At 43.3% G+C, this 288,358-nt stretch overlaps 8 protein-coding genes and 1 long non-coding RNA gene across 17 annotated transcripts in view; 6 read left to right on the top strand and 3 right to left on the bottom strand.

Annotated features, from left to right (window-relative positions):
- The window catches only part of ranbp2 (RAN binding protein 2), a 23,839-nt gene extending 20,651 nt beyond the window's left edge, over positions 1-3,188 (top strand). For all 5 annotated transcript variants that reach the window (XM_035394452.1, XM_035394454.1, XM_035394451.1 and 2 more), the window contains 4 exons: positions 356-504; positions 758-1,031; positions 1,343-1,677; positions 2,290-3,188. In XM_035394452.1, coding sequence (XP_035250343.1) covers positions 356-504; positions 758-1,031; positions 1,343-1,677; positions 2,290-2,598 — 1,067 coding nt within the window. In that variant the 3' untranslated portion in view covers positions 2,599-3,188. The remainder of the gene's footprint in view (positions 1-355; positions 505-757; positions 1,032-1,342; positions 1,678-2,289) is intronic.
- A 338-nt stretch (positions 3,189-3,526) lies between these two features.
- Positions 3,527-15,434, top strand: LOC118214475 (coiled-coil domain-containing protein 138-like). 3 transcript variants are annotated; one of them, XM_035394456.1, is made up of 15 exons: positions 3,527-3,758; positions 4,285-4,345; positions 4,690-4,807; positions 5,144-5,262; positions 5,388-5,557; positions 5,935-6,072; positions 6,383-6,502; positions 6,814-6,891; positions 7,198-7,311; positions 7,468-7,623; positions 7,987-8,103; positions 8,544-8,727; positions 10,456-10,632; positions 13,927-14,065; positions 14,662-15,434. In XM_035394456.1, exons 1-15 carry the CDS (start codon positions 3,678-3,680, stop codon positions 14,831-14,833), a joined length of 1,944 nt encoding a protein of 647 aa, XP_035250347.1. In that variant the 5' UTR covers positions 3,527-3,677; the 3' UTR covers positions 14,834-15,434. The 3 variants fall into 3 exon arrangements, with proteins under 3 accessions (XP_035250347.1, XP_035250348.1, XP_035250349.1); XM_035394457.1 differs by having other exon boundaries at positions 3,527-3,847; XM_035394458.1 differs by lacking the exon at positions 3,527-3,758 and adding an exon at positions 3,812-3,843.
- Positions 15,435-21,026: 5,592 nt separating this feature from the next.
- On the bottom strand, positions 21,027-58,828 carry LOC118213756 (tumor necrosis factor receptor superfamily member EDAR-like). Of its 2 annotated transcripts, none has more exons than XM_035392873.1 (12): positions 58,599-58,828; positions 46,244-46,309; positions 43,415-43,537; positions 40,181-40,362; positions 35,733-35,818; positions 30,588-30,671; positions 29,963-30,088; positions 29,647-29,721; positions 26,890-26,962; positions 25,204-25,381; positions 24,750-24,810; positions 21,027-23,131 (listed from the first exon to the last, which is right to left on the bottom strand). In XM_035392873.1, exons 2-12 carry the CDS (start codon positions 46,292-46,294, stop codon positions 22,797-22,799), a joined length of 1,374 nt encoding a protein of 457 aa, XP_035248764.1. In that variant the 5' UTR covers positions 46,295-46,309; positions 58,599-58,828; the 3' UTR covers positions 21,027-22,796. The 2 variants fall into 2 exon arrangements, with proteins under 2 accessions (XP_035248764.1, XP_035248765.1); XM_035392874.1 differs by having other exon boundaries at positions 26,890-26,941.
- An 11,753-nt stretch (positions 58,829-70,581) lies between these two features.
- Positions 70,582-183,737, top strand: LOC118214068 (E3 ubiquitin-protein ligase SH3RF3-like). Its single transcript, XM_035393545.1, has 10 exons — positions 70,582-71,563; positions 145,652-145,927; positions 150,964-151,059; positions 162,096-162,437; positions 163,575-163,687; positions 165,324-165,494; positions 167,363-167,616; positions 170,708-171,039; positions 176,487-176,812; positions 179,296-183,737. Exons 1-10 carry the CDS (start codon positions 71,201-71,203, stop codon positions 179,462-179,464), a joined length of 2,442 nt encoding a protein of 813 aa, XP_035249436.1. The 5' UTR covers positions 70,582-71,200; the 3' UTR covers positions 179,465-183,737.
- Positions 183,738-188,644: 4,907 nt separating this feature from the next.
- sept10 (septin 10) lies at positions 188,645-203,253 on the bottom strand. 2 transcript variants are annotated; one of them, XM_035393547.1, is made up of 10 exons: positions 202,864-203,253; positions 201,900-202,017; positions 201,234-201,429; positions 200,415-200,601; positions 194,796-194,957; positions 194,135-194,231; positions 193,579-193,747; positions 190,625-190,757; positions 190,250-190,434; positions 188,645-189,973 (listed from the first exon to the last, which is right to left on the bottom strand). In XM_035393547.1, the coding sequence occupies exons 1-10, from the start codon at positions 202,891-202,893 to the stop codon at positions 189,958-189,960; spliced, it is 1,293 nt and encodes a 430-aa protein (XP_035249438.1). In that variant the 5' UTR covers positions 202,894-203,253; the 3' UTR covers positions 188,645-189,957. The 2 variants fall into 2 exon arrangements, with proteins under 2 accessions (XP_035249438.1, XP_035249439.1); XM_035393548.1 differs by having other exon boundaries at positions 201,900-202,014.
- Positions 203,254-203,279: 26 nt separating this feature from the next.
- Positions 203,280-209,244, top strand: sowahca (sosondowah ankyrin repeat domain family Ca). The gene has a single exon (XM_035393546.1). It carries the CDS (start codon positions 203,672-203,674, stop codon positions 205,712-205,714), a length of 2,043 nt encoding a protein of 680 aa, XP_035249437.1. The 5' UTR covers positions 203,280-203,671; the 3' UTR covers positions 205,715-209,244.
- A 9,035-nt stretch (positions 209,245-218,279) lies between these two features.
- Positions 218,280-226,646, top strand: akap17a (A kinase (PRKA) anchor protein 17A). Its single transcript, XM_035394693.1, has 5 exons — positions 218,280-218,442; positions 219,437-220,217; positions 222,031-222,179; positions 223,187-223,427; positions 224,567-226,646. Exons 2-5 carry the CDS (start codon positions 219,459-219,461, stop codon positions 225,617-225,619), a joined length of 2,202 nt encoding a protein of 733 aa, XP_035250584.1. The 5' UTR covers positions 218,280-218,442; positions 219,437-219,458; the 3' UTR covers positions 225,620-226,646.
- Positions 226,647-227,958: 1,312 nt separating this feature from the next.
- On the top strand, positions 227,959-240,626 carry asmt (acetylserotonin O-methyltransferase). The gene is made up of 8 exons (XM_035394434.1): positions 227,959-228,089; positions 228,792-228,966; positions 229,640-229,769; positions 231,058-231,126; positions 233,576-233,694; positions 236,650-236,790; positions 238,002-238,124; positions 240,132-240,626. The coding sequence occupies exons 1-8, from the start codon at positions 228,018-228,020 to the stop codon at positions 240,341-240,343; spliced, it is 1,041 nt and encodes a 346-aa protein (XP_035250325.1). The 5' UTR covers positions 227,959-228,017; the 3' UTR covers positions 240,344-240,626.
- Positions 240,627-242,220: 1,594 nt separating this feature from the next.
- Positions 242,221-268,576, bottom strand: LOC118214583. Its single transcript, XR_004762650.1, has 4 exons — positions 268,473-268,576; positions 266,171-266,517; positions 264,173-264,278; positions 242,221-242,413 (listed from the first exon to the last, which is right to left on the bottom strand). It is a non-coding gene; the product is annotated as an uncharacterized LOC118214583 (long non-coding RNA).
- Between the last annotated feature and the right edge of the window lie 19,782 nt (positions 268,577-288,358).

Below are 288,358 nucleotides of genomic sequence, written 5' to 3'. Positions count from 1 at the left end.
TCATTTTTGAAAGGCAAGTGGTATGTAAAAATGATTGTGGCCACAGTTTTAGCTAATTTAACTTGCACATAGATGTTTCTAGTGTTATGTTTATTTAAATTGCATCTTGGGGGTCCTTTGGTGCCTCATTCTGTTAAGGCACTGTTTCAGTGTGTTGATGGGCGCCCTGTTTGGGTATTGAATCCAGACTGTGCTAATACTGAATGCACACCCTGCAGGTGAACACATAATTCTCCACAGCTTTGCCATGCTGATCCAGTCTGCATGCTCAAGCTGCGTATGAAGTGTCTTCCTTATGTCTGTTTAAGCTCAGTTAAATTATTTCTCCTCTCTCGCTTGCCTCTTCCCACTCTAGATGCCAGCTTCTCCTGGGCAAATGCAGGGGCCACGGTGTTTGGTGCTGCTCCGGTGACCCGAAATGAAGGTGATGAAGAGGGCAGCGATGATGAAGAGGCTGTGGGCTGCACTGACATTCACTTTGAGCCTATCGTCTCACTGCCAGAGGTAGAGTCCTGAATATTCAGTGAAGCTCTGATGAAGTGCTTTTCCAAATGCTGTTTTTTGCTTTTGTTTTTATTAGCCGTAGTCGATCAAGGTTGCCATCAGTGAAGGGACATTTTACTATTTTCTCTAAACAATGACGAGCTAATTTGTCCTTGCGATTGCTTCGCTACTCGAGGGAGGGGGTAGGGTTTGGGGTGCCTACAGCCTGTTATGCAGCCACAGACCCTCTGAATAAAGTCCCTGTGATAATCAGGTGGAGACCAAGTCTGGAGAGGAGGATGAGGAGATCCTGTTTAAAGAGCGGACCAGGCTGTACCGGTGGGACCGCACCTTGAACCAATGGAAAGAGCGCGGGGTGGGGGACATCAAGATCCTCTATCACCCCCAAAAGAGGTTCTACCGCGTGCTGATGAGGCGCGACCAGGTGTTCAAGGTCTGTGCCAACCACACCATCACCCAGGGGATGGAGCTCATGCCCATGAACACCTCCAACAATGCTCTGGTGTGGACCGCCACAGACTACGCAGGTACAGAATGCCATGTCCGTTACGTTCAAACACTTAAACCAGATGTGCGTTCAACAAGGAGAACGTGTGGCAAACTGTTCCCTTGTAATAGTCGCCATTAAGCGACTTTAAATGGAAAGTTTCAGTCTGCTCAACCTTCTGCTGATTATCAACTTCAGGATGACTAATTGTACATGGAAAGCATTTCCTGTTTATGAAACTATGCGTCTGCAGATCACACCACTTGAAAATGACCGTAACCAAACTTCTCCCACATGAGAATGGGGTGATAAAATGCAACATTTCATCTTATTTGTTCCCTCCCCCTGCAGAGGGGAGCGCGCAGGTCGAGCAGCTGGCTGCGAAGTTCAAGACGGAGGAACTGGCGGGATGCTTCAGGAGGAAGTTTGAGGAGTGCCTGAGCCGCATGGCCCAGTCTGACTTCAGCCAGCTGTCTCGGGTCCTGGAGCATTCCCGGGAGGGGAACCCCATCGTGTTCTTCTGCGTCGCTGCCGACGGGGAGCCGCTGGGGAAGATCACCATGGAACTCTTCTCCCACATCGTGCCCAAGACTGCCGAGAACTTCCGGTCCCTGTGCACCGGGGAGCGAGGACTCTGCTTCCGCAGCTCCATCTTCCACCGCATCATCCCAGACTTCATGTGTCAGGTGAGCAGCACTATGGATATGGTTTCCTGTGTTCAATGCGCTTCATTTATGTGTATGTTTATATATACAGAAGTACATGCATGCATATACTATCATTGTTTTTTGGGTTGGGGTGCTCCATTAGATCGTCCGCCGACGCTTATCGCTCATTCAGCCAATCCAAAACGGCTAGTAAAATGATGCATGACCAGCTTCTCTGCGTGTGAGATGTAAAGTGTATTGACGTGAGAAGGGGGTGGTGCGCTTTGTAGCCTGCTGTAGGCTAATAAATACCGGTCACTGATTCTAAACATTTTAGACACACTTAAAACGTAGCTAATTAAATTCTGTTTGTGACCCAAACAAGTAGATAGATAGTACACAGTCTTGAAATGACTTTTGATTGTTTGTATGTGTGAACGCCTCCCATTCAAAGAAATAGTTATATTGTATAAAATTCCATTTTGAGCAAACCTCCACTGAGTCTTTTAAATAGGCTCTGCATAAGCTATCTGTATCAGTGCCAAAAAAATCCAAATCGGAGCATGCCTGTTTTCATGCGTGTCTGCGTCTGTCAGAAACGCAGAACATTTAGGGCCTTGATTTATGGTTTTTGTCCTTCCCCACTGCCAGGGTGGAGACATCACCAAGCAGGACGGGACTGGAGGAACGTCCATCTTTGGGGACAAGTTTGAGGATGAGAACTTTGATGTGAAGCACACCGGCCCGGGCTTGCTGTCCATGGCAAACCGCGGCCGCGACACCAACAACTCCCAGTTCTTCATCACCATGAAGAAAGCAGAGCACCTAGATTTCAAGCACGTCGCCTTTGGCTTTGTCAAAGACGGCATGGACGTTGTGAAACTGATGGGAGAGCTTGGCACAAAGAACGGCCAGCCGAGTAAGAAGATAGTCGTTACTGATTGTGGACAGCTGCAGTAGTCTCTTCAAATAAATGTTGCACTTGCTACTTAATTCAAAACCTGTAAATTTCTTAAGATGTATTTGTGTGTAATATGTACATGGTTTACTTTTTTATGTTTTATATGTAGGTTATTTGCATGTGTTGAAATAAAGCTGAAACCAGATACTTTGTAAACTCCCTAACTAGTTTTTTCATGTGCGGGGGAAAAACAAAAGACCAGTTAAGTCATAATATGAGTTTATGAATACATATTCCTGCTTGGATTGTAGTACTGTTGCATACATTGTGGGGTTAGGTGTCATGTTTGTGTTTGGAGATTGAATTTTTTCAGGAATGATGCTTTTTTGTGATAAGAGTGGGGTTTATGGGAAAGCACTCTAAAATGTTCACTTTATACAACTTGATGTTTAAGACCAGCTGGATGGATGCGGTCCTTTTTTTTGAGTTGTAAGAATGTCTGACTATCATGTTTACTACATTTCAGATTGGAATAATTAAATTCTCTCAATTTCCAAGTAATTATATACTTAAGCTCTTAATTTTCTTTAAAGTGTAAAAGAAGTTACAGAAATAACTTTTAGGTGGAAATAAATTATATTTGTACAAATCTCTGCAGTGGATGCTATTGATATGGGCCTCTTTGTAGTGTTTAAACAATACATTAGCAAAATGTAGGTGTAGAGTGCATTTTGTCCTCAGCAAGAGTCCTCTAAAAGAATGAATTAAGTCATCCAAGTGTTTAGCATCCCATAACGGCCATATACTGGGGTTCTCAATCAACGCCTAGTGAGCAAGGGTATCCAAACTCTTTCCAAAGCCTAAATTGGATTTTAGTTCAAATTAAGCCAAAGACACTGAGGCTGTAGTTTTTTTTAAATTTGAGATCCCATTAACACGTTCATTTTGCTGAGGTAGAGCGCGAGTTGTATTTGACATTATTGCCCCTTCTTCGTTGGGTTACGGTAATGCGCGTAGTCGAGTTGGGTAATCTGGTGCGGTATTTCTTCCGGGTAGTGTGAGCTGCACGAAATTTGAAATCGTTCCGAGATGATAAACTGCAGTTTAATTTTGCTAATTTATTGAGTGACATTGCAAGATGAGCAGTGAGTCGTCAGAGACCTGCATTGACTTTACAGTGGAAATGTTAAAGAAGAAATACCTAAACAAGAGAAAACTGGTAAATGGTCGCGCTATGGAAGTTAACACCTAGCTAAAGTTAACCTTTCAAGCAAAAGCTAACAAGAAAACAGTCTCTGGTCAAAGTAGTTTCGTACAGTGGCAGAAACGAAACACTGCCAGCTTGCTATGTTAATAGTAGATAGCAATCAAATGTAGTCCGCTATGATTTATGTAGTAACTTTGCTATCTAGCTGTTTTCATTGTTTGTTGTCCGTTCCAGGCCGTTGAATAGGAGGCTAGCTACCTCGTCGCTTCTCTGGAAACGCCAGTAGCTTGCTAACGTTAGCTTAAAGGGCAACTGTATCGCTGTGGCTATATCGTCCACTTAACTTCGCCACTTATGTTTTGTTAAATTTAAGTCTATCAACCATATTTCTATTAGCAATAGTAGCATTTCTGATCAGTTAATTTACTTTGCAACGAGTGAAAGATACGTGATAAATGATAAGTCCATCAATAGCTAATGATGGCAATTGTTGTTTGCTACTATTAGATAACGTTAAATGACAAGTCAATTTTTGTAGGCGTCCAAAAGGAACGTAAATCGAGGAGAACGTGTTGGGCTTGACAACATGAAATGTAATGGTGAGTAAGTTTAATGATAATTGTGTTTAAGATAGTCAGTATATTGGTTTAATTTTAAATTTAAATATAATTGAATTCGCTGGCTAATTCCGCAACTGCCTAACTACACATTAATTTGGTGGAATGCTGTGCAAAATGCCATTTGCAGCTTTCTGTAGTATTCGTTTGACATAACTTTACTGTCTATAAAGAGAAAGGGAATGCATCAAAATGTCAGATCTATGGAATATATCTAATGTTTAGCAGTACAAATGGATGGATGTTTATTTCTCGTTTCTGAAATGAAATTGGTACTTAAATGTAATTATCCTAAAGCAATTTTATTCTTGTAAACTTTCCTCTAGAGACCAGGATTGCAAGGACAGTAGAGTCTCCACTGTACGGTTCCATAGACCATCACAGGAAACGCTACGACAAAGCCTTGCAGGAGCTGTTTCAAGCAGTCACGAATGTTCCTGAGAGGTAGTTTCCATGATATACACTTATTGGTAGTCATCGAGAAACCCAGAGATCTGTGGCCTTGACTCCAGTTTCTTTCCCTTACTGTTATTGGTAATGAGCCTGTGAAGTGTAGCCAGAACATCTGGATCTCAGTACTACCCGGTTTGAAATGTTTCTCTGGCTTCGCACCTTTGATATTTTTTAAGTGTTTTGCTGCTTGCGGTCATGATAGCATTAAATCGATTAGCTGACTTTGCATCGTTCACATCATTTAAACGTTTAACTGTTTTTTGTGCTCATCGTGGCATTATTAAAACATTTCGCTGCATGTGCATGTGTAACCCGTGCTTTTCCCAGGCTGGACCGCGTTGGCCAATGGGAGCACAGCCAGTCTCTCAGTGAGGATGAGGATGAACACAGCGCAGAGGAAGCTGGCTACACGTCCGACACCCAGAACAACATAAACACAGAGACAGGTCTGGGTGGCGTTTCTGCTGTTGATGCATTCATCAGGAGGAGAGTCAGATGACAGCTTGGTGTTATCGTTGTCATTATGTCACATTTGATATTGTTCGTTCTCCTGATGTTTATGTTATTGCAGATGTGACCCTGCCCTCCTGCCTGGCGAAGGGCTCTGGGTCTGGTGGGACTGGCGGCTCGGCGCCCGCTAACAGGCAGCAGAAGCGGCCCTCCCCGCAGGGCAGCTCGCTGTCCGCTGCTGACATCAGTCAGGTGTACCAGGAGATGGTGCACATCTATGAAAAGCTGCAGGTAGGTGGCACACCGGCACGCAGATTGCTAGTAGCCCCCTTGTGGTCAGACCTGCAGCTGCTTAGTGACACGGGGCATCTGAGATTTATTGACTCGGAGTGCGTTAAATTTTGCTCCCAGGATATTTGATCTCCCCCACCTCTGGGTCCTGTAATTTGGGCCCCGTTGTTGATTATTGCTGCAGCTCTTGTGAGTGACGGGTGGGTTCATTCTGTAGATGGGAGTGGTCCTCTTCTGCTCGGTGGGATCGCCGCAGGGTCTCTGTTCTTGAAGCCCCGTTCACACAGCTGACCCGTGTCACGTGTAGACCTGCGCAGCTCTGTCCTAAGTCTGCGCTGCAGCGCCGTGACCTGCGTGCCCTCTGTGTGCCTGCGCAGACGGAGCGGACGCACCAGCAGCAGTGGGCCACGCAGTTGCAGGAGTGGGAGGAGCGTCTGCGGGAGAGGGAGTCGCGGCTGCTGCGCCCCCGCCAGGAGCAGGAGGAGGCGCATGGCCAGGTGCGAGGGCTGCAGGAGGTGAGAGCTCACTTCGGTGCTACTGTGGAAATCCTCAGGTTTAAAAGAATGCTTATAAGTGGCCTTAACTGACTTCTTTAAATTTGAGCCAATGTGGGAAAAATTGAAATGATTCCCTGACCCCTTAAGGTATGGAAAAATGCTGAAGTACACAGAGCAATAACACGTTGGCACACAGAACACAAACCGATCAGATGATCAGCTCTGTTTATATGATTTACATTGACAATGCTGTCATTGTAACTTATGTAAATGATTTCTCCATATAAAGGTATATGTGTCTGTTTCTGTATTTAATGGTCCTTTGCAGCAGTATCAGCAGGATGTACAGCAGCTCAGTGAAGCTCTCAAAGAGAAGGCCAGAGAAAACCGGAGGATCAAAGCCAGCTTTGACAGCATCAAAGAGTTAAATGACACCATGAGGAATCAGGCAAGTGCTTTATTCTGCAATTTTAATGAAGTAAACTTTTACATATCTAAACATACATTCAAAAGCATATTTGGTTTATGTATCATCCTCATCACTTTTGACAGTTTCTGTCTCTATTTAGTTGTGTGTTAGGATTCAGTGCATGCATTACAAGGCAGTAAATCATCCAGTAAATAAGCAATGATCCAATAAAATAAAATCTCTTATAATGCTCTTCTAATTAGATTTTTCGCCTTGGCCACTAATAAAGTGCCCTCTCACTCTCTGAAGCACAACGTTCACTCAGTCAACTCTGAATCTTCTGTTTGCAGCTGAATGATGTCACTGAACAGAACAAAAAGCTGGAGAGCCAGTCCAAGAAAGTGCAAGCTCGCCTGGAGAACCTACAGGTGAGCAATGCCAGCAGGTCACATGATCTGTGAACATCTCTCACCTACTGTGGGAAAAGCTGCAGCCAACATCTTTCTTTTAAGCCTGAAACAAAGACCTTGATATTACACTAATGCGTCACAACAGAAGAATTTTTTACTGAAAAGTTTTTCTCAAAGAGCTAATGCCAGCTGCTGAAGCAGTTTGATGTTGGCATGCGTGTAAAGGGTAGTTGATGTCTGTATTCGGTGCATGTGTTCATGTAGGTATAACTTTGTCTGGAGTTACTGTGGATTTATGAATGAAACGTGGCGTGTCCCTTCCAGAGAAAGTACGAGTACTCGATGGCGCACAAAGGCCGCGAAAGCGTGCTGTCCAAGACCCAGGAGCCCAAACCCTCCAAACAGGACAAGCCCTCGCTGCCCGCCAAACCCAGCAAGGTACTGCGGCCGCTGGGTTTTACTCAAACGGGGACAGGTTTGGAACAGTAAAAACATGACCCACATTTCACAGGTTTCCGATGTTGGGATAAATTGAAATTCATATTTACGAAAGTATCATTATTGTAATGATGTAATCGCCTGGACCCCCCCCAGGCCTCTACGAGCCCCAGTGGGGTGAAGCTGCTGGTCCTGCTGCTGGATTGGGTCACAGACTGCCACCTGGTCTCGGGACAGGGGGACGGACCGGGCCAGGGCGCCCAGCAGGCTCTCCCCCTGTACACGGGCTCCATACAGGAGAGGTGTTCAAAGGTGCGCTTTCACAGTGCCGCGTGTTAGCCGTAGCCATGTTCACCCCACATTAGACCCTGGGCTTTCCCACCTCATACTCGTGCTAAGCACGCTGGAATTGACCTATGTCATCTGCTAAAATATCATTGGAGGGGGTATTCTTTCATCCCTTTTAAAAATCCAAACGGTTTACTTTAGTGCGTTTTGTCCTAACACATTGCAGTCAGTATTTTTGTCCAAGTAGACAAGTGGTTTTATTGAATTCAGCTATAAATCAAAGCCAATTTTTAAATGCTTTAAAAATGTGTGCATTTATCTCTCCTGTTGTTCTTTCCGTGTTGTTTCCCTGGCGCCCGTGTTGGTGGATGGCGTGTCCCGGTCCAGGTGCTGCCCATGTTGACAGAGCAGCTGCAGCTCGTGCCAGCGGTGGACAAGGGGCTCCTGATACCCCTTCTTAAATTCATCTACCTGTCTCTGAAGCAGCTGGACAACAGCCCCCAGGTGTGTGTGTGTGTGTGTGTGTGTGTGTGTGTTCGTATGTGTGTGTGTGTGTGCATGCGTGTGGGTACGTGCGCTTGTGTGTATGCTACTCAGTGTATCTCTACTCCGAGCGTGTGTGTAGGTGTGTGTGCATGCAGTATGTGTGTACATGTGATTTAGACGCACATATTCCAGGAAACTATGCATTTAGGTTATGCTGTTTTTATGATTTTATGTTTCTCTACTCAGAGCTTGTTGTGCATGTAATTTGTACATATTCAGGATTCATAATTTGGCTCCGGGTTTACTGCTTTAGTGATGTTGCATTTATACCTGCAGGTCTGAGAAAGTTGTTAGCCAGGTCTTGTGCTTATGAATCAGGTAAATGCACTCATGTTCTTCACCCAGCTAATCCGCTTCAGTCCTTTAATGGGCCTGTTGTTTTTTTTTGTATTTTGTAGCAGCTCACCCTCACCTCAACCATGCGCAGGCTCGGGGAGGAGGTGTACCGTGGTTCAGGCCCACAGGGGGGCGCTTTCGATGCCCCTGTCTCCACCAGGACCAAGGCATCGCCGCTCTTCAAAAGCCCCTGTCTCCACACCAGGTTCCTGTCTACACTGATCATCCTCAGCACTATAAGCCAAGGTAAATACACGCTGATCACTGTTAGCCAGGGTTACACCGCAGCCTACACCAAATACTGTACATACGTGCTGATCATTGTTATCGAGGGTACCACTGCGACCTACACCAAATACTGTACATACGCACTGATCACTGTTAGCCAGGGTACCATGGCAGCTTAATAATTTGCAGAAATAATTTCATCATTTTGCCCAAGTCTACAGTAGAGGGCAGTGTTGCAGTTTTTTTAGACAGTGCTAATCTGTCATAGAGTTGGTGCAAAGCACTATTCAATTTTTATTAAATTCAGTTTTATTTGTATAGCACGTTTTCCAAAAAGCACAAAGCAGGTTTAGAGAGATCCAAGCCTGAACCCCTTAGAGCACGCCTAAGGCCACAGTGGCAGGGAAAACCTGCCTGGCTGGTAATGGGAAGAAACTTTAAGCAGAACCTGCGGGCGAGCTCATCTGCCACTGGAATAGGGCTGATTATAAAATACATGTACCATAAACAAGAAAGTGACGCTACAATAACCATGCAACTGAAGCTCTAAAAGATGATCTACTTTAAATGATTCACTGTTTTACTATTATTTGCTTGGTAAATTATTTAGACCATGTCAGCAGTGTGCTTACAGTTTGTCCAGATGTGCATACCTTATACCTCTTACCCTGTAGTTGTACAGTGTTGTTTTTCTGATTGTGGAGATAAAAGCAAACGCAGTCTTCCACCTGGAGTCTGAGCCTGCAGCGCTGATGGATTCTCTAGTGCTGTAAGCACTTTGGCCATGTGATTCCACTTGACTTCTGGCTGATTTATGCCACGCGATTGACAGATTATGAAATTCTGAATAAGGGATGAATGGGGAGGCTGTGCCTTCAAAGTGACATATAATGGCTCCCGTTTAAGCTGGAATTGCTTTATTCTGAAAGGTCTTAAGTGAGCTCACAGAGAGTCACCCCTAATAAAGAATCACTGCCACCGACGCATCAGATCTCTGGGGTTCTGAAACCATTTGGGAGAGTGGGATGTGTTCAGACGGAGGGCAGTGACTTTGCAGGATGGAGTGGTCTGTGAAGACCTCCCCCCCTCCCCCCACGCCACTTCAGCATGTGTGCCCGGGACGCATCGCATCTGGGAACTATCAGATGTGCACGTCCTGTAAACCTGCTCATGTCTGTTCTTTTACTGAACCTGCATTGTCCAAGCACCCAGCTTCATTCCCTGCTTTACTCCCACTGCTTAGTTGTGAGTTGTTTGTATTCACTGCCTTTTACAGCTCTTGTTGTTGGAAAGGTGCACACACATGTAAAATGTACAGAGTGCTGAAGAACAGTAAAGGCAGCTGTGATCAGTCTTCACTTAAAGAAGCTCTTGGCAGGTTCAATATAGCACAATAAGATCATGGGAATTTTATTCTTCGTGGCATGCATAGCTGTTTCTGCCATAATGTGGTTTAAGAGAGTAAATAGTCCCTCTAAAGCATGAAATGCAGCCACTTAAAAAAAAAATTAACAGCTTGTTAAAATACTGGGATTGCAATTGTGATTGGATCGAAAACCAGCGTACACAGGGGCCTCCCGGACCAAGTTTGAGAACCACTTCCTTACAGACATGAATGTGAACTGCCAATGCAGAAATACCGAACCCGAGTGAAAAACCGGAATGGAGCATTAAGCTCTGTAATGCAGACTTCTCGCTGCTTCCTCCTGGTTCAGTGTTTGACTCCGCCCTCCCTCTTTGCTACAGCGGACATCCTGGCGCAGGCGCTGGACAGTCTCCATGACGACCTGCGGAGCGAGGAGGGACGAGAGCTCTTCCTGCAGTACAGAGCGTTACCTGTGGTCCTGGCACACCTGCGCGGGGGGGGCCGGGGCCTGCTGGGGGTCTCCATCGACATCCTGCTGCAGATGGCCGGAGAATCACGTGAGTCCAGATGCGTCGAATGCGTCGAATGCGCAACATGCATATCAGACTGCGAGTCTGCAGTCTTGCACAATAGAGCCATGGGTCCAAATGCAGGAGATTCACAGCCTCATGGCTTTAGCTGTAAGTCCAAACCTATCCGCATCCAATACACATTCTCATGGTATAGATCGCGAGACCAGTCCATAAAATATACACCGTTAGGCTTTATTACTACTCATACAGGATGACTGGAGTGTCCTGTGAGACCAAATGCATCAAGTGGCTATCCTTATGATTAGCACTGCTCATGTGTTGCACAGAATGGGATGGAGTATCCTGCCAGTCAGGGAACCTGCGGCAGAGCAAGCAGAGGAATGCAGGTCCAGCTGCAGCTGAAAGCTGGATGTGTTGTGCTGTCATTATCCCTGCAGATATTTGGCTCTGTTTTATGGAGAATTAGCTACACTGTATTACGGTCCTCCCTCTGTCCAAATGCCTCTTCCTCATCTGCCTAGCACATTGACTGGACAGACCACACACACACACACACACCCGCACACATACACAAGCACACACACACACACAGACACGCATACACACATACATGCACACACAGATGTGTGCAAACAGATGCGCATGACAACAGGCTAAAAATTCATTCAGCACTGATAAATAGGGCTGTCAAATTTAGTATAGATATTCAAATGTATTTCGATTAGGAAAAAATAAACATTTGCATTTTTTAAATTAACATTCGGATATGCAATCACTACTGCACGTTGAAAATCTAACTTGCGCCCCGTTTCAAGTCGTTACCTCACGCACATTTCTGAGTGACCTTGTTTTTTCACTTGTGCTGTCAGTGTTTCCAAGCTCAAATTTGACTTTGTTCAAAAGATTTGTTCCTTTGACTCACTTGTTCATTCGCTCACTACTTTTAAAAAGCCGAAAATGTTCTATTTTATTTTTGTTTGTTCGCTTTGTACTACTACTCTTCTTTTCACACAAGCTCTGAGGACCCCCCTCTTTAATTTTCTGTTACTTTCCCTAGACAATCAAGTGTTAGTCCTAGGGTTCATTATTTCTGTTTTTCATACAGTCTTTTTAAAGAGTGAAACAGACCATTTTTAACGAGAAAAAAAATATGGCAGTACAGTCCTGAAGGTGTGGCACGCAGAGCTTAATTGCGGCCATTTGAAAGGCATTAGGGCGCGCAGGTTTATGGGGAGGCTGTGGACAGCCTGCGCTGAGGCTGTGCAGAGACGCAGGCGCGCGGACGGGGAGCGAGTCAGGCCGCTGGACCCGCTAACGGCGCCGCGGTGATTAACGGCCCGGGCCTGGCAGTTAAACCCCCCGACCGGGGCGTAATGAGGGGGCCTCTGGGGGAGGGGGGGGGGGGGGTCAGTGGGGGTTTCACACCCGAAGGTCCGGCAGCTGCCCTGTTTCCTGTCGCCGTCGCCGGGCTCCCCCGCTGATCCGCCACATGTGTCCGAGGGGTGTGCGGAAAGCGTGAAGCGGCTACCCACCCGCCTAACCTTCCACTCCGGGGCCTTTCTGGTGCTGACGGGCACCATTAGTTTGAGTGAGCGCGTGTTAGTGTGTCTTCTCTCTCTGAATTGCTCTCTCTCTCTGTGTCTCTCCCTCACTCTGTTGTGTGTGTGCTGAACACACGTGCTCAGTAATGAAGTCAGCGCACCGGTTCGGCCGTGCTGTGAATCTGCTGAGCGGGTGTGCAGGGTCGGTGCCGTTCTGTGCCGGCCTTATCGTGCCACTCTGTGCCAGCCTCCCTGCGTGGCGAGGAAGTTAGAGGACTGATCCCCGGGGATTAGGCTCATCAATCCCAGGTTAAATAAAGCGTCGGCGAGGCGCCTTTTGAAGGGCATTAGAGGATGTTTGAATGCGCTGTTTAACTCTGATTGAATCTGCGGGGGAAAGCATGTCGTGGCTATCATCCTGATTACGGCTTCTGGAGGGTAATTAGGCTCATCGAGTGAGTGAGATTTAATGCAGGCAAGGCAGGCCCATTTCCTCAAGCACATTTGTCAGGAGTCTTGCGCGTTCGTTAAAGGGACGGGGGTGTTTGTTGTGAGAATGATGGAGGAATCGCGTTGGTTCCCGGTATCACGTTTAATCGGGCCCTGCCAGCGTTTGACACATGTCCTCAATAAATGTATGCTTGATAAAAGCTCTGCATTAGACCGTGTCCAAACATCGATAGGCATCTTGAGTTATGGAAGCGTGTCCAATTCCACAGGTTGAAAGCTGCAGAGCTGGTAGCGTTTCAGTGCCAGTGCAGTCGAGCCCTGATTGCCTAACTGAATCATCCCTGTTTTATTCTGAATCTCTCATCAGATCTGATCGACATCTGTTTTCTTCTTTCAGTCAACTGCTCAGAAGAGGTTAAAGCCCATCCCAGCCAAATTAGAAACAGGGTTTTGGTATCGCTGCACCGTTTAGGGAATACAGTTTTTTTTTTTTTACTGGACGTATCCTATTCTGAGGTTTATGAACACGTTTGTGTGCTCTAAAAAATATTCTTGGATTTCAAGCAAAGTTGAAAGGAAACTGAGATCTTAAGATGCATTTCGCCCAGTTGGGGATGAGTGTGGATGTTCGAGTGGAGCAGGGGTCTGACATCAAGGCATTCTGTTTTAACCAGGATGGTGTTTCGGTCCTACCCTTAAGCAAAGGCTCTTACCCTTAAGCAAAGACTCTTTAATCTGACTTCTGATTTGGGCTGGGAACAGAACCGCAGAGTGGTTGATTGTAAGAACTTGTTTCTGCCTGGGACTACTGAGTGTGGCCTCTTGAACCCCACAGTTGGTAGATGCCCTGTTAATCAAGTGGTTTGTTTGAACCTGTTGAAAGAAGTTGCACTCAAAATTTCTACGGTCAGTTCAAGCTAGTGCAGAACCACTGTGTTTGATGATGAAAAACTTAAAGGAGTGGTTACTGCTGAGAGAACAAGCTTTTTCAGCATATACACATGTGACAGAAATCGAACTGGTTCTGATAAAATATTCAACACACAATGACTTTTATCCTGTATGCAAGAAGAACTAGATATGAATGTGTTCGTAAAAAAAAGATGGTGGCTTGATGTGAGAAGGCCTTGATGTTTCCTCAACCCCACAGTGGATCCTGACATTCCATGTCAATCAAGTGGCTTGTTTGAAAATATTTATCACTCAAAATCTGTAGTCAGTTAAAACTAGTGAGTTCCTTCTGGAAGTCTCTGGCTCTGCCCATATATGGGCATGTGAAGCCTTAATTCTCCCCGTGGCCATCCTGCATTGTCTCTGCCCTCCGCAGGGCTTTTAAACTCCTTCCTGGAGGCTTGCAGCACGGAGGACTTCTTCCGCTGCATAGCAACGCTTCTGCGGAACCCCCGTCTGGATATCTCATTGGTGGAGAAGGCCAGCATCATTCTGCAGAAGCTCTCCAAAATCAGGTAGGCCAGAGCCAGACTGCCACCACTGCTGGCATCGTGTGAGTCGTCTTCGCTGGTGTTATTGGCTAGATCGCTGCGCCAGGCAACAGTACACAACAAAACAAATCCTCAAATCCAAGTTCACCGCATGGGGAAGACTACAAATCCCTCTTGTTTATTTGTAAAATGAATACCTCAGTGTTATTACCTTTTAAATACCTCACAGAGTCCAATTCCATTTTTGTAAAATTGTAATATTTATTCCTCTCTTGTTTAAATTTTTTTTAAATGACCAAAGCAATGTCTGCCAATTAAGTGTTTCCTCAACGCTGACAGTTTGGCAACAGCAGAAAATAAAAGATCACAGTGGAGTTTGTGGATTAAAAGCGCATGAGTAACATACTTTATTTTCTCTAAATCCTTCTGTTTACGCTGTTTGCAACGGGTGGTCTTCTATTACATTTGTGGGGGGGGGGGGGAGGGTAATTTATGCGCCAACCATAGCGGATTGTGTAACCAGCTCTTGGCAGTGGGACCCGCTGACTTAAGGATCGGTGCAGAGCAATCGGTGTTTTGCGGAAAAGGCCATAAAGCCTTTGCTCTCTGTTCGGCCTCAGGAAGAACAAGAGGCTGTTTGAGCTCTGCTCCATCCACCTGACGGTCCAGGAGATGCACAGGACCGTGGACCCCACCCACGCCTTCCTCGCCATCAACCTCAACTCCGTCCTCTTCAACCTGGGCATGATGAAGAGGACGCCTCTCTGCTCCAGCCCAGCAGACAGCCCCTAGGCTCTGCAGAGGGGCCCTCAGGACTACAGGCATATCGGCTCAAATTATTTTGTGTCTTCATGTGTGTTTATTTATCATAATTTAATATCCTGTCATTTTTGTATAGAATTTAAGCACATTTTTTTATGTTTTATTTTTTAAATAACTACAGTAAAGATTATGCTGTGAGGGTAGGGGAACCAGATTATCATTTTTTATGAGTAACTTGTCAGTGTGTGCAATTTATGGGCACCGTGGTTCAGTGCAGGTGCCCATCAACTGATAGTACAGTAAAAAAAAAAAAAAGGTTTACTTAGTTTGAGTTTTTCATCAAGCTAATTGGCTGATTTTAATCTATGAATGTACAAAAGCTAAACTACATGAAGGCACAAATACCTTGTTTTTCATGGTTAGTGTTCTTTATATTAAAAAGCTGTTTGGGGGTTTTAGCAGTCATCCTTTTTCATGCTTTATGAAAAGTCCTTTTTAGTGCTGTTTTGAGGACCACACCATAACCTAATTCCGGATTCTCTTGTCTGTTTTGTAAGCGTCATATATCCTCCCTGTGTTTATGCATTTTCAAATGTTCTCCAAAAATAAAACTTTGAAGTTTTTAACAGAATATGGCACTGCATCATTTTCTTTCCCAGAATAATGTTCAAAAAATATATGTTGAGGACAGTAATCTAATATTTATGCTAATGAAATTCAAATGAAATTCTAACTCCACATTTCCATGTCACAAACTTTGCAGCAGACAGTAGTATTTAATTTCATCGTAATCTCTTCGAAATGGAAGTGTTCTTGGTCATGCTCCTGTAAACTGCATTCAATTAACCCCATCCACTTACACAGTTACAGCAATACTGTAAAACAATTGTATCTTTAATTTCCGCTGGAAAACAGTCAAGCATATCTGTGCTGTCAGACTTGTGCATAATAGGTGTGTGCATATGGGTATTCAGCCCATAAAATGGCTCATTCCAAAAGTAGTTTCCTTCAACTCGTGAAAAAAGGAACTCAGGAATTATTTCCTTAGGGTCTGCTGTTCATCTGCACCATAGTGTAACTGCTGTAGAATTTGTGCAGCTTTGCAGTTGGGCTTCTGTGAAAGATTACTACAGAACTCAACTGTGTAGCATTATTTTATGTTGGGAAAGTTTTGAGGCACAGATTTTGTGCACTTATTTGCATTTTTCTTTTTTTCAAAGTTTTCAATATGCGTGACTAGAAAAGTAATTCAGAAAGTTCCAGCGTTCCGTAACTGTGCTCTGCCTGCAGGAAGTGATGCAAAATGACTGACAGGAGCCACCCAGGTAAAGCTGGCACAAGATACCGCCATACAGCCAAGTGCTTTCTTTTCTGTGGCTTTGAGCTCTGAGAAATATTCTCTTCCCACTCATTGTTGATGATATTACTTTTAAAGTATTAATTATGATTTAACTGTCAGTTAAATCAGGAGATGAATTCTACAGGATGTATGAGTGTGGTGGTTGCTTGATCGTTTCAAGCGTGAGATCAGAGACTAGTTAATTAAATACTTTCTGTATTTTGTAGAAACAGGTTTTGCAGAAGTTTTTGTTATTATTATTCAGGCCAAATTTTGTTTAATATTTTGAATGGATGTGTAATGTAGGCATGTTTTTAAATATTTTAATATTGTTTTATTTGGTCATTTCAGGGTCATCTGAAGGTAAGGAAAGGCTGCCTTTAGCTGCCATTTAACTCGTTCAACCTGCTCACAGATTTGTATGAAAATCAGATGACTCCAAGTAAGATCAAGAAAGGTTTATATTTACACAGAACTGCAGACCTGTTTGCATGTTTAATTGGCTTGGGAACAGAGACTTGTAGTTCATATTTACCACTGCAATCAAAACAAAAACAGTTTGTCCTCAGTACTGTTTGTTTCAATGTGCAAGCAGGATATTTGGCAGAAATTACTTTAACTGATGATTAATTGGTCTTTAATTGACAATTACTACCACTAATCTTTATCAGAATTGTGTATGGTTGTGTGTTGAGGACATCTTGTTCTTTGTAGAACTTCAGATCGTTTTTACACACACGCACTCAAATGCTTGCTCGCACAGAAGTTTATACTTAAATACTCTTCTCTCCAGCTGTTTACAAATACATGCTGAGGTTTTCAGGGATGATACTTTGTCTTGGACGTGATTGGTGAGAGGCCTTGTCGGAAATGCACTTATTTATTTTTAATACTTTTTCTATTTTGGAGAGTGGTCTACCTTCTCATCCTGTTTTTGGGATAACCGTTTGTTCCATGTTCTCCCAACAATGCTGTCCCACTTTCAGCTGTGCAGAGAGAACTGAAGCTGAAGTGTCTGCCGCTACCTGCTGCAGGCCGCGCGGGTCAGATAGCGCTGAGCCGAAGGGGAGCCATCCCTCCAGTCTCAGTTAGCAAACATGGCGCAATCTCAAACTCGCTATGTCACGACAACAGCCTTCACTCACTAAACCACTCGGGAGCCCACAGATGTCATTTTCTATGAAATACAATGTCACTTATTTGGGCTCTCTTTTGCATGCTTGGTTTATGCTAAAAACGCGATGGCTTGTGGTATCTGCGTGCGCATGTTCATATTGGCTGTCGTGTGACGCTTCAAAGGCCTGCTCTTCAGTGAGATATAATCTGAGCATGGCAGCAGACGTCCTGGCTACAGCGTTCTTCTGCCCCCACTTCCTCCTCCTCCCCTCTCAAGCGCTGAAAACCGGCCCTCTTTCAGAGCGTAACTCATCCAATCACTACCATTTGTTTTAATAAGCCTCTTTACAGCTCTAAAATGCCAATGATTGTTCCAGTGAACTGTCAGTGCTTGATTTATATATTTTCATTACTTTAATTACTCGGCATTTAAAACACATCAGTATGGTTTTCATATGTGCTCCAGTGAACATCGCTAATGAACTTGTGGTCCCACTAATTTATGTTTTGGTACTTCGGTAGACCTAAAATGTCAATGGAAATAATGAGGCCTTCCTACTGTTGCAGTTTTTTGACTAACGACGGTAATTAATGCAGTTTATTATGCAATTGAAAACTTGACAATTAAAAATGGAATTTTGATTTAGGCAGACGTATTTAATCTTACAGACCAAAAAAACATGTTTCTGTCAGACTGACAGACAGCTGATAAAAGTCGCACTCCTGTGATTTATAATATGTTTTATTTTCTGTACGAACCATGATGTTATGTTGAAAGAGGTGGCAGTCTAGTCTGGAAAGTGTTGTCAGCGATGGTTTTTATATCTTTTTTTATATATATTCTTGTTCCGTACATATGGGGTTGTCACTCATACATGTGGAATTTCATAATTTTCAGTTCAGTTGCTATCGCATTACAACTATATGAAGTATTGGAGTACATGAATGAAACCGCTCTAATTCAGCTAAAATGTACTTAATTAGAATTCCATTAAGAGTACCTCAGCTATTTGTAACTGTGCGATAGTCTTTCAGTCCATGTTGTAGCATGTATGTGAGCGTTCAGAGAGCTCATTAATGCACACAGCAGGGCTGCTGAGCATGGAATCGGCTGGTTGCCGCGGTGCAGGCAGGGGCTGCGGGGTGAGGAGCGGTGTAAGGAGGCGGGCGCGGTGAACACAGCGAGCAGAAGTCCCTGCCCGAGGGCGGACGCTTCCCCGCTCTCCCTAACGAGCCCTCCGGCGGCCGTCAGCCCCACCCGTATCCGAGTTAAAGTTCACCTTCTTCTTCCTCCTTTCACCGCCGATCACAGGCAAGGGCAGAGATGCTGCGTTTCTTTTTTCTTTTTTTCTTTTGTTTGTTTTTGATGGGAAATTGAATTGAGAGTGAGGGTACATGAGGTTTGTGCCTCTAGAAGCTCACTCTGTGACACGCTGCTGGGACCCTGACCCCCCTAAATCCACTGCCTCTCTGTCCTTCTTAGTTTGCCATCAAATACTTTTCAAATATTCAAATACTTTTCTAGGCTTTACTGATCTTGTCTGGTGTATTGGAACAAATGAAATACTCTCAAAAAGTGCAAACCCCGCCTTCTGGTCGTATTGGCAGGTTCAATTACACCAGACAAGATCGATAGAGCACAGAAAAGTATTTGAGTCCAAAACAAATACGTATTTGACCCAGGTCTGCCTCTATGCTACACCGTACCCCATCCCACACCCACACCATACTCAACTCCACACTGCTCCCCAGCCCACATCGCAGCCCACCCCCCACCGGCTTCACTGAACCTGCTGTCTTCACACAGCAGACAGTCCCCCTCCAGGCTGGATTTAATTAAGATTTCGACCCACTACCTTTGCAGTAATCACCAACCTGGCACCGTGGCAGTTTTTATTATTATTAATCTGGCTGTTTGCTACCTCAGGTGATTCCCCCCCATCTCCACCGTGAGTGTGATCAATGGATCAGAGTAAAGCGTTTGATGTAATCGCTTCCCTCCGGCTCGCGCTGCACATATTCCCTCTCTCCCTGGGTAATTAGCCCGGCGCTGAGTGAGGCAGCCGCGATGGTGCGCTCAGACTCAGACGCGGATCTGTTCCTCTCCCTGCAGCAGTCTGGCAGGCTGCGTTACCTCAGCGCGGGCACTCGTCTGAACAAACAGGCGCCTGTGCGGAGGCCCGCCCATGCCCCCGCCCCCTCACCCCCCCAGCTGCAGCCGCAGTCACCTGGCTGATTGTAGCCGAGGAGGGAGGGGCGTCGGCCCCCGCTGGAGACGGCTCCGCAGGAAGGATGCAGGCTGTGTGCATCTGGAGGAGGCGCTGGGGGAACGGCTGACTGAGCTTCGTAGTTAACTTTAGTCAAATTCATTTCATAATAAATCGATTCACCTAAATGTAATTTCAGCAGTCAGTACGGCCCACCTTCCTGAAATAACATGGATTGAATAGCTATGATGATACATAATTTACTGAATACAGAACAAATACTGGTACAAATGAATAAAATGATTAACTCATAGCAAATAAAGAAAAGTGCAAGAACTGTTGATTCTATCAGATGGTAATTCAGTGATGGGCTGATAAAGTCTTGTATATATCTACTGTTAACAAACGCCTACGAATTCGCCTAACGGGCTAGACAGCTAGAACTACACTTTGTTAGTGCATTAATGCGATGGCACGTGAAGTCTCTTGAAGCTACTTGTGAAATGCATTTATTTCCTCGATTTCAAATATTAACGGGTTCGAGAAGGCCAGTTCCTCGGTCCACTGAATGAAACAAAAGTAGCTTGTCAACGAATACAATTCCGGTCTCTTAAATATGTAGGCTCCTAATTCTTGTGGTCAAACTGGTCTGCAGATGGCATCGCAGCAATATAAGCTTTGTCAGCCAGTTGAGGTGGATGCGTGCAAATCCTCACTTGGGTCCAGTCCACAAGGGAGACAGGAAAGTGAGTACAATTGTCCCTTTTTCCTACTACAGCTGTATTACTCTTTTGGAACACGCATCCAATTCTTGGGTGGCAGGCCAAAGATTTTGAAGTCTGTCTGTTAAGGTTTGACTGTCATTCCAATCAACGTGAAGTATGAAGGTTTTACAGAGGGTTGTATTTATGACCTGACGGACCCCCTTGTGGGAACGAGAGATTGTGGTTGTTTGGTGAGTCTTAGGGGGCCACACGGGTGTGATTGGTCCGTTGTAGTACAACTGTCAATCAGGTGTGGATGGGCCTCCATTGACACCTTGATATAGACCAATAATCAAAGGATGGCTTCCCCAGGGCCACAAGTGTCTGATAGTGGTGGATCTGGCAGGCCTAGTGTAACTTTGCAGGAGTTACTGTAGGGCTGTGGGACTGTGAGTCTGAGGGTCTTTTTGCAGGTCTACACACAGATTACTTCTCCATGTACTGCACGCTCAGGCAGCTCCAGATTCTCCCAGGGCAGGCGTCCCAAATACTGTTCCTGGACGTCCCTTAAGTCTGCTGGTTAATGTTTTTAATTTTATATTGGCAAGCAAAGTAGGATTAATTAGAATCCAGGTGAGGTGAATTAACTGCATGGTCAACTGCTTTAATTCATCAGTCAAGTGCTGAGCAATAACCAGAACCAGCAGACCGTGTAATTCTCTGGGACCATATATTAAGCAGCCGTCTCTGGTCCTCTCTTTAAATGATGTGAAAGTGAATTTATTGAGTAGAAGAGGGAGGCCAGGCAATAGGGTCCTGCTCATAAAATCACCACAGGGTTCACGCCTTTTTTAATGAAATATTTTTATTGGTATGTATGTACAGCAATAAGTTATATATACACTTACATTTTCCATTGGCATTTTGCTTCTGTCTTTATTTAACACTATTCTATCACACGGTATGAGGATGAGGTAAATGCAGCCATTTTGTACACATGATTTGCACTCCAAAGACTTGATCTTCAGTATTATGTATAAGACAATAATGCAAACTTCTGTTGAAGTTGAGTCCTGTTTGTCCGAGCACAAAGAACTTAAATTTGAGGAATAGATATTCAATGAGACACACAACACATGCAGATTAATTCATTTACACAGCCAGAGTCCTGCTCCTGTTTATAATGTAATCCTGGTGTCTTTGGCCTTGTAGAGAAACTAAAGCTCCTGTCTAAATAAGCTCAAGCTAAAACTTACTGATGCTAAATGCATTTCCACGGCAATGCCCTTGAAATGTTAAACTTATAGACTTCCTCACATTTTCTAGAGCACAAAAATGTGACTGAAGAATTGTAATATATGGTAGAGGATCTCTCAAAAAAGCAAAACATTAACAAAAGATCAAAAACTGGATTGCCTTTGAAAAAAGTTAAAGGTGATAACACTACAAAATCACAGAACAGCTATAGCTAGTAATGGAACAGTACTTCCAGCAAAGAGTATAGTAAGTACTTGTCATGTGAAGTCTACGGTCACATAATCCACAAGTGGCCGCGAAATGCAGACAAAATGAGCGTGTCATTTGGTGACTCGTTTATTTAATAGATGAGGCAGCGATTGTCCCAGTCAAAACAAGTTAGCTTTCTTTAGACATTCAGCTTGCAGTTAAGCAGTCAGCCAGCCACGTGTGTGTTTATATTGGCTATGTTTATGGCTTCTCTATTTTGGCTTTATTGGCTTAATTGTTATTTTCCACCACAACTGTAATCCGCCGCATTTCGGCCAATTAAAACAGGCTGCAACCACAAACTGCAGGGGGTCCAAGCGTTGACTTTATGTTGGGGGGGGGGGGAGGGGGGGAGACTCCATTTGACATATTTGAATCTGTCAGTTTGAAAGCTTAATACCGATGGCCTTACGTAGTCCCGGAAAATGGCTTTAATGACTCCAAAACAAGAGGTTGCCGTGTATGGCGTAGTCCACTGGTTTAATAGCACAAGGTTAGGCTTGCAGGACCTAGCAGTGTCTTTGGACTGACAAGAGGATCTGTTGTGGATCACTGGAATTGCACAAGACTCCGCGTTCTTCAGCCAACAGATGGCTTTCGATTTTTGTAGTCATTTGGGCAGGAATTGGGTTCAGGGTACGACAAGAGGAAGAACAGGGATTATCTCACACTTGTATTAGAACCACGTGTGCTAGTCCTTGCTTGAGTCACTTAATAGTATTGATTTGTAAAATCTGTGCCTGAAGAGCACTTGCTGTGAAAAGTGCAAAGAACAAAAAAAGGGTCAAAGGGGAAAAGGTCTTTCTTGGAGCGTCCAGCGCTTCATTTTTCTGCCACCCTCTTTTCCAAAACCAGACTGAAGGGAAAAAGCCTGGTGTCCATCTGGAAGCCTGGTTCCACCCAGCAGGACAGAAGAATGGCGTGACTGTGTCATAGCAGAGGGGAGAAGAGCAGACAGAGACAGGAAGGACAGGAGGGAGAGAGAAATGGGAGGAGAAAAAGACAGGGCTCTGTGTGCTGCGCTGTCCCTGCTTATCCCAGCGCAACAGCCAGGGGGCGACAGAGCAAATTCTTCATGTGGAACGGAGCGGTGTGGGCGCTTTAGGGGATGGGGGCCGGGCTCATATGCTGGCACAACGAGAGGAGAGGGCGGGGCTGATGGGCGGGGCTCCTTCGGCCCCGCCCAGGATGTCGGCGCACAGCGACTCGACGGCGTCCAGGCGCTCGATCTGCACCAGCTTGGTGAGCAGGTCGGGGATGCTGTAGCCAGCTGTGCTGATGCGGTCGAACAGCTGCATGCCGTCCGTCATGCCGCCGATCTCGTCCCGCTTCAGGCCGAAGCCCTCGGCCAGGTGCCGCCACGTCTTCACCACCGCCTTGTCCGTGCTGTAGGTGGCGCTCAGCATGCGGCTGGTCTTCTCCAGGCAGTCGAAGGGCAGCTCCGTGGGGCTCAGGCCTGGGGGGTCACAGGGCACAGGTGGGTCCCACATGACTGTTTACTTCAGACAAACTGCCACCCAGCTTAATGTTTTACTGCAGTGGTCCTGGAGGGCCCCAGGGTCAGCTGGTTTTTGTTTTCACCTCAAACTTGGTAACCCAAGAAGGACCCAGTTAAGACACAAGAAACCACTTGGGGCAAGTAAACTGTGTAATCAACTGCTTTAATTGATCATTAAAGTGCTCAGTAATAGCGAAAACCAGCAGACCATCTGGCTCTCCAGGACAAGGGTTTAGGACCACTGCGTTACTTACAGGCTACGTCCTGTTGTACTCTGCATCTTCCCACACTAAAATGAAGACGAGTCAATGTGTTGCATGGCTGAGAAAATATGAGTTGGACCGAATGATCAAAGTTAGTGGCCTAACGTGACACAGTTCTGAGGAAAGGGCCAAGTCTGGTCTGGTCTTTATCTCCTCATTGGGTCCAGGCACAGCTGTAGGACAAGCCTGGCCTACTGAGGGCTAAGTGTCATTCTCATAACTGGTGCATATAATTCCACTGGAGTTAAGAGTTAACAGCTGCACGTGAAGTGTGATATCCAATATGCCTCAGAAGGACAAACACAATCGTGACATTTTTGAAAATAAATACATTTTTGCTGGAAATTTTGAGATTTTTCATTTATTTTTAATAAGGTCAGCGCAAATTTTTTAATCGCAGATGGAAAAATCGCTCACTGCAGATGGCTTTAATTTTTCTGCCATAACAAGGAGCGGGAGGCGGCTCACACGGGAAGCACTCTAGCGCTCCTCTGGAGAAGTCCCTCATCCCAACGGCTCGCCTCATTTGTTCAGAGTTAGCGCATTGGGGAGAGATACGTGACATGCGACAGATGTGAACAGATACTTTTATAAAGAGCAGAACCCCTCATTTCCAGGCGTTCTGGAATGAGGTCATCAATTTGCCCGATGAAAGTTACTTCCAAGTTTGTTCGCGTGAGCCCTTTTTCCTCTACGCGCATTTAACTGACTCTACCTCTGCTTAGGCTTTCTCAGATTACTTCACTGACTAACTTCTCCTTAGCCTTTTGGTCAACAGCAACAAGTAAGGCTGGAATCGTCCTGTGTTTGGTGGACTGAGAAGGTGTCCTACAGGAAGAAACCATAATATCTAAAAAGGGGGGGGGGGGGGAGGGGGCAAAAGTGACGGTAGGAACTACACTTCATTGTTTCTCAGATGACCCACTTCTGCCCACCCAGGCTGCACATTCACGCAGCCCAAGGCTCACTGGCAGGGGAGTTTTTGTTCCATGTATAGGTCATGGTGGTTGGTTTGTAATTGAACCTCATTTACTGTATAATTATTATTCTCCATCTCAAGCAGAGATGTTCCAGTATGTATGTCTTGAAGTGTCATTTTCCTTTGAGCTGAGGCCCACTGGACCGCCCTGGTGGTGATGTCGGGGACGCGGCATGCGGAACGGGCTCTTGGTCGGCCGTGTGGAGGGTTTGGGATGAGGCCCATGTTTACAGCATTGCCCATCTGTGTTCCCCTGTCCCAGAGCGACAGCAGTGTGTTTTGTGTGTTTCATTTGGAGAGTCTGTGTGTGGGAGAGACGTTCAACACCACTCACCCTCTGCCACACTGCAGGCTCTTGTGTACAGATCCAAGATCTTTTTCCTTCGACTTTGAATCTGAAATGTCAAGAAGCAGAGGAAATGTCAGCACACAGCAGCATAGCTATCTATTTGCAGTCAATACCAGCCATTAATGAACTATATGTCACCTTTTTCTTTTTACTTTCAAGAGCTCTGAAATAATCTCTTTTTCAGTTAACATTATAAATACTTGCACCCATATAGCAGGGCTATTTTACTGGAAGCGAGTGGCGAGTGGATGTGTGTTAATTAGCAGGTGAGTGGATTTGTGCTAATTAGCAGATGAGTGAATGTTTGCTAATTAGCAGGTAAATGGATGTGTGCTAATTAGCAGGTGAGTGGATGTGTGCTAGTTAGCAGGTGAGTGGATGTGTGCTAGTCAGCAGGTGGTAATGCAGAGGTGAACAGAGGTGTGGATTGTGGGCTCACCACACTGCATTTGCTGCTGTTGTTGTTATTGGTGGAGGAGCAGGTTTTGTCCCTGGTCAGGTGGACCAAAGAGAGCAGGCATAGGTCTGTGGCCCCCTGCTTCTCCAGGGCCGCCTCCTCGTCACTGTCGATGCTGCGGCTCAGTAGCTGCTCGTTCTCCGACGAAGCGTCATTCTCACTGCACACAGAGGGGGCACCGCAGGGTCAGACTTTCACACTCTCTCTCTTGCTCTCGCTCTCTCTCTCTCTCTCTCTTTCGCTCTCTCTCTCTCCCCCATCTTAACCCATATACAAAACCCCTGTGCAGCTGGGGGTTTGATTCTTCACCACAGCACTTTCTATACTGTGACCCCATCTCTATCTGTGATCCTCTCTGCTTTCGCCCTGTCTGAATAACATGAAAAAAATACATAAGGAGGGTGGACTGAACTGGCTTGTGACTCAGGCAGTGGTCTGCATGAAATCACACCGAGGAAGGGTTTGATTGGCTGGTTATTGACGGCACAAAGGATGACTGTGATTGGTTTGTGAGTGCGAATGCACTGAGTATGCCCTCTCCAGAGATTCCCAGCAGAGGTGTCTTGTTGACACAAAAACGCTCACAGAATGTCATTGTTTCATGGTCACCTGATACCTGCAGTGGTTTGGCAGGCAGCTCAATGAATTAGCACATCACCTGGCATGCAGGGCCCTGAGTGTGTTTACTCTTCCTGCTGAGGAAAGGGATTGTTCTTACGGCAGAACTGGCCCACTGTCTTACGCACTGCGCTGCGCAATGCATGGATGTGCGTTGTGCACTCCTGAATGTGCAATTCATACGCGAGAACATATCTGAATGTAAGTGCTTGCAGTTTTCTGTCTTTGTGCAAGCCTGACTTTGTATCTTCCTCTACCTAACGTTATGTGCCTAAACTGTTTTTGAAAGGGTGTACGTTTGTGTTTGAGTGTGGGATAGAGAGAGAAAGAGAGAGAGAGAGAGAGGAACAATAGCCCCTTTTTGTGTGTCTTGGGTCAGGCAGAGGAACTGCCAGAGCCAATGACTTTCCGCAGACGTGAAAAAAGGGTTTAGGGCGAAAAGCTGTCATCCTTCAGAACAGTACTGTTTTCACCTGGCGGTTTGGCTGCGACTGCGTGTAATTATCGCACGCTCCATTGTGTTTGTGTAAATGAACATCTCCTGTGAAACCCAGGCTTCGGGGCACATTTGTGTGCCACTACCTCATCCTTCAGAAGCCACATACTGTTTCCAGTAAAGAAAAAAAAATCCTCGAGTGAACTTGTTTTTTCCGCAGTGCTCCCGTCCGTTAGGGGTGCTAAAAAAAAAGCCCTCTCCAAAACTCCTGGCCTCACCATAGGGGCCAGCAGCTAGAAGATCAACTGCTAGAACTTGTCCTGCGGTGAGACTTAATTACCGGCTGATCCCAAGCAGAAAATCCGATAAAAATCTTCTCTTTGAGGTGCTATGTTTCAAGCTGCAACAAGGTGTTACCTGTTCTGCCCCACTTAACACGTGCATAACCAGTATATCAAATCTAGAGTAACTCTGTTTGAATGATGGACGTCACTCATATCTTTTGGCTAGAATTCTTAATAGTTTAAAGAAGGTTTATTCTTGGTGCATGCATGTCATTTTGATGACAGAACGGCTTTTCTGCCAGCAAGGGCGGTCCTGTTCTGTGGACTTACCTTTTCGCAGCCTTTGGTGGAGGGGGCTTGAGTTTGTCGAATTCATCCTTTTCTGTGAAGATGACCACATGTTCTGTAAAGGTTAAAACGGTTCCAGCACTTTAAAATGTTTAGAATTTTTCTTTTGGGAACTCTAAGCCAAGAGACACAGTTCACGTTCAACGAGAACCTCAAAACTAGTAAAATGTCAACAGCTACTCAAAGTTCAGGAAGTACTCAATTGAGATCAGTTTAACAGAAACAATTCTACTCACATGACTAAAAAAAAGCAGTTGGAAGTTTGCTTCAGTACATTTTGTAAAACAGAGACCAAAATGTGCAGACAGCATGTCATGGCTGTGATCTTTCTAAAAAAGCATGATAGGGAACAAGTACTAAGAAGCTGGAAATGAGTGCACTTCCAACCTGTCTGTCTGAAGCCTGAGCTGGCAATAACTGCTGAAATGAGGAGTTACTGATGAATGTGCTCAGAGCAATACCGGGGCTGTCGATCACTGTTAATCTCAGTCTTGGCTCTGTCTGTCAGACAGACGGGGGGCATTTACATAATGTGCTGATGAGATGGGGCAGGCAGAGGAAATATGCCTGTCTTTCATCTCTCTACGTCTTTAATCTACTTAGCAGTAACTCAGGGCAAAAATACAAACAAACAAAAAGCCCCGCTTTTTTACATTTGATCTGGGATCCTCCTTTTCCTGGGGAGAGCAACGGCACAACAAAATTGTTCTTTGATTTGAAACCACAACAGCACTTTGGTCTTTAGACAAGCCACCCAAAAAACAGAGCACACTACGCAGCTTCCTTCCCCAGTAAAACCTTTGCGAATTAGCAGTAAACCCCATGGGAGAGGTTTACCTTTAGTGTGTGGGTTACCTTTTGGGTTCTGAGGTTTAGCTTTAGTGTGTGGGTTACCTTTTGGGTTCTGAGGTTTACCTTTAGTGTGTGGGTTACCTTTTGGGTTCTGAGGTTTACCTTTAGTGTGTGGGTTACCTTTTGGGTTCTGAGGTTTACCTTTAGTGTGTGGGTTACCTTTTGGGTTCTGAGGTTTACCTTTAGTGTGTGGGTTACCTTTTGGGTTCTGAGGTTTACCTTTAGTGTGTGGGTTACCTTTTGGGTTCTGAGGTTTACCTTTAGTGTGTGGGTTACCTTTTGGGTTCTGAGGTTTACCTTTAGTGTGTGGGTTACCTTTTGGGTTCTGAGGTTTACCTTTAGTGTGTGGGTTACCTTTTGGGTTCTGAGGTTTACCTTTAGTGTGTGGGTTACCTTTTGGGTTCCGAGGTTTAGCTTTAGCGTGTGGGTTACCTTTTGGGTTCCGAGGTTTAGCTTTAGCGTGTGGGTTACCTTTTGGGTTCTGAGGTTTAGCTTTAGCGTGTGGGTTACCTTTTGGGTTCCGAGGTTTAGCTTTAGCGTGTGGGTTACCTTTTGGGTTCCGAGGTTTAGCTTTAGTGTGTGGGTTACCTTTTGGGTTCTGAGGTTTAGCTTTAGTGTGTGGGTTACCTTTTGGGTTCTGAGGTTTACCTTTAGCGTGTGGGTTACCTTTTGGGTTCTGAGGTTTAGCTTTAGCGTGTGGGTTACCTTTTGGGTTCTGACTGGCACTTTATAGAACACAGCTCTATTTTTGAATTTTCTCTTTCTTTTTGGGGGGTTCTTGGTTCTTGCACAGTGACACCATCCCAGTCGCCCCCTCCCATCCCTGGGCAATGCTAAACAATTATCTATTGTTAATTGTCAGCATTGGTACAGTCTTGATTTGTTACCAGGAGTTTTTATGTCTACATTTTTTTAAACCCAGTTTAATTCAGTTCTTACCCAATTTACTTTTCACTTTTTTTGAGTGGCAGGTAACCTAGATAGATAGATAGATTTATAAATAAATTGACTATTTTAAAGGACAGCATTTACTTTTAGCTTCAGAGACATTCATTTACTCTTTTTGATATGGATGGTTTAATTACTTTCTTTAGCATGAATGTCTTCTCGCCTCTGTATCAGGCAAATAAGGTTAAATGTATATTTTCAGTGAGCATTTACAGTACTCTGTTACCCGGTTTATTGTTTCTGAGTGCCTTCAAGCGAAGAATAGTATCAAAAGGTGTTATCTTTCAACTTCTGACCTTTTTTATTTGACTCTGACAGTAACTGAAGCAGTTGAAAGTTATCGGCCCTCTTTTGTCGACATAAAAAGCTTAATTTAAAACTATCCTCCAAGGAGACCACTGCTCGGTAGTTTTAGCCAGCGGCAATCTCCACAGCCTGAGCTAATCACGGGAGTGGTCCTGGCTCACTGCGCCTGGGCTATTCAGACTGCAGTGCGGTTAGAAACACAACAGAACCCAGCTTCAGATGCAGAGGAAAATGGAGGGCCACACTGACACTGGGCTCTGTACTGCTAACCTCACCAGTCATTAGCTCATTGCTGCCCCAGATCTGATTGGTGCCACATGCACCCCCGAGTCTCCCTAAACCCTGACCTGCACTGATTTGGCCCACAACATGCACACGCTTCATCTCTCTCACTGACAGAGGTCAGCTGAGCATGAAAAGTGGGAATCACAGCATGATTCTAGCCTTTTCTTTTCATCTTCATTCCCTTTCACTGCTGAAGGGACGTGTGTGTGTGTCTGCCTGCCTGCCTGTCTGTGTGTATGTTTGTGTTGCATATGTGTGAGTGTGTGTGTGTCTGACTGCCTGTCTGTGTGTATGTTTGTGTGTATATGTGTGACTGTGTTTCTGGGAGAGCGTGTGTGTGTGTCTTACCCTGAACATCTTTCTTGTCCTCCTGCTTGTTAGTCTGTGCTTCCACTGCCTTCACCACCTGGCCAGAGCAGCAGGCTGTTGATACAACAGAAACACCATCAGCCCTGCAGTCCCAACACACTTCAGGATGAATACCAAAATGTGCTAATAGATGGGGAAAAATGTGTGCAAATGCTTTTATTGAGGGTTGTTTTTCAAATGCTCTGAAAGTACCTGGCTGTAGTGTGCTTGATTGTGTTGAAGTATGTGTGCATGCATGCTTAGTGCCAGGCAAGTGTGCATGTGTGCATGCACGTGTTTTTGTGGAGAAACTCACCTTGACCATTTGGCTTAGCTTTTAGAATGTAGAACATGATGATGAGCACTATGGCGATTGACATGATGAAGATGGTTGACATGGCGATGATGAGTGCTGTTGCCAAGTGGCCCTGTCCAGATGGATCTTAGACAGGAGAAAGCACACCGTCACTACAACCTACTGGAACTGAGATCTGTTAATGAGCAACACGCAGGGATTCTGAGTGGCTCAGCCAGTTACAGCAGATGTCACAGGTTTGAATTGTCATAAGCTGAATATGACCTGCAGAGGAAGGATGACACTACCTGATCTCGCCTGCGTAGGGTGGATTTAAGTGTGCCCTCAGATTATTGCGCCCCTAGCTCCCTCCAATGACAAACCTGACATCCACAAGCTAGCAGTGGCCATCTATAACACATGCAGCCTTACTCCAAAATAATACAGAAGTTTGCAACTTGTGGGTCATGTGTGAATGAGAGTCAGAATGGACATTCTGTGGATGAAATCTGTGAATCTGATTACACTTTTCAGCCTGGTCCTGCTGCTAAGGATGCTTAAGAGAGGTTATAGTGAATTCAGTTATGACATGACTTAGAAATGATAAGTGATTTCAGGAGTTGTGTGTCCTGCTGGCTGACCTCACCTTTGTGTGGCTGTGGGAAGATAGTGGTGGTTGTGGAAGAGACACTGGTGACACGTCCTGATGACACAGCTGTAGTGCGCATGCCTGTAACAGACAACACCTGCCGTTACATTCTCACACCGTCTACCAAAACAAGCGTTCTGCAGTCATGTACCAAAACAAGCATTCTGCAGTCATGTACCAAAACAAGCGTTCTGCAGTCATGTACCAAAACAAGCGTTCTGTAGTCATGTACCAAAACAAGAATCCTGCAGTCATGTACCAAAACAAGCGTTCTGCAGTCATGTACCAAAACAAGCATCCTGCAGTCATGTACCAAAACAAGTATTCTGCAGTCATGTACCAAAACAAGCGTTCTGCAGTCATTTACCAAAACAAGAATTTCTGTCATCTACCACATTCAATCATGTTATTATGAACAACAGATGCAGTCTAAAAAATTAACTGGAAAACAACTTCAAACTACAGACAGCAGGCTGAAATATATATGCCAAAATATAGAAATGAACATGAAGGAATATTACTTTTTTCCTTTTGGTTGATGATATCTGAAGCCAGCAATAGAGGATTTTTTTGGCCACTTTTATTAGTGAGCTAATAAACACAGCCATGAAACACATTGAAAGCTTGATTTATTCAGTCAGACATAATCTAATAATTTTGGTACTAGAGATTCTGGACCCAATAATGATATGTTTTTTATTAAGTGACAGTCACAGGGTTTGCATGGGGGTCTCATGCTCCAAATGCAAACTGCAACAAAGTAACTGTGTGGGTCACAACATTAATCAGGTTCAACAGCATTAGAGACTTAAGCAGTTGTCTTATTGCTTTATGTTGGTTTAGATTAAATATATATAATTATAGCTTCAGTATTTTGTTTGATGTGTTCAGGAGTTGCTGCTCAAAAATCAGGGCTGTGTTGTAATCTCAAACGTCTAGTTTCTGTGCCTTCCCGAAGCAGAGAAGACAAATGGGTATTTGCGCAATGATGTTTGTTCTTTGTACAGTGTTAAATTCGAGTTCTGTTCCTCAACAGACAGACTCACATGCTGGCAAAAGCAAGATGAATGAGTTCAACAATCCGATGAGTAATGGCCTGTCCAGACGTGTCCTTTGAAGGAGACTTTTCAGCAGTTTAGTCTTTTTTCATAGTTTAACTTTGCAACCATGTAAAAAAACGCATCTTCAAAACCTCAGCTTTGTCAGCTATCTCAGACATACAGTGCCCACACGGTTACATTTTCCTTCAAGCTCACCTTTGAGCTGACTCTGCAGTGGTCCTACTCTTTTCTCTGCGTCCAGGCTATTAGCCAGGCAATTCAGAATCTATACTTTCACAACCAGACCATGGTCCGTGATGTTAGCCTACCGCTCTGTTGCTCATTTAGCACAGCTGTGAGGCTAAACAAGCGGCCTTAAGCCCTTGTTACTGATTATGGGTTCTGTTCTGGCAACCCCCGCTGCCACAAACCAATTATTAATGGCACCAAGCATTAAAACGCCTTGTGAAATTCCCTTTGGCTGTCAGTCAGACTAACTCAAGCCATGAAAAACTGTACAGCTTGATGGATGGCTTGCGCTCTCATACTAATAAGTAGAAATCAGCCAGTCACTTGCTCCATACTTAAAAGTGCCAGTTAAGTCATTAGTTCTGTGAAAATAACAGACAGACTTGTCTTTCATTAATGAGTTTTATACAGTAACGTCAGCATGTAACGTTACGGAGAAGACACCAAAGGTGGAACTGTAAAAGGGAAAGCATGAAACTCGGGCAAAGCATTAAGGTAGGCGTAGCGACCATTTATTAGAAGGTCGCATATATACAGCAGTTCCCTAAATGTTTGTATGTGCGATACCTGGGTTGATACTGGTTTTCTTAAAGCAGTTCACCAAACACTTGGAGATTCTGCACCTGCTTACCTCAGCTTTGGTCTGTCTGTAGGCTCCAGTGAGCCTTTGCAGTAGTGATGGGATTTACTCCCCTATGAGCCAATACATAGTCTGAGATCCTCAGGTAAGAACCTTCCTGCCCTTCCAAAATTCAGACTCAAGACGAAAGGTGACCTGGCCTGCTCAATTAGGGCCCCTCAACTGTGGAACAACTTGCCTGAGGAGGTCAGGCTAGCTGCAATAACTTCTTAATTATAATAAATCCCTTTAAACACATTTTTAGAAGGACTGTTTATTGATTGTTCTTTTTTAAATGCTTCTATATGCATATCATGTACATTGTATATACTATTGGTTTTTGTTTCTGTGTTTTTAAATTTCTTCTTTTAAGCTACTATTTGTGGCACTTGTAAACTTTGTTTTAGCAAGAGTGCTATATAAATAAAAATTATTGTTATCATGAGTAGCTACAGCAAGCTGTCAGCAATGTACTTGTTTATACCAATTACAAGGATTTGTACTCCATTGAAAAAGCTATTGTTGGTTAAAATCAGTGAGTCACTGAATACATATTATAGCTCCACCCATTTTTGTGTCATGATGATTCATTCTCCCATTGCAACAGCCTGCTGTTTTGTTTGTATAGTTGTTGTTTTAGTGATAGGGGGCCTTGTTATGGTTTAGTGGAGGGGAATTGTTGTATTCCTTTCACCTTGCATGTTACCGTGTCGTGTTACTGAGCGTAACCCCCATAGGTCTCTGCCTCCACTGTATGAAATGTTTAGTATAATGTTGCAGTTATGCTGTGGCACTGATTTATGTGTGGCAGGTACATAAAGTTGGATATTATTTCTACTTCTGATTGAACTTGAAATCACACACACACACACACACAAAAATCAGGGTTTTAAAATGAAAATGACTGGTATGACTTTACGCAGTTATAATAAGATCCTTTGAGTGCTAAGAGAAAGAGCAGTGAAAGATCTACAGTGTATATACAGTACCATTACAGCACAATATATTGGAATCATGTGCCTTGTGGAATTGGTTATATTTAGAGAAAATTATGGAGGGTGGAATATAGTTACTGCTTTTTTCAAAATGATTTCTGGCAATAACCCTCCCCGTTTCTGCCACTATGCTTATAATTATTTGATACAAGATTATGAGCTTGTGCAATTTTGCAAACGGCTCAGCAAGCACTGTCTCGCCTATAGGTGAAACAAGGACTTTCAAGTTTCGCATTTTGTGTTTGATATTTTCAAATGTGCTGGCTAATTAGCGTTTAATTGAAGTCATGCAACTTTGGCTGTTGGGATTTCTTCAGACTTTCATAGAAAACAATTTAATATGCTGGGCATGTATGTACAGGAATATACCCTCTTTCAATAGCTGGTTATTATAATGTTTCTTAAGACACAATTCAGTGCCGGGTGGGATGCATTTAAATTTCTTAGTCTTCAGGGTCGTTCCAATTTTAAGTGATTACATGCGTGCATATGCAGAAACATGTACAGGCATTGCCTATTGATTATTAGGTGTTAGAAATATAATTGTTGCATCACCCACACAAAGCTGCTAAGCTTTATAATATTCACAAACAGCTCACAAATGATCTGCTGGTTGTTTAGTCCATCTGATATCTTTTACACTTCCAGCCCATCCAAAACAGCTGTCTCTGAGACAGCATCCAGAAAGGACTTGGCAATACCGCAGTCCCCCAAATGACCTCCCGCTCCCCCACATTGAGTAGGTACGAGATGGTGGTGCTGGCATAAATCTGAGCCTTTGGATCATTAAGAACCACCCACCCGCCCCCCCCCAACACACACGCACTCACAGCTAAATGTGTAAAATTTGTTAAATGTGTAAATCCATAGCTACAATACAGGGTGGAGAATTTTGCATGGAAGAGACATGTGACTGTCACTGCTCAAAAGATCAGTCTTCAGAAATATTTTTTGCCCCCTAAATGCTTTCTGTTCACTCCAAGTTTAATCACAGTCCTCTGCTAGAAAAATGGAAACCTTGAATAATTAAATTAAACATTATGGGTTTATTGCATCAGACTGTTCCTTCTCACATAATTATTGTTAATCTAATGTTCTCTGAGTAATGGCACCAGTGGGAATTGTGTGATATGAACCAAATAATGCTGAATAAGTGTTTTGATTATGCACAATTATGGCACTGGGGCAAAATCATTCTAGAATTAATAATGGTAATCTGGCTATACAGCATCAGAAATAATTCGATTTTCGTTATCCACTTTTTCTGGTGATATAGTTGTTGTCCTTTTTTACAGACATTGAAGTTAAAATAGTCTTCTGATTGGAAGATATCAACAAATATTAATTCCAAAAATAATTTATTTTAAAATGTTTTTCCCCTGTATATTATTCAAAAGATTTAAATTAACATTTTGGAAGAGCAAACCTAGTTCACCCGTTCCTGATGAGCCCATTGACCTCTGATTGCTGTCGATGTCAGACTGTAGAATAGTGGGATGTGCTTAACAGGCATGCAAGCCATTCTACCCCCGTCAAGGGAATCACTCGGGTGGGCAAAATAGCCACAGGTTACTGACACAGTTTTTTTTTTTTTTTTTTTTTTTCCTGTTTTCATTTTCACTTTTGAAAACCAAACCGAGACTCTGTCACTGCACAGTCACCTGTGGCTATTGCCCACCCAAGCAGTTGTCTCCACAGGCAGAATTTGTCTCGGCAAATTATCTCTTTTTGACTCAGCCTTTCACACCTTGAATAATTTCCATAGTTGTGAGGATTTAAAAAGCGACGGGTGTGTTTGTGTACCCTTAGCCCCCTGGCCCTGGGGGCTGCTGAATGACAGGCCTCGGTTCCATGTCACAGAGAAAGGGCAGCTTGCTCCCCAGGCCTGCGGCCCTAAGCATGTGCAGCCGTGTTACAGACAACCTGCCATGCCATGCTGCAGCCGAAGAGTCTTCTAATACCCACATGATTGGTTCCAGAGGCCTATCTGGTTTTATTGATCAACCACTATTTTTGCATCATTAAGGATTTGTTCCTTCTTCTTCCTATTGACTGGTTTCTGTTGAGGACTTGAGAAGAACGGTTCTGGTTTGATTCTGGTTCCCGCAGAATTGGGAAATATTGGTCCAGACACCGTCCCCCTAAATGCAGCATGCCTGACAGGCAGACATTCTACAGAGTTTATGCTATTTGAAGCAAGGCTGGCATGCAGATGTACTGTAGAATGTGGAGCTCTTACACTCTTTGGTGTTCCTGGGAGCATTCTGGCAGGAGTGACACACCATCCCGTAGATGTTCTGTGGCCGGTTCTCCAGGATGTAGTATCTGCATGGGGAAACACAAGAGCACTGGAGTGAATTTATATACCCTGAGGGGCAGGGCATGCACACATGAGCACACATGTACAAACTCGCACTCAAAATTCAAAAGAGGTTTCTGCTATTTTGAGATAGATGAGCATTTCTGACTGGTGTCAGCAAAGCTCTCTTTGATGTGTTGAGGTGGAGTTTGGAATTATTAAATTTCTCCAGGAGCAGGAGCTGCTATGCATCAGCACATGGCCAAGGCTGAGGGTCAAGCCCCCTGTCGCTCAAACAGGAAACTCTGGATCATACAAAAAAAAAAGCAGTGACTCAAAACAGAGATATTAACAGCCCCCTATTGTTCTAGATTTCATGGTTATTTTTTACTGCTCAGCAGTACTGTCGGTCTGGGAAAAGCAACGATAAGCCTCCTAAAGTGATAATAGTGCAAGAGTGTTTTTTCTGCTGTTTCTGGGGACCTCATAAAACCACAGGTGCAGATTTCAGGGTCCAGATTTATATGGTGACAAACGCCAAACCCACGACTGCAGCCCCGATCCTTTTATGTGCCCGTTTGCTGTTCTGATGGCTTCGACTTAATTAGCCCAATGCAAACCACCTTTTCCACTCCAAACCTCCCACACAACGATGGAAACTCTTACAGAATTGAGAAGCGTGAATAAAAATGTTTATTTATTTTACCTCAGAACGAACTGAACTGTGGCTGAGGGTTCACAGCCTCCAGCCCTGATATGGTGGATGGAAGAAGAAAAAAAATCTTTTTTTTTCTTTTTTGTTTATGCCTTGCAGGCATAGCCCTGAAACTCAGGAAATTAATCATGCACCAGGAACGTGTTCGTTTTCCAAAGAAGTGTGATGCATGGCCTGGTAAAGCTTCCTTTGGCTTCCAGAACTCCTCTTCCTGAGGTACCATAAAGATGGGACTGATTACATGAAACAGGCAGTTGTCTTCATGGCAGACGCCAAGCCTCTGAGATCCACAGCACAGCAGCAGCTAGAGAGTGGAGGGGGGGTTGGGGAGGGTACTGATGTTCTTAAACTGTGATTGGAGGAGCAGTCGAGGAGAGTGTTTCTACACCCTTGGTGCTGAGATTTGGGAGGAGGCTCTGGTTCAAGCACAGCTCTCCCATTGGTCTAAGGAGTATCATGAGGAACAGTGGATTGGGGAGTAGTTGTTGCAACTCCTGAGCAGGGCAGACAGTCTCTCCAGTGTTTTGAAATCCCCCTTTAAGAAGCTAAAACACTGGCCTTTCATGTCTAAATGCTTTAAGTGTGGAGGTGTTGCTTAACTTGAAAGGAGAAGGTAACCTGCAGTTGTGTGTTCTTCAGCAGAGCTAGAGCTTTGCGCAGTACCAGTTCTAGATATGTTAGAGCGTGTCCCCCACAGAGTCATGTCCTTTCCTCAAGTAATATACCTGCTCCCTGCCCCTGAACACTGCAATCAAGGTGGGATTATGTGTGTTGAGGGGAGGGGGGGCAGGAGTTGGGACAGCTTGTGCCAAAACCACAAGTATATACGACAGGCCAGAGGTGCATGCTAAAATGACAGAGCTACTCCCGGTAGACCATGCCCCTGAGAGCCCCCACTCTCTCTGTACGACAGGGCAGGTCTTGGCTGCTTTCTCCTCTTTTCTGTTCTTTTTGTGCAAAGTTGACCTGCAAATATAGTCTTTACAAAAAAGTTAAGAAAGATTGAATTTAAACACTACACTCTGGAATGGGGAGAATTTGCAGAGATAAACATATTACATAATCGACACATGCATATGCATGTACTGTATATTTTTGTAAGAAACTCCTAATGTTTGTCATATTGAATTCAAATAAATATTTTGAAACCAACCTAGGAAAGAAACCAAGAATAATCAACTTTCATTAACCAATTGGTTCCCAGTTATTGCAATATATTTTTGTAGGTATCCATATTGAGCATGAGAAGACTAGATTTTCCCTGATAAATGTGGGGGGGGGATAATTATGGGAGCAGATTCAGCCTAAATTCAGTCCCTTGTACGTGAGTACTTTGGCCTTAAGTTTGCTAAATTAATTTATGAGCAAGTCATTTTGCAAGTGCTGTGTGGTTTGTCCATAACTTCTCTTCTTGAATTTCTATAATTTATTGAATTTAAAGAAAAAAAGTAACTCTGAATGCCTCAGTTGAAGGCCAGAGTACAGTTACTTTAAATTTTGTCTCTTTGTTCCAAATTGTTCTAGAAAAAAAACAAACCTCTTCCCAGAGAATGTACAGCAGAGACAGCTGCAGATATATATCAGTGTAACGGAGCCATTGGATTGTTGAAAGTTTCCTTAATCAACTGATTAGTGTTGTTTTCAGCAAAGGCAACTTTCAGAATGAAGGATGTGTAGAAAGTAGACACTCCATGTGAAATTGGCCCAATAACAGAAAAAAGTGATGATTGAAACTCCTTGCGATCCAGAGTTAAACCATATCCCGTAGTTTTCCCCAAAACATTTCAGAACCATCCTCTCTTCAGAGTGCAGAGACACAGAGCCAAAGAATCATTCTGTCCTCTTCTTCCACCATGAAGTATCAGCTCCAGAAGGAGTCCTTGTGGTATGAGGCTGGCTGTAGATGCTCACGGTTTGATTTAGTCCCTGTCTTCTGCAGTGCCTGAACTGGGGACCCCTGCTGCAAACCCTTAATTCAGGGATTTTCAGCCTTTTCTGGTTCGAGGGCCTCCTCCCCAGTTCAAAGGCATCCAGGGGGACCCTCATCATTAAAAAAGTTTGGTGGGTTCAGATCATGGACTGTGGGAGGATTGGGGTGGAGAATCTATCTGTGCACGTGTCAGCTTACCAGGGACCCCCTACAGTACCTTCAAGTACCCACAGGTCCACAGACCCCTGTTGAAAACCCAGGCCCTAAAATGATCAATGAATTCACGCTGAAGCACTGGCAGTACAGCAGAGATGCGATAACAGGCTTTTGAATGGTTTGTATATTTACAGCTGAGCTGAATTAGCAGGAGGTCCTGCTCTGTGGTTGGCCAAAACACAAAGACTCCTGTACCCCGCTGTCTCTGGAGGCAGAGTCACTAGTCACACCTGCAATGACTTATGTCCGCTATTGTTTCCATGTCCCTCTTTGGAAAGGCGGGGATGTGTAATCTGAGACGGTACCGTGACCGCTTGTGGGCAGGTTTGTGGTTCCGCTGGTGGGGCCCAAGGGTTCATGAGGGGTGGGGGAGGGTTTAGGGAGGTTCTGACGGTGTGGTCGTCAATCAATGCCATGGGGCCATATCCTGCTCCATTCATGATCATGCTCTGCTTTACCACTCTATCAGTCTCTTTCATCAATATTCCTCTTTTCCCTGTATCCCTCCATGTCTCTCTTTTATCAATGTGTCTCTTTTCTCACTTTCCCTTTATCACTCTCCGTCACTCTTATTGCTTTTTTCCCTTTTATTACTCTATCACACTGCCTCCTCTCTTCTCTGTTCACAATATTCTTGCCTTCACACCCAGCTGTTATCCCATAGCATGCTTTATTTGGGTTCTTGTGAAGCATTAGGAGGTTTTTCTCTACTTATCTACCCACCCAGCCATGGTGATTATCTGCTCCTGATTAGTGAGTCTAGAATCCATCAAAATGCTGAGCCAGGGGACTCACCTAAGTGCGATGAATGGGAGTGTAATATGTCCGTGTTCCCTGCCTACAGCCAGTCAGAATAAACATGGTTATACTCATATGCTTACTTGGCCTTTTTCATGTTTGCGATTCAAGGCATATGTGGCCCACTGAAAGCAGTGGCAGTGTCTTATTTAGTGACAGACAGGGAGTCCTGCTCGTTAAGTGAGAGAATGAATGTAAATCCTAGTGCCTTACTTGTGAATGACAGGGTTTGGGTGGATTGAGCGCTGCTGGCTCAGTGTAATTATGGGTGGGGCTTGTGCGGCGTGCTCCACCTCAGTGCGGCTCTGCCTAAAACCTCGCGCCTTACTGTGTTTCTGTACGGCTTTGTGAAGGTGTCATATGAATGCGCTGTGGTGGAAGTGCGGCGCAGTGGTTAGGGAGATAAACTGAGTTAGCGGAGACTCGGTAAGCTGCATAAGTCTGACTAAAGTATGTCACAGTGAGCAAACATATCCTGAAACGCAACAGCCTACATAATGTGGCAAATGTTCTTTTCCTGACTTAGACCATTCCATCTGTCATTAGTACTACATAAAAAGGGTGGGGGTGTGAACATGCTTTCTTACACCGTCATTATTGGGCTATTGAGGGGATTCTCAATAAACCGTAACAGAGTGTTATTGCATAGGTATTACTGGGTATGGAGGAGGAGCTGTATATATATACTTCATTACATAGGTATTTTTTGGCATCAGAGGCCTTGCCTACCCTGGAAGGCAGGGACCACACTCTGCGTCACTCTCCGGCGTCCCTGGTGTCAGCACGGTGGCACGGTACAGGGAGTCACAGTCCTTGTGTCGCCGGCAAATCTCATACTTCCCCTTGGAGAACTTCCCTGCCGGGCATGGCACGCAGTCATAGTCTTCGTCTTTGGTTCCGTAGCCGCAGTTCTGGAATGAGACGGTGAGGTCACAATAGAACTACGACATCATTGTTTGACCCCCTCCCCTACATGAATTACAACGGTATGGACGTAGTACCAATTACAAATAACAAATATGTGTATTGGATTTTCCTGTTATTTAGACTAAGATTCCTGCTAATTCTGTCAACAAACTATGTTCAAATAATAATAATAACAATAACAATAATTAAAAGAGATGCCCAGAATGTTTCCTTTATTGTGGACTGAACCACTGACTCCATTCCAGTATGACAACTCACAGAGTGGCTGCACTGATTGAATCCAGATTCAATCCAGATTTCAGACTCTCATAACTGCCTTAAAAATGTGTCATGTCTTTAATAAATGTGCGGCAGGCAAGCAAGCAAGTGAGCCAAATAAATAAATAAATGAATCATATTCAACATCACTCTATAATTATGGCGATTTTGAAATGCCAGATCCCAATAGGATTTTACCATCTTTGTTTGGTTGTTTAAACTATTGTTCCAACCAGAGTAATAACTGAACTCAAGACAGAAAGGGAAATCATGAGCAGTGTAATTACTCACTAGATTTTGTTTTGATCTGCAGAAAAGTTTTTTTCCCCACAAAATGGTTCTCCTAGTTTTAATTGTGCACTCAACTTAGCGCTAAACTTTTAGTGAGTCCCAGTATAACTTAACTATATACTGTTCCACATATCATGGGTTTGCCCCTGGCAGTAATTAATTTAATGAGTTTCTCAATTACTACTATTTCAATGCTGCAATGTGCCAAAACGCAAGCCTGTGTTCTGTGCCCTGAAGTATCGAACCAGGGCGTAATCAATCTGCTGCACTCCTTTAAATACATAAGATAAAGATGAAACGTGATTGGTTACAGCAGTTGTTTCAAACGTGACTGTTTTCAGTGGGGGTCTATTAATTCCCATATGGCACTGCTTAAAGATAACCTTCTCTTCATTTTGTCTAAAAAGTCTTTCAACTTCAACTCCCAGTATAATTTTACTAAGTCCCTGGGACTCTTAATAACCCCTTCCCCAATCCTCTCTGCCCCCCACAGTGTACACAAGTCATAAAGCTCTTTGAGTGAAGCCAGCAAAACACTTTTATCTGCTTGTATCAGTAAGACACTCTCCGTTCCTCAGTTCATTTAAGCCATCAGATGTCCAACTTTGGACCAAATGAAACAGAGAAAATAATACTCCACAGATTTCATCTGTTTTCTCTTCTGTACTCTCATGCAGAGATTTTATGATAAAAGTTGCATAAATATAATTTCAGTTCACGTCAGAACTCTTTGGGGTCCTTTCTTTTGTTATCGAGATGAAGGCTATGCTCATGTGTATTAAAACAGGAGTCTCAAGCGTGACAGTTGATAGATCTGAAAAAACCACAATCCCAATGAGGACATTCTTGTCTATAGATTATTGTGAACCAGCATGTTTTTTTCTGTATTCTCTAAAAATACTAGCTTATGAAAATTGCGATATGAAACACAGTCACTTTTGGAGAGGCTCCAAGGTTGCTTTTATAATGGTGCTATATTTGCAGGCGGGAGGATACGTATGACCCTTTTAAGCACGCCATTTCACCCATGTAAACGCTTCTGTGTGCATGAAAGGGGAGATGAGACGATAATTAATCACTTACTGCCACTGGCTTCTCTACCTCCCAGCAATACACTGAGATGAAAACCTCTACCTTGCTCTTTCATTTCTGTTGCCTTTCACTGTGACGGAGGCATTTGATCTTCCGGCTGCTTTGATATCAGCTTTAAATGTGTCAAAACTGGGTCCTGTGTTTACAGGGTGGAGACCGAGGCCTGCTCATTTTTAGTCCGGTTTGGCACCTGAGGTTTGTGTAGCACCAGCACAATTTCCATGTAGGTGGCAGCAGTGTCAATGTCAATAAAAAGGATATTCAGGCATTTTTGAGGACACTACAGCTATAAAGCTTCATGTCTGAAATTCCTTCCTTTGAATGAAGTGGTTTAAGCAATTCTATAGTATTGTTGTGCAGTAAGTACAAACCTGAAAAGTTGTCAAATTAAGTTTTATCACTGTATAACTTATAATTCAGTAAATGTTTGTACATTGAGTATTTTTAGCATATAATATCGGGGTAGGAAATGAAATTAGACATGCAATTTGTACATTGGCTAATATGAATACAAGCTGCATAACTCAGAAGCCTCATCTTATTTAGATTTCATTTTAACTGAGTTTTTGTAAACCAAGGGTTCTCTAGAACACAGTTCCACTACCCCCAGCCCTAAACAATAATTTCCAGGTCCCAGTAGCCTAAGCAAATTCAAATCCACTATCCAGACAAACAAAACCACTAACAAACAAACAAAAAGTCAGTAAAAAGACAGGCTCACAGGGGCCATAGCCTAGCTTGCTCCCCCTAGTGGTTGCAGAGGTAAGATGCAGGACAATTGATCACTGTAAGTCTCTTGGAGCAGTCCAGGGGGGAAATGTGTGGCTGGCCTTTGGGGGTAGAGAGAAGATGAGGAACTGAATGAGGGAGATAGGAGCTTGATGAGGTGCACACTGGGACTGTTTTGATTGACCACAGTGCAGGCAGTGCAGGGGGCGAAGCTGTCTGGGCCATGGTGAGAAGGCTTATGAGCAAAAACTCCTGTCAATTTTTTTTCAGGACTGTGTGTAATTAGTCCTTAAATTTTTTTGCCAATACAGAATAATAAATTGTGCTTCTTGAGGAACCTATGTGCCTTCTACAGCTGAAGCCAGTGTGTACTCTTCAAAATGTGAGGGGGGCACTTTTACATGAATGTGTGTGTGGTATGTGTATTAGCCTTGTAGAGGATGGCACATGTATGTGAATGTATGTGTGTTAGCCTTGTAGAGGATGGCACATGTATGTGAATGTATGTATGTTAGCCCTGTAGAGGATGGCACATGTACCGTATGTGAATGTCCGTGTGTTAGCCTTGTAGAGGATGGCAGATGTATGTGAATGTATTTGTGGTAGTCGTGTAGAGGATGGCACATGTGTGAACGTATGTGTGGCAGGCGTATAGAAGGTAGGCACCATGTAGGGCTCCTGGCCTGGTTGGCACGGTGGGCACGCCTGGCAGCTCCCGCTGGTCTGGTTATAAAACTCATTCTCCCCACAGCTGGAATACTCAGCCCCCAACAATGGCAGACCAGCCATCTGGAAGAGTAGAGAGGGAGAGAAGGGGGGGTGGAGAGAGCAAAGGAGAGAGAATAAAGAATGATGAGAAAAGGGAAGATGGATGAGAGAAAGGCAAAATGAAGGGAGGAGCAGGAGAGAGTGTGACAGAGAACGGGAAAGGAAGGAGAGATAATTACAGAGAAGAGGAGAGAGGAATGAAGCAAGGGGGAAAGAGAATGGAGAAAGGTAATACACAGCATAAATCATCTTTAATTGCTCAACATGTAATGTTAGGTCAGGAAAGGAGACATATATTAACTCTGAATTAACTTACTTACATTTTTATTGGCTACAATTAAGTATAAATCACAACTAAATAATAGTAGGAATAAAGAAAGCACAGAAACACGCCCACGCACAAACACACACACACACACACACACACACATGCACACACACATGCACACACACACACACAACACACACACACACACATACACACGCACAAACACACACACACACACACACACACACACACAAACACACGCACTGGTCATACTGAGATGGGCTCATGGGAGCGGTAGGTAGTTGGCTGATTTAAAGCTTGTAATTGATTTGCTGAGTGGGTGTTGGTTTTGCGGGGCGTTGCGTCAGCGTGATTCTAACCGGGAACAGCTGGGCACGGTGGATGGCTCTGCTGGGGCATCGCTGATGGTTAGCGGCACGCTCTGCGTGCACAGTCCTCGCCAACACATAAAAAGCCAGCCAGGACTCCACTACAGAACCCGGAACGAAACCCTAACCCACATGATGGGGGCCCCACCCTGCTTACCACAGCCTGGCACTATGGCCCAAGCCACAAAGCCATAGGGCTTCACCTTAACTACAGGCACACACGTACAGCTCTATAGACTGTGTCTCCACATGAGTACAGCACTGTAGGATCTTTCTGTTTCATTCCAGATCTGGTGCCTCTGTCATCTCAAATCTATTGTTGTTTATCAGGGTGCCGGTTATCAGTTATGTGTCTGGCCTTAACGTTAAACAAAAAATTCCCAAAACTCTTTTAGTCCACAATCCAAATAAACTGATATGTTTGTGTTTGTGGGGAACTGAACTGATATGGGTGTGTTTGTGGGGAACTGAACTGATATGTGTGTGTTTGTGGGGAACTGAACTGATATGTGTGTTTGTGGAGAAGAACACTGGTGTATGTGTTTGTGGGGAACTAAACTCATATACAGTATGTGTGTTTAAGGGGAACCAAACTGGTGCAAGTGTGTTTCAGTGGAACTAAACTGGTATGCGTGTTTCAGTGGAACTAAACTGGTATGTGTGTTTGATGTGAACTATACTGGTGTGCGTGTGTGTGTTTCTGTGGAACTAAAATGGTATGTGTGTTTGTGGAGAGTGGGTGAGAAGGCCAAAGCCACAATTGAACAGGCTTAGATCCCTTCAGCTGTCAGGCGGGTATGTCCTTCTATAAACACAATAATGCATGTGCTGAAAGATAAAATACACAAATGCTGGATGAACAAACTGAAATAAATTAAAGTCAATTTAAAAGAAGCAAAATAGCAACTAACAATAAATCAACTGGGCAAAAATGCCGAAAACTTGAAAGTGCATTACAGCATGTGTATGGCCAGATTTTTAGCAATGAGTTCTGCTCCATTATTTATGTGTTCCATTTTGATTCTTTTTTCATTTCCTGTTGGTCAATTGCAGGGAAAGACAAGCTTGTAACAACTTGCATCCTTACCAACAGAGGTCACAGCACATTGCAGTTTGCTAGATTGAATCTGAGACTTGTTCACCCAACAGTAAAACTATCCAAACCTCACTCAGGCACCCGAAGGGGGTACCTGTAATGAGTGATTGTGCAGTGTCACATTCCTGTCAGGCTGTGACACTGTTCACAGCCAGCCAAACAACAGCTATGTCCCCTGTACATTTTTAAGTGGAATAAGGCCATCGGATTGGGCTGCACTTGTGAATAGCTGCATGTGTCCTCTGGATGATGTGCACCTAACTATCTATTCCAAGGCTTGTGGGAGGAGACGCTGAAAGGGTATAATTAACTAACAGAGCGTTAAAGTGAATCGAGAGCCATGCCAGAACATTTTTCAAGTGAATATCTAAAAGGGAAAGGAGCAGGTAGAGACTAAAGTTTAAAAATTTAAGGCTTACTGCATCAGTCTCCCTTCTTTTAAGTGCAAAGGCTTACCTCCATCCTTTCCAGTGTACAGCTGGGTGCCATGTTGGGTCCTGTGGATAACCCTAGCTCCCCAGTGGTGGAACGAACATCCTGTCCCTCTTCGAACCTCTCCCTCACTACCCATCTTCTGCCGTGGTCTGAAGATGCATCTCTTCAGACTATACCTGGACTAACTGCCACCACTCTGAATCATTTCACTTTAAATCCCCCTTTTCATGGCACTTATGTTACATGTACCCCCATTCCAGCACTTTTTGTAATTTGTACTTGTCCTAATATTGTAGCTTGTTCTTCTCCCTACTTTTGCTTGGCATAAGTTAGGTCAGAATAATGTTCACTGTGTGAACTGAACTGTGTTCTTGGCTATAAATAGCTGTACAAAATGAGTATTGTACCTTATCGAACCTGTGTTTTGTAGTTGTCCATTGACCATGATATGCACTTTTGTACGTCGCTTTGGATAAAGGCATCTGCTAAATAAATGTAATGTAGTGTAACAGGAGGGGAGGTATTGGTGTGAAACTCACCAGCAGGAAGGAGAGGAGGCAGGAGTATCCGTGTTGCTCTCTCTGGATCATGGCTCTTTCCTCACCCTGGGAGGGAAAAGTGAGCGTGTGAATTAGAGATGATTGCTGGGGTGCAGTGTAGCCCAGGGCGGCGTGTAGGGGCAACCCCCCCCCCCCTTGCAGATCAGTGTTGGGGGGGCATATCCTGACCATCAGCCAGGACTGTTACACATCGCATATTTACATTTACTGTCACACTCTCTGCGCTTGGGGAATCCAAACATCCAGTTTGTGTCTTCACTTCATTCGGCTGCACTGACCCCTCCTAAACTGTGTGTGTGTGTGTGTGTGTGTGTCTAAACAAGGGCCTCCCCATTGAGTAGCCTTCTCAGTGTAAACTGGCTTGGAAATCCATAAACTATTAGAGAGGCGGGCACCTCACTTTAAACTCAACACCCTAGCAGTTATGATGCCAACATATAATTCATGTGCATAATTATGCACATGAAGTGGTAGTTTACAGGGCAATATGAAGTTTGCTTTATATTTATGCAATTTGCCCATGCAGCCCAGTAGAGTACTTTTATAATGGGCTTCCACAGCCGTAATTCACTTGGAACTGAATGAAGACATGAAAGGGTTTCCATCCATCCACCGCACTTCTTTAGAGATGTCAGGAAAGTGTTTGCTCTTCCACACTCATGTTACATGTGCTTACAGACACCAGTCACATTCCTATCAATTACGCTCATTTAGGAATGTGAGCCAAGCACATCTTTATGCAACAGACAGATGAAAGAAGGAATGGCAAAGGACGCATAGTGGATGAGGAAAAATATTTTACAAAGGGTGGGATTTAATCAGACCAATCATTTGCATGGGCCATTTCCTTCCTCATTGTCACAGGAGTATTTATGACAACTACATTTCCCAAAAGCCCATGGGTATTATCAATATACAATTTCTTCCCTGGACATTTCAGTTTGTGATCACAAGCAACAGAATAATACCCTTTTCATGAAACCTCATTTTAATATACCCAATAGAAATGCATTTATTCACCATAAGTCTGAAAAGCTGTATTGCTTTATGTTTGTCTTAGCAACAGCTGTCATATTATTGGATCATTTTTCATTTCCCTTGGCAGGAACATTTAGGACTGTAACAAACAATTAAAAGTACATGTGAAAAAATGGCATATCTTCCTTCCTCTTTCCTAGATCTGACATAATAATAGGAAAGATCAGATGATAGCAAATTGCGCATTTTTTTCTAGAGAAGAAATGTGTATAGTTCGTAGCATTAAGCCAGACTTAATTATGTTTATAGCAACACACCTAAGCTATGTCAGGAGGATCTACCCCCTTCCCCCAGTTCCTTTCCTCCTACCTGTAGGAGACTAGCTATTATTGGATGAACCCCATGAATATAATGACAGTGTAAAACATTTTGTGTGAGGGTAAATAATGTTTGCTTGCATGTCAGGTGATTGTGCGTGCGCATGCGCTCTGGTCCATATGTACTGTGGAACTGCAGCTGGCTCTGAGTGGTGGGTAGCAGGCAGTAAACATGGCTGTAGATATCTCCTGCTGGATGCATCCTGCTCTCCCTGCAGCCATGACTGCAGGCTGCCTCTGTACCTCTCTCTCTGCTTCTCTCTCTCCCTCTCTCCCTTACTGCTTTTTACTCTCCCAATCTATACCCCCTTCCTCTGTCCCTCCCTATTTCTGTCTTTCCCTGTCTCCCTCTGTCCCTCCCTCTCTCCATCACTCCCTCTTTCCCTGTCTCCCTCTGTTCTTCCCTCTCTCCCTGTCACTGCCTCTTTTCTTTCTCTCTTTTTTCTGTCTTTTTTCCCCCAGTGTCTACATGGCACAGCCCTGGTGGGATTACCCAGCACCCTGTCAGACCTGCCATTCTCCTCAGATGGCATGGCCTGCTGCTACTGCAGCTAGCTGCAAAGACAAATACTATATGTAAGTGTATAAACATACAGGGAGAACAGTAATGATGAAGTGTTCAGAATGAGGATTTGGCAGACCAAGGCAGACTTAGATAATTTGGAAAGAATATCACTTAACACTTTCACCTTTGGGTGAAATTTAATCTGTGAAAGTAAATGACTGACGTCATTGTGGCAGTTAAGTAACGGAGACAAGTGAGAGGCTGAAAGGGAGGAGGCTCTGGCTTAAACACTTACCGAACAAACCAGTCATCATCCGTCAATCATAGAGTCAGGCAGGGGAGGAGCCAGTAAGCCTAACAGCTGTGGCATGTTCCTTCTGCACATGATTAGCTCTGCTTATGAATGTGATTATAATGTGAATAATAATAATAATCATCATGATATGTATATATTTATTTATATACATATACATATATAATTCAGTACTGAAATTGAGCCATTTTGTTCCGGTGAGAAGAGGAATCGGAATTGAGGACAATGCCGCTTTGATTGTGGCTTGCTGTGCCAGGAGGCATTGTAGGGGTATAAGTGCTGTTGATGGAGCTGCAGTAGTCCCTCACCTGCTTGCACTCGGCTTGGATTACAGCAGTCCCCTAGAGGGCTCAGTAAAAACATCTTCATTTTTTCCACACCTTTCAAAATCCTCTAATGAGCCGACGCACTCTAAAGGACATAGCTGTACCTGCATCTTTATGAGAGGGGCGGTTCCTCAGCATTAATGCACACCTTACACTCTGAGTGAAAGCCCATGAGCAGCTGCTGAATGCATGGCTGAATCGCACGTACGCACACACACACACACACACACACACACACACTCACACACACGCACACACACACTGGGCTTTTTTGTCAACCAGGTTTTATCTAGCATCTTCTTCAATTACTTGTCAGCTAAGATCCCCGAGTACTTTGGTGGAAAACTCATTAGATGATGTGCTTTCCACAGGCAATATTTAACAGCAAGTACCAGTATACCAGTAAACGTCCTCCAGTGTAGAACTTGGTGTGTCTAAGCTAAACATATATATTTATGTTTATGTAAATGCATGTTACAGAGCTACATTTATGTTTTTCTGAACTGTGCATAATTTATGTTTGTGAGCATCTGTCTTTCAGTACTGTGTGTATCTGTGCATGTATGTGTGTGTGTGTGTGAGAGAGAGAGAGAGAAAGTGAACTGCAATGTATAACATCAAATAAGTCGAGCAGGAACTTTGATCAAGATGATCAACATATTGCTGTGATTCAAAACAGGCTGACTAGCATATGAAGGCATTACCCACTAGCTCTCTGGGTAATATGCATTTACTGGAGTGGCCACACATCACGAGCCCTGTAGAAAACCACTAGGCCTCCTTAGCAGCCATATAAAAACTGTTATAGCTTGGTTAAAAAAGTGAATGTAACACCAGTTTTTACCATCTTTTTAAAGCAAGTCTTCCCAGCCCTCTTCAAAGTCAGCTGCTTTCAAGAGCCCTCTGTGATCCGAGTCCTCTTGAAGTCATTTCCCCCCGAACGGCAGTCATAGAATGCATTTATCTTTTTCTCAGATATCTGGATAAAGAGGCCTACCTTGCACTTAGACTGTCAGAGCAGGATGAGTTATGGCAGTCGGTCTTTGTGTTGTGTAGTTATTGTTAATGCCAGGTAGGAGAGCGTTTTTACCACCCGATCATTAGGAATCATTTGTGCCTCTCTCCTTTTCGGTGAGTGCCAGATGAAGCCCTCACTTTCTCATTTAAGGCAGCGGAAGGACTATAGAGAACAGAGGAGTGGAGGTTATTAAAAAACTTTGCTAATCTGGCTGTTATTAGTTTTGGAATAGCCAATATTTGGAATTGACTGTAAAGTTCAGAAGGGGATTCAAACACAGAGAAGGTGGAGTGGGTATAGAGTTGTAATGTCTAAAACCCTTTCTGCCACTTGAACCTAAATTGATTCTGCACGGCTTGCATGCCATTGCGGTGAATGACAGTTTTTGGTGCCCATTATAGATTTTTGACAGAACTTTAGGACTATGCCAAACTGGTCAAAACCTAACCACAGCCACATGACTTCAAGACAAGCCCTATGTGGTCAAACCCTAACCACAGCCAGATCTGCTCTGTTCACTTACTGTATGTTCTATGAAGCACTTTGTGATGCATCCTATGTAGAAAACTTACAGGTATACTAAAGCTATACAAATGAAGTTGTTAGTATTATTATTATTATTGTTATTATTATTGTTATTAGTTTATTGAAACCTAATAACATCAGTTGTAGTATCATTTTATATCACAACATCCACCTTACCACTACTCTGTTATAAAATACAGGAGAAAACCTTGTAATTTAAGTAGGTAATAATTGCACAATACTGTTGGTCTGTGTAAAAGAAACATTTTCAAAATGGTCGATTTGAAGGGGCTGGACTTGGAACACTGTGTGCTGTACACACACACACACACACATACACACAGCCTGGTTCAATAGGAAAATTAGCTGATATAAACACACAGAGAAGGAGGAAAATAAGGCTCCTGGATGCAAATACCATGTCTCCCTCGTTTTAAAATCTCGTTCATTACAAAGAAGCCTGGCTTCTCCATCTAAGAAAGCTTAATGGCACAAATTCTTGTGGAAAGGAACCACAACCAACAGAAAACTCCCATCTACTGGACTCCCCTTGACGCTGAGTTTCATACTTTATTTTACTGAAATTTAGTTTAATATTTTACAGGAAATGGAGAGGTTGCATAATGAGTGTGCCTCTGAACCTCTCTCTCTCTCTCTCTCTTTCTTTCTTTATCAGACTAAAGGAACACACACCCAAACACTTTCATCAGATTCCAACCCCCCCCCCCCACCACCACCACTTTACTCTGCAGACCTAGCGCGCTGGAGCTGGAATGCACCATGGTCCGTTTGAAGAGCAGATTTATTTCTGACACCTCCGCCCGAGCGGCCGCTGTCCAGGCTTGCCTCCATTCAAAGGCGACCGCGCATTCATCTCCCTCGGGTATTAATCTTGTAGCGACTGCATAATCCAAGATAAATACACAGAGTATCGTTACCCTTATCATTAACAAGCCGGGAATATCTGCTCCCTGAGGAAGGATTAAGGAGGAGATATTAGTACTTTCTGGTCTAATCAGGGGCTCCCCGCTCGGTTCCGCAACAGATCCTGGTCTGTGAGGAAATGCACGGCTTTGTTTTCGTTTCTTCTTCTTTCCTTTTGAAAACTGTCCTTTGATTGTAAGAAAAATCAGTGTTTTCTTCAGTTGGAGTGAGCTCCAGAGCTCAAGGATATCAGGTTATGCTGAGGAGGTCCAGCAGCCGCAATGTGGCTAATGTTTATATTCATGGTTATTCAGCTCTGAGCAGGAAAGAGAGAAGACACCCTTTAAGTGTGTGATTAACAAACTGGGCTGTGGTCATTGTGTTAGGCTGTGGTCATTACGCTAGGCTAAGCATATCCTTAAGTGCCAGGATGCCACAGAGCAAACAGGAAGTTAAAAAACAGACATGGCTGGCACCAAGCACTCAACCAGATGCCTCAGATAGGACAGGTACTGAATTACAAAGTAAAGCCCAATGGGAAGGTTTTTGGAAAGTCCCTCAGAAGGGGTCCACTGAGGGTGTTCATTCACTTGCTCAGGTAATTTATGATAAAAATGAAATGAAAAGAGGGAGGAAAACAACCCTCTTGATTTCAAGGAGCGAGCGAGACGGCGGTCACCTCCTCGCCGTCTGTAGAGCCAAACGAGAATAAACCTTTCCTCTGTTTTCCTCCGGGCGCCAGTGTTCACACACTTCCCCGTCACGTCCCCAGTCTGTTCTGGCCCCCCAATGGTGAAGTTAGCTGCCCTCACCATTCGGGACTGCAGAGACCCTACCCATCTTTTGACAGAGTCTGAAGACCAATCTCTTCAGACTGTGGCTCCCCTGACCCTCTTTAACTATGTTTTTTTTTTCTTTTTGAATTTCATTCTCGGATAATGATGTTATAGCTATAGCTGTGTAAAGATAGTTTAGCTGTGTAGTGGTATTTATTTTTGCTTTTTGTTTTTTCTTAATAAATAAATAAATAAATTTGGCACCCAACGCAGGGCTCAACACGTACAATTCCCACCCTAACTTGGAATGTCCAATTATCTGCAAGCGCAGCCACATTCATGTACAAACCCCGCTGCCAATTCGGCGGTTCTCATCAGCAACACGTGTTGCCAGTCTGGTTCTTTTCACACCTCAGACTACAGCTAATCTCACAGAGTGCAGTCAGAGGAAGACCTTTAAAATGTGTCCATGGGCACCAGATCGACCAGGGGGGGTTGCTAGAGAATGATGAAAGACTGACCCCTAACTGACTGAACCCTCCTACCCTGGGCAACACAATTGGCAACTGCACGCTGTCCTATGGAGCACAGTTGGCACTGGCACAGTCTGGATCTGATCTGATTGTGGGCCTCATCCTTGCACCACAGCATGTTGCCTTACCCAAATGAGCCACCCAGCAGCCCCGTATTTATTTTGTTTACCATTTGTTGCTTTGTTGAGCTAAATTCACTCTCACAGGTTATATATGAGCCTTCTTGGTGATATTGCACTTTCATATTGCTGAGAGTAACAGTGGTGTTCTCTACTTTCGTAAGTAGCAACAGATAACAACCTTGGTAAGTGATTGCAATGTAATGGAAAGTTTTCCCATTTGGGAGGAGCATAAGCGAGTGAAACAGGCTTCTCCTTGCCTTCGGTGAATATTGCGAGGAGCGACTCCATTTCTTCCTTCGTTTATTTTCTAAGAATCCCAGGCTGTTTCATAGCGTTGTTTTCGGACCTCACTGAAGGCCTAAGTAAATTTTTCCAGTCCGGAGACTCTTCTTATTCAAAACAGCTGCGCTATGTCATCTCAAGATTAGAAGGAAAAAAATGTTCAGAATTGATATGTACTGTATTTGTCTTTAATGAGTTCAGTCCGATTCAATAATTGATGTTCAAAACCAACTAATCGGCATGAAAACCATGACAAGAAAAAAAGATGTTGGCTGGCTTTCCCATATTTCATGTGACAATGACAATTAAACAAACAACATAATTAAATGAGGTTCTTCTGTACTTGGCAGACCATGTTTGCATTTAGCAGTGGGGACTGTTTTCCATTCACTGCACCCCACCCTTCTCCTACCTCGTGTAGGAAGGAGGCAGCTGGGGGATTTTGAGGGCTGTCTGGGTGCAGGTAGGAGGTATTGCTTAAAGACATTATCCTTACCACTACCTTTGTAGATTGGCTATTTTGGGAAAGCTATATTTTGTATTATAGGCTGGCTAGACTGCAGCACTTCAAAATGATATAAATGAATGTTTTATGAGTACAATCTTCAAAGCTGTAAACTAACAAGTCTGCAGGCCAGAGAAGGTTTTTAAAATACATTCAAGCACTGTCTCCTGTTCCTCATACGTCTTGTGTCATCCTGTTCTTAACTTTAGAACTAATTTGTTGTGTGTGAGCATGTGTGTGTTCATGTGAGCGTGCGTCTCTATGAGTGTGTGTGTGAGTGTATGTGTGCATGTGTACGCATGTATGCGGGTGGGTGCATGTGCATAGTTTTTAGTTTAGAAAAGCCAATTATTTTGCCTTCTTTTATATGCAGAGTCAAACCTGCCAATTTCTGTAGAACATTTTATACACATGTTGCCCACAGCTCCTTCTATAAAGAAACTTCAAAAACTGCAACATAAACATATTTATACAAATGAATGAAGTTAGGCAGCAGCAAGTCTCCGTGCTGACTTTAAGCCTCATGCCAGCGCGTGTAAACAGGGTTTCAACAGGAGGAGTTATCTGTAAAATGTGCATTTCACAGTTTCTCTGTTTATGACTTCTTCCCAGCATTTTAATGAGCTTTTCCATGTTGCAGAGATTGTGTGTGGCTGAAATTCACAACTGGATACATGTGAAAAGTCATAGCCAAATAAACACGAATAAAACAATAAACAATTGCTCATTGTATTTTTAGGGATGGGCTGCTCAGTTGTAGTTTTCCTGGAAGTGTGGATTTTCTAATAAAACTACAAATTAAATCACTGTCAAAGGTTTTTATGCTAAGATTGTTTTTCCATTTCATTTTTATAAACACGAGTCCTAAACCCTTAAACCTTAATGGTTAAGGAATATTTTCCCTAATGTCTGAATATTTGAGAGGGAGTGAGTTATTCTCAAAGGAATCTTGCTTGGAGGGCTGTGTCCTGTGCTTCCTTTATAATCTTCCCATTTAGGTGGAAGTCTTAGCTCACCTCAGAGGGTTTCAGGACTAACAGGGGTCCCTCACAATTATCCTGCCACACCCGACCCCTGAAGACTCCACAAAGGGTCTATCTGGGGCCCTGTCACTGGAAGGGAATGATGTGAAATCGAGGCTAGTTTTTGCCCATTGCTCAGACGCCTTCCAGGCTGCAGGGAAGCAGCTGATGTTTCTCTGATGACTCTGACAGGGGTCCTTTCTGCGCCTTCTCCAAAACCAACAAGAGGTCCCATTTGCTCTGGTCTGATTTTTTTGAGATTCTGGTTTTTTGACCACAGAGCACAATCAGGACCACAAAAACTGGCAATCAGTAATGGGCGGAGCCAGGGCACACCAGGATCCAATTAGGAAATCAGGAGCACAGATAGCATCAAGCATGCTTAAAGCCCCTGCTCCCTCTGCTTGCGAGTCATCCTGATTTCATCCTTCAAAAAAGACCAAAGTATAGCCCCATCTGTGGGGGGTTGGGGGGGGAAAGGAGGCCATGTATCCTTTACAGAAATACACAGAGAAGGGCTCTCTGAAATGTGACCGCGCACAGAATGTGACAGCTGTATCAAAACTGAAAACAGAAGCTGAAAGCATTTTTAATTTCCTGAAGTTTCTGTCAGAAACATAAACTTTTGCCTCTTAGACCCAACATCTTTAGCCTACTGCGAGACAGTAGTGACTTAAAGCACTGTAAGCAAACACAAACAGGGTCATGTGATATGTGCACAAATATAGACATACAATGTCAGTCACATTTGATCGTTAAACACAGCAGTCTGAAACTAAATTTTCAAAAATCATGTGACACACTTACATATAGCCTACCTTACATTTCAGTCCTATTGTGATAAATAGTGTTTAGCACCCCTGTTTCTCTCCTCTCTTTGACTCTCCTTCTCTCTCTCTGATTTGTGTTTTTTTAAGTCTGGCATTGAGTGTGGTAAAAGCTCTCATTCGTAACTAAGCCATCCATCATGTGTACCAAAGGTTTTACAGTACATTTCAGTTCAGTAAACAGAAGGCTGCCGTGATCTGTCTCTGCTGGTGTTAAGTCTGCCTGTGTCCCCTGGCCCACTCCCTCCTCAGCTTTCTGCTCACATTAAATACAGCGTCTCCATGCGCTTTCTTCTCAAAGGGAAGGCGGAAAGCGAACGCAGAGGCGCATAGGAAATGGGGACGCGGAGTCTCTCCCACCTTCGGCTGCAGCCAGAGTCCGCGAGTCCTCGGGCGCGAGCTCGTCTTTCGTTAGCGGCTCGCACTGATCCCTCTCTGTGACCGCGGTTTCCCTCACTCACCACAACACAGCAGGCCAGTTCACTCTGTTTTTCTTAGTGCTCAAAGCAGATGAAAGCATGACAGGTTCTAATTAGAGAACTCTGAATACTGTAAGAATATTCTGTATCGTTACTCTACAGTCAGAGTATTGTGTCCCCACTTTGATTGCTATTACTACAATAAGAGTACTCTGTCCCAACTGTAAGAGCACTGTTATACTACAGTAGGAGTACTCTGACAGGACATTAAGAGTATTCAGTATGATGCTATAGTATGAGTACTATCACTACAATAAGAGTATTTTTCCTCATGCTAAGAGTATTATCAGTAGTATCTTGCATGGTCAATATAAAAAAAAAATGGTTGAAAAACGCATACAAGGCTGCCAAGAATGTGTGTGTATACATACGCATACAAAATCGATGCACAGACCTCCACACATTGATTCGCACACATGCAGGCACCAGAGCTTTGGTCAATTTTAATTTCAATTGTAATTCAAGGAACTATTCCAACATTCCAGTTCAAAACCCATAAAGTGCGGATGATAATAAAAAGTTAATTACATAATATTTAAGCAGTGTAATTATAACTGAATAGGAATTGCAGAGATTTCAATCTCTGGGACTGGAATTGAATGGGAATTGTAAAATTTTCAGTGTTTGGTTTTGGAAAGGAACTGGAATTTTGACATTTTTAATCTGAAGTGAAATAATGAAATTGAGCCCAACCCTGTTTATCAGGTGTAGTGACCTGAAAAGTAACATTGTCTATTGGATACTGTAAAAGAGGCAATAAAATAAATAAGGAAAAACTTTTCATTTTTTGTACCATGATAGTAAAATATTGATTTAAAAAATCCAATATTTTATTGATAAAAGATGTTAAACATGTATTTGTGATTTTACAAAACATTACATTTTTGAATGATTCCAAAAACAAGTTTTTTCCCCCGCCATTAAAATATTTGCATGGATATACAAATTCTCAGTCACTGATTAAGATAATAGAAATGCCCTAGAAAAAATACAGAATTAGAATTGTTTTTGCTGAATTTACTCAGAATTGGAACTGACAGGAATTGAAGTTGAATTTAAATAATGAATCTCGAAAAGGAACAAAACTGAGGGAAATTAAAGGGAGGAAGAGTGGAACTTGAGCTGAATTATTGGAAGTGACCATAACCCTTACCCTGGTGTATTTACATGCACGCGCGCACACACACACACACCATATATACTTTGTCATAGCAGAGCATCGGCATGACAGAATTCTCCATCTAAAGGATCAGTCATTCTATTCCATTTTGAAAAGCAGGAGGATTTCGGGGCCTTTCCACCAGGTGTCCTGGGGCCTGATTGGCTAAGCATTCCTGCAGGTCTCAGCTTCCTGAAGTCTAATCCTCTGCAGTTATCGATCATCTCCCAGTCTGACACATTAACCTCCAGCAGGTGAACACAGGGGCCCAACCCCCCCGCCTTCCATACCCCCAGCCAGCTCTGAGTGTGGCGATGGATTTTTCACTTCCCTGAGAGACAGAATAATAGCCACCGTAGGGCTGCTGCAGTGCTTTGAGCTTAATAGTTCAAGGACACATCTGCCACTTGGAAAGAAATCGATCAAGGAAACAACAAAGCCAATGTACTTTGTTATTCCTCTTAAAAAATAAAGCCTATATTGAGTCAACTGGATTAATATGACAACTCTATGTATGTATGTATGCATGCATGTACTGTATGCATGTATGTCTGTATGTGATCTGCATAGCAGCATGACTTTCTCAAATTATCAATTCAAATTATTACTAGTCATTTAATAAATGTAACTACAGCCCCTTTTGCTATATTCTACTCTCATTTTCATTTCAGTTCTGTAGTTATTCATTCACGAATATTCAATCAAGACTCTCTAAATTAATCTCTTAATTACAATTACATGTTAAAAACAAAACATGCCAAACGAAAATGTGTGTGCATATATATAATAAGCATATATATATATATATATATATATATATATATATATATATATATATAGATGTTGCTGACTTTTTTCAACTGTTTGTTATTGTAAAGTCATGACAACATTCAGCAGCTCGCGACTCAGAGGGGTGAAAGCGAGACTGGATTCTACCTTCAGCAGTAGTTCAAAGCCAGAGAAACATCAGAGGCGCTGCAAGAACGTGCATGTTCCGGCTCCACTGTCTCCTAACAGGACTTTCCCCCAAGATTTTGCGCGGTGGGACAGACGTCGCAGTAAAAACAATTATGCGCGCCGGGGTGAAACTATGCAACACAACCGGGCTTTCCCCCCGCTATGATTCCCAATTTATATTTTGAGCCAGACTGTTGGCTATGGAAGCAGGCCCCAAAGTAAAACGGGTGCCTGACGCTTTGGCCAGTATTTGTGTAAGTAGCGGATCTACCGGATCCAACAAATATTTACAGAACAAACTTTGAGCATCACTGTTATAAATTGAAAAAACGGTAATGATTATTGTTAGTCTCCAATTATAGCGCCCTGCAACATTATTTAAAATAAGAACGAAACTCAGAGTATAGCTTACCATGAGTCAACTACTAAAATGACAATTCGACATTCTGCAGAACATAACACTTCAATCTGCTTTACATTTATGTTTAGGCAATTGACATTAACTTTAAATACAAACCTATGCCAACATGTTACGATCGATGAAGTATGACGAAGATTGAAGATTTAATTATGTGATGCACATTCTACTTCAACAGCCTGAGACTACAATGAACGCACTGTGTATTGACAGCTAGCCTTTATGCTGGAATTTCCCCACGCATTGAAACAATCGCAAGATTCCATTTTTAATACAGAAACACCTTACCTGCAACAAGGTAGCTGGATGTGAGTTGACTGTGCACTTCTTAAAATATTGCAGACGGAACCGAGAGCTTCAGCAAAGATGTTCTCCGACTGAAAATGATAGAAATCTCAATTTAAAGTTTGGGAAGTCATATTCAAGCGTCCAAAGACAAATCCACTCGGGGGATCTTAGAAGCCCACAGCGCGGTGTGCATGTTTTCTTGGTGTGTTGTAGCTCCTCCTAAGAGAAAAAAAGAAAAGAAGAAATCCCCTCCGCCCAAAAGTATAAAAATTAACCTGAACCAGGTAGATATATGCGGCGATGCATTGTTACATTTTGACTCGAGTGCGCCATCTTGAGGTGTAGCTATAAACTTCCGCGCCAAAGGCACTGGAATACCGTATAGGAATGTCATGTAATGGAATGACTCAGACATTATGTCTTAGACATATGCAGACATACAGTCATGAGAATAATTGACTTGTTTGGAGAAATAACTTTTACAGTTTGCGTGGAACAAACACCCCCCCCCCCCCCCCCAAGAAAAAAAAACAAAAATAAAACACACGCACAGAAATGAAGCCAGTGATACAAGAGAGACCCCCTGCTCATGGGAACAGTTTGTGGGAACTATCTATCTGACACAAACCATAACACTCAGAATTTTCGGTGTTAGTTAAACCGTCATACATCTTTTTTTGTCTATGCAACAGGTTAAGATTAATTGTTTCTGGTGGAGTGTTTTCTAGTTGGATCACAGGATTTATGTCCTTTTGAAATCCTACTGGTGATAAGCACATTTCCTAACTGGATATTTGCATTTAAGAAACTTGTTTGAGCTCCTCTTCCATCAGAAGGTCCTTTCATCATTTATTTCCACTGTTCTTCCTGTGGATGAAAAAGAGAGAGGAATCAAAGACTATGTGATGTTTGTTTGATGTGATGATTCGTCAAGGCAGCAAGGGTTAAATCTTAAATACACATATCAACATCTTACCTGGCGGTCATCCATTGTGTTGTGTTTATGCTTTTAAATAATAAAAGCATAAACCTAGTATCTGCTTTTAAATCTATTATATGTTGAAGGTACATACAGAGTTAAATGTGAAGTTGCTTTGTCTCTTTGACTGCAGAAAGAGTCCATTACTTCTGCATGATGACTGTGAAGGAGATTATAAGTGCTGTGATCGTGACAGAATAGATTATGTATGTCAGAGAACAAAAAGTACAATTAGCATCCTCGGTGAAACAGTGTGCGGGATAATTATATTGCAATTGGATTTCATGCATTTATTTATTAATTAATTTTTTTTGAAAAATTGATGCTTATAATTGCTGGCTGGATTTTCTGATGTCATTAGCCACACCTAATTTCACAACCTGATTGAGATGAAAAACCTGGAAATTGCATAGCATTGGGGAGTCTCTAAAGTAAGATGGCTGCATCCCAGTGTGCTAGAACAGTCAATTCTTCAGTGGAGATGGATGAGGTCAAATATCCAGTGAGCACAAAAGACCACAGCATATAATGGGCCTGTTTGGCATCCAAGGGAGTAGAATTATTGAGGATTGGCACAAGATTGAGAGGTAGTCTCATTAAAGCTTGTGGCCAATTGGACAGTGGAACCTATTGAATTTCAAGGTTCCCATTATGTCTGGTGTAAAGCGAATACAGCTTTTCAGAGGAAGAACATCATACCAACAGTCAAACGTGGTGGTGGTAGTGTCATGGTGTGGGGATGCTTTGCTGCCTAAGGACCTGGACAACTTGGCATTATTGAAGGAACCATTATTTTTTATATTGTTTTGTTAATACATGTATTGTATTGTGATGTAATTTTGTTGTGGTTTGTTGTGTTGTATTGCAGTGACTGGAAAGCACTTTGGCGCAACTCCTGTTGTTTTTAAATGTGCTATACAAATAAAAGTGACTTGACTTGACTTGACTTGACTTGACTTGACTTGACCATGAATTCAGCTCTGTACCAGAAAATTCTTAAAGAGAATGTCTGGTCAACTGTCTGAGAGCTGAAGTGTAATTGGGTTATACAGCAAGACAATGATAACAAACACAAAAGCCATATCTGAATGGCTGAAAAAACTCAATTAAAGTTTTGGAGTGGCTTAGTCAAAGTCCTGGCTTGAACCCAAGAGAGATGCTGTGGCAGGACCTGAAAGGGGCAGTTCATACTTGAAAATCAATTTGTATGAATTTTTGCAAGGAAAAGTGGGATGAAATTCCTCCACAGCGACATGAAAGACTGATATATATTTCTAGTGTTTGGTTGCAGTTATTGCTGTGAAAGGTGGTGCAATCTGTTATTTACTTTTTCACATGGGTGATATGGGTGATAGGGTGGCACGATGGTGCAGTGGGTAGCACAGTGGGGCGAACAGGCAAGCACTTTTAAAAGGGACAGGGTGATTCAGGTGAGATGTCCTGTTCTAGTAAGAAACAACCTTCAGTTTCGGTAGTCTGGGAATAGGGTGGAACTCATCCCTCACAAACCCATGAAACATATCTGCAGCACATGTGTCCCATGTAGTTTTTAGAAACTTCAGCCACAGATGGCTCTGTTCAGCAGCGATCAGATATGACATCATTATGTCTCTTTTTTTATGCAAATGGGCCTTATGGTTGTGTGTCTTTCACAGACCTTCATCTTAGCACTGTCTACTTGCTCTTTAGATTTTTGACAAAGAGCAATATCAGCAAATTCAAAATGATCAATTTGTAGATTTGACGTAACTGTCATGTAAAAACGCAGCCCTGCGTGTCATTAAATTTAAAATGGTGCCCACTGGCTCAGATGTATATGGTGTGGTGTACAGTTTGTCAGCTCAGAGTGAGGGGACAGGGGAATTTGGGCAGGATGTCAGCTGTTGAAATGTTTTGCCGCTGCTGGGTCTGAAGACAGATGTGTTGCCGAGGTCTGTTATTTGGGTAGGGCAGGACTCCTGGACTTTCCCCAGGGTGGGGGAGTGATCAATACTGACTGACTTCAAATACTCTGGAAACTCTCTTCTCCACTCCTCTTTGCCCAAGCTTGGCCTCATCTCATGGAAAGACCAGACAAAACCAGACATTTTGAATTCACTGGAACCTGCAATTACACTCGCTGGCAGCTGTACAAAACAAGCCTGTGGTCCATTGATCTGAATGTTAGTAGTAAAATGTCTTCCCGTATGTTCTCTGAAAAAACACATTGCTCGTGCCAAGACAACATGGGTATAGTGTATCACTCCTTCTAATTGCTTACTCATAAGGAGGAGGTTTGTAAGAGGTCTTATTGCCTTATAAATGTTTTTTTAAACAACCTTAAACAGTAATACATTGTTAGAGAGTTACGCATACTTATTGTTTTCATCTGCTTCTCTTTAAAAAAGTGAATAAACAAACATTTATATAAAATCATGAAGCACAAACTGGGATTGTCTGCAATTAGATTTTTATCCCTTGGTTGTTATTGAATGGAAAAACTGAGCCACATACTCTGCACTGATCGCACACCTCAGATTCCTTCTTCCTCATTGTTGACTATTGCTTGGCATGCTGCACTAAGTATTGCAGTGGTGTGTGGGGTTTCAACTGTGTTTTCTGTGAACCATCAAAGGATCGGAGAGATCACAATTAAAATTGTTGCCATCAGTAGTAATTAATCCCCTTTAACCTCTCTAAATATAATTGTCTCATAAAACAGTTGTGTTGTGCGTGATAGCTGTGATATTTACTTTTCTGTTGACAGAATGACAGAATGTGTAAGGCATGTTTTTCTGGATTGAAAGTGTTCCTCGTGCAAAAATGGTATTTGTCCAACAGAGGGACATCACTGGCCAGAGACCTGAGAGATGAGCAGTCTTGCTGCACAGCAGGCTGTTGTACTCAAGGTGGGATCATTCTGTCCTATACTTCAGATTTCTCCTCAACAAAAAAGGGACGGGGAAGCGGTTGTCATGGAAACTGCAGTGTCAGCTAACCTACTTCGATGGAATAAAGGACACTAGATGATGCAGGACCCTTCTTGCCTTTTTAGAGTACTTTTCAGAAAAAAATTAATAATATATATGTATATATATAATTTTTTTTTATCCAGGAAAAGGAATAAGCTCCTTTAAGTAATTGTCTGCTGTCCTTACTTCAGACTTCACAGACTGTTCAGTTGTGTCAGGTGACTGACAGATAGTAACAAGCCAATCAGTAAAAGCAGATATCTAGCATTCCTTGATCTTTGTACACACTTGCTTTTAGAAAATGTTGAATTTGGGGAGAAATCACCTTTTCATGTTTCATATTCGCAGCTCTGTCCACACTCACTACAACATTTGAGAAGAGTTAAGTTGCTCCTGCTTCAAACAAGCATCGACCACCACAGGTTAATGCACTACATTACAGTCATTTAGCAGATGCTCTTACTGAGCAACACAATTTGGTACAGAAATGCGATCAGACAGGATGCTGTCACAGGGCTGTTACGCAGCGCAGTTATATCTCTTGTTTTCCGGGTGAGATCTCTGTTGTAATTAGCTGCTGAACAGGTGCAGGCGTGATGACAGTTACATGGTGGGAGACCAAAGGTGACCCCACTCCTCTCCACCTGCTTGCAGGCTCATTGCTGGTGGCAGTTATTCCCTGCTTGTTTCAAAGAGTACTCACCGTGTTGGCTACGCTTGCAGACTGTGCAATGCCATGAAAAAAGTATTTGCCCCCTTCCTGATTTCCTCCATTATTGCATATTTGCAATAATAGAGGATCTTTTCAGATCTTTAGACAAAATGTAATATTAGACGAAGGGAACCTGAGTAAATGCAAATACATTTTTGGAATTATTTCATTTATTTAATGAAAAACGTTATCAAACACCGATATCACACATATTGAAAAGTAACTGCCCCCCTTAAACTTAATAGCTGGTTGCACCACCTTTAGCAGCAATAACTGCAACCAAACACTTCCTATAATTTGATATAAGTCTTTCACTTTGCTGTGGGGGAATTTTAGCCAACTCTTCTTTGCGTTGTCAATATGCCCCTGGAGAACTTTTGGCAGGCCAGCCACTCCTGGGAGATAACGGCCCTACTGTGGTTTGGTGGAGTCCCAGAGGCCTAGAAATGGCTTTGTAACCCTTTTCAAACTGATATATTTCAGCAACTTTTTTAAATCTCTTCTGGAACTACGGTCACTACTTCACCCTGATGGTAAGGATCCATATGAGTGAGGCATAGATTGAACACAGCTGGCTGCAATCAAACCTGGCTGTGTTCAATCAGCTGAATCCTATTATCAATTACAATCAACTGATTAACAAAGCAGGCAATTACTTTTTCACATGGTTGATATGGGTGTTTGATACATTTTTCATTAAATAAATGAAATAATAATTTTTAAATGATTTTACTCTGCCATACTCTACCTACCATTGTCTAATATTACATTTTGTCTAAAGATCTGTAATCCTTCAGTGTGACAAATATGCAATAATAGAGTAAATCAGCAAATACTTTTCACTGCCCTGCATGCTGTATTTGTCAAGTTTTATTTTAGAATTCATTGTAGTTTTGTCATCGGTAGGTGGGGGAGTTCCAGGTCTGCCTTCCCATTGTTGGGAGGACAGGGAATCACCTGTATTTTCACATAAGCTGATAAACTCATTGACTCACTGGCAGCTCACTTAAATGTGTACTGGTTGCATGAATTATACCACTGTAGGTGGTGTTTACACCTGTATATGACACACATTTCCAGATTGGATCCACTTCATGTACTACATTACAGGATTAAAGGATAATATCTTAGTTTGTGCTACATGGAAGGTTTTGGGCTGTAACAGATACAAAGTGCAGGACAGTGCATTTAGGGTCAGTAACCCCATAAAAAGAAGCGCTAGACTCAACTGAGCTTTTAGTGTGTTCAACTAACACAACAGGCTGTTAAAACTGTACAACAAAAATATATTAAAACAGGGTTTTTTTTATTAAGTTAACTTTTAGTATATATAATAAAATATTAGTCTTGTCTACTGTGACATGCAGTCCTTCAGGAGTTTGCATAATTGGCTGTAGTGTAATCTTGGGAAGTAGCCTCTGTTGGTGAATAGGGCATTCATAGTCAGTGTGCACTAGCTGCACATTCAGTATCTCTCCCACTCCATGTATGTGAGGGTTGAACTGCTGAACTGTGGAGCAAAATGAACCAGCAGCACCTGTATTAGAATAGGATGTGTTCATGTCTGCGCTCTCCCAAACTGACAGAAGGTGTTGTTGTAATAGGCTTGGCTTATGAATATAAGTAGGCATCTCAATTTGGGAGAAAATACGGGTACAATAAAAAACACACAATTATGTGTGTAAAAAAATTCAAATGTAGTACCCAGTTCAGATGATGATGCAGTACTTGACCATCTAAGGGCATGGAAGCAAAGAAATAACTTTTATCTTTATCTATCTTTATCTATTTCATTCTTACAGTAAGCATGCAATTTGTGGCTGAGCACTAGTCTGAGCAATGGGGAGAGATTTGACAGACAATTTGACCTTGGCTAACAAAGAGAAAGATTGCTCTTATTAGTGTGTGGATGGAAGGCCAAATTCAGCAGAGGCTCAAGGGGAATCAGGGGAACTAAGCAGTTTTATTCCAGTCATGGTGAGTTTGCCCTGAATCTGGCAACTGTACAATTCCTGTAATCCTCACTTTTTGGAGTGAATATGATATTACTGACGACAGGTGCTATATTTCAGCAATGCAGTTAATTACAATGGTATTCAGCCATAAAGTAGCCTTAAAGGGATAGTTCACTTTCTGGGTTTTGTAATATAATATTTTCAGAGGCTGTACATGTGAACACATTAATATTACAGTATTTATTTCCAATTATAAACATAGATATCAGTTATGCCAGTACTTCTTCCCTTGAGCACAGTGGTCTGGGGATGAATGCAGTATAGGAAATAATTACGGCAATATGATACACAATTTTCTGAGGAATAATAAGAAAACATATCTACGTAAACTTCTTCAGGCGGAAAATCACTGTACAAGCTGCTTTGGAGTTACCTGAAGTGTATTTCCTTGCTTTAGACCACAAACCCCAAAATGCACTTTCCCTAGCATTGTAAAGCCAGCAGGTCATCCAAATTTTCTCAAAATCCCATCTAAGAAAGTCCTTCATCGCACACAGAAACTGTCTGGGCCAATCAGAAACATACAGTAAAACTGAAATAGCCTTTTTTAAAAACCCAGAAACGGAAATATCCCATTAATTACTGTTTATTCATGATCTGACTATAGTAGGACTGAAATCGCAGCAATAGCACAAATGCTTAAATGGTCACATTATTCACAAAATGCTGTGGGATCTTTATGAAGAAATACAGCCATGATATAGCAGCATACAGAAACATCTGAATAAAGAAACTACATGGGATAGATAAAATGAGTTAGTATTACGTCTTGTCCAGTAAGTTCAAAGAGTAACTGCTCACAGTGATGAATAGTGTCCGCTGCCTCACTGTTTGTCTCCATGTGCCATACTGTATATACTGTAAGGAACTAAACACATATTTTAGTTGGGCCTGTCTTTTTCTAGAGAAATATTTATTTGTGTGTGAGCAGTATGAGACAGCCAATGTCTCCCCATTGACTCACAACATTTGATTTATGAAAACTGTGCAGCTCACTGTTGATCACTCCACGCCTTGATCATTGTTAGCAGTGGGGTCTGATTCAATAACTTCACCTTGCTGACAATCAGAACTGTTCTTTTTAGTTTCTGGCAGGGAAAGGCCATACTCAGTGAAGGCTTAAGGGGAGCTAAGCTGTTTTCTTCAGTTTACGGTGAGTTTGTGTAGGCTTGCCTGGAGACTGTACAAATCTTGTGATCACCATATTCTAGAGTGAATATGGTACTACCTAATCCAGATTATCATATTTGATCCCTGATTCATGATCACTACATGCCTTGATCTTTGATCACAATCTTTCTGATGAGGCTATTCTTGTATATCTGCACATGTTAGTATTGGCATATGAACTTGCTTTCGACGGTGATGCAGTGTGAAGTAGACAGACTAACACACCAGGGCCTTGTTTCGTGAAGCAGGATTACTGATTTAGCTGGATAACTGCACTGAGTAAAATGCGGAACCCTCCCTAATCTGGAATATGGACTGAAGTAGAAAGAGCTGTTCCAGGTTTTATTCAGCACAGTTGTCCAGCTAACTCAGTAATTCTGCTTTGTGAAATGCCCACCAGGACTGCAGGAAAATAATTGGCTTTAGGTTTACACTCAATCCAGGAGGGTTAGGGTCTAGCCAGAAACTTGTGGTATGCCCTGGGGTGACAATTTCAAATCTCCAAATATGTACAATTGTGCATGTATATCAGAGACTAAAGGATAATCTAAAGAATATTTAAAAGATATTAATGTTTCTTGATTAGACTTTCTTTTTAAAGAAGCAGAATATACGAGACTATAGTGAATATGTGAACTTTTTGGAAAATTATGAACATTACATTTCAAAGCAGTAATTTACTGCTATATTTTAAAGCAGTATAATTTTTACATTTTCCAGTATAGTATGAAGTATTGCAATATATTGATAATATATTTTAAAATATATCCTATTTCTGTAAGGGTTTACATAACACAAAAGAATATCTATTTTCCAGTATTCCACCAAGTTTAAACTTAGTCAGCATTTATAACTTGTTAAGATTAATGGTTGACTAATCATTGGTTGTGTACCTGGTTCAGGTTGTTTTCTCTTGGAAATCTGTGAAAGGGATTCTATAATTAAAAGCGGATTAGATCAAAGCATCTTTGCCCTTAGGCTCTGCACTGATGGCCTGCTTCAAACATGTGTCTTTAGTCTTAATGTCAGTTATTTCTTTCAGTGCCAATCCCCTCAACAGCACCATAACAAGATTTATCAGAACGTATAATGTATGTTTTCCTACTAGTTTCCTGTAAATTACAATTTGTGTGTCTGCATCTACAGCACAGTGATGCCATGCTAACTGTTTTGGAAAGTTAATGAGAAAATAAATGTTGCAGAACTGTGCTGATCTTGCTCTGACATGAACGAGACACATGGCAAAACCAGTTCAGGTCCTGTTATGACTGTATGCAGCAAGGGTACTGAACCTGAATCAAAACAACAATGGAGTACAATTAACAAGGACATGGCAGCAACATGTGGTCCGTATGCTGCCCCCATCAAACATTGGCGTGAATTACATACGCATCCAGTATGCCATTCATGATCCTTATTTTTCCTGAAAGCAGAATAGACACCATAATTAATGCACTATGATTTACACAACAGCATGGTGCAATAAAATGCACAAGATTGGGAAAGCAATCTGACAAAGGAGGAGAAACACTGAAGAGAACAGATGCAGACATCTGAAACAGTGCTGAGCTAGAAACACTCTTTCAGATCTTAAAAAGTAAGCAATGTAACGAAAGGAAAAAAGATACCGGCTTTTATTTTTAAGCTAAAGTCGTTTCAACCGGCAGATTCCTTGGGCAGCACTTCTAATAAAATAACCCAGTTGTCGTTTGCAAAAAGCATCCCTTCTGCATTTGTACATTGCAGTCAGTCAGTGACTTACAGTAGGTCTGATTTCACAGGGGACAACACTAATGCGTGCTGGTTTTGGAGAGGCTGATATGTGACTGTTTCCTCACTCTAAACATGCAAAACGTGTATGATGTCACTGCAACACGGGGCAGGCACAACAGACGACAAAGAGAAGCAAACAAACAACCAAATATTAAAAACACCACGGCACAAGACACTCATAAAGTGCTTACAAAATCTAGACATTTTCTCATAAACACATCCTTGTACAGTTAAATGTACTGCAATGCACGAAAGCATTCTATTTCTTCAGTATGAAATGTGCCAAACAGAAAAGTCACATTTGCGGTTAGAACACCGGCCTGCAAAGAGCAGTCGCAGGAGCTATTCCACCTGGGTGGCAAACAGCAGATCTGCCAATTTGCCGAGGAAGGAATTCAGATCCCCGTGGTTGAAATGTCTTTGTACAATACCTGCCATAATTAGCAGCTGCGAGCGTGTAGCGGACTGTAATTTCAGAGTTAGTGAAGTTAAATGTAGGAAGCTAGCGAGTTTAAACAGGCTAATATGCGGAAATAAGAGCAGGTGTATCCATAGAACATGCCTGCACCATTAATGTTTTGTGAAATTACACAATTGTGAATTTTTACAAAGGCGAAAGAGACGGGTTCTCTTAATAGCTACCCTTGCCCTTGCTTACCTCTTACCTCTATGGCACAAGCAACTATTTTCTTTGAAATCAAAACCCAGTTCAAATCCTAGCAACAAATACCGACAACCTGTAGGCTACATCACAGCACACACACACACACACACATGCTTATTTGACATAATTAAAATCTAGGGAAGTGTTACATTGTTCTTTTTCTCAAACGTGATTCAGATTTAAGTTTTATGTGTAGTGTAGCTGCCTGTGAGCAGGCAGAGACAGTCTGTAACCTGATTTCATCAATTGTTCTCACGAAATGCTGATCCATACCCGACTTAAATTCAGTTTCATTTTTTCAGGTGGAACACGGTATAAGGTACGCTATATGATATGCATCGTGCAAATTAAAGAAACATCACCACTTACCAAAGACAAATACATTTGTAAATATTTGAAAACAATACGAATATACCCGCCGTCTGATATAAATCATTCAGCATATGAAATCATACGAAAACAATCCAGTCGTCAAATAAATTGACCTATGGATTCCTTTTGGATCAGTGATGCGACAACAGATTTGCCGTGAGATAGCCTACGCTTATTGACTGATCTCTCGTTAAAAGATGAAGTGAATATCCAAAGCATTTGCATAACGTTGTTCCAAGAATATGACGCGAATTAAAGGGACCGGTTCTACGTACTTTGCTGAATTTAATGTAACAGTGGATGACATCGACATAGCCCCGGTTAATCTGGTTGCGAATCCTAATCATATTAGACCAATTTAATCTGTAGGCTACAGGTACAGAGGTAGCCTATCTGAAATGCATTCTTTAACACAATTACTGAACATTTTCAAGATGCACGCAAGGTGGCAGTGTATTACAAAGTAACTCTCCCGCGGATCACTGCCTAACCTCGTGTAATGATGGTAATTGTAGGTGCAGTGTTGCCGTTTTAAAATACGGGCTTAATCTTAGCCAGGTGAATTACAACTCGTGGAAAAATAACATGAAGGTGCGCAATTGCGCATATAGGGCAATTTGATCATTCAAATATAAAAACTTAAGGCTTAACATTTAGACAGTTCTATAAGTCGGCTTCAGTGTCAGCTTCATTTAGCTGAAGTACGATCGTAATAACTTGATCCAGACCTCAAGAAAACGTTGCGCGCTGACCTTTTCTTTCTGTCTGAGTCAAGGCATGCAGCTGCATTTATTACCAAATATATATTAGAGCCTATCGGTTATGACATTTGCTCTTTTGCTAATTATTGCAAAGAAAGGTAACCTTTTGGCCCAGAACTCCTAATTAAATCATAGAACCTGATAGGATATAACAATTGTTCTTTTCTACTACAATGAACCTCCGGTGGTTTAGAATTATCTGCATGAAGGGACAGCATGCACTAACGGACCTAGCTTGCAAACAAACTATAACAGAATGGTTTGGCATTAACCTAGTAGCCTGCTACTGTCCCCTTATAAATTGCCTTATAAATCGGTTTTATGGGCTATAGTTGCAAGTTTTCAAACTGAAAACGCTTTGTCATTTGGGTTTTTCACTTGCCAGGCAAACAGCAGGCTTCTGTAGGTAATCATTAAGCCTACATTTGAAATATAGCCTACTGTATTTAGAAATTATGTACGGGTGAAACATGGTATCACTGAAAGACTGTAGCCAATAATCACAGGCTTCATTGCATTATCGGCCGAGTGTTACTACGACCAATTTATTTCATCATTAACGTTGGCAAATGTGCAGCCCTATGTCTTTTCCCCAGCTAGTAATAACCTGCTGTTGGATAAGTGCACTTTTTTCTTGCTACCACTCGTGCAAACGCATAAGCAGAGGCAGCAGAAGCACATTTAATTCACATGGTGGGGACTTAAGACCAGAGAAAGACATCTGGAAGCTGGTTACCCCGAAATATTTAATCTACTATCGCTGAAATCAGTCGTAGAGGGCCCAATAAAAGAACACACGCCGTTCTGTAACATTTTATTATCGTCACTGTTAACGAACGAGCCAACATTGCTGGACAAAATAAGGTGCCCGAAATAGGATTCGGTTTGTTTACCGCTTTCCAGGCAAGCTTTGGTAGTAACACAGAAAAGTATTTCTGTCAGCATGCATGCAGCTATTTTGCGATTCCAGGGCTGCTAGCTTGTTAGCCAGCTAGCTGCACCGTGCGTGCGAGTCGTGTTCGCTGATGTTGAATTGTCTGACCTCACTTTTTCTTTTACACAGCTGTGTGTGAAGGAGATCGCGCCCGTGCTCTAGTGCCGGAGAGTTCTCTCACTGTTAAGTGTCGCCAGTATGCATTGCACTGCCCGTGTTACATCGTACGCGGACAAAGCAAACCAGTTTATGGTTTATTTTGCTGACTAAAATGGACGAGTCGTCGCTGTTGGATTTGCTCGAATGCTCGGTATGTTTGGAACGGCTGGACACGACCGCCAAAGTATTGCCGTGCCAGCACACTTTCTGCCGCCGCTGCCTGGAGAACATTGTTTGCTCCCGCAATGAGTTGCGCTGCCCGGAGTGTCGGATACTGGTAGACTGCGGCGTAGACGATTTACCAGCAAACATCCTCTTGGTACGGTTGCTGGATGGGATTAAACAGCGACCGAGAAACGGAGGAAGACCGTCGCTGACCGGGGTATCCCTCGGATGTGCTGCTGGAGTTTCGGCTTCTCCTCCAGGGACTGCTATCCGAGACTTGCCCGTTGCTACACGGAGCTCTCCAGTCAAGGTTTGTTACCAGCTGCCGCTGCTGTACTGCGCATTGCATTGACACTGATTGCTAGCTAGCTTGTGGCTTGTTGGTTTTATTTTCTTTTATTTTATTTTTAATTTACTTTGTTGACGACCGTTTATGTTTCACTAGCGCTAATATTGAAGATTGCATGAAACAAGTTTCAAAACTGGTGCCAGAATCATTTAACGATGTTATTTATATACCTACGTTTGTTTGAAACGAACGAAAGGAAATGTTTGCGTTTCGGAAAGCTGTTTACTACATTGTAATGGTAACGTCAATGTGTGACCAGGGTAATCATCGATCGCGTATTGTTATGATAAGCGATTCCACAATTTAAATAGAGTTCCCTAGCCTGTCAAATCACTGACACAAAATCTGCGAGACGACGCCACAATGTATAGCCTTTCGAACATATTCGGATAACGGTATAGCCACATTGCTACAGTTCGCTAGTAGCGTGATCTTAAAGGCGTCTTATGATTTAAAAATAGTTAAAATTTAGGTGGACTGGGGCGCAGTTAGTTTTCAGTGTGTGTAGACTACTATCACTGTGAGTAGCGCACCCCACGTCATGTCATTCAAGTATGATAAATTACTACTGCTGTGGTGTACGCAGAGTTTTCCTGAATGTTTTTACTGCATTAGTCATTGTTAAGGCGCTCCAAGGGAAACGCTTGTCCGGACCCCAATGACCAAAGAAAGATAGAAAATAGAAAAATAGTGAAAAAAGACCGTTGAATGCTGCCTAGAGCTGGATGCTATTTTTCTTATTCTCTCAAATAGGTAGGCAGGGCCATGCAGATGAACACAACCAATAACGTTTATGACACGTGTTTCGTACTATTACTAGTGATTACATTTCTTTCAGTGTTACTTGGATTGTGTAAATAGGAAAAATAGTAGGCATGCTCTTGAAAATGACAGTGTGCAACAGTATTTTCTTTCCCTCGCATTATGTTGACGTTGTGCTGGTGGGATAGCCACTGGCCAGATCTTTTTCATTTTAAGCTGCTAAACTGTCAAAAACATTTAATCAGAACAAAAAATGAAAAGAGTCTATTGAACTGACACAGCAGCTGGTTTTTGTGCACCTGTGGAACAGAAGGAAAAAGTAATCTTAAATTAATCTTTAAAAAGTGTCAGGAAATTATCCGGAGATACCCTCTCGACTAACCTAACTTCAGTCGTGTTTATCAATGTTGTAATTATTATTAGGGTATTTGTTATTTGCAGACACGCTTCTCCCAAATGCCTTGAAAAGTAATAATGTCAGATTAGATGGCCTACATGACGAGTAAGCTCATTTTTTAATTGTAGACTGATTGTAGAGCTTATGAGTGCTATAAAAGCAACATTAATTAAGTGTTTGCATTGTGCCAGATGATTATTTTGGCTACACAAGCAACATTAGCTTTTATCTTACTGCCTTACGACGGTGAACTAAAGTCAAGAACCAGAGCTGCACTAAAGTATAGACCCATTTAGATGAGGGATTGAGTATGTAAATGTGGTTTTATGTGCAATGTGAAGGACAGGTCCAAATTTAGTGGCTGAAAGTCAGATGGGTGTGCTCTTAGTGGCTGTTGCATGTTTGAGAGCCATTCTACAGTTCTGCCTCCCGTAAACTTTGTCAGTTTTCTGAAGGAGTGAGTGTTAGTTTGTAATGATGTCCTAGTTTCCTCAGACTGAGACAGCCCTTTGTCGCACTGTCCAGAAAAGTCACCCCCTCCTTTTCTGTTCAATTTGAAGCAGGCAATTGTCACCACTGTCTCACCCCCAACTGTGCTAGGAGCTCCACAGCCAGCCAGACAGTGGCCATTTTCCACACACAGTAGAACAAGAGAGAGGTTATCCAGTGGGCACTTGGTTCATTGTTCGGAGCAGCTAATGCAGTGGTAACCACAGGAACCCTGTCTGGCCTAAGCCTACCCTCTGTCCCTGGTGGGACAAGGCAAACGGTGTTCCACTACTGTACATCCCATACATGATGGGAAGCTGATTATTCAGCCCAGGCTGAAACCTGGGATATCTGACTGTAGGGCCCAGTCTGTATTCATGGGGGATGCTTTTATCGACTGATTCATTTGACAGCCCTTGAAAAAAAAAATTTTTTGGCCAAAAGCCATTGAGCTGATGGCACAGAGATGTGGAAATAAACTGGGTCATGAAGCCTCAATCAATTGCGTGGCCTTCCTTCCTGGTTTTAATGACCTGTTTGTCCTGCCTTAGTCTCACCAACTTTGAAGAATGACTGTCTCACTGGAGATGCCTTGCTCTCTGGGCTCTTTGTAGCAGCGGTCCATGGGTGCCGGCTACAGGCGAGTGTTAGTCTTGGCCAAGTCACTGTTTGTTTAGCCTTTTGTGGGCTTTGCCTTCTCTGAACTCTGACAGCATTGAAGCCCACTACCCCCCCTATACACAGACTTGGTGATGACAGTGTAAACTAATCTTCTCACTACAGCAAGGGCTGGGGGTGGAGGGGGGTGGGGGGTGGGGGGGTAGGGTTAGCGGTGGTATCGTGCTGACACAGCTGAAATTATCGCTCCTATATATTGCCCCGTGGCTCTATGGTAGTCATGCTGGCCCATGGGAATGAGAGGGTACCATTTGGAACAAGGACATGCCCGGTCAGCGTTGGGTTAGGTTTAAATAGGAGACGTCCGGGTTTTCGGCCCGACCTATCTCATTTATCGCTGGAGGGGGGCTGAGTAAATCCAAAGTATTAAATAAGAAGATTAAGCTAAATGATACACAACCTCTTTGTATCGGTGTAAAATAATGACCAGGCTAGGTGCAGCACAGATTGACTGTGTGATACAGTAAATGTATTGATGCCATGGTGTAGGCTAGAGCAGTTGTGGTAATTTACTGCTTAAATCTGAGGCAGCTTATAAGAGTTTTGGCTGATTTGGTACTTTCCTTTTGCAGAAACACTTGGCTCTCTTGAATTTGAATGTAGTTACAAGTCAGATATTGATTGAACTCTATTGTTCCTCATTCCTCACCTCCAAACAAATTGCTACTAACAAGAGACAAGCGAGAAAATCTTTACATATTGAAGTTCTTTTAGTAACCAGTTTTATTGTGTTGAGTTGTGGCTTTCTTGCTACACCAACACTTTTATTGCTTGGTTGTAGATGGTTGACTGTTGGGTTATGGTAAGTCTAGCAAATTCTGATAGTCGTTTGCTTGTGTGATGGTATTGCCATGTTCTATGGTGCATTTATATGTACTCAAACCCCACCTTGTCAACACAGCTGTTTGAAATATCATTTCCAGGTGAATTTCAGCAGGTACCATATAATGGATCCCAGGTCCATTCCCACCCAGAATTTCCCTGACCCTGCACCTGGTGCAGCCTATTTTAGTGACTGTGGGTTATTTACAGTGTGGAAGCTCGCTCAAAACTAATTTAACACAAACACACGAAGACAGACACAAAACCGTTACTTTGTTCCTTGTTCAATAGGCTGCTGCTGCCATACTAAAATTCACTGAAGGTTTTGATGGTCTTTTGACTGTCATACACCTGTCACGTACATTTAGGCTATGTGCCCATATAGCCTACTACTCCTTCTCAGTATTCAAACAAAGCACACGGTGTCCCAAATGTGTCAGTATCTTTTAGACAAATAAACATATTTGAATCATGTTGTGTGGGGTCATATGCAAAAATTGTTACATTTTTCTGGTAGCCCTGAAATTTTCACCATTGTCTCATCGTAACTGCTACAGAGTACAGCTAGGCATTAGGCCTAAGTTAATTTGAAAGAGGTTTAACCTAAATGTGCTTTGCCTGAAGAAATCAAGGGTTTAAGTTACTGTGAATTCATTAATTGGTTACATCAATATTTTAATGAGTATCCTTCCTAAGTTACATGCAGATGAGATCTAATTTTGGAAGGCAATACCGTAGCAATGTCAATGTGTAGCTAATGCCAGGCTTATGTGAATACACCCTAATTGGGTTCTTTCTACTTGCAATATCATTTGAAGAGCTGGCTATGGACGCAATTGCTAGGCGGAACTTCACACCCCATCCTTACCATAAGCATTAAGGAGCAGACTCAGCCTGGCTCTTTGGTGTGACTTGCTGCTTTATTGACATGCACAGCAACACACCCAACACACAGGGCAATGCAGCGTGACCCATTCACGCCCCTGCTTTTCACACTCAAACTCAGTAGGCTGTCTTGTTGCCGTGGCTGCAGGACCTTTCATAAATTCCGTACCTTCAGAAGCTATGAGGAGCTTTGCTGGCAGTGGTGAGGTGAAATCCGCTCAGGAGTGCTGTGCTAATTCCAAACATGCAGACAGCTGCTACTGACACAACAAACCTGTGTTTCTTTTTCTGGCGTAAGTGCTGGTCCATAAAGAAAGCTTAACTGCTGGCATGCATGTCATTTTTTTTTATAGTTGCGGATTGGGCCCAAACCGGGCCTGTTGTAGTCCTTCAGAGGTGGTTTTTGGTCCTTTTTCTGGCAATAAAATGGCAGCACGTGTAAAGAAGTCCCAGTATGTCCATTTAACAAATCTTGGGAGAGAGGTCTTTTCATGTTATGATTAGGCCTAATTGCAACAAAAAATAATAAAATAATAATGTAACCATTGAGTCAATTAAGAAAATCGCAAAGACCCTGCAAAGTTTTTAATCTGCCGATTTACATGTGATTTATATTGGGATTAGTTTGGGCTTTGGATATTCTTTTCCTTCAAAGAGGTCGCATTCACCAGATGAGCAGAGGCAGACAGAAACCAGTATAAAAAGTGACTCAAGAAGCAGCAGCTCTTTAACATCCCTGACTGTTAAAAAGGGCGATGCGATCGGCAGGTCAGGTTTATTTACAGGCAACTTGTGATGCTGCACGAAAGTGATTAATTCCAAGCTCTGGGGTCTGCTTGGCGGAAGCTATTGGGTTACAGCCTCGACTTGTCTGGCTTCATTTGCTCTGATTGGTAGGGAAGGGTGGGGAAGGAGCTGAGCTGTAACCTGTGGGTAGCCCCCCTATCTGCCTGTGATTAACGACTGAAGGAATTACTTCCACATGGCCCCTCCCCCCACTGCCCGCCCCACACAGCTGAATGTGGTTGAGAGAATTCCCTGCATGTGAGGTCGGGAGCAGGTAGCGTCCCCGGTGGAGAGGTGACATAACGCTTCTCTGCTTCCTCCAGTGCTCTGTGCAGTTCTCCATACGTGCCCACAAAATATGCATCATGCTTTCAAAGTGAGCCGGCCATGGGCTTGGTAAAACGGCGCTAAATATATTTACCGCCACCAGTGTTCAGTCAGCCGAGCACAAAACTGCCCATCTTCTGACATCATTATTTACTGGATTGAACTGTGTGCTGCAGTATTGTTTCCTGCCATGTGTTTGGCAAAAAAGAATACACATTCTGATCTGTGGGATATGGAATGTGTCCGCAAAAGGTTTCGTTTTATTTTTCATTCTGCTGTGAGGCAAAGTTTCACTAGTGGTAGATATGCAGCATACATGAAAACGCCACACACACACACACACACACACACACAGTCTTGGTTCTGCTTGTCATAGGGATAGAAACATGAATGCAGTCGGAGGATGATTTGGACTGACTCCAGGTGGGAGCAGAGCTTTGATATGCCCCAGTTTTTACCCTCTCTGCCTCAGGAGAGTTGGGGGTTTTTGATGCTTCTGCGAGACGGCCATTAAATGAAAGCTGTCTGTCTGTTGCCAAAGTGCAGGGATACGCCGGAGCAGTAACCGCGCTACAGGGAGTAGGGCGTAAAACATTAAAAAATGACGGCAGTCAGCAGAGAGCCTTTAGACGTGTAGTAAAAGGAATGTCCCCCACTCCTCCGTCATGTTCCTGGAGGGATGATCCTGTTGTGTTTGTGAGATTGAGCCTTTGAGAGCTCCCCCCATCTTTTTCTCTAAATTTATAATTGGCACATCGAGCCGCTGCTGTGCCACCCGCGCCCCGTGCTGTGGAGTGGAATGGAACTAATGCAGCGCTGCCCAAAGAAGCTTGATGGACTTATACTCATCCTTACTCCTGGCGGGACAAAGGAAACTGCAAGCTAGCACTTCCTGTATCCTAGCGTATTACCTGGGGGTTGCCATTTGCTGTAATTCCTCCTTCAAAGATGCACAACTGTGGTGGCGTGTAATACGGATTCTGAGCAGACAAGGCAGACTGGCAGGATGTGCCAGTGGTCTTGTACATCAGTTCTCGGCCTTCATTTGAAGGCCTGTGTGGAGGACGTTGATTAAACTTTCATAAAGGCTTTTGTTCCTGAAAGGCAGTGAGAAAAAGAAAGCAAGGGAGATCACAGCGGAACACACTGATGACTGAGGATGTCACAGACACCGACACTGTTCTGCCAGGAACCATGCTTCTGGTCACCCTGTTCTGCATGTCATTTCTGAAGGTAGAGGGGTAGATTTGGACATTCTATCTGTCCTTTATGAAGGTAGAGGAATAAATGTGGACATTGTGCCTGTCCTTTATGAAGGTAGAGGGATAGATGTGCTCATTCTGCCTGTCCTTTATGAAGGTAGAGGGATACATGTGGGCAATGTGCCTGTCCTTTATGTAGGTAGAGGGATAGATGTGCACATTCTGCCTGTTCTTTATGAAGGTAGAGGGATAGATGTCGACAGAATGAATTTATTCTCTTCATTAAAGCTCTGGTCTGAAAAGGACATGCACATGTAAGACCCAAAGAACATGGAAAGTGAGAGAATGCATTCCTTGTATTGCCTAGGAAACAGCAGCAGCGGTTCTTTTTCACTTATGAAAATCACCATGAGAATGACAATGAATGAAATGGACTGCACAGGAAAGCGTTTGGAGATTAAATGACAGGGCAAAGGGGGGATAATATAGAAATCTATTTGCCTTCAGTGGATGGTTGCACTCTTTCATGTTGTAGGCAAGTGGTTTGGAGCTGTCCGAAGCAGTGTTGCTCGATTGGCTCATGAGGTCAATGGAAATCTTTCCTTATTTGTCATCCACAAGTAAACGATGAAATCGACTGGCTGAAATGGGATGAGAGGAATCCTTGGTGGCCGCTGGAAAATGTTCATGAGGGCCTCTGAACTAAATTGTAGCTTGCTCCTTGGTTTGAGAAAAGAATAACTGCACTGGTGCATTGCAGCATGAACTGAGTTAATGTGGAAGGTCAGACACATTGTTTCAGTAATTACAGGCCAAGGTAATTCAATGAAAAGTGATTAGTGAAGATAGTGTTAATCTACTTCCTCTGTGTTGGGTGAAGGTTGTATTTCTTGAGTGAAGATAGAGATTGTGAAGCAGTAATTAATACTCTGGTGCAGATGATCTGAGAGGCGAATCCGCGACTCGGAGCTGGAGAGGGTGCATTGTTAGGTGTAATTGGAAAGGATTGGAGTTTTATTAGTTATTAAGCACTGCCGTGGCTTTCGCATTGAACCTAGCGGAGATTATGTGGGAATTTCTTTGTGTGTAATTTAATCGGGCGTATCGCAGGCTAACTGAGCCACTGTGCTCGGACACGGGAGCTCCACGCTCACCGCCCTCTACGATCGCGCCAGACACGATCAATTTACTAATCTTGGCGTGGTGGAGCTTGCGTTCTCTACCCCGTGAGTAAGATCCTTTCATACATATTTTGCTTTCTGAATTTTTTCCCGAAGGCAGTTTTGGTCATTAGTGAGGCTTTGAATCGAAACTGTTTCCATAAAAGAACCCATGTTATTGTCTCATTACTGTGCAGATGAATTGGAAATGTACACGTTTTGATAAAAAACGATTAGTTTGAATTTATTGAATGAATTTATTGTTTGTTTTTATTTCTGATGTGAAGCGTATTGGGATGTTACATTAGTTTTTTTCTTTTTGACTGTGTGGGGGAAAAAAGGTAACCAATAGTCTTCCCCTTCCCTTCCCTGGTCTTACCTTTCTGTAGATTGATATTGGTCTATTTCCAGTACCACTACCTAGTAGTTTCAGCCAGCTTCTTGTGTCAAGAGTAAGGTTAGCTGAGTATGTGAGATGGTACATGAGGTGAAAGATAAAAGATCTCTTTTGTGTACATGTGCATCAACTGACTGCACATATCAGCAATCCGAGGAGCTTTGGTACCTTCAGCACAGGGTAGCGCAATATTTGATTGCTGTATTCATTTAAATACAGCTTAATTTCAGCTCCGATTGCATTGTTGGTCCGGGCGCTTCCACTCGCGGAACGTCAGAGCGCTGTATTACTCAGATTCACAACATTTGGCAAGCCAACCTCATGATTTATTAAGAGTGGAGGAGCCTCATTTAATTCTGTTTACCCTGTTACTTGCCCTAATTTGAGGCAGTATATGAAGGGCAAATCCGGTTCAAAGACGACCCTTTGTCTCCTGTGACAAGAAGCCCGTTTCAGGCAACCATAAAGAGGGCTTTTGATATTGAGCTCTTGGGCGAGGGTTATGCAGTATTCATAAACGGAATATGTAATCTCTCTCTAATGAATCCGCAGGTTGTTTACACAGGGTGATGAATAATCAACCACTCTAATGAAACCGCTCTCGAGTGCCAGCCCCATCACACAGCGATGATGTGAACACATCTCACCGGGCTAATCTATATTCATGGTGGCGATGCGACAGACAGGAGTTTCGAGTGACGTCTGACCCAGGTTTTGGGGTCCTTTCTCCACAGACTGAAGGCTTCTCTCTTTTTAAAAACGGGGACAGCATTTTAATTAATGCCACAAAGAGCCAGGCTTGTTTGTCTCCCGAAACATGGAAATGAAGTTCAAGCCACCTGCCATGTATAGTTTGGACAACCGCAACTTTTGTTTAATGTTTGTACTTTGCTATGCTATTTTTTAAGTTTTAGTCTTCACTGATACATGTTGGTGACAAATAACATGACTTTTTAAAATGTATTTATATCCTAATGTGTCCCTCTGTTTTTCTTATTTATATTCATATGATCTAAGACTGCTTTCCATTTACACTTTGATGTCTGTTTCAGTATCTTGAATTTATTTTATATTTTATATTTTATGATGCATACATCGTTTTGAAAATTTAAATGAAACTTAAAACCACTGAATGTGTTGCTGTCTGATGTAATTGTCCAGTAGAAGCAGGGCAGGCATTACTATGGTTTTCCTTTGGATTAGTGAAGGTGTTCTTAGTGTGGTTCTCAGAGGTGGTGTCTTTACATGACAACCTCCCCCTCATGTTATTGAGAAATGCTCAGTTTTAGCATCATTTCCTTCCCTTGTGAGATGTGATGCATTGATTGCATTGATTGTACTAAACCTGTCATTTTGACTTAGCCTTTACAAAAGCCTTTTGTCTGATGTTGCATATTCTGAAAAGACGCAGTGTCAGAAGTAACAGACTCCAAAAATAGCACTGATCAAGACCAACGTCTTCAACAGTCAGTGCTTTCAGTTTAAATATAGGCTATATTCTTTGAGAACAGTGGAACTGTGGAACAGTTATTATTGTGTAAACCTGTGATCGTATATGACCATATACAATCAAATGGTTTTGCTTCATTTGTAAATAAAATTTAGAGCACAATTGAAAACATAAATCAAGCAAATAGCCTATTAAGTTTGTTCACAATAACAAAATGTTCAGAATATGTCCTTTTTACATCGCATATTTAATTATAAATGTTGGACATATATTTTGTAGGGTATGTACAGTTCATGGTCTTTGTACAGACAACAGAACTCATTTGTTACCATGGAGTGTGTTCCAACAGCTGAAATAGTGACTGGATGAAATGATTAGATACTGTGCTGAAGAAAGAAAGTTGCTACCTACTGTGTGGGACACTACTTTGCATACCATTTTCAGCAGACAACAGTAGACTTCTGCATGTTCCATTAGCATATAGGCTATGCTTGCTGACAAGTGCAGTTTCATTATCCTCATTAAGTTACACTCTAGATGGACTATATTTATTTTTTAAATCACCTAATTCAGTTAGTGACTAGATATTCCTGGAATTTGGCGTTTTGGGCCATTTTGAAGTGAGACGTCATGCATGGCGGTAGGCCGGGGAAGCCTAGTGTCCCTTGAATCTGTGCGTGCCCTCACCTCACCTTACCATTGGACACAGACAGGAAGTGGAGGCCTCATTATTTCCTCTGCTAAGCTTCCTCTTCCACAATCTCTGCTGCTCGTGTCGTCTTCAGTAGAGTAAATAATGTCAGAAAGCCACATACTTCAGCACAGGTTCCGCTTGCAGATCCGGTATTTATCTGAAGAAATGAAATAGATGGTTTTTTAATGTTATTTTAAAAATCTGTTTAAAGAAATCTAGCCCTAAGTACCATGAAACAGGCTGAAGAGAAAAAAAACTACTCTCTTTAAGAAAAAAAATAAAGAACCCATGGGAAAATGAAAAGCAAATAAGACCGCACACCCATTTAAAAAGGAACGTGCCGTTCTTCTGCAGGGGTTACAGCCTCTGTCCATGGCTTGTGTTTTTAGGGAGATTGGAGGGGGGGTTGTGGCAGTATGGGACTCTGGTGTGATCAGGCACACAGAGGGTCACATCTGAGCTTGGCTTTTATTCCCAGGGGGTGAGGGGTCAGGGGTCACCCACCTCCCCCAACACCATTGTTGGCTTTTAAATGAGGGGGTGAGAAGTCACTTAATGGGCCACTGCCAAAAACGAGCTAGTGAGAGACTCTGATTTACGTTTATCACGCTTGAAAAGGACAGCCAAATCACAGGCACTATAACTATCCAATTTTAGTAAGAATCTAAATTATCGAAGCTTGCATTCAGCAGATTAAGGAAGCACACATTAGCTTGTTCAACACACATTACACAAATTTGAAAGCATTTTACTGTTACTTGTTTAAATTTAAATAAAAGTGACCTAAATAAAGTGAAAATGTAAAATGTGACATTGTTTGACTACTGGTTGGCTAATGTTTGTAGATGTACTGTGTACTTGAGTACCTGAACAGTCTTGTACAATTTGGTCCGGTATACAACATTTTGGTCGATAAAATGTAGCCTAACTTCCAAGGTAGAGTTTGTATAACCCAGTGTATTTTGGCCTTGAGTAATTAAGTTTAATTAGGCTACACTTTTAAAAACTGTACTATTAATGTGATCACTGATAATGAGATAAAAAGTAAATTTTTAAAGTACATTTAATTTCATAAAAAGTACATTTCATTGGATTCATTGCATAGGGTGAAACCCAAAGTTAGATTGTTCCTCATTTGGAGTGCTGGTACAAAAGCCACTTTTAAAGCTTCTGTCTCTGACTGAAGAACTAGTATGACCATAACAAGGCCATTCCAGTGTCCTCTCCCCTGTTCTACCTGTGTCAGAGCAGATCTCACTTTATTCAGACTTATTTCAGTCTTACCAGCTTGCCTTGCATTTCCTGGCAAACAAAGTCGAGATGGAGAGATCTGCAGCTGCCCACCTACTTGGAATTGGGGTTCGCTTATTAATACTGTTTCAAAGCTGAACTATTCACCCTTCATTCTTCGTTCTTTTTTTTTTGAAGATTGAACCTTTTTAAAATTCTCCAGTTGCTTAGTCAAGGTCAGAATTTATAAATCGACACTGCGCGTCTTGCTCTTTAATGTCAATCAGTTATTTTTAATCAACGCTCCTTAAATTCCTGCATAATCCTCGGGGCTGTGGGGGGGAGTCTTCCCTCTAGATCCATGTCCAGTGCATCAGAGACAGTGGGCTACTGGGTGTTTGCTCTAAGTCTGGAGTCAGCCGGTGAGCTGTGGAAAAGCTGGGTCAGATGCACGGTTGTCAGAAGACCAGTGGGGGAAGACCATTCTCTAGGGAATTTCTCCGGTACAAACGGCCAACTGTAGCACCAGCTCAAAGCAGCTGGCAAACCCAGCCACACTCGCATTAACCTGGGATAGTTTAGTGCCTGGAGGCTGAAGTGGATCTTTCTGGTTTTTCCACATTTTTACTGGTGTACCAGTAAAATGGGATGGGAGTGTAAAGATTTGGGGTAGTCAGACCTGAACACCCTCCCTACTTTGATTTGTGCCATTGGATCATTAATGGCCATGTTATTCATGAGCCCAGATGAACTCTGTCGTATCTGTCAGAAGCAAACTCCTTCCACACAGTGTGCCCGCACCTCAGCACTGTTGCTTTGGGTTTTGGCTTCGTCTCGATAGACTGTCCCTTTCCTGCCTGCCAACACGGCATGGAAACAGCCGAAATGACATCAAATTGACGCCAAAACTGTTAAAATGGAACCAACCGCAATCGTAACAGTTGTCCTTTATAGCAATTACCATGTCAATAACTGCACTTAGCCGTCCATTTTCAGAGCACTGCGTGATAATTTTCTCCATGAGACATTGAACATTTTATTCAGCTGCTGAGATGTAACCTATTTTCAATTGCTCCGTTTTCCATGCTGTGATGTCTAATGTCTCCTTAGGAAAGATAAGGAAATGGTGAACACAATAAATGCAGTGCTTCAGCGCTGCCTCAGTGCAGTATTGATTCTTGCCCCCTGTGTCTGTTCTGCTGTGGATTGTACCATTACATTGCCATTATAATTGTCATCTTCAGACACCACTATGAGTCTTAATAAGCAGCATTGATTGTGCGTTGGCTATATGTAGATAAATGTTTTTTGAGGCCTTCGGGGGCTGTGTAAATACACTTTGCATTGTCTCAAGCTTGCTTGTTGGTGCTCATATTGGTTGTGTTTTAGCGGCTTTGTAAAACATCTTTAAATCACTAATTTGTGTAGGGTTCTTCACCCCGTGGATTCTGGAGAACAAGGATAGGAAAGTATTTAATCACCAAATAAACTCCACGATTCATTTGTATTTAGTTTGAGTCCAGACTGCATTCGGTTTGGAGAACAGAAAACTCTGCCTGCGAGTAGAGATGTGTGTTAGACAATAATATTTCTTTAAGAAGCCATAAACAAACAAAATGGATAGGTCTAGACAAACCCGCATGTGACCGGTTTGAATTTCACGTTCTATTCAGATGGAAAAGGAAGTGAAACCCCATGAAAGCAATTATGATTGTGAGGAAAACATCTCAGCCACAGTTAGTCACGTGCAGTGCTCTGCTGGCCCCGGCCTTTCTGTGAAACCGAGTGAAATATTTGGGGATAGCCTTCCTCCTGTTGGCAATTATCTGTGCGGAAAGCCACTGTGAATCATTTCCTTGGGAGGAATGGTGTCCATTCTTCTTGGGCCTGTTTAGTCTACTGAACCGAGAGATACAGAGAGAGGAGAGGAGAGCAGAGTTTGATCCAGGAGATCAGCTGAGGTGAGAGTACCAGCCGGAGAGTATTCCCACCAAGAGGAGCCTTTGTCATTATCACCTGATACAGGTGCTGCTGGGTAGCCCATGCTGTTAAGATGCATTTCCATCGTGTGGCTGGGCCCTGTGGTAATTTGGCCGTAGTGCTGCCTGGGGAGGGGGGGATTCTGTTAGTAGGGATCTCCGTGTTTCATCGGGCACCACAGAACCCCCCTCCAGTTGACCGGGCTCCTATGCTGTAGCCTATATAGCCCTACTCTCCAATGCAGCGCCTTTCCGGTTCCACTGGCGGATGCGGCGCATTTCTGAGGTCATTTCTGTATTGACAAGAGGAGTTTGCTGCGTTGGCATCCTGCCTGCGTCTGGAGTGCAATTTGGTCATTCAAAATTAACAGATAAAAGTGGTTCCCAAAACGAACAGACATTTAGGCCTAGCTGTTATGACTGTCGCAAATTTCTGTGGTTGTAAACCATGGCGGAATGTTTCACTATTAATTTGAACATGTGGTTGCCATTATCGTTTATGATGATACTGATGATACTGCCTTGTTTCCGGTGGGTTTCTATGAGGGCTGTGCCTCAGATAGCCATGGGGGAAACGCTACCGTGGATCTACGTAGTTCACTTCTGAAAGTTCTTTCAGTTTATTTTCATCAGCTGCAAATTGAGATGTTAAGCCTGCCGTTGGTTTGGGAGACTGTGCTGGTGTCTCTGAAAGTTGTTTCCGGAGGAGTTTTCGACCTTGGCAGCATCCCTAGGCTCTTTCACTCCTCCTTCTGTCTTTCTTGGCCCCTGTAGTCTGCGGCTCATCTGCCTCTCTTCCTGTTTCTCACTCAGTTCCGCCGCGTCCTCCTCCGACTGTTACAGTCGCAGATTAGAAGTGTCACAGGTTCCTGCGCTCGGTCTGGTCTCGGTTAATGAGTCATTCATGCATTGCATTTTGAACCATCTTTACTGCTCTGCAGGTGCAGTGGTGCCGGTTTAAACATTTGTTTAATATTCATAAAATTCTTGGGCTTTTATGAAGCTTCCTCATGCCAACGCTCACCTGTACCTAATGTTGGTGTGGGTCTGAGGAATCCTGGGGAACGTATTGAACACCAGAATGTCAGTTTCTAAAGCGAATGCAGAGGTGTTTTCTGAACTGTGAATTATTTGTCTTTTTCCGAAGCATTTTGAGCCACCAAACATAGGTAGAGAAAATAGACAATTGTATATTTTTATGTAAATTACATTATTGGCTGCCAGAGTTTACTCTTCCATTAAATATAATTTGACTAGGTGAAGCAAGATGTGGAAACAATATGGAAACTGATCCTAATGATTCCCAATATGGCAAATGATCTTGATCTTTAATCCTAATGCCTGGGCCTAATGTGTGCCTTGTATTCACCCAACACGAGGTCACCTGACTGCAGAAGCTTACTCTCATAAAGCAGTGGTATCTCCGAAGCCCTTCCTCAGTTCAGGGCTATAGTAAGGGATAATCTAACCCTGCCCCTCCTCAAAGCCTATATTTGACTGTAAACCAAAGCGGTTTGTCTGGCAAGATTACTTAATTCATGAACTACCCTTGAGTTCATTCCTGGCCTTAGTTACTATGCCTTGAAGTATACTATAGGGGGTTGATTCTGTGCAAGAACAGTCATTTTCAGCAGCTAGACTCCTGCTTTTTATTTATTAAAGAAGATAAAATTAATAGTTGTTTGTAAACTTTGGTGTAAAGTTGTTAATGCCATGATTTTCACCACCACTGATCATCATAAACAACACAAACATAAATGCCAGATTCCATTGAGAGATAACCTGTGTGTTAAGAGATGACAGCACAACATTGATCACTTTGGGGGACAGTTCCAGGAGTCCTTGAAGTTTCCCAGCGATAGTATATTGTCTGGCGTTTATGAGGAACAATGGAAATCTTTTCTGATTTGATTGAAGTGTTGTTCATTCAAGGCAGCACACTTTCCTGTAGCTACAGAATAATCCCATTGAGGCTGATTGTTACGAAGCAGGTTGTGTTCCTAAATGAACATGGGCATGAGAACAGCGCAGTTACAGCTGCAGACTGACTGGACCCTTCCACCTGGCCTTTCCTCTCCCTCTGCGTGATGCTGGGAGTGATAGCGCACTGTGATAAAGTGCTGTCGCCCGTTCTACGGTTGCTTTTCTAACCGCACACTCGCTGACGAAATTAACCACGTCATGACATAAAATTCTGTTTTTAAAACTGCCCATTAGAATTTAGAGTGGACCGTATTCCACGCTGTTGTAGTTTCATAAAAGCCCACTCCAGCATCCAGCTAGCCCATTAAAGCCGATAGCCTGTTGAACGTTTCCCCAAAGGAAATAAGTGGGTTTTTATAGAACAATCTGAAAAAGTGTCGGGGAAGAAAGTGTAGCTCGGTGTTGCCGCTGTCAGTTTTGCTGCAGTCTGTGAAGGTGATTTTTAAGGCAGGTTTTGAATATTACATTTAACCATCCGAATCAGGGAGAGGATTGGCTTGCGGTGTAGTTTCAGTATCGCAGCCTTGATATTGAGTCTGTAGTGTTCATTCCATAGATTCTGCTGTTCTGAGCAGCTGAGCCCTTTTCTCATGTTTACAGGAAGGGGGAGGGAGGGGTAACGCAATAAGCTTTCATCGATGCTCTGCTATGACAGTAGAGCACACCAGTGGGATGTGTTTGTGTGCACTTTTGCCACTGGTTGCGATTGACAGTGTTTTCATCATAAGGCACGTTCTTGCCGAGATGAAGCCGAATGAATAATCACAGCCTCTGTGCCCACAGGAAGTCTGTCGTTCCCCTCGCAGAATCTGGGCTGAATCACAGTGTGTGTGTTTTTATCTCTTCTGAGGTACAGCGTGCAGTCACACACAGCTTTTCTGCCTTCCCCTCGGGCACCACACTTCCCAGTCATTTGCATGCAGTGCGTTTTCGCTCGGAAGCGAAAACCGAGCTTCTGTCACAGATTATGCGGTCGCACGAAACCGAGGAAGACTCTGGCGATTTGCAGACTTTGTCGTGATAGCGGCCAGTTCTCGTGATGTTTCCGCCGTGTTGTTCTGCTCATGATCAAACGGGTGACGGTGTCATTTGGACCCTCCTAACCCTGGTGAGAGAGCACTGAAAATTGAGGTCTTTGCCACAGTCTTTAAATGTTCAGCACATTGCCTATCACTGCCAGTCCAAATTGGCCGTTATACATAGAGAAACATTATCCATTGTTATGGATATATGATATATAGGTGTCTAATGTAACCTGTCTAATGCAAAGCTTTCAGTTACAAAGACCTAAATAACGGATAACTATGCTGTCTACACAGTTTTTGTGTTTTGTGTTATTTTGTTGCCAAATGCAAGTCTGTATTTATTTAATCATTTTTTGCACTTGTTGTTATTCAGCCATCTGGCTTGGCTTTGAAGGCTTCTGATTTGTCCAAAGCATTAATGTTTGTTTCTATGCTTTCTTCCTTATATAGCCTATTTTTTAAAGTAGAGGCCTGTGTTTTCACTTCTTGCACCATGATGAGAGTAATATATTTTTCTGATATTCTCTGCATTGCTAATATTGACCTGACTTTTAGTGAGCCAGTAAAGGAATCGTATGTCCTGAACCCTGACCCCCCCACCCCCCAACAAAAAAAAGTTGAAACACTGAACTGTCAGAGGTGCAGTAGTAACTAGTGATACTCTTTACCCCAGTACTCACTCACTTAATAGTTTAGAAAAAAATGTCATCATAATTTTTAAATTAAAAACTGTTTTTTTGCATCTTTCAAATCACATAGGCTACATGCCATAGTAATGGGCCAAAGTGATCCTTGAATTCTTTCTCATGCACATGACAAAGTGAACAGTCCATATTGCACTTACGACGTGGAATTTAAATGTTGCCAGCGTTTGTTTTTTGACACCACTTCTGCTGTTCAAGTGCATCAGCAGATATGCTGTCTATACAAAAATACTGAAAATGGCACCTTTCATTGCAGGTATATTTATATTACTGCCCACTATAGCTGCACTGCTGTGGGATACTTCACATTTTTAGAAATTCGGCTAGCTTCATAAAAGTGACACGGGCAGTGATGCTTGGGTGCGTTTGGCTTTGATTGCATGTTCCCCCTCTGCCTGTGCTTATTGGGGCAGCGTTCCTGTGACTGAGATGAGTGTGTGAGGAGCTGAAGCTGAGGCCTTTGGTCTGGTTCCTTGGTTTGGTTTGGTTTGGTTTGGTTCCTCCGGCTCTGTCGGCACACTCATCCCACCGCAGCGCTCATGGTGCGAGCCGTATTCCCTCCTTATCTGTCACCACTGCAGGACACTAAAACGGCACACATTACGCTTTCTGGAATGCCTTTTTATGAGAATGGATAATTTTTATGCGAACAGCGGGTGTTTTATGGAAATGGCTCTATATTCAGCGTGGACGATTTAATCCCTCACATTGCATGTGTTGTTTTCTTCATGTGTTTTGTTGGTAGGCTATTCTTTTTTATTTAGCATTTTTGATTGAAAGGGGAAGCCGCCCACATTCTCTGTGCCTACATCCACTGGAATGGAAATGTACAAGCTACCTTCCAAAGCAAAAGAGGCAGATCTCTATTGAAGCACCAGTCATGTGACATCCTTTCACTGCTACTGAGAACGAGCCTCTTGTTCTGTGGATTACACATCAAAAAAAAACATAAATGTAACGAAATGTAGAAGAAATTTTCTTCTGTTAATGTCACCTTCTGTTAATGTCGGTCAGGTGACGAAGGTCAGGTATATATGTCAAGCAATTCTGTTAAAACAACATTTTTGCCACCGGGCTAACATGCTTTTTTGTGACTGGACACTGAACATGAGCTGTTTGGCTGGTATCTCATTCTGTCCTCTGATTGGACAACTGTCAGTGACCATAATTGCACAATGACCATCTATCATTGGTCTCACACTAACTACAAGTGTTATTTTCCACGGGGTGACAGTGATATCTGTCTCCCTGTGGAAAAAGTAATTTTAAGTATCTAGCTTCGCATGCAGCTGTGCCGTCTAGACATTAACATTTTTTTGAAATAGCTGTCGGTCAGTGTGTAGTTTGTGGGTTGGTGTAGTCCAGGAGACGAGCTGTAGTTCGTGAAGATGGGCGGGCTGATTGTGGCCTGCTCTCACAATGCAGTTCTGTGTCCTACCCGACTCCCCCAGACAGGACAGGGCACTGACCCGTCTCGCTGCCCCTGCCCCCGGCGTCACGGCCGCAGCCTATAGCGCGCCCCTGGGGTGGCACGGAGCTCGCCAGCTGCCCCGCACGGGTCCGTGGACAGGTGGGCCAGCCTGGACGCCTCGACTCTTTCATTCAGAGCGGCTCGGCTGTTTGTACTACTGCCATTTACCCCCGTCACCCGCGCTAGCTGCATGATACTGCTCTGCTCACCCTTATCTGCTGCTTTGTCCAATATAATGCTTGTATTAGATCTATGTATTAGAGGTGTAATAGTCCTCCAGTAATTTCATGTTTATAAAGCTGAAGCATAGTGATAGAGGATTTATTTAGCAGAGTAGGCTTTGTTGAGTGTGCGCGAGCGTCACACTAACTGTATAGCTGGGATTGCTGTTATTGACCGTACATGCTTCCGTCTGGGCTGCTTGTCCAGACTGGCTTTGCACAATAATTTGAGGAAAGATCAAAGCCTCTTCCTGCACGCGTGATCGCATGAGCATCCTGCGTTGTTGCACCATGAAGGGCATTATCGTTTGTGTTATTTGCAGCTCTTCTTTGCAAGTTTACATTTTTTACATTTTTTTATACATCCTGCATTATTTTTGGTTTTCTCTTGGTGGCTTTGTAATTATTGTATTTTTTTTTCCTACCACACTCCATGCTGTGCGATTTATACCGAACAATCAGTAAGGAATTTCATAATTTATTTATCGTTTGCCTTGTTCTTAGATTTTTGTGTTGAGAACAGAGAGTGCCTAAATTGCTGTTAGTTTAGATCTGGCTCTGAGTGTGAAAGCGACATGTTGCGTGCGCTTCCCCACATTCGGATGCATTTGCATCCTTTTGCTAAAAATAGGTGTTTAGTCTGAGCGGTTTGTTTGGAGGACAGAGTCAGCTGCCACTTGTGGAAGATTACAGACATGTGTTCGGATGAAAGGCTCCCGCTCGTGCATTCCTTCCACTGGTAATTCACAAAAAGGCGCTCTCTGGCTGACCTTGCCAAACACGCTGCAGTGGCGGCTTTCCTGCTCCCCCCGCAAGGCACTGCTGGCAATAACAGCGCGCGTTCCTGTCACGGGATCCGAAACCCGACCCTCGGACCTGGCGTCCTGCGTGCGGACGCGCCCGCGGTTCAGCCCCCGGAGGTGCCAGCCCAGCCCCCGGAGGAGCCAGCCCAGCCCCCGGAGGAGCCAGCCCAGTCCCCGGAGGAGCCAGCCCAGCCCAGCCCGGCTCTCTCCCAGGACAGCTGCTGGCCGGTGGGCCTCGGCGGCGGCCTCCCCTGACGCCCTGGGGGTAGAGGCCGTGGAGGCGGGAAGAGGAAGAGCTTTACATTAATCAGCATCCAGAGACGTCCGGCCCGAGCTTCTCAAGCCGCGTCTAGCCTGGGAAATGAGCGCGGTCACCGTGTGAGCCAGCGTGACGAATGCAGATGCCATTTCCTCTCAGGAACCAGGAGGCTTTAACGCGTGGGCCACGACCAACCCTGAAACCTAACTCTGCTTTTTCTTTTGGGATTTTTTATATGTGCGTGGAATGTTTCTTTTGGGCTAAGCCCACACGAACTGAAAGAAAACTCCTGCCTCCTCCACACACGTTTTTTAAATTCGGAAATGAGAAGTGTATGAAGGCTGTTTTCCGCTCCGTGGAGGCTGGGGTTGGAGTTTGGGGAGGTGGGCTTGCTTTGTGGGGAGTGGACCGTGCCGGCCGGGTGTCCTCAGTGGAGTGCCCTGCGGGTTTTCGGGGGACGGTGGGGGCTCGGTGCTCGGGATGTGGCGGAGACTTTGTGGGCTGACTGAGATGAGTTGACCGTTTAAAGCCGCGCCACACGCTGATGTCACAGGGCAGGTGGAGTACTCTCGCCAGAAGAGCCGTGTGACATCATTTCCTGTGGTCCCTGGTGCATAGCTGTTGACGTGCTTGGCTGTGCTGTCTCCATGGCAGCGCTGGAAAGGGGGAAGGAGGCCCCGGGACAGGACCCTCTTGGCGGGCCTGGTTTTGTAACGCGGCGGCGAACACCCAAAAAAAAAAAAAACAATACGTGCTTCCCTCCCTTGGTATGACATCACGTGTTTCTCGTCCAACGGCCTCAGACCGGGAGCCAGCAAGCTTCTGCTCTCCCAAACGTGGGCGGACATTCCCACACAAAGGAAAAGGCTGCTCATGGAAACCGCAGTGCTGAGGCTTGCAGCAGCGCGGAGACTGTTATTTCTGTGCACTTAAGGGCTCCACACACTGTGACACCTCCCATGGTGTCAGCTGGTGCCTGGAGGCTTTTAAGCACCAATTAAAAGCCTTTTAGAGGCTTGCCTACGAACCAATGATTGAGATGGCCATCCTACCTCGGTACTGTATGGCTGCTGGCGCTACAGGTCCCAGGTGTGCATCTGAAGTGGGACGGAGTCTCTACTGGAGGAACTGCAGGGGCTGTTCTCAGGGCTCCTTAGGCCTTCTGAACTGGTATTATTTTCACATTGGTCAGCGATGGCTTCATTTACTGCTAGCAGTACCCATGGCCATCTTGAGGAATTTAATTTCGAGTGGCTTAAGGTCTGAGCCCCGACCAAAGCCTTTCACTTTGACGCTCGCTGTCCCTGCGGCCAACTTTATTGAAGTGAGGCGACAGGGTGAGGGATGTGGAAAGGTGGATTGTTTAGCTGCTGAAGAGGGTCCTCTCACAAATGGATAGGAGGAGCTCTTAGCACTGCGCAGCTCAACGATGGAAAAATCAATGTGTGTCTCAGTGGAAACTGGTACTAGAGCGACATGAAAAATATGTGACATATGAACTTCAGCTGATTCCATTAACCTGATTCATGGATGTTTTGTAGCTGATTTTATGGGTTTCGATGTATGCCGAAATCGCTAAGACGGAATCGCTTTTTCAGGCTGGTCTGGAATGTTTTCTTTACCTGAAAAGCTCCATCATCATAGCTCTCTTCAGTTACTGTATTTGTTAGCTGCGACTGCAGCTCTATAGCTGTCCCACCCTGCTGCGGCCACAGTTTTCGCCCCAGGAGGCTGAAATTTGGCATGGACGTTGGTCATGACCGAAGGTAGAGCCGAGTAACTTTCAGGCCGATTGACCAAGAGGGGGCGTGGCGATGGGTGTGACCTATCACAAAAAGGCGCATAACTCCCAAATGGATTAACACATTTGCACAAGATTTTGTGGAAAGGTTGGTCATGAGCCAAAGAAGAGGTCATGTGTTTCTGTGAGGGTGTGCGCGTGGATGCATGCACACATGGATGCATGCGCGTGTGCGGTCGCAGCTATTGTGGATTCGCGCTTGCTTACTTGGTTAATTCTTGTTTATTTAAGTGAATTATGCAAAACAGGAGTTATGGCAAAGCTGTTCCCGTTCTTCATAATGTTGTTCTCTCTGAAGTCATTGAAATTCCTTTTTGTTAGTTCTTTTTGAAATTGCTTCTTCATGTCATGCCCCATGTACTATTGTTCCTCATAAATATGTCCCCTTTCGCCTTTTGTGGTCCTTGGATTTCCATACCTGTGTACAGATAGAAAACAGCAGGCCCATCTAACTGGTGCAAGAACTCTGAGTAGAATTGTTGAGAATACCATGAAAAATTATGAAAATCTGACTTGCCATTATGGCTTTCCAAGATCACTGAACAGCTTGCTATTTTTGCTATTCAATGCTGGGTAACATTTTTCACCCAAAGATTGAGTAAGGATGGCAGAACCTTTAGTAGGGCCTACAGCATGTTAGGTGAATGTCTGCAATATAAGAAGTGAGTTTGTTCCCTTTCAGACCCACACAGGATTTAATGCATACTACAATAAACTATGTTTTAGTAGTACAGGCCAAACCACCGCAAGCAGAAAAATCTGAACAATTTAAATAACCAGGCAGTGAACCCTCTGGATTGCATTTACGGACGTTCAGAAACAGTCCTGGAAGGAACTGTGAGGACAGCGGAAATAAACGATAACTGGAAAATCAGAATGGGAGCAGCGTTCCCTGGAATTGCCAACATCGGGACGTCCAAGAACTAACCAGCTTCATTTGCTGTCCATCATCCAGTAAATGTGTGGTTTGAGATTTCTGTTCGGTGAAGAGTCCTGGCTGGGAAACCCATGATTGTGGTTTCTCCTGGCTTCAGAGAAATGCTCTGACACCCCTAATTGCTACCCTAATGACCCTGACCATTAGCAGCGCAAAGTTTAAAAACTCAGGTCTGCTCTGCGCTTCCTCATGATGTTTGTCATGTGTTGTGTGTAATGTGTTGTGTGTAAACTGCACCCTGACCACCTCTTGATCATCCTGGACTACAACTGCATACTGATGGGAATAGAAGGAATTATCCAGTAAGCTTCCTATAAATTCATAAAAATGAGATATGCAGATGTGTTCTGAACCTTTTTTTTTTTTTTTGCTTTACTGAGAACCTGTGTGCGTGCGTGTGAATGTGTGTGTGTCTGTCTGTGTGTGTGTGTGTGTGTGTCTGTGTGCGTATGTGTGTGTTTGTGTAAGTGATTAATAATTTGGTCATTGGATACTTTGTCAACACAAATTGTTTTATGATATATGGCTTGTTCACCAAGAAGAAATGACAGTACGCTTAATTTCCGATCTGTGTTAATTAAATATTTAATAAATTTGGACCGTTATGATGTGAAGCTGTTATTTTTCGGCAGTTCTATTGCAGACTCTCTCTGTGTTTACCTCAGAACACTAGGGATCACTTCTCCCCTGAACAAACAGGCTCTGAATGGACTGCTGAGATGACAGTTGCTCCGCGTCTGAGCTGGCGACACGATGCTTTGCTTTCATATGATTAGCCTGCATCCCAACAGGTGAATATCCAAACATTTGGATACTCGTTTGAGCTCTAAAAGTCGAATAATGCAAGCCAATAATGGTTGTTTAATTCACTTCCTCAACAATTCTTATTTTATTTTATGGAAAATCATGATGTTCCAATTTGTAAACTCCAGTCACAGCTGTTAGCCTGTCCCAACGCTGCAGTGTCCTCCTTGTACACCGATGTGCCTCCGGTCAGTGCTTTAACGGGACATGCCACTTGGGAGCTCCCCTTATTATTTCCAGTGAGATTTATTTCAGTTTCTTTTTTTGCAGTACATCGGCCATGTGGTGTGACAGTTGCCGGAGGGATTTTTTAAATCATTCTGTGCACGTACAGGAAGTAAACGCTAAAGTTTCGACCCCAGAAAAAAATCTCGGTTCTGACACGCTGAGAGCAGTGTGTGGGAGATGGAAAAGCGGCCCACGCTGGAAGCCTGGGAAGGATCGCGTGTTTTAACGGATGCTCTCTGACGCCGGGGGAAGGCAGCGGCTCACCTCCTTTCACACGATGCCTTCGGGCAGAAGCGCTGCGCTCCATCGGAAAGGCATTACTCCGGAAAATTTAGATTAATGCCGTGCTTAAGACGCGCTAAAATACATAATGGTTTAAATTGCAGGGCTTTGAATTGGCCTGGACGCGGCTCGAGTCCGGTGTCCGCGCTTCTGCGTCTGCCCGATTGATCTCAGATGAAAGTAATTAGATAGATGATCAGAGTTATTATGTAGACAGCAAGCGGGGGCCATTAAGGAGCGGGCTTGCATCAGTAAAGCTCACCGACTCCCTTCTCCAAGCTCAGGAGGGATTATTCCATGGACTGTTTTCTGAAATGGTAGTCATTATAATGATGATTTATTTATATAGTGCCTTTAACAATCCCACCAGTTGTTATATTTTGATGTCGTAAGGTGATCCAGCTAGCATGTGCGCATGCAAAGAGACTGACCGGAGTATTAGATCATCCTTATTTCCCTTCTTACATCTTGAATTACTTTTGGAATTTGATATTTTCATCACCTCAGCATTTTTAAAGGCATACTATGCAGGATTTTTTGCCTTGCTGTGGTCTTGTGTTTACAATCAAAGAAAGTCTCCTCCTCTGTCCTCAACCTCTCCCACTCACCTTCATTTAAATATTTTTTATCTGTTTTTATTTTTATATCTGTCGCTGTTGAGGAAAAGTTTTTTTTGAATGACCACTGAATGGCTTGTCGTTTCACTTCGATGTTCTTCTTCATCTCCGCCATAGCAGTAGCTAGCTAGCTACAAACACTCCACTGAAACTTGATCCCACCCCACAGGCCACTCCCACCCCTTCCTACACAGAATAGACCGTCACACTCAGAAATGTCCCAAACACAGCTTTGATGAAGAAATCCAGGCAGAGGAGCATGGGTTTTTGACAAATGTGTGCAGAGGCAGAGATTGCCAGTGCATCGTAGATAACCGAGCATGGTTATTTTGTAATATTTCCATGGTAAGAATCCTGCATAGTATGCCTTTAAGCTCTATGAGGGTAAACTGTGCTTTGTCTATGAGGAGACCTGGATGTGCACTGAATTCCCAAGCAAACCGCACCGTAGCACAGCATGAGCTTCATGTCGATTTAGCGGAATATGAATACTGTCCTGTGTCTGAAAGCCGGGGTGATCCTGGGTGTTCTCAACGCCTCAGCTTGAGCCTGATGTGTTTCGGGCTCTCTGGCCCACATGTGCCTCTGTGTCTTAGTACCAGGAAGTAATAGAGTATTTTTATTATTCAGTAGCCAGTGTTCCTCGGGGGGCTGGCTTCTAGAGCCAGTAAAACAAAGTGACATTCATGTGTAGCATTTGCACTGTTACACCATGCAGTTCCCTCAGGGTTGTGTCCATTATCTCAGTTACAGAGTGAGCGCAATGTGCTTATTCGGGGATACGCACACACACAACGCGCGCGCACCAGGGATGGTGGAACAGTGAGCATGCCAACTGTAGCAAAGCAAAACATAAAAGAAGTAGGCCTGCACTCTGAAGTGACAAAAATATTTCTGAAGGGCCGATGTGTGTGTTTTCTTCATCTCCAGCAATAAGTAACTTTCCAGAGAAATGGTAGAACACAAGCACTCTGAAAACACTGAAGCGATCGTAAGGGCTCTGGTTGTTTGGAGGAATTGCTGTTTTTTCTGTGCGTTCAGAGAACCAAAGGTATGATTGTTTTGGTTTTTAGGATGATGTTTGGCTGTCATCTTTGCCCCATTGAATTTTGTGATGTGGATGTTTGATCGCTTATGTTTTTGAAACTTCAGAAGCAGCTTATATAATGCAGTTAGTTCCTCACTTACTTACCTGGCCTAGCCACACACTCGTATCCAACATACTTATCATACAGACCTTGCTGCCCTACATGTGCTGATCTATTTCAGTATCGCTCCTGGTGGGGCACATGGTGGAGCTGCATCAGTTTGGCTGTGTTTATGGTAAATATGGAAGCAATAAGCCTTCCTGGCAGCAGGAGTACAGTGGAAACTAGAGCTGTGATCAGCTGTAATGGCATTCCTCTCTCTCTCTCCGTCTCTGCCAGCGTGTCGTCTCTCTGTTTTCCTAAATCTGGCCACAGCCAGTGTTTTATCCTGTCATGCGCAATGCATTTCAGGGACTGTGTGCATGTTGTGTTTGCGTGTTTCTGCATGTGAAGCTGCTCTCAAACCCAAACTAACTGAAAGAAAGAAGAAAAAATAAAAGGAAATTAAAGATACACACGAATAAGGACAAATTAGATTTGCATACTACATATACAAAAAGTTTGTTAGGCCAACATTACACTTATTCATTATGGGAATATTATGGGCTTCTTGATGATGTGTTACACTTTTGTATTGCGATGTTACATTGATGTTCTCCACTTCTGCTGGTTGCTCTGGATAGGACATTCAGAGCAACCAGAAGAAGAATGATTGTAATGTAACGTCATGTAATTTAATGTAATGTGATGTATATGAAAACATGGACAGACAGATAGACAAACTTGTATCACATGCATTCAAATTGAACTAACCTACAGGCTATGAATGAAATCAGGCAGGGTAGAGGGGAGGAAGAGGAGACTTTTGCTATCATGCCTGCCACTGGAGTTTAGCCACAATGTCCCACCTTAATTTAGTTAGACTTTTAATGCTTTTTGGACCTGGACTGCTGGCCCCAGGGTATTTGAAAAGACGCACATCGGTTGTGTGCTGTGGGGTGGAAGGAGACTTGCTGATTGCGGGGTCTGTGGTAATTCTGTGGCCCCCTGGTGAAACGCTGTCTGGCTTCAGCACACAAGGCCTTCTGGCAGGAGCCAGTGTGCGTCTAATACGCCTGTGATTGGGTTAGCGCATTAGCACTGCACAGAACGCTCCCGTGCCCGCCAAAAGCAAATAACCGCCCGTTTGCTGGGAATTTGTGGAATGCGAAAACTAGGCAGAGGTTTTTTTTAAAGCGTCTCCACGGAGACTGCATTGTGTGGAGAGTGGATTCAGCTCTTGAGCAGCGTTATTTTGGCCCCTGGATTCTCATGGTATGCTAAAGTGAGCTTTACCTGCCTGGATACTTAGGGTCAGAGTGCCGTGTGAGGTTCCTGCCTTTACCCTGTTGGTGGGGGGGGGGGGGGGGGAGGCGGGTGCAGTAGGTGCCTCCATGTGCCACAGATACTCTGCGTTCACCGTTAATGATCTTTGATAGTCAGGCTCAGACTCCTAGTTATCAAACTATACAAATGACCAGAGTTGTCTAACTCTGTCCTCGATGGCCCTGAGAACAACTAGCCTAGATGGGCTGAAAGGCCTGTTCTCCTCACCAAATGTTCTAATATTCATACAACGGGACATGCATGCAGACGTACACCCGAAAGCACAAATGCCAGGTAGGTCGACGAGTTTGTTGCGTTCGCATCAGTTGGACAGATAACCACAGCTAGAAGCAGTGTTTTCCACACCTGAACACAACCTTCTCTGTAGGCCCTGGGACACGAACAGTAGGGGTCTGTTTTAAAACCGTTTAATAACATACTTTATTTAGTAATCTTTTGTGTGCTCTTTTGTGTTTGTGTGAGTAATCCCAAACTCACCATGCTGCAAGGTTTATCTCCAAATTCTCCAATGCTTACAGAACCTTACTGTGCAGATATATAAAAGGGAGAGCTTTGTATCAGTCATTTAAGCAGGATGTTTGCACGCTGCTGTAGAGAAGAGAGGCCTGACAGACACAAAGACAGGATGATATTTTCCTCGGGATGCTGGACAGAAAAGTCCTTAATCCCCTTAACCGGAATTATTCTCCTCACAGGGAGAGAATCGGCAGTTCTGCAGATCTCCACTCTCACAGACGGGGAACTTCCTGGCCATTACGCACGCTAAACCATCTTCTAACCCGCAGTCGCCAACTTCCACATTTTTTACATTTCGTTTTGTTTTTGGGAAACCAAATCAATTGTTTTGTGAAAAACATATTAACATGGAGATATGTGTGCGCGTGTGTGTGTGCGTGCATAAGAAAATGGGATCAGTGCTATGCGGTTGATGCCAAACAGACGAAAGTCATCCCTTGTGACCCACATCTGTGGGCTGGCTCCTCCTAGCTTGTCTGAACAGACGGGACATGCTACAAAACAAGTTCTGATATTGTTTTACGAAGGTGTCCTTCCCCCCCTCTTTCCTAATGCGCTGCTTAATGCGTACGGCTTTGAAGTTGGCCCGTTCTCTCATTTGTGGTGTTTTTTCAGAAGTTGGCTGCAGTCAACAGACAGGCTCCTGCAAGCCAAGACTGACATCTGATCCCTTTGCCTCCTTGGCACAGATGAGCTGCCCGTCGCTGCAGAAACCGTTGCCTGGATGCGATAGGCTGAGAGTTCAGAGCAGCTGTAGCTACTGTATGCGCCTCCGGCAGCATTGGCTCCGCCCCCCCCCCAGCATGATACCACAGGAGGTCAAGAGGACAGTTCTGATGAGAAGCCAAAAAATGACCAAAGAAAAATGACTCTTTTCATAGGTGATTTCACAGCAGGAAAACCGCGGCCACTGCTGCACGCACAGCCGAGAGTATGGAACATTTCTGTGAGGCGGGGGAGGGGCACACCAGCTGGCTGCTGTGAAGGAAACGTGAGAGGGAGAAGGATAGGGAGGGAGAGAGAGGGTCAGAGCCTGGTCAGTCTGGGTCCTTGTCCAAGATAAGCGCTTGCTGTACGGTCAGCACGGTTGTGTCGGACAGGTGGCCTCTGTGCAGTCAGCGCGGTTGCGCTGGACAGGTGGTCAGTGTGCGGTCAGCTGAGCACTGGCCAGGTGGGTCGGCCAAACCTCCCAACCCTGGTTCAGACAGGTGCAGGACATGCTGAGTCAAAGCCCCCCAATGTGAGCCAACATGACTGAGGTCAGAGCTATGGTAGAGCGCCCCCTGCTGCCTGCTCTCCAGTGTACCCTCTGAGTGGATGAGGGACTGGTCCATCTCGTGCGGTGACCATTTGCTGTTTCGCTGTCTGGGTTGTCGCTGAGTACAACACACACGGCCCGAGTAGATTAAACCGCACGAGCGGCCGCTCCCACAGCTTTTCCCTGGTGAAATGTGCTGAACAGATTAGCAGATGGTTTTGTTTAAGCCAGCGACTGGCACGTAAGTGTGGGGTACTCGTGTGGAGGTGGAAACAGGCATCAGGCCTGTTCTGCCAAGGGGCTGTGTGATAACAGCACAGATACCGCTTTTGAGTGACCTCTTCCGTACCAACACACTATTCACATTTTATACTGAAATGCAGCGACAGTCACTGTGACAAGTGGTTATTTATAGTCACTATGTAGAGTGTGCTCTTGCTGTGTAGAGCAGAAGACCAGGATTTTCCCAGACTATGTAGAGTGCTGGGGCAGTGTTTGTCATGGCCGGGTACGGTGTCTGGTGGAAGCCTAATAGCTGGTTTCATCCCCATATCTCAGCCATGCGTCTCTGTCTCAGTCCCCAGATCATGTGACTGCCGGCTGTCAGTCATCTCTCGGCACAGCCCATTCCTCCCTTGGCTGGACGAGATGGCCGCTGACCCGCAGAGCCACGTAACTCTGAGCGGTGGAAATTGGGTTCGCGTCTCTCCTGTGACCTCGGTTTTCACTCGGGGATAGAGGTAGGCGGCTGATGGCGGGAAGGAGGCGTGATTGGGCCGATGCACCCCCTCTGAATGACACCCTCCCCGTGTTTTTGAAATCACCTGTCACAGTTCAAGGCGACGCGTGAAGCTGCCCTTCACCGGGGGGCGGGAGCCGCAGGAGGCTAATTAGCTCTGCGCGGGTAACCCTGTGTGTGTCCATGACGCCCTCTACGCTAAAGAGCAGGCTTGCTGAAAGTTTTAATTTATTTATTTGACCTTTATTTAACCGGGTAAGCTAATGAGAGCACCCTTGTTTGCCATAGAATTGGCATAGCTTGTGTGAGTGTGAGCACCCAAAACAAGTGCCATCGACAAAGAGGATCCACCTTGAGTCTACATCAATTCCCCTCTTTTCCCTGGCCCATTGTCCAGGAACAGAGGGACCTGCTCCCCTCAGATCCCCCTCTGTGTCCCAGCGTTACCCCAGAGCTATTCCAGCCTTCCAGCCTGTACCCCAAAGTTCCCCTTGTCTTTTATCCTGTAATGTTACCCCACAGTTCCCCATCTCTTCCACCCTGTCCCCGGTGGTTACTGAGCTCTGCAGCTTGTTGGTGGGGAGGCTGAGGGGTTTGCCAGGGGAGGGATGAGACCTCTGAGCTCACACTGCAGTGTGCTGCCTGCCTGTGGAGAGAGCCCTCTACCAGATAACTCAGCAAGCCTAACGTCCCGTGGGCTATTTGATTTCTCACTGAAAGAGAACCTCACTATTGATCTTGATCGACCAGACATTATGAGGCACTCTCTTTTTCTCCTTTCTCTCTGTCTCTCTGTTGTGTGTTCATTGCTCTTTGGATATATCTTTCTCTGTGCTTCATCAGCAGGCTGTGTGTAGTCCTGTAGCCTCTCAGGAGTCTCTCCATGACAGCCTGCTTTAAATTCCTGCAGGGCAGGTTCACCCCGGGTGGCCTGCTGGCCTTTTCACAGGGGGGTGGAGAGAGAGCAGCAGCGGCCAGAGGCCACCGCAGAGTCCCAGGAGGACAGGAGGGCGGGCAGGGTGCCGCACGGGGCTATTTTTGCAAGGCCTTCTGGGTCTGAGAATGATGTGCCGTTCTGGAGGGCTGGTTTCTGCCCAGGTCAGCGATAGAGCTGCTCACTGCTCTGATGGAGGCACAGCTGCTGCACTCAGCCTGCTGCTCCACGCCTCTCCCTCTCTCCACTGATGGGACTGCCAGCTTTCTCATCTCTGCTGGAGTCCCCATGGTCGCGTGTGTGTGTGTGCGTGCGTGCGTGTGTGTGTGTGTGAATACTGTATATGCATGAGTGTCTTCGTGGGTGTGTGTATATGTGAGTGTCTGTTTCTAAATGCGTATGTGTGTCTATGAGAGACTGTTTGGGTATATTATGTATATATTATGAGTATCTGTGTGTGTGTGGGGGGGAGGGAGGGTGTGTAGGCGTGGGTGTGTGTGTAGGTATGTGTGTATGAGATTCAATTCAAAGAGACTTGCAGCTCAGGTCCAAAAGCCTTTGTTGAAAAGGCGTTTGTGGGGGGAGGAGATTAAAAAAACATTTGCAGAAAATGTATGCATTTCAAAGGGATGGCTTTGGGTTTCAGCTGCTGAGCTTTACACAATGGATGAGGGGGTGCTGTGGGGCAGGGAGGGGGGCAGGCTTAGACGTTTCAGTAAATTTATAAGAGTAAAGCGGGCCGAGGTCTGTGTGCTGGTCCCTGCTGGAGCCATTACTCCCTGCATGTGCACGCAGAGCACTTGCTTATCAGCCATTAAGTACCAGAACAACCCGGAAAACAGACTCCGTCCGGAGGGGTGTAAATTAAGCCCCGCATCGTGTTCCCCCACAGCGCAGCTCCAGACGCGGCTAGCTTGTCCCCGTTTCTCGTTCCGACGTGTTCTCGCCAAGCCCGGCAGCGGAGAACAGGGGCGGGACAGGGGGAGTTCGGAGTGATGGGAACAGTTTCGGCCTTCTGTGTAACTGCAGGGCCTGAGCTGTGTGCGTGAGAGTTATTCACCCTCCCTGAGACACTGGCATGGAGGTACAGCTGCACTTACCAGGCAAGTTAGTGTAGCGTAATGTAGCACAGACAGTACAGTGTGTAAGGAGCCAGCCTGGTTCCTGCTTGACAGTGGAAAAAAGGTTATAATGAGCCAGCCTGTTTCCAAGCCTACTGTGGGAAAGGTCTAGGCCTCAGTCATTCTTGATTCTTCTGATTCCTTATTTAATTCAAACACAATTTTTTTTTTTTTAAAGATGCGTAATTGTCCATTGAGTGGACATGTTTATGAATACAGCCAAATTTCTTCAGGAAATGGTGTATGTGTCCCTGCTGACAGATTGGTAGATTGCAGGGGAATGTTTATGGTCCTCCTTCTGCAACGGTTTCTTCTCGCTCGTATACTGAAGAGGTTTCTTTAAGGAGAAATCTGAGACAGATTGTAAAATCATGCAGAGACCATTTTAAAGGGGAGGGGAGGATGCCGCTGTGCTGATAATGAGACTGCGCTCGCAATAAATATTGCAGGAGATAAATCCAAAATCCCCCTCCCTGTGCTTCTCTGCTCTGGGGTTAATTGAATGGGGTTGTGTTGCATTCTGCAAGGAACGTGGCTTCACTGTGAAAGACTTCCTTTTGCTCCTTCCCTCTCTCTCTCTCTCTCTGTTTCTTTCTCTTTCTTTTCCTCTTTCTGTGTTTCTCACGCATGTGCGCACACACACACACGCACACACGCAAACACACGCACACACCCCCACAGACACACACACAGACACAGACGCGCACACACACACACACACAAACACACACACACGCACACACACACGCAGCCGTTTCAGCACTGCGGTATCCGGGGGACAGTTAGACCTCTGTCCTCCGGCTCTGCAGTCACACTTGGCTGGCCCTCTTCATGTGACCTTCCCAGAAACACTGAGCCCATGGTTTTCCTGGAAGTGTTCCGGAACGCGTTTTCTGACAACATTTCAGAAGGGAAGAAAGCCCCCTTTAAGCACACCGCAGGCGTGTTTAAAAGGAGTGTAGTGGGGCGTGTCATAGCCTCCTGCACTGCCCCCAGCTCACGGGACCCCCGTCCCCCTGCCCCTCCTCGCCACGTCCACCATTATCGTCCACCATTCCTCCTTCACCTGCTATGGTTGAGGAGACGGGGGCCGGGACTGGCAGCGAAACACAATCATGCGTGTAATAACGCAATTACAAAGGAAAATAATGGTTTTCTGTGAAGGCTATCGAGTGGCATACGCAGAGACGACTGCAAGGGAGTCAGGCTAAAGTCACTCTGCTGCAAGCCCAAAAAATGTTCTGTACGCAGCCGGTCCCTTCCAGATAGCCTAATAATCCTCTTTAGCATGTACCGAATGCTAGCTAGCTAGCTATGCCAGGCTGTTTGTTGTGCCCACTCACTATGCGCCACTACGCCCACTAACCAGCTTTGAAGGACGCATGGAGATTTTGCTGTATCCAATTTTCTTTGTGTGTGTAGGCGCCCTTAGTCCCATCTTTCACTGAGAGCACCAGCTTCTATGTCATCACCCCGCTGAGACTGGAGGTTGAAGTGCAGCAGGGAGAGGTCCTCTGATTTTGGCCCCAAGCAAACGCTCTGTCCCAGTGTTTCTCCGCGGGCATAGGTTACCCTTCCACGTGTGTGATTTAGATCCTTAGACCAGGCGCGATCGGGACTGCCACGTTATCCTAGAAGGTGATTTTGGTGAAATATCGTTCTGAAGCATAAGCTCCTGGCCCAACTCTCCACGGAAGGATGAGCCATACTGAGCTTCATTTTAATTGCCTAATTGTCAGAGGCTTGTGATCCCGGGATAAAATATGATAAAATGGGATAAAATGTTTGCCTATTCTAGGACAGCATATGCAGACCGAAAGCCAGCCTGGAGAACCTTATTGGAATGGCGTGGGGGGTTTGGGGTGTCTAACTTAACAGATCAGGATTCAGGATATTGCTGCGGGACTTCCCAAACCATCGCTGTAATGAGATGTAAATGGAGATAGGGTCGGTTGCTTAGCAATCCAGCCAGTGTGCTCCTCATGCTGTTCGGTGGGGTTCGGCTGTATGATTGACAGGTCGCTGGGGTGATTTTGTTATAAGACGGATGGGATCACTGCCAGTGCTATTGACTGAACAAATACTCTTTTCTCCATCATTAAACAACATCTGCTGGTCCTCCCATCTGTTCGCCTGTTCACTCCTCTGCCAGCCAATCAATTGATCGCTGATAGAAACAGGGATGCTGTGTCTGTGTAATCCAATATCGTGAGCTGTAGACCCATCAAGATGATTGTTTTGCATATAAATCTGACACTGAAACTGTAATTAAACAAGTGGTGTGACTATAAATATGTTTATGGGAATTGTGGAAAACCCCAAAGAATGTAAAACATGGACCGTTTCACGTTTCCACATGCAAGCTCCTCCTCATTAATGGTTTTAGGTGCATCGAGGTGGTGCAGCGTTTGTTTTTGTGTGACTGAACGCCATTAGAGAATCCCTCTGAGTATTGTGCTGTTTTCATGAAAACATACAAAATGATTTTCTTTCACTAATCCCATTTAGAGTGCAGCTATCTTGCAGGTACCACTGTCCCACGCTGTTGATTTCGGTCTCCAGGATACAGGGGGGCAGAGTAACTGTCTGATAGAAGTGTATCGGCACAAATTAAAAATGACAGCGCCACTCCTCGACCCAGGCTCAGCCTATTGACAAGCTGGTGCATAGGAACAGCACACAAGACAGCATGAGAAAGAGGAAATGTAAAATGTTGATGATGATGATGATGATGATGATGATGATGATGGGGGGGTGTGTGTGCGCGTACAGTGTGTTCCTCTGGTAGCACACTCAAACGCCACAGTGATTTCACCAGTTTTAGAATTCAGCCTTTTCTTCCCTGGCCTCCAGTTCTGAGAACTGCGAAAAAGAAAAGAAAGAAACCCACGAGGGTAGCAGTCACAGAGAGAATCACTGGAAGATGTCTGACAGGGGAAAGTAAAGAGTGTGGCTCCCTGTGTGTATCCCCCCCCCCCCGCCCCCTCGATGCCCAAGGTTCCGTGCTGTAGCCCCCCGTCCCCGTCCCCAGTCGTGTCGGTGTGTGTGATTCTGGGGCTGAAAATGTTTCGGTGAACGATGAGGGCTTGTTTTAGCCGCGGCGTGCCGGCGCGCTCTGTTCTGCTTCTTCTCTGCACGCTGCTGCTGCAGGCCTGCCAGCTTGTGCTACAGCGGCTCTCAGAGCTGCCAGCCTATAAACATGGGTCTCTGCGCTCTGTTCATAACTTTGAGTTACGCATTCAGTCCATACGCTGATGTGTTCCGCTGCATAATGAGCTTGGAGGGCTGCAGAATCAATGAATACATATTTTCTAATAGTGTGAAGACAAAGGTCATTGTGGTTTGAGTAAGGGTTTGTTTAAACATGTACTGTAAGCTATATGCACTGTATGTAATTGTGTGTATATTTTTGTGGTCTTAAATCAGACAACTATAGCCTGGTGCGATTGATGCGAGACATTGTTGGGAATAGTGCCAAAATATCAGGCAGCCAATCAGGCCGGGCTTCCTTTCACATGAGAGTATATTCAGCCAATCTGGCTGGCAGACCTTCACGTCATTTTGCTGTATCATCAGCCAATCAGACGGGGCTTCCTGTCACATTACTGTAGGCCTATCTCTGATGACATGCACCAATTAGCTTGTAGATGGAATTACTGACAAGTGCCTGGCTTGAAACTGCCAAACTCCAAAACTCCATTTGTGGCTTTCTTTTCATTTTAACAGAACTGTTTCCATGAATCAATGCTGCGGGAGTTACTGCCACACTTTTATTGATAATTAAGATAAAATGAGGTGAACCCACAGAGAAACGTTATTAAACTGCCTTGCTTGTGGGGTTATTGATAACTCACATGATTAATTTACTCCTATTTAGATTGTTAGTGTACAAGATTTCTGGGCTCTTAGTCTTTTGCTGTCCCTAGTTGATGGTGAATAAGGGTTTTATTTTGAACTTGATGGAGAATTCTGACCGGTACATTTCTATTAATCCGCCGTTTGGGAATCACCGTAGTCACTGCCGTCTGCACTTCAAAACCGCATGTGAGGCATAATCTCATAAAAGCGGTTAGCTTTTACTGGGGATTACATTTCATTAGGGCATACAGAGCAGCAGTCAGAGACTGTGACTCAGAAATGTCAACTTTAATGGAATTAAATAGTCACTAATGTTTACAATCATAAATCGGATTTTCGGGATCCAGGAAGTCGGAATGAGAAATTACCATTGGCTATTACTAATTAGGCTACTATTTCTTTGGTCTTCTGTTAGCCAGTAGCCCAGTTTTTAATAGTTAAAAAATGTAAACACCATGTGTTCAATCTGTATGGCAAATGTAAAAAATAAAATAAAATAACCTGATCCACAAAGTAGCAGATGATAGTGTTAATTTGGTTTCTCATGACCTCAACCTGTACCAGGTTCTCGTCTAAAGTTACTGGCGAGAGCCATGTTTATACTCATTTAAATGGGCAGTGTTCACCTGAATACAGACCTGGGCTGAGTAAGACACTGTATGTTTGGGGTATATGACATACAAGTTTAATTTTGTATGATATGGCTTTAAGTATATTGTGCATGTCGTGATAGGTTGAGGAATGCGTCTGCAACGTTCTTAGGCATGTGTGAGAATCACGTTTCTCACATGGTCTAAGCTGATCTGCTGTTGACCTGTTTATTTTGAATCATTTTCATATTTTTGATAGTGGTGCTATTTTTGCACTGTTGGTGTGAAGCATCATGTTTGATTTCTGAATCATACTGTCTGGCACGTAACCACAGTGTAAAGAAACGAAACAAAATGCACGGTAATATCGGCACCTTGTCATCGGCACCTTAAGGATATTTTCCATAAATGTACTGATATGATTCATTTAGAGTCCATATCATCCACCCCTCACACAGACTATAGGCCTGGATCCTAAAATGTCAGTGGGTGTATACAGCATTAAGGCTAACTCTGATCTGTCAGGTGTCTCCACAAACTCAACTGGTTTTCACCTTCGAATCACTGATTAATTTAGACTCAGGGAACCAGATGAAGTCAGTTACAGTTAACTGTTTAATCAGTTGCTTTAAGGAATCAATTAAGTAACTAAGAAAACCAGCTGATTCCGTGCTTCTCCAAGACCAGGGTTGGGGCCCAGTGGTTTGGAGGAAGACTAGTGGGGCCGGACCTTAAAGCCTTAAAGACTTCGTTCATTGGCCCTTTTTGAGTTGTGAAAATGGCCCTCTCACTCTGGAGGAAAGGGCTTCCGCCCCGACGGGACTCCGGGACGAGCACTGATGGGAGAGGAGCCAGACAGAGCTCACTTGATGAAGATCGCATTAGCTCATCACAGCTGGAAGAGCACGCCTGGCCCCCGCTCCCCACCCCGCCTTCCCCGGCTTAACGGCCGATCGGTGATTAAGCATAAGTAGACTGTGATGGGGTGACTCCACTTAAGACCCGCGCGTTAATAGCTTTTCAATTGCGACGGGGAAATGAATCCGTCCAGAAAGCTGGCGGCCGGTGTTGGCGGGTTGAGACCGGCGCGCCTCGCTCCCAGACGCCGCGCCGCGCCACGCCGTGCCGGTGGACAGGCCTCCTCTCGTGAGGTGCCGTGCACCAGCTCACCAGCATGCGAGGCCTTAACGTGAGCACCTGAGTCAAATAACAAGTCTCTGTCGTCATCTCGCCGCCATTTTCACTGCAGAAAACAAACGTGTAGGCAGCTGAATGGAGCCACATCCTCCTTGTGTTTTTACTTTTTCAGAATGGTGAATGGTTTCTTTTAATAGCCTATAAGGAGTTGATGCTGTCCATTACTGTTTGGCTCCTGTTTATACTTGCAATCAGGTGGTATTGCGCTTGAAAAATCACATGGTTGAAACATGAATTAAAAAAAAAAAGAAAACATGAAAAAGTCTGGTCTTCAAAGTTTTATGTTTTATGTCTGCAGGTTTTATGTTTGGGAACCTGTCCCTCTGAATTATCTTTCCCTTTTATGCTGGAAGAGGTGCAGACGGTGAAGACAAACTTACCTCTGCCGTGCTCATGGAACATTTGTAACCTGAAGGGGTTGTGTTGAAAAGAACAGCTGTTTGGAGTTTATGTCAGCTTATAAAGTGATGCTGAAAAACAAGAAAAACATTCACAGCTGGCAATGCTTTGCTTTTAATGGAGTACTTGGAAAAACATTTTCCTTCCTGCATTAGAACATCAGCATGAATGGGGCCTACAAAGTAATCCTTAAGCTATTTGGAAGTAATAGCACGATTGATGCATTTAGTTAAGTTCAGCTTGTGGACACTTTTCACTGCGTACCTGATGTACAGGCTTCAGGCCGACTCCCACTGGTGTTCCTTTTTGTGCCAGATCTTCTGCTTGATACAGTGGCACTTTTCATAATGTGGGTGTTCTGTCATGCAACGCATGGGCAGAGCAAATAATTAATAGCTATATTGTGTCACGTTAATGAAAAGAAAACAAAACTGATAGTGGAACGTTTGCAGAGCAGGTGTAATTCTCAGTGGATAGTGTGTATGTTACCCTTTTAACGTTGTGAATTTGCAACCTACAGACTGTTTTCACTGAGGTGAAAATGGTGGCATGCGACGGATTGGCGACCTGTCCAGGGTGTATTCCTGCCTCTCGTCCAGTGTATGCTGGGATAGGCACCTGCACCCCTGCAACCCTGCCCCGGAATAAGCAGGTATAGAAAAATGGATGGATGGATGGATGGCTGAAAATGGTGGCCACATTTTTGTCTCATGGAAAGTGCTTATCTGAGGGGGATAAGGCGCATGCAGTCACAGGCCACGCCTTTGACCGCGGCCAAAGTAAAGGGTTTAGCAGATGTCTCCACTTTGATTTTCACTGTGGGGTTAAGACCTGGCTTACTTATCAGTGGCCAAATGTCATTGAATGGTCGATTGAGTTTTCCCATGTAGCCACAGTTTGCTGCCTGAGACGCCAGTCTTGCTGGGAACAGGCCGTACACCCTCTCTGACTCAGTGTTCATAAAGCAGCTTTCTAATGGGCTCCTCTCTGTGGGCTGCACTTTACTTGGGTTCAGAGATGCACGCTCTTTCTTCTTGATCGGAGTCCAGGAACGAATAGAAACCAGACTGAATGAGGCAAGGGCCGTCCTGCCAGTGGGAGAAAGGCTTGGGTTTACTGAACGGGTCGTCTATCCCAGCATGCATCTGGAAACACACTTCCTATCCCCAAAAATCTCCCTTTCTTCTTCTCGCGTGTGTTCTCTATGAAAATCCGGCTATCCGCCAGACCGATCGTGTAATGTTTCAGCCACAGATTTAGCAGATGTTTGGAGACCAAACATTATTTTTTTCTCCCGTTTCTGTTCAGTGCAGTTGCTTTGAAAATCAAAACCAAATAGTTTGCTCATAAAACACTATGATTTCAATCAGCTGAAACTGGGAAAACAGCATTTGAACTAGCAGGAGTGAGTGTTTGACCTCTTAACCAGTTTATGTCAAACGACTGCGGTTCTTGCTTTCACAATGCAGAATAACCATGAAACAGATTTTTTAAAGAAATGAATGTTTATGCTCTGAAATGTGTGATTGTTCACATTAATAAAAAGCAGAAAGGCTGTTGTGTCTGGTGTAGTCATTACAATGCGAGCTTTTATTGTGGGCAGAATGTCTCCCTGCCAGAGACGGCGGCCAAACTGTCGCCATTATTTCTCTGTTCTCGCTGGAAGGCGTGAGCTTGTGGGTGCACAGGAGGATTGATCTGGGGCGCGCGTGCCAAGCTCATTAAAGGCCCGAGCTTTGGAATGGCATTTAAGCAGAGCTGTTCGGGGGCTGTGTGCTGTGGGGGAGACGGTGTGCCGGAGGCCTGGGGGGAAATAACGCCGCTCTTTTTTCCCCGAACGCCGGTGTTTGTGCAGGTGCCGGAGGTTTTATGTGCGAGGCCGACGCCCGGAATGAGGTCCGCTTTCCGAAAGGGTGCACGGAGAGCCGCGTGTGTGCGTGCGTGGGCGCGAGTGTGCGTGTGCTTGTGCGCTTGCCAGGATGTGTTAGTGGGTTGCTACGTGTTTGTGTGCATGTGTGTTTGTGTGCGTGTGTGTGTATGCATGTGTGTGTGTATTACTGGATTGCCCGTAAGCATTGGCCCCAGGGTAGAATGTGTCCTGTTGTCTGTTTCTCTCTGATCTTTGTCCATTCCCGGCTCTGCCAGGATCTTGGAGCAGATGTGCAGGGTGACTCATGGTGCAACAAACAATGCATCTCCCATGCATTGCTCTAATCAAACTGGATTTTGCTCTAAGCAAACTGGAACCAACATTGACTGAGTCCGAGCATAAATTTGGACCGACTGAGCACAAACTGGGACCAACATTGACTGAGACCTATCATTAACTGTGACTAACTGAGGCTGAGCACAAACTGGGACCAACATGGACTTAGACCTATAAAATAAAATGGGTCCGACTGAGACTGAGCACAAACTGGAACTGGCATAGCCCAAGACTGGAGGCTAACTGGGACCAACATAGACGATATGGCAGCCGAACACGGACGGGGACCTGGCCTGGCACTAATAATGAAATGTAGACATCTGAGGCGCGTGATTAGAACATGAAGGGCCTTTAATTACCCTTAGCGTGTGACATACGAGCGGCTGATTTGGATAGCGGGGAGAATGATCCTCTCCAGATGCACGCTGTGGCAGCGCGCGATCAGGGCGCTTCTTCACGCTGATTAATCCCGCCAAGTCCGCTCACGCTAATGAAGTGTGCAGGAGCATGTGTCTGCAGCGCGCATCGCGACCGTGCTCCGATTGCCTTCCATATTTCACCTCTTTCTGAGAACTTGACAGGCCGTTAATAAAAAAAATCCTTGTTTAAAGCCAAGTTTTTTTTTTTTTTTTAATTGATGGAATTAATTCTAATCAGGCTTAATTCTCTTAGCCTTCTGCTGTTTACTGATGCTCTTTCCTTGGTACGGGCTGACCCGTGTGCGTGTACACAGGACTCACCCCTCACTCTTATGGGAATCACTGCGGCTCTCTTATTTTTAAAGATAGCATCCTACCCTTTTCCTAACCAATGAGTTTGTCTGAGTGTTCCACACATCTTGCATGAAATCACACCCGTTGGTAAATCACACCATTGTCTCACTCTCAGAAAATCACGCCTGTATCACACTGTCTGTAAATCACACCTGTCTCACTGTCAGAAAATCACTTTTGTCTCTCGCTGTTAATAAATCAAATGTTTGCATCACACTGTCAGTAAATCACACCTGTATCACTGTCAGTAAATCACACCTTTGACTCACACCTGTCCCGAAATTTCATTCTCCTTGCTGCTCGGAGGGTGCAAGAATTCCACTGCCGTGCGTATGGAGAACGTTGACACCAGTAACACAGGGCTGAGGAACATCCTGTTCTTCCTTTAAGACTTCATTTTCTTCCAGTTTCAGCCTGCTGTGTTCTGCATTGATGTTTTGAGGAAAGACTGGCTGTGTTTTGCATGCTCGCAGGCTATGCCTTTTTACTTACAATTATGTATATATCATTGGTGAAGGTTAAAATTCCATCGCTGCACAGCCAGCAGTTGGTACAGTCAGTTAATCTTGAATTAGCGATGTTCATTTTGATTCATTTGAATATGGGTGTTCCGTTGCTCCGATGATCAAATATTAGAGCGATCAAACCGCACTTCCTCACCCAGCCCCGGGCCCCAGCACTCTGTGAAATCCTCGCTGTGTGTAAATAATTACCCACTGGAGGGATACGCATTCTCTGTCTCTCTGGCAGGAATATTAATAATATTAATGAAGAGCCTACTATATGCAGAGTTGCTAGGCTGCGCTTCATAGGTGTTTATGAGAAAGGGATACAACTGGGTGTTTCTGGAATTTTATTTTTGGAGAAATACTGAGCATTTCGAATGCTCATCAGACTAATCAATTATCTTAATGACTGAAAGGCCATAAGAAAATATTTGTTGATTTGTCCTATTATAAATAGTTAATCATTACTTCCATTTGGCAGTTTGTGTGTGTGTATGTGCGCGTGTGCCTGTGTGTGTATGTACTGCAGTCCATTGTAACAGAGCTGTATCTGTGGATCACGTGTGCCGTGTGAAAAGGTTATACAGAAGTACACAGTGATTAGGCCTGAGAGGACGATGAGATAATCTGCAGTAATGAGCAGCCGACTGTAAGCGAGGTCTGGGGGGGAACAGGCAGGCATGGCTCTGTGACTGGCAACAGACGCATACACAGTGACATGCCCTGTATGTGTACACACGTGCACAAATGAGAAAAACACATTTTCTGATAGGCATAAACTCAGACATGAGCGCACACATGCACACACACGCACACACGCTCACACACACACACGCACGCACACAGAACACAAAAATCCACATGCTCACGGGGATGGGCTGGCCCATTTCCTTTCTTTTCAGCTTCTGTTTCACTCTCACCTTACATATCGAGGCCCAGTAGCCTGACTGTGCTCACACTGTCTCTAAAAGGTCATGAAGAATTTTATTACGCTGATAATGTCTACTCAGCACTCGCAGAATGTGACTTGGCTTCATTGACATCTGAGAAAGTTTTCCCTAAAACAGCATTCCCCCTGGCACCAATCCAGGACAGCGAGTGCTCAAACACTCCCCACAGGGAGTCAGTCCGGCTGTAGGAGACGGGTGTCGTTAAAAATGGGTCTGTTTAAACAAAGTCCTGTCACGATCGTCTGAGCCGGTGGGGTTTGTGCTTTTTAGCTGCCCTGCATGTTTCAGACGGTCCCTGCATATTTCAGACGGTCCCTGCATATTTCAGACGGTCCCTGCATGTTTCAGACGGTCCCTGCCTTATGGAGACGCTGGAGTCTCGCACCGCTAGCCCTCGCTCGCTACAGCCGGGTCACAGGACCTGACCCTGGTGCTGGCAGGAAGAACGGCGTGAGGACCAGGATCACTGGGGCTCTGTTATTGTAACAGATAACAACCAGCGCCCTTCCCAAACTGCTGACCCTTAGGGCAGAGGGCGACTGCCTCTGAGGAGGGTGTAGAGTTTCACACGTCTGACACCTGTCCGTAAATCACAGCTCTGCGTCACCCGCTCTGCTGCGATTTGGGACGCCGGCCTCTGCCATCCGAATTACAGGGCCCATGCAGGCGTGCAGGAAATGCGATAGCTCCCGCTGCATGAGGCTGCAGAACGGGAGGAGCAGCAGAGGTGCTGCCCTGGAGATGCAGCCATGCTGCCGCAGAGCGTCAGTTAAAGCGTAGTAGAAATGAAGTGGAAGTGGAGCTTCAGTTAAGAAATGTTATGGAAGTTCATTTATAGTGTAGTAGAAATGCAGTGGAAGTTCAGTAGAAGTGCAGAAGGGCAGTACAGTAGAGATTAACACTGATTTCACTGTTGATGATGTCACTGTTAATGGCTCTCTGATTGGCTGTAGGTTTCCTTTTGGTCTGTGTAGGCTGTAGGGTGAGAGAACTGGCCAGTACCGTGCATAAGCTGCGGCTGCTGTTCGGCATGCGTGGGTGTGGGTGCCACAGAGATGCATCAATATGCACAATTTGTGATTGAAAAATGGGGGCAAATAATTGTTAAAAACTAAACAAGAGGGCGTGCTTTGGGCTGTAAAATTTGTAGGCTTTCCCTGGGCTGGTTTCAGCAGAATGGGGACAGGGTTGCGCTTGCTGTTTGGTCGGAGATAAGCATTCTAGCAAGTCATAATGAAGTGTTTAATTAATGCAGCTCCCGGCTAAATATAGCTGCTGTCTTTTGATTGAACTCGAGGCCTGCACGGGGGTGTACCACAATTACACGTATATGAGGTGCGATAATTAGCAGGTGATTTTTGAAAGCATGTGCTGATAATTGTTTTAATTAACAACTCTACGCATTGTGGAATGTTTGTGGATTTGCAGTACATATAGGCCTCCTAGGTGAATTTACAAGTGAATATTTAGCTGCTGTGCCCCACCAAACCAGTGTTACAAATGGAGTGCTTCTCCATCTGTTGTTATTTTCTGGGTTTTAACAGGCAGTGCTCTTGTTTCAAACTGTTTTGCCCTACTTGGGAGAGGAAGGCTCCATTAAAACAGGTTTGAACCCAGTGCCATCAGCATTATGATTATAGATTATGCAATTAAAAGCCTGTATGTTGTCCCCTTGGAGCAGAGGTGAAACCGGCCGTATGAGAGCTGTGGGGTATCAAATGTGGATTAATGATCCTGCGGGTCGGAATCGTTACCGGTCACCAGGAGAGGGCCGGGGAGAGAGAGAGAGGAGCGCAGCGAAGGGCCGTGTGAAACCGCGCATCGAAATGACTGTGTCCCTGATTAGATAAACCGCGCTGCCGCGGCTCGGAGTGAGCGCTGGAGGGAAGTGGGGCGTCTGCGCTCATCCGCGGAGATAAGCCCAACAGCCGCTCGCACCACCGCCAGCGCCTTCGCAGCGCCGCGCGAAATCGGGGCGCTCGTGTGCGTGAAATAACGCGATCAGGCTTCCAGGGTGGCTCGGGCAATAAAAGCGCTCATGGCGGCCGCGGGTTTGAATCCGAACCGTGGTATTGGCTCGCTGTGGCCGGGAGACTGCAGAGGCGGGTCGTGATTGGTGCAGAGGCCGGACGTGATTGGCTGTGTCCTGCCGCGAGCGGATTTGAGTCGGCGTTGGATCCTCGGGTTACTCCAGGGGCTCGTGTTCGGGCGGGTGCACCCCTCCCTGGGAGGCTGTCAGTACAGGGGCGGGACCGGCGCCTATGGAAACGGTTCAGCGTTTAACAGCTTAATTTGAGCCATACCCCCTCTTACGAAGCGCCGGCCTGTGAATCAGATCACCCGATCACTGTTATTGCAGCTGGCCATCGTCTGACAGGAATAAACATCTGTCCGAGTCTACAGGAAGGCGCGGGAGGCGGAGTTATTATCTGCGCTCCCGTATCTGCTGTGCACTGCCGTGACCGAGCAGAGGAACCTCGCCGTTAAGCGTGTTTGCATAACGCTCTCGCCTCTCGATGTTTTCCTGCGGGCACGCCCCCTCCCTCGGTGGTGTCCGCACCCTCATGAATAAACGATGAAGTTTTTCTGTCGTCTGCGGCGATGTTGACAGTCACGTCCCAAGCGGCGGAATTAAGAGCCACACGACTGGACCCCTGGGGGGGGGGGGGGGGGGTCTGGTGGGGGTGCGGGGTGGTGTGTTTATGGACTGGGTGTGGGAACGGGGGGGGGGGGGGGGGATACCACTACATCACCAGGTTCAGGGCAGTTTAACTCTCATTTAAAACCCATGCGCCAACTGCACAAACCCCCAGCAGGCTTTTTAAATGAAATCCAGGTTTTTAAAAGTCATTTCCAGTACATATAAATGCACATGGAGGATTGTATTCAAAGATGTTTTTCTCTCTTTTTTATTTTTCTGCAGACACATTTTCAGCTTTACAAACTAGTCTCCTGAAATGTCTGATTAAATTTTTATTTATATCATTTATGATTTTTGTATTTTCACTGTTTGTTTTACATTACTTAAGTATTATGGACACTGCCCTATCATTTTTTTTCTCATTGGTTGGCTAACAATGTTGTGCTACCCAAACATAACAGTGTGGGCTGTGACTTTAGCATGTTCCATCGGATCAGTGTAAGTGTTTTTAGGATGTCCTTGCAGTCAGTAATCATGGTGGTGTGTGCTGCTGGTCTCCGGTGGTTCTCATGGTCATATTCTCTTGGCATTGCCAGACGGTTGAATCAAAGCTCAGCAAACAAGCTACGAGTTCCCAATGAGAAGCCTGAAGCTATTAGAGCGAGAAAATTTAGAAAACCGCAACTGCGTGACCGTGTCCACATTCTGCCACTGTTTTGTCCTTGAGATTGGTGGAGTTGGTGGAGTTGGGGGGGGGGGGGGGGGGGTCACAATTTCTGTCTGGGATAGATACAACGGTTATCTTGAACAAACATTATGCCTGTTAGCCAAACCACTACGATTTCTTAATTTATCCATGATTTAAGCTCCTTAGTACTGACTGAAAAGTAGCCTACATCCTTTGTGTTGTGTTCATTGGTGCTATAAGTAGCCTACCTGGTGCTTGTCCACTTAATGTTTAATTTAGCTTAATTGTAGAGTGACTGAGTCTGATCAGTAAATAAATACAGTTTCTGTCTACTCTGGTGTCAGGTGTCAGAAACTTTTTTACAAAAGTGTGCCAAATAAATAAATGTAAAATAGTCAAAGACAAACCAAAAAAAGCCTGTTTCATCATTGTGGTAACTGATCTCTCCAGCTCAAGGACCAAATGCAGAGAAAGTTAAAAAGCCAAACTGGGACTAATTGGAACAGAAAGACCATCGCTGTACAGGGAAGCACAGGGAAGTTCTCCGGTTAATTTTCGGAAAGGCCTCAATGCCCTGGAGATTAAGCTCAGAGGAATTCTCTGTTCCGTGGCTTGTGGAAGGGTCGGCTGAATCATTGCCCGGCCTGGTCCGTCTGGGACTCCGGTGGAAGCGATCTGTCCGCTGGACTGTAATTCCAGTCACCGGAGGAGAGCTGGGGGTCCCACCGGCAAACAGCGAGCAGGAGGCCTCAGAGAGCGCGTAGAGAACCTGAGAGGGTCTCTCTCTCTCCTCCAGCAGAGACACCGCCCAGCTGCGTGCCTCCGACCTACAGAAGCCACGGCGGGTCCTGCTCATGGCCCTGCTGTGCTGCGTGAGAGCTGCTCCCCTGTCACCATGAATTTCACCCATTTTGTTGGTGTCCCTGCTTTTCCAAGCTCAAACAGCCAATGATGTTTTTCAAAGTCGCAGCTGCTGCAGCCAATGAAAGTTGCTGCTGCATGAGAGCGGTTGTCATGGGTTCCCGGAAGCAGAGGCAGGGCTGTCATCACTTTTTCCTTTTCTCTTCACATGGAGGAATTTTCTTGCAGTTAACAGTGTCCACACAGGCAAATATTGTGAAACCACACAGAATTTGGTGCCTCTCTCTAGACCTTTTCCGCAGTAGCTTAGCAGGTCAGACAACGCCATTAGTCTCTTGCAAAACAGATAATGAGAACCCAAAATGCCCTAAATAAATGTAGTAAGTTGATGTTTTTTGCACTGTGTGTAGTCGGTGGGTGTATGGCCTTACTGTTTAAGGCCACACTCATTGCGTTGTTGGATGGCATGGGCTTCTGTGACAAGCTCAGCACCCTGCACAGGCATGGGGAGCAGAGCTAGACCCCTGGATCGCTGCTTTCATCTGAACCCGTATCCATGCCCTGCGCCTCTCTGGCCCCCTCTGCTCCCATCCCTCCTCACGCAAGGCGCTGAATGAGAGCTTTTGGGGAGGGGGGCCAAGGGTTCCCACAGCGCCGGACGCACGTGTCAGATAGATGGGGCCGTTGCTCCTGCAGCTCTCTCTCTGCTCCGTGATCTAGTACTCCCCTCTCTGCCGTTAAACGCCAGTAGACGTGGAATTCCCTGCCGCTTCCCCAAAATTTAACATTCCCTCTCTGGTCATTTTTTTCCGTGGTGCTCCGTTCGTGCTGTAAAACACTGACGGGTCATGTACCCCCGTGGGACGGCCTGCAGATGTGCGGTGGCTTTCCCCTGCCCCGCTCTCATAGTCACCGTCTCTGTGGAGCATCTCATCTACCGGCTACTGCGGCTCCCGCCATTATGTACGTTAGTTGCTTTGTGCCTTTCTCTCTCCAGATCGCGGTAAATCTAGAAAGCGTTTACAGAGCAGAGCGTGGCGTGGTAGGAGCAGCACGCAGCGGATTGGCTGTGGCACGCAGTACATGGCTGTGCTTTGAGAGCCGTGTGCAGCCCGGGGCCCCGGGCCCCGTAAACCTGCCGTACTGACATGCGGCCCTGGAACAGGCTGAAGCGGCTGACTCTGAGGCCTGAGTTCCCCCTCACAGCGCATTTTGATAACGGCCAGTTGGGTCACAGTGATCCTGTTTGCGTCGGCAAAGATCTGCGGCTGCAGAACTTCGGCGATGTGATATCTACGCTTTGTTAAATATATTTGAGGAAAACAGAAAAAAGTAAGCACTGTGTAGATGGTGGTTTTAAAGGAACGAGATGGGAAGGATCAAGACAATCGAGAGCAGCTGTGAGCAGCAGTCATTGTCTGTGAGCAGCAGTCATTTAGCCCTAGAAGGTACTAGAATGTGCGGTGCGTCCTTCTGCTGATGCCGTGGTGCACGCAGGTAGCCGTGTCGCGGCACTGTGAGGGCTGGGTTGATCAGGCTGAAGATGGATGAGCGCTTCTTGTTTCCAGCCATAGCATTTCTACTGCACAGGCTCATCACTGAGGCTTCCAGCATTTTTTTTTGCGCCTCGGTTGTCCTAAGTAGACGATTGATTCCCACTGAAGGTACAGTTTAAGACAACCGTAAAAAGGCAGTAGAGAACGCCAGCAAGCCAGGTGGCTGGAGATCTTGTTAATAGCGGCATTAGAAGTGCTGATTTAATGAGGGAAATGTTAGCGCTCTGGTATCAGTCTGAGTACAGAGCTGAAGCTTCCGCTCCGGCGAGCCGCTAACACGCTCCGAGGAGGAAGGGGAGAGGCGCTCAGGGAGAGGACGCGCCACCTACGGTGCCGATTCCCAAAGTGGCGCAGCCGCAACAGCAGCGTGGCCTCCTGGGATAGCAGCCGTGCCTAAGAGCAAGGCCCCCTGGGCAATGGGCTGAGCTGGCGTTCTTCGGAGAGCGCTCCCGGTGTGAGCCCAGCTGGCTGTCTTTCTTGTGTGGGCACAGTGATGCAGATGTTTGTACATCTTTTAGAGAGACGGATAAAAAAACAAGCCTCACGATTGCTCATTCCTTAGGATCGAATGCTTTCATGACATCAGTTATTACTGCACGTCTTTTCTCCCTGGTTGTCGACTTTTCAGAACACAGGCGGCACACCGTACCAATTTTATCAATTATATGAGCAATAAATCCAGTTTACAAACAAAAATAGCAGTTTCTCTGCTCCCGTCTTAAATGCCCACGCTGTGCTCTCAAACACCTAGAGGGCTATGCGCCTTTGAGGATTACCCAATATGTATGCTGCATGTTGTTTTTTGCATGATTACTTTCCATGTAAGTTTCTAAAGACCATGTGTGGTCATGATAAGCATCATGTGTGAGAGCCTCAGGGTCTTAGCTCTGGATTAGTTGGTGTTTTTGTTAGGTGCAACAGAGAGAAGCACGGCACAATACATTAAACACCTTCTGCCAAAAAAGGAGCTTTAAGGTATCTAAGCATAAAACGCTGGGATTTGAAGGCAGGAATGTGGCGCCTGAAGGCTTTGGCAGGTCTTCAGCAGCCCCGCGCTTCTGCTAATCTTCCTCATCTGGCGCCCTCTCCTTCCCGCTTCCCTCTCGCGCGCTGCTCCGCGCGCGGGCGTCCTTTCACAGCACCGAGCGGTTCGAGCGCCCCGGATCGCCCGGAGCGCTGACAGACTTTAATTAGCCGTTTGGAGGGAGCGTGTAATCGCCTGCTCCCAGAGCCAGCCAGCAGCGCTGCCGCCGCTGCAGTGGGAGGGCGCTCTTCTGCGGTACAAGCTGTACCTGCCGGACTGGGCTTGGCAGAGCCGAGGCTGCAGCTCGCACACAGAAAGCGGAGGTTTGAGAATGTAATTCTTTTCACTCAGGAGTCCGCTATAATCTACGTGACCAATCGATGTACAGAACCGCACGCCTATTCAACACTCAGCGCCAAACCACATGACCAATCAATGCCTTTATTTACAACCATTAAATTTATGGAGCAAACAAGCCAAACAAGAAGGGACAGTTTCTGTGGGAGCGTGAGATTGATATGAGATTTTTAGCAACCTTTTACCGGAACAAAAAAAAAAACCGTCATCAACCGTGAAAGGTTAAAATATGATAATGGGAAGAGAACGGTGTCTTGCATTGGCGAGATGTCATTCTTTTGTGCCTGAAAGGGTGTTTTCAGGTGTGACGAGGAACGTCACTGTCAGAAACATAATGGCTCCTGACACCGGCCTTTTCAACTCCCATAAATCAGTCGGGGCTATCACGGAGAGACCGCTAACCGAGGGCGGAGAGGACGGGCGATTGGATGGCAGGGCTCACGCACGCTTCCCCCGGGGTCACGTCTCTCAGCGTCCGAGTCTGGAGTATTCATTAAAACCAGCAGACCCCTCTCCTTGCTGAAGGCTGACCTTCAGCTTTGGTAGACCGCAGTAAAGGTTAAGAGCGGCCTGTTTGGTGTGGAGAGCATCGCTTCGCTACCCAGTATTTGCTGCGAGATTGATTTATTTGAATGGGGGTCAAGCTGTCTTCCTGTCAGTAACGGTACGGGTCTCTTTAAAGCACGGAGGCGAGCCGAGCCGAGCCGTTTGCTCCAGGCATCCACTCGCGCAGCGGTGGTTTAGCTGTCCTCCTAGGACGCGCTGTGCTTTGTCTCTGATTGTTCACCCATTTCAGTTTCTTCCCCTGAGCTCAAGGAAATAACAGCCTTTCTCTCCCGACATCCTGCTTTTCGGAGAGCCTGTATTAATTATCTTTGTCTCTCCTCTCTCTCTCTCTCTCTCCCTGCGCTGCCTGCTGCTGCCGTCGCCGTGGTTCCGCTGCCTTTGATCCTGCTTTCAGGTAAGAAAACTGCATTCAGTTTCAAATGAGACTTAATTTTTTTCCCATAAGGCCACTCTCGCCAATGCTTGCCTGCCGCCTTGTGATGAGCCATCAACTCAACGCAACTTGAGTAAATTGAGATGTAAATTAAACTTAATGAATATGTATATTCTCACAGTGCGTTCTTTGTTTTTATGTAGTGCACAGTAACTAACAAGACCTCATTATATTTATATTTAGACTGCGCAAGGAGAAAGTGGAGCTGAATATTAAAAGCTTCAGCTGGCTTGAGTTGTGGGCGGCACTGTATTTTTTGAATGGTCGTTGATAAACTGTTTTTTTAAGTAGTTTTGACTGGTTTGACATTGTTTTTGTGCCCGTCAGTTATTGTGATGGCCTTTATCTATATGAAAGACTTTGTTTGGTGGGCAGATCTTTTTGGCTGAGAGAATAGCTTCCCTCTGGGTTAAGGATAGGTCAGTGAGTTAGACTGAAACTGGATGGACTCCCACGCCAGGAACATTGTGTGGTAGCAGACAGCCGGGCTTGACCTTTGGCCTTTGACCTGGGCTTTATACTTTCATTGCTTGGGACATTCCGGGCCTTAAAAAAAGAACATAAGACTGATCTGCCAATAGAATTGGTTCCCATATCACTCTAGCTATGGTACATATCAGGCGAGGGCGGAGCTAGAGAGTTCAACCGGGCTTCACAGTGAGTTCAGGCTTGATTGACGCAACAACCAATCAATCGTGTCAACCGCATATATTTCTCTGTGATATAATAACGACATCGTGGCATCACAACGGGTCTCAGTGCTGCTGCATCCTGGGACAAACGCATTACTCATCATTTTAATATCCGCCCTGGCGGCGTCTCCTGCGTCGCGGCAGCGGAATGCTGTGATGAGAAAACGCAAATAAAATGCCATCAGTGCTAGAACGGCCAAATGAAAAAGCAGAGATGCATTTAAAGCCGCATTAATTCCGCCCCCATTGCCTCCAAAATGAGAAGTGTGACAGCGCCCTCACGCTTATTTACTCCCAAGGTTGCAGCAATCAGCCTTTTGTAATGGTTGTCTGAGCTGTGAAGCACTCCAACGCCCTTAACAAAACACCCTGGGTTGTTGCCGTAAATCAGCGAAATGGATATCCTCCGTGAGCTGATGTTTCTCAGTGCCTGGGCGAGGGAGAGTCGGGAGAATGGAAGTGAATATTCTGATGGATCATTTTCCCGCGGATGAACCGGGCGGCACGCCGCGGCCGGCTCGCGCCCGAGCCCCGTCCTCCGCAGCTCGGCCGTCTGAGCGCGGCGTGGCGCGGCCGCTAATTAGCGCCCTGCGGATTTGTCCCGAGCGCACCCTTTGATCAGGAGTGGGCAGTCGTCAGAGGCCAGCATTTCCATGGCGATGGCGGGGGAGGTGCGCGATGCCCGGAGAGGCGATTGACGTCCCAGAGAAGCACAGCCCCGTAGAGCCGCTGAGATGAGCACGCTGGTGCCTGAGAGAGGCACCAGCGTCTCACACGCCGGGTAGGGCGTGTGGTCAGTGTGCAGGGACAGCAGCGTGCAGCACTGCCCACACATCTGGATATCTGGAGTGACTGGCATCTTCCCACCCAGGGGAAAAGTGTAGCTTTGCACATTTTCTTTTGCACACAGCCGCAAGATCAGGGGTTTGGAGACAAAAGCAGAGCTTCGGTCCCAAGTGACTGTTGTTTTTCCCTTGAACAACAAGTTATTTAACTAAACTTCCTGCAATAACAGCCCATTTAAATCCGCACTGTAAGCTGTATAAATACGTATATAGTTTTACATTTGTAAATTGCCACAGACAGACATATCTGCTACACAAATAATTGGCTGTGATGTATTCGTTATTAATGGAACCAGAGTCATAGACTTTTTCCAACATATAATTCTGTGTCCTGGTGTTTGATACCTTATCAAAAGGTATCACAGACAGAGACATCTCTCTAACCTCTAAATCTCTCTAATTTTTATTACCTGTTGACATGTTGCTGACAAAACCTTTTTTTGTGTTCGGCCAATCTTGTAAGCCCATCTCATCACTGTGTTCCTCTGTCTACCTGGGAAGGCTCAGACTAGCCGGTCAGTCCTCCCAAAATATTTCTTTTCGCTCTGTGGTTCACCAGCTGAGCTGTGGAGTCGATGCCCTGGAGGGCAGCACAACATCCACAGCTGCGGGTCAGCCTATATGCTGCCCTGCTGAACTCCCACAGCCAACGCGTCAGGATTCACTTCCTGCCCTGAGGGTGAAGCAGTGTGCATTTCAACCGTTCATCGACTATACTATCTATGGTTCATCTTTCTTCTATATTGAATCAATTATGCATTATCATGCATCATTTCCTAATTTGTAATGAATAGTTAAAAAGTATGAAGCTCACTTACAAACCTTTGAAAGTAAATTAGAATAAATGATGCTGTTGATCAAACCAAACACAAATTCAATCTGCCTGGAGTTTTACAGTCTCGTGTTTTACTGAAATTTTGGCTGCAGCATTTCATTTGCAGAGATTAGAGTCTTGCTTGTGTACAGTTTGAAATTTCTTTGAAATTCTGTTTTTATTTTTCTAGATAAGGAATAGACATTCCTCTCTTCGTATTCCTGAACAACATTATTATTCAGCATAGAAAATACGGTTTACAACAACGCGGAGACTGTGTATTCTAACATGTGGAATAGCTCGAGCCAGCATCCACAGCTCTGAATCTTGTTAACCATCTAGATTGACATTTGACAGCTGTTTTTATGTGTGGCTACTGACGTGAGATAAACAGACCATAATTCCATGTTTTGGAAGTAGAGAAGCTGAAGCCATAAATTGGGGGGAAAATATATATAAAGCGTGATATAATCTGAGCATTTGGAACCAGTGAAGGATAATTTGAAGTGGTTATTGTGTCAGCCATTTTGAGAATGAGCTCTTTGCAGATGAGTGAGCCATACTTTAGTTGAGAAAGCCTTATTGTAAATGAGTAGACCCTACTGAAGATGAGTAATCGCTGTGGATGAAAGCAAACCTGGCTGTAGTTGAGTGTGAAGTAAACGCTCTGCAAAGCACAGAGGCCTCGCTCTGCATTCATAATGGCTTCTGGCAATTTCCATGCAAACAGCCCAAGGAGGGACTTGCAATAAAAGTTGAATTTTGTTCAGTGACGTGAGACCCATTTATGTGAAAATAAATGAAAACGTTTTATCACCGTGGCCCTGGGCTAACGTGCTAACCACAGCAATAAAGAAAAAAAAAGGTTAGATAAAGGGAAATTTAACCGACCTTCAAGGCACTACTAAAAAAAGAACAACCGTGGACAGCGAGTTCTTGCATGCTAATTTCCAACAACAGTGCATTTGGCTTTTCTGGTGTCACCTCCGCTATTTAGCCCATGATGTCGATCTGCCTGACGGGTCGTTTTGATAGCGCAGTGGTTGAGATTGCTGTGGGAGTTGTATAATGGGAGTTTGTTGGGCGGAATTACTGTGCTGAGAGACCCTGGGCCATGTGAGTTGGTGAGTTAACGTAACCCAACTCTTCCCAGAGGACGCTCTGCTCAGAGGCCCTGAGACGAGCCTCTCCTGGTGCCCATAAGAAGAACGGCACCGTGCCTCTGAACGTCCATCGCCTTGTGCCTCCTCTCCCGTGGAGTTCTGTGCAGAGACTGTGGCCTGCTGAGTTATGTGTGGGTGTAAATGGGAAAGACAGCTCTAGGCTGAGAGAGGAAGAGGGAGAATGAGGCACAGGCAGAGAGAAAGAGTGATGGAGAGAAAGCGATGGAGAGAGGCTGTTTACTGCTTTTGTCTTTTGGGATGCAGTCATTGGGTTTAGGTAGGCTATGTCCTAGTGAATCGACAGTGGACTGAACAGAGGCTTAAAAGGTACCATGGGTAATTATGTGGAAGAATGTTCTTACTAATAAAAAGACTAATTCAGTGTTGGAAGGAGTGTTCCACATAAAATACACACCAACTTGAAATGGCCCTTAAACGGTTGTTTGATTAATGCTTGGCACATCCTACAAACCTGCGTTCATGTTTATCAACAAATAATTCTAGATGCCTTTAATGTGCAGTACACTCTTTTGGACAAATAAAGAGGAAAATTTCACCATGCTTCATCGGCCCAAATAATTTGCCTGTGATCCTAGAAGAAGTGGCACAGCCATAACTTCATAGCCTTTGCTTTGCAATTCCCCTGTGTCACTCTTCTGATTGGCTTTTTTAACGTACTCACTACTCTGTACTCTGTATTCAGGTCCTCGGGTATGGACATTTTGCTGAAATGTAGCGCAGTAAAAGTAAAATAGAAAAAAAAAAACCTTTGAATCCACAGTGCATTAGTCTGTCAGCCGGGTCCAGTTATTAAAAGTATTTTAAGTCATAAATGGCTGTGAATGAAATTGTGGTGGTTTGTGAGGCGTGGCATGCGGCCAGCGCAGTATTACAAAGCAGGCCTCGTAGCGCGCTGAGCAGTGCTAATAACCTAGCGGCCCGGGAGCACTCTGTGGCGTGAGTTAAATTAAGTTTGTGTCAGTGGGGGGGAACAACTAATCTTTTATAACCCGCAGTGGAGAGAGAGAGAGGAATGAACGGAGCATGCTCACTACTTTCCTCACATTTCCTGTCTCTGTCTGTGGGGTGGCTGCACACGGACTGTCCACTGTATTTATGTGAGTAGATTGTGCTGATAAAGGGGGAAATGTATGTTTTATTGGCTGCGTTACCAAGCGCTGTCATGGGAGGAATACACAGAAATCGACAGTCTGTCAACCGCTGATATAATCACAGTCTTACAGCGTTTCTGGACCGTTCGCCGATGATGAGGATTTATGGTGGGCGTTCCCATCGACAGCGGCTCATTTGTGGTGTACGGGCCCCAGTAAGGTCACAGCGGACCTCCGCGTACCAGAGGGGTGACAGTACGCAGAAGAGGGGCGTTAACTTGGTGCAGCAGTGTTGAACTGAATTTAACGGTGTCAAAAGGAGTGGTGATTTGGGGAGTTTTTATTATTTACAGGCTGACCTCTGTTGGCGGGCAGTGGTCCTCTCCCAGCTTGGCCTGGCAGATCAGACCTCTGTAGAGAGTCCAGGCATTGTGTTTAGATTTCAGGTGACTTAGGCTCTATTGTGTGTGATTACAGTCCAGGCCTCTATGGTGTGTGATTAGAGTCCCTTTAGATCTCTACAGTTACTCTATTTATTTACTATCTGAAACAAAAAAAATTGTGCTGTATTTGTAGTAAAACCACCACAGAAAATAGCCTAACTTTGACTACGTGATATCTTTTGCTTGACAGGCTGTTGTGTGAATTGAATGTGCTAGTTGTGCTGTACACCTTTACACAGAAGATTTTCCCTCCCTGTAGAGAGAATTCCTTTTTGTTTACTGGTCGATTTCCACACCATGATGTGTGAATTCTGTACTCTCTTTTGTTGGAGAGTTGTACGCTCTGTTGGGTTACTTTTCGGAGAGCGAAAAGTAAGGCTAAATGTATACACACGTCCCTGTGAACCCGGTCTTAAAGAGAATTTTTCAATTTCTTCATGTTGCATTTGTATTTTTCAGAAAGTGAAACAGAGTCAGTCAGTGACCACACACCTCTCATACATCTGCTGGCAGCCACAGGACTCTGTACAGAATACCTGTACGGAATCAGAAGGCCTATGCAATAGCAAGCACATTTTCAGATTGTCAAATGGGACTGTTCGTGTGCAGTTTAACCTGCATTGTGTTGCAGAATGAAGGAAATTGAATCATTTTTATTTAATAGCTGGGATATGTAGATCCTGTCAGCCCTCTGAGGCATTGTAGCTTTGAAAGAAAAGGAAGTTGAGACAATGGCATTAAGCGCGTTGTCTGAGCCAGTTAATGAAAGGACGAAGTTGAGCAGCTTGTCATATAAATGACTTAAACTCTGGGTAATGACAGGGCTGGCAGGCCCAAGGGCTCGGGGGAAAACTCCTCTTAAGATGTAGAAAAGAAGGAGCACCTGGACGACATGCCCTGTTGTTCTGCTATTAAAGACTGCTTTTAGACATTGTTTGTAATCTGAGGAGCCACAGTGGGCAAAGGTTAACATTGTGGCCTGCTTTGGGGAGTCCATTTTCAGTGTGAAACACAACAGTCAACGCCTTCCTTTCATATTGTACAATTGGCAGTTATAACTGTGCACATTTTTAAAAATATACGCTGGCTTTATACATACTGTAAGCTACAAGTGCTCCAAGTACAGAAACTTAGAACAGCAACCAGACTACAGTTATGCCACCTGTCGTCTCCCTAAAATACTAAGAGCTACAGTTAATGTCACCAATAAGCTAGCGTGAGCGTGTTGCCCTTTTTGAGAGACCTAAAAGCTTTTCTCAAGTTCGGAATGCTTATTTTCGTCAAGGCCTTTCCCCCACCTTTTTGTCTGTTTTTGTTTTTTACACACAAGTTGTAAGTAATCCGAGAATCGTGAATGGCGCCAGATAAAAACACAGGCTGTGTGAGAACCAGGGAAGGAATGCCAGGGAAGGAGAGATAGCATTACACCAACTCTGCCACAATTAGTGCCGTTTCACAGACCCGGTCGTTTGCTCTAAAAACAAACAGAGAGCGGCTGCCTTGGAGGACGGCGTTTCCCTGCTTTGGCTCTGAAAAAGGATTTTGCATCCATACTTCTCAAGGGGGAGTGGGTGAAACAAGTCGGCCTTCTCCATACATATTTAAAAATTTACGGCCACCAGTGCCTACTGTTGAAATGCCCAGTGAGTTCTTATAAGCGGTGATGGAGGATCGTGTCGAATTGCCACGGGCAGTGATGCATATCTCCACAGCGGCATTTGTTTGCGTTACGTCGTTTAAATGAGCTTCGCATCATTCTGGAGGGAGAGATAAGTGGAGAATGAAATGGGAAGAGACAATGTCAAAAGAATGACACGCAGATAGGAGCTGAGAAACGCGCCGCGATCAATTTCCTCTCCCGCGCTCTCGGTGTTAGACGGATTTTGGGGGTGGGGGGGGGGGGGTGAGGGGGGCGAAGGCAGAAGGGAGATGGATGAGGCGGCGGTGTCGGAAGGATTCTGGGGAGCAGAGGAGATGAAGTCGCTAACGGTGTCCTCGCCGGGGGACGGGGGACGGGGGATGGGGGACAGGTGCAGTGCAGCAGGTTTGCCGTTGCTGAAAGCGCGTCTCTCAGTGGAAGCTGGAGCGCGCTGCGTCCGTGACACGGCGCTACGGGCGACGCCGCAGCCTCTAACCGCGGCCGCCGGCCTCCTCCAGCGGCGGTTATTTGAACCCGCCTCCTCTTCCTGCGGGCGCTATCCTGACGGAGGTGCCCTCGATCACGCTGAAGAGACGGCGCACCGGCGCGTTCCTTCCTTCAAGAAAACGACGCCGGTTCCGTGTCCGAGCGATATTTTGATCTTTCAAGCCGGGGAGCCGCGACCCCTTTATCTGCATTTATTTCACTCCTGCAGAATGTGTGGGTCTGCATGAATAATTCATGGGAAGTAGATCAATAAAACGGAGTCGATAAGCAGCCGCTGTGACAGAGAGGAAGCCGCTCGTCCGTCAGCCGCTCCTCCGCGGTTTTATCTGCGACTCGACGAGTGGGGGTTTGATCCAGTAGTCCCGCTTGCTTTGGATTAGATCATCTCCTCTCCTCTCCTCTCCTCTCCTCTCCTCTCCTCTCCTCTCCTCTCCTCTCCTCTCCTCTCCTCTCCTCTCCTCTCCTCTCCTCTCCTCTCCTCTCCTCTCCTCTCCTCTCCTCTCCTCTCCTCTCCTCTCCTCTCCTCTCCTCTCCTCTCCTCTCCTCTCCTCTCCTCTCCTCTCCTCTCCTCTCCTCTCCTCTCCTCTCCTCTCCTCTCCTCTCCTCTCCGACACGTGGTAACGTTTAGGATTGCGTAGCTCTCGCGCGCAGGGCTGAAAATTAGTACAACATGTTCTGTGTCAACAACGGCCCAGGCCGAAGAAGCCCCCGCTTCCACGCCAGCTGTGAGCTGCGTGCCGCCCCCGGAGAATTAGCCCGCTTCCTTAAAAGGCACCGATTGGGCAGTTCCAGGAACTGCCAGGGAAAGCTACGTACGTTTGTAATTAATTAAATTAGTGTTAAGTGCAAGTTGTAAAGTTAATTCACGAACCCCATTGATGAAAGTGATCGCTGTCCTTTAACAGTGGTGGTTTATTATTGGAACCCCATGCCTGGAAAAACAGCATCTGGCCTTCAGTGTAGTGCTGACCTCGGTATGAAGCAGCACAGACTCAGGCCGTAACTCCTCCCCTGTAATAGTAAGCCTGTAGCATCAAACCCTCACCAGCTCCGCTTCACCCAGAGAAACGACTCTCCCAGCATATGAGGAACGTGAGTGTTCTTCCTCATTACAGCTGTCAGCCTTCTTTCAGTGCTATTGCAGGGGCTTTCTGAGTACTAACTGAGTAAAACCATCCCTACGACGCAGATACTGGCCCTCCGCTGTGTCAAGCTGCATACTTAAATCCTTTTTGATTTCACTGACACAACAGAATCACCTTGGCCTACTCTCACACCTACGGGCTCTCACAAGCACTCAGTAGGGCCACATGAGCTTCCATGAGAAAAGTCGTTAAGTGATTTCTTGTATTTTTTCCTTTTTGCTTTGGTTGCTGGGATTTGTTTAGTTTCCTCCCACTCTGGGTGATCTCAGGGGCATTTTGTGTGGAGCTCTGAAGTAGGGATCAGCTCCTCTCTCTCCTGCTCTCTCTCTCTCTTTCTCCCTCCCTCCCTCCCTCCCTTCCCAGCCTGCAGGATGGCGGGGGAATCTCCCGCTCGCCAAACCGTCCCTCTGGGTTTTTGGGCGGATTTAGGCCGCGCCGCCTGGTAGATCTGTAAGCCGCTCACCCCGCTCCTGTCCCGCCTCCGGGGCGAAAGGCGCCAGTCCGCGCCGCTCTCTCCGGAGCGAGATCATTGGCCCGGGGTCTGTGTGAGGGGAACGCCAGTGTGGGTGTGATTATGTCCATCAAAGGCTGTGGCGTAATAGCTATCGCCGCGCTGTTGCCGGCTAAAGGGATTGGAGTGATAATGCAGGGGGGGTATTAGCGGATTGGGGTATGTCTTCCCCCCGGTTGGCAAGGCCTGTTGCCCTTCTGAAAGAAAGCATTTAGAAGAGCTAAGCGTTGTGTTCTGCAAACACACAGAGCGATTCACAGAAAGCCCGTCTCGTGGGCGGGTGCACGGGCGGCGGACTTCTGAGGAAAAGCGGAATTATGTGGCCGTCTTCTCAAAATATGGGACGCAGACAAAGATGTTTGTGTACGCAAGGGGTACAGTCAGATTTGTGCTTTGTCATTCGCAATTTCCTTCTGTCTTTTTTCCTTACGGGAAAGCAGTAATTAAGGTATTTAACTGCAACCGCGTGAGCCAAAACAGAACGGCCGGAGAAGCATGTGGAAGTGGTCTAATTAAAAGCCTTACCAACCATGCTGCCAGTCTTCTCAGCCACAGAATAGCATCAATAATCAGCCTCATGCTCACCTCCCAGTAGTTTTAACTGCATGTATTCAAGAGAAGCTGCAGTATAATATATTATAAATGTATTGTGTCACTATATATTTCCATTTCTTGAGCAATTTCAGAAGCGGTGCCTTCTTAAAAGATGGAATGGAAAGAAGTCATTGACTTTCTTATGCAGTGCTGTTTTTTTTGCACATGATGGTTGATGCGATTATGACGGGTGTATTGTCAATTACTGAATGAACAGACAAATGCCCAACATTACGTCGTTTTTTGTGTAGGTGTTCAGTAGAAACAGGCTTTCACGTAGGCGTTCGGCTGAAGCTCTCATTTTAAGTGTAACGGCCCCGTCTGTGGTGATTTCACCTTAATCAGAGTGAGCTCAGAGCGGAGGTCAGCAGAACGCTGTGGGCTGGGGGTGTAAGAACATCAAGGACCGGCGTAGGAGCGCACACCAAAATTATTAAAGCCTGGCCTAAATGAAAACACCTTTATTATTATTATTATTATTATTATTATTATTATTATTGTTATTATTATTATTATTATTATTATTATTATTATTATTCTGTGCAATGCTCCATGCGTTGTGTGATTAATGTGAAGTGCTCTGTAGCCAGGGCAGCGGTATGTGTGTGGTTCTCTCTCTCTCTGCTGCTCTGATGTAGATGTCTGTGGCAGCAGCCCCATTAATATGAGCGGGTCGTGGCTTTGATGTTGGTTGCGCGGGTATTCCCATCGGCTGTGAATGCCGCGCGTCGGCCCAGCAGATTGAGATGTGAGATTGTGTCAGAGCCGCCGCGCGCTACCTGGAGTTAATTTGTTCACATCCCTTATTCATTCATCCAGGTCTCATTTCTCCACGTTAATGTCTGTGATGTCGCCGCGCTGCCCTTGGCCGGCTCGGCGGCTCGCCTCCTGCCCTGCGGCGTGTGTTCAGGGCCGCTGCGTGAGGGGACTGGCGCTGCCGGCGTGGAGGGAGGGAGGGAGGGAGGGAGGGCAGGTAAAAATGAGTGTAAGTTTTTAGTGGCCTCAGGGAGCTCGGAATCTGTCAGAGGGAGGGGAAATGTTGCGTTGTAAGCTAAGTGCCTGCTCTGTGTAACCAGGGCAGTGCTGTGTGTCTCTGTCTGTGTCTGGGCGTTTGTGTGTGTGTGTGTGTGTGTGTGTGTGTGTGTGCGCGCGTTGGCATGCTGAAGGATGGGCCAGGAGATTGCTTCAGATTAATAGCAGGGTGGTCGGCTGCTGAGAGGAATGTGGTCACTGCTGACATTTCAGCTGCTGGGGCGGGTGGTGAAAGTGGGAGGAGCATAAGGGAGGAGTGGGCGGGAGAAGAGGAGATTGCATCTTCACTTTGTTTAAACTTCTGAGCTGCAGTGAAAGGCGCTGTGGTACAGAACCTTTTGAGTGTGCACAGACATCACTCACAGCAGTAAAACAGTCAACAGTCGAGTCACGGCGAGTAAATCAGGAGGGGGGAGAAGTCGGGTCCTGGGTTCGGGGGGCCCGGTCCTTAGAGCATGGGGGGTGTGGAGCGTTGCAGTCCGGTCTCCCTGCGTTCCGCTTGGCCCCCTCCCAAACATTTAATCATGGCTGCACCGAGCGTCTCTCTCACAGAAACAGCAGTGTTTCAGGGGAGGGGCGGGGAGACGTTGCTCGCCAGCTCTCTCTCCTGCGTTCTTAAGCACCTCCCTGCAGCGCTGTCAGGCCAGGGCCCCCCAGCGGGAAAAAACCCCGGGGAGCAGCGCTCGAGGGGCACCGAGTCAGCAGAGTCAGTGTTGTAAATGAGAATTTGTTCTCAATCACTTTTCCCTGGTTAAATAAAGGTTAAATAAATAAATAAATAAATAAGAGTCTTGTCCAAGAAACACCACACACTAAAAATACACACAAAGAAACACACAAAGCTGTAGGTGTTGGTTATGATGTGATATTTACATTCATGTACTCATTCATGGAAAATGGGAAAAGCTGGGAAGGGAGAGGTGATGGAGAGAGAGAGAGAGAAAGCGAGTGAGAGAGAGAGAGAGAGAGAGAGATCTGTCCTTGGCTCTGTGGTGTGGTGTGTATATTAGAATGGGTCAGTAGGTACTGACAGCGTCCTGAATGCCCCTGACACACAGCAGACACAGGAGCAGCATTTCATTTCACTCTCAGATATTTCACTCTGACGGGGGACGAGCACGCTCGGTATGACCTAAATTAGTTCTGTCATGCCCTTTGTTGTCACCTGCGGTTGAGTTATAAATGATACTTTTCCTGGAATGGAGTGCGTACACACGCGCGTGTGCGTACACACACACACACACACACACACATGAAAAACCACTCCCTCACCTGCATTTACTCTCTGCATTTTTATCTGCCTTGTTCTCTCTCCCTCACCGTCCCTCTTTCTCTCCCTCTCTCCCTCTTTCTCTCTCTCTCTCTCTCTCTCTCTCTCTCTCTCTCTCTCCCCCACTCTCTGTGCCTGTGCCTCTCTCTCTTTCCCCCCTGCTCTCTCCCTTTCCCCTCCCTCTCTGTGACAGAGAAATATGATGTGGAGACTCTAAAGCACAGCAGGTTTTCTCTGCAGTCGCCTTTATTGCAGAACCCTTTTTTCATTCTCTCCCTCCTCCCTCCTCTTTCCTGCCTGCTCTTTTTCTGTGTCTGTGGCAGAGAGATGTGGTGTGACCTAGTGCTGAAAATGAGGCCACCCCCCCCCCCCCTTCAAACCAGCACATTCTCTCCGATTAACACCAAAACCTTCAAAGTCAACTACAGAATTAATTTAGTCAAAATGACATCAAGGTTTGGGCACAGAAAGCCTCCATCAGTGCCTTTTTAGTTATATCTTAGTGATAGATGGGTGGATTCAGCTCAGTATTACATACAGCTTGTAGTACTCGACATAGAGCGCTACATATCGCTTTTAGAATTCCGCATGGAGAACTCCATACTGCTTGTTGTACTAAATACTGTTCATAGTGCTCAGGGTACTGTATACCGCTCGTAGTTCTCAGCTTAGTGTACTGCATACCGGCCATAGTACTTAATTCAGAGTACTCCATACCACCTGTAGTACTGAGCTCAGACCAGAGTACTCCATATGGGTTGTAGTACTCAGGTCAGAGTACTAGCCTACATACTGCTAGTAGTATTCACCTCAGACCGGTGTACTACATACCGCTCATAGTACTCAGCTCAGTGTACTACATACTGCTCACAGTACTCAGCTTAGTGTACTACATAGCACTCATAGTAAAGCTGTAGTTTTATGCCTCTGTAGAATAAGAACACATTTCAGGGCTCAAATGTAAATTCCCCCACTGAAAACCTTTTCAGTTATAGTACAAGCTTAGAAAATATGAGGGCAACAAAGCTGTTTTAGTTTGATGGAAAAGGCTGTGCTGGTTAATTATTCGTTTGGATTAAATATGCTCTTGCTGGAACGGTGCAGACTTTTAATCCTGTTTGGTTGCAGTACTGGGGGATAGAGCGAGAGAGAAAGAGAAACGGGCCTTTGAGAGTTTGAATTAATTACCAGTCTGGTGCTTGTGTCTTCCATGCCTCTGCGCTCTGTTGTTGTCTATATATTTTTATCCTTGTTATTCGGACCCTTAATTTGACTATAATTACCTTTCCTTTATCCACCAGTGGGTCTGACTTTGAATAAACAGGCCTGGCTAAGCTGGTGTCTCAGGAAAATGGTTGTTAAACTCGCAGAATGGGGGAAAATAAAAAAATTTAAAGAGTAAACAACAAAAAAAAAGAAGAATCCTCAAAAAATGCCAATTGAATTTAATATAAAACATTGGAATGGAAGAATATTTTAAAACTAACAAGATGTTTTTTAAGAATATGAAAAGCAAAAAATACCAAAGCAGTAAAATGCTGATTCTAGCAAAAATGCTGAATTTTTGAGGTGAATTCCGAAGCTGGCCTTTGATGTTGGGGTAGGTAGGGCCCACTGCCAGGTCCACACCATTTCACTGCTCAACACCAGCCAACAGAGATGGGCAACATTTTCCAGGTCAAACAACTGGTGCCCCGATTAAAACCTCTTCCCAACTAGTTCACCTATGTTTTTTAATTATGTGCTTCGGAGTTGATCGGGAAATGAGCCCAAAATCTTTATTTTTGTCTCGTAAACAATCGCATCATAACCCTGACAACTTGAGTCTTTCCTGTAAAAGCCAACTCACTTATGAAGCTCACAGTTTCTGCTCTCTCTGTTCACCTCTCAAACTGGTAGACATTACCATGGTGATGCTGGAAATTTCTGCTTTGGACAGGAAGTTAGCAAGGTTCTGAAAGTGAAGGGAAATCAGCCTGATCCATTTGCCCAGTTGTCATGTTTGATTACTGTTTCCTCCTGTTTCCTGTGGAGCTTGTTTCGGAGTTTTTCTCTGTTCTCGGCTTCCTTCATGGCCTCTGTGGAGCCGCTCTCAAGGTTCCTCCTTTGATTGGGTGGTTAGGAGTAACAGAGTAGTGCCGCTATTAGAGTGCACTCTTCCAGTGGACCTTATGAGTTGCTCAGCTCCCTGCCCTGCCCTGTGTGTGTGTGTGTGCGTGTGTGTGCATGTGTGTGCGTGTGTGTGCATGTGCGTGTGCGTGTGTGTGTGTGTGCATGTGCGTGCGTGTGCGTGTGTGCGTGTGTGTGCCCGCATGTGCATTTAGCAGGGTGTTTGTGGGAATGTGCTTTCTCCATCTCAGGCTCGCAGTAAAAGACGTTGGAGAGTCGCAGGGCCATCCCTGGGATTGACTCAGACGACAGTCCATTAATGAGGTGTTTATGAACTCAAGTTGTGAGGTCTCGTCCCCCCGCGCCCCCCCGCCACTGCGCCCCTCTCAAATGTCCCCTCCTCCCTCACTCGACCGTAAAACCCCCACAGCCTAGCAGAAGAAGGTGTGAATGGTTTCCATTAATGGCTCGTAATTAGACGCGACTGCTGGTGATGCAATGCTTTGTCAGAGTGCATTAAGCATTTCTTGACCTTGCTACGCTAAGACACACCCCCCTACCCCCATTGGATTGAAGGTGCTGAGTGAGTGAACCTGAGGCAATGAGCTGATTATTATAAAAGACAGATGTGCTGAGATGTGAAATGGCTGCATAAGGAGGTGCCCGTTTTACCTCAGGCAGGCAAACCACAGGACTACGGGGCAGAGCACAGCTCTCACTCGCCGATTTATACTGTAGCTGCTCCCTGATGTAGCTGGAGCAGCCAGAGGAAAGACTTTAATGCATTTAATACGTCACATTGTATGGTGTGATCTCTCTTTGGGTGAAACGCACGCGCACACACACACGCGCGCGGTCTACCTTTGTACTGTTGCATCCTGCTAGGGGGTTAGCCCATCTGTCTTCCAGCAGTGCCAGCGATCTATAGCGCGTGTTATCTGAGCCTGATCCCTGAGTGCTATGGAGGAGACACAGTTGATCTTCCGCTCACGGACATCAGTGGGAGCCATTGGCTCTGTCCATCCTAGCGAGGTTTACATCTCTGTGAATGAAACAGTCTTTCCAGCAGCCAGCAGGAAGTGGAAGTACGTTGCCAGGGTGATGCGAGATGGGGAGTTTGTGGCTGCCCTGCAGAAGGGCTGGGGAGCAGCAGGGCTACCCTGTCAAGCTGAGTTGGGGGGGGAGGGGGGGAGGGGGGTGAAATTTGAGCTGGGGCCGCAGATGTTCGGCCGTCATGCTCGGAGTCCCCGGGGGGAGACGCTTCCAGGGGTGAGCCGACGGGTGAGTCCACAGATTCGCGCGGCGTCGTCATTAGCTCAGCGTGGTGGCCGACTGCAGCCTGAAATTGGCCGCCCTGCGACCCCTCCTGGGAGACTGCCCGCTGAGAGCCCTGATTGGAAGCAGCTGCTGCACTGCCCGTTGACCCCGACCCCGCACCCTGGCTCCAGCCAATCAGCGCTGCCTTCTCTGAATCTGTGACTCCACCCCACAGCTATACCCAGGTTCCAGCCAATCAGCAGTGCATTGAAGTCACGCCGGTAAAGAATTTGAATCTGAAGTTGCTGACAGCGCTAATATGCAAATAACAAGTTGATTTTTATGCTTACTGTGTCTTCTGTTTGTTTTTTGAGGCATCTCTCCTGCTGTCACTGAGATGGAGCAGTGTTGGGTTGCACTGGGAGCATTGCCTGTACACAGATAGCTAAGTGGCACGGGTAGCAGCTTGACTGCTGTCAGGGTTTGAGCTCATCTTGAGCACAATCCAGATGTGTGGCATCATATTAACATCACTCATGCCGTAGCGGTGATGAGCGTCTGTGCAGTAAGAAATAGAAACAGGAATTTTGCTTAATGTTGTAGGCCTATTAGTAATCAGTTGCATTCATTTTATGGGTTGTGCTCCTTCATTGGTCAGTGTGGTCACTCTGGTTCTGTCTTGCATGATGATTGGTGTAAATCCTGCGTAAAACTTCATCTTTTCAGTCTGGCATTAATATATTAATTAATTTGTTTGAACGGTAATTTGCTTTTCCACACTCTTCTCTTGTTTCTACGCCTAATTTACTTGAGCTCACCCCTGGGCATTCGTCACACTTTCTGTTTTTCTGACAGAGCCATTCTCACCAGTGCTGCTCTGAATCTGAATCTCTCTATGCTGTTAACAGGTACAGCCTGCATTCCCCTTTCTTTTTTGTGGGTATTTATAACAGTTTTAATGGAGATTACTGGGAGAGAGGAGAGGGAAGGGCAGGTTTAGCCTAAATCAAAAGGATCTGAGTTTTCGGCTCATTTCAGAAGGCTGAAAAGGGATAATTGGAGTTTCATATGCACAGTGTACACAGTGTACTGTGATGAGTGTGACTGCAGCGATCAGCTTGGTGAACGTTGTTGAAGGGTTTTTAGTGATGTGACAGAGGGCTCTCTAGTGAATCGCAGCAGCTATCCTCCAATCAGCTGCTTCCCAAACCGTATGTAACGCTGAGTTTAGCCTTGCCATTGGCTTGGTACCTGCCTTTGCATTTAGCTTCCTATGGAGAAATCATCGATCGTGGTGATCCGGAAAACTGGTGTGAATTACAAGTGAGGACACCGCTGTAGTTATGCAGGTCGGCACTAATGTGTCAGGAAGTCTTTGTCACTGACTGCCCGCCATGCCAGTTGTGCCATTTGCACATTGTCTGTTGCTGTATGTGGAAGAGTCTTTCAGAAGTTCCGGAAATGCAGGAGGTCAGGATTGGGGAACCCAGATGTGCTTGGTGGTGATCTGCTTTAATTAGACACTCAGGCTAACACTGAACCGAGTCTGTAGTAACAAGGCTCTTCCTTTTAGTTACAAAAGGAAAAAACAACAGCCTTTTCTCTTGGCTGTCATCCACACTTTTTTTGTTCTAATGAAGTGCAAATGAAATGCTTACTTTAAAGCAGACTGCTGTTCAGACAGCTGGGCTAGGTGTAGGTGTGAGCACCATAATTAGCTGGATGAGAGGCCAGGCTTGCGTATTCTCACCTGTAAGACGTAAGAGCATTTCCTCAGCAAAGAGGATGACTACACAAGGACGATTTATGCACTCTCCCATCTCCTGAGATTAAACATTTTACAACGTGGAGCTCTACTGTTAGCAGGAATGTTACTGCACTTATGCATATTGAACATCCACAAGGGAGAATTTACCAGTCATTACTTTAGCTGAACCACTACAGGAGGGCAGGATGTAGATCATCTTTTTAAAATTAAATTAGATATTTGAGTGTTTTGTATTTCAGCATCTCCTGTCTTGTAAGATTATTGTTAGGTTACTCAGAATGTGCGTGCATGCGTGCGTGCGTGTGTGCGTGTGTGTGCGTGTGTGTGTGCGTGCGTGCGTGCATACGCGCATGCATGAGTGTGTGTGTGAATGTAGCCGTCATTGCACTAGGAATGTGGATTAAGGAATGTGGCTGCAGTCTCAGGTGCTCTGTATTAAGCAGGGTTAATTGCCCTGAGTGTGATAGCCATGTGTTATTAATTGATTGTGAGTTATACCTAAGATTTGCATGGCTGGGCAGCTGCTGTGGGCTGCAGAGGGCTGGATGTGCTGACATGTTCAGAAACCAATCTGCCCCACTAGCTGAATAACACACACACCCCAGAGAGGGGTTACTATCCGCAGTGTGCGGCCCTCCCCCAACCCAGCATGCACGTACACACACTCACACTTACACGTGCATATACACGCATACACACACACACACACACATACACACACACACACACACACACACCCCCCAGAGAGGGGTTACTATCCGCAGTGTGCGGCCCTCCCCCAACCCAGCATGCACGTACACACACTCACACTTACACATGCATATACACGCACACACACACACACACACACACCCCCCAGAGAGGGGTTACTATCCGCAGTGTGCGGCCCTCCCCCAACCCAGCATGCACGTACACACACTCACTCTTACACGTGCATATACACGCATGCACACACACACACACACACACACACACACACCCTAGAGAGGGGTTACTATCCGCAGTGTGCGGCCCTCCCCCAACCCAGCATGCACGTACACACACTCACACGGGCATGTACAGGCAAACACACATGCGCACAAACACACACAGACACACACAGACACACACACACCCCAGAGAGGAGTCACGATCTGCAGTGTTCATCTGGCCTTCCCCCAACCCGGCATGCACATATACACATTCACACGTGCATATACACGCAAACACACATGCGTACAAACACTCTCACAGACACACACCTGCACGTACTGTATGCACATAAATGCATACACACAACACACACACACACACACACACACACACACACACACACACATCTCCCATCTCCCTTCCCATGCTCCAAGCTAATGAAAGGGCAGAACATAAGCTTTAGACACACCAGCATGGGCAGGTAACGCGGCGGTAGTGACTGTTAGTGTGAAATGCCATTACACGCAACCGTTTCAAATAATTACAGTTAAGGGTGCTTTGTGTAGCGGGAGGGAGATTGCCACACGAGGTATATACATTCTTCAGATGAGCGTTCTCGCACGTTCCTTCTCTCCGTCAATGGGGACAGTTCTTTTATCTTGTAGGGTAATGACTAGCATCTCCTCTCATTATAAATAAAGATAGAGAATGCAGTGTAATTATGCTCTGCATACAGGGCCACTGGAAGGGCCTGAAATTGCTTCCAGTCAGGATCCCACTGGCTGAGAGTGAATGAAATGAATGGAGCTTTGTATTTCAGTGACACTGGGGCTAGCAGGTAGATGTGTGTCTTAAACACCGTTGCGTGAGCCTTCATTGCAGATTAATTTAACAGTTTGAAACATCATTATTTAACCAGAGCTTTCTTTGTTCGTAGTGACAGTAACAAGTTGGTGATGGGGGCCCAGCCCCCGTACGGCTCGGACGCTAAACGATGATATCTGAGTGTCAGGGCCAGTCCCACGTGTCATCAACTCTGTAACTATGGCAATAAGATTACGGTAAATGGCAAGTTTGTTATTATTTTTCTCCTCCAAGGACGATGGTGAGTGTTGGAGAGAGAAGGTCCCCGTGCCTGGCACATGGGAGCAGGTGATGAATTGAGTGGGCATGAGGGGGAAAAGGCACCCTGCGGATACGAGCCGCTGAGCGTAGCGCGCTGTGTGGCTAAACGCCGCAGCCCATCACCGCGCTCCCTCTCTGCCCTTTTCACCAGCACCCACTCCCTGACCCCGCTGAGCAGACGCGCACAAGCGCACACGTACAGGCGCACATACAGGCACACATACAGGCCCACATACAGGCGCACACATACAGGCCCACATACAGGCGCACACATACAGGCGCACATACAAGCGCACACATACAGGCGCACATACAGGCGCACACATACAGGCGCACACATACAGGCGCACACATACAGGCACACACATACAGGCACACATACAGGCCCACATACAGGCGCACATACAGGCACACATACAGGCACACATACAGGCCCACATACAGGCGCACATACAGGCCCACATACAGGCCCACATACAGGCGCACATACAGGCACACATACAGGCACACATACAGGCGCACACATACAGGCGCACACATACAGGCGCACACATACAGGCGCACATACAGGCACACATACAGGCACACATACAGGCACACATACAGGTGCACATACAGGCGCACATACAAGCGCACACATACAGGCACACATACAGGCGCACATACAGGCACACATACAGGCCCACACATACAGGCACACATACAGGCACACATACAGGCACACATACAGGCACACATACAGGCACACACATACAGGCACACGTACAGGCCCACACATACAGGCCCACATACAGGCGCACACATACAGGCGCACATACAGGCACACACATACAGGCGCACATACAGGCGCACACATACAGGCGCACATACAGGCACACACATACAGGCACACGTACAGGCGCACATACAGGCACACATACAGGCCCACATACAGGCACACATACAGGCACACATACAGGCACACATACAGGCCCACATACAGGCACACATACAGGCACACACATACAGGCACACATACAGGCACACACATACAGGCACACATACAGGCACACACATACAGGCGCACATACAGGCGCACACATACAGGCGCACATACAGGCACACACATACAGGCACACGTACAGGCGCACATACAGGCACACATACAGGCCCACATACAGGCACACATACAGGCACACATACAGGCACACATACAGGCACACATACAGGCCCACATACAGGCACACATACAGGCACACACATACAGGCACACACATACAGGCACACATACAGGCACACACATACAGGCGCACATACAGGCGCACACATACAGGCGCACATACAGGCACACACATACAGGCACACGTACAGGCGCACATACAGGCACACATACAGGCCCACATACAGGCACACATACAGGCACACATACAGGCACACATACAGGCACACATACAGGCCCACAGGCGCACATACAAGCGCACATACAGGCCCACACATACAGGCGCACATACAGGCACACACATACAGGCGCACATACAGGCACACATACAGGCCCACACATACAGGCACACATACAGGCCCACAGGCGCACATACAAGCGCACATACAGGCCCACACATACAGGCGCACATACAGGCACACATACAGGCGCACATACAGGCACACACATACAGGCACACACATACAGGCACACATACAGGCACACATACAGGCACACATACAGGCACACATACAGGCACACATACAGGCGCACATACAGACCCACAAGCACACATACAGGCGCACATACAAGCGCACGCTAGCGCACGCACACCCTCTCTGCCTCCCCTCTCAGAAGGAGGCCGCTGGCTCAGTGTAGAGCGCTTATCTGACGGCCGGCGGCAGGTGTCCGTTTATGAAAGGTTAAAGCGCGCCGAGACGGCCCTTCTCTGAAGTGCGCGGCGTGGCTGGGGATGACTCATCTCCCGCTGGGTTTGCAGTCGCTCCCTATGGCGGGGGCGGCGTGCGTGGCACGGTCAGCGTGAAGACTGCAGACTGCAGCGCGGTCACTGGCTCGCGCGTGAGCGTGTCAGAGGAGCGCGTCAGAGGGGCGTGCCCGGTACAGCCGTGACCCTCCTTGCACACCGGTGGCACAGCGGTGTCACCACCATCGCAATTTCCTAGTCCAACGTGGGGAAGAAATTGGGAAGTTTTATGATAAAAAATGCATAAAAACAGAATCGATACTGCTGCATAAGCATTGTAAAAATGTTCTGCCTGTTTAAAAGCTCCAGAGAATTGAAAGGACAATAAAAACCCATTGAAGGTATATTGAAATTAGCCTTTAAATGAGACGGTAGCTGTTTATGGAAACGAAATAAGGATGGTCTGAGGAGGGCACCCTCACGCAGTGGTGTGGTTGGGTCTCGAAGTGCACCTCCTGCTCACGGAGTCTGAGAGAGGGGGGAGAGAGCAGTGGGGGCCAGTGTGTGTTGTGTGGCAGGTGGGGTGTTTCAGCCTGAAATGACACTCCAGACATGAATTACTTTGTCAAGCTCTAATTACAGCTGTAAATTGTTCTGTAATTGTGTGCCGGATTGAAGCTCTATCATTTCCACCAATCACATTGGCAAATCTTATTTTCGCTGGCCTGTGATTGGAACGATCGACCTGCCCTGTAAGTGACCGATATCGTGAATGACACTTGGCGTAACGATCACGGCTCATATACTCGCAATCCACCGTGACGGAACCAAAGTGTGCGTCAGAATTCTGCGGAAACCACGGGCGGCGAAGACCTATGATTTTGGTGTGGTAGGAGCCAGCCAATAGGGGAATGAAGGGCACCATTGACACTGAAGGGTCAAACTGCTTTTTTCCCCCCCTAACCCGTCTATCTCTGGCCATGTGTCAACATTATACCCCCCCCCCCCCCTCAGGAAAGCACCTTCTCCTGTGAAGCGGTTCTAATAGAATCCCAAACAAATATGCTACACATTAAAGCATCATGATGCGTGTGCAATGAGCCACTGGATGGGTGTGTGCTAGCTTCCTCTGCTGATAATCTGTCATCCTGGCTGCTGCGTTCTCTCTCTCTCTCTCTACCCCCTTCCCTCTCTCCTTCTCCCTCCCTCTCTCTCCCCTGTTCCTTCTTCTCTCTTTTTGCCTCTCCAGTTCCTTTTTTCTCTCCCTCCCCCTGTCTCTTTCCTTCTCTTTCTTTCCCTCTTCCAAACTTTTCACCTCCCTCTGCTAGTACACATCCCCTTGCCTACCCACTCCCCCACATCTCTCCATCTCTTCTCTCTGTCGCTCTCTCTGTCTCTCCTTGCTGTCATAAATATATAATGAAGAGTCACACGCTGTGGGTCTTTTTTTGTTTTTTAGCGAAAGGCTGCATTTCATTTTTTATGAGCTACAAGCCGCCTGTGGCTGAGTCGAGCAGGTGAGGCAGGAAGTGGAGGTGTGCGGGCAGGACGGGTTGCTGTGTCGGCCAATTGGACGCTGGGCTTTCCACACCCTGCCAGCCGCGTACTAAAACCCAGGCCACATCCCCATAGCCCCCCTGGACTCTACATTTCATATGCACATCTGCTAACTGCTTTATAGTGAACCTGTTGCTTTTACATGATACAGCTGGAAGCACATACTCGCACCAGCTAATATGCGTGCTCCAGCACACGCGCGTTACCAGAGGGTTTCCTCACAGGCGTCGTCGGGCCCATAATGCTCTGCTTTCATTGAACAGCGGTAATGGTCCTCATGTCCTGCCATGGTCTTCTAAGCAGCGTGGGTGCTGTGGCTCACGTATTCGCTCATGTAAATATTCTTTCCTTGCCCACCCCCCCCGCATTATTTCAGTGTTCTCTGGCCTTTGACTGAATGCACCAGTGCAGAGTTTGTGCAGGGCTTTCTCAGTCTTTCCCCCACTGCGTTTCCCCTGCTCCCTCCTCTATCAGGCTCTAGAGATCAGTGCCTGTGTGGGTTCCTGTGGCCGGCATCATGTAGCCTTGATGCACCGTCTCAGGGGCCTTCAGCCCCCACAGACAGAGGAGCTCCCGAGCTTCAGCACTGCAAGCCTGCTGTGTCACTGCGGGGAACAGCAGGCCAGAGCGTGCAGCAGAAGCCTGTACCCCAGGACTGATGCCCTTATGAATAGCGTATGTGTGCATGTGTGTGTGTGTGTGTGTGTGTGTGTGTTTGCATGTGCATGTGTGTGTGTGTGTGTGTGCATGTGTGTGTGTGTGTGTGTGTGTGTGTGTTTGCATGTGCGAGAGGGAAAGAAAAGCCTGAGGAGCAGCACCTGTGATATGTTATCAGACCGTCCCCTCCTGCCAGAGCGCTCCTCTGCACCCTCTGGTAGCCTATTTGTTTCCTCCCTAAAACTAAAGGGGTCTCCCCCCTTTCTCCCCCAGTGGTGGAATGAGCTTTTGTGTAGTCAGGGCAGCATAGCCAAGCGTCATTTTTTCCCCCAAACCACTTTAGCCATAGCCAATGTCTGCCTTCTGGCAGACTGAAAACACGCCTGTTTAAATGGCATCTCGGCTCACCTCATTTTGAACTTTGCATGTTTTTTGACATTACTAGCCCCGCCTATGCTGTTTCTAAAACTGTGACCTCACACCCATTTGCTAGTTGAAGCGCTGCCATCTCAGTTTCGCTCTTGAACCCTACTGTGGTGCTTGACTTTATGTTTTAGGTTTACGTATTTACTGCTCCTTAATATGTTAGGTTTTAACAGGTATTACTATCTGTTGTGGCCCTAATGATCCGGCATTCGCTCTTCATTGCCTGAACCTTCCTGTATGCATTTTGTATGCACCCTGGATAAGAGCCTGCTAAATGCCTAAATATAAAGTCTTGTGAAGGGAAATATCCCATAACTGAATGTATTGTAATCTGTGCTGTAGCCCTTGGCAACGCAGATGTGGTTGCAGTGGTGATGTCATGGTTTCAGGGCAAAATTAACATTCCAGTTGCAGGATAAAATTTCCTCACATAAATTCACCTCAGCTCACACTACTCGCACTGATGGGAATGCTGGGCTTCAGCAAACCTATAATTATGGCACTGAGGGACTGTATGTGATGTTTTATTTTTCTTTTTTCTTTCCAGAATGTTCCCCAGCTGCCCTGTGGGAAAGCTCTCTACAGCTATGAGGGCAAGGAACCAGGTGACCTCAAGTTCAATAAGGGTGACATCATCATCCTGCGCCGCAAGGTGGATGAGAACTGGTACCACGGGGAGCTGAATGGCAGCCATGGCTTCCTGCCCGCCAGCTACATCCAGTGCATCAAGCCCCTGTCCCAGACCCCACCCCAGGGCAAGGCCCTGTATGACTTTGAGATGAAGGACAAGGACCAGGACAAGGACTGCCTGACTTTCACCAAGGTAATCAGTCAAGCCTGTTTGCTGACTATGGACTCTGTCACAGGCAGGAGGCCTGGCATTTATGAAGACAGCCAGCACTTTTTTTTTTTTTTTAGCTGAATCAATAATATGGATGTTGGTGTACTCGTTCAAACTCCCCTGCTCTCATTCTCAGAAGGATGCAGTCAGCCGCCGAGCTTCTCTCTGCCTCTCTCTCCATCTCTCTCCTTCACACCCTCTTTCTCTCTTTTTCTTACCCTCTCTCTCTCTCTGCCTCTGTCTCTCTCTTAATTCTGTAATGCATTGCTGACATAATAGGCTTATTTTTAAATTTGCCAAACCATACAGCACAGCGACAAAAACTACAAATATAAATGAAGACCAAAGAACATGTATAAGCTTTATAAGCTGTCCACCTTTTCCTCTCTTCTCTTTCTTTTTCCTTGTAGCCATAGTTGTGGAACCACATTTCTTCTGTACTCTGAAACACTCTGCTACTGCCCCCCATCTGTCTCTCTTTCTCTCTCCCCACCTCTCTCTGTCTCTCTCCCCCCTCTGTCTCTCCCTCCCTCCCCCATTTTCTCTCTGTCTCTCCCCCCTTTCTCTCTCGCTCTCTCTCACTCCAACAGTAGACTCTGTTTTCACCTTGAGCCCTGTTCTCATTACAGCTTCATTAGGGGAGCAGCCAGTTTAATTTACACACAGTGGCTCACATCAAAGCGCTCGTCAGTTTGCTAATCTCATTGTCCGAGATCCCGCATTCCGTCTCAGAGCTTTTTATTCTCAACATGAAGCATTATGTTTCAGTAATTCTCCACCTTTCAAAACAACGGCAATCTGCTGAGATCTGTCTCTTAAATAAAACACTCAGTTGTAAATGTTGTTATTCTGGCATAACAAAGTTAGCATCAAAAGGAGGGTTTTCTTCCAGAGACTGTGACAGATGGCATTCTGTTAATATTGTAGCCCCTGCCGGCAGTCAGTTATTGTGATTTTTTTTCGCTTTGCTAACACATAAACATTTAAATAGATAGAAATTTGTATAATATTTATCATCTCTGGAAAAGCGTAGGTTAAACCTGTTAAATTAAAATACGTGTGCTTGTTATCACCCGTATTCCACTGTGTACAGCAGTTCCAGAATTCAGTGAATGCTGCACAGTTACAAACTCATCTTGGACAGTGTACTCCAGACTCAGTCACATGGTACCGTAAATCACCAAAAAAAACCTGTTACAATGTTATTCAGATTTGTGCTTCTTCAGAAATTTCCAAGTATCCATTGCTAATGTGGAACATGTTATTAATTAGCCACTCCACCTCGTTTGTAGGCTATTAGTTTGTACATTTGTATTAAATACTAATTGAGTGTTCTGTGACTCCCAGGAGCAAACCTTAAGCCCACTTTCTTTTTTGCAGGGGTTGCTGCAAAGAGATAAGCTTTCTCTCCCACTTGTCAGCAATGTAATTTCGTTATCTTGTTATTTTATGCAGGGTTCTTTGTCTTTCCTTCATAAATATTGATGAGACAGAACAAACCGAGACATTTTGCTTTTTTTATTAACAAGTGTGTCAGTGCTGATGGAAGTAAAGAGTAATTGAATAGCGGTCTCCTGGTGAAATATTTAAAAAGTCTCAAATTGAGGTGCCAGTCCGAGCCTGTAATACAGTATGTAGATAGTTTAATGATCAACATTTTGTCCCAATCCTTTCCTCCCAGGTATAGAGCATTAGGGTCTCTAAGCTAGTGCCTGTTGTCTCCCATTTATTTTCAAGCCAACGTTCTGACAAGGTAGGCATCTGACACTGGCTATAAATAACATTAGAATAAGCGCCGTTAAGACCAGCTGAGTGCTGAGCTGGTCTGTAATAAAGCTGTGTGTGTATGCAGTAGTTCTGCGCCATGTACTCCTCATTGGTCTCGCGCGCGTGCCCGAGTGCGGGTGAATTTCCACGCTTTATTCCGCTTCTTTGTTCTTAATGTCACTTTAAAAACATTGTCTTTTGCGGAGTGCATTTATTTAATCAAATGTTTTTCCTGTTCTTCTTCGGAACGGGGCATTTCGTAACAACCCGCCCGCCTCTGAACAATGGCCGGTCGTTATCCTCGCTGCGCCGATATTTGTCAAGACGGCGCGCTTGATTTTAATTTTGAGACTTTTTTTTTTTTTTTTTGCCAGAACAAGAAAAGATCGCAGCGCTGAGATGAGGGGATAATTACGCGCGGCAGTCTTTGCGGACAAAAGCCCGAGCAGAATGCCTTTTCATCTTCTTTCAAATCGCTCCGAGTATGACAGCGATACCCAGAGTGCATTAAGCATTCAGCGAGGCTGTTCCCAGGTAGTCGGGGCAGCTGCATAATGTGTGTAATTATGTGGAGACGGAGCTGGCTGTGGACAGATCGAGTTCGCTGGCGCGGAAGATGTCTGCTCCCGCCTCTCCCGCGCCCCCCCCTTCCCCCCCCAGCGCCGCGTCTCTCCTGGGCGGGGGAGAACAGAGGCGTGCATCGCTTCGCCTCGCTGCAGTCAAAACTTAATTTGTTTCCCTGACTGGTCCCTTCTTCACCTGGAAGAGAGTCGCTGTGTTTCTGCTCACCGCGTTTCTGCTCACCGTGCTTCTGCTCACCGCGCTTCTCCAAACACAACGGAGCTGTTGAGTCTGAAGAGTTCCTGCGTCCCGTGTCACAGGGAGCGGTGACTAAAACACCAAGCTCGCTGTTTTTCTTGTGCATTCTTCAAAAGGAAATGGTGGCACTGGGCTGGAGTTCACCAGAACAGAGCAGGTCAGAGAAACTGTCCTTGAAGCACAGGGAAGCTGCTCACGGTGTGTGGCAGCAGGGTGGTTCCTCTCTTCTGGGGAATTAGACTAAGCTCAAGCGCCATTACCGAGCTTTTCCTTGTCAGGTCAGAAGGGAAAGCATAAAACTTGCTTAACAGTTACTTTATTGCAGAACAGTTTACATTTGCATCAAATGTCACATAACCTGCTGAATCAGGTCTGTAAACTGAAACACCTGTTACATTTTTGTTCCACCGCTGGTAGTAGCTAAACCACTGACCCTGACTATATAAAAATGATATAGCAACAGGGAAGCACATTCACTTACTTATACTTAATACCCAGCTCTTGGGTTGCATCTTGGCACTGAAGGCACACAGCCCCCTGAACAGGATTTACAGTGAGGGAATTGAGCTGACACAGTGACCCTCCCTCTCCACGCTGAAACCCGACCCAGTGGAGCGCGGCCAGCTGGACCCAGCGTGCTTCTGGCCTGGCCGAGAGGAGAGACACATCAGTGTCCAATTCCTTCATTTATTTATTTTATTTTTTTATTTATTTTTAAGGGGTGGTACCAGTGGCTGTTCTCGCCCCTGTGGGAATGGCAGGGTGATTATCTTCTTCGTGGTTGCTTCTTCTTCGTGGTTGGAAAGAGGAGAGGGTCAAGTCGGTGAAAAATGCATCATTATTGTGCCTCGTGAGCGAAACGCCTTCCTTACTCTGGTACTCCCCCCCCCCCCCGCTCTCCCTCTCCCCTATGTGTTAGGCCCCCACCATATCCCCCCGCCAATCAAGGAGCGGAGGAGCCAACCTTTTGCCCCCCCCAACCTCCCCCCCGGCCCACCCCCATGGACCCAGCGCCTGTGTAATGAATTTAGCAGGGAGACAGCCCTCTGCCAACCCTTAATCCCACACTGAGGGGTGGGGGTCCTTTCACAGCAGATGGGTCAATTACTGAAATCCCAGCCCTCCCCAGGCGTGTCATTAGCGGCAGGCCCTTTTGGCCAGCAGGGGGGAGTGCGGGGGTGGGGGGGTGGCTCCTAGATTCATTCTGAGGCCACACTGTTGGTCTGTTTTCTTACTCCATACCATTTGCTTCCATATTCCTGTTACACATCACCTGGGACCAGAACTACTGCTCATTTCTGTGTAAAGTAGGGTTATAATCTAAAAAAATAAATCCTCAGAAAAGTGTTTTGCACACCTCCTGTAGGAGACCGATTTATCAATAATTGTAACTTCACAAGAAAACTAATTTCCTCAGTTCTTTTGGCTTATCACATAACCATTCTCCATGCCTTTGTGCCATGGCACCTCTCTTCCACACCTGTATGGTCTCTCCGTGCCTCGACCAGCGTAGCCCAGCGCATTGATTAAACCACTAATCACAGGGGAGTCAGAGGCTACTGACCAGCGCATTGTCTGATTCAGTGTCAGGGCCGCAGCTCGTGCTCCCTGTTCTGTGAATAATGTCAGGGTCAGGCTGAGCAGCATTCTGTCTGAAGAGCAGGCATTAGATCATCTTTGACCGGTACTTGATTATGAATTCTCTAAGTGTATGGCTCTCTAGAGTATTTTTGATCGATAGTACAAAGGTAAAGAACCGTGATTCACATTATACTTGTGTGTGGGTGTGTGTATATGGGCGTACATGCATTTTTAAATGAAAGTGTTGAGAAAGTATATTCCACACTTATAGGATGTCTCATGGAAAGACATTAACTAATGTACCTTAGCTTCTTCTCTATGCCAAGCCCTGGATTTAGACTACTCACACTTCCTACTTCCTGTTCACATGTTCCCTCTTCCTGTGTCAGCGAGTTGATCTGTTCCCACCCCTGACACAGGAGGCGTGCGGTTCACGGTCGTCCTCACGTTCCTACAGTACGACAGGTCTGTGGTCCCTCCTGTTTTTAAGGGACTCACCTTAGACTGTGAAGAAATATGGGTTTATTATCATTTTATGGTAGTCTGTAAAGGAAAAATCTCAACTCATTTCATGGATCTTGTGAACACAATGAAGTGGAACGTGATGCTCCTCTTCATGTAATAAATCAGCGGGGCTATACTGCAGTGTAACTCACCATCCAAGTGTATAAAAGTGAAATTTCACAGACTTAATGACTGCCACTCTTATGCCATATTAACATGCTTTGAATTTCAATATAGATGGCTAATAAATAGTAACATTGATTGATTTTATGAGAAAGGCACTTGACTTTCCTCATAACTTTGGCGGTAATTGAGTGAGAGATTTATCTATTTATTTCTTTCTGCAGGATGAAATTCTGACCGTGATTCGGAGAGTGGACGACAACTGGGCAGAGGGAATGCTGGGAGATAAAATTGGAATTTTTCCGATTTTATATGTGGAGGTAAGAGTCCTATTTTGTGCATATGTGTGTGCCTGTGTGCGCATTTGTGTGTGTGTCTATGTGTGTGTGTGTGTGCATTTGTGTGTGTGTGTGTGTCTATGTGTGTGTGCTCATGTGTGTGTGTGTGTGTGTGTGTGTGTGTGTGCGTGTGTGTGTGAGTGTCTATGTGTGTGTGTGCTCATGTGTGTGTGTGCGTGTGTGTGTGTGTGTGGTGAGGGGGAGGGGTTAAACACTGCACCAGAGGCTTTGAAACTGTTCGGAAGAGTTATGGGTTCCAGTGACGGGATAGTGCGAGAAAAACAGTTTTCTGGGGAAGGGTGTCCCGCTTACAGAACAGGCCTTTTATAGAACTCATAAAGCTCTGCTTTGACCTGTCGTACCCTGTTAGTGGAATCATGTCAGGAAAGATGGAGGTCCGGAAAGGAAAAAGTGGAGCTGAGTGGGTGGTGTTGGGAGGGAGAGGCGTTGGGGGGTAGGGGGGGTGAGGGGAGAGATGTAGAATGGAGACGCACAGGGAGGAGCGTAGAGAGTGGTAGAGGGGAGGACGGGTGCATGGGGTGGAGAGGAAGGGTGATGAGGTCAGGGCTGTGTTTAGGAAAGTGGGGAGGTGAGAGATGGAGGGGGGTGAAGGAGTGGAGGCTGCTGTGAAGTAGCTCCGAGGGGAGGGGGGTCCGGAGGGGTGGGTTTGTACAGGGACGGGCCAATGTGTTTGCACAACCATAAACCCAGTAGGGATCCAACAGCAAATGAGGGGTTGAAATGGACTGGAGCGTGACTATGGGTTCATACAAAACTGAAAATAAACAGTTCCATTTACATCTAATGTAGTTTATTTCCACGTTTTTTTAATATATAGATACATCAGTTTGTATTCACCCTGTTTAATTAACCCTACAGCTGTGTGTGTTCTGCACTATATTTAAGTGTCTTGCTGTCTGAACAGGGTCATAAATCAAAAGGTAAAAGGTCACAAGGCGATATCCTGAGTGGGGTGATGCTGTTGTACTTTTCCACCAGCACTTACCATAGGTCTGACTGACACGTGGTATTGAATGAAATCCTACTGGAGTATATTTGAAATTACTGGCAAAATTTGGTCATTTAAATCATGAATCCACAGAGAGAGAAATTGATGGCAGTGTTTTTAATGGTAATAACATCGGGGGCTTGTGGCAAATCTGACTGGAAGACTGCAAACCGTGTTTCGCACAGGCAGTAAATGGACTGGGACCATGCAGAGAGTGTGGTTTGAGACAATGCAGTGTGGGGTTTGGTGCAAAAACATTTTTTCGAGCCATGTACACTGGCACGGGTACCAACATATATCCTTCATCAAGCTGAGTTTGAATTGCATAGGTATTCACATGAGCTGCAGAAACTGCTGACTCAGTCCTTTGGGTGTTTGTAGTCTTTGTGCTTGTGGAAACCTCTTCATTGTGCAGGTCTCTGCAATGTGCTGTTATGTGAATTTGTCAATCTGATCACATGTCCATTATCAGTCCATCCAAATGATATGCAGATCGGAAAAAGGTGCCTGAACTGAACTGAATCAGTGGTTAATGTATGAAAGCATTGTGGCCTGTCTGTGCAGCAGGGGCAGTGGTGTTGTAGTGCTGGACCTTGTGTGCCAGGGCACCTGAAAGCAAGGGCCTAAACCTCTGCCAGCTACAAATTATTTGTCGGGTTGCTGTCTCTATAGCTGTTTTATTGCCCTTTGCAACTCAATTGTATTTTAAATTAAATTCACTTAAGCCCTGCTTGTTTGTCAGCTAGATGGCTTTAATCACATCAAATAGATCCATTTACTTTGCAGAAATGCCAACACCATACATATTCATTTGCAGTTATAAATGGGAGTGTGTACAAATGTACTGTGTATTTGTGCCAAATGGTAATGCTATTATTGTGCATAGCTTTTTTATTTTACCTTCAGTTATTAACAAGTTGTAAGATATCTATGAAATATGTTATTTCTAGGTAATGTAAATTATATTTTTTCCCCATAATTTTCAAAAGGCGCACTGTTAAATTATAAAAATTGTTACAGACAATTGGAGACAATTGGGACATCCCTGAAGATGGCCGACGCCTTTATTTCAGACTAGGAGCAAGGGAATGAGGAGGCTGTAGTAGTGAGGGAATGCCATATAACGGTCCAAGTTTTTGAAGTTACGCCCTAGCGCTGACCGGTCGACAGGAGTCAGTCAGGTAAACTGGAACATGGACTGGTGCAACCCGGGTGCGGCTGCTAGCATAATTAGCGTGTTTATGAAATGATGAGAGGAGGGGAGAAGAAATGAATGTACTTTTGCATAATTAATATGGATTGTGTCAGGCAAATTATAATTGATCATTCTGACCGCAATGCTCTGGGGTCAAAGCTGGTAATGTTTAGCTTTAATTACGTGTCACACTTCAGGGTAAAGGGTAGCTGTAATTTGGCTACGGGGAAGATTTGCCTTTGTCAGCAGTGTGCAGAGGCATACAGAAGTGTGGAGTGTGGGGGGGAGGGGGCTATTAGACAGAGAAAGCTCTATAATTAAGCCTCCACTTCCAATAGTCTCCTAACACTGGAGTTTTTTTTTGGGTGAGGGTGGGGTGGGGGGGTTGGTAATGTGGAACTCACTGGGCCATTGGCTGGGGCCAGGCAGGCTGGGGTCATGTGGTTCAGAGGTGGCCTCCCCGAGGTGGGCTAATGGGTGGGCGTGGCCAGTCCTGAGTGCAGAATTGGGGTGTGCCCCAGCTGGACTGCAGCGGAGGGGCGGGCGGGCGGGGCTCGGATTGTCTCTCCTCAGCTCCTCTCTCATGTTGATCTAATGAATCAAAGCTAATTAGAGGTCTCTGGTCTGTCAGTCTTAATCTTTTTAGGATATATAATTATTCCACGGGTTGTTTGAAAGGGGGGTTAATGGGTTATAGGAGGGAGGGGGAATTAATACGCTGCCACTCTGTGTTCTTTCTGCGTGTCTGTTTTGTGTATTATAAGAATGCAAGGTTAGGCTGTATGATGAGAACAGGCCATTCTGCCTGTCTAAGCTCTTGATGCATTGTGGCTTCATACATTTTGCTGTCTCTTTTATTTGTTTAAGATAAACAGTTTGTTTTCTTTTACAGTGTGCAGCACAGTCACCTTCACCTTCAGTGAAATGTCACTTGCATTAGTACAAATGTAAATTTGTTTGCGTAGAGAGCAGGCTCAGCCATTTGGGGCAAATTAATTAAACTTTTCACTTTGCTCTCTGTCTTAGTGAAACCCTTTTATCCCCAGAAAGTAATTACCATAAAAACAATTGAAGAGAAACATAGCAACCTGAGTCCAGCATAAAGAAGACTTTTTACTGCCCTATTGAGAATTTCTTTGTCTTTGTTTTGAAGTGCAGTTTTATCAGAATTTGGCAGGTGTTTAAAGGATGCGGTTGTGGGCGGGGGGCGGGGGGGGGGGGGGGGGGGGCAGCAGGGCGAGTCGTGGAAAGACCCGCGTCTCTCTCTCTCCCCCCCCCGCCTCGCGACCCAGGCCTCATTGAGATTCCGGCGGCGGAGTTCAGTTCCGTGTCACTAGCTTTTCAATCCTGCTTAATCCCGGCGCGGCGGGCCGGGGGCGGGAGTCCTCCTGCAGGTGAGGCCGAGCTCTCGCCGCGCGCGCTCCTTCCCGCTCGCATTCCGGTCACGCTGCCGGAGGAGGTTCCTCTCCGCGCCGCGCCGCCACGCCCCGCTGCCTCACCCCGCCAGGTCTCTGCACGTCGGCAGGTGTGGGAGCCTGGGCCGCTGCCGGCTCAGAGTGCGCCGCCAGGCTCCTGTTCCAGAGCACTGTTTCCCTGAAGCACCGTCGGTTTCGCAATGAGCCAGCTTTGCTTTGGAATGATAAAATGAAATAATATTAGGTATTTAATCCTTTTGGGCATAACAATAAAAAAAAGCATTAATTCAATCAAATAAGCATTAACTTTCAATATGAAAAACAAGTTTTTTAATAAAGCATACTGTAATCAGTGTTCGGTATTGATTCTATTCTGAAAAATAGGTAAACATATCAAGTATCAACACATCTCCTGAAGCATTGCCACTTTGCTGGAGGGCAGTGGTGAGAGAGGTTTTTTTATTTTGTAATCCTCTAGCTGTGTGGAGACTTTTCAGCTAAGCTTAATTTGTGTGCTTCATCCACAGAGTAGTCAAACCGGTTACAGTTTGGTACTTTTATGTTATGAAAAATATCAACACTGCGAGTGTTCTCATGGGGTCAATGAGCAGGAAACAACAACTCCATGTACTGCATGTTGCAGTGGGCTTCCAGCTAGTCGAGTACGTGGCGGGGCTGCTGTTGGAGCAGATTAAAACCGTGTTTCATACGGGGGGCGATAAATAAAACAACGTGACAAACGTTGTCTGGTTCGCGGAGCAACGCTTACGCGTCCCGTGACAGACCCTGGCCTCGTGCTGGAAGGACCACACCCTCAAGAACTGCCGAGAACAATCCTTCCTTCGGCTTCCACATGGAGAAGATTTACACCTTCCCGTACAACGAGCAGGAATAAATATCATCTAGTGGCACGCACTTATATTTCTCACGCTGTTTCCGTGTGTCAGAGGTACTCCCGTGTGCATTCCGCTGGGGTTTTGTTATGTTTCTCAGCTGCCATTTTGCAGCCGGTCTATGCCGTCTCCCTCTTGCATGGTTACCATGCAGATGAGGTCTTTGTTATCAGGGATAATCAGGGTGTTTGATTACTGGAGTTCTGGATACCCTTCCTCTCCACTTCTCTCTGGCCTGCACTTATGGCATTACACATCAGGTTTAAAAGTTCAGCTGTGTCCTAATGAGTTCCCATGTGACCGGTCTGCATCGGTAAAGGCCGAATAGAAAGTCACTGTTGCTGTGGGAAGTAACAGTGGGAGGCGAACCCCCCTAGAGGCAGAGGCATGGTCACACAGAGTAAGCAGACCCTAATTACAGTCAATTTGGGCCGTCTCTAATTGTCCTAATTGCCAAATGGTACAGGACTTAAGCTTGAGAAGTGTTACTAAAGTTATATCAATGCATTTAAAAAAAAAAAGATTACAGTTGAAATGATGAAGTCATGGGTTGCTTTGCTAAGTGGCAAAGGTGTGATTTGAGCAGCAAGAAGCGAGCAGGCACTCCATACCAGACGGACTTTGAAGAAACAACAATGGCTGTTACTACTTGCATTAGGTAGAAATTGATTTGTCGTGACCGTGCATTCGGTTTCCTTCAGTCTCTGTCATTAAGATATAGTGTCATTCTTTTCATCATCGGTGTCTCTCGCTAAGTGTGGAGTTCCACACAGAGAGAAGCGGATCTGGGCTCGTCTCACATCTTTGCTGTGTTTCTGCCTGTAATCATGGGTGTGATGGGTTGGCAATGTAAGATTTGTGGGCTTCATTGCCCCCCGTTGGTTGTCAATAACGTCTTTGTTTCAGCTCGATACACTGTGACACTGACTGCCGCTTGTTTTGAGGTTTGTGGCTGTCGCAGGTGATCCGTCTGACCGGACGAATGTCTTTATGGCTCCGAGCGATCGATTGAGATGCCCTCTGGGCTGTGGGACGCTCCAGTGCCCATCAGACCGGGGCGAGAGGGCAGGATCTCCGCTCCTCCTGAATAACAAACACAGACGCGCGGTCCGTCGCTGGCAGTTTGCACCGTCCGTTTGGGGAATTCTGACGGGTAGGAAATGATAATCGTGCGGTGATCCGAAACCCCAGGCCAGAACACTTCACCAGTGCGAGTTTGCCTTAATTTGTCATCAACACTGTTTAATCGATCCTTCATTTAACCACGTTTTCCCATTGAGATAAAATTATCTATGAAAAGTGAGATGGTATTATCCACCATGTTATCACACATGATTACTAACATAGCATATCTGTAGTGTGGGAGCATATCCACTGCAGTGTGGGAGCATACCCACTGTAGTATGGGAGCATATCCACTGCAGTACAGGAGAATATCCACTGTAGTATGGGAGCATATCCACTGTAGTATGGGAGCACATCCACTGTAGTATGGGAGCATACCCACTGTAGTATGGGAGCATACCCACTGTAGTATGGGAGCATATCCACTGTAGTATGGGAGCATATCCACTGCAGTATGGGAGCATATCCACTGTAGTATGGGAGCACATCCACTGTAGTATGGGAGCATATCCACTGTAGTATGGGAGCATATCCACTGTAGTATGGGAGCATATCCACTGTAGTATGGGAGCATATCCACTGCAGTATGGGAACATATCCACTGTAGTATGGGAGCACATCCACTGTAGTATGGGAGCATATCCACTGCAGTATGGGAGCATATCCACTGTAGTATGGGAGCATATCCACTGTAGTATGCAGCACTCTAGCCCTGTATTGGCAGATCAGATATTTTGTGGCTGCTTGCTGTGTTTTTTGGCCTGTAATTGCATGAATATGTATGAGTGTATAACGCTGTGTCTGACCTTCTGAAAATATGGGCCCCTTCCTGTCCGTCCCCGGAGATGCATTCCTTTGTCACCAGAGGGCCAAAACATCAGCACTGTTTTACTTGTAATTTGGTTCCTTTTAATGCGTCTATTAATATGCAAATTGGCAGTCACTAACATAGCATCAGAAGCGTGGCTACCTTAAATGGGAGCCCCAATGAGATCTGTATGAAGCCCCCCTAGAGACCCCTGTCACACAAAGCAGAAGTACTCTAAGTAATGGCTTCCCGACTTATTTGTATTTCATAGGCCTTTCATAAGGAAAATGCACATTAAATGTTTTTTTTTTTTCCCGTTGTGATTGCTGTAACCCACCGAATGGACAGCGTCCCAGTGTACACACTTAAATGAGGGAGAGGGAGAAGGAGAAGCAGATGGGAAAAGGGCTTTATCAGGATTCGCTGGCAGATGTCATGTGAGAGCTGGGTGAAGATGTCGGTGCAGATGGCGGGTGGATGCTGATGCTCTTCTCTCCTGCGGTTGCCAGGGTGTGCTGCAGGGTAGAATCCTACTGGCTGAGCACCCAACCAATAAGCCCAACAGGTAGTCAAGTACATATAATATGTATTTAAATGTGACTGTGAATCCTGAGGGTACCAGGCAAGCTGTCATACAGTGTACTGTAGGAGAGTGGAGAGCGTGTCCTGTTTGAAAGTGTGTGTAGGAGAGTCTAACAGCTTGTCCTGTTGGTTCTGCTGCATTTGTAGTTAAGTTGGAGAACATTCAGGAAAAAATTGTTGAAGATACCTGTGTAACGTTGAGCAGGCTGGTCTGGGTAGAAGATGTGTCATTTGCTGAACACTCAAAGTGCTGAGCACAGTGCAACCCTTCCCGCTGAGCTTGTCCCCATTCAGTCAATCCCTAACGCCGCCCTTGCAAAGGGACCATCACTGAGCGTTTCACCGACAGCATTAGAGAAGAAAAACAAGGAGAATTCATAACAGGTTTGCCATGCTGTAAATTTGAGGAAGGAAGAGCTCCAGTGCAATAGCAGAGAAATTTAACCGCAAAGCTAATGACAGTGTTACGCTGGCATTACACTGAATGAGTCTGTGATTTTCTATCACAGTGGTGTGTCTGGAATGGTTGTAATTAAATGACGCTTGTTTCCTTTGGTGAAAGACCGCACAATTGCAGTCATGACCTCATGCATCAGCCAGTTATTCCTGATGCTCTTGGAAGCAGAGTTATTTGCCAGAGTATTAGTTACTGTGTATCCTATTGTCAGAGGTATTCTTATTAAGTAAACTAAAAGAAGTGTTGATATATCATACTGTCTATTTATGAGAACCATGGTAACAACACATTTGTATATCAAACATGTGGTTAAAGCAGCCTTAGCTATCATTGGTGTGGTTGCAGAGGAAGGGTTAGCTATCAGATTGTCAAAGGAAGCGAAGGGGGTGGTTTTTAGTCTTAGAATACATAACACATTTCAACACATATTCAAATAATGGAACAGCTCTGAAAGCAGAGTCGTGAGGTGTTCAGGCCAGGTCAGCTCTGTGGTCAGCGCAGTGCTGGGTACATACTGTACCAGGCAGCTGATAAACCCGTGGAGAACCCCGATGGGGTGAATGGGCCACACTCCCCACGGAGTTACACTCTTCTTCAGCCAAATGAGGACCACAATGGAAATAACTTTTTAACTTAAAATAGATACACTCTTACATTCTTATCTTGTCAAGTTTCAGACAACCGAAGTCGGGTTTAATGACAGCCTTTTTAAAAGATTTCTGGTGATTTTGATGTCTGATATTGAAAATTTCTCTGCGACTGCAAAATCACAGAAAAAGTCATGTAGCTTATGGTAGGCATTAGCTGTCATAATTGTGGTTACAGAGCAGTTTTAGTTATGAGTGGCTGAGGTAAGTAAAGTCAGATTGCAAGGCACGTTCCAGTCGTGTTGTCATTGCTGATCACAGCCTTTTGCTTGGAAAGGTTCAGCAGGGGAGATATTCCACAGAGAGAGAAAAAAGTCAATTTAAATATATTGGAGGTGACATTCTAAGCACCTTTTTGAATCAGTGATATTAATAATGACAATCTACATATTGTATAATTGGGAGCTTGAGAAGACATAATTGCTTATGTTAATTCCAGGTCCATACGTTGTTCGGCTGACCAGTCAATCTATTTTGTAATTACGTAAATAATTTCAGTGTATGTCAGGTTTTTTAAAATTTTATTTATTTATTTATTCATTTATTTATATGTTTTGTATCATACCAAAAAAATCACTCGCTTAATGGCTGTCTTCGTGCTCTTTCTGAAAATGTCAGGCTGTTTAATGTCTCATTTTCACACGAGCGGAGTAACGATGTTTGAAATGCTCCAATGCGGGGCTTGAATTTGGCTCACATTTTTATGTCTAATATTGCCACGGCGTATTGGCCAAATTAAAAACCAGTCAGTCGATCAATGACTGGTCGCTCATTTCTTATTTATAGCATTTGAAAGCTGTCTGATACTTTGACATGGCCGGTCGACTGCACACCTGTGTGTGGCTTGTGCCAAGCAGGATGCCGTGCAAATCAGTCTTTCAGTCTTAGCGGTCAGCATTCGCACCAACCCACTGAGCGCCTTCCCAAGGTTGTACAATTTGCACTTAAAATTATATTTTTTTTAAATGTAAAAATTATATAATCCTAGATGCAAATAGCAAATAACATGACTGGCTAATGCTGTTTTGTTTTTGCTTTTGTTGTTTAACTTTGATATTTAAGAATATTTCCCAAGAAGATTTCTGCTGAATCTGTTACCTTTTAGAATGGCAGATGTTCACAGGGAGACTCCATTGCACTGTGAAGTCAATGACCCATTTGTAAAATTGCAAAACGAAGTGTGTGGATTACCCATAATGGGCTAAGAAATCAATGCTTCAAATTCTTAATGAACTTGAAGCCCTTTTGAATCATCCTAGATCTTCAATTTATATAATAAATGGTGTTCCTAGAATGAGCACATATTTAATAATGTTCTGTACACACACAGTTTATCATAGCATTGAAATGGGTGTGTGTTTTTCCCTGTTCTCATTACTGTCACCAGCTGGGAAATACATTTTGCATTCATGTCTGATATAGTTTGCGTGAAATTGCAGCGGAAATTTGCTGGAAATGTCAGTCGTGTCTTGCTTAGTGGCTCCCTAAAAGACGTATTTTCAGATTTGACATTTTCATTTCTCTTGGCATTTCTTCCATAATTTCAAATTTTTCAGAAACATGTTATTGTAGTTTAAAAAAACAGAGGAACACTTTCAATGATATATTTTTTCTGCTATGAGTAATGTGCTTTCTTATAAACACACACACCCTGATCAAAGACACATTCTGAATGAGCTCTTTGGTCTATTGCAGCGTAGGTTGACGCAGAGGGGAGCACATTCAAGGACAGCACAGGCCTTGTTGTCTTCCCGCTCAAAGCAGAAAAAAACTGCACTCCTCTGGCATGCCTGTTTGTGCGCCTGCTGGTCCTGCGGAACCCTTTCTGTATTAAATGCTCGACTGGGAACACACAAAGAATCCAGGTTGTTTGTCTCTCATTAGAAGCCTGCCCTGCACACGCTCTGCCTGTGCTTGAAGATGCTTCCTTTGATGTCTCTGGTTTCCCTTTTTATCGTCATGTTGCTATGGCTGCAGCATTTGAGAAACTACGAGCAGCAGCAGGACTGCTTCATCAGAGCAGACCTGCTGAACTTTGACCCTTTATTGTATTATCCCGGTCCGTTCACATGATTGTGTTCTGTTAGCGCCTTTTATTATTAGTTAGTTGAGGTTAATTCTCCGCACAGAAGTTAATGCTGTACGGTATGTGTGTTGCTAATGTGCTCTCACCTGGGTTAGATGTGAATACCATTTTCTGTAAATTAGGTGAAGGAGCTTTCTGTTTGTCATTTGAGCAGGAAGATGAGGCTGGGTGTGTATGCTCACGGGTAGGGGTGAGGGTGGTAAAATGAAATTCCCCAGACGCTTGTCTGTCTCGGCGCAGCTGCGCGGCTCCGTATTCAGCTCAGGACTTGAATTATGCATTCATGACATTCATATAAGCCCTCTGGGTTCAGGGTTATGATTCTATTAGCCAGTTTCAGAGCCATTCCGTAGCTGTAGCGTTTTAAGTGAAGTCAGGTGACAAGCTGTACTTGATAACTGGCCAGGGGAGGCCTGATAAATGCCTCGCAACAGGAAAAGCCGGGAGGTCTGCGTCCACCGCAGAGGCTCATGGCGTGACTGTGAACACGCTGTCCGTAGAAATGCGTCAGTTCTGAGCGGCTTTAAAATAAAATAAGGCAGCAATTCAGACACTCGGCAGGAATCTGGAATCTGCTAGTACTGCAGAAAACTTCACAGAACAGCATTGTGGGTAAATCCCGACAGCAGACAGTCCTGCTTTAATTGAATATTTAGAAACCTATTCATTCAACTCAATGACTTTTCCTTGGCTCACATGCAGACAGCACATGAAGGTAATATAAGTGTAACTTGTGTGCTCTCTCTCTCTCTCTCTCTCTCTCTATTTCTCTTTCTCTCTCTGTTTGTCTCTCTCTCTCAGTTGAATGAAGCAGCGAAGCAGCTTATGGACGTGAGCAAGCCCATCCCCAACCCGGGCCCCAGTACCGAGCCCGGCTCTCCGGCTGGGCCCTGCTCCGGGCCGGGCCCTGCCGTCAATGGCAACGGGCCGAACGGCGCCATCCACCGCCGTTTGGACGGCAAGAAGAACGCCAAGAAGCGCCACTCCTTCACGGCGCTCAGCATGACTCAGCGCACTGCGCAGGCGCTCAACAACCGCCACTCCATGGAGATCAGCGCGCCTGTGCTCATCAGCTCCTCCGACCCCCGCGCCGCCGCCCGCATCGGGGACTGCCCCCACCTGTCCACCAGCGCCCCCTCGCAGGTAAAACTGCCCCCACCTGTCCACCAGCGCCCCCTCACAGGTAAAACTGCCCCCACCTGTCCACCAGCGCCCCCTCGCAGGTAAAACTGCCCCCACCTGTCCACCAGCGCCCCCTCACAGGTAAAACTGCCCCCACCTGTCCACCAGCGCCCCCTCACAGGTAAAACTGCCCCCACCTGTCCACCAGCGCCCCCTCACAGGTAAAACTGCCCCCACCTGTCCACCAGCGCCCCCTCGCAGGTAAAACTGCCCCCACCTGTCCACCAGCGCCCCCGCGCAGGGAAAACTGCCCCCACCTGTCCACCAGCGCCCCCTCACAGGTAAAACTGCCCCCACCTGTCCACCAGCGCCCCCTCACAGGTAAAACTGCCCCCACCTGTCCACCAGCGCCCCCGCGCAGGTAAAACTGCCCCCACCTGTCCACCAGCGCCCCCTCGCAGGTAAAACTGCCCCCACCTGTCCACCAGCGCCCCCTCGCAGGTAAAACTGCCCCCACCTGTCTACCAGCGCCCCCTCACAGGTAAAACTGCCCCCACCTGTCCACCAGCGCCCCCTCACAGGTAAAACTGCCCCCACCTGTCCACCAGCGCCCCCTCACAGGTAAAACTGCCCCCACCTGTCCACCAGCGCCCCCTCGCAGGTAAAACTGCCCCCACCTGTCCACCAGCGCCCCCTCGCAGGTAAAACTGCCCCCACCTGTCCACCAGCGCCCCCTCGCAGGTAAAACTGCCCCCACCTGTCCACCAGCGCCCCCTCGCAGGTAAAACTGCCCCCACCTGTCCACCAGCGCCCCCGCGCAGGTAAAACTGCCCCCACCTGTCCACCAGCGCCCCCTCACAGGTAAAACTGCCCCCACCTGTCCACCAGCGCCCCCTCACAGGTAAAACTGCCCCCACCTGTCCACCAGCGCCCCCTCACAGGTAAAACTGCCCCCACCTGTCCACCAGCGCCCCCTCACAGGTAAAACTGCCCCCAACTTTCCACCAGCCTCTCTGTGTACTTCTGCCATCCGACCCTGAGCATCACAAGCACTGGAGGCGGGCCCGTGCCCTCCCTCTCCCGTGGCCCCTAGCCACTGACGGCTCTCTCTTTGGCGTCTTTCCCTGTACTGACTGACCACACCGCCCTCTCCCACAGGACTCTTCCTCTTTCGCCGGGACGTCGGGCGTGGCCGTGGTCGTTCCGCCGCGGGTCACCTCCGTCGCCGGGGAGCTGCTGGCCGCCGCCAAAGTCCAGCTGCCGCTGAACATGTAAGTGCGTCCCCGCGCCGCGATCAAACATGGCTGACGGGCACACGCTACGCATCGCCCCGCGCCGTGATCAAACATGGCTGACGGGCACACGCTACGCATGGCGGCTGTGCAGCGAGACCTTTGGAAATCTCTACCGCTGTGCTTTTCACAATGTGTGTGTCAGGCTGTGCGTGTGTATGCATTAGCATTCTGGCTGTGTGTGTAAGTTACTGTTTAAAGGTTTTGATTTTGGCAGCGCCGACAGTACCAGACTGTTCTGTGGTTGGGTGTGCTCTTCCCAAGAGGCATTTTAACAGACATCCACTCCAGCGACAAAAACACACCCAGTACATATTCCACGCTCTCGCTTTGGCTGTCTGTTCCTGGCGGTCTCGTGAATACCTTATTTTTTGATGCAGCGCGTTGTGCTGATGCGCCAGGGTTTGGAAATGAATGCCATTTCAGTGGCGGGGTGATGGAATTCCTTTTTTTGTCGATTGTTTTATTGATGCGGAAGAGAGAGGGAGCGAGGGAGCGGCGCGGAGCTTTGTGTAATAAAGTACCGCCGTCTCGTTTGATCACATCGCCCTCCTGCCCAGGGGCGTGCGCGTCGCCCCCCCCCCCCCCCCCCCGCCACTCCCTACTCCCTCAACCCCCCGCTGCACCCTACCTCACCCCGTGGCACTCTTCACGCCCCCATCCTTCCGATCTGCATGGGGGCCACACGGCGCTTCACCCCCTTGTCCGTCCGTCTGTCTGTCTGTCTGTCAGTCCCCCGGACTCAGTGCTCGCGGCCTGCCGCCACGGGCCGAACCCCTCACCTGTTGCCGTGGTTACCCCGTACTTTCCCCAATTCGGCCCCACACTCCAGAGATGTTGTTTATCATTCTTTTTTTAAATTTTGTGGAGAGTGGTGTAACACTTTGTGAGGGAAAGGCAATCTGATGCATTTTACTGTGTTTTCTGGTTTGATTTCTTTTTCGTCTCTTGGTTTTTTTCTCTCTCGCTCTCTGTGTGCCTCTCTGTCAGGCTTGATTAGAGTCAGGGCGCCGCGCGCTTGCCAGCGAGCAGAACGCTCCCCTGAGGGGCGACAGCGCTCTGCCAGAGCGTTCCACGAGCGCTTCGTGTCCAGCCGCTCGCTCCGCCGTGTCTCCAGCAGCACTCTGGGAAAGCGCGTCTTTGTGCAACAGTGTTTATGCCCTGAGTGCACTCTCTCAGCGCTTCCCATGATCCTCTGACCTCCGGGACACATGGGACGCACGCAACCGCAGTGTTCTTCCAAAAGGCTGCGTAAACGAGCTGCGGTGCAGAAGCAGGCTGTATCGACCCTGTTCCAACGCAGAACAGTGTTTTTGCCTTCGACCATGGAGCAATAAACTGTTCCCATGGTGCCCCCCCGCCCCCCCTTCTCTGATTGTTATCTTTTTCTCTAGTGGTGTTTGCTTACTGTAGTTCTTTGGAGGAGAACCATGGATGTCTACACTCTCTTGAACTGCAGTGTGGTTCACGCAGCCATTCCAGATTAGGATTGGAATTGAACGTGCTCAGCCCCACATTGGGCACCAAATTATTATTATTATTTAAAGAGTATGGATCTGATTAGTGTATAGAATCTGTGACGACACCCTCCTGACCTCTTTGTCTCTGCCCCCAGATACCTGGCTATGTACGCCTACAAGCCCCAGAAGGCCGATGAGCTGGAGCTGCGGAAGGGGGAGATGTACCGTGTAACGGAAAAGTGCCAGGACGGCTGGTTCAAGGGCACCTCCCTACGCAGCGGTGCCTCCGGAGTCTTCCCTGGGAACTACGTCACCCCTGTGTCCAGGTGCGAATACAATATAACTCCATCACTGTATCTCCCCTACCATATCCCTACATCACTATATCATCCCTGTGTCAGGTACATAATATTCCATATACCTCAGTCGCTGCGGCACCCTGGGTCCAGGTCGGGCTTCACACATTATTCGGGCGAATGCACTCATGTTCTCTTGCCCTGGATAAGAGCGTCTGCTGAATGTGCTGTACTGTAAAATGCCTCGCTCACTACGTCACGCCCGTCTGACCGCTGTGTGACCGCAGCGTGAGAGGAAACGGCTCCGGGTCCAGATAGACAAACATGTTTATCACTCCTGAGCCCGGGAGTGAGGGCAGCCACGTGGAGAGCAGTGGGAAAGTAACTGGGCCAAGCATGCACGTCCCTCTTAATTCATTCTAAAGCTGCTGGAGGCTCGCAGCACTTTAGCAGGGGTGCAGGAGGCTGCGCTGTTTAAGGAAAGAGCAGCCAAATCAATGGCAGACCCTGAAACCCGAGCCAGCCGAGCAGGGATCTGGCTGTGGCTTCTGCAGAAGGGTAAACAGAAGGAGTGCTCAGGTTTGCACAGAAACACACAGCTACAGAGGACAGCACGGGTCCCCTGTGGATCCTACAGCTACACTCGCTCTAACATACCATTCAGTGCACGCACGCGCAAGCACGCACACACACCAACATACACATACACACACACACGCTCACATATACACACCTACACACACCAACACACACACACGCACACATACACACACGCACTCTTACGCACACACACTCATATGCACCATTCAGGCACACGCACGCACACACACACACACACACAGACACACAATATCCAGCTGTGCGCACATACCATGGACAGGTGTGGGATGGAAAGCGTGTGTAAATAGATTCCGTTCCTTGGTTTGTGGGAGCTGTAGTCCCCAGTGTGTCTTACATAACCGTCCCGGTACACGCTGTGCAGTTGGACTCGGTCCGGGAAAGGCATGTATTTTTGGAAATGGATAATTGGCCGGAGTTGTGCATCTTCATCTTCACAGCAGTCTCAGTCAGCGTCCCTCTACAAAGCTACAACCTCAGTTCAAAGGCATCTCAGACGCGCGTCTCCTCTCCGTCTGAGCTCTGCTTACGGCCTGCGCTTTTGGCTTTTAATCTTTTCAGTCTGAGGAAAATCGCTGATGAGCGTTCCTCCCCCACCTGCCTCTCGCCTCCTCAGGCAGCGTGCGGTCCACGCGCTTCGCTCGCTCTCAGAAGCCAGCGAGAACGTCCGCGCGTCTCCACGGATGCGCCTCTTTGAGTATCTGAGGGCGAGCGCGCCTTTGGAGCCGGTAACCCCGGAAACCCTGCGGCAAGCCGCTTCCCCCCCCCAATTTAATTAAGGTCGGCCAGACTTTTAATCCCGGCACACGTTGAGCTCCGGCCATTTCATAAACTGATTTCAGTGAATTATTCATTTATTCATTTGCCGTCTTGTTCGGGTCTGGTAAGCTGATTGAATCCTTTCACAAGCGCTGCTTGTAGGCAGCGGACAGCGGGGACCCAAAGGTAAATTCCGGAAAGGTTTTCGCGTTCCAGCCTTGCGTAACGCCCGCTATCAGTCTTCGTTCTGTCGACAGGAAGTCAGTGTGTAGCTGCAAGGATGTGAGGATTATGGGGGCGGCGTCAATATTATTGGCTTTCTGGAATAATGTCAGTGAGGATGCGGTGTTGTGGATTTGCCATAATTGCAACAAAACGGAACGACATACAGCAGCCGTGAGGGAAACAGTACAGCAGCTGTGACGGAAATAACAGCGAGCCGATTGGTTCGGGCAGATGAAGGGTTTGCCTGTCTGTGTCCGCGGTAACGCTGGGGTCCTTCCGTCTCGCTCCCCCCGCAGGGCCCCCTTCGCGGTGGGGCAGTCCCGCGCCTGCCTGCCCGCTTCGGCCCAGGGGGTGAAGGTGGTGTCGGGTTCGCCGGGGTCGGCCGGGCCCTCCAGCCCGGTGCTGCTGGGATCGGGGTCCCGCCCCGCCGCCCCTCTGGCAAACCCCTCCTCCTCCCCCCAGCTCCAGCCCGCCGCCATGCACCTGAAGAACTGCCTGCGCCTGGCGGCCCAGCCCACGCCCGGCCAGGCGCGCGCCGCCCTGCAGCTGGGTGAGTACCGCCGTCGCCACGGAAACGGAACACCTGTGTGTGTGTGTGTGTGTGTGTGTGTGTGAGAGAGAGAGTGAGCTAAGCTTACAAATTTGCCAAAGTGACCTAGAACATGAGCTGCTTTGATTTCCAAGACTGGTTTCCAGGAGAAGAATCCCTGGGCTAGTGTTCGGTTGGCCGCACAGTACCAAGCCCATTTAGATGGGTCCTGTGAGGCCGGCTTACCCAGGGTCCCCTTCAGCACATCCAGCGCTGGGGGCTCGTCTTTTCAAATTGCCTCCTTCCAGTACCGATCTCAGGCTCCATTTAGACACATTAAACATGTTAAAATATTCATTGCGGTAAAGGAAAATCACCGCTTGTTCCTCAGCCGTTCGCAGGAGAACCCCCGGGGTCTGAGTGCGGGCGGAGCGCTGGACAGTGCTGTGAGACGTGCGGGAGAAATCTGACCGCCTCCTCAGAGTCTGAAGGCCTTTCGCCCTCTCGTCTTGCGCTTCGTTTCTGAAAGTAGCGGCGGTGCAAACGGTCTCCACAGAGCCGTGACTCCTCCCCCCTCTCAGTGCTCACTGCGGGAGCTTCATGCTGAGTCCCTCACTCGCCCCCAGGAGGTGGCTAGGATAACCCCGCCCTTTCCCGACACCCTCGCGAGTGTGACATCACGCAGAGGTCGGCCGGCTGTTCATGCAGGCGGGGAGCAATTATGGAGCTCGCAGCGTTCTGGAGGTGCACTCCAGGGGGTCCCCCAGACTGTTCAGCTGGGACACGGACCGCCTTGGGAGCAGCTAAGGAGCTGAGTGTTAATTTGTCAGAGTGCCTTTGGTGAACATTCTGGAATGGGAAACAGGATGTGAAGGAAGGCTTTACAGGCTGCAGAAGAGAGAGCAGGAGAGAGTGGGAGCGGTGGGAGTACGAGAGGGGGAGGAGGGGAAGAGAAGGAGGGAGTGAGAAAAGGATAGTGAGAGAGAGGCAGGAAGGGAGAGAAGAGGAGGGGGAGGAAGAGAGATAGGGATAAAGGTCAAATCACTGGACCATCTCATGTCAGATTACCATCACAGTTACCATGCCCACAAGGGCTAGCATGTAACCTGACATTTGTGTTGTGCCTGAAGCACCATCTATTGTTTGTGAAGAGGTCTTTTTTTACCGTTTTTACCATTGTCTCTGTAGTGTTGATGGATTCACCCGAGTTCTCAAATAACATTGTTGAATACTAAATTAGAACATCCCACTATCTCCCTGCAGCTGCAAGCCAGTGTTTGGTTAATATTTGACTGTAATTGTGATGCACATAGCACAGAAATGAGTACTGTAAGTGTCCTGTACATGTTCAAAAGGCCTGTACAGCAGGAACATTAATGCAGCTGAATAAATTTAAAATGACTGAGCGGTGTTGTCCAGCGTTGCTGCGTTATGCCAGCAGAGGTCTGGTCCTTGTGAACAGGTCTGTGCGTAGCGATGTGTTCCCAGCAGGTGGACCGCGGGGGAGGCGATGTGAACGGAAGGGCTTGTTAAAGCATTTTTACAGGCCAGATCAGCTGTCGGAGGTAATGAAATGTCTGGATGCACACGCTGGCAGTAATTGCTGGTTGCGCTCTTCACTGCTGACCGTGAGACTGCAGCCTTCTCAGGGCTTCAGCCATGCGCGTTTGTTTCGGTGCAGAGCCAGGTGTTTTGCCGGTGACTTTCTGTCATCTTCTGGCCCTGGCCTGGAGGCCTCCTCAGAATGTCATTAGCTTTGTGCTGTTGTATAAAGCACACAAAATATTTTCTTTGTCATCGTTCCAACGTGCGGTTAGCCTTAAGCTAAACATCTCGCCTGACTATTGATGATGTAACAGATGTGTGCTGTAAATTAGTGACGGGGACTGAGGCAGTCATGAACTGAAGACTGGGACTAAAGAATGATCAGCTGTTCCTGTAATTAGTGACTCGGACAAAGGCAGTTATGAGCTATCGTATGCATTATACATCATACGCAATAATGTTTTAACCACAGGGTCCCTTTCAGTGTACAGTGACACTACAGAGACTAGAGATTAGCCCTCTCATGTAAGCTCAGAACAAGTCAGTACAGTAAGTCCTCTGGTGGGTCTCCGTAGAGAACAGGTCAGTAAAGTAACTCCACTGATCAGTGTCCATGGAGAACAGGCCAGTAATTCCCCCAGTCAGTCCAGAGGGCTTTCTTGGCATTTCAGAATGTGTTGTGTAAATGCCTTGGCCTTATGCAGCGGTTATTGGTATTTGGCACGGCACCATTACCCAGCGAGCCCGTCCGCGGCGAAGGGCCCATATGGCTGGCGTGTGCGCGCGGAGCAGGGCTGCGTGCCTGCGGTGTTTGTTCAGGTGATTATTATTTATTTAGCAAAGCTGTGAATGCGACCATAATCTGAAGAGCGATGCGTCCCAGGGGCCGAGCCCGCTCTGTTGAAATGCCAGCGGTTTCCTCCAGCGAGGCTGCAACAATAACAGCGCCCCTCCCCCCTCCGTCGACCTCTCGGCGAACGCGCCGGTCCCCCAGAGCACGGCCGGCGTTATCGCAGCCTGTTTCTCCGTGTCGATTTATCCGTCGGGGGGTTGAAAGACGAGCCGTTGCTTCAGTGTTTTCAGGGGGAAATGGATTCCCTCTTATGAGTTCTCTCTCTCTCTCTCTCTCTCTCTCTCTCTCTCTCTCTCATTCTCTTTCAAGACTTCATCTTTCTTGAGGATGTTCTGTGCCTCGTGTTCATTACGTAATCAATAGGAAGTGTGTAATACATACTGAAAAAGTGTGCCTGCAGATTGGATGCAATGTAAGTGTTATGTAACTGGGAGTATGTTGTAGGAGGTTCTGATCTGTACAGTGTCAGTAATCAGTAGCTCATTCTTGTTTTCCTTTTAGCCTATAAATGTAGGAAAGCCCTTGAAGAACTGACATAATGGAAAGTGGTTGGAATATAAGGCAACGTTTTTCATGTGACCAACTAAGCACTTACACAAAGTTTGTTTTTTTCAAATAACCTTTGTACATGTAGAACTAACAGGTTTCTCTCTTTCTCCTTCTCTCTCTATCTCTTTCTCTCTGTGTCTTCCTCCCTCTCTCTCTCTCTCTCAGTGCACAGCCCTCCTGCAGGCAGCCCGGAGCGCCCCACAGCCGCCGTGTCCCCACTGCGTCCCCACGGCTCACCCACTCGGTCCCCGGGCCCCTCAACACGGCCCCTGTCCATGGTGTCCCCCCAACACTCCAACCACTCCCCCTCCCTGACCCCCATGGCCCGCTCCCCCATCCCCCTCACCTCCGCCGCTGTTGCCATCACCCCGCCCAACGTCAGCGCCGCCCACCTGAACGGGGAGGCGTCGGCCATCCCGCTGCAGCCCTCCTCCCCCGCCCATCCCCATGGCGCCGCTGCCAGCCTGCCCAAACTGGAGGAGAAGAAAGCAGAGAAGGTTTGTCCACACTCCCCCTCTTTCTTTCTCTGCACCCACTTCCTGTCGGTCTTCAGCCTCACGTCCTGTTTCTCTGTCCTTACTTCTTATATCCTCACATCCTGTCTCTGTGTCCTCAGCCATACTATCTATTACCATGTCCTCACTTCCTGTCCCTCATCTTCATCTCCTTTCTCCATTCCCTCACGTTGTGTCTCTCTTGAGCTGCTTTTCCTGTCTGGCTTTGTTCCAGTCTTTTTTAAGCCACACTTCCTGTCTCCATGTCCTCACATCCTGTCTCACTTAAGCTGCATCTCCTTCCTCTGTGTCCTCTTTTCCTGTCCCTGTGTCAGCAGGTGCAGAGCGCAGTGCATTAATCTCCTGCAGTAGCCTCCATCAGCATATTTTCTCATTCTTAGCTGGGCTGTCAGGAGGACAGGCTTGAATACACTTAATAGCTTCTCATTACAAGAAAGAACCTCTGACAGATAGACTCATTATGAGAATAAATTAATTTTCAGTGTCGATAGAAGCGCGGCTGTTTGCTACCTTGCAGTCTGTCAGTACATCTCAGCAGTGACTGTGGTGAAAGGCTAGGAATCGCTCCAGTGTGTTTTACAGTCCCCTCTTCAGCACATTAGCACTGAGCGCCATTATCACACTGTTCCCCTTACCTTTGTATTCTGTGTACGCTAGCTAAACCCCCATTAGTTCATGTTCCAGCTCAGGAAGTGGAAAGAAGTTTAAAGGGCCAAGGCTCAGCTTATCTTGCAGTGAATCGGTGCGCCCTCATCCCAACGGCCTTTTAGTTTGCTGTAACTGTTGTGTCTACGGCTCACCGGGGCTATTGTGTCAGCTGCCAAAGCGTGTGAGCTAATCCTGTAGTGCACTTTTTTTCAAAAAAGAAAACGTGTATGGGTTGTCTGATACCTCCCCCCATGACATCTCTAGGTGCCACATTGTCTTCTGTTCTTGAAAACATGGTGGTCTCTGATGCTGGGGTGTTGCAGTAGGTTCATGGCAAGGATTTGGCAGGTCTTCTGTCCTGAGGTTTCACAGTTATGGTGTTCAATGTGCTCTCCTGGGAAACCATGTAATTACTGGAGCAAATTAGCTTACATTTTTAGCCATTAAAACAAAGGAATAGCTTCTCAGTATGGATATCTTCAACAGAGTCAGACTTGCTTAGCTCGCACACAGTGTAGATCATATCTACCACTACCTAAGAATAGTATGTGTTTATGTCTTTAAGAGATCAAAGAGTTTTGACCAAGGAAGTATGAGTAACAAGACTACTTAGCAAATATACTGTTGGGACACAGAGAGGATGATTGTTTCAGTTCTGGCAGTATTGAGTTTGATACCTTCAATTTGGTTAAGAAACCACACATTTCAAGTGATGAGCTACCCAGATATTTATTAAAGTAGCAGCAAGGAGCAAAATATTAAGTTCCACACTGTCTGACATGTTGCCTCTTACTTTTTCAACACACTCATTTGGGAGGCAGTTTTAGCCAAAGAACATCAAAGGTCATTATGACCAACGGCACTAAGCGTGAACAACCAAGATCACAACAAGCAACAGAACAGAGAAAGAGTGTGCTGCAGCAGATATTTAGTGCAAAAGCTGTTAAGAATCAGTCACAACATTAGTGAAATAAGATTGAGCACACAAATATATGACACAGTGCCTGCCACTCTTGTGGTGTTCTCCCGTGTCCCATGTCCTCTGCCTAGCTGCATTACAGTAACTCTGTCAGCTCCCGCCCCAGATAAACACTGGAAAAGACAGTCCTGACTGTTCACTTGTCCAGGAGAAAAGGGACTTCCTGCCGCTTCCTGTCACATGCAGTAAGGCCTCATGAGTCAATTCAGCAACTGCCATTTATATGATTGTAGATGATTGGACAGAACTAGGTTCATTGCAGGTTTGTTGGAAGGGACGGCATGTCTTAAAGAAGCTTGTGAGATGGTGTGAACCGGATGGCCTGTAAGTGAGAGGTGAGATTGTACAAAGAGTGGAGTCCCGGTGCGTGAGAATAGAATGATCTGTTTGAGAAGCCCTGACAGCCAGCGGGGGGTGGAGAGCGGGCCCACATGTACGAGGTGTCAGCCTGCTTCCTCTGCTGTCGGCCCGCTGTCGACAGACGTCTCTGTGCTGATTATTCACAGATAATTGGCTCTGACTCACTACCCCCCACCCCACAGGGGTGTGTTTGTGTGTGCATGTCTAAGAAAGGGGGGGCAGTGCTTGCGTGCATGTGTACAAAAGGGGTGGGGGGGGGGGTCAGAGGTGGGGGTCTTTCAACAGTGATATAGTCTTTAAGTTTCTGTGCATTTTTGGCTTGCACAGATGTCCACTCTGATTTCTGTGCTGTTACTTTAGTGGTGATGTAGTGTGTGCAGGTGATTTGTAGGTGATATGTAGTGTGCAGGTGATTTGGAGGTGATATGAAGTGTGCAGGTGATTTGGAGGTGATATGGAATGTGCAGGTCATTGGGAGGTGATATGTAGTGTGCAGGTGATTTGGAGGTGATGTGGAGTGTACAGGTGATTTGGAGGTGATATGTAGTGTGCAGGTGATATGGAGGTGATATGTAGTGTGCAGGTGATATGGAGGTGGTATGGAGTGTGCAGGTGATTTGGAGGTGATGTGGAGTGTGCAGGTGATTTGGAGGTGATATGTAGTGTGCAGGTGATATGGAGGTGGTATGTAGTGTGCAGGTGATATGGAGGTGATATGTAGTGTGCAGGTGATATGGAGGTGGTATGGAGTGTGCAGGTGATTTGGAGGTGATGTGGAGTGTGCAGGTGATTTGTGGTCTTCAGGGGGTTTTTGAGCTGACTTGATGTGCTTGTGCTTTAGGTGTCATTCAGAGAGGCTAAGAGCAGGTAGAAGAGCGGCACAGACAGGTCTCTGTGGTAAGGGATGCAGTACCACTACAGTGGACTCATCTCTTCACCCCGGGGATTGAGTGAGACAGAGAGACTGAGAGTGAATGAGACAGAGACAGAGTGAGGGAGTGAGGGGTGCTTAGAGGAGAGGACGTGCGCTGGAAGCCTAAGCCGCTCTCCGCCATGTAAATCACACGGGCCATGAAGCACGTCTGCGCGGCGCGTGCGTCTGCCAGTGTGTTTGCTGTAATATAAAACCCAATGCCTGTTACTCATCGCTGTCTCCCAGGCTGGCTTATACGCAGTCATCCTTGCTTTTTACTGTTTATTACACACTGCCATTTTCCCGGCAGTGTATTATTTCTATTTCTATTACTTCTTTATTTATTACATTTTTATAGTCAGAGCCCACTGATGAAATTCTTGAAAGGACACAACATTTGATGATTTGCTCAGGGCACCATTTGGTGTAAAAATGCAGCCAGAAAAGTCTCAAATTCAGTGCCGGTCTAATTTCTGTTTTGTTTTGGTTTGCATGTTAATTCCAAAGTTCGTTTGTCTTTGAGAACATCAGCAATATTATGTCTATCAGAACTCTGTGGCTAAGTTTGGTCGCTATACTGTAGTTTAGGGGTCACCATCACCTACGGTTCACTCAAATATGAACAATTATATGGTCATTACCCAAGTCGCTGTGTGCATTTTCACGTTCACTGGTCATTCAGTCTCATTGAGTAGCTGTCAGCAGTCAAGACAAGTCAAGCGTATATGAAGAGCGGCTCATTGGTTACCCCCACCACAGTTCAATTCCTGAGCTAACTGCAATTGCGAAACTTGTCAAAGAATTTTCACATTGAAATGAAGGCCCTGTCATCCTGCAATTGCTTAATCAGTCCTACCAGATCTGCTTTGACTTTTTGTCACTTTCTACACTTGTCATTTGGACTGACAGAAGCCCATATCCAGAATGACAGCATACATTTTCACCGGCTATCCATTCCCACAGTAACACAGTTTTAAGCACCTTGCTGAAGGGTACGACAGAAGTGCCTCACCTGGGATTTCTGAGTTACAAGCCCATGCTCCTTAACCATTATACCACACTGCTACCCTTTGTAGAACACTCAGCGGTACTCACTGTGGTATTTAAGTGGGTCAGTCTACAGAAGCACCTGAAGCCATTTTTGACAGTTCTATCCCCTACCTCCTGAAGTGTTCATTGGCTCCCGACTCCCGCCGATCATAGCCAATGTGGAAGCCCCTCTCCTTGGCTGTCAGTTGTCAGCTCTAGCCAACTAAATGCCACATAAGTGCTGCTGGTCACTTATGCATAGACGCGCGGACACACACACACACACCCACCCGCTCGGATGGTGGATACACTGAAGTGATGCATGCATTTTAAATGATGGCTTGCGGTCTTTGTATACCGTTCTTTTCTCCAGTACATATTTAGTATATAGCACACCAGTGGTAGTAAAAAAATTTGTCATATATTTGGCTCCCCCTGGTGTTGGGAGTCTGAACTGCACATAGGTATTACCAGCGGGACTGCACCCTGAATTAATTTAGATGAAGACAGCACATGTTAAAGGCAGTAAATGTCATTCCCAGCACAGTAGGTGAAGTTTAGTCTTAAAGCTCTTATTTTAGCTTTTTTAGAAAGCGAATCCTTGTTCTTAATCTGTTGCAGGTTTATGGAAGCACAGCTATGGTGTTGATGGGTGCTAGGCTTGTATGAATAAGCACTACTGGTTTTTGTTTGTTTGATATATTGATTGCACTGATAAGTGAGGCCGGTTTACTTGTATACAGTACTTCACTGTTAGTATGGCACTGTTATTTTTACTATTGTGCTGTTTATCTTTCTCACCCACGGAGCAATCAAAAATAAGATTTTATTTTCCCTCTTATATGTACAATATGTATTTTCCCTCTTATGCGTTCGGTAATTTACAAGACAGATCCATGCAATATGAATGCAACATGACATTTACGGACTTCCACTTCTTGCCTGAATGGTTTAAAAATGTACCTCCAATTAACTAGGCTATAAAATGTGTTTTCCCCAAGTTCACCCCACCATATTCGAAAATAAAAACAGTGGCTACTCCGTTTATTGCTGTGATGCTGACTGCATAGTGATTTTATTTTAATAGCTGTGGCCTGTAGACTGTTGTGAACGCATCATGTACCCACAGCCCATTCGCGGCTGTAAAAGAGCCATAATGCCTCATAGCAGCCTGGCACATTCAGTACGTGAGAGTGAAAAGTCAAATGATGTCAGCCATTTTCTGCGCTTTTGTGTCTTTATCTATTTCTGCACTTGTGCATAGGCGTGCGCGTGTGTGTCTGACTCTGTTGAACTAACAGCGGTATCCATTAAGGGTTCTTATATTAATCGGATGAACAAGTTTCCAACTTAATTACTTCCACAAGGCCGCAATTACTAAGAATAAAATAGTAATAATGACTAATTTTGATAATGGTGTATATATATATGTATAAGTAATGAACACACAGTCTGTGTATGTGTGTGTCTGAGCTGTATTCTCTCTCTCTCTCTCTGCAGAAAGAGAAGAAGACTGGAGGTGGTCTGCTGAAGCTTCTTTCCGGAGCTGCAGCTAAGAAGAAGTCTCGCTCGCCCCCCTCAGTGTCCCCGACCCACGACCCCCCCGCGCAGGCCTCAGGCGAGGCGGCGCAGGGCGCGGTCAGCAGCCACGGCCGGGCGGGGTCCTGCCCCATCGAGAGCGAGATGCAGGGGGCCATGGGCATGGAGCCCCTGCACAGGAAGTCCGGCTCCTTGGACCTCAACTTCTCCGTGTCCCCCCCAGCCCGCACGGCCTGCTCCTCCCTGCTGGCCCTCCGGCCCGAACCCAAGCCCCTGTCCCGTGAGAGGTGGGTCACAGCCACGCCCTAATACACTCCCGTACCCACACCAATGCACACATACATAGTGTACATACATACCCACACACATGCACTCACATACTCACACAAACACGCACACACACACACACCAACACACAAATGCGCGCACACACTTAAATATGCACACAAACACTCACACAAGGCACTCCATGGCTCTCTGATGAGTGTTTCTATTTCAGGAATTTAAACAGTATTTGTACTTGAGTCAGATCCAGCTTTCTCTCTCTCTCTCACACACACACACACAGACTCTTTCTTTCTCCCACTCTTTGTTGGGATGGATTGGGTCCTCCTCCCTCCCTCCTTTAATTAAGGATTTGGACATTTGGGTATGGGTGGGTGCAGAGGTGGGAGTGCATGTTGGTCCTGCGCAGCTCTCGAGAAGGGCAGACAGACAGACAGAGTTAAAACAACCATTTTAGAATGCTTTTCATAATGCCCCGCTAACTTCCCCAGCAAATCTTCACCAGTCTGCTTGTCCCAGAAAGAAACACTCTCTGATCCATACTCGCTCACTTGTCCAGTCTTCTTACAGACAGCAAAACCGCAGCGGAGAAGGCGTTCGGTTTTTTCGACGTCTCTGCAACGGTCAAAGTCGCTAACAGCGTTCCACAATGCGGGCACAAAGACATTTGCGCTTCTGAGGCGTCGTACACAACGCATCCTTCAGTCATTGTGGCAGACTTATGGATCCCCAGCCGATCTCTCACTCACAGCCAAGGCTTTCAAATTTATAGGCGCAATGAAAAAATGATCAATTGATTTTCTTTTCTGTGCGAAAGCAGCAGGTCGAATGTAGCCGGTCGGTAAGGCAATAATATCGCCGCAATTTTGCAAGAGCAGCAATAGACTTATTCCCTTGTAATTACAGGGACAAAATTCATGTCCCTTCAGAGGAAATCGATGGTGGAATTGCGTGCTGCTCTCTGCTTGCGCCAGCCCTTAACCCTTTGTGTTGAGTGAGAAGAGGCTTATGCATTTTTCAGTATCTGCAATAAGAAATGTGCTAATATATACTCTAGTCAACCATTCCTTCAAAATTCATGCAGCTCCATTGTGCCCTAAAAATTTTAACCAATATTGAATATGATCCTGTGAACATTATCACCATTTTTATTTGGAGTAGTATATAGTAATGTGCAGAGTAGTCAATAATGTATGTTCATAACTTCTCAAGGTAAAGTGTTCTTTTGCTTAGAAACTTTACTTAGTGGAAAATATGTATGAAATCTTGAAGGTGCTGATGAGCATTGCTGGGATCAGGAGGCGAGTGTAGTATTTAAGCATTTTCTGGGGTCATTTTCAAAAATAATAAATAAGGGTTTGGGTTTGTTAAATTTAGAGTAAATTTTCTAAGTAAGGGAGAAATCAGGGATTACATAATCTAAAATAAATCTGCATAAATCGTTCCAGCATTTCTTAGTGTGGGTACAATGCCAGAATATGTGAAGGAGAGTTGCTGGGTAAGCATCACAAAAAGAGCAATTACTATTATTATATTTCTGAAATAGATATTACATCAAGTCAAGTCAAGTCAGTTTATTTATAAAGCACATTTAAAAACAACAGAAGTTGACCAAAGTGCTGTACAAAGATAAAAAGATGCATAAAATACATAAATAAAATAAAAGATATAAAATACCATACACATGCCAGACATTAATATTCATATGCCAATGTAAAAAGGTGTGTTTTATTAATAGAGAGCTACTGTTTAATAGGGTAAAATTTATGGGTAATATTGTTACAAACATCTCTTATTAGTTATCTGGTATTTAAAGGGTAGTTTTCGTTTTTCAACTCAGTAGCAGAGTTTGCTGAAGGCGGGGAATATGACTGCAGTGTAGGGAGCAGGTGGGTGCGGTACAGAAGGCTTTTTACTTGCCGAATACACAGGAGGCTGTAGGAGGGCCTGCTGCATATTAATGCCGAACCCATATGAAGGAAGTTTGCAGGCAGTGGCTGTAGATCTGCGGAGTCAGAGGCCCTGAGTTTCCTTTATCTGCGTCCAGACAGACCCCTGGCTCTGAGGATGCACTAAATCAGGAGCCCTTTGCTCTTTATGTGGATTGTTCTCATTTGTAGTGGATTGACTCACGCTGTGTGGCCTCTCTTTACCTCCCTCTCTCCCTTCTCTCTCGCTTTCTCTCCTGCTCTTTCTTCCTCTCTCTCCCTCTCTTTCGGTTTCCTCTCTCTGCCTTTCTTATTGTGTTGACCTGACATACGATAGATATAGCCAAAATGTAAGCAAGTCACCTGGAAAAAAAATATGGACTGAGAAGTTGCTTGCTTCTTGTCTTCAACATGGACAAGAATGAGCAAAACAGACAAACCCGTTTCCAGTTAAATTATTTTCCCAAAAACCATAATCACTAAGAATAATGATAATGTTTATAAGGATAGTATAATAAATACAGTGCTTGAAAGTGTTTAATCTCTGTCTCTCTCAGGTACCGGGTGGTGGTGCCCTACCCGCCTCAGAGTGAGGCGGAGATCGAGCTGAAGGAGGGCGACATCGTCTTTGTGCATAAGAAGCGCGAGGACGGCTGGTACAAGGGCACCCTGCAGCGCACCGGCCGCACCGGCCTCTTCCCCGGCAGCTTCGTGGAGAGCTTCTGAGCACCGGGTCCTTCAGGCAGACGCGGGGCAGCCCAGCAATGCAGGGAGCCTTCTAGAGAAGCCCGGGAACTCGCCCAACATCCTTAAAGACGCCTTCAGAAGAGGCTCTCCCTGTGGATGAAGGCGCCCGCTTCCTGTCACACGCGAAGGAGCCCGACGACGACGCAGCAACCAGTCAGAAAGGAGCAGAGAGGCGGGGGGAGGAGAGCCATTTTAACTCACTGCCATTGCTATTATTTGTGTTTTTGTGTCTGAAAACACACAAAAAAACATCACCATCAGCTTGGTCACCTTCAGAGAGGGCACACCCAGACTGGAGCCGGGGGTGGAGGGGGTGGGGCGGGGGGCGAGGGGGTGAGGGGGTGAGATGGATGGAGGGACAGAGGGGAAAGAGGAAGGGAGGGAGAGAATGTGACCCCATTCTGTTACCCCTCTACACCAGAAGCCAGCTCTCAAATACTGGTGAGGCTCCAGCAGTGCCTTCGATCTCAGAGCCACCTTAGCTCTGGCCCCGCCCCTCCCCAGCTCCACCCTCAGCTCCACCCAGCCCCTCCCCGGTGGCTGAGGGCCTGACCCTCTGCTCCATTGTGGGAGAGCTCCAGCTCCTCCTCCTGCCCCAGTTCCTGCTAATGTAAACTTTTGCTTTTCTTCTCCTGTATTTCTACTGTAAGTTATTGTGAAGCAGCTGCAGTGATCTCTCTGTCTTCCCATGGGTCTCTGGAGGAGCAGTTGGCAGGACTGTAGCGTTCTCTTAGGGCTCAGTCTACCCCCTCTGCAGAAGGGAATTAATGAGCTGCTTTACAGGGTACGCTCAGAGCTGGTATTGAGTGTCCTCTCCACAAACGTGTTTCAGCCGTGTGGCATGTTCTGTCAGCACAAGTATTTCAGCAGCTTGTCCGGCTGTCTGAATTGGCCCACATTCGGGTTGGGTTCGTCTGAATAAGAAAGCATTCGTTTGACCTCGTTCTGCTACTCCTCACACTGTCCACAGTATAGGCTAGCGCTGTAGTGTGGAACCTTGGTTTTGCCCTGGTGTCCACGGCTGCTCTTCTCCACAGCTGCTCAGCGCTTCATTGGCTCTCGGGTTTGGCACCACGGCGTGCGGTGTGCAGACCGCAGTTCTGCACGGTGGGAAAACAACCAAGAGGCAACATTACACACTTTCACACCAAGAGGAGCCAAGCACCACCTCTTCGAAGCGGTTTCAGGTTTGCTTTGACCAGGCGCGTTTGAGGCTTCGTTTCCCTCAAACAGACACGCGCCGACGCAACCGGGCTAACGCAACTGTGGCTGTGCTTGTGGCATAAAAAGGATAATGGCAAAGCAGAGCGGTTGCGTTGTGAACGTGTCTTTGGTGGGAATTCTACAAGAGGGTGGGAGGTAAACAAAACCTTCTGATTTAAAAGGCCCAATAAAGCTGATCGCCAGTGGGAACAGTGGTGATTAGACTGAGCGGAGTGTACAAGCACAGCTTCATTTTAGCATGACGGCTCAGCGGGGAGGACAGCTGTCCCCCTGGGAGCAGTGTCCCGCATACACACCCCCTACACCCTTCCCCCCCCTTGCCGCTTGCTTCTTTATTGCATTACACCACAAAGCACAATTACCATCTCACCCGCAATTATCAAACCACTCCTTCTCGTTTCCTCTTCCCCTTGCTCAGACCTGGAGGTGGACGTGAGGATCCTTGTTTCCTCTTAAAGGGGACGCGTGGAAGAAGCACAAACTCAAAATGCAGACAAATTAAGAATGTCTCGAATTTGGTTCCAGTTTCAAAATTCATTTTTATTTGCATTTAAAAAAGCTGAGGCCTTTGTAAACAATTGAGCAAAGCATGATGGGACTCTTGGTACTCTGGAGTCTCCTGTTTTGAAAGAACAGATGACTGCTTTGATTGTCCAGTGTGGTTTTACATTAATTCAGCTGAACAAGCACAAAGCCACTCTCCCTGGAAGAGTCGGAACCGGAGACGTTAACAGAGGAGATTCCCTTTATGTAAAAACAGAGGCAAGTGTTTAGGGTTTGGAGGAAAGACTGCGGTTTATGCTGCTGCTTGCACAAGCAGTTGAGCTGTTTTCTGAGAAATGTTCAGAATAGTTATCTTTTAAATTGTTTATGAAATTGGAATGCTAGATTAATTCTGTTTAATGGAATGGATTACCCTCAGGAAAAACCTTATTGGACTCAAAGTTTCCTGCTCAGACCTAGGAAAAAATATTTTAAAAGATGACTTATCAAAAGTCTTATAAAACGGTGTAAAGATTGTTTTATTGGATTTTATCCGGTCGCGTTTTTATAACTTATATATTATATACTATTATAATATTTTTCAAGTTGACATGCAGTATTTAGTGTTTGAGCAGTATGGTCTCACAGGCACAGTGAAGTATTTATTCAGCTGGGTGCAGTTTTATTCTTGTCCTCCTCTGCCTGATTGATATGAAAGTGCCTGCGAAGGAGAGGAGCTGTGTGCTGAAGCCCCCAGAGCGTTCTGTGTCGCTTGTTTAGCCCTGGTTCTGGTCCCTGTGGGAGCCGGCTCTTCGTTACAGACCGGGCTTGGTGAGAAGGTCCGAAGCGTAGCCAGCTTCTTCCTTCTCCCCCGCAGAGGCAGCTGCTGCTGAAAGGCACCTCATTCATTTCCCGGGCAAACGGCCACGTGGTCACGCGGAGACCCCGGGTGGAGTTTAAAGGGCCGTTTGTGAGCTAATGAGGCCAGCCTCAGACCAGAGGCCCGCAGTCCTGAGGCCAGAGACCGGCCCGGCCAGCGATGGGCTATCAGCAGGCTAACCTGGAGGCAGTGACCAGCTAGCAATGTGCTAACCACAGGCTAACCTGGAGGCAGTGACCAGCTAGCAATGGGCTAACCGCAGGCTAAGGACAGGCTGACCCGGACCCAGCAGCAGGCCAGAAGGTCCATTCTGACAGAGACGCGGGGCCTCGTTCACTCTGCGCTCATGGCGACAGGCTGTCCCAGTCACGTGGTCACATGACCCTGCCCGCAATCCCGTTGTAACGGTGACATTAAGGAAGCACAAACTCATTACAGGCTGGGTTATGTTATTTCATCAGAACCCACGTTTAAAGCACATTTCTCTAATTAAGTATTTGATCAATAAAATGGAATCTCCTTTACAGATTCAAAATAAATGTAAAAATCAAAACCCAAAATGAGGTAGCAGTTTGATCTGCTGTCTCGCTGAGATGCGTTTGGAGGAGTCCGGGTTTTCCCAGATCGTGGGCCGGGACATTGGGCACTAATACGCCCCGTTGTTGGGTGAGAGGCTGTGGTATTGCGTCTCCTCCCCCACTGGAACTTTCATAGCCGCAGCCGCTCTCTGTCTGTCCCTGGCAGGAGACGGTAGCCTGCGCTAGCACCCCCAATAACCTTGAGCCAGGGTTGGGGCCCTGGATATCTGCGCAGAGCTTGTTTCCCAGCCTCCCTGATAAGCGCACTTCATTAGCCTTATCGCCGCAGATGTGGCCCAGGGCTTCATGGGTAATGCGGCTGAGGAGGCAGGCACAGGTGCTGAAAGGCGAGGGCGGATTTACGATCTCTTTCCCCGAAAGGACAACAGGCCGGCCCCCTCATCTTCGCCCGCCTCTTCCACACACCGATGGAGCTGTTTTCCTTCCTTCGCCGTCTTCCCGCCTTCTCTCACTGCCAAACAAGTGGCGTACTTTTGTCACGACATTAGCTTTGAGTCGCTCAAATCGACCGAAGGTGTTATTTTTGACCTTGGCGGGTCCCAGCCTGCGACCGTCTTGACAAAGCCATTGGGATGCGGTCCAGGGCAGCGGATTAGCCTTTCTGCGGGTAGACGTAAAGCACAAGCTCATTTCTGCCAGTAGGAGGCGCTGTTTCCTCACATTGACCCAGGTGATGGGGAGGGGCAGATCACTGCAGTTGGCCATCTTGGTATTTGTTGTTATTCAGCGTTTCCCTCAGTCTGCCCTGTTGCAGGTGGCCTGCGCTGTCTGTGGGCCACTGAGATGAACTTTAACAAAGGTGGTTTGTTCGACACATTCATGCCTGATTATTCAGAAAGATTTTTTTACATTATTGCAAAAAAAAAAGAGGAAAATATACATTGTGGCACCATTTTTGACAAGAGACTAAGGATGTCCAGAAGTCCAGGCTGAGGATGCTACACTCAGCGCTGGTAACATGGCGTTCCAGCTCATTCTCATTTACACAGTCTTGTGTTAACCTGTGGTTTGGTTGTTTTATTTTAAGTCAAGTGCATTTTCCGAAATAAATGCCTTTGTTTTAAAATGCAGTGTGTGTGTTTTTTTTCTTTTTCTTCCTACTGTACATTCATGAATTTATCCAGTGACCTCAGTGTGTGTTTTCCCATCCAGTTAGTTTGAACCAAGGATTTCAATACCTCGTAAAACATTGCGTCGCTTGCAGCACTACTGCGGGGTGTGATTCCACTGGGTGTGGCAGGTGGTCCTGTGCCAAATTACATACGGGTATTGTACAGGAGGGTCAGTGTCTGACCATCATTACACAGTGACTAATGGCCTTAGGCTGCCGTTACAGAATTGGATCTCAAATGGCCACTGAGGTGTCTGGCCAGTCAGTGTGAGGGACCTGCATGCCCTGGTACTGTCTCAAAATTACACATCCATATGAATTTTAAAAAAACACTCACCTTCTCTAAATAAATTGGCCTGGCATATCTACATTGAGATTAAGGGTGGGGTAGAAGTGTAGACATTGTACCACCAAGGCAAACATTGATAAAACCTGCAGAAACCTCTCTCTCAGTCTCTCTCACTCTCTTTCTTTCTCACCTTCCTCTTTCTCTCTGTCTTTTTCTTCCCTTACTCCCTCTCTCTCTGTTTCTCTTTCTCTGTCCCTCCCTCTCCTTCTCTCTCTCCCTTCCACTCTCATCTCTCTCTCTCCCTCCCTCTCTTTCTCTCTCTCTGTCTCTCTCGCTCTCTTTTTCTTCCCTTACTCCCTCTCTGTTTCTCTCTTTCTCCCTCCCTCCCTTTCTCTCTCCCCCCCCTCTCCCTCTGTCCCTCTGTCCTCTCCTCTGTTGGTTCTCCTTGAGCAGGGCCAGAGCCCCGTGTCCAAGTGGACCGGGTGTGTAATTGGAAATTTCAAATCTTCTGCCACCGACCTAAATGACAAACCAATTTCCTCTCCACGCATAGATGGGGAAGAACGGCCGAAGAAGGCTGTCAGCTATGGACAATCTAAATGCAAATGCAGGTGATTATTTCTGAGGCCCTGACAGCCAATGAGGTTGTTGGTTTAGAATGCAGGGTGCGGAACGTAACGGTTTGTTTTTTGTGAAACGGCGCATCTGTTCACAAAAAACTAAATGAACAGAACTTTAAAAAAAAAAAAAACTGGAACACACTGCTATGATGGCACCTTCACAGAGTTTTGCAGAGCCCTGGGTCCTCACGTCCTGTCATTTGATTGGTTCCCAACCATGGTCAGAGACCGGTTTTCTGTTTTTCATATCCCCTTTGGGGGGGGGGGGGGGGGGTTGGGGGTTGGCAGCAGTGGCGGTAGAAACGGTGAAAGTCACGCCAGTTGTGATCTATTGGTCGGTTGAAGGTCATGCTTTCTAAGTGGCGTGGCTCACTGGCGTCCCAGCTCAGGATGCTCCCGCATCACGCAGGCACGAAGTTGGCGGGATTTTCACCCGTCGGTGGATGACAGGTGTGCATTTCAAAGGATAAGCGCTTGTCACGCAGCAGATGGTTTACAGGCGTGATTTTTGGATTTGAGTTTTGGATTGAGAGTAACAGCTTTTTTCCCAGATTGCACTGCATTAGAACTGACAGGCAGCCCCTTCCCCCACACCATGCCCTGCTACATTCCCTCCCCCAGTCCAGAGTCAGCGCTGAGACAGGTGACGGGAAGGACAACCATGTCTGGCTTGATTCTCCTCGTTTCGTTTCATCTCTCGTCTTTGATTGGTGGCATATCGTTGCTCACCATGCTGGGTGGTGACTTATGAGTGAGGCAAAAGTGGAGGCTTTCCTGATGTCGTACTGTAATACCATTGGTCATGGATGCATTTTTAACACCTTTCTCAAAACGGGAGAGAAAATCTATCATTGGGCAAAGCTCTTCTGAAAGCTGGACAACACCGGTGCTCCTCTCTGGATTTGTCAACCGTGGAAACCATTTACTTTGTGAATTAATATTTCTGTGAAGCTTACAGTATTTGATATATCAATAGAAATGTTTTAATTTGAAAGAGGGTGAAAAACAGGAAAATATTAATCATGTTAAACAATTCTCTGTCAGACTGCAGGGAATAACTCTCAGATCTTTCCTGTCTGACTTCAAAGTGATGGCAAGCCTGCCTTGATTCATCTCCAGGAAAAATTAATTATAGACAGGCCCAACATCTCAATTTCCTTAAATAATGTTGCCAGAAATTTGCTGAGAAAACCTTCAGTGCCATGGTGGATTTTAAAAGCACGAACTGCTGATACACGGGCAAATGAATAAGTAAATTATTCAGCAGACTGAATAACCTCTGTCCAAAATTTTTTTTTGCTGAATATATATCTGTTCCCTTCTGTGGCATAAAATGAACATTACATTTTGTGTGAATGGTTTCAGAGATTGCAACGATGAATACATATTAAAAAGGTCAATGAGCATAAAATGTAATTTTTGAAATATAATATAATTGATAATATTAACAATAATAAAATATAGTGAAATGTGGGTTCACACATTATACCCCTTAAGCCTGAGCAGGCTTTTTCCTCTTATGCTCAATATTTCCTCTGTTACCTTGGTAACCACACTCTGCTGTAGTTTTTACCTGTATACTGTTTTTACCTACCATAATCCTGCAAAACTTCGGTTTTTGCTCCAAATCCAGCCATATATTTCACAGCCCCAAGCATCCAAACAAATTAATCTTGTTTGTAAATTAGAGGCACCTGGTTAAATATTTTCTTGCTTCAGGATGATAAGGTACAACGTAGTTTTTTAGTGTCAACAAACACCAATTACTATCACTGCTCTCTTTCCCAGCTTAGTTGCAGAAAAAAAGTATTCAAAATATTCTCAAAGGTAACTAAAGACCATCAGAAACACTACAGACAGTATCAGGATTGAATATTGTGGTGATGGGGGCATGCGAACGGTGCCCAGTGCTCACACAGAACACGGTGTGTTTGGGCTTGATGTGTTTCACAGAGACAAATGTGGTAGGCCTATGTTTCTCAGGGACAAATGTCTGTATCCTGGAAACGCATTTCCAAGATGTCCTCTACCCTTGTTAAACTATCAAGGAGACTACAGAGATAATCGAGTGCGCTGCTTTTTTCTATGAAGTTTTTCAGGTTGTCAGGACAAATGCAGACTGCCCAGCTTAGGTAACCTGCGCGGGGATTAGTGTAAGTGGGATTGCTTGGGTCAGGTCGGTCAGTTACCTGCACTGTCCAAACATGTTTGCCCAATGAATGCATTGAGTCCTATTTGAGTTAAGGCTCCATTTCTTCTCTATTAAAAATTTATAGAAAGGGTCACTCTGTTTCTGTGGCCTGCTCTACGCCCCCTTCAGAATGAGGCACGAGCACAAATGTCAGATCAGAGTGAGTTTAGTGCATCTAAAATAAAAATGTGTCTAGAGTGACCATAAACTAGAGCACCAGTTCAGCAACACAAATAAATGTAAGTTAGGTCATTTTCTGAAGATACAAAGAAATAATACAAACCTTCACGCTTAGCTCCACCTTGTGGTAATCTTATGTTATTGCTGATTATGTACTGGTACTGGTCCTGGAGAGCCTGAGGGTCTACTGGTTTCTGCTTTTACCTTAAAATCTGCATGTCATTTAGATCCATGAAAACAGGTGACATTAAATTAAGGGCTGAATAACAGTGAAAATGGGAACAGTCTGTCTCACCAGGACTCAGGTTGATCGCTGCAGCTAAATACACTGAGGCAACACAGGGCACCTTCTGTCTCTTCCATTATAGAACCAGAGTCACTAAATTCTAGGTGCTGCTGGGTGGCTCGTCCTGTTAAGACGCTGTTCTTGTGCATGGACGGGCCCCAACGGTCTGGCACTCGGTCAAGACTGTGTCAGTGCCAACTCTGGCTGTCAGCCTGACAGGGTATCACAGTTTGGGTGCCTTTAGAGTTGCCAAGGGAACAGAGGGATTCAGATGGCCTGGATTAAGTGTCTCATCGATCACTACCGACCCCCACTGGTTGGTTGTGTGCCCGTACATCCACCAGTTAAGCTGGGGCAGAAGGGTCTTTCCTCCTCTGTGAGGACCTAAGTAGTGAACTGTGGTGTGAGAAGCAGCAGTGGTGACATCACATGCTTCGGGGGTGGGCACGTTTGTCTACTCTTCCAGATCAACAGGGAACAATGGGAACGGCTTAAATTAATCAAGAAATAAAGAGAAGGTATTTTCTGCTGTACAGTAAAACACAGGGTTAATTGCGTTGTTTGATGCAATGACTGGTCCAGTCCATGTATCCTTCTACCCAGAAGTGTACCTTTAAGATATTACAGCACACCGTTTCTTTTGTTTGTTTGAAAAGCACAAGGGGCGGTGAGCTATTTTTACTAACAGCTGTCAAGTACAGACAGGTTATTCTTCTGCTGCGTCCGTGTTAATTACATCACTCCCACTGAAAAGGAGATGCATGCTCTCATTAAAACATCTGATTGGAACAGCCTGCCTTTTTAAAAGAGTATTCTTGAAGAACGCTTGCATAATGCCAATAAAGGTGTTGAATCTAAATTTCTATATTTTGATGTCACAATAATTTCAGAGTTCCTAATGACTCCATACTGTGCTCTAAGCCTAACGTGGAGATTGTCCTGTATATCTAATGCATATTGTTATAACTAAAATTTATGTTGAACAATGGCCTATTAATAATCAGTACAAATTAGTACTCACCTTCTGAGCTGGTAACGCTTGCCTTTTTCCGAGGGTACAAAAAGAGTACAATATGGTGAATCTTTGTTGATTTAGTGGAGTTCACATGAAAGCTATCCTTCAGACAGATCTGTAGCTAACTCATGTGAATCTGATCCATCTGTTATCACTATATATATACACGTATGTATATATAGTGCATATTGTAAGCGTGTATATACAGTATGAGTGTGCATGTATGTATATATAATGTTGAATGGTAGCCTATTAATAATCAGGACAAATTGTCACTCGCCTTCTGAGAAATCCAGACATTTTATTTTCAGTAATAAAAACACCCTTAACCAACAGTAACACTGCTCACTTAAAGACTTGGCCTTTTTCCAAGGGTACAAAAAGAATACAATATGGTGAGTCTTTGGTGATTTAGTGGAGCTAGCAGGAAAGCTATCCTTCAGACAGATGTGAGGCAAACTGTCCTGTGAATCTGATCCATCTGCTACCACAGTACCACACAGTGAATATGAACACTGCACATCACACTTAATACTGTTATTTCTCCCTTTGGACCCAGCTGCCAGTGACTGCTTCTGAATTCATTAAGGCACACAGAAGCTTCTAACACACATGCCACAAGGAAACACTTGAATTGAGGTTCTATATCAGAATTGCATAGAGTTTAATAAACAGCATTATAAGCTAGTTTCTCTCTAATACACAAGAGGTAATGTTACTTACTTCAGGATACACATTTTAACAAACAAAAAAATTTGATCACCAACAAATGAAAAAAACAAATGCGCTTCCTGTTGATTGTGGTGAGGATGTGCACAAATCTTTTGAAGCTGTGTGCATTACTCGCACTACAAAACTTAACTAAACTGATGCATAATTTGCGCTACAAACACCATGGTGTAAAAGCACACAATAGGCTGTTCTGCAATAATAATAATAAACGACCGTACAAAATTCTTTACGCACATTTTTCCATGATTTTCCACTTCAGGCAAATGTCAACAAATATACAAACCTGCACCTGTAACCACTGTCTCAATGGAATGGACATTCAAGCCAAAACTGGTTTCACGTCTGTGCTGTAATTACATTTCACAGGTAGTTCCATGCCCCAGTTTGATATTAGCAGATTAACAGATATTATGTGATTAATTTGATATTAACATTAACAGATAAAGCTAATTACATATACGTTATTATGTATTTTATTAGTACTGACCATGTATCCTGTCACTGTGACTGTTGCTGGTGCCTGTTCCATATCAAAACTGGGGCAGGGATGAATCACTTTAACCCCTTTGCAAATCTGTGCGACACACATTAATGACAACACATTCTCACTGAAGGAACAAGGCAGTGTCAAAGACACAGACACTGCTGCAGGTGCCCCCCAGAGGCTGTGGGTAAAAAAAACCATAACATGCATATACTGGCACTAGTACAAATATATAAAAAAATACATAGAGGAATACAACCACAGCTCGGCCAAAAAAAACCCACAAAAAAACACACAGGATTAATTAAAAAGGACAAGCAAAGAGGGTAAAGGGGTCGTCGATTGCTGGTGTGCGTTTGGTTTTGAACTTGTGTTTCTTCACATGAACCCAGAGCTGAAAGAGAAGGGAACACGTCAGTCTCGCAGCCCCCAGCAGCCATCTCACCCCCGGCCTGCGGCACCTCTTCACGCTGAGGATTCTGGGTAATGTCAAGCTCACTGTCGGTCTCCATTCTTATAAAGCATCTCAGGGTAGGAGTAGTGATCTAGGATCACGTTACCCCTGTCAATATCCATAACATTCATCATTACAACTGCTGCACTACTGTATACTCCTTTCCTAATGGCAGGGCGATGTAGCAGCGGCAGGCTGAGAACCGGAAAAACTCACTTTTTGCGATCCTTATCCTTTTTCAGGTTGGCGTTGGTGTTGAAAGACTGCGCCTGGAGCAGCTCGGTGGCCGCCTTCTTTTTGCTGAAGGTGTTGATCTCGTCTTCCAGAGCCTTCCGTTTCTCGTCCAGCTTGCTCTTCTCGTCGTGGTGCAGCCTCTTCAGCTGCTCAAACTTGCCCTGCAGCTGTACACAGCATGGCGAAAGTCACTGCACCTCCACCACTCACCACAGGGGGGCAGCACATCTATTCTAAAGACCCAGGAAACCCCAGAACCATCTCCAAGCGTAGAAGAGCACTCGTGGCGATCCAGGTACACGCCTTTGCTCACTCTGAGTTGTGGACATAGAATTGTATTGTCTGACTGGATCATACCTCTCTCTCAGCATCCTTCAGCTCCATCTCCTTCTCCTTCACCCTCTGCACAAACATCTGTCTCATCTCCTCCTCCCTCCTCTGCAGCTCCCCCAGGAACTCCTGCCGCTTCGCCTCATACGTCTGCTGTAGGCTGGACACACACATACAGTGTACTCACTTATACACTGCTAACAGCTCACATATACACACGTACTCACTTATATACTGCTAACAGCTCACACACACACACATACACACACATACTCTCTTATACACTGCTAACTGCTCCCACACACACACACACACACATATATATTCACTTATACACTGCTAACTGCTCACACACACACACACATACACACACATATATATTCACTTATACACTGCTATCTGCTCACACACACACACATACACACACATACTCTCTTATACACTGCTAACTGCTCCCACACACACACACACACATATATATTCACTTATACACTGCTAACTGCTCACACACACACACACATACACACACATATATATTCACTTATACACTGCTATCTGCTCACACACACACACACACATACACACATATATACTCACTTATAAACTGTTAACTGCTCTCTCACACACACACACACACATATATTCACTTATACACTGCTAAGTGCTCACACACACACACACACACACACACACACATTAACAATGCCAACACACTGGCTCTGACTTCAGTTAAAACCTGAAATAGGCACATGCACATGCAGAAACGCATCCTTACACCCCACAATCTCATCCACACCCACACCCCCGTTTCCATTTGGATTTCATCCCCCGGGCGAACACTGAGCCAGCAAGTGATTCAGAAATAATTTGGCGGGGTGGAGTGCAAGCTGTGAGCTGACTCATCTCTGCCCTGGGACTGACTGTTAGACAGCCACATTAAGCACAGCCCTTCTAGCCATCCCCACACTGTCCTCACTCTGGGAGGTGCCTCACACACTCAAGATCTCCGCTTGTTGAGCTAATCTGGCTTTAGAGAGAGGTTACCATGTGGAAATACTCAGGACATTCCAGGGAGTAACACGTCACATGAAAATCCCTCCACCCAGTGCAAATGCCCTTCAGTACAGCACTGTGAGAGCTAATGCCTTTCCCTCATTTCGAGTGGTCTTGACAAAGCTCCATTAACACCGTGATAGCTAATGCCTTTCCCTTAGTTAAGAGTGTGGCCTTTACCACACACCATTGTACACAGTGATAGCCAATGCCACAACACTGATAGCCAATGCCACAACATTTGAGATAGTCAGTGCCACAACACTGATAGCCAATGCCACAACATTGAGATAGTCAGTGCCACAACACTGATAGCCAATGCTACAACACTGATAGAAAATGTCTCAACAGTGATATCCAATGCCACAACACTGTGATAACCAATGCCTTTCAGTGATTCAGTCATTCAGTGTGTGCAATGTAGAGCCATACAGACAAGTCACTCTGCATCAGAGTGTGATCAGCGCACTATAAACAGACCTTTTTAAGGGCATTCCTGTGTAAAAAGTGACCGATACCACACTGTGTAGAGCTTCACTGCTGTCGTGACAGTCTGTACTGTCGCCCTGCAACGTGCTGCTTCAGGCAAGGTCTCTGGAGATTATTAATTAACAAATGCGACTATCCGCTGAGCAATCCTGTATCTAAGGACATGAGTCCTTATCAGAGGCACTTAAAGATAATATTGTAGTTTCTCTCACCTGGATCTGAGAGAAACCACAATATTATCTTTAATCAGATGAAGAAACCAGGGTCTCCGTGCTGGGAATGTGATTTGGAGACTAAGGCGGCTTATTTAAAGAAATCCCACTCAATAACTTTACATGGCCCGAGGGGCCGGCTCTAAAAAGTACAATATTGAGTGGCAATCTCTGTGCTGGGGTTTTCATTGAGGGCTGAAAGGCTGGGTTTGGGGGGGCAAGGGGGTCAGGGTGTGTGTGTTTTGGAGCTCTTCTGTAAACCTTGCAAACATCTTAAGAATGCCTGGCCACACGGGGTTAAGTAAACAGCACAGAGGGCTGAAGGTCTGGAAAGCGGTTTAAAGCCACCAGAACCAGCAGTGAAGGTGAATTATGTAAACGCCATTATGGCATTCCTATTGAGGGCGGGGGGGGGGCTTAGTTTTATCGACTGGATTTATTTCACTCTCACCATTCAGGCCACCGATTAGGTACTTGGCCACAGTTTTCTTAGGGAGCTGTTATGTTTTATGACGTTTCAGCCGTGTGAAAGTGAATCAGTTTTACATGCAGTTGAGATACTGAATATACTTGCTTCAAATCACAGGAGATTGGTTTTGGCTAAACTTTAAAAAGTACAGCACGGGCTTGTGTGTGTGGTTCTGAACCAGCATTATAAATCTCACATCACACATCTCAAACCACGTTCTTTTGTATTCTCTGCAGTTTTCATTATTAAGCACTTACACACTGACCAGTTGGACATTAAGGACATTGTTGTCTCCAGTTGTTTGTCCTGGTGACTTTAAAAACTTCTCATTCATCAGCCATTGATTGAATGAGAAATTCAGGTTCAAATTCAGATTTTCAGCACTGTAGTAGCAGTATGGAGATTTACAGGTGATTAGCAGTACAGTAGTAACAGTATGGTGATTTGCAGGAGGTGACTTGCAGTACTGTAGTAACAGTATTGAGATTTACAGGTGATTTGCAGTACTGTAGTAACAGTATGGAGATTTACAGGAGGTGATTTGCAGTACTGTAGTAACAGTATTGAGATTTACAGGTGATTTTCAGTACTGTAGTAACAGTATGGAGATTTACAGGAGGTGATTTGCAGTACTGTAGTAGCAGTATGGAGATTTACAGGTGATTTTCAGCACTGTAGCAGCAGTATGGCGATTTACAGGAGGTGATTTGGAGTACTGCATAACAGTAGTGAGATTTGCAGGAGGTGATTTGCAGTACCTCACTGGCTTGCTCTCGGGGTCCGTGTCCTTGAAGCCCATCTCCTCCAGCTTGCAGCGGCGGTAGAGCTCGTAGTGTCGCGTGTGAGTCTGCTCCCGCAGGTCCTCCATGTTTACACAGATCAGCATCTCCCTCAGCTTCACAAAGTCACAGTGGTTCTCATTCTCCACTGCAAATCAAACACCCGTTCACACGTCTGTTTATGCGAGAGTGAACATCGTTTAACTGACTATTTCAGGTGCCGTTATTCTCACGAGTGTTTCTTAGCTGGAGGCATATTTGATGTTACCCTGCATTTGTGCTCATTTTTTATTTATTGTGGTTCTTGTGATGCATTCACTTTATCTCTTCATGACAGTTTTGTAATTCCCTCATGATAAATATGAACATAAATATAAATACATCCACTTATCTGGATAAATGTGCGTGTGTGTGTGCGTGTGTGTATGTGTGTGAGTGAGTCTAAGGCAGCTAAGACCAGTAAGACAGCTTGAGCAATCAGTACAAGGAAAAGTAATTAATAATCTACGTTAAAGGTGTGAGCTGAGAGCCCTACCTTGGACCACACCCCAGGGGTATTGTCGAGCTTTCACCATTTTGTTCCCAATCTTCACTTCTTCTGTGCTACCCACGACAGCGAAGGGGAGGTGGCCCTGAAGAGAACAAACACCTCACCGTTTGAGTCACTAGCCACCTTCTATTGTCTTATCTTGCTTTACATTCCTGCTTGTCTAATAGTCATGCTTTTATAGCAATGATTCAGTTAAAACACAACAAATCTCACAGCAAAGAAGCATGCTACAGTGCAAAGGGTATAGAACTGGCCTTCCCTAATTGAAGTTCAAGGCGCTCTTTAAGAAATAAAATTAAAGCGCCTTAATTGAATTAGCGTGTCAGTAAGTTATAAAAATAAAAAAACTGTCTAACACCAATATTATTTAGCCACAGCAGCCTACATCTGGGTGTGAAAAGCTGTACATATGGTCCTCTTTCTAAGACGGTCAGTGAGGCAATTAATTACGCAAATACAGATCTTGATTTTGAATTTCAGTACGCCAGTCATTCAACTAGAGGAGCAAGCTGCACTTCCGATTGGCCAGTGGAAATGACAGGCGTGCGTTGACAGACTGTCGCTCTGACTGAAACCCAACCCACTGGTCAGCTCTGGCATGGTCAGAAAGTGGTTTCCCGCATGCCTTTGCTCGAGCGAGACTCACGTTCATGGCGGTGTTGATTGTGGCGACGGTCTCGTCGTCGAGGGGAAACTGGTAGATCTGAACCCCGTTGCTCACCAGCTCGCTCATTATCTTGATCTTAAACTTGTGGAGCTCGCTCTTCGAGATGGTGTCTGCCTTGGCAATCACAGGAATAATGTTGACCTTTGTAAGAAAAATTAAAAAACAGCACCTTAGACACTGTGGAATACTAAAACATTACATGGTCAAAGCATTCTAGCAAAACACAAAATTTAACAAAACTCCTGAAATGACACGCGTCATCATGAGCTATTTTCTGTCTGTTTCTGTTCGTTTCCCTGACAACTGTGCTCTCTGAACCACAATGGCATAGTTTGCCCATTGAGTGTTTACAATAATGTACCTGCTAATAACAGGTCAGGTGAAGGGCTTTAATTTGACACTATGCACAGGCCAAAAACAGACAAATGCTTGGATTCAATCTGTCCTTAGCTGTGCTTATTTCCAACCTTTTCTGCAGAGACATTACAGAATCGCAAGCAACAAACTGTTTATCAAGTCAAAAGCAAATACTGTTTTCATTTAGTTAAGCTAAAGACGATGGTTGATTGAATCAAGTCTTTAAGAAAGCCTGAGCAGGAAAATAAAAATGGCAAGAGAGAATCACTTCCCTTGTTCCCTTGTGTCAAAAATCCTGTAGGTCTGGCTATGTTGTCAAAATAGACACTCACAACTTTGTGCTTTAATTCGTCACGCAGAGGTTATACCGGCAATTTCTATTAGATGCCCAACTACACTGAAAATCAGGAATACAAAGATCAGATAACTTGTGCTGTTTTCATTTACATCACAAATCCAGGGGAACTACCAGCATTGGAGAAGGTGCAGCAAATGGAGCTTGTAGGTGAAGCACCAGTTAGCCGGTCAGTTTGCAAAATGGCAAATGTGCAGGAAAGGATGTAGAGGATTCTTCGACATCATTTAAATTTGGGAGCATTATAGAGTTTAGTCTTAACAATGGTAGTGTTGGGAAAATGGTGGCAGATAAAACATTGTCTGTGTTCAGGGATTGCTTCACAAGTAAGCTGAATGCTATGGAAACATGTCAAACACAATGGCCCATTTATGTCCACATCACCCTGAGGTAAGAGGCACAGGGAGAGTCAGGGAGAGAACAGCCCCACCTCTCCGCAGCATTTAAACTGCCTCTCCATGCAGATTCAGACAGGGCGAAACATTTTATGTTGATGACCTCAGCAAAATGTGGGCATTATTTTCCATTTGAAAAAAAAACCCAAAAAAACAAGGTGCCACGTGGAAACCTTTTTGTTCTCAAGCTTTTGATAATGATTTCATCACATTTTGAAACCGAAACCGTGAGACACCAAAACGGTGAACCGAACTGATGCATCGATTTTGTACACCGTAGCACCTCTGCTGCTAAGGTACTGAACTAAAGTGGGAAAAATGGCTTTTCAATGCTGGGGTCGCTTTGGCAAAACAGGTTACCATATTCGAAAGTGAGCCAACAAATACCCTGGCCCTGGCACAGAGCCTACCTGGGGTGGAGTGAGATGTACTTTTTTATACCTGATATACCAGTTTAATTCAACATCCTGTATTGCTTTATATTACGCACACTACGGCATGCTCAAACCACACAACGTTTGTGTTTGTGTTTCTACGTAAATCCATGTGATCTGTAATTACCCGTAGATGTTACAATTTCCAAAGCTGGTGTGGTGCCTATAAATGCATTTTCTGCTCAGTTTGCTACATTTTTATTTTACATTTGGCAAATAAGTACCAGTTACATAAAGTTAATGAAACAATATTGTGACAGATGAACGTCTCATGCTAAGGGTCTAGAAATATTGATGGAATTTTAACTGAAATTAGTGCACCACGTGACTTGATTCCTCAAAGGAAATGCAAACTGTTACAATAGCGTAGCTGGTATAGCTGACACACAGACGCTAAGTGATGCAGAAGCAGCTTCACAAAGGCTTTTCCGTGTTTGCCTCTGTATGCAGAAAGAGCCCCACAAGTAAAGTCTCTCGCTGTAAAAACTGGCTCCTGCGGGTTGTAAAACCACAGAAAATCAAATGCTCCAGTTTTTATTTTAGGGTCACACAGCCTATGGTTTCAGCCACTCTGAGGCAGACCGATGTGCCGCTATATTCAGAACACACCCTACAGAGCTCAGCAGAAAAACTAGCCCTTTCACTGGAGGAAAAATGCATCTTTTACCACAGGAAATCACAGTGTGTGTGTCGAAAGCAGCTAAGACCAGTTTGAGCAATGAGTACATGGTAATGAATGAGCTATGGTAAACATGTGAGCTGTGAGCCCTACCTTGCACCACACCTCAGAGGTATGGGTAACTGGCAACCATCCCTGGTCCACACAGTGACACAACAAAATTAGCCAACTCTAATACTGAGACAATTGTAAATGACTGTTTGTTTATCATTTTGTGTCTCATGCAAAGGAAAGGGGTGATCTTTTTTCTTAAACATGAGTCTAAAATAAAATACACATTTTTGTAAAACGTAAGATGGGTGGGAGGGAGGCAGGCGAGCTCACTGGGCTAAAGGACTGAGCTCTCAGCCGGTAGACCTCGGCCCCTAGCATGCGGCCAGGTCCCAGTACAGACATGACATATTTCCATTAACAGGATTAAGCAAGAGGATTATGTGATTACTTCCAATCATGCGCTGTTATTTACTCTTAAGTGAAAACTCCTTAACCTTAGATGAAGTGTGCAAGTTATATAATATGCCACAACATGTACTGGCCTATTCATTGCTATGTGCTTGTGTTCTGTGATCAATAAGGTGTACCACTACTGCAGCTTGCCAGGGTGAGAAACTGTGACTGATGAGTGAATATTCTGTAGAATATCTAACTGTAGAAATGGCCAATACATTATGTGAACACACATGCTCTATAATGTCAGCAGACTCAACTGCAATACCGAGTTGGCATTGTAATGCTGTTTTGTTAAGAAATTAGTCTTTGATAAAACATTTAAGGCTAAAGCAACATTATAAAAAAAAAGAAAAACTGACACACCACAAACACAGTGGACTGACATACTGCAGAATCCTTTCAGAAAACTTTCAGCGAGAAGGGGGATTTCTGTAAAATACGAATCAAATCATGGTGTGACTGAGTATTTAGTGCATTTTCAAAAAAAACAGTGCTTATTTGGGCTCTACAGCCCCCCGTCCTCATTTTCACAAAAGCCACAGTGCATGCTTTCAAATCACAGGGGTCATCTGGCTCTCATGCTGTCCCAGGCTATGTTGACTTCGACATACCACAGCAGGAGACACAGATCTCAGTACAGCCACAAAGGCAGTTTTAAAAGATTAAAGTAGGTTTTTTCACATGAAAAAATATTCCCGACCCAGTGAACAGTGAAACATAAAACTAAGGCTGACGCTCAGACGTCACAGCGCGAGTTTCGCACGCCTGACATGGTGGGAATTCAAGGCCTGTTCAGTCCTGTCAGGCTGGACTTACTGGAAGATGTGTGCCACAAAGACTAACGATCAAGCTATAAACCTCGCTGCCAGATTTTGTTTCCGCGTTACCGACGACACGTACCCATGGCAAAACCTGCAAATACATGCAATCACAGAAACCTCATTCATGAGCAGAACAACTTCAACTGGAAAAACTTCAAAAACCTGCAGAAAGTAAGCCTCAACATACCACCTGTGACTTCATCACAGTTCTACATGCAGGAAGGATATTCCACGCGGAAAGAGAAAGGGATGTTTCCTGACTTCACCTGGGCTGTGGATTGGGTGCGACTGCTGGTTACCCCACTCTGGCTTTCATCAACACTGCAGCCTTTTGCACTCTGGAGCTCAAACTAAACAGCACCAGAGTGCAGCACAGCCCCCTCAGCAGTGACCCGCAGGGTCGTGGGGTCAGACGCCAGACGCTGCTGCTGTAGCCTTGAGCCAAGCGCAAGATAAACCTGGCGGTATAAACGGGAAGGAATGCACCAGACTGTGTCCAATGTAAACTGCAAGCACATTCATCCAACCACTAAGCAAGTATACAACCCACAGTGCCATGAATCAGCATTAGACAAAATGTGTTTCATTCAGTTTCTAAGTAAAAATGTCCTGCTGCCTAGTTAACAGGCTGCACATACTGAGGGGATCTGGGGAGAAAAGGAAAGCTCTGTCCTCGTAGCCTCGTTTCCGAAGTTTCCAATGTTCATTTGGCACAGGGCTTCTGCCACAGGAGCTGGTGGCAGAATGCTTCACTAGCAAATTTTGTAATCCAAGCCAGTGGTATGGAAAAAATCCCACAATGCTCCCCTTTTTAGGTAGGCCAAGCAGGGATTTGTGCATGTAACAAAACTCCAGAGGTGGGTGACCCGGCTTCAAAGAGTAAAAAGACTGACCATGTATTTGCTCCACCAACATGAACTAAACCAGCTGATTACAATAATTAGTTCTCCTATCATGCTGAAGAGTTATGCTAATTAGAATCAGCTGGTTTAGTGCATGGTGGTGGAGCAAATTCATGGTCAGTCTTTTTACTCTTTGAAGCCGGGTTACTCACCTCTCCAAAACTCTGTGAATTGTTTGACACCGTAGCGGAGGGGAGCAGCCAATGTGGGCTGAATTTTATTATTTTACTCCTTTCTTCTACAAATGTGAACAAGCCTGGACAAGTGATCCAACTCCCCCAATGGCAGACCTATTTACCATTTATAACACCCGCTAGAGATCCAGAGCGAAGGTCTCTGTCCTGTCTTGTTAAGAAGACACACTTCTGGCTTTCATTTTGTTCTCAAAACCTGAACTCATTCGTTTTTGGATATATCAAGTACTAGTCCTGTCCCTGAGAGACTGAGGAGACCAAAAGGAGAGGCCTGGTCTTGAAGCCCAGAGTAAAGTGCTCTTTCCATTGGTGGTCCGGAGATTAAAGCAAATAACAACTGCCCAGTGTAACCACTCCTAGAACAGGGATCAGGTTTTTTAAATCACACACAAAAGCACTCAACACAGGCTACACATCCCACATCATAAATGTTTACACAAATCTGGAGCTTAATCCTTGTCTGTCCTAGAATCTATGAATGTTTAAAAATAAACATAGCCTAGTTTTTCAGAGATAAAACTGCATTGTGATATCTGATCTAGCACTGAGCAAGACACTATCTGTATAAGGCCATATAGTCAGTTCTGAATACAGCAAAATGTTAACATGATCTTCACTGTTCGTCCTAAAATAATCTAACTGATCTAACTTGCCCAAGCCACCAATTCAAGGACATGTTATGTAATTTCAGTGTCCCATTCCCATAAAATCAAGAACCCACAAAAACCATAAAGTAGACTTTATCACATGCGCTAGTACAGACTATAATTTAAAGCAATATGAAAAAAATGAAAATGAATGCTTTCCTAGGAACAGCTATTTCAACCTCCAAATCTGAACTCCAAACACATTTCAGTACAATGTGAATTCTGATCCTGATCAGTTTTCTTAGGGGTATCATTTACATTTTAAAGCACTTTAGTGAAAACTGTCATCTCCTTTTTTTAATTTAAGGACTTTCTCGAGAGTGTGGGAACCCTGGTGTGCCTATATGGGTCCAGAGACTCTAACCTTGCTGTCCAGCTTTTTCATGGTGACCAGGTCCAGAGACTTGAGCGAGTGTCCGGAGGGGGCAATGAAGTAGAGGCAGGCGTGGATACGAGAATCGTGGTAGTTGTGCAAAGAGCGCTTGATCTTCAGCTCCTCCTGCAGGTACGACTCGAACTGCGTGTCGATATAATCCACAACGTGCTGGTAGCTGCACAGCGGTAGGGAGCAGAATTGGATAGATGCTAGAGGTAAAAAAGCCAAAACCCTGCCCTGGGAACATTTCCTGTTATTTATTTGGCACAATGTTCCCCAGTCACTGATCCACACTGTCACACTGCCTTATACCTGTGTCTTGCTCCACTTCACCTAAGTAATCTCAAGATTGAAGTTGAAGAGAAAAAAGTTGTTCCAGTGGATGATTTGTTTTCTTTTATTTCCTGCAGAATAACTTGTGAGTGTGTGCGTGTGTGTGTGTGCATGTGTGTGAGTCTCTTCGCAAATATTACAATACAAACTAGAATTACACAGGTTTGTTTTACTGTTTATTAACCTTTCATTAACTGCAAAATGAATGTCCATTCAAGTAAACGGTAAATGCTAACTTTAACCTAAGTTTAAATTAAGTCTGAACTCAAGGGATTTAGATGTGTCACTGGAATACAAAGCTACTGACAGCTCTACAACAAGTAATGCCAAACAGCTAATATACAGAAGTAGACAAAAAAAGATCCTGCCTGACTAAATTATTCAGAATCATACAAACTGGATCTCTGGCTTCAATAAAACCGGAATAAAAAAAGACAGACAGACAGAATGGGTGAATGTGTGGGGTGTGCTTACCTTTCCTGCTTGTTCATCTGGTCCCCGAAGCCCACGGTGTTGACGATGGTGAGTTTCAGCCGGACATTGCTCTCCTGAAGGTCGTAGGTCTGGGCATGGAGCTTCACCTTGGGCTCAAAGTGGGAGGACTCAAAGTTCTCAAAGTTGGTGTTGAACAGTGTGTCCATCAGGGTGGACTTGCCAATACCCGTTTCACCTGGAAACACAAGAAACGGCACAGAAACAGAATGGTGGACCCTACCATCAACAAATAATGTTCTGACTCTAATTTGTGGCTGTGTCCACAGAGTTCAATTGGTATTCTAACCCCCTTACCCAGACTATGAAATGGCAGTATGTAATCACCCTAAGGACACATGACGATAAAGACCTAAACATCATTACCCATGATTGCCCTTCCACACATTCCAGAACAAGGACTGGCACAGGTTAAAGGAACCGGAGATAAAAATGTTGTCCGTGACTATCATAGCATTCCCTGATAATAGCAATTCAATTTCTAAAAATAAAAAAGCAGCCTCAAAAATTTTAAAGGCTTATGAAACACCCTGCAGCACAGGATTTTTTTCAGCCTAAAAATAAGAACACATATTTCTATATTATGAACTAAGAAATGCTGAATGCCACTGATACTTAAAATACATATTTACATTTTTATGTTCTCACCAATGCAGAGGATGTTAAAACAGAAGCCCTGACATGTTGATTTGTTGACCAGTTGATCTGGCAAGCTGTCAAAACCAACATGACCAGACAGGGAAAGAGGACGTGCATTCTTGTCCTGCTAGAAAGACACATGAAAAACACATGAATGCAACCTGGCATGAGTCTAAATTTCTAGGAAATCTTTTGTTAGGTGTGTTAGGTGGTCTGATTTTTACTAGCGCATATATTCGTGTTTTTTATTTATTTTATTTTTTATTCATAATTTACGTACTTCTGCACATATGTGTATAAGTTATAAATGTGTGTATAAATATGTGTGAATACACATTTCAATCTCTGCATGCAAAAATACATTTGTGCTATTCCGAGAGGCAAACTTTTTTTTAAAACTTAAGTCCATGTTAATTCGAACTAGAACACATTTTAAATGATTGAAGCTATAAAGCTACGACTAAAAGGCCCGAATTTATCACCCAGCTGATTACACAGTACTTGAAATTTAAATCCATTCCTGCCAAAAACCACGAAACACTCTGCACGTTAGCTAACGTTAGGGTACCCAACAAATCAGATTAACTAAAATAATAACTGCCTCATTGCCCAGCACACACATATTAGCAGTGCCTTGCTAGCTATGTGTTGTGTAAACTATTTAGCCAACATGATCTAGCTATTCCCTTCCTCGAAAGTATGCATAACGTTTGTCATGTAACTAAGTTTATCCATCTAATGTTCAATATGATTTCCAAATATATCAAACCGGTCCACCAGTTAACTAAATTAGTCTACAAAGTCCCGAAAACTTTACTGTGCTAACAGAGCAAATTGGTCTATATTCAAATGATGTGGAATGTAACCGTTACGCTAGTCTATAGCCAAATCTAATCAAATAAACTCTACTTTTCTTAGCTAAAAAGAAATTCGTTTGCCAATACGTCAACAAGTCAAAATAAAATGTACGTACCAGCTGCCGAGCAACATCAGACGAAGCCATCTTTTAAAACCTCCAAATCAATATTTAGCTATAGTTCTTAATTATAGGAAACTGTCCCAGATTTTCCCAATAGTGTCCAGCAGAAGAATCCGGCTAGGACGCCCGCTGCAGGAATGCGAGGTTGTCCATTGCTTGTGGAAGCACTGGTCAGATGTGGCCAGCAAGCTAACTACGTTCAAGGCAGATATTCTTATTTAAAATTCCCATGACGCCATAATTTACCGTTGTTATTGTAAATTGTACATCCTGTCGAAATTATAATTTTAAGGTGTTTCCTTTATTTCTAAAACAACAGACATTGGTAATTTGGTACACGGTACCCCCACTACTTGAATGGTACGTACCATTCATTTTTGAAGCCGTTCCGGAAATGGGTCTGGCTTTAGGGGGGCTTGAAAGATGGAAATTGATGCCATTTCGGCTCTGGAAAGGAGGTTACGCTTAGCTGAAATGAAAGTGCTTACTGAGCCGAAATGGAATCTCCAACGTTATCCTTGGTGCTCCAAAATGGGTTGGTTGCTAGGAGGCGGGGATTGTTGTTTTGTTCCTGCTCCCACTCCTGCCTTGACACACTGGCACACCACTTGGTCGCACATAATATTGCTGCTCAGCCTCACACGGGAGGTGATGAGGACGCTGCGATCATCAATGGTACAGCCAGGACATTATTAGCGATGGTATGCTGTATATCGTTATTATACAATTTTAGCTAACAGCTATAAACGGTGAAATCAAGACATAACTCTAGTTATCTAGGTGTATAACGGTCTAAAATCCAATGGCGACCGAATGCACACAAGAAGCGATACTACAATTTCTAACGGAACGAGGAGGGAGGGTTAGGAACGTGGAATTGATTGATCATTTTAAATACATTTTACCAAGCGACCCTGGGAAAAAGGCATTGGTTAAGGAGACGTTCAAAGGATATGTGGACAACGTGGCCTTTGTGAAAGTGGAAAATGGGGTGAAAATCGTGTGCTTGAAAAAGAAATACAGGGGTTCAGTGAAGCGAACTGGTGAGAGAGGGGATGGAGAATGCAACGGCAATGGAATCACTGCGGGTAAGATTTCCATTCTGGAGCAGAGCGAAGGTGTTGCTATCAACAAGGCAATCAATGATCGAAATAATGGCGATTCTTTTCAATCAAACGATTTATGTGAAGAAAATTCAAATATTTGCACATCAGAGATAGCGATGTCAACATCCTATGATGGAGACAAGTCATCTTTGAGTTTGGAAACTGTTGCAAACGATGATGCGAAACGAAAAATATTACCTAGGTCAGGTTGCGGAACTGACAGTGGGAAAGGCGCGGAAGTGCAGACTGTTTTGGAAGGTAAAACTTCAGCTACGACTGCTCATTCTAATTCAGTTCGTATATCTCCGGCGGATAGTTCGCTGGCAATGGGAAATGTACTAAAGTTCAGATCAACAAAGACAACCGGGGATGTGAAAGAAGTTGGGTGCGAGAAAGAATGTGAAAATACAAGTGCTCCTGAAGTTCGTATTCCACGGATTGCAGTGATTGAGCCTTCGCCTTTACCTGTGGAAGGCGACGGTACAGTATTCAACCTCCCTGACCAAGGAGGTTTAGAAGTGCAACGTGCACAGACGTCAGGGCAGCTCAACCAGTCTTCGAATCAAACCGCTTTTAAAAATGAACTTGAACACGACAAGCCAACGGGGGGAATTATTGACCATGGACTGCCAACGGGTATGGAAGTTAAGCCAAAGCCAAAAACAAGCGAAGAGGATATCGAGGTTGCGGTTGGCAAAGGCGCGCCCCAGGCACAGTTTATAAATAGGCGGCGAGTCTCCCGAGGGTCACAGCGCAGTTTTCTGTCCAGTAATCTGTCAGAGGACGGGACGGATGAAGGACAGTTCGATTCTGTAAGTATATCGGGGAGCGACAACACGCCGAAAAGCAGCCGCAAGAATTTCATCGAACTAATGATGAACAGCTCTCCCCAGGTCCGGCGCAGCATGGTGCATAGGAACTCCACGTACCTGTCATCCAGGCACCGAGACAGAGACTCTGTCAAAAGTGACAGCGACTCGGCCTCCCTGGTATCTTCGACCACGGACGAAGACGGCGGGTCAGTGACGCTTGACCCCCTGGAGCATGAGTGGATGATGTGTGCTTCAGACGGGCAGTGGGAGAGCCTACACCGTATGCTCGCCTGTGAACCGAACCTCGTCATGAAAAAAGATTTTGTCACCGGTTTCACCTGCTTACACTGGGCGGCTAAGCAGGGCAAACAAGAGCTGCTAGCCCTCTTGGTTAACTTCGCCAAGCAGCATGTCGTGCCATTAAACATCAACGCCCGCTCCAGCGCTGGGTACACCCCATTACACCTGGCTGCAATGCATAGTCACATCGAGGTGGTCAAACTTCTGGTGGGTGCCTATGACGCCGACGTTGAGGCCAGGGACTATAGCGGGAAGAAGGCATCCCAGTACCTCACCGGCACCGTGGCTGAAGACATACGGGATATCATCGGGGCGGAGGCCGACACTGGTGCTGAAAGTTTGGAGTGCGGAGCCGGGCGCTGGAGGCTATCAAAGGTTCTTGCCTCTAACCTGATGCCAATGAAGCTGCTTAATCATCCAGATGAGGACGCTTGCGACGGCGGGGGCCTCGTGAAATCAATGGCCGTGTACAGGAAGTCCTCCATGAGCAAAATTAAGCCGAGGCTGCACAAAATCCGATTCAGGACACAGATCATTCACAGCACTTCATTTCGAGAAACAGACGATGGGGATAGATCTGTGAAGAGCCCTATAAAATCACGGCCCATTTCTAACCTCTTTGGATGAGACTGAGTGAATTACGTACATTTATAGGCTTGTGAAAGCCCAAATGGCACTACACCTAGCATTTGTATTGCTGTAAGGGTAATCATTCCTAAATCCAGAAAGTGGCCAATCGTTTCGTGGTAAAAAAAGAAAAAAAAAGAAAAGCATGAATCCGGGGGGTTATTTCTGTATTGATGCGCATACCTTGTCATAAATTATGTACAGCAAGTTAATTTGTTTGCTTGTGTAAATTTAAACGGACTGAAATTAGGAAAATGTGACATTAATTAAATGTCAGATATTGGATATTGTGTGTTAATCGATGCTTCGTAAATTGCACATTTGTGTGATATAAAATGTATTTGCAGCAAGGTTATGTTCTAATGTAATTAACGAAATGTGAGTTGAAATAGTTTAAAATGTGTTCAGGCCTAATTTACCGGAACAGAATCCAAATCCAAAAGAATTTAAATATCAGGATTCGCATAATGTGAGGTGGTTTAAAGCTTACATTTTACATTTATATAGTGGATTGGCTAGCCTATAGTTAACCACAATGTCAGCCTAACTGCACGCGGCGACACGTTTTGGTTGTCATAGTTACACAAACTGTAAGATATCCTATTAGTGACATTATGACATAAGTATGACTTTAAAACTTATCATCAGTCCCGGTACCTTATTGAAGAGACGTATCAGTTAATTGCGATTCAACAATGAACAGTTTTGTGGTGGAATTCTAGCTAGTTAATTTGTAACAAATTACTTTGTTTTACTTTGTAAATAAGAGCTTGATCTGCTGCTGGTGCGGCATTTAAAATAACAGAACTACTAGCTTCTCCTTTTAATCACTAACCATCATATCTGATGAGTATTGTATTTCTGTGTTGAATAGATCAATGGTACAAGATACGGTTTACTTTTAAAGTGTTCCTCATAGGTTTGCATTATTGACCTGGTTGCCTAATGTTTTTATGCCTGAGTTTCACTGTTTGAGAAGTGTCCCTTTTCTGCCTTTTTCCTGTCCCTGCATTTTCCTCAGATAATATTAATCTTCTTCCTTAAGGGTTATCTTGTTGCTGCTGTCATTAGGGATGCTCCCCAAATCTGTCACAATCTCTTTTTTTACTGAAAATTATTGAATGAACATCCACTATATCAGTGGGACACTAAGGTACATGGTCAGTAGTGTGTAAAGCTGAAATTAATCATGCCCTGTTTTAAGGTGCAAAACGATAGCTGCTACATTAAGACTGAAACATATGGTTGTCCTTGCAAAGAAAGAAAACCCACTGAGCCACCAAAATGGAGGTTATGTAAGACCACAGGTCTGCATTTTGAGAAGGTATGTATGTGACCCCAGGTCCAATTACAGAATTACAGGCTGATTAATAATAACAACCATTTAAAAAAATCACATTGACACAATTATTTTTTGTTGTTGTAAAATTCTAACATATTTTTCACTTTTTGAATAATAACTTATTTCTACTAAGATAACTAAAAACAAACAGGTGGGAACATTATGTCTCATGTAGGCCCTATGTATGGAAATCCTTCTCAAGAATGTGACTATTCAACTCCAACCAAACATTACTTTAGCAAGAGTACAGCATCGGAGCACTGTGTTGGTTAGGTCTTTATTAATTTCTGAGCTTACCTTTGTTATCTTGTTGCTACCTTGGTTGGGTAAAAGATGTTTAAGTGGCCAATGTTCTTTTTCTACTTGCGGTAATAACACTAATTCTTGCATTACATGTTTTTTATTCCTCTTTCTGGAAGGTGGCACTGAATAATGTCTGTTATTTGGCAGCACTATCAGTCTACAGCACTTTTTAAGTTTATTAAAGTTTTCTCATGCAGTGTGCAAGCTTATTTTTTTCTTTTTTTCAGATTTATTTTTATTGGCATTTGCTTTAGAATGAGCCTTTGTTTTTGGTAAGAGGTGATTACTGGATTATACATTTTAGGTATTATCTGCTAATGGATAGCCCTCATAATGCATAACAGAGAAAACACTTATTTTTGTATTACCTGGTTGAATCAATAGAAGGTGCTTTCTTCAGCAGTACCATAGACAGATTAAAGAAAATAACACATTCTTGCAGTTCTTGCAGAATTCAGTTTAACCCAAAATATGAGTCTTTGCAGTGCCTTCTATAAAACGCTGCTAAATTTTGAATCTGCACTTCTCTGAATTTTGACATCAGAGCACTCAGACATTAAAATAAAGCCATAATTGTTTAAATACCTTTTTAAAAGAAGAATAATCAGAACTGCTACAACAAGAGTGCTTAGCACTGTTTAACAGTGTGATAAAGATTTTTAGCGCAGTTATTTCCATTAACAATGTGAAAGCAAAAAACCAAAAGTCAGAGCATTTTGTGTTGCTGTGAAGTACCGTAACAGTTTGTTGTTTCAAAGTCAGTTTTGTATTTTTTCAAAATGGCTCAAAATTTCAAAATAGTGTTTAATCACCGTATTTTAAGGAAATGCCTGTAAATATGATTAACCACATTTTCACCTTGTTATATCATATTAGTAAACCTTATTCTTCACGTCATGAAACATGTAGCTCCAGCTGCTGGTTTAATGTTTGTTCACACTACGATCACTGTGAGGTGGTCTTTTTTATTCTTGTTTCTAGTTACATTTTATCAATTCAATTGTAAAAAGTACAGTTGTGTAAATAAGTTCCTGTACCTTGTTTTTATGTGCTGTTGTATTTTTTAACCATAATTTTGGCATTCTATCCCTCAGAACGTAATTGAAAATTAATGTTTTGTAACCCATTTCTATTAGACATTTACTCTGGTTTACTAATCCAGGAAGTGTGATTTAAAGGGCTGGAACCCAAAATTTGTGAAATTATTATTTTATCTTTGTTTGGGAATGGTTTCATTTTCTCCATTTGGTGCATATATTTTTAATATGGCATTGTAGATTTAACAAAGTGTATTAGGTTTGTTTTCAGATATAACCTAACTTTGTAGCATCTCAGTTTACACTTACAAAAAGAAAAAATAACTCTAACAAAAATTCTATTTGAGTGTTTTTTTTAAGGTACTGGATATGTCAACTGGAAAACATAGGCTACATGATTTAATTGTATTTTTAGTGGTAACATTTTTTAATTCCATTGTGTGGTAAGAAAAATGACTTGGCCAAATGAGTCATGGTTAACTGTGTAATCAATCAAAATGTAGAGCTTTCGATGTGTGAACCACAGACAGCTATGGGCCTGCATTGCTGTAGATTTTTTATTTTATTTTTTTTGCTTTTGTGGAGTCACACATGCTGTTTAATCAAACTGTGTTTTTAAATGTAAATGTAATGACAAAATGTTCATTACTTAAAAGCAGATTAAAGGATGATACACCAAGACATGTTAAATTGTATTTCTCAATTCTGCCTTTTTATTTATCATTTTAGTACAGTTCCTCATGACTCCAAAAATAAAATGTAAACTTGAGATTGGTTCTGTTAACTGGGCTATATATTTCAGACTTAATAATACTGTCAAAATAAAAGAAAAATGGTTAAGAAGTAAACTTGATTACATTGCTTGTATCACCCTTCTGAACGCGTAAATAATATTCTGTTTATGTCAGCGTTCTTGAATTAATAATACAGCATCATTGTGTACTCCTTCAATTACAGAGAAGTTACTGCAGGTGTTGTTTATTTATTATTCATATGTTAGACCCGAGATGCCATTCCCCAACTGTTCTGTTTAAGAAACCGAAGAACTTTGAACATGGAGGGAATGTTGATGTTGTGTATATGGAACATATTACTGTTTCCTTTATTACCAGAAATATCAGTTTTAATCACTTAATATGTGTGAGAATATGCTGATAGGAGAACAGTATACCTCCATTCTATATTGTCATAAATTTAGATTTTCTAAGTCATTATTATAGTATTAGTATTAGTATTATTATATATTACTATGATGCCTTTTCTTGTAATGCACTTCTCCAGCTAGTTGCACAAAGCATAGAAAAAAGAAACAGGACACCAATTGTAGTAAATAAATAAAATGACAGAATTAGGATAATAAATACATTGTCAAAGTTGGTAAATCCGTAAAAGATTAGGTAGAACCAAAGGCATGTCACATAAAACCAAAAGCAAGCTTGCCAAACTGACTTTGTAACTGAGGTTTAAAGGAAAAGAAGGACTTTACTGCTCTGATTTTCTTGGATAGACTGTTCCAGAATATAAGAGTTATAACTCAAAAAGCTCAAACGATTTGAGCTCTCTCTCTGGAACAGCCAGGTTTTTGTAAGACAAAGTGGTCATTTAGTGGAATAACAAGTGAAAAAGATCAGTGATATCAACAAGAGTCTGAGTAATTAAAATTAAAAATCTATTCTAAAAGACACCAGAAGCCAGTGTCGTGACACACATATTGATGTTATATGATATCATCATATACAATGTTAGTATCTGGTTTCTCAATATCTATTACTTTCAAGTACATTCTAACCATTTCTCAGGAGTCGACACCAAACACAATCCAGTCACTGTACATAGATAGCTGCTTTAGAGTGGGGGTAATCTGACAACAAGGCAACAAACAAACCACACTGTAGCTGTTCTGGAAACCGCTGGCCAACCACAAACACATATTTCTTTGCAAAGGCACTGCAAACACTTTATTTCACGGGGGCATAAATCTACTCCTTTCACTGTGAATGAAAGAAATACTGTCCAGAAAAACCTAAGAGTTCATTGTAATTATTTTTGAGCTCTCTCCCCCCCCCCCCCCTCTTCAATAACCAATAATATTTTCACTCCTCCAAAACACATTTCAGACTACCCTTCCTAACAATAGCCCTTTCAGCTGTGTTGGAGGCTTCAGCAGTTGTGACGTGTTCTGGTCCAGCTCAGCCAATGTAGCAAGACCAGTGAGTCTCAGCTTTTTTCCCATTAAAGTGCTCTTTGTTTGAAGTTTCTGGTCAAATCACAACATGTTATCATCATTTGATGTGTATCTAGACACAGCATTAAACTTTTGACAAAATACACTTGATAACAGGAACCTGGGAAGTGGCCCCTAAGGTGAATTTATGGAGGTTCTGGTTCATCTCACAAAGGGCTTTCAATGTTTTTTTACCAGGTCAGAGAGGAACTGTACTGTTTCATTTAATCTTTGGGATTTTGGGGAATCAAGAGTCTTTTTATTGAAAGGGAGGTGTCCAAGGGAGGTGGGTGATGGGGGGAAGGTGGGGGGACTTTAATATCACTCTGCTGAGCCTTCACATTCCTACATGACATTGTGGGGGTGGGAGAGTGATTAAACCTGTCCCACTTTGAAAGGGTAAAGCAGGTCAACCACTAGTTGCATCTCCATCCTCCATAGGAAAAATGATTATTGAAAAAATGAATTATTCAGTGTGGTGTTCACTCACTCATTCAGGCTCATTCCAACTGAATCTATCTAGCTTGTGTTATGTCTTTTGTGTTTCATATCATTCTCCTTCTTTCTCTGAATTCTTCAATAACAGAAATGGCATTTGTGAGCCTCGTTGTTTAGGTAAGGAGAGGGGAGAGCAAGTGGGTAACTGCACGCATGACTACAGCAAGCTGATTGCAATTAGTCGCTTTGGTCATGCTGTGCTCCAAAATGACTGGGACCAGGTCCACAGCCACCGGAGACTTTCAACTTGTGTAACACTGGAAATACTCCAAGTAAACACGCCATTTGCTGCAATCAATGTCTTGACGGATAACGCGTGAGCGCAAAGGCTTTGGTTAGCCCTGTGCGTTTCTTTATAGAGATCGTGCCTGAGCCTGACCTACATACACAATGAGTGGAATAATGTCCTTTATTTGAATGCGCGTGCGTATCTCTTAGAAACTCTGCCATCCTTTCTGCTGCAGGCTGTATTTCTGCTCAGTGGAAAATGCGCCTTTCATACAGCTTCAGATGCTGTGACTCGTTCAGACAGCTCCAGTCAGTCCTCGTTCTCCTCTGAAAGGGGCCAGTCATTTCTCTCAGGGACCATACCGCGGTAGCAATTATCTAAGCTGGTGTACCATCATATTTTCTGACTGTTTACACAATACTCATCAGTTTAAACCGTTAATGCAGCTCTTTTTTAAATTTACAACAGTAATCCTTTTGTGCAGGGAGACTCATTCTTATCTGATGTTGATGGTAAATGTAACGTGCGTGTGTATGTCTTAAAGCTGATGTTTGGTACTTATTGACCTGTCTTTAAATCCCAAGCTCTTAACAGGCTAATCTTCTTCAAACTGTTCTCAAGGGATAAATGACTTCATCAGCCTGTTGCATAAGAAACAGCCTCGTTTGCTCTTTGGTACCTGGGCTGTGCCAAGATAGATCAGTCAAGGGAATCACTCACCATATGGTCACTATCCATACTGTTAGCTTGGCCACATGTTTACCTGACCAGGAGCCGGCTTGCTCCGTTTCATTACAGTAACAGTACTGTAATGTAAGCTTATCCTCTCTGTAACTCTGTGTTAGTTGATACTTTATCAGCAGTGTTGTGTTTTGGACTTCATGCTGCCAGGGGCCCATGCTCCCAGAGTGCAGTGGGGTGCAGTAAAAGAATGATGATGAGGCGTGAATGGGCTAGAGCAGGCGTGGGAAGCCGCTGTACTCACTCTACTCTACAGTCACAATGTCCCAGCATTCCCAACAAAAACCAATTCTACTTTACAACCACACTGTTCCAGTATTCCCAACAAACTCACTCTACTTCAGAGCCACATTATCCCAGGATTCCCAACAAATCCATTCTATGGTTACACCGTCCCTGTATTCTCAAGTTAATTCTTTATATTTTATTCTATGCCATGACACATTTCAACCAGCAGAGTGTGCATCGGCAGGGATTCCCTGCTGCTGTGATTGGTGCACTGATCTGATTGGAAATCCATCCACTTACCAGTTTGTCCAACTGTCTGTTCAGTGTGCTAATAAGTTTATAGCTATATCATACAAAAGTTTCTCACCTTATCCTCTTCAAAAGCTTTTTTTTTTTTTTTTACCAGAATGGTGTCATGCCATTTATGAAAATATACTTGGCAAATATAGAGAGTGAATAGATCTGACAAGCGCTGAGATGCAGAAATGACAATGCAGAATGAAGACAAGAATTTGGTCACGGTTATTTTTATTTTTTAACTCCTACAGGCTGCAGTGTGTTTTTAAATCCTGGTTTTAAGGCCACTTGTTTTACTTCAGCACACTGAGCACTGATTCCACTGTAATGAAAAATAATACCAAATAAAGGCAGTCAAACATATTCAGTTATCATTGTCTTTAAAAAATCTCAGATTATGCCTAAGAGGTGTGCTCAGTGCTGGCATTTGGGATATTGTGTATGGATATTGGTTTACATTATATTAGAACATTGTTCAAAGCTTATAAAGAAATCAGTTATTTTCAGACACAATATTCAATGTGGCCTTTATGAACAGAGCCCATAGGTATGTACTCTATGTTATGACTTTGCCCTTGAGCTGACTTCAGAGCAGTTCCTCATGGCAGGATGGCTGAAATAAAAATAGTCACACTTGTTTACCTCTAATGCACTCAGACACCAAATTGAAATAAAAAAAAAAAATAAAATAGGTTAATGAATTACTGGTTGCCCTTATTGATATTTAAATCTACTCTTCTGGCTTCAAAAATGATCTCTATAGATCAATATAAGGTTGATGTTATGCTTGAAAGCCTGTGACCCTGAATAGTTGCCAGATTCAGACAAAATGTGACGTCCATTTTAGATGAGCATTTTTACTTTCATTTCACAGATTGCAAGAAATAAAGAAATGGTGAAATGTTTAATCTTAATTAATTATCTTCAGTTTGTCTTATCATCTGTCTGATGCAAGCTGTTGTACGCTCATATTAACTACTTTAGTAAGTTTTGAGCAAAACATGACATCATGCGCAGCTCCCCTACTCAGCTTGGTTGTATCGCAGTGAAACCATGGCAACTCTGATTGAATGAAGAGGGAGTTTTCACTCTCCACAGCTGCTGTTTTCTCTTTGGACGTGGCTTCAGAATTGTGAAATGGCTGAAACGCATAAAACTCAACTTGGTAACAAAGTCTGTGCTTTGAAAGATATTTTAGATATTTTAGAGTAGTTTCTGTTGATCTGACAGCGTTACAATGGCAGATATAGAGCATTCAAAAGCTTGTGGTGTATAGCAATAAATGCACTTGAAGTAACTCAAAAGCAGTATGTACAGCAATGTTATACTATCCTTCATCATTCATACTAACCATCTGGTCCAGTTAAAAATGTACAATAAAACTGAAATTTTAAAAACAAAGTAGGCCCTTTAAGTGTTCCATTTTCTCTCCTCAGTGTTCCGGCCAAAGGGTATTATGCGCAGAACGAATGTTGGCTGCTTATGAGTTCAAATAGGAAAAGAGTGCGTCGGCACCGCACAGCAGACTGATCCTGGTGTTGATTCAAGGGCAGGCAGTTGGATGTGGTTCGTGGAGTTGCACGCGACAGGCATAAAAAAAACAGCTGACAGCATGAATGTGAGCCCAATGAGTCACTGTACAAAACATTCACTCTCTTCCCTTTTCAACCCTTATTTTCCACAGTCACAGGCCAATTATCTCACATGATCCAATAAGCAAGACAAATGTGTTTTTCCAAAAGCTTATAGGACATGTGTACTCTATGCAGACTCTATGTCATCACTGGCTATGTCTAGCTAATAAGGAATGATACGCCGTAAGAAGTACAGCTCTAATACTTTGCACATTTCATACAAATTTGCAACACAATGTGCTGAACACAAAAATGAAAATAAAGAACTTTATCAGGTGATATATAAAAGTTAATAAAAGATAGGATAAAAAATAAAAAATAAATTAATAAAATGATTTAAGAAGATTAAAATGATTACAAAAGACTATGGATGCCCTAACCAAAAGCAATGCTAAAAAGGTAAGTCTTGAGATTCTTTTTGAAAGTGTCCACAGACGCAGAACCCCGCAGTCCCTCCGGCAATCTGTTCCAAAGGCTAGGGCCACAACATGACCTTTGACACAGTGGATAAGGATTAAAAAAATATAAAGATGATGACCCAGCTTACATAAACGTTTGGGAAGAATCTGGAACCTCCAGAAACCTGGACAAATATATGTGTGGGATCATTTACTCAAACATTCTGGGAATATTTGGAGAACCAAAAATTGTTGGTTGTAAAAATAAGAAAAACAGAAAGGACATTTCATTAACAATAATGTGATTGGCTTAAAAGTGTCTGTGTATGTTTTTGTGAGTCTGTGAATATGTTGTACACATACTACCCCTGCAAGCAGTATCTGAAATCTATAGACATATCCTAACACTCTTGAACAGGGTTTTTCCTGGCTCAAAATAGGGCTTAGGTGATGACTTTGTGTGACAGCGACTGTGGTCGATCCAGCTTTACTCCTGTCATCAACTTGACAGGCTGTCTCCCTGTATTTAGCTACAGTTAGAATTCTGGTCTTCATAAGACCACCACAATGCATTGAGATAGGCTATAAAAAATGTAATGTGTGACAAAAAAAAAATTGGAACAATTTAATTAAATATTGATTGAAGAGTTTTATATTGTGCCTCAATTGAGGGGAAATATGGCCTATACTGAAGGATTTACACATTGGAAGGAGGTCGACGGGAATAGTGATATTTAAAATTTTAATATGTCTTGAAATCCATTTCATGTTTGTCACTGAATACTGGGAGTACAATATTAATCACCCTTTTAACTTTGTGAATCAACATGAAAGCCAGCTTACTGTATTTGAATTATTTTTATACATTAACTCGAAGAATGCTTGCACTGTCCTTTTGTCTCTGGTTATTACTTGTACTTAACAACATTGAAGCCTTTTCAGAATTTTATTTCTCAGTTAAATCTGCACAGATAGGCAAAAATGATGTAGGTTAATGATAATACAGTAACATTCACTTAATTACATAATGGATTATTGCATAATTATTGCATAATTCGGATATTTGCATATTAATTGCCAAATCCCAAACCATGTCCCATTCATTCCATTGTAAAAAGATTTGCATAAACCATTAATGCATATTTTGGTATTTTCAGGGAATTATGTCCAATCACAGCACATAATGATCTAGAAATAGGGGAGAGTCACTATGAACCTAACAGTTCTGGGAATTTGTTAATTTACTCAAAAGTTTTTAGCCTCGCACAATTCAATTTTACTTAAAACAGCTTTGACGTGTCAGTAGTCATTGCCCATTTCAATTACATTAATTACTTAATCGAGTCAGATACAATTAAAACCAAATTACACACGGTCCGATATTACATTCATACCACCTGGTCAGTATGATTAAAACAGATGTGTGGAATAATTGTAACAGTAAATGAAAATGCTCTATAATGTGTGTGCACTGTTTTTTCCCCTGCATATACTAATGTTAAGGAAATACATTTCCAGTAGTAATGTGAGACCAGCCACATCATCAGATTATGAGGCACATGGGCTTTACTCATGAAAAAAGACTGTGCTTAAACATTACCCCCCTAGGCCTCAAACAGTTACTTCCTTAGGCCTCAAACAGGAACACAAATGTCAACTCCAGGCTGATGTACTGCAAACAAACGGCTCAGTTGCACATACTCAGCGCACATTATCATGCCTTAGGCTGGAAACATGCCCTACACAAGTACACAAATGCAAATGACAATGCCAGGCCAACACACTACAAATGCACAGATTGGTTGTACATACTGGACATGCATTCTTATGGCCATGTAGAAGTAATAAACCTGAGTCCTCAAGAGTGTGATCCAGAACAGTTGCGAAAGACTGAGCAGAAAAAGCACAAATGGAAGAAGATGGCTTCATTCTATGGTAATCTGCTATAATGCCCCTCGCTGTGACGCTTGAAACTGTACCTCGCGCTTGCCTTTTTCTTTTTTTTCCACATGCAATTTCTCCTGTAGGCGGCTTAGACAAAACACTTAGGAGGCCTGCCTTAGACATTTCAATGCAGGAAAATCCCTGTTGAAGGTTAAATACATCAAACTAATAAAATAAATGCATCTCTTTTCCCAATATCAGAGGTGACAGTCAACCAGAATGCACAGGAATGTGAAGAACAAAGTAGATATACAAAGTAAATGAATGCCTATGAATGAAATGTAGCTTCAACGTGCTTCAATGTGGTAGTGCGGATCAAATTGTCCTCAGTCAGTGCAGGAGAATTACAGCTTGCAGTGGCTTGTTTGAGTCTTTGAACTGTGTGAGCCAACTAGGTTATAATGCTATGAATCAGAGTCAGTGAGAATAAATCAGACTGAGAAAATCAGGAACATGGCTAACAAAACCAAATGCTCATCTAACCAGGCTCCTCAGAGCACCTAAGGCAATATTTGACTAGTTCCTATCATGGCACGTTTTACTCATCTGGACAAACAAAGCTGATCTGTGTCTGACGCTTACTGGCTCCGTGTAACTAAGTTACACACATGAAGCAAATGTTGATGATGTTGATGGCTTGGCCTTTCATTGGCTTGCATCTGATCTATGGTGACTATTCTTAAAAGGGGTAGCATTGTTATTAAGAGAGAATTAAGGATTTCTCAGTGTGATTATATAACTACTTAAAAAGGGCTTATGAATGGTGTGGTTCTCACTAAAGTAGGAATGGGGGCATTAAGTGTTTGAATGGTCCCATTTAGGCTTTGAGGAAAATAAAACCTACATTAGTCTGCATAGTAACAGCCATAGCTGGAGCATTGCGCTGGCTGCCATAGCAACACCACAAGAGTTTAATGGGCGCATTCCACGCAATTATATACGTCTCACTACACCCTATTACTGTGATCAAACTTCACTTTGTAAATGCAACTCACACACGCACACACACACACACACACACACAAACATACCTCAAGCAAAGAACAGCAATTTGGCCTGGATTACATATAAGATGACAGAGTTATATGATATGCTATTTGAAATCCTTGCTACCATTTGTCTTGACTTTCTTCAAGATTACACTTCAAGGTACAAAAGAAGTTTCATGATAACAGTATGCAAGCATTAAATTATTGTATATAACCCTTGTCACAGAATGCATTTAATCTAATAAATGTATTTAAACACAAAAACTTGAGTGCTAGAACTATGTATAGTATACAAACAAGTAATGGTTATAAATTACTGACAACACTCATGAAATATGGCTAGCTGAAGCTAAAAATTAAAAAAAAAAAAAAGATCAAACAAACAGAGCAATACTTATAGTGTAGACTGTATAGTATAAATGTGCTAGTATGTTGACTGTCCTCCAGTGTTCACTTTGTAAAGTTGTCTGTCTTTGTTCGTAAGAAAAACTCCCCGTGGTGTTATTTTTTGCGTTGCAGATCAGTTTTGTTCTTTTGAAATCACAGTTAATATTGCAGTATATTAAGACAATCATTTGCACTCGTTTAACCAAAAATGGCCATGATGTATTGACCGATCCCTGCGGCAAGAGGGCGCAAGACTGAAAACAGGGAAATATATTTGTGAATATACCCTTAAATAAGATCTGTGGTAGTCTTTTTAGCGGAAGTGGAAGTCGATCAGTTCTGCTGGAACTTCCGCTCTCAGTTTGGACTAAACATACTAGCTAGTTTGCTAACAAATCTAATTGTCCTTAGCAAAAAATTGGCTTACTAATATGCATACATCAGGCAAATCATAGTGTCGGACAGCTCAACAAAAAGGTTTGTTATATCAGTGAACGAGTGCAAATATTCGTTTGTGTTTGTTTTTAAATATTTAGCTAAGTTAGCTTCCTTGCTAGCTAACGTTACAATCACGAATCAGTTAGCTAGCGGGCCACTGCTCAGACTTCATAGCTAGCAACCTACCTAAAGGGTAGATCGCTATTACTTGCTAAGAAAAGTTATACCATCGGGCCCGGTGTTCACAGAAGTACTGTGTTTGATTCAGTCTTTTTTTCTTATATTATGTACCCGCGTGGCTGTGTTAAATTATCAGTTTTACAAGCAATGATGGTCGCCAGGTACAGTTAAAAACACCGATTCTAACTCTGGAACGAGCTGAGCAACCCATCTGATCAAAGCTAACTAGGTAACGTTAGCTACCTGATGCTACTGTAGGTCAGTGATTCTTAAATTCGGCACTGTGTGTTGTGGGTTTCGTTCCAACCAGAATTGCGATCTCTGGATTTTAACAAGCTGTTATTTTTTTCTTAATTAGGGGCTTTTCATGTTTAGTGGAATAATTTACCACATTGAGTAACATTATGCTTTGACTTTTATTAGTCATGGCATGCATAGGTATTTCTGACAACGTGATTTAAGAGGGTAAATAATCCCCGTGAACACAAAAAGGGTAATTAAGAAAAAATTACAGTTTGTTAAAATTCTGGGATTGCAGTTGAGGCTGGAACAAAAATCAGCATAGCCATTACACAGTGGCACACCAGGAGTAAGTTTGAGAAACACTGCTGTAAGTGACAAATCCAAGCTAACTGAAAAAGAAAATCTCATCTAGCTATTAACAATCCACTCTATCCATGCACGTCCAGCTGTACTGAAAAAAAGGAAATAATAATAATTTGTCGAAAAATATATGTTCCTGTATATCACATTCTCATTTTACTAAGTACTGGTACATACATTTATGCATGTTTTCTGGCACTTGGGGTTGTCGTATTGTTACTAACTGCATCTTTGCGTTGTCTGTGCTCAGGCCACAGCTTCACATCATAGCCATGACGACCACGATAGTCCATGACACCACAGAGGCCGTGAAGCTGTGCCCGGCACACGGCCTCTACCTGAAGCCCATCGCCAAGATGATGGTGAGCGTGGCACTGCCGCAGCTGAAGCAGCCTGGCAAGTCCATATCCAACTGGGAGGTGATGGAGCGGATAAAGTCCATGGTGCATCCAGAGCAGTTCTCCACCCTCCGCATCTCCAAGAGTACCATGGAGTTTATCCGCTTTGAGGGTGAGGTGGAGAACCGGGGCATGGTCAAGGCATTCTTGTCCAAGCTAGACGGTAAGAGCATCAAGCTGAGTGGCTTCACGGACATCCTGAAGGTGCGGGCAGCTGAAAACAAGATGGACTTTCCCACCCGCTATGACTGGGACTCCTTCTTCCGCGATGCCAAGGACATGAATGAGACGTTGCCTGGGGAGCGGCCCGACACCATCCACCTCGAAGGTTTGCCCTGCAAGTGGTTTGCCCAGAAGGACGCTTCGCCCGAGCGGCCCTCCGAGGCTGTCCTCAAGACGGTGTTTGAGGGCTTCGGAAGCATCCGGAAAGTTGACATCCCCATGCTGGACCCCTACCGCGAGGAGATGATGGACAAGAACTTCCACACTTTCACCTTCGGGGGCCACCTGAACTTCGAAGCCTACGTGCAGTACCAGGAGTACGCAGGCTTTGTGAAGGCCATGGACACACTCAGGGGCATGAAGCTGATGTACAAGGCTGAGGACAGCAAGGCCGTGGCCTGCAACATTAAGGTGAGACCTAGTGTCCTATACAGCAGGGGTATCAAATCCAAGTCCTGAATGGCTGAAATTTCCGCAGATTTTTGTGATTTCTGTTCAGTCGGCCGCTGATGTATGGCTGGGAAGTAAGTCACGTGTGTACTCATGAGGTGTGCTACCCTGGAACAAGCTGTACATCGATATTGTTTTTTTATCTGTTTTAAAGTCTCCAGATATTACGTAGTCCAGCTCTGTTTTTTATTACTATGAACTAGGAATTTGGAAGCTTTCACTCTCACAAGCCTGCCTGAAATACCGTCTTTGTAAGGGGAAGGTATTTACCTTTGTTCTCTTGCATTGCTGAGGCAAACGTGAAATAGTTGAAAGGTATAGTGTATAGCTTCTGTGTTGCTAAGGAGATATGGCAGTGAACACAGATTAGAAGGTTGAACAGAAGAAATATTTTTTACTCCAGCACTCTCTCTTGAAAATGAGAGGGTACAATCACAAACGTATTCCTATAGCATTGAAGTGTGTGTCCATGCTAAATGTCATGCTAGTCCACTTGGCTTATTCTGGCTCATATTGCTGCCTGGAGCTAAAACCTCTCTTTGCAAATATTCTTCTTCCATTGTTGTGAAAACAGTAGGCTTGCTAGTTGCCGAGTTGACTAATTTATTGTCACCATACACACAAGATCACATTTCCATAGCCGTAGCTACGTTTAAAAAAATGTTTGTATTCTGTGTTCCTTGACAGCCCTTAGTTACTTTTGGTGAACACCAAAGTTGACAGCTGATTTGAGCGTATGTGACACACCAGTTTATGACAGCTAAATTCCGCCACACTAACTATCCCATCCACTGCCTGTTCTCTGAGCTGAAGTGGATAGTGTGTTCTGTTGAGCGGTTGAGGGCTGTCTTTGCTGCCTCTTTTTGATCCTCTCCCTCACCCCTGCCCCCACCCTGAGGGCAGTCGTATGGATGAACACGTCCAGTTTGCGTCATTTTTGAAATTGCACCAGTAACTACTCAGCTGTGTGATTTGGGAAAAAGGCTGAGAAACAATCAGATTGTCCCGACTAATGAGATGGAGGCCATCCGGACAAATTGCGGCTTGTGTAACGCGGTCAGCCAAAGGGCTTTTAATGAAATGAAAGTCTCTGTTGCATTGTCCTCTCAAGGATCATTGGCCCTGTCAGTAAATCCATTTTCTAATCCAGTGCAAACCGAATACTCACAAAAAGAGGGGGGAAGAAGCCCCCCACTCCTCTTTCTACCCTGCAAATGGCCTCGATTAATTAACTCAGATAGCAAGCCATGTAAAACAGGCTTGGAGATCATTTCAAGAAAACATTTCACAGTTTTCTTTCTCTGAGACCAGTTTTAGAATTGAAATAGAAATATTTCTGCACAAACTTGAGTTGAAAGTCTTATATAATCAGTCTCTCCCAGCTCTGTGACTCCCAATTCACAGGTCCTGCCTAAGCAGCCATTTTATCATATTAGGAAAATGTGAGGATACATTGAGTTGTTTAGCTGACGGTTGAAGCTCATAATTTTCTTAAAACGTTTCTCAAAGCAACATTTAGCACAAAGCGCTTCTTCGTCAGAGTATGCTTTACTGAGGAGCAGGGAAGTGCGTCCACCTTTCCCATTTCTCATTTATACGATTATGTTTTACCTTTTTTTTTGCTTCATTTTTACCGTTTATCTCCTTTAACATAAACGGTCACAAAACCTGATTTGGGTATGAGTAAAAATGTGCACAGATGTCCATTAGTGGAGAATATTGGCGGGGTTAATGGCATCCGTTCACAGAAGGCCTGCCTACCTGTGTGTTTCAGGTGGCGTTCGACACCACCAAGCACCTGAGCGACTGGGCCGTGAAAAAGAGGCAGATGGAGAGGCAGAAGCTGCAGGAGCTGGAACGGCAGAGGGAGGAGCAGAAACGCCGGGAGAAGGAGGAAGAGGAGCGACGCAGAGAGGAAGAGAGGTACCCGCACAGTGCATCTTTCTTCTTCTTCTTAACTACAATGTTCTTTGTTACTTCTGTGTTCTGTTTTTGTCACCATGTCATAACAAACGCAACAAGACGTGTCAGTTTGTGCAGTGGATATTCACTGGGTAGCTGTAGTGCTGGGTGATGAGAGAGTGATGTGGGGTCTAAACCTCAGACTTCACCATGATTGGACACTATTTCGATTCTTGAGGCGATGATTCAGTATTTGGCAATATCACAAATTTACAATACAATCCAAAATAATGTGATTTAATTAGAAGAAATCTATATATATATATATATATGATATATGAAAAGCTACAGGATGGTAGATCTCCAGGGACAGGGTTGGACACCCCTGCTCTGTATAGTGCACTAAGTGTTATCCACTATATAGAGAATAGAGAACGAGTGAACAGGTTAACCATTTGAGACCCAGCCTAACACTGTATTTGTCAGGCTCAGAAATTGGAATAATGTGGCTCTGGCTGCTGGGTAGCTCATTGAGTTAAGACGCAATGTTGTGGTGCATAGAGGAGCCCCACTGTCTTGGATCGAATCTAGACCGTGCCAGTGCCGACTGTAGGAGGCAGCTCCATAGGGTGACCTCCGTATTGTGACTGTGTCATCCAGGTTATGGGAGTATTTTTTAGTTTGTTTGGGGTCCACATTTCATCTCTATCTAATGGCCCCTGCTGTAGTCTGCAGTCTGAAAAGCAGCTGGGAGCTAGCAGCACCCCGTGTTTTTGGGGAAGAACCATGGATGTCTACACTCTTTCAAATCTTCATTGTGGCCCGGGCGTGAACGTGGATAATTGGATAAGTACTGGTGGGAATTGGATATACACAGCCCCATGTGGGACACCAAATTAAAAAAATGATTAAAGAAATCTCTAAAAAGAAATAATGTGGCCGTTCGGTGGCTGCTGCAGCGAGCTCATGCTGTGGCACGAGTCTGTTTTTTGGAGGCACTTCAGGACACGCCCTGTGCTGTGCTGCAGGAAACAGAGGGAGCTGGAGGAGGAGGAGAAGGAGAGGAGGAGGGAGGAGAAGCTGAGGAAGAGAGAGCAGAAGATAAGGGAGAGGGAGGAGAAGAGGACACAGAGGAAGGTGAAGAAGCAGCAGGCAGAGGAACAGAAGAAACTACACCTGAAGATCGCCATGGAGGAGAGGAAGCTTCTGCTGGCCCAGCGCAACCTGGAGTCCATCCGCCTCATCGCCGAGCTGCTGGGCAGGGCCAAGGTCAGAGCCGTTCGCTTGCGCCCCCTACTGTCTGAACACAGCTAATACTTACGCTTTCTGTCCCCAGCACAAAAATCACAAAAATATTATTTTCATAGTATTGTGCGTCAGAATGTTCGACTCCCATATCTATCTGACCAAAGGTTTGCCACTGACTGTTTGTAATTGAATATAATATTTGATATTTTTCCATAGACTTGTACACGCCAGAAGATTTAATATTATTATTATTAGCTTCTGCAGTACACTTCCTGTTCTCCTGCTGACTTCTTATTTTCTTTCCACCTACATTTCTGCTTGCTACTCCTCCTACAGCTTTTAAGCTAGACATGCCGTTCCAATTTTATAATATTCCCAGAGGCTCAGAGTAGGATGCTTTTATAAAGCCGTTTGTCCACATGGTGGCGCTATAATTGCCAATTTAAGGTGAAATCTTTGAAAACTCATGCCTTTCACCCCGTTTGACCTAGAGTCATGAAATTTGGTATGTAGGTCACGCTCCTCACAAGGATCAAATTTGCCTCAAAAAGCTGTAAGCTCTGCCAACTCTCTCTGCCGAGATTTTCTGCCATGTATAATTTTGTGAAAAACACTAAAACGACTGCTGCTCCAGAGTAACTGGACAAATATGCAAAAAAACCTGTTGTGCAGCATCTGTGAACCAAGCTCTACATGGCATATTATTTTCAGAATTATTTCTTGACCGATCTGGTGACACAAATATTTTGTGTCATAACATTTCAGCCTGTTTTAGACAGGCTTATGGTTAATACCATTGTAAAGCAGCTTTATTTTGAATTGTTTGCTGTTTCTATTTCAATGGCTGTGATATACGGCATTCAATTTGGTGCCTTTTTCTGGATATTTGGTAGTGGTAAAACATCCAGAAAAATTAGGTTGATGTAGTGCCAATATTTGAATGTCTGCCAAATCCCACTAGGTTATTGTCATGAGGTTGTGCTGGTAAAGTTTGAAGGTGCTTCTGCTCTCTAACTTTTTTGTCTCGGAACTGCTAAACAACTATGAAGCAACCACACTTGTTTATTAAACTTTCCATTCTAATTTGAGGTAAGTATTGTAAACTGTTTTTGTGCAGTTTTATATCTGTGGCTGTTTCTGACCCCGCCCACCTCTTGCAGGCCCTGAAGCAGCAACAGCATGAGAGGGAACAAGCAGAGCTGGCTCTGCAGCAGAAGGCGGAGCTTGCCAGGCTGCAGGAGGTGGAGGAGAGGCGGAGACTGCAGGAGGCGGAGCTCCGGCGGGTGGAGGACGAGAAGGCGAGGGCTCTGGAACTGCAGCGCAAGGAGAGGGAGCTTCGCGACAGGCTCCTGGGGAACCTCCTGAAGAAGAGCACTGTCTCCGAAGGGCCGGAGGTGGTGCTGGGGCTTGTGGGAAACCCCGCCCTCGGCGTGACCTTTGGGTCAGCGGACTGCCAGACCAATGGCACGCAGGGGCCGCAGGTGAACGGCCTGCCGCGCGCAGCCAGGCTGAGCCAGCACGCCCTCACCGGCGGCGACATTGGCCGCGCTCACTCCGGGGGGCGAAGCAGCTCTCAGAAGGGTTTCCGTGACGACGGCAGCTGGGAGGGGAGGGTTGGGGGGGCCCACAGCAAAGAGCGCAGTCACGGGAGGGGGGAGCGTGGCAGCCGAGCCGGGAGAGAACGCAGCTGGAAACGCAGTCGGGATCGCAGCAGAGATCGAAGAGATCGCAGTCGAGAGCGCAGTTGGGAGCGCAGCCGAGGCAGAGGGGAGCGCAGCTGGGAGTGCAGCCGAGGCAGAGGACAGCGCAGCCGGGAGCGCAGTCGAGGCAGAAGGGAGCACAGTCGGGGCAGAAGGGAGCGCAGTCGGGAGCGCAATCGGGAGCACAGTCCGGGCAGAAGGGAGCGCAGTCGGGGCAGTCGGGAGCACAGTCGGGGCAGTCGGGGCAGCCGGGAGCGCAGTCGGGAGCGCAGTCGGGGCAGCCGGGAGCGCAGTCGGGAGCGCAGTCGGGACAGCCGGGAGCGCAGTCGGGGCAGCCGGGAGCGCAGAGGCAGAGGCAGGGGCAGGGGCAGGAGCTGGTCACGGTCCTCCAGCAGTGACCGGTACAGCCGGAGGAGAGGGTCCAGTCGGGACAGGAGCCACAGGTACCACCGCAGCCGCAGCTGCAGCCGGGACAGGCAGCGGGCCGGCCGCGACCGCCGGCACTACAGTTAACCACAACCAAGCAAACAGCCCCCGAGCCGGACTCTACCGTAGTGTTCCAGTGACCCTCCCCATTCCCATAAGGCCCTCTGTGCTGCCTGTGCTACCTGTACTGGTCTACTCTGTGTGCAGTATGTCTGTTGGCCAGGCTCTGAGTGGGCCCATAGTGAAGGACAGGTAATCAGTGGCAGATCTCTTCGCTTCTCATCCCATGCTAAAAAATGACAGGAAACACAGATGACAGTGTTGTTTACCATCTCTGCTTGCTTTTTTTTGTCTTATTATTAAAATATTAGACCCAAAATATTTGGTTTCTCCATTTTTCAACAAGTTCCATCTCACAAGCTGTGAGTTTTTTGCTGTTATATTTAGGCCATAATAACTGCTTAGGACACCTTTGTTTTTTTTTTTAAAGTGGGACAGAAATATCCATATGGCCTGGAGAGGAATCCTAAACCAGCAGCAGTAGATATTTTATTTTAATTGTACAATATACATACACGCACACTATAAATAGGTGGTACAATGCAGGAAAAGTACTGTATATTTTAACATTGATGATTGAATCTGTGGAGGAAATTTGAAGTGTCTGGGCCTTAAGTGGCATAATTAGGTAATATGTAATAGACTTGGCATAAAAACAAAAGCTGTTAGGGCTTGCTCTTGCACATTGTGCTTGATGATATCCGTTAAATGTGTAAGATTGCCAAAATTTTGTTTCAGTGGTGAAGAAGACATTCTTAAACGATCTAATTATTTGAGGAACCCACAGTGACTTAATTTAATGTGTGTAAAACCTGTTTTTTTTCTAAAGGGAGACTTTAGAAGTGAAAGGGAATTAGTGTTAAATTCTCTCATGTTTGGAGCTCTCAATAAAAGCCTTAACAGAGACATGGTCTGTTGAAGTATTTCCCAAATAATGAGCATGCTACCAAGTATTTCCACCTTTACAAGTTTTGGTTTTAGTGTTGTTTTAATTTTTTATTACCAAAATGCTGCTCAGCACGTATTTGAATAAAGTTTGAGTTGTTTGATTTCATGGCACGTGTGTACATGTTTTATTTAATGCAGTACACCTAACTACCTGCTGTCGTGCTAGAATCCTCTGTGCTCTTGTATAGCTTTGCCTTATTAATGAGAGTTCCTCTGAAGACAGGAAGCACTTTTATGTTCTGTTTTGGTTCAGGGGAGCTCAGTCTTACCTGTCAGGATGCTGACAGTTGGTCAGAATTGGGTTTCTAGGCAGTCACTCAGGGATGATATTTTCCCCCTTGGAAGTTGGGTTGAAAGAACATTCTCTACATTTGCATTTCACAGATGCTCTCACCTTCACACACACACCTCACCAGCAGAGTCCCTCCTGTTCAGGATTGGTACAACTATTGCATGTACTCGTTGGTCTGGAGAAAAAAAATGCAAAGCGTGCTTTACTTTGTTGAAATAAAAAGGGAAAGTGGAAAGTACAGCGTTTATGTGAAAAGAACCAATAGGATTTTTGGCTGGAATTCAATGAGAACCAAACCCTGCACCAGTGAGCAGTGATAACACTGATTATGCAGAAGTCATTAACTGTAATTATATTATAATGAACATTACAGTCTTTTGAGATGGCAGTTGGCACCCCACTGCCTGTTGTGTTCTCAGCTGGAATTTTAAATCAACTGTTATTCAAATGTACTGGTACCATCAGGGTTAAAAAGAACAAATAACAATGTATTCCATTAGTAGTTACTGATTCACTGCTGTTTACAAACTAACTTTTCTGGGAATTGAAAATTCATGCATCACAATCAGGAGTACTGAATTCTCGAGAAGCGTCAGTTTGTTGTAGGTCCAGCTGTCCAGTTGAGAGTATCCTTAGGACCCACTGAGCCGATGTTTACATCACTGAGTGTGTTTCAGTACCCTCTGGGCTTTTGAATGTGTTTCAGAACCCTCTCAGGGCTTGGTAGTGTGTGTTTTAGAACTCTCTCTGGGAGTGTGTGTTTTGGACCACGTGCAGCCCAACCCTCGGGCAGGTCCCCTGTTCCTGTGCCCCTTCGTGCTGACTCCAGTGAGATAATCTCTTTGTTTTTACTCTCTCGCTCATGCGGCTCTATGTCCCTCTGCTCTGTTCCTCTCCTTTTCTGCTCCCAGCCCTCCTGCTCACCTACCCTCATCATTTTGGGGCACACATCATGGATGAAGCCAAGTTTGGGGAATAGGGTGACCCAGTCTTCTTCAGGAAAATGACAAACCCCCTTGCGCCCCCCCCCCCCCATTGAGCCGATGGCTGTAAGCTCCCTAATCTGATTAAGGCCTCTTGTTTGACTGTAGTAGCTGCAGAACGCTTATTAAGACAGAGTCCCCACTGAGTCTGTTTCTCAGTGTCACAAAAAGGCTCCCCACCTTGGCTGAGGAAACTGCAGAGATGAGCTCTTTAAATGATGTAGAGTACCCCAGAAGGATACTGGACTACATGGAGGGTTTCCTGGTGTCCAAGGTAAAGAAAACGTCCGTATATCACTTGGTGTTTCAAGTGTGATGATTATAATTATTATGGAGATTTAATGATCATTTATGGTGATGTTTGGGAATTACATTCATAACTTAGAGGTGGTAGCAGGTTAGGTAGCACTGTTCACTGCACTAATATGGTGTTGGTGTAGAACAGGGGTGTCCAGTCTTATCTGAAAAGGGCCAATATGAGGGCAGGTTTTTGTTTTAGCCTAGCACTGAGATACCACCTTATCAAGGTGTTGATTGAAGACTGATTAGTTGGATTAGGTTTTCATAGTGTTGGGCTAAACCAAAAACCTGCACCCACATCGGCCCTGAAATAAGAGTGGACACCCCTGATGAAGAGACAAAAATTGTATGTCATGGTAATGTGTATCTTGGGTGTGGAAGTTCTGAATATCCATTGCAAATAGTTCTGTCATGCCACACATTCCCCTTAAAAAAGCAGTCCCTGAGTCCTGTTCTCAGAGTCACCAGGTCCACTGGTTCTTTTTTTGTTACTTAAGGAACAATGTCTTAGTAACTTATTTGATCAACTCGGTAGTTCCCTGTTATCTTTGATCTGAATTGGTCACCTTTTTTAAGGTGTATACACAAACCAGCAGATTTGGCAGCCCTCCAAAATCAGGATTGTGTACCACAGCCTTAGGCCTTGGTTCCAACAGGACCCTCCTGTCCTGTACAGACTCTGTTTGCCTCCTGTGAGCTGGGCGTGTACGACTTCCTGCTGGCGTCAGAGCGCCCCCTGTCTGCAGTGGAGTTGGCGCAGGGGCTGGGCACCAGTGAGGATGGGATGGAGCGCCTCCTATCGGCCTGCGTGGGACTGCAGCTCCTGACATCTCACCCCAGTGACACCGAGGGTACCGGTCCCCTTGATTATCTGGGGCTGTGGAGCTTTGTATTTCTGTGTGCGATCAGCAGATATTGGTTTGATGGACATTCACTCTGAAGTCCAGCACATTAAGCGCAAGCAGGCTAGAATACCCAGCCTGTAGAAACCCAGAAAAGCTGAAATCCACAGGCGTTGTGGACACAGAACCTATAAGCCTTCCTTAATGTCGTTCCAATGGCTACTTATTTTTGGTTTTGTGTTATACATTCTGAAAAGTTATTTTTATGTTTAATAGAATATATATTATAGTATTTGATATTATATTATTTTAAAGAACAAAAACTGTGTCCTACATATTGCACACAAACTGCAGTCTGCACACTTCCTCCATATTCACCTTAAATATATTGCAACCCTACTACAGGGAGGGACTCCGCCTTTAGTCATGCTGCCACTGCCTATTTATGCCAGCCATGATTGCTCTAACCTCTACATGTAGCAGAATGAACATTTTCCATTTAGCGTTGTTGTTTCCCAAATAGAACAGGAAGGATGGTAGCCCACTTTGGTGATGAAACATTTAGTATGACACCTTCATTTACATCTGAAATTTTTACATAAAACATGAGAACACTGTTTGTGCATAAGAAATGCATTATGGGTTGTTCTAACAGTCTGAATGTCTGTTTTGTTTTTACCAGTCCTCTATAGCAACACTGAGATGTCCAAGACTTACCTCACAAAGTCCAGTCCACAGTCTTTGTATCATTCTATACAATACAACTCCAAGACCATCTACCTGTGCTGGCACTACCTTACTGATGCAGTGAGGTAAGTCACACCACACTAGGCGCAAGAATTTAAAGATATGTTAAAGAATTATGACACTGGGCCCTATTTTAAGAGTCAACGTGCAATTGTGAAATGCTAGCAGCAATTCAAGGCAAATTATGGCATGTCCAACTCAATTTTGGTAATTTTGTGACGCTAGGCTTTAGTGCAACTACTGGACAGTTGTAAAACAGGCTGGTTCAATTGGACTAAATTGACTGTGGGTGTGATGAGGGTTTGGTTTTATTATTGCCTATGAGATTGGCAGATTTCTTTCCCTTTAAAAACAGTTCATTAGTGCCACTGCAAACTGCTGACTTTGCTGTTGAATGAGGTGCGGTCTGGGCTGGGGGGTATGGCCACAGCTGCGATGCATGGGAATGGCTAAGGCTGTGGCCAATTTCCTAATCATTGGGCTTCATAAAAGGCCTGGTGGTGAGACCCAGGAAGAGGATGGGTTTTTGGACTGTGTGGCTATTGTGGACATTGATGAATTTGGTGCCTGTTTCCTTTTGTGGTTTTGTATTCTTCCCTGCCTTTGCCCAGAAAGTTTTAGTTTGCCAGGTTGGCTGTTTATTATTTTCTAAGGATTTATTTTATTATCAGTGTCAGGATTAAATAAACAGCAACAAGTCAATTATCCATTTTTGTGTTTCTGCCTGTTCACCACGTGATTCAGGGGTGAACGCCAGCCCTGCATCACAGTGTATACAAACTGAAATGCAGAGCCAGAACCTAGAAGTGATGCTGTTTGCTATAAAATCTGAGTGCAACGTTTTCCATTATTAAATCTGAATAACAGATTTGTTATTACAGAGTTTTTAATATATTCCAAACAGTTTGAGTTTGCAGTCACAAAAATCACATAAAATATAAAATGGCTGTCAGACCACTTTCATATTCAAATTCAGCAGCAAAGGGCATTTCAGATATACTTAACACTGATTCAGACAGACAAATATCGTCTAGCCGTGTATTTTTGAGCCTTTTCATTTGTCCATCCAGGAGATAATCCAACAAATAAAATAAGAAAACAAAAAGCATGAAAAACAAATATTTAGCTTGAAGCAAATCTTGTTCTAGACCCCTGAACGTGAACTCTAAAGAGTATAGCAAGTCTCTTTGAAATGTCAGGGGCCATCAGCTAAGACGATGCGCATCTCTCATTCCGCCCCGCCTGACCATATCAATAAGGTTCAGCATTGGCTTTCTTAGCGTGACAGGAGTTATCCAGTGCTAGAACAAATCAACAGCAAAACGTGACAGCTGTATTCTCTTGTGTTTGCAGGGAAGGGACGAATCAATATGAGAAGGCTTTTGGTGTGAGCTCCAAAGACCTATTTGAAGCCCTGTATAGGTGAGAATTTTTAAACTTGTGTGAAGCCCTGTACAGCTGAGTATGTTAGACCTATCTGAAGCCCTGTACAGGTGAGTCGTGTTAGGTGTGTTGAAGCCCTGTACAGGTGAGTCGTGTTAGGTGTGTTGAAGCCCTGTACAGGTGAGTCGTGTTAGGTGTGTCGAAGCCCTGTACAGGTGAGTCGTGTTAGGTGTGTTGAAGCCCTGTACAGGTGAGTCGTGTTAGGTGTGTTGAAGCCCTGTACAGGTGAGTCGTGTTAGGTGTGTTGAAGCCCTGTACAGGTGAGTCGTGTTAGGTGTGTTGAAGCCCTGTACAGGTGAGTCGTGTTAGGTGTGTTGAAGCCCTGTACAGGTGAGTCGTGTTAGGTGTGTTGAAGCCCTGTACAGGTGAGTCGTGTTAGGTGTGTCGAAGCCCTGTACAGGTGAGTCGTGTTAGGTGTGTTGAAGCCCTGTACAGGTGAGTCGTGTTAGGTGTGTTGAAGCCCTGTACAGGTGAGTCGTGTTAGGTGTGTTGAAGCCCTGTACAGGTGAGTCGTGTTAGGTGTGTTGAAGCCCTGTACAGGTGAGTCGTGTTAGGTGTGTTGAAGTCCTGTACAGGTGAGTCGTGTTAGGTGTGTTGAAACCCTGTACAGGTGAGTCGTGTTAGGTGTGTTGAAACCCTGTACAGGTGAGTCGTGTTAGGTGTGTTGAAGCCCTGTACAGGTGAGTAGTGTTAGGTGTGCCTTTGGAGCCCTTGAGCCACTTCACCCCCTGTGGAAGCAGTGTGATTAATATTCCCCTATCACCTCTTCTCCCTTGTCGTGCGCGAAGCCGGTGGCTCAGCTCAGTAATGGCTTTTCTGGCTCCGAACAGCTTTGTGATGAAAGATAAAAGCAGGCCTCCTTCCCGGAGGTTGGCCGTATTTCACCGGCTGCATTGTATTTCTTCACAGCCCGCCGTTTCACAAAATGTTTCCCCCTGCCGCTAAGGAAAATGGCCCTATTCAGAGAAGCCCCACTGGCTGAAAGAACAGGTCACAGGGCGCGCTAGGGCCCACGCTGGCAGGCCGGAGGAGGAAAATTGGCCTTTTCATGCAAGATGGGGCTGTCAGCATGGGCATGGCAACAAGCGGTCAACTTGTTTGTTTCCTGTCACTGTCACCTGTCTTTTGGCTCTACTGATGGCCCTTCACTGATATAACACCCCACACACACAAACACACACGCACGCACACACACACAAACACACACGCACGTACGCACACACACACACACACACACACACTCTTACACACACAATTGATCAAATCAGTACTGTTGAGTACATCTAAGAAAAACAAGGTTGTATGTGGCCTGTTTTTGATTGGTTATTTATGGGCTTATGGGACAATAATCCTTTCTGATTTCATTCTATCATATGCAAAGAAAAAAACAAAAAAAACAGACATCACCCTGGCCTTTAGGTTTGCATCTAGATCTCAAATTGCTGTTTACTGTCACAGGCTTTTTTATACATTAGATGAAAGTTCAAGCTTCTCTTTCATAATCAAAACCCTGACCACCAGATTAACTCAGTGTTTCCATTCTCAAAAGGGCAAGTGATGCCAAAAGGAAGAAGAAAAAGAAGAAGTAGCAAACTGTTTATAATAAGCTATAGAAGGCTGTGAAATACACAAAGGCCTTATCACCGGGGGACCTGGCAGAGCTGTCACTTGGAGTATTTGTAACGTGTGTGTTCTCTACGGTTAGAGTCGGACCGCTGGGACTGGGTGGCTAACAATTGCCTGCCGCAGCCCGGCGTGCCCGAGGCGGTCTCCGATATGAAAAGCGTGACATTTGAGTCCTTGAATGTGACGGGACACTGGATCAGCCGCAGGACCGGATGGGGAGCATCTGCTCGCCCCCCCAATGTCCCCCTCATGCCCCCTGTATAACCCCCAGCGCAGGACGTGGGACGCTGGGAGTGTATCAGTGCCCCCCCCCCCCCCCCCCCCCCCCCCCCCCCCCCCCCCCCCCCCGCCCCTTAGGATGTAGATTAAGGAAAATGCAGACAAGAAGCTCAGGGATACAAGTTCCCCTCTGGGACCCCAAATCATCTTTATGCACCCATACGCTGGTGCACACAGAAACCAGTCCCCATTCACTTTATGTCTGCTTATTGTTCTGTATGCTTGTCTTTAAGCATCTATTTATACGTCTATGTATGTGCCTGACTGATTGTTTAATTAATCAATTGTTTAATAAATCAGTTAGTTAAATAATTATATAATAGCCGAAGTCCTGATATCAATATCTCAGTGGTCATTGACCAGGACCATGGTGCTGATACCAGCGGCTCATGAGTGAATGGCCATATTTGCTATTTACTCATCCATTGTGGGCAGAATAGTGCGTATGCCTCTGTAATTTGGGCGTGTCTCTGCTTGTGTTATGGGCGTGTCCCTGTGACTCACGTGGGCCTGCTTGTTTCAGGTCCAACGAAGAGATGGTGAAATTCATGCAGCTCATGAACTCTATTTGGAACATCTGTGGAAAAGACGTGGTAACGGCCTTTGACCTTTCACCCTTCAAAACCATCTATGACCTTGGAGGTGGGTTGGCATCCGTGCCAGACAATGACTTATTTTTGCCTTCAGGCAATACTTTGCGAGGCTGTTTTACTTTAATGGATCGGTTGTGTAATTGTCACTCTTATTTCTTGAATTATGCATTAGCAAGCATGGCCTTCCTCTGTCTGAAAGAATTATCAGTGTCCATCTGACATTACCCATGACATGAATTGCTTTCATTATTCATGTGCACTGTAGACACCCTTTTCCAGACTCATTCACACAGCGTGCTACATTCCCAGTTTATGCTCTTGGACACCTATTTAAGAAATACAGACCATGTGACTGGAGGGCCTACAGCAGTGCATCCTTCCAGATAAAATACCAGCTGTCTAACCCCTGCACCACGACTGCTACCTGAACACATCCATTTCAACTGTTATCAGATACAGCCTTTCTTCGCAAGGGTCAGGACAATGATAAAAAAAACTGAATTGAAAGCTTTTTTATTGGCCGCAGTATATATTTTACAACAGCGGATGTTGCCGCGAAATCCGCCCGTTGGCTTTCTACTCACCATTTAAAAACTGCAATCCCAGCCGTGTTTGTGCATCGGAGCGTCTGCAGCGACTGATGAAATATTGAAGGAGTGTGGACATATTTATGTGCTCTGTGGCAGTTATAGAGTATTGAAGTGAGTTGAAAAGGATTGCATTTCTTCTGACTTGAAGTGGGGTGTGGGCGTGGGGTTTGGGGGGCAGAGGGACGATATGGTGAGTGTGAAACAGAGTCCGGGCAGCTTTCATGATTTGGGTCCCAGATACTCGGGCAGGAGAGGTACCAATGTGTATTGAGGCAGAGGCAGGTGTCCATTGTTTGCTGGTGTGCGACATAACAATCTTACCTAACCTCAGGGCTGCAGGTATAAGGGACACAACAATGGAACACAAACATATTTTTTACTGGACCTGAGATTAGTAATATTTAGTAATACTGTCAGTAGGTTATACAGGTCCCTTTTATGGAACTAAAGACAATGCCTTCACTTCTGAGGACCTATGGATGGTCTGGGAAGAAAATTCCATTTATACATCTTTACAAAGCACAGCATCTCCTTAAATGGAATTCCCTGCCAGGGGCCAGGAACTGGTTTGGTAGGGGTTTTGAGTAGTGAGTTGGTTGCCTGTGACCACTAGGTGGAGCTGTGCAATCACTGCTCTTTGAAAAGTGGTGCCAGCCCCTCTCCTTCGCGTCTCCTGGCACGCAGAATTATGACAGGGCTTATGACCAGACGGGAACACCGACTGGTGAGATAAACCCGACTGGGGTGGTGGGGGCGGGGGTGTGTGGATAGGTAGGGGTAGGGAGAGTACTCCGCCTGGTAGGAACCAGTTTTTTGCCGACATCTGGCCTTGAATCTTAAGTATCTCTCTCTGCCCTTAATAAGGATCCTCTGATGCCTCTTCATATCAGACAAAACAAGCACGTCCAAGACACAGCAGGGTTTCACACAGCTTTAAAATCAGTCCCCTGTTTCTCCAGGTGGATCATGGGAGTCCCATCACACGCCAGGTGCTTAATTCACAGCTATAACCCAAATGGATATTTTTACAGCTGGACTCTGGCTGGGGGGGCATTCTGGAGCCCTGACATGAACAAAGAAACTGACCGCCCCCACCCACCATTTCTTATTATCTTCTGCCAAATAGCAGCTGATAGGCCAGCATGCTGGGCCACAGAAATCAGAGGGGATTATGGGTGGGCAGAGCAGATCCGTACAGAGTGGGGTGACAGGGCTCAGCTTGGACGGGAATGCTCTCTTACATTATTCAGGAAAACAAGTTCACTGTCAGGTGTAATTGTGCTTGATGGCAGGTGACTCGTCAGCATCAAAAAGGTAGCAAGGTTGTGGGCAAGATAACGTGAGGTTGTGCCTGTCAGTAAAGCAAAGGCCCAGAGTCATGTCAATTTGTTAAGGGGGCTATGTCTGTTAGTTTTATGAAGGGGTGGGGTTGCGGATGAGGTGGAAGGTGGGTGTGCCCATCAATCACTTAGTGTGGGTTCATGAATAAGGTAGTGGACGTGTCAATCTGAGGAAAAGGGGCGGATCATCTATGAGGTAGCTGGAGGTTGAGCCTGTCAGTCAGAGTACGGCACCAAGGTTTCATTTCAAGCCTAGGAAGCCCCCCAGCAGACAGAGCTGAGGCCTCAATAGCGGCGCCACGCGACAGCTTTTACCACAGCTTCCGCACCCCTCAGTCTACACCCCCAAGTGTGCCGCCCTCAGTGTGTGCCGTCTTAACTGGCACCGGCCGTGGGTGGGCTGACAGGGCGCGCACACTGTGCTCCTCCTGCAGGGGCAATAGCCATCATTACTGTTCATCATTACTGTCCCTGCTGCACCTGCCCTGCGCCAGCCCTGGTGCTGGCCTCCTCGGGGAACAGTGTTGTGTTTGAACAATGAGAACAAGACAAAATAAGGGTGTGCAGCGAGAGCCATGACAGCATGATTAACGGAGGTAACATTTGGAGGGAAATGTGTTTAATAATGAATGTCTGGGCTTCTGACAGGCAAGAAGATGCTGGCATTTAGGACGGGAGAGAAAAAAAGGAAATTACAAGGAGTAGTATTTTCCTGGCTTTTTTTGGAGCAGAGACCTTGCATGTGAATACTCAGTGGTCAGGAAGTCACACTGCACACTCTAGACAGTGTCAAGTAATTTTAGTTCAACTTGGCAATCGTAAATGTATACACATGAGCTTTGTATTCATGGTACAGTAAGGTGGACTGGTCAGTTAGCTTTTGAGCAACTTATAATGGCTGTAAGTTGGATAATAATATCAATATGTATTTATTGGTTATATAGTTTGAAGCACTGTTTCCTGTTGAAACTTCCTTTCTGTGAAATGTCTAAGGATTCTTCCTTCTCTACTTTGGCTTCAGTTCCTGCTGTTCACAGCACCCTCATGCATCCTCCTCCTTTCTGTTCTCCAAAGGTTGCAGTGGTGCGCTGGCCAAACAGTGTGTGGCTGCATACCCTGGGTCCACCGTCACCATCTTCGACCTCCCCAAAGTGGTGCACATGGCCAAGGAGCACTTTGTGTCTGCAGAAGATGGGAGGATCCTGTTCCATGAAGGTACCCACCGAAGCTAAGCAGACTGGTTCTGGTATCCAAGAACCAATGACAGGGGAGAAATTGTGGGGGATTGGTCTGGACCTCAGTGCCTCAGTGATATTAGTGGCTCAGTTGTGATTAGTTAATGCCATAGTACTGATATCAGTGGCTTAATAACTATTGTCCAGGGCTGCAGTTCTGATATCAGTGTCTCAGGGGTGATTGGTCAGGTCTATAGTGCTGATATTAGTGTCTCAGGGGTGATTGGTCAAGTCTGTAGGGCTGATATTAGACAAACAGTGTGGCAGATGTGTCTTGAATGTGTCTTGTCTGAATACATTGCCCACCTTCAGATCTGTCTGATCTTTGAACCTGTAGCTACTGCCTGTTCCCGTCTTGTTTCCCTCTCATTGCTTCTCTGTCTCCCCATCTCTCCATCTTACTCTTTTGCAACCCGCCCTTGACTACAGAGGGAGGTCAGAGTCAACGTCAGAGCAAAGACTGACATTTAGATTCTTCATTCTTTGGCTCCTTGAGAGGGAAATGCCAGTTTGAGTGTGACAGATTGTACATTATCAGAAAGGCTGTTTATAACTATCCAATATTATTTATAGTGAACCAGACATGCCTGCAGGGCATAAATACATCTGTTCAGCATAATACAGTACATATCACGCGGATTGCTTCTGTAATCACCATCAATAACAATTTCAGTGTAACAGTGAAGAACTTTGCCCTCCTCACAGGAAAAATGTTCAATATTGAGCAGCGAGCTGCTGTGTGTGCAAATATAATTCCTTTTTAAAGTCTATTTAAAAATATTCCCTACCTTTACAGAATACTGACAAACCAAATTTAAACTGCACTCTATGAAAACTTACACACATTTCTCTCAAGTGTGAAGAAAGTGTACCTTCACAAGCTTTTTGTCCGCTAAACTTCATTTGGATTTAAATTGAATTATATTTACTCAAAAAAAGCCTTAAAAATGCTTTGCATTTTTCGGGGGTGTCCACAACATAGTAAGAGGGTAACATAGCTATACCAAATCAGTAGGCCTATTTGTCAAGCTCATGATGATTGTAGTCCACCTGTGAAAAGGCATTCGCAGAGGAGGTTCAAAAGTCATTATTTAATATTGGTGAGCTGACCAACAAACATACACTGAGTCCAGCCGTGAGTGCGCCAGGGCATGTTTGGCTGTGAATTAATCCCTCTCTGCATCTGTGCAGGAGACTTCTTCAAAGAACCTCTCCCTGAAGCTGACCTCTACATCCTAGCCCGAATTTTACATGACTGGACCGACCAGCGGAGCCTGGAGCTACTCACCAAGGTGCAGCAGTCCTGCAAACCAGGTACAGAACCATCCATGGCCCACTCCGCAGCCTGCTATACAGTCCGCGCACCACCCATGGCACCATAGTTAATCTGTCAGCTTAATCTGTCAAACAAGTTTTAAAAAGTGCTTGACCCACATTGCAATCTTGGGGTTTGTTCCATTCTGCTGCAGAATTTTACTGAGGTATCTTAAGAATAAAAATGAACAGGCTTCTTCAAGACATCCTGATTTCAATCTTGATTGACAAAGTAAAACCATTTCCAACTTTATATATTCTTGAAGCCTGGGATCAAAAAAGTAGTTCATATAAGCGTTCAGAGAGTATCCTGGTTTTTTAATCTGTGACATACCTCTACATTGATGTAGACCACTCTCATAGACTAGATTTTTTGAAAGGCTGTCAAAATTATCCATAGGGAAATTGGTACAAAGGTACCATATGCCTTCAATTTTAAAAAGACGGAAATGGAATGTTTTATTATTTTCTAAAGGTCCCTGGTGTGTCCATGAGATATAAAAGGCCATGTTGAGAAAAAGAATAACTGCACATTTGTGGGTGAATTGGCTCGCGCCTCACGCAGGTCTGTCCATACTGTGCCTTCTCCCTCTGTTCCTGAAGGCTGATTAATTGCAGTTGAAATGTTTTCGTGACGCTCGGATCTCTGACCTGTGGCTCTGGAAACTGTGTCAGCGCCGCTGGATGATTGTCCTGGCCAGGCCGGGGTCAGGACTGCCCAAACCCTTTCAACAAATGCGCAAATGAAAAAGAAAAACTCCTCGCAGACAGGCCTCGGGGCTGTTGTTCACCAGCGCGCATTTATAGCAGAGGATAAAAAAAACAGTATAGTCCGGCCTTGGAAGCTAAACCCAGAGGAGAATTGCGCAACCGCGCTGCCGCGGTTAGAAAATGTGATTTACCCTTGCGTCATCCCTTACCCAAAACAACAAAAACTCAATACAGGACAAAATGAAGAGTTCATTTGTGCGTCTCTCAGTGGCCAGAGAACTTCGCCTCAAAGTCTTTTGATAAATCCTTCCTCTGTGGGTCACGTTGCCTTGACACCACCGCAGATGTTGTTTGTGGGGTTCTACTGCAAACGCTAAATCACCCGTAGTTAGCGGAGATGGAAATTAAGTGGGTGGCACCCTGTCACTTCGTGTTCTGACATGGTGACACGGCGAAGATGGTGCAGATCATTGGTTGTCAAAGCGCGTCTGGCTCTGCTCAGCTGCCTCAGACCTGCTATGTTGTGTCCGCCCTGACTGCGCCCTGCTGGCTGCTTCCTTCTTTGCAAGCCTCACGCGGGGGCCGAGGAGGAGGAGGAGGAGGAGGGGAGTTAGGGGAGTGAGGGTGAGGTTTCCAGTATCGGCATTCTGAGCATGTCCAGAGCCTGGTGGGGAATTACTATACCTAAGGGGAGAGTCAGGGTCACTCAGCCTTGAGATTAGATCTGCTGATCTCGCAGCTGGGCCCATGCTGTCTCCCATTGGCCGGCCCAATTCCACCTCTGGGCCCATGCTGTCTCCCATTGGCCGGCCCAATTCCACCTCTGGGCACAGGCTGATATTTTCTGTCCTCCTCAGAAATAAAAGTATGGTATGCTCCCGCTTCTCCAGGGTGAGTGACAGCAGGACCTGTGTATTTACCCTTTGCCGTACCTATGAATGACTTCTTGTCACTGACACCCGGTTTGTGAAGCATACAATGTCAATCGAAAATGGCCACAACATGCTTAAATTACGTGGTATTGCATTAACAATATATTGATACCTATTGTATTTCCAAGTTATTTTGAAATGCATAGAAAATTGTAAAGACTGCACAGCTCCAGAGTGCCCTAAACAACAGATCCAGAATCAGCTTAGCCCACCTATCACCTCGCCACGGCAACTTCATGAAAAAAAAACAAATGTAGACTGACTCAGGGTCAGTGCTTGGGGGCAGAACAGATGGTGGTGGTTGAGGTAAAGAATGCAATCCATTATAATTCACTGCATGCCCGTCATTGCACCCTGTGTCCAGGTGGGGGCGTGCTGCTGGTGGAGGCGCTGCTCCATGAGGATAACAGCGGGCCGCTGACGGCGCAGCTGTACTCGCTCAACATGCTGGTGCAGACGGAGGGGAGGGAGAGGAAGGCGTCAGAGTACACCGCCCTGCTGACCGCCGCGGGCTTCTCCCACGTCCAGGTGCAGAGGACCGGCAAGATCTACGACGCTGTTCTGGGCAGGAAGTGAAAGGTTGCGCAATACGCAAAGAATTCACTTTTTTTTTTTTTGTCAGATTTGGTGTAACCACAGTGCACTTCACTAAGCCAGAATAAGGAATCTTATTTTCAGTGTGACGTGCCTAGACGAGCTGTACTCATGACGTTGTTTCTTTACTGTTCTGTATGTATGTTAGATATCTCCTAGTCAGTAATAGGGCTAACTGTAGACACCCTCAAGAGGGCATAAGAATGAAAGTATTTAATAAACTTAATTAAACTGTATTTAACCATCTGATATTGAAATGCGTTAATTAAATACAACACTGGCGTTCTGTTTTTAGACACATAACTAAATACAACATATTACATAATATACTAATATGTATGTAAATGTAATAAATGCATACATAATGAATGTGCAATAAGTGTGTCTTACACAGAGTGGCGTGCAGATGAGGCATGCCATCTGAACAAGTTTGAAGAATAGCTACTCTACACCTCAACACAACCTCCCCTCCACCTCTCTACCCATCCAAACCCTCTACTGACACGCATAGAATCTACACTTCATGGCCAAAAGTATGTGGACACCTGACATCCAAAATCTCATCAAAAATTATGGGCATTAATATGGAGTTGGTCCACCCTTTGCTGCTAAAACAACCTCCACCCTTCTGGGAAGGCTTATGCTTATGAAGACCTTCTAAGAATTTTAAGGTTTCCTTCTAGTTTTCATTTTCCCACTTGATAAACATATAAATCAAAGCGCAGCACACATATCCAGCTCAAGCTAATGAATATGTACCATGTGACCTCTCTGTGTGACTTGACACACTTCTCTGGGGACTGAAAATGGCAATGCGTGTTGATATTTTTTATTTCCTCAGAGGCGTGCTTCAACATTATGATTGCTCCATTATTGAGGAAACATCATTCACACTTTGTCCCAACAGGTGACAGACGTTTCATTGCCTTCATTAACCTCCAGGGAACACAATTACCCTGGCACTATAATAACTTCAGAGGAGCAAGCTGACAAACATGATAATTAGGAAATTCAGTCTGTCCCATTTGGCACTGTCTTTTTGTGCTTTTTAGTGTAAAAATATGGCAGAGAAGAGAATTGGGATTGGTTCAGGAGGTCAAAGGTGGTGAGTAATGGTTAACCTCTGCATTGGGGAAGTTATGGCTGAAAAATGTTCTTCCCAATCATGTCTCTGGGAGCGCCATTTGTTTAGGTTTACCTCTTTCTATGTAAACTTTTTCAAAATGTCAATCATAATCATGATGAAATGCTTCAAAATGGGATGATGCTGGAAATAAGTATGCAGAATCACTGCCCTGAGCTTTATAGATCCTTCCAGAAACACCTATATTCACACATGCTAACACAAGTCACAAGCTTTTTTAGGTGATTTGATGAGAGCTGCGACTTCCTACATTAGCAGTTCGTTCGTCAATTGAAAGCATTTCAATTATTCATGAAAAACAGATTCAATAACAGCCTGTGTGACAGAGAGGACAATATCTTTCTATCCCTATAGTGTTTTTCTGTAAGACAAACACAGTTCTGTTCAGGAAATGCACTGCTTGATCAGTATAATTGAATAGGGTGTCTGTCGCTTGGTAAAATTAATGGAAAACTCCATTCCAATTCCAATCACTCCATTATGGGGATGCTTGGTGCTGGAACAGGCTTCCTTCTTAGAGGATAAAAATGCAAGAGAGGAGAAGTGTGAAGGAGGATTTTAAAATTAGCACACAGATTTGAGAAACAAAGAGCCCCACCCTCTGCCACCGTTTGTTCGCCCAAATATCTTATAATAAACATAATTTGCATAGTTATTCACCAAAGCACGATAAGGGACAAACCTTTTTTTGGATGTGTTTAGCACATTCATTAGGCTGGGGTCACACTGAGGCAGGGTGTACTTTAATGATATTCACACAACAAAGAAATATGGTAGCAGCAGTTGGCAAACTATACCAAGCGTTGTTGGAGTTGTGGTGTTGTAGAGACAGGCTGACAGATGTGTTTATGGCTTGGAGTCTTGGGTTAAATTACCTTGCAGGTGATCATTCCCCAAACAATAGGAACCTGAATGCACAGGAAAGGAGGAGATGAGGAGGAGAGATGCTGAAACTGTGACTGTGACACAAACAGGAAAGCCAATTTATTCAGTAATATGATTGGTAATGGGGTGGTTACTAAAATTCATTAAGGATATACACAGGTACATAATGGACGCCTTATTTAATTTATAATTGCAACAATAACACTACAATGCTAAAACAAGGCAGGCATTCAAAGGCTGTTTTATGAACATGCAAGAATACATTGGTCAGCTCAATAGTAGATCTGTTAGACTACGGAAGACCACTGTAGTGCATAACTGAAGAATACTTTCAATTGTCAAGCAATACCCCTTTTCTATTTGCTCGGATTAGCACTGATTGGCTCAGTGTGAAATGAGCCCCTTTTGGATTAAATCTTTTTTTTTTTTCATTACGAATGTCACATTCTAATTCAGGTATTTCACCACGGTTCTCGAAAAGAGATGATTTGTCATCCATTTCAGGATTTTACATTTTTTTACTTTTTGGAGTAAAGATAATAGTCTTGTGTATTTTATTTTCTTTCGTGTAATTCACCATGCTTTTTGAATAAAATAAAATGTATTTAAGCACATTCTCATTAATGTATTTCACTGTTTGTTGAATAAACTCTTCACGTCCATTTGATTTTAAAAATAGCATGTTCAGAATGTTCACTTCTTCACTTTTTGTATATTCTGCATTTTGTTGTATGTATGCTATATGACCAAAAGTATCTGGACACCCCTTGGTCTGGGACTGTTTTTCATGGTTTGGCTCGGCCCCTTAGTTCCAGTGAAGGTAATTGTACTGCAATAACATTCTAGATGATTCTGTGCTTCCAACGTTGTGGCAAACGTTTGGGCATGGCCCTTTCCAGTTTCAGCACACAGCGAGGTCCATACAGAAATGGTTTTATCGAGGTCGATGTGGAAGAACTTCACTGGCCTGCAAGAAGCCCGGACCTCAACCCCATCCAACACCTTTGGGATCAACTGGAATGACAACTGTGAGCCAATCAGTGCCCAACCTAACTAATGCTCTTCGAGCTAAATGGAAGCAAATCCCTGCAGCAATGTTCAAACATCTAGAATAAAGCCTTTGAAGAAGACTGGAGGTTGTTATAGCAGAAAAGAGTGGCCCAACTTTTGATTTCTTTGGGCATAGATGAAATTTTAATACCATAATTTTGGATGAGATGTTGGATGCCAAGTGTCCACATACTTTTGGCCTTGTAGTTTATGTTGCTGTTTATTCCAGGTCAGGTCATGATGAATGTATTTTGCCACATTATTGTTCATTTACTTCATTGTGCTTGATTTCACATCCATCTAAATTTAAACACTGCCTGCTTAGAGTGGTTGCTTTATTCACATTTGGGTGTTCTGCTATATAAAACAGCTTTATTCTCATCAATATCTTCAAACACATTTTCATTCATTTATTTCATTGTGGTTGTTGAATAAACATGATTTGGCTAAATGAAAACATTTTGAATATAAGAGTGTAGTTATATATATATTGCTGTTAATTCCAGGTTTGTCAATGAATGTGTTCATCAACTATTTAATTCATTAAATTGTGATTTTGTGAATTTAAAAGAATTTCAACTGAAACATTTTTAAATCAAAAATGTATTTAATCAATTTGTGAGTTCTGAGTGTTATGTATTCTGATGATTATCCATTGAATCCAATTATTCCTCATAAATGTCTTAAAAAAATTTGTAATAATTGAATTCACTGTGTAATATGTATTTTGCTAATATCCATGGAAATCAATGTTTTCAACATATTGATTTCCATGGATAAGTCTATAGTCTTATATATTTTGCCCATTGCCATGGAAATCAATTTTCATTATAAAAATCTTGAAAATTTTTTAAAATAATTTCTTTCACTTTATTTGGCATAGAAACATTATTCCCCATCTCCCTGAATGAAAACATTCCATATTTAAAATTATTGTTGATTTTTCACATTTTGGGCATAAGACTATAGTCTTACATATTTGCCCATCTCCATGGAAATCAATATTTCTACATAAAAATCTGCAAACATTTTTTTATTAATTTATTTCTCTTTATTTGGCATAGAAACAGTATTCCCCATCTTCCTGAATGAAAAAATTGCATATTAAAATTTTTTGTTGATTTTTCACATTTTGGACATAAGACTATAGTCTTATATATTTTTCCCATTGCCATGGAAATCAATTTTCATTATAAAAATCTTGAAACAATTTTTAATTAATTTCTTTCACTTTATTTGGCATAGAAACATTATTCCCCATCTCCCTGAATGAAAACATTCCATATTTAAAATTATTGTTGATTTTTCACATTTTGGACATAAGTCTATAGTCTTATATATTTTGCCCATTGCCATGGAAATCAATATTTTCAACATAAAAATCTGCTAACATTTTTTTATTAATTTATTTCTCTTTATTTGGCATAGAAACAGTATTCCCCATCTTCCTGAATGAAAAAATTCCATATTAAAATTTTTTGTCGATTTTTCACATTTTGGACATAAGACTATAGTCTTATATATTTTGCCCATTGCCATGGAAATCAATTTTCATTATAAAAATCTTGAAACAATTTTTAATTAATTTCTTTCACTTTATTTGGCATAGAAACATTATTCCCCATCTCCCTGAATGAAAACATTCCATATTTAAAATTATTGTTGATTTATCACATTTTGGACATAAGTCTATAGTCTTATATATTTTGCCCATTGCCATGGAAATCAATATTTTCAACATAAAAATCTGCAAACATTTTTTTATTAATTTATTTCTCTTTATTTGGCATAGAAACATTATTCCCCATCTCCCTGAATGAAAACATTCCATATTTAAAATTATTGTTGATTTTTCACATTTTGGGCATAAGACTATAGTCTTACATATCTGCTCATTTACATGGAAATCAATATTTTCAACATAAAAATCTGCAAACATTTTTTTATTAATTTATTTCTCTTTATTTGGCATAGAAACAGTATTCCCCATCTTCCTGAATGAAAAAATTCCATATTTAAAATTATTGTTGATTTTTCACATTTTGGGCATAAGACTATAGTCTTACATATTTGCTCATTTACATGGAAATCAATATTTTCAACATAAAAATCTGCAAACATTTTTTTATTAATTTATTTCTCTTTATTTGGCATAGAAACAGTATTCCCCATCTTCCTGAATGAAAAAATTCCATATTAAAATTTTTTGTTGATTTTTCACATTTTGGACATAAGACTATAGTCTTATATATTTTGCCCATTGCCATGGAAATCAATTTTCATTATAAAAATCTTGAAACAATTTTTAATTAATTTCTTTCACTTTATTTGGCATAGAAACATTATTCCCCATCTCCCTGAATGAAAACATTCCATATTTAAAATTATTGTTGATTTTTCACATTTTGGACATGAGACTATAGTCTTATATATTTTGCCCATTGCCATGGAAATCAATTTTCATTATAAAAATCTTGAAAGTATTTTAAATTAATTTCTTTCACTTTATTTAGCATAGAAACATTATTCCCCATCTCCCTGAATGAAAACATTCCATATTTAAAATTATTGTTGATTTTTCACATTTTGGACATAAGTCTGTCTTATATATTTTGCACATTGCCATGGAAATCAATATTTTCAACATAAAAATCTGCAAACATTTTTTTATTAATTTATTTCTCTTTATTTGGCATAGAAACAGTATTCCCCATCTTCCTGAATGAAAAAATTCCATATTAAAATTTTTTGTTGATTTTTCACATTTTGGACATAAGACTATAGTCTTATATATTTTTCCCATTGCCATGGAAATCAATTTTCATTATAAAAATCTTGAAACAATTTTTTATTAATTTCTTTCACTTTATTTTGGCATAGAAAGTGTATTCCCCATCTTCCTGAATGAAAAAAATCTATATTTAAAATTCTTGTTGATTTTTCACATTTTTGACATAAGACTATAGTCTTACATACTTGCCCATATCCATGGAAATCAATATTTTCAACATAAAAATCTGGAAACATTTTTTTATTAATTTCTTTCACTTTATTTGGCATAGAAACAGTATTCCCCATCTTCCTGAATGAAAAAATTCCATATTAAAATTTTTTGTAGATTTTTCACATTTTGGACATAAGACTATAGTCTTATATATTTTGCCCATTGCTATGGAAATCAATTTTCATTATAAAAATCTTGAAACAATTTTTAATTAATTTCTTTCACTTTATTTGGCATAGAAACATTATTCCCCATCTCCCTGAATGAAAACATTCCATATTTAAAATTATTGTTGATTTTTCACATTTTGGGCATAAGACTATAGTCTTACATATCTGCTCATTTACATGGAAATCAATATTTTCAACATAAAAATCTTCAAACATTTTTTTATTAATTTATTTCTCTTTATTTGGCATAGAAACAGTATTCCCCATCTTCCTGAATAAAAAAATTCCATATTAAAATTTTTTGTTGATTTTTCACATTTTGGACAAAAGACTATAGTCTTACATACTTGCCCATCTCAATGGAAATCAATATTTTCAACATAAAAATCTGCAAACATTTTTTTATTAATTTCTTTCACTTTATTTTGCATAGAAACATTATTCCCTATCTCCCTGAATGAAAACATTCCATATTTAAAATTGTTGTTGATTTTTCACATTTTGGACATAAGTCTATAGTCTTATATATTTTGCCCATTGCCATGGAAATCAATATTTTCAACATAAAAATCTGCAAACATTTTTTTATTAATTTATTTCTCTTTATTTGGCATAGAAACAGTATTCCCCATCTTCCTGAATGAAAAAATTCCATATTAAAATTTTTTGTTGATTTTTCACATTTTGGACATAAGACTATAGTCTTATATATTTTGCCCATTGCTATGGAAATCAATTTTCATTATAAAAATCTTGAAACAATTTTTTATTAATTTCTTTCACTTTATTTGGCATAGAAACATTATTCCCCATCTCCCTGAATGAAAACATTCCATATTAAAAATTATTGTTGATTTTTCACATTTTGGACATAAGTCTATAGTCTTATATATTTTGCCCATTGCCATGGAAATCAATATTTTCAACATAAAAATCTGCAAACATTTTTTTATTAATTTATTTCTCTTTATTTGGCATAGAAACAGTATTCCCCATCTTCCTGAATGAAAAAATTCCATATTAAAATTTTTTGTTGATTTTTCACATTTTGGACATAAGACTATAGTCTTATATATTTTGCCCATTGCCATGGAAATCAATTTTCATTATAAAAATCTTGAAACAATTTTTAATTAATTTCTTTCACTTTATTTGGCATAGAAACAGTATTCCCCATCTCCCTGAATGAAAACATTCCATATTTAAAATTATTGTTGATTTTTCACATTTTAGACATAAGACTATAGTCTTATATATTTTGCCCATTGCCATGGAAATCAATTTTCATTATAAAAATCTTGAAAGTATTTTTAATTAATTTCTTTCACTTTATTTGGCATAGAAACATTATTCCCCATCTCCCTGAATGAAAACATACCATATTTAAAATTATTGTTGATTTTTCACATTTTGGACATAAGTCTATAGTCTTATATATTTTGCACATTGCCATGGAAATCAATATTTTCAACATAAAAATCTGCAAACATTTTTTTATTAATTTATTTCTCTTTATTTGGCATAGAAACAGTATTCCCCATCTTCCTGAATGAAAAAATTCCATATTAAAATTTTTTGTTGATTTTTCACATTTTGGACATAAGACTATAGTCTTATATATTTTTCCCATTGCCATGGAAATCAATTTTCATTATAAAAATCTTGAAACAATTTTTAATTAATTTCTTTCACTTTATTTGGCATAGAAACATTATTCCCCATCTCCCTGAATGAAAACATTCCATATTTAAAATTATTGTTGATTTTTCACATTTTGGACATAAGTCTATAGTCTTATATATTTTGCCCATTGCCATGGAAATCAATATTTTCAACATAAAAATCTGCAAACATTTTTTTATTAATTTATTTCTCTTTATTTGGCATAGAAACAGTATTCCCCATCTTCCTGAATGAAAAAATTCCATATTAAAATTTTTTGTTGATTTTTCACATTTTGGACATAAGACTAGTCTTATATATTTTTCCCATTGCCATGGAAATCAATTTTCATTATAAAAATCTTGAAACAATTTTTAATTAATTTATTTCACTTTATTTGGCATAGAAACATTATTCCCCATCTCCCTGAATGAAAACATTCCATATTTAAAATTATTGTTGATTTTTCACATTTTGGACATAAGACTATAGTCTTATATATTTTGCCCATTGCCATGGAAATCAATTTTCATTATAAAAATCTTGAAAGTATTTTTAATTAATTTCTTTCACTTTATTTGGCATAGAAACATTATTCCCCATCTCCCTGAATGAAAAAATTCCATATTTAAAATTATTGTTGATTTTTCACATTTTGGACATAAGTCTATAGTCTTATATATTTTGCACATTGCCATGGAAATCAATATTTTCAACATAAAAATCTGCAAACATTTTTTTATTAATTTATTTCTCTTTATTTGGCATAGAAACAGTATTCCCCATCTTCCTGAATGAAAAAATTCCATATTAAAATTTTTTGTTGATTTTTCACATTTTGGACATAAGACTATAGTCTTATATATTTTGCCCATTGCCATGGAAATCAATTTTCATTATAAAAATCTTGAAACAATTTTTAATTAATTTCTTTCACTTTATTTGGCATAGAAACATTATTCCCCATCTCCCTGAATGAAAACATTCCATATTTAAAATTATTGTTGATTTTTCACATTTTGGGCATGAGTCTATAGTCTTACATATTTGCTCATTTACATGGAAATCAATTTTTCTACATAAAAATCTGTAAACAATTTTTTATTAATTTCTTTCACTTTTTTTTGGCATAGAAAGTGTATTCCCCATCTTCCTGAATGAAAAAAATCTATATTTAAAATTCTTGTTGATTTTTCACATTTTGGACATAAGACTATAGTCTTACATACTTGCCCATGTCCATGGAAATCAATATTTTCAACATAAAAATCTGGAAACATTTTTTTATTAATTTCTTTCACTTTATTTGGCATAGAAACAGTATTCCCCATCTTCCTGAATGAAAAAATTCCATATTAAAATTTTTTGTTGATTTTTCACATTTTGGACATAAGACTATAGTCTTATATATTTTGCCCATTGCTATGGAAATCAATTTTCATTATAAAAATCTTGAAACAATTTTTTATTAATTTCTTTCACTTTATTTGGCATAGAAACATTATTCCCCATCTCCCTGAATGAAAACATTCCATATTAAAAATTATTGTTGATTTTTCACATTTTGGACATAAGACTATAGTCTTACATATTTGCTCATTTACATGGAAATCAATATTTTCAACATAAAAATCTGGAAACATTTTTTTATTAATTTATTTCTCGTTATTTGGCATAGAAACAGTATTCCCCATCTTCCTGAATGAAAAAATTCCATATTAAAATTTTTTGTTGATTTTTCACATTTTGGGCATAAGACTATAGTCTTACATATTTGCTCATTTACATGGAAATCAATATTTTCAACATAAAAATCTGCAAACATTTTTTTATTAATTTATTTCTCTTTATTTGGCATAGAAACAGTATTCCCCATTTTCCTGAATGAAAAAATTCCATATTAAAATTTTTTGTTGATTTTTCACATTTTGGACATAAGACTATAGTCTTATATATTTTGCCCATTGCCATGGAAATCAATTTTCATTATAAAAATCTTGAAACAATTTTTAATTAATTTCTTTCACTTTATTTGGCATAGAAACATTATTCCCCATTTCCCTGAATGAAAACATTCCATATTTAAAATTATTGTTGATTTTTCACATTTTGGACATAAGACTATAGTCTTATATATTTTGCCCATTGCCATAGAAATCAATTTTCATTATAAAAATCTAAGAAGTATTTTTAATTAATTTCTTTCACTTTATTTGGCATAGAAACATTATTCCCCATCTCCCTGAATGAAAACATTCCATATTTAAAATTATTGTTGATTTTTCACATTTTGGGCATAAGACTATAGTCTTACATATTTGCTCATTTACATGGAAATCAATATTTTCAACATAAAAATCTGTAAACAATTTTTTATTAATTTCTTTCACTTTTTTTGGCCTAGAAACTGTATTCCCCATCTTCCTGAATGAAAAAAATCTATATTTAAAATTTTTGTTGATTTTTCACATTTTGGACATTAGACTATAGTCTTACATACTTGCCCATATCCATGGAAATCAATATTTTCAACATAAAAGTCTGGAAACATTTTTTTATTAATTTCTTTCACTTTATTTGGCATAGAAACAGTATTCCCCATCTTCCTGAATGAAAAAATTCTATATTTAAAATTATTGTTGATTTTTCACATTTTGGGCATAAGACTATATAGTCTTACATATTTGCTCATTTACATGGAAATCAATTTTTCTACATAAAAATCTGGAAACAAATTTTTATTAATTTCTTTCTCTTTATTTGGCATAGAAACAGTATTCCCCATCTTCCTGAATGGAAAAATTCCATATTAAAATTTTTTGTTTATTTTTCACATTTTTGACATAAGTCTATAGTCTTATATATTTTGCCCATTGCCATGGAAATCAATATTTTCAACATAAAAATCTGCTAACATTTTTTTATTAATTTATTTCTCTTTATTTGGCATAGAAACAGTATTCCCCATCTTCCTGAATGAAAAAATTCCATATTAAAATTTTTTGTTGATTTTTCACATTTTGAACATAAGACTATAGTCTTATATATTTTGCCCATTGCCATGGAAATCAATTTTCATTATAAAAATCTTGAAACAATTTTTAATTAATTTCTCTCACTTTATTTGGCATAGAAACATTATTCCCCATCTCCCTGAATGAAAACATTCCATATTTAAAATTATTGTTGATTTTTCACATTTTGGGCATAAGACTATAGTCTTACATATCTGCTCATTTACATGGAAATCAATATTTTCAACATAAAAATCTGCAAACATTTTTTTATTAATTTATTTCTCTTTATTTGGCATAGAAACAGTATTCCCCATCTTCCTGAATGAAAAAATTCCATATTAAAATTTTTTGTTGATTTTTCACATTTTGGACATAAGACTATAGTCTTATATATTTTTCCCATTGCCATGGAAATCAATTTTCATTATAAAAATCTTGAAACAATTTTTAATTAATTTCTTTCACTTTATTTGGCATAGAAACATTATTCCCCATCTCCCTGAATGAAAACATTCCATATTTAAAATTATTGTTGATTTTTCACATTTTGGACATAAGTCTATAGTCTTATATATTTTGCCCATTGCCATGGAAATCAATATTTTCAACATAAAAATCTGCAAACATTTTTTTATTAATTTATTTCTCTTTATTTGGCATAGAAACAGTATTCCCCATCTTCCTGAATGAAAAAATTCCATATTAAAATTTTTTGTTGATTTTTCACATTTTGGACATAAGACTAGTCTTATATATTTTTCCCATTGCCATGGAAATCAATTTCCATTATAAAAATCTTGAAACAATTTTTAATTAATTTATTTCACTTTATTTGGCATAGAAACATTATTCCCCATCTCCCTGAATGAAAACATTCCATATTTAAAATTATTGTTGATTTTTCACATTTTGGGCATAAGACTATAGTCTTACATATTTGCTCATTTACATGGAAATCAATATTTTCAACATAAAAATCTGCAAACATTTTTTTATTAATTTATTTCTCTTTATTTGGCATAGAAACAGTATTCCCCATCTCCCTGAATGAAAACATTCCATATTTAAAATTATTGTTGATTTTTCACATTTTAGACATAAGACTATAGTCTTATATATTTTGCCCATTGCCATGGAAATCAATTTTCATTATAAAAATCTTGAAAGTATTTTTAATTAATTTCTTTCACTTTATTTGGCATAGAAACATTATTCCCCATCTCCCTGAATGAAAACATACCATATTTAAAATTATTGTTGATTTTTCACATTTTGGACATAAGTCTATAGTCTTATATATTTTGCACATTGCCATGGAAATCAATATTTTCAACATAAAAATCTGCAAACATTTTTTTATTAATTTATTTCTCTTTATTTGGCATAGAAACAGTATTCCCCATCTTCCTGAATGAAAAAATTCCATATTAAAATTTTTTGTTGATTTTTCACATTTTGGACATAAGACTATAGTCTTATATATTTTTCCCATTGCCATGGAAATCAATTTTCATTATAAAAATCTTGAAACAATTTTTAATTAATTTCTTTCACTTTATTTGGCATAGAAACATTATTCCCCATCTCCCTGAATGAAAACATTCCATATTTAAAATTATTGTTGATTTATCACATTTTGGACATAAGTCTATAGTCTTATATATTTTGCCCATTGCCATGGAAATCAATATTTTCAACATAAAAATCTGCAAACATTTTTTTATTAATTTATTTCTCTTTATTTGGCATAGAAACAGTATTCCCCATCTTCCTGAATGAAAAAATTCCATATTAAAATTTTTTGTTGATTTTTCACATTTTGGACATAAGACTAGTCTTATATATTTTTCCCATTGCCATGGAAATCAATTTTCATTATAAAAATCTTGAAACAATTTTTAATTAATTTATTTCACTTTATTTGGCATAGAAACATTATTCCCCATCTCCCTGAATGAAAACATTCCATATTTAAAATTATTGTTGATTTTTCACATTTTGGACATAAGACTATAGTCTTATATATTTTGCCCATTGCCATGGAAATCAATTTTCATTATAAAAATCTTGAAAGTATTTTTAATTAATTTCTTTCACTTTATTTGGCATAGAAACATTATTCCCCATCTCCCTGAATGAAAAAATTCCATATTTAAAATTATTGTTGATTTTTCACATTTTGGACATAAGTCTATAGTCTTATATATTTTGCACATTGCCATGGAAATCAATATTTTCAACATAAAAATCTGCAAACATTTTTTTATTAATTTATTTCTCTTTATTTGGCATAGAAACAGTATTCCCCATCTTCCTGAATGAAAAAATTCCATATTAAAATTTTTTGTTGATTTTTCACATTTTGGACATAAGACTATAGTCTTATATATTTTGCCCATTGCCATGGAAATCAATTTTCATTATAAAAATCTTGAAACAATTTTTAATTAATTTATTTCACTTTATTTGGCATAGAAACATTATTCCCCATCTCCCTGAATGAAAACATTCCATATTTAAAATTATTGTTGATTTTTCACATTTTGGGCATGAGTCTATAGTCTTACATATTTGCTCATTTACATGGAAATCAATTTTTCTACATAAAAATCTGTAAACAATTTTTTATTAATTTCTTTCACTTTTTTTTGGCATAGAAAGTGTATTCCCCATCTTCCTGAATGAAAAAAATCTATATTTAAAATTCTTGTTGATTTTTCACATTTTGGACATAAGACTATAGTCTTACATACTTGCCCATGTCCATGGAAATCAATATTTTCAACATAAAAATCTGGAAACATTTTTTTATTAATTTCTTTCACTTTATTTGGCATAGAAACAGTATTCCCCATCTTCCTGAATGAAAAAATTCCATATTAAAATTTTTTGTTGATTTTTCACATTTTGGACATAAGACTATAGTCTTATATATTTTGCCCATTGCTATGGAAATCAATTTTCATTATAAAAATCTTGAAACAATTTTTAATTAATTTCTTTCACTTTATTTGGCATAGAAACATTATTCCCCATCTCCCTGAATGAAAACATTCCATATTTAAAATTATTGTTGATTTTTCACATTTTGGACATAAGACTATAGTCTTACATATTTGCTCATTTACATGGAAATCAATATTTTCAACATAAAAATCTGGAAACATTTTTTTATTAATTTATTTCTCGTTATTTGGCATAGAAACAGTATTCCCCATCTTCCTGAATGAAAAAATTCCATATTAAAATTTTTTGTTGATTTTTCACATTTTGGGCATAAGACTATAGTCTTACATATTTGCTCATTTACATGGAAATCAATATTTTCAACATAAAAATCTGCAAACATTTTTTTATTAATTTATTTCTCTTTATTTGGCATAGAAACAGTATTCCCCATTTTCCTGAATGAAAAAATTCCATATTAAAATTTTTTGTTGATTTTTCACATTTTGGACATAAGACTATAGTCTTATATATTTTGCCCATTGCCATGGAAATCAATTTTCATTATAAAAATCTTGAAACAATTTTTAATTAATTTCTTTCACTTTATTTGGCATAGAAACATTATTCCCCATTTCCCTGAATGAAAACATTCCATATTTAAAATTATTGTTGATTTTTCACATTTTGGACATAAGACTATAGTCTTATATATTTTGCCCATTGCCATAGAAATCAATTTTCATTATAAAAATCTAAGAAGTATTTTTAATTAATTTCTTTCACTTTATTTGGCATAGAAACATTATTCCCCATCTCCCTGAATGAAAACATTCCATATTTAAAATTATTGTTGATTTTTCACATTTTGGGCATAAGACTATAGTCTTACATATTTGCTCATTTACATGGAAATCAATATTTTCAACATAAAAATCTGTAAACAATTTTTTATTAATTTCTTTCACTTTTTTTGGCCTAGAAACTGTATTCCCCATCTTCCTGAATGAAAAAAATCTATATTTAAAATTTTTGTTGATTTTTCACATTTTGGACATTAGACTATAGTCTTACATACTTGCCCATATCCATGGAAATCAATATTTTCAACATAAAAGTCTGGAAACATTTTTTTATTAATTTCTTTCACTTTATTTGGCATAGAAACAGTATTCCCCATCTTCCTGAATGAAAAAATTCTATATTTAAAATTATTGTTGATTTTTCACATTTTGGGCATAAGACTATATAGTCTTACATATTTGCTCATTTACATGGAAATCAATTTTTCTACATAAAAATCTGGAAACAAATTTTTATTAATTTCTTTCTCTTTATTTGGCATAGAAACAGTATTCCCCATCTTCCTGAATGGAAAAATTCCATATTAAAATTTTTTGTTTATTTTTCACATTTTTGACATAAGTCTATAGTCTTATATATTTTGCCCATTGCCATGGAAATCAATATTTTCAACATAAAAATCTGCTAACATTTTTTTATTAATTTATTTCTCTTTATTTGGCATAGAAACAGTATTCCCCATCTTCCTGAATGAAAAAATTCCATATTAAAATTTTTTGTTGATTTTTCACATTTTGAACATAAGACTATAGTCTTATATATTTTGCCCATTGCCATGGAAATCAATTTTCATTATAAAAATCTTGAAACAATTTTTAATTAATTTCTCTCACTTTATTTGGCATAGAAACATTATTCCCCATCTCCCTGAATGAAAACATTCCATATTTAAAATTATTGTTGATTTTTCACATTTTGGGCATAAGACTATAGTCTTACATATCTGCTCATTTACATGGAAATCAATATTTTCAACATAAAAATCTGCAAACATTTTTTTATTAATTTATTTCTCTTTATTTGGCATAGAAACAGTATTCCCCATCTTCCTGAATGAAAAAATTCCATATTAAAATTTTTTGTTGATTTTTCACATTTTGGACATAAGACTATAGTCTTATATATTTTTCCCATTGCCATGGAAATCAATTTTCATTATAAAAAATCTTGAAACAATTTTTAATTAATTTCTTTCACTTTATTTGGCATAGAAACATTATTCCCCATCTCCCTGAATGAAAACATTCCATATTTAAAATTATTGTTGATTTTTCACATTTTGGACATAAGTCTATAGTCTTATATATTTTGCCCATTGCCATGGAAATCAATATTTTCAACATAAAAATCTGCAAACATTTTTTTATTAATTTATTTCTCTTTATTTGGCATAGAAACAGTATTCCCCATCTTCCTGAATGAAAAAATTCCATATTAAAATTTTTTGTTGATTTTTCACATTTTGGACATAAGACTAGTCTTATATATTTTTCCCATTGCCATGGAAATCAATTTCCATTATAAAAATCTTGAAACAATTTTTAATTAATTTATTTCACTTTATTTGGCATAGAAACATTATTCCCCATCTCCCTGAATGAAAACATTCCATATTTAAAATTATTGTTGATTTTTCACATTTTGGGCATAAGACTATAGTCTTACATATTTGCTCATTTACATGGAAATCAATATTTTCAACATAAAAATCTGCAAACATTTTTTTATTAATTTATTTCTCTTTATTTGGCATAGAAACAGTATTCCCCATCTTCCTGAATGAAAAAATTCCATATTAAAATTTTTTGTTGATTTTTCACATTTTGGACATAAGACTATAGTCTTATATATTTTGCCCATTGCCATGGAAATCAATTTTCATTATAAAAATCTTGAAACAATTTTTAATTAATTTCTTTCACTTTATTTGGCATAGAAACATTATTCCCCATCTCCCTGAATGAAAACATTCCATATTTAAAATTATTGTTGATTTTTCACATTTTGGACATAAGACTATAGTCTTATATATTTTGCCCATTGCCATGGAAATCAATTTTCATTATAAAAATCTTGAAAGTATTTTTAATTAATTTCTTTCACTTTATTTGGCATAGAAACATTATTCCCCATCTCCCTGAATGAAAAAATTCCATATTTAAAATTATTGTTGATTTTTCACATTTTGGACATAAGTCTATAGTCTTATATATTTTGCACATTGCCATGGAAATCAATATTTTCAACATAAAAATCTGCAAACATTTTTTTATTAATTTATTTCTCTTTATTTGGCATAGAAACAGTATTCCCCATCTTCCTGAATGAAAAAATTCCATATTAAAATTTTTTGTTGATTTTTCACATTTTGGACATAAGACTATAGTCTTATATATTTTTCCCATTGCCATGGAAATCAATTTTCATTATAAAAATCTTGAAACAATTTTTAATTAATTTCTTTCACTTTATTTGGCATAGAAACATTATTCCCCATCTCCCTGAATGAAAACATTCCATATTTAAAATTATTGTTGATTTTTCACATTTTGGGCATAAGACTATAGTCTTACATATTTGCTCATTTACATGGAAATCAATATTTTCAACATAAAAATCTGCAAACATTTTTTTATTAATTCATTTCTCTTTATTTGGCATAGAAACAGTATTCCCCATCTTCCTGAATGAAAAAATTCCATATTAAAATTTTTTGTTGATTTTTCACATTTTGGACATAAGACTATATAGTCTTATATATTTTGCCCATTGCCATGGAAATCAATTTTCATTATAAAAATCTTGAAACAATTTTTAATTAATTTCTTTCACTTTATTTGGCATAGAAACATTATTCCCCATCTCCCTGAATGAAAACATTCCATATTTAAAATTATTGTTGATTTTTCACATTTTGGACATAAGACTATATATAGTCTTATATATTTTGACAATTGCCATGGAAATCAATTTTCATTATAAAAATCTTGAAAGTATTTTTAATTAATTTCTTTCACTTTATTTGGCATAGAAACGTTATTCCCCATCTCCCTGAATGAAAACATTCCATATTTAAAATTATTGTTGATTTTTCACATTTTGGACATAAGTCTATAGTCTTATATATTTTGCCCATTGCCATGGAAATCAATATTTTCAACATAAAAATCTGCAAACATTTTTTTATTAATTTATTTCTCTTTATTTGGCATAGAAACAGTATTCCCCATCTTCCTGAATGAAAAAATTCCATATTAAAACTTTTTGTTGATTTTTCACATTTTGGACATAAGACTATAGTCTTATATATTTTGCCCATTGCCATGGAAATCAATTTTCATTATAAAAATCTTGAAACAATTTTTAATTAATTTCTTTCACTTTATTTGGCATAGAAACATTATTCCCCATCTCCCTGAATGAAAACATTCCATATTTAAAATTATTGTTGATTTTTCACATTTTGGGCATGAGTCTATAGTCTTACATATTTGCTCATTTACATGGAAATCAATTTTTCTACATAAAAATCTGTAAACAATTTTTTATTAATTTCTTTCACTTTTTTTTTGGCATAGAAAGTGTATTCCCCATCTTCCTGAATGAAAAAAATCTATATTTAAAATTCTTGTTGATTTTTCACATTTTGGACATAAGACTATAGTCTTACATACTTGCCCATGTCCATGGAAATCAATATTTTCAACATAAAAATCTGGAAACATTTTTTTATTAATTTCTTTCACTTTATTTGGCATAGAAACAGTATTCCCCATCTTCCTGAATGAAAAAATTCCATATTAAAATTTTTTGTTGATTTTTCACATTTTGGACATAAGACTATAGTCTTATATATTTTGCCCATTGCTATGGAAATCAATTTTCATTATAAAAATCTTGAAACAATTTTTAATTAATTTCTTTCACTTTATTTGGCATAGAAACATTATTCCCCATCTCCCTGAATGAAAACATTCCATATTTAAAATTATTGTTGATTTTTCACATTTTGGGCATAAGACTATAGTCTTACATATTTGCTCATTTACATGGAAATCAATATTTTCAACATAAAAATCTGCAAACATTTTTTTATTAATTTATTTCTCTTTATTTGGCATAGAAACAGTATTCCCCATCTTCCTGAATGAAAAAATTCCATATTAAAATTTTTTGTTGATTTTTCACATTTTGGACATAAGACTATAGTCTTATATATTTTGCCCATTGCCATGGAAATCAATTTTCATTATAAAAATCTTGAAACAATTTTTAATTAATTTCTTTCACTTTATTTGGCATAGAAACATTATTCCCCATCTCCCTGAATGAAAACATTCCATATTTAAAATTATTGTTGATTTTTCACATTTTGGGCATAAGACTATAGTCTTACATATCTGCTCATTTACATGGAAATCAATATTTTCAACATAAAAATCTGCAAACATTTTTTTATTAATTTATTTCTCTTTATTTGGCATAGAAACAGTATTCCCCATCTTCCTGAATGAAAAAATTCCATATTAAAATTTTTTGTTGATTTTTCACATTTTGGACATAAGACTATAGTCTTATATATTTTGCCCATTGCCATGGAAATCAATTTTCATTATAAAAATCTTGAAACAATTTTTAATTAATTTCTTTCACTTTATTTGGCATAGAAACATTATTCCCCATCTCCCTGAATGAAAACATTCCATATTTAAAATTATTGTTGATTTTTCACATTTTGGACATAAGACTATAGTCTTACATATTTGCTCATTTACATGGAAATCAATATTTTCAACATAAAAATCTGCAAACATTTTTTTATTAATTTATTTCTCTTTATTTGGCATAGAAACAGTATTCCCCATCTTCCTGAATGAAAAAATTCCATATTAAAATTTTTTGTTGATTTTTCACATTTTGGACATAAGACTATAGTCTTATATATTTTGCCCATTGCCATGGAAATCAATTTTCATTATAAAAATCTTGAAACAATTTTTAATTAATTTCTTTCACTTTACTTGGCATAGAAACATTATTCCCCATCTCCCTGAATGAAAACATTCCATATTTAAAATTTTTTGTTGATTTTTCACATTTTGGGCATAAGACTATAGTCTTACATATTTGCTCATTTACATGGAAATCAATATTTTCAACATAAAAATCTGGAAACATTTTTTTATTAATTTATTTCTCGTTATTTGGCATAGAAACAGTATTCCCCATCTTCCTGAATGAAAAAATTCCATATTAAAATTTTTTGTTGATTTTTCACATTTTGGGCATAAGACTATAGTCTTACATATTTGCTCATTTACATGGAAATCAATATTTTCAACATAAAAATCTGCAAACATTTTTTTATTAATTTATTTCTCTTTATTTGGCATAGAAACAGTATTCCCCATTTTCCTGAATGAAAAAATTCCATATTAAAATTTTTTGTTGATTTTTCACATTTTGGACATAAGACTATAGTCTTATATATTTTGCCCATTGCCATGGAAATCAATTTTCATTATAAAAATCTTGAAACAATTTTTAATTAATTTCTTTCACTTTATTTGGCATAGAAACATTATTCCCCATCTCCCTGAATGAAAACATTCCATATTTAAAATTATTGTTGATTTTTCACATTTTGGGCATAAGACTATAGTCTTACATATTTGCTCATTTACATGGAAATCAATATTTTCAACATAAAAATCTGTAAACAATTTTTTATTAATTTCTTTCACTTTTTTTGGCCTAGAAACTGTATTCCCCATCTTCCTGAATGAAAAAAATCTATATTTAAAATTTTTGTTGATTTTTCACATTTTGGACATTAGACTATAGTCTTACATACTTGCCCATATCCATGGAAATCAATATTTTCAACATAAAAGTCTGGAAACATTTTTTTATTAATTTCTTTCACTTTATTTGGCATAGAAACAGTATTCCCCATCTTCCTGAATGAAAAAATTCTATATTTAAAATTATTGTTGATTTTTCACATTTTGGGCATAAGACTATATAGTCTTACATATTTGCTCATTTACATGGAAATCAATTTTTCTACATAAAAATCTGGAAACAAATTTTTATTAATTTCTTTCTCTTTATTTGGCATAGAAACAGTATTCCCCATCTTCCTGAATGGAAAAATTCCATATTAAAATTTTTTGTTTATTTTTCACATTTTTGACATAAGTCTATAGTCTTACATACTTGCCCATCTCCATGGAAATCAATATTTTCAACATAAAAATCTGCAAACATTTTTTAATTAATTTCTTTCTCTTTATTTGGCATCGAAACAGTATTCCCCATCTTCCTGAATGAAAATATTCCATATTAAAATTTTTTTGTTGATTTTTCACATTTTGGACATAAGACTATAGTCTTATATATTTTGCCCATTGCCATGGAAATCAATTTTCATTATAAAAATCTTGAAACAATTTTTAATTAATTTCTTTCACTTTATTTGGCTTAGAAACATTATTCCCCATCTCCCTGAATGAAAACATTCCATATTTAAAATTATTGTTGATTTTTCACATTTTGGGCATAAGACTATAGTCTTACATATTTGCTCATTTACATGGAAATCAATATTTTCAACATAAAAATCTGCAAACATTTTTTAATTAATTAATTTCTCTTTATTTGCCATAGAAACGGTATTCCCCATCTTCCTGAATGAAAAAATTCCATATTAAAATTTTTTGTTGATTTTTCACATTTTGGACATAAGACATATTTGGCATAGAAATATTATACCCAATCTCCCTTTTTTATAGATTTTTTACATTTTATGCATAAGACTATAGTCTTTTGTATTTTGCCCATTTTTATGGACATCAATATTATAAGTCTGTTAGCAATTTTTATTTATTTATTTATTTCACTCTGGTTGCCATATAAATGTTTTTCACCATCCCCCTGAATGATATAATGACAGATTTTTCATAATTTGCACGTTCAGAAGGTCCTATGAATTTTTAAAATGTATTCTCCACTTTGGTTATCACAAAAATAGGGCCCAAAGTCTTCCAATTGATGTTCTATGTTAATTGACAAGGGTGCCGCAATGTTAGGGTTAACGTTAGGGTTAGGTTCTTTCCAGTTGTCGAGAATTCATTTTCAATTGTATTATCAGGTTAAGTACTAGAAACAACTAAATTTATATTATAAATTAAAAGCCCTCCAAGCAAAATTCTTGTCAGTAAGTCTAATTTAATTTTTTCATTTTTCTACAGTATGCTCGAAAATTAATTCTGAATTAAATTTAATGCTCCAGTTCCTTCTTGCATTCATTTTATCCAGTTCACTGTCCAATTGCATTATAATTCTGTGGCCTGTGAGATTTTGAAGAGATGGACAAAGCACATTTCCCTTCAAACTAGTAAATGGGAATCTACTGGTCCATCTGGTTCATCAGATAAGTTTGGTTGTTTTGTACACAGCTATTTACATAGCACTTTTTAAATGATAAGTGTGTTCAATTCATTCTGATGTGCAGCTGTAATATGTTTGGGATTCAATTAAAGTTACATTACATATATAAAAACCATTTGCTCAGTTTATAAGTATACAAATACAAAAAAATATAAAAAATTTAACATTACATTATGTCCATTTAGCAGACGCTCTTACCCAGACCAACTTACACAACATGTATTTACATTGCATCCATTCATACAGCTGGATATACTGTATACTGAAGCAATGTAGGTTAAGTACCTTGCTCAAGGGTACAACGGCAGTGTCCTACCTGGGAATCAAACCTGTGACCAGCTCCTCACCCATTATACTACTTTTAAAATATATTTTTGTAATTTAATCCTTGTGATGATGCTCCAAATTAAAAAGTCACAAAGAAAAACAAAGCCAATTATGGCAGCACAAATAATAAACATTATTTTATTTTGTATGTGCCTATGCTATGAAAATCTATCCTATACCATGAAATTTCAATTTGTCTTTTTTATAAAAAACAACAAAAAAAAACTTGAATACAACTTGACTAAAACCTATTAGAATAAATATCGAATTTCTCATTGTATTGGTGCATTTCTGACATAAAATTGTATTTAGTGCACACTTGCTTAAGCAAGCATAGAAAGGTCACAGAAAGGTTAACTACACCTGTTTTATAGAAACAAAATAAAGACATTAATGCTGGTTATTTACCTAATTTATAAATGAATAATTCAAAATGTATATCTGAATTTTACACTTATGCTTTATTATACGCAGTCCACTTCCTGACAAGCTTATGAGTCTCTGTTTTTGTATCCAAGCACAAAGGCACTGATAAATAGGAAAGGACGGACTGTGACACTCTCCTCATAAATGTAGATAGCCAATTAGGCAAAAAAAGGACAGTCTGTCCCAACAGATTTCATCATAAATATTATCTTGTCTCTCACTCCTGAGAACAGGGGCACACATGTTGAACCCTTCATAAAGTGAAGAAAAGGTCACTCTGGTACATATAGAGGGGGTTCAAACTTCAATTCCATATCACTCTCTCTTTCTCTACGTAAAATGATGAGTCCATTCTTGCCGTTATGTATTTTTATGTTTTAATCTTTCCTGTCTTTTCTTTCTTTTCTCTCTAGTCTTGCTCATGCTCTCTGTGACAATTTATTTTAACCCTCAACGACTCTAATAATTAAACACCAAGAAATACATTATTTCCCCAGCCTTTTCTTGTTATATCCTGGCTGTGTGACTCCTTCATTCTGGCCCTTGGGAGGTAGTCCATATTTAGGACCGCAGAGAAACTGGCAGAAGTCTGCCTCAAACCTCCGTCCCCACACCTCCCCCCCCCCATGACTTAGAGTTACAGTACTGCCTATTGGACTCCATCATTAGGAGGATAGGAAATATTGCAGACGAGAACTATGGCGGCATTGGCTGGCCTTCTCACAAATGATGTTAAATCTCTTTTTGGGGAGGGGGGTTGGTGGATGGTTCTGAGCACATGCTCAAACTACACCAGTGAGAGAGATTAATATACACAGGTGGAGCAGACTGCAGGAAGGATTTCAGGGTCATGGGGTTCTTCACCTCTCCGTAATGTTGCCTCAAAGACGCATTTGACATTTGACGTCCACTGGCCTGGTGATGGGTGGCAGGCAGACAGGTTCATCAGCAGGTTTTCAGTCAGCGTTGGCTGGGGGAGGTGGGGGAGGTGGGAGAGGCAGGAGGAGGATGTTATTATTAGTGTGCCAGGCTTCCTGGTGAAAGGAACTGTGGGAAACCCGCCAGTGATGCTCTGGGAGACACACAATTAAAGCAGATTACGTTTTCACTTAAGGTGAAAACATCCCCACGGGGGGGAAATAATGGGACTCATCTCATCATATTCAGATTAAAGGATGCCTATGTTTGCATGGAGTGCTACATTCCCATGATGTGCCTTCTCTGTAACTGCAACTGCCACCTCCACAATCACAATATTTCTTTATGGCGAACGTGCAGTCTATTTCCCACAATGAAATTAGTGTTCTGATTTTATTTATTTTTTGAGGTGTTCCAAATTTTGATCCTGCCCAAACTCCAGCTCAGTGTTTTTATGAGCTGCAGCATATGACAATGTCTGAGGTAATTGGATCTATATTACTAGGTAAAAAAAAAAAAACTGCTTTAATGTCATTTATTGCCGTGAAGTTTTATCAAAAACGTTTGCTGTTCGAGGTCCCCAGAGTAACTACAAGAAATAACAACTGTAGAATATCTACCCATTGCCTGTCATTTTGTAAGACACAACACTGTATTAAATAGTTTTAATTTCACCATAAATATTATATAGCGACTATTCACATTAGTATTCGCATTCTCTCTTATCAGGTGTTGATGACCACAAAACTTAGGGCAGTCATTATTATAATTACATGACTTAAACTACATGACTGAGAGTAATAAATGAATAAATAAATAAATATTGCCTGCATGAAAGTGACATGACAGAGCATAAATCTGGCTCAGGCTGTCTGTCTTTGTTTGAATACAGCCTGCGGCCAGACACAGACAGCACAAGAGGAGAATGCACACCCTTAATACACGCCCTCACCTTTATCACACTCTCAAGACTATTTGCATTTCAAACATAGTTCATTGTACAGAATTGCTTAAAATTCCTCTCCCAATGGCTTCCACATATAGAAAGCCACAGACTGGGCCCTCTAAATAAAGGTGGATTCCATTTGTTATGACTGACCTCGGTTTCAAGGTTAAACCCAGCTGAGTGTAGAGCTGCAGAAGGCAGTAAGGCGATTATAGCTGTGAATGGTCGGGAAAACAAAAAAAAGGCTTCTCAAGTAGATTTGGATAAGAATGAACAAAACAACTCAGTCACAAACATGCACCATGTACCCCCCTCACCCGTACATTTCTGTGCATAATACAATATATTATTTCATTGAGGAAACAAGATGCATAGTGAAATGCAGCTTGTCAGTGGGTTTAGAGGAGGACACGTAACCTTGTCTGGAGCTCCTGGAAGAGACGCTGTGACAAGCTGTGTTCTGCCAGATGTACTTTTGCTTGCGTTAGCCAGTTCAGTGTGGCATTAAAGATGACCGGAGCCAGATCAGTGTTGCATTTCAGTTTATTGCCAATTTACTACAGAAAATGTGGGCATCAGTGAGACGGACAGGTCACGGTCGCTTGAGAACAGAATCTTTTCTCATCCCATCATCTTAAAAGAAAATGAGGATTTTTGGTATTCAGGTACACAGTACACATAAAAAATGTTTCACTGGATAAGCCACATCTTTTACACCTATACTTTTTTAGGTTTTATCAATTAAAAAAATCTCAGGTTCATTTAAATGAACCTAAATTTTTTCACATATAGGTGTCACAAACTGAAGCTAAATTTTAGATTTATCCAATGAAACATTTTTTTCAGTGCTCCGTCGAAGGCTCAAGTTTCAATTTACAGATTAACCTGAATGTTAAGCGCTACTTCATTTTTCTGTTTACTTTAAATCAAGACATTTTAATTTTACAAAAATGTTTTACTGACATAGATTTGTAGGTTGCAATAACAATATTACTTACACGTCTGTTAGCCAGTCATCAATCATGTGTCATTTTTCATATTTATTTGGCATATTCATAGCAATGCAACTAGATCATTTATAAATAGCTGCACAAAATACAGCACAGTACACAGAGCAAGATTACACATTGTGGCTGATTCACAATCATTAACATATTCCACAAGAATAAGCAAATGTGCCTTTTGACTTCTGTCCTAGATGAACATTTTCCATTTGCTCTCTGCCCCTTCGTAATGATTCACTATAATAACATGGCTACATGGCTCAAACCTGGCCTCAGGCAGAAAGTGCAGAAGGTGCTGGGTTCTTGGAAGGAATGCTCAAGGGCCCACACATCCCCAGCTCCTACAGGAAAGAAACAGCATGTTTAGCTTTACAGACAAATTAATGGCAAACTATGTATAGAAATGAATTTGCGATACAAAATACTTGCAGCAGATGCCTATGAAATCCTCAGAAATTAACAAAACTACTTGAAATGTAAGCATTTGAGTAGCTTTGTGAGATCAACTAGAATACATTTTCAATAAATCACAGTGGTTTCATCGGTTAATAAATGTATCTGTAGGCTTGGCTTAGTATTCCTCAAGCTGTTTGATGCTATTGCTCAAATTAATATACACATCCTGAACTCTAAAATGTGTAGTACTACAGTATACTGGGGCGTACACATGGTTCAGCAGTGGAAAACTGCCTAAGGGCTGGAATCCAGGTCTTATGAGCCTCCTGATGAACCTAAAAATATCATCTTTTCAAATGATGATTTGTTTGTCATTCAGTCAGACAAGCACGGATGCCCTGCATGTGTGTGTGTGTGTGTGAGTTTGAATCTTGGCTGAGGGCCTTTCTGTGTGGAGTTTGCATATTCTCTACATGTCTATGTGGGTTTCCTCCAGGCAGTGATGCCGTATTGGGGGGTGGGGGTGGTGGTGCGAACGGGGTGGGGGGGGTTGGGGGGTGGTAGGATGATTCCAAGGGCCCTGACTGGTTGGGGCCCTCAAGAAAATTGTACTGCGCAGGAATAGTGTGGGGTATATTTTTTTCAAGGGCCCATAATCTGGTTTCCATCCACAGCCCAAAGATAAGTATGCAGGTTAAGGTAATAGAGTGCTACAGTGATAATGTCTTTTTGTAGGCCAACCTGAAAGTTTTTTCCACCATTGGTTCCCTTGGCAGATTTCCAATTTTTTTTTTTTCCCATAGGGATTATGTTTTCTGCTGAAAATAAGGTCTGTGGTTAACGTAAAACTAAGAGAGATTCATGTTTTGATCTACTTGATCAATTACACCCATTAATATTTCAACCATGAATTTTGAATTTGTTATGTGCTTAAAAAAGTAAGTTGCAAACAAGTTGCTATACTGAAACTAGAACTGTTGTCGTATGCAGGTGAGCGAGTAAGGACCCTTGAGCGGTGGTTTGTAGAATTCGACCATTGTTGTAGTTTCAATATAGAAACTTGTTCAAAGCACAACCTCAGATTTTATGTGATGATGATCTGCAAACTGTCAGAAGCAGGAATTTTCATTTGTACCTCTCAGCAAGGTACAACATTTAGTTCTATTTCTATGTAGAAAACTTCTGATCTAACCCGTAATCCCAGACATATCCACAAGGTTGTTAGTTTGCTGAAGACATCAATCAAAAAATATACAGTCATTTTTAAAGGGAATTCACTCTGAAGGAAATTGAAGAAAGTTGGCGGAGTTTATGAATGCATGCATCAGACAAGACTTCAAATAAAAATAAAGACTACACGGTCTAACCCAAGTCACTGTACAATTACATATATAACTTCTAGCTTGCATGAATTGTGTGCATAAAAATTCAGAATTAAAAAAATGTTTTTATACATCAGAACTCGCAAAGTAGCTATCTCTGGAAAAATCTCCTAGAGGAGAGATAATATTTTACCCTCTATTTGACAACCTGGGAGAAATAATATCCCAAAATATTTCCAGTTTGTTGTCTTTCAATCTAATATCAGAAATTCAGTGCACAGCGGCATTTAATTTATGTGTGTGTGTGTGTGTGTGGGGGGGGGGGGGGGGGGGTTGTTGTGTTGGGTTGCTGATTGATGTCTGAGGTTTATGATCCATCGATCCCGAGGGCTTCTTATCCTTTGTAACCTTGGTGCTGTGATTCCACTCTGACTTGAGTTAAACCTTCACAGATAGAAAAATCTTCCTCACTCAAAGCATCTAGACTCCCGGTCCATCACACCAATGACCTGCTTCAGGCACTATGTCCAAATATGTAAAAAAAAAAAAAAAAAAACGAGGGCTGCTGGGTAGCTCACCCGGTAATGAGTGGCTCGAGTGAGCAACACGGACTTGGATCAAATCTGGCCCGGTCCAGTGCCGTCTGTGGCTGGCAGCTCCGCAAGGATGGCACACAAACGGCTTGCTTCACCAGAGGGATGTGGGGGGGATTCAGTCAGCAGGGACAGCAGTGTTAAGTTGGTCAGGCGACCACTGCTGTACTGTGTGGGCACTCGTGGTCTTCTCTCTGTGCAAGAGTATGATTGGGTCTCCCCGCACCGCTTTTCACCTGTGATATGAAAAGAAACAATAGTGACACCGCATGTTTCGGAGGAGAACTGCGAGTGAGGGTGAGCTGTCCTCACTCTCCCGAGTGGGGAGCAGAGGGCAAACACGAGCACATTCCTACATAGTTTATAAATTGGACATTCCAAATTCAGGCGGGATTGGACATGGCAAATTGATATATACAGTGAGCTCCATAATGTTTAGGACAGAGACTTTTCCCTGTTTGGCTCTGTACACAATTTTAGATTTGTAATCAAACAATTCACACATGGGTAAAGTTTGAATCAATATTTAATTCTCAGCTTTTATTAAATGATACTTTTATACATTTTGTTTTCATAATTCATTCACAAGTCTTGATTCTAGGCTTTTGATTGCCTTTGAAGTCTTTTACTGGCGTTTGTCAACCTGAGGACCAGAGTTGCGCCAATGATAGTCAAGGAAGCCCATATGAAGCTGAGAAAAAAAGAAGAATCTATCCCATGTCATGTACGTGTTTTCCAACTATTTCCATATTAATTGAAATACTTGTTCATTGAAGAAATGCTGATGAAACCTATTACCCAGAACACATATTGTGATACAGAAAAATGCATGGAGCACATAGTTATTTTGCTGTTTTTGTGTCCTCTTGCTCATTGAAGCAGAAAATAGGGTCGGGCTGTTTTATAATGAGATAATACACTAACTGCATTATGTCCCTGCAAGCCATTGGTCCCCTGCCTGAGGAATTTTAAAGCCCCAGATAATGTTCAGGTCAAGAAGACCACCAGTCACCTGAAGAAATTTCATACATCACATTGACTTTTCAAAAACTCTTCATTTTTTGAGTTTTAGTGCATGTGAATAAATCTCCCATATCTGCCATCAACAGTATGTAACAAATGTCCTCCTCTCCCCCATTATTTACCCTACAACGCTTCTACCCTGCTGCAAACCAATAAAAAAAGAATATCCTGTTTCATATTTCCCAGCCTGATGTATCCTTGCACTTTAGACTGCAGCCAGCCTCAGGCAGACAGAATCCTTTCTATTCAATATAGACTTATATTGACTTTTGCTTCCTCCTGTCGTTTCTCAGGCTAATAGCACTGTGACACAGAGAACACCCTTGAGTTAGGGGTCGAGGGTGGCGTGCTGCCGCCTTTTCTGGTAAACATTTATATTCTCTGATATATTAATGCTCATTTCCCGACAGTCTGCTTGCACATTTTTCATCGCCTGAGGTGAAGGTGATTTTCCCATTTTGGGTCACGCTCTGTCACTTAGGAACAGACGATTTCAATTCATCTCGGTTCACTGTTAGGTCGCCCATAATGTAGAGGTGAGCTGACCACCACAGAGACCTCACTGAGGACGAAGCCTGGGATGTGGAGCCTTACTAAAGCGCAGGATGGGTGGGAGAGGGGGCGTGATCGCTCATGCTGGTAGGATGTCACTTCAGAGTGTGGATGTGCTTCCTGGTCTGGTATTGAATCCTGACAGCACCATTGCTGACCGGCTATAGTCCCGCTGGGTGGCATAAATTTGACTGTAGCATTGTAATGGTAAATGGACTGCATTTATATAGCGCTTTTATCCAAAGCGCTTTACAATTGATGGCTCTCATTCACCAGAGCAGTTAGGGGTTAGGTGTCTTGCTCAGGGACACTTCGACACGCCCAGGGTGGGGATCGAACCGGCAACCCTCCAACTGGCAGACAACCGCGCTTACCTCCTGAGCTATGTCGCCCCCATTGTCTGGGGAGGGAGGGATTTCAGCCAGTGAGATGACCCTGTCTCAGTGAACACCACCAACACCCTCTGGTCAATCGAGCGTATAACCATAACCCTGAATTGTTATGAAGTTTTCACTATTCAGTTTCAAGCAGTTTTGGTTCTAGTAGTTCTACTTCTACTTTTAATATTCTTCTTCAGTCTCAATGTCTCACCTAATTAGAACAGAATTTTGGATGATATTTGAAGTGTGGAGTTATGTAAATTGTGGCACTGATCCCAGTCTCTCAGGGACCCCAACCTGCCTGTCAAAGTCATTCTTCAACTGGAACAGCTGCCCAAAGGCTGTACGCATGTTTGAAATAAGTGGTGCAAAAGCAGAATACCTCCTTTTTCTGGCATAGATTTCTTAAATGATAAAAGGAAAGAGCAGTTGTGTGGGAATTGCCATTTTGTTTCACTCTTATTAAAACATAATGCTCATTAAATCAAAAAGGTTAGCTGATCACTATTAAGCTACTTAAACAACTTCCTGGAAACCTAATTAATTTATCTATGCCTGAGGGGTCATTGCAGTTACAAAGTCTCTCTCACTCCACAGCAAAATTTATATGATACAAGCAGACATCGTAATATATTTAGTTCTTTTGCTGTTTGGGAAATAATATGGCAAATGACAGGGCATTAAATATTCTTTTGGCGTTTAAGCAGTACTTTGCAGTACAATTACACAGTACAATTTAAAGAATCCTTGAGCCACTACTGCTATACTGCGGAATTGAGGCAACTGACTTTGTCCTCCATCTTGGAAATTTGTACAGCACAAGAAATTGTGTCTCAAACCCTACAGACCAAGCTGTGCTAACCATTATAGCTACTTTGCCTTGTACCTCTCGTACACCCTCAGATTGAGCACACATGTCCTACTGTGACATAAGGTTCTATTCTTTTGAACGTGCAAATGCATTTTCCACCTTCTCTTCTGATCATTCTCTACTATTATTTGAATTCCTTGTTCTGGCAGTTTTTCTAAAAAGGACTTTTGAGTGGTTCAGCCAGCTAAGTCACTGTTCCAGTGGCCATAGTATTGGAGCTGTGCAGGAGCACAATGTCTGTGCTCCTTAGCTGGTGGACTGCTTGATGAAAAGCAACAGCAGGTGACAGGTGTTTCTAAAGAAAGCATGTGCTTCTCCATGTCTCCTTGAATTGACCGAGGAGGTTGCAGCAATGAGCACAAGAATATAAATGCAATTAAGCATTCGGGGAAATTAGGGGAATATATGTATAGAAGTAGAAATAGTCTTTCTTTATCTTCTTCACTGTCATAAAAGGAAACCTGAAAGGTGACTTACAGTACGTGAGATGAAAGACATAATCCAGTCTGTCACATCATATCAGATGGATTACTAAAACCTTTTTACCACTAAAAATGTGGTATTACACACTACCTCTGACAACCAAATGTTTCCCATCTACCATTGCAATGCACATTAAACCAAAAAAAAAAAAAAAAAAAAAGAAAAATCTGAAAGCGTAAGGATTAGAATTCTGTATCTGGAGAGTGAGAACTTGAATAAGTCTCTTTTCTCAAGGGGGGGCTGAGCCCTGGCAGCCAAAACAAAGGTTGTGTCAAAACAGCTCAGCTTCACCTGCTAAGCCAGTTCCCCTGGTTGAACTGCTGATCAATATTCATCAGGCTGACAGCCAATGGACCGCAAATAAATACCTTCCCCGGGGTCACGTGGGCCTGACTCAGACCATGAAATCCCCGCCCCCAACCCACTCCTCATGGCATCAGTGATGGCAGCTGCCTCCCCACCAATCTAAAATTAACAGGGTACCCTTGGCATAAACAACTTGTTTACGATTAGTGCTGGTGGCAAGCAACAGAGAACATCAAAAACAAAATATTACCGTCAATATGCTGTGTGTGTGTGTGTGTGTATGTGTTTTGTGTGTGTGTGCGTGTGTGTGTGTGTGTGTGTGTGTGTGTGTGAGTGTGTGTGTGTGTGTGTGTGTGTATGTGTGTGAGTGTGTGTGTGTGAAAGTGTGTGTGTGTGTGTGTGACTGTGTTGTACACTGCTGTGGGGGTGGAATGGGGCTGGTGCAGATGCAAAACCTTCTAACAAGACTGCACAAAATTCTTAAAGGAATGCAAACTGAATTCTTTTAGTTAAACATTTATCCAATAGCACAACAATATGCACATTTCAACTTAAGAACAGATATCCTAGAAGGTTTCAGAGAAATATTATTTACTGCCATTATCCATTCATTTGGTCTATTGGTACTCATAATTGCCAATAGCACATGTTCTCTATTTAGAGGACAGTGTGATTTTAGCATCATCTGAACAATCCTTCACCAGTGTATCTCGCTTAATGTTTGCACTCCTACATCTTATGCACAGGGCATGTTTTCCCACCGCACACATTTTACAAGCACTACACTGCTCCATTAGAACAGAAATGAGGTGCACAGATTCAGTCATGCTGGAAAAATGAGAGGAGAAGGGATTCCTCAGTGTAGTATGAACCCTGGCAAGCTGGCCCTTTTCACAGAGATCAATGTTTTCTTTTAGAAGGAAATAAGACTCCGCACACAATTATTACTCTGCAAATCAATGGTTTCTCCGCAAGGTAAGCAAGCTGATATTAATTCACTTTTGGGGTTATGTGATGCACACTTCACTGAAAAATCTAATTACAGTGAACCGATCAATCCCTTTAAACACCTATTACCCATGTTTAGGTGACTTCTAAAATAACATTTTGGGCTGGCTGAGAGAACATTTAAATCCTTAGAAATCCCCCCCACCACCAATCTGTTGAGTGGTAGGAGGGATTTCTAAGGATTGGATTAGAAGTGTTGGGACGTTTCAGGATATTTAACATGGTGGTAATCTAACACAGTATATTTACCAAGATTAGGGTTTGATTTAGGGATTGATTCGGGATAGTGTAATTAGGGTTTGGAGCCAGGGTCAAGGTTAGAGTGACCATGTTATTTAGGTAGCTGGAAAACTAAAATTGTATCACCTCCATGACACCCAAAGATGGAATGTGCCAATATAAAAGTATACAGGCAGACCAAAATTGTAATGACCCTTTTATATCAGAGTACATTAGGGTCAGGGCTAGGTAGGATTAGGGGCTGAATTTGGGCCAGAATTAGAGACCCAGGGCAGCAATAGGATTGAGGGCTGGGAGTAAGTCTAAAGCATAGGGTTAGGGTTAAGTTGCTGAGGGTACTGGTGCATTAATTAGATGTTTATGTAGTAATGGTGACAGGTTACCAAAATGTTAACCTACGTGTCAGCATAAATTATGTTACATATACTTTCTCTACAGGGTACAAGGGCAAGTGTAGTAGTAAATGGATGGAAAATTCATGGTAAATTAATTGCATTGTGTGTTATATTTGGCACCCCCTAGTTAAGACTCCCTTGAACTAACTGTAACAAAGAATGAGTGTTTCAAGGATACTTGTCACATGACTCATTCACCAACATTATTTCTGTTTGAAACATCTAGTTCGTAGTTCAGCCTGATTTATGTTATGCAATTATAAAATGGAGCATTCTGGTTTGACTGTTGGCTGCTGTAACTGGGGATGGTAAACCAAACAAACTGCCATCTACAGAAGACAATCCTTTGTTTATTGACATGCTCAAAAATAATTTAGTTAAAGGCATTCTGTTCTGCATAATTCAGCAGTATGAAATCCCCTGCCATACATATCTTGTCACCATAATCTAGTATTAAATTTGGAATCATTAATGTTGACTAAAGGGTCACATGTAGTTTATATTTAAAATTACTGGGGCCAGAATCTTACATGTTTTATTCTACAGACATTCATGTAGTGGAACATTTATGCCTGCGAGACTCACCTGAATATCATATAAATCCATAAGATAAGAGCAGATATACATGTATACTGTAGCATGCATGACTACAACAAGTATTAAATACAGTATATATTTAGTTATACTTATTAACATAATGATTAGGAAAAGAATAGGAAATTCTTGCAAGTGTTTTGCATGTAGTGATGTTAACTGGAAGGTGCACTTGGATATGTGATAACTTGAACTTGATAAGATCACTGTGTGTTTCACTGTGTGAAACGGTTATGATTTGAATTCAATCAGTCATGGAATGCATTGGGTCCCATCTCATTCAGCATCTTGTCTATTATTCTCAAAATTTATGCCATTTACTTCCCGTACGCCAACCCCCCACCACCCTCTCTGCACCGGATCATCAATTTTAAATATTTTATGGAGCAGAAGAGCTGTAGGAAGGGAGTAAAACGTGACTGGAGTATAATCTCTGCAGTGTGGAGGGAGTGCACTTTAAGCACTTCAATCTGCATCAGATATCTTATCATCCCCAAGTCAGTCTGCACAGAGAATTGAGAGACTCAGACACATTTTATTGGGTGACCCTGTCATGGCTTGTACCTCTCTCTTCATATTTCATTCTGATGAGTGACCTTGGCAACAACACACGGGGGAGGGGGGGAGGTCTAACTCGCCCACATCTCTCTTTCAGAAGTTTAAGCTTTCAGTATGACATGGACAACACAACCATCCCACTACATTACCGATGACCTGCTCCCTCTGTCAACTACTGAAAATAAGGACCTTATTACACCATACTAAGCTGCAAGCACCTGAGTCAGAAACTTATTCCACAGCGCACTTCTATCATCAAGGATAACATGAGCACAAATGCAGAATACATCTATCTTACTGGGGACATCTGGTCCAGCAGGGGCATGTGATCATGACAGGTCACTTCATTTTGGATTTTGAACTTCACAGAGTCCTGCTGGTTTGTGAAAGTTTCAAGGGAAGAAACAGCAGAAAAGGATTTTTTTGAGAAATATGAGAATACCATTGCCTTCTACAACACTATCAGCAAAGTGTGTGTCGTTGTGACTGATAATGCTGTAAACATGGTGAAGAGATTCATTCACTTCGCACCAGTGGAGGTTTGTGACAGTGACACAGATGATAATGATTATGAGATCAGTGCAATTGAAGACCTGGATTTGTTTTACCACCCAAGAGAAGCCCCTGCTTTATCCACACTGTCCAGCTTAGGTTTCATGATGCCCTGGCACAAGCTGGCCCTCTAAAATTCACGGTGGCACAAGTTCAGAGGTTTACATCATTTGGCTACAAAAGTACAAGGCCAATGGAAAACGTTGAGGGTCATCTGAAGCTCCAGGCTGCAAATGCAACAAGGTGGAACAGCCAGCTGAAGATGATGAGGGCAATTACTCAGAGCCCCTCACAAGTTTTTTCACAGCTTCAAGCCCCCATTCAGTTCACAACAAATGTAATCAAACTAATAAAAGTGCTCTGCGAGACGCTGGAGCCTTTATGAGGAAGCAACAGATCGATGCTCGGTTGATAATGCAGCAACCGTGAGTTATGTTATTACACGAGTCTTTGCTATGCTGTGGCAAGCATGAAACCAGACAAAATGATCATAACAATGCAATCTTCAATCGATAAAGGGCTGGGTAATTTTGAAGATATGGATTGGTTTGCAGATGGCTGCCACCCTGGACCCCAGGTTCAAACTTGACTGGTGCATGGGTGGAGAAAGGCACAACATCACGGAGATACTGACAAACAAGGTCCTCTCTGTCTCCCCACCAAAATCATCAACTGCAAAGAATCCCTGCGCACCACTAAAGATCACCTGAAAGTTATCTTTAACATTTTATGATATATAGTATTGATAATATACTGTATAAAATTACATGTAATCTCAGATATGTGGTAAGAAAAACAAAACAAATATTTTCACAGAATTTCATTAAAATAAATTCAACTTCCTGCAATTCCAATTCTGTTTTCTGTAGGTTTTTTCAAAATCCAATTCCAATTGCTCAGTTGAACTGGAATTGAACTGGGACTGGAGTTTATTCATGAACTGACCCTAACCCTGGTATGCTCGATGCAAATACATTTCTAAATAACAGAACAAGATGGGCTGGTTGCTTCTTACTTTGCCCATAGTGCTGGCTTGGTCCAAACGAGTCACCTGTGCCTTGCAAGTTCATTGGATTTGATAACCATCCAGGAGTCAAAAGCACAAATAATTGTTTTTCAGAGAAGGGGCTAATTTAATTAATAAATTAATTTAAATTAAAGCTCATTAATCAGTCCCAGACAATAACCAGCTTAAACTGTCTGATGTATTACATGCTTATGTGACAGAATATCACATCAGTGCTGTACACACCAGTCCACTGTAACTCTGGTGTGAGAAAAAGTCTTCATGAAAATATTTTGTGAATCACCTGAGCCTATACAAAATGCACAAAAAATGTATTACTCTGTTACTAAGTTATTTTGGATGCACATTTTCTTCTTGTGGCCATTCCAATATCATAGAGACATATGACATACGTTCATCTGAAGTCTTATTCCATTATATTTCAAAGAAGCCAATTTCTGAAGCAGTGTTTTCCCCCTGGACTGCCTTTAGTTTTCATAATTACAGGGATATTTGTATTGATCTCTCTACATTGTAAATGAATGTCACTGACAATAATCTTATCTTCAATGCCAGTATCTACTGATCTCGGAGCAGGCTGGGTCTGGCTGATTAGAGGTCCAGTTAACCTGCTCTCCTTTGCTTGTCAGGAGTGTCTCCCTCTGAATACTGATTGTCATTCAGGATACAAGTGACATCAGAAACGAATTTTTCTTTGGTCCCCTATTTTTGAAAGTCAGATCATAACTGTAGGTGCATCCCATTGCTGCAGTGTTCTCCATCGATTAGGCTGCGGACTACAACTGTGAGTATATGGGCACACCACTGCACTAGGACTGATTATATACAATCAGTATTTAAAATAAATACTGATTGTACAATAAATACTGTGCATACACACACTTGCAGACAATACTTCATTTTCTTCATGGAGATATTTCCCTAGCAGCATGCAACATTCACATTAACTGTATAAACAGACATTTGCACTAAGAAACATCCAATCATTCACACTACATAAGGGGGAGGGGGAAGTGTAAATACATAAATACAGATAAAAATTTAACATATTGAAGCCTATGATGTATCCACCTAATTAATGTACTGTATGCTTGTACACAAAGGGCCAAGTTACTTGAAAGAATTTAGGAAACATTGGGTAGCATTGCTTTGGAATACAGCTTGTTCAATTTGTGAGCTAAAATGACAATAAAGTACAATCTAATCTAATCTAATCTAATCACAATGTGGACTATGAGCAAGTTTGCCAGATCACATTATACTGTCTCTCTCTCTCAAAGGTGAAAATATAAAACTAGATATCCGACACTGCACTGAGACTGAGGGAGAGTCACTGCACAAATGGCACAAATATGCCAATAAAAAGATGTCTCACAGCCCTACATAATCTAGCACATGAATATTTTTAAATAACAATACAATTATTTGTCTCACTGTCCTACATAAGGTGGCACGGCTTATTAAAAAGATATGAAATCTCAAGCAAAAATGAAAACCCAAATATTCATTAATGAATGCCATATTCAAATCTTTTGAACTTTAACTGAAAATAGAGCAGGCAAAAAAAAACAAAAAACTGGAACAGGAGTAACTCTATTACGGGTGAGACTGATTACACTGAGGTTGTTTTTTATCAGTTCAGCCTGTTGAATGAGATATGGATTACTCTCGGCTTGCCAATGACAGACAGGCGTTGAAGGGAAATTAATTCTGGGTAATGAGACAGGGTCCAATAAACAGCTTTTATATTGACCATTCACCTATGCCAATATTCAACACAACAGAATTAGTGTAAGGAATGGTGTAGTGGTGTGCTTGCTGAATCTATATACTGTATATGCAAGCTTTTATTTTATTACATGCCCATGCAGTTTCTCTCTATATTAATACAAAGCATCCTGAATGAAAAGACCAGCTTTTAATAGCATTTATCACTGGATTTCATTAAATGGCTTGGCCAAAGGTATCAGCCATGTTAATGCTATCACCATCAGGCTAACAAACATCTTTGCATTACTCATTTAGAGTACTTTTGTATTAAAATGAAAACCTCCCTATTCTAGAGTGCCTGTAATATATCACAGATAACAACGGCCTTCTAAATTGTATTCTGGATGCTGACAATACTGTAAATTCAAATGATACTTTCAATCCATATTTCAAAAACTTGTATAGAGTATTAGAAGATTTCATTACACCTCTTTAATAAACAACGCTTCTTTTATTACAGGATTCATAAAAGTGTACAGGAAGATTGTAAATGCTGCCAAATGTTGGACCAAATGCACATTAGAGTGAGGTGAATGCAAATTTTAAAAAAAAGTAACATTCGAAAATGCAAATCTTTTCTATATAATGTTTTGTCACCGAACTTGTGCATTACAAAAAAACAAGACCCTTCATTAGGTTCTGGTGGGCACCGGCCAGCATTCACTCATACTTTTATCTGCAGTTTTTTAACCTAGTCCTTTTCTCCTCGTAGATAAAACCGCAGCTTCTGAATGATTGCAGAGCTGGTAAGAAAGCACATTTCCATTTATATTCCATTGAAAATGATGACACTTTTTTTCTGCCCCAAAGAGTGCTTTTTCAGAGAAGAAGGCTTCCATTACGGCTACACCAGGCCATTAGCCGGCGCCTGACTCCGGGGGAGGGTGGTCGTGCACGCGCCTCTGCCTTTATGCCACATGACACATATAGAGCTTTCCCACATGCCTAAAACATGTGGAAATTCAGTGACCTGGGACAGCACTAAAATATTATGGTTGTTTTAGTTGCTTTAGATTTTAACCCATATCATCCTGCATTGACTGCAGTGTGTAATGCGGTATGGATTGAGACTCTAGACACCATTTAATACATAATATTCAAATAGTTCAAAAAAGGTGTTGTTCCATTGCTAAGGGCCACCATTATTAGAAGGGAGCACTATTACTGTTGTTAGAGACCTACTGGAGTATTGCACAAAAAAAAGACTCAACTGGAAAAAGGCACATTTGCCCTATCAGATCTCCTTTCATGTAACAGCATTTGTACCTCAAAATAAAGAAGTTAGTTTCAAATGTAAACAGCTTTTTTACATACCTATTCCCCTTCTGGCCTCCCACGTGTCACCACATTGAAACCCAGCTTTTGAACAAATAAGCTGCTTAACAGCCTCCACAAAAACGTCTTTAAAGGCTGTTTGGACTTTCTGTGGAAAGGAAAAAATACACACCCTGGGGATCTTACATGCACATTTCAATTATTTATTTTACAATTTACTTGAGGGTTTCACTGTTCAAGAGAACAAAATAATTCTTTGTGATGTTAGTCTCAGAGGATACTACAGAGGCTTCCCCTGAACCCTCACACGTCAGCTAGTTCCCTGACCTAGGGTTATGCGTTTGCCACCTTCAATATGCCCATTCTGATCACTTCTAAAACAGCACACACACTGCTCTTCACACTGTCATCTCACATGGGTCTCCCTCTAGTTTTCAGGTCTTATCTTATTCAACATGGTTTAAAAAACATGGCCAAAATAGGAGATCCATCAGCCAAATAAAGTCTGGGTTTGAAAATACCTCTGCACTCAATAGAGCTACACTGATGTTTATACACTATGACACGAGATCATGTGGTCTATTCACTTCTGAAAGAAATGTTATCTAAATAAAAGCCGAGGATGAGGTAAAGTGGGGTTGCAGGGTTGGAAGATGTGGTTATTAGTTTTTATCTATTTTTTGATGCTAACATATTCATGCAATGTGCAGGCTGTCATTTACAGTGTATTTGGGTTTCATTTGTCAATTTCCAATGCTAAGATAAATTATGGAGAGACAAATCTATGTGACTATTCTTGGGGGGAAATGGGCCGAGTGTTCCGGGGGCTTTTCAGAATCTACACAGAGAGACTTGTAAACAAACAGCTCCTTTCTTTGGGACATGATTCACTGCAGGAGCCACTGTTGACTCATCGGAAGCGGCTTTGCCTGGCAGAGGGAGAACAGGAACGAGCCCTTCGAGGGTCTGTCATCCCACTATGCCGCGAGCGGAGGCTGAGCACTTCTGAGTGTCACTCATGTGGATTTAATGCCGAGCTTCAAGCCCGAAACGCAACGTTCCGTGCGGCAGATGAACTTTGACGTGTTTTTTTTAGGGGGGTGGGTGGGCGGGCTTCAAAGCCAATGCATTTCACAGGGAAATTCCCATACTCAGAAATCTCAGTAAACAAATGTGGCATGAAGAGAACTAGGTATGAACAATACTACACACTCGAGAAAAAAAAGAAAAAAAAAAAACATTTCACAAAACGTGTTACAGTGATGGATAACTTTTGCTAAATAAAGTCTGGGCTAAGATGAGCTGTACAAAAACTGACAGGCTCAATAAATTACCACAGAGAAGAGGCGCTACATCAAATGCAGACACAAAGGACCTAATTCATACTATATGGTTATTTTCATAATGATAGAATGAGACAAAGCCAGTATATCCAGACAAGGTGCACAGCTCTTAGTAGACCATTTCTGTGGTACACTATAAGGCATTGCATATTCCAGGGATACTCAAATCTGCTGGCTTTCATTCTTCATCTCTAATCAGAGACAGTCCTGAGAAGCCAGATAAATGGAATCTCAGGCCAGTCCTTTATATTAATATATTAATTAACCATCCAAAAGAAAGAAAAAAAAGTAGCAGTACTACTGGTGAGATTTGAGTATCCCTGGCATATATATACCTTTAACAACACTATACCGCACACTGTGTTGCACTGAGGGAAATTATCCCTGATCAACACTATTTCTGTAAATAGAGGGCTAGATTTAATAGAACAGAGGGTAAATAAGGGCCAGATATGCTGAGAAATAGTCGCAGCGAAAAACATTTGCGATATCGCTGTCACAGATACCGACACATTAATGACCGATTTGCCAAGACATGTTCTGTTTACGAAATCAAATAAATTCAACGCCCTCATTCATAATTTTGCGGTAGGAGTCACCCATAAAAAGGGTCAGAAACAATAAGGAACGCTTCCACGTCCAGATCACAATGTACTAAGAAATAGTGAGGCACAAATAGCGAGGGAACCACAAGGTGCAGGTTCACAACAGTGTATTAGCGCATAGGAATACAGTGCCAATGAAGAAGATAAAACAGAAGAGGATATAAAGAAAAGATGGCATGATGTTTGGCAGCGTAAAAAAGGAAAAACTTTACGAGGGCAAAAGACACAGGTGGTGGCCCAACTAATGAAAGAATATTAACACCGATAGAACAACGGGTGGAAAAACCCTGCAAAATGAGCACGTTGTGGGGGTGCAAGTAACAGAAATGGATGAACTTGTGATGGGAAGAAGGCCACAGATCGTCTGAAGGTAAAACTGTATTCACAATTCAGTATATACCATACAATATGCTTTCGCAAAACAATTAGTTAAATTCAGAACTGCAAATTTTCTGCTAACTGCGAGCTGATGACTTCAATAAAAATATTGCATCCTTTCAATAATAATAAAAACAAATTTCATACTCTATCTGAATATAAACGAGAAGCGATTAGTAGAAACGTGTGAAACATATTTTAAATCCTGTCTCCTTTCCAGAGTGTTATGCATCCGAGAATGTGTTCGTTCATCTCCACCCCATGCAGCCGATTTGACTGTGGAGCCCGACACCCTTCTCTGGCCTCCTGCTTATGACCTACAGGATATGTCAGTGCTAATTACTGCCTGCTTTCAGGAGTTATAAAGATTCTCATACAACTAGTGGAGTACCAATGAATTCATGCTTTAGGAATGCTTAATTGGCCTACATAATCTCTGCCCTGTTTTTGTGCATTCACTCCAGTTATACATATCCATGAACACATTTGACTGTACACGAAAAAGTCGCTGAGTGATGTAATCCTCACAAAGTACATCCTAATAAAAAATTGACCTGTTGCGACCATTTAGTAAATACGACGTAGATATTGTGACCTTGTAGCAACTGCTCTAACATCGGGGAAGGAGCTGCAGTCATTTAGTAAATACCTTTGGGAAATCATTTTTCAAAATGCTACTATATAGTTAGTGTAGGTATTTATCGATCGTGTAATCATAATAACACCTGACCTATCACTGCTTATTTCTCTTTCTGAGTCACAACTATACCAATTACAGAATGCCGCACACCATGGAAAGTGCTTCAAAGCTATTAATTCAGTGGACAATTTAATCGATTTGCCAATTTGACGGAGCTGAAACATGATCAATGGTTTGGAAATATTCTTATTTCTTATAATTGATTCTGGGTGTTGGCATGTTTGCAAGTATGCATGTTTCATCCTGAGAATTTTGTGTAGACTTGGGTGTGTGCGCATGTTCGAGTGTTCCCTTTAGCAGAAGGCCGACATAGGCGTACCGCCACAGCAGCTATTCTGACACAGTGCTGACTGATGAACCAAATGCAGCCCATATTTAAATGTGTGGGTGAGATAAACAGCCCTGTGCATGGGGAGCATTACTCAGGATTCAGCAGAGATGGCCTCCACTTTCATGTTGCACTTGTATCTCCATCATGATGCTGTAGCTCTTCATCATATCTCTCGTAATCATGCCTCGCGTCTCGCTTACGACTGAGCCATAACTTTGCTTACTTAGTCAATGCTATACTGTGAATCTGACTTGATGTTCATGGCTATGGATAACCAATACTTTATGAGAAATGTACCTTATCTGACCTGTATTCCGTAGTTGTACCAATGACCTTTGGTATGCACTTATTGTACATTGCTTTAGATAAAAGCGTCTGCCAAATGAAATGTAATGTAATATCTTGAGGTATGAACAGGCTGCGAGATAGAGAGAGGCAGAGGGTAAAACAGGAAGTCGTCCCTTTCCGAACGCAGGCAGCTCAGCGATGCTGCTCGGCAGTTTTCACGCTGGCTGGCTGCGTCCTGTCAGGCTGACGCCGGAGGCCTGTCCGAGGGCATCGACTGGGAGATGCACTCTGCTGCGCTGGCGGGAGCTTTATGACCACTGACAGGGCAGCCTTTAAAGCCCATTATATCTCTGCGCCACGGGCTAGCGGAGGGCTAGCGGAGGCTGCTGATGTCTGGTGGGGCTGAAATATGAAGGTAGACCTGAGGCTGCAGCTGATATCCTCTGGCCCTCAGAGCATTTAGCTGCCCTCTGGTCCTCAGTGCTTTCACACTATAACAGCATGTACTTTAACAGCATTGTATCCCTATTTCTCTCAGTTCCCCAGTTGGGAATACCTGATGGCAGTGTCTGTCAGTTGAGCAGGGAGCACACATACTGTGTGCTCCCTGCTCCCAAAAAAATACAACTGTCCTTTAAAAAATATTTTTTGATAAATCTATATAGAATGTTATAGTTTCACAATTAGCTATGATCATTTTCAAATGTATTTTAATCTTATAATATGTATACTATTATACTAAATACTAAATATAACTTATTTTATTGAATTTTACTCAAATAAGGTAAAATAGTTGTCTGAACCCTTAGAAACATGACAAATTTAACTTATCTTTGACAGTATCTTTGGCAGAATTTAACATTCAACATGAACAATGCGTACATTTTAGCAAACTGTTACATTTTTGCATATGGTGACCGTAGCTTGTGGTGACCAGAGCGGTTCACTCATATCTAAACAGAGTCATCAGCCAGCACTCAGAATGAACCTCCCACAGCTACGCAGTAGAACCTATGAGGCATTCATTCAGTTGGTACACTATTTGTGCAATAGCCTATTCGTTCTTTAATCGCACTGAAGAACTTGTCTTGTCTGAATATCTCTAATTTAGTACATTTATGGCACGCTGTTCCCACTTACAAGGTCATAGTGCTCTTTCCTCTCAAAAAGTTCCTGCCAGGTGAATAATTATTTTGAGCACACAATGTCCAGTAGCTCTTGTAAACAGCAACATCCCTGCTTTTATCGTAAGAATAGACCTCCACAACAATCTGACTCATTTACTCTGCAGCCCAGAGGATAACAACTGTCTGCAGTCTTGGAGCTGGAGAGGAAATGGGTCCCACCTGAGATGTGTGCGTTTGTGCGCGTGTGTGTGTGTGTGTGTGTGTGTGTGTGTGTGGAGGGGGGGCTTGATGTGGCAGGACTGGCATGCCATCCATTACTGCAGAGGAGAATGCTGCTCCCAGAGGACATCATTACGGTGATAAACATTTGGTGACAGGGAGAGTCCATCACAGGCTACGAAATTCAATAGCAAATATTATTTTGTACAGTTAACCAGAGTGCATACCTGTGGGTCAGCCAATGAGAAATCTTGGAGATCCCTCTAATATTGAATGATTTCTTCATTCCCTGCTGGCAATCATTTCTGTTTTTCAGTTAGGTCCATGTACTTTCAGCTATTCCTGTTCACAAACAAAGGAGTAACCATACGAAGACCATCACATAGCACTGACTGACATAGCACTGTCAGTTTTTGCTAGGAGAGGATATTGTTTCTTAAAGAGGAGCTACATCTGAGTGTTTCTAAAACATATCTCTACAAAAAAGATATTCATTTGATTTTTATTTAAAATACCTGCATTTATTGCAATTAGGTAACACAACTCGAGAACAAAAGATGACAACTGTGGACTACAAACCCCACCATAGTGACCTCAACCTGGGGTCTGCAGTGTTTCAGATTTACACTTGCATGGTGATAACCAAGTGCTTAGGAGGGTAGTTCTTACCTGCTTGCTTCAAATGTTAAGAAACATAAGGAGGTGTGTGTTGACAGACAACAGTAGGTGAAGCCACAGCTTTTGATTGATTGCTCTTTCTGCACACATTATCTCAGTTTGGGGTATTGGATGTGCTGTTGGACCCATCACCCAGCTGGTGAGTGAGCCAAGGGCACTCTCTAATTTGGCTATGTTACAGATGCAAGCTTGGCACTGAATCTCTGTAGACAACACTGATGGACACTAAGCCAGGTTGCCATTTATATTATAATAGAATGCCATAGATACAGAGGTGTCCAGATAGAGGGTTATTTGTCCTAATACTTAGCTGCTATCCAGTGTTTTTCCTGACATTTCCCATCATTCTTTGCACATTATATATTTATTTTAATATAGTAAAAAAGTATCATGATAAAAAAAAACAAGTACGAAACAATTAAAATGTCAGAAAAATAGTAAATGAGACCAGTTGGCTATGTTTGGAAATCCAAACAAAAAAGTACTGAAAATACAAAAATTGGATGTCACAAATATAATCCTTACAGAAACTAAAAGAAGTGAAAAAGAGAATTTTACAGTATGGAAATGTAGGATAAACCATGCCAGTTCATGGATCAGTGACATTTTTCATTTCAAACTCATTTGTCAGGTTACAGCAAATCAGTTTTTTAAGTGGTTGATTTGATTAATGAATAATGAATAATAAATAATGAATATATCAGACAGGATTAGGTACTCATGAATGCTAACTGATGCCAGAGAGTTAATGGTGGTGGGCTTCTTGGAGCAGGCTGTTGATCTCTCATTATGGAAATGATGTCTATCAAAATAAAATATGCATCCATGCAGGAAAATGGAGTCCAAATGCAGGAAACATCTTGAAGCAAATGATTGTTGAAATGTAAATCATTACACTATTGACTAAAATTGTTGAAACTATAAAATAACTTGCTTTTCTGGTAGTGCCAGCAATATCCTTATTTCCTTGTTGCTGATTTTATGACAAATTCTCTTTAGTCTCATTTAAGTTACAAATATGGTGTCAGCAAAGTACTAATGAAATGCAAACCACAGCACCTGCACATCAGCAATTATAATTGAAACTTTACCTGCGGTTAATTGTTCTATCTTCATACAATTATGCTACAGTGTTTGCAATTACAGCAGAAATTGTTCTGTAATTGATTGCTGCTGCTTGCCCAACTGCTATCTAGTTACAGTACTTCAGGTTTATTTTATGAAAGATCATCGCTCTCAGACATGCTGTAATGTTCACTTTGATTATTTCTGTTGGAAATATGCAAGAATTTATGTTTGGGCGGTATACCAACAACTTGTTATTTGGCCAACAGGCCGACATACCTGACAGTCTGACGCAGGCAATTTTGAAATGAAATCTCATCTCAGATGCCATAGAAAGTGTCAGACTATGATCAAAAATGGGCAAATGTTGTACATACACATACTATGAGTGTACGTGTAAAAGAGTGGGACAGATGTGGCTGTGAGTTTTAATGAGGGAGCAGAAGACATTTGAAGGACATGCAAATGCACCCTTTTTCTTCTAGCCTTTCTATTTGAAGACTCAAACCCCACCACAAAACAAATTGCTTCTGAAGACACATTCAGCTGTCAATCATGCCCACACAAGCCCTTGATCAAACAGCAAACTCCCCACTGTTTTAAAGACAGAGACTCCGCTGAAAAAACACCAGGCTGTGTTTATTTTGGAGCAATGCTCCCGATAAAAATCTTGCAGGGTAAACAGAGGAGAGAAGCCTTTGAGGGGCGTGAAGGCTTGCCTGTGGTGTTGCTCGGTGGGGGGGACTGGGTATCTCACATGTTCCGGATGAGCGTATCCTGTGGCGGGGAATGCTTGCTTCTCACGAGCACATCACAACCAGCAGGCGTCCTCCGACTACCTGCTTCTGCTCTCACAGGCCAAAGATGTGCTGCCTAGGTTAACTGTGTGTGTGTGTGTGTGTGTGTGTGTGTGTGTGCATGCGAGTGTGTGCAAAGTGTGTGTGTGTGTGTGCGCGTGCGTGCGTGCGAGTGTGTGCGTGTGTCCGTGTGTGTATGGTTTAGCTGTTGCTCGCCACAGGATGATGCAGCTACTCTAAATGAAAGTATGGTGTCATTGCTTGGAAGTACGCAATTTACATTGTGAATAGAAAACTCTTCAGGATGAGTCACATATTTTTATAAAACATCCATTAATGTAGACATTTATGGACGTAATTCAGGAAAAGGATGCTGTTAAAGGGTAATCGGGGGGGGGGGGGGGGGGATACCTGAGATAATTTATACAATAACTACCCCACACACTAATATATTATTACTCATCACACACTGAGAATTCTAGACACACCCAATTCCACTGCAGTTCAGTCAGAGCAGACTTAATAACTCCAATACTGAGGTACCCCATTATGTATAAAATATGGCTGTGGAACTGAGATTAGGTACAAAAGCTGCTCAATTAAAAAAAAAAAAAAAATTCAATTTCAGAAAATCTAACCTATCAAACAAGTCTGACACCTTGAAAACTGAAACAAACTGTAGGCCGACCACTACTTTACAGAAGATACTCTGAGATATGAATGCATTAAACAGTAATTGCACTCACTGTTTCAGTCTGGCTCCACTCACTATACTGTTCTGAACACTGCTTTTTGAGGTATGTGGAGTAGGTGTGTCCATCTCATTTGCATAAAGTATTTCCATGCAAATGAATTTGTACAGCATAGCTGTCTGGCTCATGAAACTCAGATCAAACTGTCAAACTAGGCATTTCAGATTAACTATAAATCAAGATTCAGCAATTACATGGCCTATTTCTCACCTCAAATATTTTCAGAAACATATTTTAGTGGATTATTTGGGTGGAATATGAGAAAGTTTATGAACAGGCTGCCACGTTTCCCCGGTTTGAAAATGTTTGGCTGAAACAAATCTAGACAACCAGGTTCCAGCTGTGTCCTGTCATATTAAAAAGTAAACATCACAGAGTGGGGTCAGAGTGGATTGCAGTAAGCATTTTTCAAGCATTAGAGGGCAGCGCCAAGATGTTCTCTACCAGTTTTTTTCCGCCAAATTACATTTCAGAAATGTTTAAATAATAGCATGGATTAAAGTCTTTCATTATAAAGTAGGCATATAAACAAGTTTACAGCTACAAAGAAACTG

The sequence above is a fragment of the Anguilla anguilla genome, chromosome 15 (assembly GCF_013347855.1).
Source record: "Anguilla anguilla isolate fAngAng1 chromosome 15, fAngAng1.pri, whole genome shotgun sequence".
Lineage (NCBI taxonomy): Eukaryota > Metazoa > Chordata > Actinopteri > Anguilliformes > Anguillidae > Anguilla > Anguilla anguilla.
This window is presented reverse-complemented; position numbering and strand designations above follow the sequence as displayed.

Coding starts and splice junctions, on each gene's coding strand:
- LOC118214475 (XM_035394456.1), top strand. CDS start 3,678: ATGAGCAGTGAGTCGTCAGAGACCTGCATTGACTTTACAGTGGAAATG. Junction 4,346..4,689: donor TGACAACATGAAATGTAATG/GTGAGTAAGTTT, acceptor ACTTTCCTCTAG/AGACCAGGATTGCAAGGACA. Junction 8,728..10,455: donor CCTCAGCACTATAAGCCAAG/GTAAATACACGC, acceptor TCTTTGCTACAG/CGGACATCCTGGCGCAGGCG.
- LOC118213756 (XM_035392873.1), bottom strand. CDS start 46,294: ATGATCCAGAGAGAGCAACACGGATACTCCTGCCTCCTCTCCTTCCTG. Junction 30,089..30,587: donor CTTCCCACAGCCACACAAAG/GTGAGGTCAGCC, acceptor CTCCTGTCTAAG/ATCCATCTGGACAGGGCCAC. Junction 24,811..25,203: donor ACAGCAGCAAATGCAGTGTG/GTGAGCCCACAA, acceptor TTGACATTTCAG/ATTCAAAGTCGAAGGAAAAA.
- LOC118214068 (XM_035393545.1), top strand. CDS start 71,201: ATGGACGAGTCGTCGCTGTTGGATTTGCTCGAATGCTCGGTATGTTTG. Junction 162,438..163,574: donor CCACCAGCGCCCCCTCGCAG/GTAAAACTGCCC, acceptor CCTCTCCCACAG/GACTCTTCCTCTTTCGCCGG. Junction 163,688..165,323: donor GTCCAGCTGCCGCTGAACAT/GTAAGTGCGTCC, acceptor CTCTGCCCCCAG/ATACCTGGCTATGTACGCCT.
- sept10 (XM_035393547.1), bottom strand. CDS start 202,893: ATGGCTTCGTCTGATGTTGCTCGGCAGCTG. Junction 201,430..201,899: donor TTTTAACATCCTCTGCATTG/GTGAGAACATAA, acceptor TTGTGTTTCCAG/GTGAAACGGGTATTGGCAAG. Junction 190,435..190,624: donor TGAAGGATGCTGAGAGAGAG/GTATGATCCAGT, acceptor TGCTGTGTACAG/CTGCAGGGCAAGTTTGAGCA.
- sowahca (XM_035393546.1), top strand. CDS start 203,672: ATGGCGACCGAATGCACACAAGAAGCGATACTACAATTTCTAACGGAA.
- akap17a (XM_035394693.1), top strand. CDS start 219,459: ATGACGACCACGATAGTCCATGACACCACAGAGGCCGTGAAGCTGTGC. Junction 220,218..222,030: donor CCGTGGCCTGCAACATTAAG/GTGAGACCTAGT, acceptor TGTGTGTTTCAG/GTGGCGTTCGACACCACCAA. Junction 222,180..223,186: donor CGACGCAGAGAGGAAGAGAG/GTACCCGCACAG, acceptor GCTGTGCTGCAG/GAAACAGAGGGAGCTGGAGG.
- asmt (XM_035394434.1), top strand. CDS start 228,018: ATGAGCTCTTTAAATGATGTAGAGTACCCCAGAAGGATACTGGACTAC. Junction 228,090..228,791: donor AGGGTTTCCTGGTGTCCAAG/GTAAAGAAAACG, acceptor TGTCCTGTACAG/ACTCTGTTTGCCTCCTGTGA. Junction 228,967..229,639: donor TCACCCCAGTGACACCGAGG/GTACCGGTCCCC, acceptor TGTTTTTACCAG/TCCTCTATAGCAACACTGAG.